This window comes from Mesocricetus auratus, unplaced genomic scaffold (genome assembly GCF_017639785.1).
Source record: "Mesocricetus auratus isolate SY011 unplaced genomic scaffold, BCM_Maur_2.0 Super-Scaffold_100010, whole genome shotgun sequence".
Classification (NCBI taxonomy): domain Eukaryota; kingdom Metazoa; phylum Chordata; class Mammalia; order Rodentia; family Cricetidae; genus Mesocricetus; species Mesocricetus auratus.
Genome location: NW_024429194.1, coordinates 1,236,408 through 1,493,317, shown reverse-complemented (window position 1 = coordinate 1,493,317; position 256,910 = coordinate 1,236,408). Strand labels below are relative to the sequence as shown.

At 41.1% G+C, this 256,910-nt stretch overlaps 1 long non-coding RNA gene and 2 pseudogenes across 1 annotated transcript; 1 reads left to right on the top strand and 2 right to left on the bottom strand.

Moving 5' to 3' along the window:
* The first annotated feature begins 18,947 nt into the window (after positions 1 to 18,947).
* On the top strand, positions 18,948 to 230,362 carry LOC110343226. The gene is made up of 5 exons (XR_005879702.1): positions 18,948 to 19,064; positions 119,351 to 119,469; positions 123,884 to 124,010; positions 183,771 to 183,898; positions 229,228 to 230,362. It is a non-coding gene; the product is annotated as an uncharacterized LOC110343226 (long non-coding RNA).
* On the bottom strand, positions 75,445 to 76,585 carry LOC101822877 (annotated as a pseudogene).
* On the bottom strand, positions 164,623 to 165,071 carry LOC101822553 (annotated as a pseudogene).
* Positions 230,363 to 256,910: the final 26,548 nt, after the last annotated feature.

Sequence of the window (256,910 nt, the reverse complement as noted above, 5' to 3'; positions counted from 1 at the left end):
TTCATTAGAAATTATTCTCAGCTTCTTGTATTTATACATTTTTTGAGTAGTTTATGGAAGCATTTATTATTAGCATGTTTTTGGAATTTTTTAAAATCATGAATATTGGTCCTTGAAAGGGAAGTAATTTTTACTCAGTGAGCCCTGTATTCATCGGGCAGGAGTTAAAGTGTCAGCTCTAACTCTAAGTTCTATCACCCCTGGGCCTAATTATTAAGCTTTGTTGACAAAAGAGTGACTGCAGAGTCTACAGAAGCATATCTTACGTGCCCCAGGAGAAAACAAGTGTGTAGTGTGGACACTGTGCTTGCTATTGTTATCATTCAGTTTTAGCCAACTGACCTGATAAACTTATTTTGAGATTTTTTTTTCATAAAGGACTTTATATGTTACATTGTAACTTCTCATTAGGAGTGGTGGTGTATACCTGTATCATCAGCACTTGGGAGGTAATTGGAAAAACAGTGCCATCTTCAGCTATACTGTGAGTTGAAAACTAGCCTGGACTGTAGAAAAGCCCTCTCTACAAACAAAATAAAATATCAAACCTCAAAAAACGTCAACAACAGTAGAACCATCAACAAGCCAACTAGCTCAGCAACACAAACAAGAAGTCTTTGTAACTTCTAAGAATTCTTTGGTCTTTCAATGCACTGTCATAGTTTGCTTCTAGGTTCAAGATCCCTTTGGGGTTTTGTAATGACACCTGTATTTAAGCTGGTTGTGGCCTTTAATCCCAGCACTTGAGGTAGAGATAGGCAGATCTCTGAGTTCAAGGCCAGCCTAGTCTACAAAATGAGATCCAGGACAGCCAGGACTATACAGAGAATCTCTGTCTCAAAAATCAACCAACCAGCCAGCCAGCCAACCAACCAGCCAAAACAACCTGGGCTGAAGGGTGGAGCTAACATTAACTGAGTAGTGTAGTTTCTCTTTGTTGTACTTTTTCACGTTTTACTTCGTTTACTCCTTGCATAGCTCTAAGAGGTAGATACCATCTTTAGTTGTTAGTTGGCATAAGTAAAGCTGAGGGGACCATTTTATCTGTAAATCCAGAATTAAGTGCATTCAGTTCTGTCTGAGGCCAGTCTGACTAGATTTGAATACCAATTGACATTTAGCCATAGCAAGTTAGGCCTGAGTCTCCCTATCCACAGGCATGAACAACAGTGTTACCCTGGAGTAGCTATAAGGGTTGAGTAAAACATGCAAAAGGCACTTGTAATGATATGTGGATACCGTTGGGCACTCTGCAATGAGCATCCCAGGCTATTATGATCTGGACTGAAACTCAGGAGCTTTCAAGCTGAAGATTAGCTGTGTCCCTCTAAGCTTTCTGAGGAGTTTTCTGTCTGTATCCTTTGTCTGTTTCTATGCACCAGATGTCCTGCATCGTACCTGAATTTCTACAGAGGAATCTTTGAAATCTCTGTTCCCACTGTAGTTCTGCCTTAAAAACAAAACAACAGTCACACATGGCTTGGTACTGGCTTAGTTGTTGTCCTTGCTCTGCCTTAACTGTGGGCTTTATTTGCTTTGTCCCATCCCAGTTCTCAAACTCATCCTCGCTAGACTCCCAAGTTTTCCTTTTCAAGCTTCCCACTCTGGAGACAGTTCACCTTTTGAGACACACTCTCAAGATGTAGCTCAGGTTGGCCTTGAACTTTCCTCCTACATTGGGTTACAGGCATGGGTGCGTTTCCACACCAGGCTCTAGACACACACCCTGAAAAGATTTTTAGTTACAGGAACACTAGGTTAGATTTTTCTACTGATTTACGCATTGTGGGAGATTCTTTGTCCCAAATGAACACACAGAGATGCAGTGTTAATTATTGAACTGTTGGCCAATGACTAGGACTTCTTATTGGCTAGCTCTGTCTTAATGATTAACCCATTTCTAGTAATCTATGTATTTCCACGTGGTCTTATCTTACTGGAGAATGCCTGGTGCGTCCTTTCTTCCCAGTCCTACATGGCGATTGTCTCTGGAGGGCTCTCCTGCCTACCTTTCCCAGAATTCTCCTCGTCTCCTAGTCACGACTTCCTGCCTCATTGGCCAGACAGTGTTTTGTTCACCAGCCAATAAGAGAAACATATGCAGAAGGACATCCCCCATCAGATATGACTTAAAATATTATAACCATTTCAAAGGACCTTCTGTGGGTTGTCCCCCCTCCCCCAGTTTTTAAAAAGTATTATCTCTGTGTGCATCCTGTGTGTATGCCTGATGCCGGTCGAGGTCCAAAGAATCACTGGATCCTCTGGAGTTACAGATGATTGTGAGCCACCATGCGGGTGCTAGAAATTGAACCTGGGTTCTTTAGAAGAGCAAGCGGGGCTCTAACCTGCTGAGCCATCCTAAGCCCTGGGCCTCACAGCCTTTGAAGATACTGCTGCTTTTCACTTCATTTTTTTCTCTCCTGCACTACCCGCCTGTCGAATGCTGGGAAGTGCCCGAGCACTGTGTGTATGCATAGTTACCTGTTTACCGTTCATCTTGCCTTATCCTCAGCACATGCTTTTGGAGACAGAGCTAAAACGAGGGAGCAGGTTCTCAGGCTAATTGATATGCCTAGAGACTAAGACTTCCATTCTATTTGGGTTTCTTCACTGAAGGCACTTTATGTTGTGTCACTTGCTAATGAACCTGAGATGCTTATTTATTTTCACTTCCAGTTTTTAAGATTTTGGTTTGGGGCTGGAGAGATTGCTCAGAGGTTAAGAGCACTGACTGCTCTACCAGAGGTCCTGAGTTCAATTCCCAGCAACCACATGGTGGCTCACAACCATCTGTAATTCAATCTGGTGCCTTCTTCTGGCATGTATTTGTAATAAATAAATAAATAAAAAAGATTTTGGTTTACGGGTGTCTTGCTTGCATGTATATATGCGTACCACATGTGTGCTTGGTGTCAGCAAAGGCCAGAAGAGGATGTTGGATCCCTTCGAACTGGAGTTACAGCTGCCCCATCGGTGCTAGAAGTTGAACAGCGAGTACTCTTCACCCGTTTTCCCTGAACCTGAGATCTTAGTAGCAGTCTTATTCGTTCCTAACCAGAGGGCTCATTGTGTAGCCTGGGGTGTGTTTAGAATGCTTCCTCTGTTATCACAGAAATATACCTTCTTCAATGTGCTGGAGCATTCCTAACACAATGTTTCTTGCTACATTTTATAGGCGAACCCATAGCCCGAGAGAGGTTTAAAATCTAATGGGCTGCTAAATGTTTTGACTAAGCCGTTAGCATTACCATGAGGTTGGACTTATCCACTCAGTCACATTTTAAGGACGTCCTACACAACACCGAGTACAGATGGTCAAAAGGGGGGGGGATTCCATAACCCAGGGATGCTAAAAATAACTCATGTTGTGGGTTATCTTTGTCTGGACGTGTGGACCGACTCAAAACTCCGTATTCTGTTACCAGTCTGCTTCAGTTTGATAACAAGCCAGAACTATCACAGCGTTGAACTCCACCACCCAGCCTTTTCTGCATAAATATTCTTAGAGCTAATCTAGATCTGCCAGTTTCTGTGGACTTGAGTGGAATCTATAGGTTCTTCCCCCCCCCCCCAAGATCAATCCAAACCCTTAGACTAGGTAAGAACCAATGGACTTCTAGGGGTGGAGAACACAAGACTATTACTGTTTTTTCAGGTTAGACATTGGCCTGAGTATTCAGTACTGACAATGGACCAACTTACAGTGATGCATCAGACAAGTGAATAGTGGTTTGCAGTATGGGAATTGCTTTTAGCCAGTATCATTGAGGACAATACAACATTCAGATCTTTTGTTTTTATTGAGACAGAGTCTCATTTAGCACAGGCTGGTCTTGAACTTGCTCTGCAGTCAAGTCTGATACTTTTACCTAATAAGCCATCTTCCTGGCCTAAAACAAAACAAAACAAAAAAGCATTCTTAATAGAGAAACAGAAAAACTTATGCAAAACAGCATACAAACACCAATGACACCTCAACTGTGTAATCTAAAAGTCAAAGGTCCCTGGAGTTCCATCCATTTTGAGCTTAGAAAGACATGGATTACAGAGGTTGCTTTGGGCATGTTTTGGTCTTATCCTCTACTGGGGAACACCCACCAAGCTGCTTTTTGAGACTTCCCGCGCATTTGTTTCCATGGGTTTGAAGAGCTTCATTCCGTCCAAGCTGCGTGTTGTTTACTTGTAGTAAGTTTCTCACTTTGGTACAGTTTTACAGGAGTCTGAAAGATACTTGGAGTGGCATCTAGAACAACCAGAATATCATCCAAGGTAAGAATGATACCAGGAGCTACACGTGGGGCCAGCAGTAGGTTAGCACCACTGTGTTTGATAACCAGATCTCAGAAAACTGCCCCATCACACTCAGTGTGATCCAGTTTGCGCACAGCTCGTCCACTGATACGAGCATGGACAGAAACTCGCAGAAGTGGATGCTGGGAAAGCACCTCCATCTGCTACTGCCTTGGTCTGTTCTGATGTGCCAGAAGTGGGCGTGACTGCACATGCAGACAGCATTTGATGGGGAATGTTTTTCTGTATATATGTTTCTCTTTTTGGTTAATGAGTAAAACATTGATTGGCTGATTGGCCAGACAGGAAGTGATTTTGCCGGGCAGTAACTTGCCACTAGCTAACCATAGAGGTCTGTAGGTCTGTGCAGACAGACAGGAAGTGATGTAGCTGGGCAGAATCAGGATATAAGCAGGGACGAACAGGAAATTGCTGTCTTCTCTGTGGAGACGCTTAGCAGCCACCATGTGAGCCGCAAAAGAGTTAGAGGCACGGACCCTTCTCTGGTAAGATAAGACCATGTGGAAATACTTAGATTAATGGAAATGGGTTAGTGCTGGGCTGTGGTGGCACACACCTTTAATCCCAGCACTTGAGAGGCAGGAGGATCTCTGTGAGTTTGAGACCAGCCTGGTCTACGACAGCTAATTCCAGGACAGCCTCCAAAGCCACACAGGGAAATCCTGTCTCGAAAAACAAAACAAAAAAGAAATGGGTTGGTAATTAAGACAGAGCTAACCAAATAAGAAGCCCTAGTTACTGGCCAACAGTTTTGTGTTTATTTGGGACAAGGTGGCTGCGGGACTGACCTCTCGTTACAAGGGTTACAATCAGTTCTGCAATCAGAATGTCATAATGTTTGTTCATTTTAAGGTTTATTTCAGGGGTGTGTGTGTGTGTGTGTGTGTGTGTGTGTGTGTGTGTGTGTGTGTGTATGTATGAGGGTAGGTACCTTTGGAGGACAAAAAGAGGCCATCAGGTCCCCTGGAGCTGTGATGACAGAGTTGTGAGTTTGCCTGTGGAATCTGCAAGAACAGCATGTGCTTGTAACTGCTGAGGCTGTCTCACAGGCTCTTTGATGGTTATTTTTGCTGGTGTACTTCACTGAACTGAGCGTGTCTTCAGAGAGTAGTAAACCACACATCTGGTGTGCCTTGAGAATGTTTCCAGGGAGCATTAACCTGGGAAGGAAACTCCCCCACTTCATGTGGGTGGTGCCGTCTGATATGCTAGGGGCCCAGGCAAAATAACAGGGGGGAAGAGGAAAAAGCCGGTCAGCACCACCGTAAACCGTACGGCTTTGCCATAACCGCCCCACTCCACCATAACGGACTGAACTTCTGAAAACTGAGCAAAATTGAGTTTTCCTCCCTTTAAGTTGTTTATGTCAGGCTTGCTGTCACAGCCACGAGAAAGCTAAAATTGTTTCCTAGTACCTTCGGGAGCTTGGAGCCGTCTCTCCAAGTTGTTATTTACGACGGTGACAGTGTCATGAACAGTCCGCTTCACAGGTGTACTTTTCTTGCAGCGGAGAAGTAGCAGCATGAGGACATGTTAGTTTTCCCTTTTAGCGTCTGCTCTTCGCCCATCCCAGCACAGGTTTGCTTCGGCATTGCCTCGATTCTCGATGGTCTTCGCGCTTGTTCTTGAGTCCGTGTATCTGGTGAATCTTGGTTATCACTGCTGGGAGACAAGGAGAAAGGGGAGCTCCCTCCCTCCCTCCCTCCCTCCCTCCCTCCCTCCCTCCCTCCCTCCCTCCCTCCCTCCCTCCCTCCCTCCCTCCCTCCCTCCCTCCCTCCCTCCCTCCCTCCCTCTCTCTCTCTCTCTCTCTCTCTCTCTCTCTCTCTCTCTCTCGGTAGGACCCTTTTCAGTAGCGTCTCATCCCGATGTATGGCAGCCCTATCTGCCATGCCAAAGTATGCTTTGGACCGAGATTGATTTTAAGCCAGAGGCTGAGAAGCAGAAACAAGAAAAGCTACTCGCCGAGACCTCATTTGTAGAAAAGCCGGATACAGGTTTACAGAGAGGGCAGTTCCCTTCTCTACAGGGAGAGACTGAGGATTGAAGTTCATCACCAGCCTGAGGGCATCTCTCTCCTTATCAGCCCAGGGACACCAGAGGAACCACAAAACAAAACTGGCATCTACCTTTCTACCCTTAACACTGGCTTCTTCCCACGTCCCGGGGTAGCCGAGTTGAGTCATTTTCCTTTGTTTTAGCTCTTCTCAGGTTTATTACTCTCTGTTGAAGATATTGTTCTAACCCAGATTGTTAAACCACTGTGGGAATTTCTTATTCCCTGCGTGACTCCGATGTGCTTTTGAAATATACATGTTAATAAGATTCTGTTTGTTTTTCTCTCGTTAATCTGTCTTTTATTACAGAGGCCCTAGCCAAGAATTTGTACAGATAGAGGAAGCATATTTTTCCCTCCCTCATACCACATTGAAACTGCCAATATATAATGACTGAATAAGCAGACTTTTGGCCTTATTGTATCCTTGGACTTAACTGAATACACATGACTCATGCAAGAAATTAGTAGAACGTCTCACCGTTGTGGGATATCTGTTTAACTATGCAAAGATGTGTTGCCTTTGTTTAAATGTGTAAAGATGTGTGGCATTTGTTTATGTTGCAGAATATTTGTTTTAACTATGTAAAGATGTGTTGCAGAATACTTGCTTAACTATGAAAAGATGTGTTGCTGTTTTACCTTGCCTGCCTAAGGCACCCGATTGGCCTAATAAAAAGCTGAACAGCCAATAGTGAGGGACATTATTAACTATGGATGCTTGGCCTTGGCTTAGGCTTGTTCCACTAACTCTTTTAACTTAATTTAAACTGTTCCTATTCATCTGTGTTTTGCCTCAAGGCTTTTTACTTTTCATCCTGTTTGTTCTACTTTCCTGCTTCTCCTCGTCTAGCTGGACCCTGAGGCCTCCCTGTGGTCTCCTTTTCTTTCTCCCTCTAGCCTAAATTCCTCATCCTGCCTACTCTCCCTGCCTGCAAGTCCCACCTATACCTCTCCCCTCACTATTGGCCCAAAGAAAATTCCAACTACTTCTCACACTGCAGTCTATAGAGTGGAACCCAGAGCTGTGGAGCAAAGTTTAAAGGTCACTAAGTAAGATGGAAAATGGAGGGTCAGAATTACACCTTGATTAAATTTCTGTTTATTTTCCAACCCAGGCTATTGGTTGTAATGTTGCTAAGGACAATAGGAAGCTAGAATGTGCTGGTTCAGAATAGTTACAAAGTCATACTGTCCATCTGGTAAACTTTAAAACAATTTAGATAGGAATGCACATGATTTTGTCAATTTAATAAAATGATATTAAATTTACTGGTGAATTAAAGTCTTGTTTTTCTATATTATCCATTTAAAATAAATTATATTATTTAAAATGTGTGGTTTTTTGAGTTTTAATTTATGTGTATATCCATGAAGTCACAATTTCATAAAAGATAATAAACAACTTAATTCAGTTACATAATACTCATTACAACCTGAATTTTCTGATGGACTTTTATAACCCATCTCTTCATAACCACTCCCATTCCATCCTCAGACCTGGGATCTGCTTCTTTCCCTTGTGTATATTTTATGACCTTTACAGAGATGAAGTCATGTATCACATACATTTTTCTGGGTCTTTTATCACTCAGTATAATTATTTTGAGATTCTTACATTGTGTAGTCTGGTGAACAGCATTTGGTTATATGGGTAAACCAGATTTTATTCATGTATGGGTAGTTTTCTGTTGATGATATAACAGATAGCCACAACCATGATGGCTTGCTTAAGTTATCTCCCATTGTTCAATTCTCTTAGGTCAGCTTCAAGCAGTCAAAGCTAGTTCATTGTGGTGGTAGCTGGGCTGGGTTTTTACCTGAAGGGAGGAATGCCGTTTTAAAAACCTCACTGTGGAGAAGCCGAATCCAGCTCTGTTCCATGCTACCTGTTGCCTTGGCCGTTGCCTGGAAATCTCCCATAGAACCTAAAAGCTACTGTCTAGTCTTTGTCCTTGGTACTCTAGCTTCAAAGCCACAATAGCACACAATAGTCCTTTTTACTTTTTTTAAAAACTGGAGACTGAACTCGTTAGGCAAGTGCTCTACCACTGAACTCCACCCAATCCTTAAACAAAGGAAATTGAGACCCGCTCACTGAGTTGCCCTGGTAGGCCTTGATTTTTGCAATCCTCCTGCCTCAGCCTCCTGAGGCGTTGAAATTAAAGATCTGCATTAACAGGCTTGCTCCTTTTTGTTCTTTGAAACTGATACTTCTTTATGCCACCTTAAAAAAAATTCACTACTTTTAGTGGGGCGGTGATTAGGATTGACCACCCAAATAATCTCTTTTTAAGTATATTCTTAGATTTTTACTTGCTGATATTTTGTTGAGAATTTTAAAATCTTTTTTCTTTTTTTTGAGAATTTCATACTTGATACAATGAAGCACGACCGTATGTACTCCTCACATCCCCCAACTCCTAAATCCCCCATCATACCTCCATCTCAACTTCGTGTCTACCAGTAGGAATGTCTCTAAAAGAGATCTCTCCTCTCCCAGACAATAGCTACTCAGTAAGGGGCGGGCCTAGAGACCTATGCTGGTCTGTTTTAATGCCAATACCAAGCTGTCTTCAACCAAGTAACTTTTTTTTAACGGAATGTTTTGTAAAGAACAGCAGAGCAGTGAGGCCAGAAACAGAGAGTTAATGAGTGAATGGGCCAGCTACTAAGATCCTAGGCAGGCACACCTTTAGTATGCCTTGTTATGGGTGCTGTAGTAGGTGCTGTGTCAGTATCTCTGCCTTATACTAACAAGATTTATTTTTCACTTTACATGCTTGCAGCTGTGGCTTCGTAGGTACGGTTCTGGTTCAGATTGCATGTCAAATTCAGTCACCATGTGTGCCATTTGACTCTGTGACTCTGGCTGAAGAAGTAGCCACTAATGAGATGTGCCCTTCTTGTGGCACAAGGTCACAGCAGAAAGACACATAGTTGAATCCAACAAATTCAATATGTGAACTAGATGTGGCTTAGGTCTATTTTTTATATATACTGTTGGCTAAATAAGCAACATAGCCAAATTCAATGCCAGTGCAGTGGGAAGAATGTCTTCCATGGCAAGGGAAACCATATGGGACCCTCTTATAAAGAGGGAATAAATGTTTGTGAACAATGTTAAAATGAACCATGGAACCTATCCTTTTTTGTGCAAGTGCGGCCATACTTCTCATCTAGAAGCCCTTTCTTCACACATCATTGATCCTGGCATGCAGCCTAGCTTTGGCTGGGAATCAGCTCCTGAAATATAATGATAAATGAAGAATGACCATATATAATTCATATCTGTGATTTTTTTTAAAAGAAAGTATCAGTTTCTAATGTCACTGGAATTATAAAGCTTAATTCAGGATATCTTAAAAACTTTTATTATTTTAGTATGGAGAGGAACATGGGAACCATCTAGTTCAACTGTTATAGTTGGCTTATGGATTGAAGGTATAGTCCTTAATATAGCAGTGTTTAGGGGTTGTGCCCTTAGGAAGTGATTGATTTATGAGGACTCTTGACCTTATGAATGGATAAAACTATTGATAGGCTTATCATTTCTTCCTTCCCTTCCTTCCCTCTATCGTAATATGGGCATCTTTGGTTAAACACTTACTTTCCACCATGATAATTGACCCCAGGCCCAAAGTGATGGGTTTAAGGGACCACATAATGAAATATCTGAGACAAAACCCTTCCTCATTGTAATTGATTTTTATCAGTTATTTTACTATCATAGCAATGGAAAGCTGACTAACAATTCAATTCCCAAGATTAGGAAACTTGAGGCCAACAAGGCAGCTTGACTTGTTCAAATCTCAGTGGTAGGAAGTATTAGACTATGTTGCCCAGGGGACTCAAATCTGTCTTCTTCCAGAGAAAAAGGAACTCAGTCTATAATGTAGTCCCCAGGGACATATAACTGCACCTCAAGGGTAAACCCAGCATGAAGGGGCAAGTTTCAGAGGGCTATAAAGAAATTAGAAGTTGCCATTTCATATCATGGTTTCTGAGGTGGTGATCTATATTGGATGGCTTCCTCTCACACTCTGTTTCTTTCCATTCTCCTCTTTCTCCAATATGACTAGGGAAAAAGGACCAGCTCTTTCTCTTGGGCAGACCATCCTTGGTAAACCAGTCAGACAATGTGGTGGAACCCAGAGGATGCACAGAGAGACTAACCCTGGCCTAGGCAAAGAAGCTCTCATCTTACATACACTCATCACTATAGGGAAATCTTAGGACCAGGGCAGACTCTTGTGGTTAGGGATGGAGATGTATAATTAAGGGAAGAATTAGGGTCTTGAGAATCTGTCAACCTTTCCATCTATGACCAAGAAATATAGTTTGTTATTATATCATGCCATAGCTTTAGATGGACTGATAAAGCAGGAAGAGTTTTTGTCTCTAAGGACATGGTGTTCTATGACCATTTCAGTAATGGAGAACATGTTTGCTCTCTAGGCATTCATGAAATTTAATACATAAAAGAATACAAAGAGAAAAAGAGAAGGGGGAACCTTGGATGGTAACAATGTCAGGCATGACTGTGCACAGCGTGTCTCAAGGCTGTTCTGTTGTGTTCAATAGCACAGCTGAGCTTATGCAGCTCCAGCTCCTTCTCTTCAGGAGCTGAGATCTTAGCACAGCGCTTCACACATGATAGGAACTCAGTAAGTCTCTGCTAATGCTAGTCTGGAGACATCTGATTAAAGCTGAAGGTTAATGTAGGGAAGGGGGTGTCTGTGATGGAGTCAATGGAAGCTTCAGTTACCAAATATTATGTTTGGCTCTCGGCTATGTGTGGTGTCTGTTGTTTGCTCACAATTCTGCGATGCAGAGAAACTCTCAGTCCTTCTGCTCTAAGGTCCAGAGAGTCGAGGAGGCATGTCTGCTGTCCTACCTGGAGCGGCAGTCAGGTCTCAAACTCAGTTCTTTCCCCCAAATGCAAAGAGTTTTCTATAAGGAGTATTCAGAGCTGCTGAAAGGTCTAGAAAGACAGAAGATAAGCTTACTGCTTTCATTATAATGGACATGAACTGTGGGAGACAAAGACTGGAAGTCAGGGACAGATGGACAGGACCCAGAGCCAATGGGTACTCATACTTTCTTTTTTATTTAAATTACATTAGTTGAAAATTAGCATACAAGGTATTAGGTATGATAACATTTGTAGGGGTTTTCTAGATGATGAGAACTGATTATACCCACACACACACACAGGATGGGGAGCAATTGAAGACACCTCTGGGTCATATACACACTCACATACACACACATAAACACAGTGGGGAGTGATTGAAGACACCTTTGACTTGCACACAACGCTTGCACACACATGCACATGCATGGACACATACCACACGCACACACACACACACACACACACACATATGGCTTGCACAAAAAGTTACTGTTTGAGTTGTTGACTTGAGTTTCATTGCTGATTTGAGTTTCATAGAGAAACATTACTAAGTGGAATTAGGACAGAATTCCAAAAATTTCTGAAAATTTCCTACATATATTTTCAAAGTTTTATATTTATATTATTTATATTAAGGGGCTTTCTTGATATTAACAATTACAAAATCAGACTATCAACCCTTACAAATATTGAAGATGTTTTGTGTACTATTACCATAGTCACCAAAGATTTAATTCTTTGTTAAAAATCATATTATCATGCATATTTCTTTAGTCTTTGTTATATAGTAAAATTACATGTATACCAAAGAATTTTTTTAATGTTTTCAAAGAACTGTTTTAAAATAATTTTCTTTGTGATTTATTACTAGTAGATGTTTGATTTGTGTGCCTATTTCAAATACGTACATATATTGTTCCACAAGGATTTCTGAGGGGATAAGAGGTGGCAAGTTGTAACAGTTTAAGAAAACTTCCTTTGCTGAACTGTCTCCCATTTTGCCTTTCCAGCATCCCAATCCCCTTTCCACGGTAGCAGAGGTCCTAGTACAGGTGCAAGGAGGACTTTCCCCTTGGCAGGGCAGCAGAAGCTGAAGAAGGAATACTTCCCTTCCCTTCAGCTCTTACACGGATTATACACTCAACAAATTTCCATGTAATCCAGCTATATCTCTCCTGGACATAGACCAAGAGGATTCCATGCTCTACCACAGAGACACTTGCTATTCTGTGTTTATTACTCTATCCATGAAAGCAAAGAAATGGAACCAAACTGGATGTCTGTCAACAGATGAAGGGAAAGTGAAAATGTGGCACGTATGTACCCACTATTTCCACAGCTCTCACATTTAGTTATGATTTTAAGAAGCTAGGTAGTAGAATAAAAGGTCATCATGGTTGGTGCCTCGGAATTCTTTTTTCTTTTTTTTTTTATGAGACAGGGTTTCTCTGTATTGTTTTGGAGGCTATCGGTCCAGCCCTGCCTCGAACTCACAGAGATCCACCTGCCTCTCTGCCTCCTGAGTGCTGGGATGAAAGGCGTGTGTCACCAACGCCCGGCTTGGTGCCTCGGAATTCTAAGGCTCCCTCTCCTCGAGTCCTCACCAAGTGACTAACGTTCTTCTCCAGTGCCCCTGAGTTGGATGTGTGGAAGGGCAAGGTCAGAACCCACTTTGTCCCCCCACCCCATTTCACTCTCCTACTTGTACACTTGCCTTGAGTCCTGACCCTTTATATATATGCAATAGTTGTGCAATGCCGTGACTTCACAGTTAGGCTGATCTTAGAGTTAGTTAGCTTTGCAGTGTGAGCTAGTCTCCACTTTTTGTTACATGGAGGACTATTTTTAATATGTTGAACTACATATATGTTGACAGTTTAATATGTTGAACTGAATTACGATCTATCCCTCCCAAACTTGCTATTAGTTCTAAATTCTCTTAGTTAACAATGCCACTAACCTCTTAGCTTCCCAGGTCAGAAACTAGCGAGTCATCCTGAATCATCTCCCCTTTGGGACATTCCATACCCAATTCAGTTACTGTATGACACTCTTCAGTTCCCTTCAGTCCATTCCATGTTTCCCTTTGTGTTTCCACATATAGAACTCCTATCTCCTTCTAACTGGTTTCTATTTTTAAAACTCATTCTCTTCAATATATCTCCACCTACCAAAGTAATCTTTCTAAAACAAATGTGACCATTGCTGTGCTGAAGAGAGATCTGGCACCAGTGAGACCTCTAGCGATCTGCAAGGATGACGCCAACTGGCAATCTAAGCAATAGTAGAGAGACTGCCTTAAATGCCCATTCCTGATAATGAACTTGATGTCTACCTTATATGCCATCCTAGAACTTTCATCCAGTGACTGATGGAAGCAGAGGCAAACACCCACAGTTAAACACTGAACTGAACCCATGGAACCCAGTGACAGAGAGAGAGGAGCGATGAGCAAATGGGCAAAGAATGGGCTGGCGAAACCATCAGAGACAGCTGATCTGAACAAGAGAGAGCTCTTGAACCCCAGATCGACAGCTGGGAGGCCAGCATGGGACTGATCCAGACCCCCTGAGTGTGAGAGTCAGTGAGGAGGCCTGGGCAACCTATGGGACCAGTATTTATCCCTGGCATACAAATGAACTTGTGTGTCCATAACACAAATTGGGATGATGACTCAGCCTGGACTCTTAGGGAAGTGCCTGGACCCTGCCCTGAGTGAAATGACAGACTCTGGATATCCCCTATGTGGAAGGAAGTGGGGATAGGGTGGGAGGCTGGGGGGGGGGGATGGTGGAGGTTGCAGGAGGAGGGGAGGGAGAGAGAACTGGTATTGGCATGTGAAGCAAGCTATTTAAAATTAAAGTAATAAAAAAAGAAAAAAAAAAACTACCCATAAATATAACACCAGACAATCAAGCTGAGTTTTGAAAGGTTGTTACAAACAAACACTTGGAAGAAGCAGAGAGAAGACCAACTGGGAAAGCTGTGTGTGCCTCCTCACTGGAGATACGATGGTTGAATTAGACAATGACCACATCAATGGCAGATTTTTGCTTAAGGGGGTGAATTTGAGTTGTATTTTGGAAGCTAAAAGGGACTCAGCGAAGGAAGGAAGAGATTGTCATAACAGGGCAGCTCCCGATCTTAGTGGACTCTAGACCTTAGCACAACTGACTCCATGATGGAAGTGAAATTTAGGCTGTAAAATGCATCATAGACAGCACAAGCAGCTAAAATTAAAATAAATACCCAGTCCATCAAAGACCACAGTCCCGGGGAAGTCTCTCAATGCACTAACCTTGCTTTTTTGCTTCTGTAGTTTCACTTCTGGCTAACTGTTCTTGTTAACTGAAGCTTAATTGTTCTTGTTAACTGAAGTATGTCAACCCTGAACATGGTTTGTTGTGTTTTAAAGCTCATCATCAGAAAGGCTCGGGGCTGCACTGGGATCCTGAACACCCACCCGGAGTAGTCACTGGTAAGCTAATAAAGACTTTCTATTGACTTAAACCCATGTCCAAGCAATCTTCTCTGGTGACTACCCCACAGCAATGGTCACATTTGTTTTAGAAAGATTACTTTGGTAGGTGGAGATATATTGAAGAGAATGAGTTTTAAAAATAGAAACCAGTTAGAAGGAGATAGGAGTTCTATATGTGGAAACACAAAAGGAAACATGGAATGGACTGAAGGGAATTGAAGAGTGTCATACAGTAACTGAATTGGGTATGGAATGTCCCAAAGGGGAGATGATGCAGGATGACTCGCTAGTTTCTGACCTGGGAAGCTAAGAGGTTAGTGGCATTGTTAACTAAGAGAATTTAGAACTAGTAGCAAGTTTGGGAGGGATAGACTGTAAATTCGGTTCAACATATTAAACTGTCAACATATATGTAGTTCAACATATTAAAAATAGTCCTCCATGTAACAAAAATGGAGACCAGTTCACACTGCAAAACTAACTCTAAGATCAGCCTAACTCTGAAGTCACTGCATTGCACAACTATTGCATACTATAAAGGGTCAGGACTCAAGACAAATGTACAAATAGGAGAATGACTCCCTCTATTATGGTATTTCTCATCCTGTTCTCCCCCTATTCTACACCCCACTCAACCTTCCTGTTCCCCCATGACCTACTCTCTTCTCCTCTTCTCCCCCTCTCTTCTTCCCAGCTCCCACTCCCCTGCCGTGTTCCCAATCTGTTCAGGAGATCTTGCTTCATTCCTCTTCTCTGGGGTTACCACGCCTATCTCTCTTAGGTTCTCTCCTGTTTTTATGGATAGTTCTTAATTTCTGTTATTTTTAAAGACTTGCTTGTAATCCAATCAGAGTCTTCAAGGTCATTGTCCTGAAAGTTATGAAGATTCCTCCATCGCCTTTCAGGTTGAAAAGCTACGAGGAGGTGAAGCTGGAGTTCCTACCACTTGGAGGATGTGGGCTGACAGAGAAAATGTCATCAACATCAGAAGAAAGTAGGTATAAGGACTGGAGCAAGTTCACATGCAAGAGGGACAAACCAAGTCCCTAAATTATGGATCCTAAATTATGCTTGCTAAGGAATCTTTTCAGGTCATTTTCAATTGTCAGCTGATTAAATACACTGCCTATCCCTTCTCCCTTTCTGTGGTGCTGAGGATAAAGCCCAGGGTATCTTTTTTTTGCTTCAATATCACACAGTATGTTTATTTTAACATTAGTTCAGTAACAGAGAAACATCATTCTGAATACTGTACTTAAATCCCAATTTGAAAAGCAGGAAAAACCAAAAAGGCACCTTTTTGCAAACTAGAATTTCAAAGGTATGTGAACCATATAGCTTTCACACAATTCAGCCATACCAAGACCTGCTAGAAACAATAAACATGCTAGATCCTTCTTGAGAGTTACATGTAAAATGGTGCATGCGGAGGTCAGAGGAGAGTTTTTTGGAAGTCAGTTCTTTACTTCCTCTATGGGTTCTGGAGATTGAACTCAGGTTGTCATGTGCATAGCAAACACTTTTACTTGATGGGTTTCTGTTGCTGTGAAGAAACACCATGTGTAAAGAGAAACCTTTTTCTTGTCAGCTGCTTGGTTTTTCCCCACCAGTCGCCTGGGCTCTGCCACGTCGTAGTCCCCAAATAACACACAAGACGCTGTGTTAATTATGAAGCTGTTGGCCTTGCTTGTCTCTTACTAAGCCCAGGGTATCTTAAAAGTGCTGTAGCATAGGCCACACACCAGTTTCTACTGATCTTTTCCCCACTAAATTAGATTGATGATTTAGCTCTTATCATATTAGCTCTTAACAGTCCAAAGAGGTACACTAGGCTCGAAGATCTAGCATTACTGATATGATGGTGATTTTGACTGTGATGACATTGTATAAATTTGACATATCGATTTCATTGGGACTTTACAGGCTCTGTGCACTGTAGGTGTTAACACTTACACAAAGAATGGCATACTCATGGGCAGTTCGGATGTCTTAATTAGTACTGGAATGCACACAGAAAAATGTCGGCAAGTTCTTCGAAAGCTTATTTGTAATTTTATATCATTTAACCAAATGGTTCTCAACTCTGGATATACAGTGCAGTTATCTGGAGAACTTATAGAACGACTGATGACTAGGAACATCCCAGGCAAAGCAGACCAGAATCTCTGGTAAGTGACAAGCGTTGGTTTTATTCAAAGTTTCCCAGGTTTATACTTTTAGTAGGTGTGAGATTGTCAACTTTACAGATTGCTCTAGGAAATGAACCTCTGGGCAGGTCTTTACTTTTAGTGATTAGTAATAATAGGAAATAACTGGTGTGTAAGATGTGTATATATGATTTCAGGCATGTGCACACCATGGTGCGTGTATGGAGGTCAGAAGACAGCTTTTGGGAGTTGGTTTTCTTCTTTCATTGTGTTTTGAGGTGAGGTCTCTCTTGCTGTTTCTTTCACACTGCATACACACTTCGACTATCTGGTCCCTCAGCTTCAAGGCAATTCTGTCCCTGCATCCCATCTCACCATAGGAATGCTGTGATTACAGGTGTGTGCCACTGTATCTAGCTTTCAAATGTGTACTCCAGGGATCAAACTCCAACAGTCAGACTTGTGTGCCAAGCACTTTTACCAAGTGAGCCATCCATCCAGTCATGGCATGTCTTTGAGGGAGTTTCTAGACTGGGTTAATTAAGGTAAGTAAACCCTGATGCCAGACTATATGAAAGGAGAAAGGGAATTGAGCATCAATAGTTATCTCTCTTGGCTTCTTGATTGCAGATGCAATATAACTGGCTTCATCACCCTTCCCTGTCCGGTAGGACTGGCTGCACCCTCACCTCAAACTGTGAGCTCAAACAAACCATTCTTCATTAAAGTTTTTTTTTTTTTGTCAGTCATTCTGTTACAGCAAAAAGAAAAATAACCAGCACAGCAAAGACCTAGAAGCACTGGTCCATCCTGATTCCATACTTATTGTTTGAGGAATTCAGGTTGCCCATGGGTGGTATTTGCTGACCTCTCCCTGAACCTAATTTCCCTTGCAGACAGCACAACATTAGCCACTGAGTTGCTGTTTGCTTTCATGTTATTTATTCTCTGGGATGGCATTAATTTTTGTGAAACTGTCCAGAAATATGACTAAGCGCTGTACTCCCTGATTATTATTATTATTATCTTTATTGTTATTATTTTAGACATGGTCTTATTATGCATCTCTGGCTGTCCTAAAAATTTCTGTGTAGACCAGGCTGATCTTGAACTCACAGAGATATGCCTGCTTCTGCCTCAGAGTTCCTGGGATTAAAGGTGTGCTCCATCATTCTTGGCTTCCCCTAGCAATGTGGCTACAGAATGTCAATCTTTATGTTAATTCATAAATTTTCATGGGTAAATGAATATTTTCTCAGATTTAACTTGATGGGAGTTTCCCTGAAGGAAGTGACATTACAAATGAGAAGATAATTTCTTTTAAAGTATTTTATTAATTGACTCCTCCCCGAATTCCAGCCCCTGCTACCTACTCTCAACTTTGGATCCTGTTTTAGTGTTTTTTAGTGCTCTGAAGAGACACCATGAGCATGGCAACTCTTATAAATTAAAAAAAAACATTTAATTGATGGGGCGGCTTACAGTTTCAGAGGTTCAGACTATTATCAGGATGGGAACATGGTGGCCTGCAGGCAGATGTGGCCTTGGAGCTGAGAGCCCTGCATCTTGACTCAGAGGCAACAGGAAGTCAACTGGCTGTCACACTGAGAGAAGAAGCTTGGGAAAAGAGACCCCAAAGCCGGCCCCCACAGTGACACAAGTCCTCCAACAAGGCCACAGCTCCTAAAAGTGCCACTCCTTTTGGGGGCCATTTTTTTCCCAAACCATCACAATAACCCGTTGAATCCTGCTTGGGTTGCCCACCTACTCCTGGAATATGGTCGGTCGACTCACCAGGGGACCACACCCTTAAAGAAAAAAACCGGACTCTTCCCATCCTCCACCATCAACTGTCAGTGGATCCTCAGTGTTGTTAGAGTATTATTTTAAGGTGTGTTACTTTTGTTTATGTTCTGGAACATTTGTTTAACGACGCAAAACTCTGTTTGACTAAATAAAGTTCACCTGCTGTCAAGAGGCTGCGTCAGTAACCATCTTAGAGAGGAAGCTATAGGGAGGAGCCAGGTGGAGAAGGATGGGGCGAGAAACGAGCATGAGGACTTCTTTTGGGTGAGCTAGAGGAGCTGCTTGCAATTCAGTTGGCTCCAGGGGATCGGCCCACACCCTCACCAGGAAGCAAAGATCCAATGGGTGAGTGAGTCTCAGATAGGCAAGGCTGTGGTGCCTGTGCCACGAGCAAGTTTAAATGAAAGACAAGACATCTGGCTGTTTGTGCTAAGAAAAGGCGTGTGTGTGTTTTTGCAAGCCTTATATACAGACTTACAGCACAGTAGAGAAACCCCAGGTGTAAGAGTTTGTGTTTTCATATTTTCATAGTTAGAGGTTGATGCCAGTGGGGCATGGGGGGGTGCTGTAAGCCAGGACTAGAAAACAGGATGCACCCTGGTTATTGGCTGACAAGCAACTCACAGAGACCCCGTGGGGGTTGGGGACCAACACAAGGCCCCAGTGTGTCTCTTGCTGCTGCTGTGTCTTTATATGCTTGGTTCTGCATTTTTCTCTGGTATCTGGCATGGCATGAATGGGTGTGGGGAGATCTCCACTTGCCCTAACGTGGCATGATTATCTCTTGGAAATATCCCGTTTTACTGGGCATTTTCACCTGTGGGTTATTATGAAGATTATTTCCTCCTAAGCTGTGCTGTTTAAGTGAAGCAACGGTTTCATACGATAATGGTGCCAGTTTAAATAGGATTTTGATGATTGAGGGTCTTTAATAAATACGGACTGTGGTTTAGGTTAGTGATTAAGAAAGCCAGCTGAGTCCCAGAAGCTAAGTTAGATCAAGTTCTTTTAATCTTAATGTTGAGAGATGTGTTCACATTATAGGTAAAGCAAAGCTTCAAAATATGACGTAGGGTTAGATTAAGATGTTTTTTTTTTTTTGTTAATAGCTATGAGGTGAAAAACCTTGGTAAACGATCTCATTTAGAAAGGCACATGGTTGAGTGAAAGACTCGTTAAGGTCAAAGAACAAGAACAAAGCAGCCCAGGTATCATTACCTGTGCCTTTCTTGGTGGTAATCAAAGATGATGATCAATTCCTTGCACCCATTTCTGCCCTCAGCTTCCTGATATAAAAATAAGAAACAAAACAAAAACAAAAAAGTATTCATGAGTGGGTATGCATCCCGAGGATTTAAACTAGAGCTGACTGATTTTTTTTTTCTTATGTAAAAGTTTAGGTTTATGGTTCTTTTGAGATTCCTTATCAGGATACCTTTTGAGATAAGTAACAAAGCGATTGACCCTTTCTTTGTAAAAGAACTGGCAGAGAAAAATACCTTGCTTTCTTATACTCTGTTAACCTATAACAAGTTGCTTGGACATGAATGTATGATTTGTTTTTTTACCTGTAATATGTGTAATGTTTAATCATGTAAGGGATATAGAAAACTTTCTTCTTTTTACTTGTATTCATTGTAATCCTTCACTTGAAAAATAGTATATAATCACATTTTAATTATATTTTTTGAAAGATTTTGCTGGGGTATATAAGATGTAAGGAAAAAATTAGAGTTAGTTAGAAGGAAGATATTAAGAGAGACAGAAATAAAGAGAGGAAGAAGAGAGAGAGAACAGAGAAACACCCTAAGAGATTGTGTGCTTTTTCTTTTTCTTTTGCCAGCCCCAGAGAGTTAAGTTTAGCATCCCCCACTGGCCCCTGAGAATTAAGTTTTACTCCCTCAGATAGAAAAGTCAGGTTGAGTGATAGTCCGCCAACTCCGTGGTGTCCCCCTCAAACCCTGAGCTGCTGGAGGCTGGTTCTGATGGCAGTGGTAAGAGACTCTTGGGGGAAATGTCTAATTTCTTTTACCCTTGGGATTTCATGAACTTAGAGACACTTTGGCCTTTTTTTATTTTTTATTTTTGGACATCCCCAGCTGTTGGGCCCCAGCCCCCACAGGGTCTCTGTGAGTTGCTTGCCAGCCAATAACCACAAGTGCATCCTGTTTTCTAGTCCTGGCTTACAGCCCCAGCCTTGCCCCACTGGCATCAACCTCTAACTATGAAAACACAAACTTTTATACCTGGGGTTTCTCCACTGTGCTGTAAGTCTGTATATAAGGCTGCTCCCTCCTTGCAATAAATACACACACACACACACACACACACACACACACACACACACACACACACACACACACACACACACACACATACATTCTCTTAGCACAAAGGGCCAGAAGTCTTGTCTTGCATTTAAATCTCCAGGTTTTCACCTGGTAACATTAGACTTGCTCTCGGCACAGGTGCCACACCAGCTGCCCTTTCTAACTTTGCTTACCTCCCTAAGGGTATGGAAACAATTTGAACTGTCTAAATATCTGTGAGGTATAATCCAAATGATAAACAATGAACTTTTCTTACACATAAGAGTTTGTGACCCGCCAAGACGTCCAGGCGTACATTGCAGTTCTAGAGTGGATGAACTGTGTTAAACAATTACACACATCCTACGTTTATTTTGTGATTTAAATGGAGACATCATGTGTTATGTCTGGTCTCATCGTCCCTTAATGGGAAATTCTTTTACTTCTTTTTTTTTTTTATTTTGGTTTGGATCTCAGATCTGCTTTTTTGGGAGTTGATCAGAATTTCTTTCCTATCAACTCAATTAGACTTTCTCTCCTCAGGGCACCCAACTTTCATTATAAAATAACTAAACTACAACAAAAAACAACACCTAAGTTACCCTTGATGCTTAACGCCACTATCCAATCCTAATAACTTCCTATTGTTTTGTCTTCTAAAGTTCTCCAGCTTTATTTACATGTTTATTTCCCCCTGACATTTTACTTGGATTCTCATCGGAGAATCCATTTCTGTCCCACTGTCTCAAATAAACAATAGTGTATCTATCAACTAATTACATTTCAACACCTCCGGCCTTGTGGATCTTGGGATTTCTTAAATTGCTTCTGATTTCAGGGATGAGCTTTTGAAAATGTTTCTCCTGAAATTGTTTAATGATTCAACATTCACAGAAGCCGGGACTTTGGAGGGTTAAATGACTGCAACACTTGAGCTGCCTTATCGAGGTTTGGGGGAACGCACAGCCATTTTTATCTGCCTAATAAAAAAGAAAGTTTTGAAGTGTTAGATCAGCTCTAACTTGCATGGATACGTTAGGTTTCATTTGAGAAAGAACCAGGGCCACTAACATTACTAAACTATATGAATCTATTTCCATAACCAGAGCCCTATGGGATGCAGCATAGACTCAGTGTGGCCTTGGAAGTCAAAGGTTTTTAGTACGTTGACAAACAGCATCCTCCCAATCAGGAGCACCTGTCCCTGATTTCCTGAATTAACACCTGTAGAAATCTTAAGACTAAGAATCAACAAGTGTTCTTTGAGTAAACTTGCCCCGTGAATTGAAGAATGAAGCACAGGATAATGAACATGTTGAAAAGGACTCCCTATGTTTTTTTTTTTTAAATGAAGTGAAAAAGCCATCTAGAAAGATTTAATCTTGAGTATTCAAATTCACATATATATGTGCACACATATCCAGACAAAACTAGGCACAGGAAAGACACAGGAATGTGCTCACATGTATGTGTGAACACACATACAAAAAGGAAAAAATAGAAACTCAGTAAGACATAATCTTTCCCATTACTAAAATATCAGTAAATATGACCTGAAAAAGTATAAATTAATTGATTTTGTATTCTTACTGTATAGCAGAAAAGAGCCTTCACAAAAATTTGAGTGCAATACGAATGACAGATAGCTTTGTGTGGGGAAGTACAATTTAGTGAACATGAAAAACTAATTTGGGTGTAATTATCAACCCAAAGCTATCATATAAAGTCTCAGCGTAAAAGAAAATCTTTTAATTTGAAACAATCAGGCTACAGCTAAAATATCAAGCATTAGAAAATGTCATATTTAAGAGTATGTGCAAGATGTTATCTCAAACTTCAAACTACTTTAGTGATTGCTGGGTGAGAAACAATTGTCTGCAGCTTTAATTGTCACAATGTGACAGAGCTAAAATTGAAACAGAAAAAGTCCAAACCAATGCATCAAAAATAATGAAGAAAACGATACTAAGGAGAGCAGCCTTGGGTGAGGCTTCTTCAGGTGTGAAAGCTGAATTCTAGGTGAAGAGGTGTGGTAAAAATGAGGGAAAAAGGGCAAACCTGGTAATATATACCACTTGATGCCCTTGAGAAATTAACCTGTCATCAGTACTTCCAGAAGGTGCTGGTGATTCTGAATAATATACCCCAAAGTCTAGTGTTCCAATTTGCTGAAAGACATTAGAAACTGCCTCACATTCAAAGCACTCTGATTTCTCCACCCTCAATCTAATGTAGGGTCTCTCTCTGACAAAGGAAACCTTCCTACAAAACAAATGAATTGTTTTTTTTTTTCTTCGTTAGTTTTTTTTTTAATTTTAAATAGCTTGTTTTACATGTCAATCCCAGTTCCCTCTCCCTCCCCTCCTCCCGCACTCCCCTTCCACCCTCCCTCCCACCCTATTGCCACATACTTCCACATAGGGGATGTCTAGAGTCTATCATTTTACTCTTGGTAGGGTCAAGGCACTCCCCTAAGAGTCCAGGCTGAGAGAGCATCTCTCTTTGTGCTATAGGCACATGAAGACAGATTGTATACCAGGAATAGACACTGATCCACAGCTCAGAGCCCCATAGGTTGTCCAGGCCTTCTCACTGACACTCACATTTGGGGGTCCAGATCAGTCCCATTCTGGCCTCCCCACTGTCGGTCTGGGGTCCAAGAGCACTCCCCTGTTCAGATCAGCTGTCTCTGCTGGTTTTGCCAGCCCATTCTTTGCCAATTTGCTCATCATTCCTCTCTCTCTGTCACTGGGTTCCTTGGGTTCAGTTCAGTGCTTAGATGTGTGTTTGCCTCTGCTTCCATCAGTCCCAGGATGAAGGCTCCCGGATAGTTATAGACATCAAGTTCATTATCAGGAATGGGCATTCGAGGTGGTCCTTCCACTATTGCTTAGCTTGCCAATTGATGTTATACCTTTAGATCACTCGAGGTCACTCTGGTGCCTGATCTGTCTTCGATCCTATGATTCCCTCTTCCCCTATTCTACCCCCACCCCCTCAACTTCCTGTTCCCCCATGACCAACTCCCTTCCTCTTTACCCCCTCTATTCTTCCCAGGTCCCACTACCCCCCCCTCGCCCTGTTCCCCATCCATTCAGAGGATCTTGTCTCCATCCTCTTCTCTTGGGCACTATGTATATATGCATATCTTTTAGGTTCTTTCCTGTTTCCCAGACTCTCTATCTGTGGAAGTGCAGACTGGCACTATCCTGATCCATATCTAAAATCCATATATGAGTGAGTACATACCATGTTTGTCTTTTTGCGACTGGGTTACCTCACTCAGGATGGTTTCTTCCAGTGCTATCCATTTCCCTGCGAATTTCAAGATTCCATTGTTTTTTTTCTGCTGAGTAATACTCCATTGTGTAAATGTACCACATTTTCTCTATCCACTCTTCAGTTGAGGGGCATCTAGGTTGCTTCCAGGTTCTGGCTATTACAAACAATGCTGCTATGAACATAGTGGAGCAGATGCCCTTGTTGTATGAACCTGCCTCATTTGGATAAATGCCTAAGAGTGGAATTGCTGGGTCTAGTGGTAGATTAATTCCCATTTTCCTGAGGAATCTCCATACTGATTTCCAAAGAGGCTGTATGAGTTGGCATTCCCACCAGCAGTGACTCCCTATGTTTTATGCATGACATTCTTGTAATCAAAACAGACCCTGAAGGTGAGTTTGCATAAACTAACATAATGATCAAAAAGAAACAGAGTGTGTTTTTAAATATCTGCAGGGCACGTTTGCCGAGGGGAGTGTGAAATTTGACTTATTTCCCTTCCTCAACAGTTGCTTGTCAGAGGCTGGCATTTGGGTGTACCACTGAACCCCTCTTGCTAGGAAATTTGTTTGTATTGATCCAGCACAGGGACACTGTGTAGACCTGTCAGCAGATTCACAACATGTTAATTTCAATACAGTGTTTTATGATAGCTTTAGTTTCAATTACTGAACTAAATGTTAAGGTTTGACCAAATTCCCCAGTCTTCTAAGGACCCTTTGAGGTCTTTCACAGTTCAGCAGTTTTGGCCCTGGGTCCTCAAGGTTCCATGACCATTGGAGGAAGGTCCCCCAAGAAGGCACTAATTTACATTTGAAAAATATAGAGATCTGATAGAGGTTTGTAAAATTTTGTTACAACAAAATACTTTATAGCCTCTTAATTTTAGATTACAAGTCAGGACTATTATTGATAAATTTTAAACACTAAAGTTGACTAAATTGGGTTTTCATGAATGAAAATTAGCTAACTAGAAGATTTCCACATCAGTATATTTGTGGTTGCAGAGTTGGGCTACTATTGTTGGGCTGTATACTGCATAGATCTTACGAAGTGTACAAAAGCCCCTATGTTCATATGTGAAATCAGTGCGATTATTCCACTGCCAAGGGAAAAAAAAGCTATCCTTATATTATTCCTGTTTTTTCCCCTGATTCTCTGCTTTATAGTTATAAATTAATGTTAAAATGTTGTGAGTTGTTAGGTGCAATCTCTAGTGTCTACACTCTAGTGTTATGTGTGAAAACTATATTCTTGGAATTTTGGCCACTTTCATTACCTACAAGTGGCCTTAATATGTATGTACACTACCTCCTGAACCACTAAGTTGCATGTATACCATGAGATCATGAGATGGTACATGCACAGATAAGACACAGCATAATTTTTTTATTGCCTTTAAAGATTTAAACCTTTATTTTTATTTTGTATGTATGGCTTCTTTGCCTGTGTATAGGTCTGTGAACCATATGCGTGCAGTGTCGGTGGAGGCCAGAAGAAGAAATCAGATACTCCACTCTTGACGTAGAGTCCCAGTTGGGTGCTGGGAATTGAACCCAGATCCCCTGGAAGAGCCATTAGTGCTGTTAACCACTGGGATATCTCTCTGGTCCCAGCATAGTTTTACATGAATGAAACAGACAGATCTTTCTGCAGTGAGAGTCAGTGAACTGAATAGGCCTTAGGGTCTTTCACACTTTGGGAGTCCTGAGGTGGAGAATTACAGGGTTTTCTTTGCTTAGCATGTGGTTACGGAGTTGTGCATGTCCGTGTCCAGTTCTATAAAGACCATGTTAATGTTATGTGTTTGTGAGAAGAAAGTAAAGTGTCTGCACAGAATTCAGGCTTTTGCTATGCAGTTGTAAAGAAACAGAATCATACAGCTGTATGACAGGCCAAGTTCAAGGGCTAGGGTTGGAGAATAGAAGGAACTAGAAAATGAAAGACTATTCAAGGAGTCACTGGAAAATGTGCCCTTGGTCCCAAGGACATTTTAAAGAGAATTACACAGAACTGCCTTCTTGCCAGGGCTGTTTAAATAGCAACTTACATAACAGTTACATTTATTGCTTTCTCATGGTCCTTCAGGAGCTGATTATGGTCATCTTAACTGATTCCAGATACCCTCACTGACACCATATTGTTTTAAACCTTTATCGGTCCCTTTTGGCCTTTATTTTCCTCAGATTTGTATGCAAGATGGAAAAAATTCATCATGGTTTTACACACTACCCAATTCTAAAAGAAAACATTAAAGATTTGCCAATTCATCTTCCTTATTAAAATAAAATATTGCTGGGCATGCCTTTAATCTTAGCACTAGTAAGATAGAGGCAGGGGTATTTCCTTAGTTGGAGGCCAACTGGGCCTACACAGTGAGTTCTAGGCCAGCGGGGACTATGTAGTGTGACTCTGTCTTAAAAAGTGTGTGTGTGTGTGTGTGTGTGTGTATACATACGTGTGCACAGAGTTCAGAGGAGGATGTCTGATGTTTGTTTTGCCACTCTCCACCTTATTCCTTCGAGGCAAGGTCTCTCACTGAATCTGAACTCAGTTGGCGTCTAGCAAGTCCCTTGATCCTCCTGTCTCTGTCCCCCAACAGCATTGGGGTTGCAGACTTTGTATATGAGCACTGGGTCTCTGACCTCAGGTCTTCATGTTTGCACAGAAAGTGCCCTTATTCACTGACCTATCTCCTCAGCTCTATGTTTATTTTGAATTAGAGCATGTATTCACATGATTCCAAGCTACAAAAGGCATGTAGTGAAAAAAAATCTATGTTCCGTTATGTTCTCAAACACCTAGCTTTTCTCCTTAGAAACAAACTGTGCTATTAGTTTTGTTAGTATGCTTCCAGAATTGCCTAATTATGTGCAGATTCTTCAGGCAGACAATACAACACTCACCCCTTAAGACACCTTGTGGGTTTAAAAAACTTAACATTTAAAATAATTAAAACCATGAAAACATTAACAATAATCAAATTACATATTGTTACAAAAAATCCTCACCAAATTTTGTGGCTACAGAATATTTCATTGGACAGATACATTAAAATTGATTTAGCCAGTCGCCTATTGATAAATTTTTTGTTAAATCAAATAGTGCTGTGGCAAATACCTTATGCATTCAACACAGAGTACTTGTCTGAATGTAGCTAAAGGATAAAGTCCTAGAAAAGGAATTTAAGAGTAAATTATCTGATATATATTATTGCAAAATTTTACTGCAGGAAGGTTTAATAACTGTACATTTCCACAAATACTTATAGAGTGTTGCTAGACTTTTTGATCATTGTCTAGTTAGTGGGTAAGCTGGTGTTTAGTATTGCTTTAATGTGTATCTCTTGTTTTAAATAAGTTTCTATCACATACATACTTTTTTGCAGTTGTGCAAAAGTCAGTTACCCATTTTTGATTTGTTTGGAATGTGTAGCGTCTTCTTCACATGACAGGGATGCTGTTGCTATGTACTCTCAACAGTAGGGTTGCCTGAACAATACCTTTGCAAAGGCTACACAAGTCAACACTCCAGCAAGGAGCTCACAAGGCCCCTGCTCTAGTTGGAGAGTTGCTAAGGGAGTGAGAGTCAGTTTTCTCCAGGGACAAACCTGTGATAGATTGCCTCTGCCCAGAGTGATCATCCCTATACTCAACAGTGTAGAAAAAAAATCCAATAATCTGGTAGAGACTCAGATTGGACTTCGTTGAATTGAACTTCTAGAGAAATGTGTCTAAGGGTAGACATCTAGCAGGTGGCAGGACCTGAACTGACAAATGAGTTTGATGTAGTATTCCAGCTGTAATATTGTTTCTGAGACATGTTGCTGGAAATCCGTGTTGATGAATTAAAGATATAAGATAGAGGATTCTATTTCTAGAAAGAAAAGTACAATCCTGTAACACGGGATATAAAGCAAGTAGGATTTATAAATTTTTAATAGCTATCAGAATGAGGTTCTCAGCTGGTCAAAGATCTAATCGTCCTTTATTTTTTTAAAGTGATGTCTTGAGAGTACTTCACTTCCTTTAAATTAGTTTACTGTGTTATTGGTAAGATCATGAATCTTGCTCTCCTGCCCTGTTCAGAGCCTGAGTCATGATCATGCTTTCTCTTCCAGTGAGATTATTACAGGATCAAGGCCAAGTGGATGTCAGAGAAAACAGAACTTTAATAAATGGAATGTCTGCAATCTTAGAGAGTTTAAAGACAAAGTGAGTATATGACTTTGAAGCAAAGGATGGTGGGTGTGAGGAGAGGATGAACCTTTTGTTTTTTTCATTATTATGGTGAGATTTTGACCCTCACTTTTCTTTGCTGGCTCTTGCAACCCAGAAGGGGACAAAGAGCATGCTGGTGAGGCTGATGAGGACTATAAAAGGCAGTGTGCTTTAGTTTTTCTAACTAATCCCGAGACAGCATTTAAGACCAAAACTTGTGTGCAGGTAAGAGAAAGGAGAATATATTCTTGACGTCAGTAGGCTTTTTGCAGCTATGGACAGCTGAAGTTTGATCCTCCTTGACCAAAGATTCCTGTAGAATCCCGTCCCCCTCTAAACTGCCCATCAGCATGACAGAGGAAGGTGGTACTTACCCACTGGTATATTTCCTTCATTGCACCAACCTTGACACATAGGTTGTAACCTTGCATCCTTCCAGTTGTGATAGAGTCAAAGAAGCTCTGAAGTGTGAGAGATGATTTGGCACAGTGGGGGTGTGGTGTTGGTGGCAGTGGCAGATACACAACCTGTGTAACCTCACAAGGTTCCGTGCCTTGAAATTCTGAATGATTTTGTAACCAGAAACGTTGGCTTTTTAAAAAAATTTCCACTAGATTCTCCAAATTATCAAGCTGTCTTGGACTATCAGATTGTATTGCACGAAGCTGGTGATCATGTAATGGCTAGAGCAAAAATCCAAAAAACTCCAGAAGAATGTGGGCAAAGGCACAATGTTCTGCTATACCAATTTAATCATTACAGTGCCTTCTGCGCTATGAGCTACACTCCATCTCAAAGCTGAAGGAACATATCTGGTAAGGTTTAATGTGATGGTTCTTCCCGTGGTCAGTGATGGGACTAGGATTCAGTCCTGAGTCTGGAGTGGAAGTCTAAAGTCTTCATACTATAACGTAGGTCTTGGTGCTTGGAAGGAGAGAACAGAGCTAATGAAGCAATTTGTTTTTCTGCCTTGAGTTCTCTGGGTTGACTGATAAACTCAGATGTGTCTAAGAAATGTTCTCACAACATTTTAACACAATGGAAACTCTGTAGTCATGTGGGTAGACCTGGCTGACTGGATACAGTTTGTGTGTGTGTGTGTGTGTGTGTGTGTGTGTGTGTGTACATGCCATTGCACGTGTGTAGAAATCAAAAGATAACTTCATCGGGTTGGTTCTTTCCTTTTCCTTTTTAGGTGGGTTCCAGGGATTGCACTCAGGTCATTAGACATGTGTAACCTCTACCTGCTGAGCAATCTCATTGACCCTGTCTTTTCTTTGTAGGGAGACTTTTGATTACATAGTCCATCTCATGGCTTGTAATGAATGTGTATAAGTTATTTATTTCTGCTAGGTTTAATGTTTGCAGGTCATAGGCATTTGGAAACTCATCCATTTTTTTCCTTTAGGCTTTCCAACTTTTTTTTTCAATATAAGTCTTCAAATTATTCCCTCACGATGTTCTGGATTTAATTGGAGTTCATAATAATATCCCATTTAATTTTTAAAATTTGTTAATTTGGATGCTCTCTCTTTTTGGGGTCAAGGGTTTGTCAATATTGTTAACCTTTTCAAAGTTAACTTTGAAAACAAACTCTTCGTTTGATTCTATGTACTGTTCATTTAGTCTCTATTTAATTAATTTCTATCCTGCCCTATTATTTCTTGTCATCTATTAGAGCCATGAGGTACATTGTTAGGTTGTTTTATTTGAAGTCTCTCTTTTAAAATATGAGCACATAGATATAAGCTTTATTCTTTAGGTTATCTTGACTGTATCCCCGAGGTTCTGGTGGATTCCACTCTCATTTCCATTTGATTCTAGGAGTTTTTTAATTCCCTCCAAAATGTTTTAAGTGACCCACTGTAATTTCAGTAGTCTCTCTTGCTGTTGATTTCTGTTTTCTTTTATGATTTGATAGGATACAGGGAATTATCTTGCCTTTTTCATGTGTTAGGATTTGCTTTGTGGCCCAGGATGTGATCAGTTTTGGAGAGGGTTCTATGTGCTTCTGAGAGGAATATGGATGCTCTGTTGGTTGGTTGGAATGTTCTGTATATAGCAGTTGCATTTAGTTGGTTTACAGTGTAACTTAGCTTTGAAGTTTCTTTGCTGACTTTTAGTTTGGAAGATCTGCTCTGACATGAGAGTGAGGAATTGAAGTCTGTCAATATTATTATGTCAGGACCTACGTGGCCTTTTATGACTTTTAGTGTTTTGCTTGTTTTTTTTTAATAATTGTTATGTCTATGTCGTCTTGTTCTCTTGTTCCCCTTTTAAATATGTGGTGCTTTCTTTATCTCTTCTGATTAGTTTTGGTTTGAAGTTTACAATACCAGATACAAGAATAGCCATACCATCTTGTTTATAGTGTCTGTCTGCTTGACAGCTTCATCTTCATCCCTTGATGCTGTTTTGGGACATCTTGTGCTAGCTAAGTATGATTCTTGGAGACAAAGATAGTGTTCTTTTTTTTTTTTTTTTGGTTTTATGAGACAGGGTTTCTCTGTTTTGGAGGTTGTCGGTCCAGCCTGGCCTCGAACTCACAGAGATCCGCCTGCCTCTGCCTCCCGAGTGCTGGGATTAAAGGCGTGCGCCACCAACGCCCGGCAAAGATAGTGTTTCTTGCTTACTTTCTCCACTGTTTTTTTTTTGGGGGGGGGTGCTGAAGATTGAATGAAGGGTTTTGGATATGTCAAGCAAGCATCTACCCATGAGCTACAGCTCCATCCCTTTTCTATATTGTTAAACTATACAGATGTGAATCAAAATTTGATTTCTGATGTAGCCTGGTCAGAGAAATGACTACATCTGGGTGTTGTGATGTCTTTAGAAAGTGAAGGTTTAAAAAGGCAACAAGGACTTCAGGAAAAGAAATAAATACATCTTCGTCAGCAGTATAAAGCTATAACTATATAGAGATTGGAACATATTTCCCTTTAAGAAAAGGTAAGGTCCCAAAACCTCCTGAAAATGCAAGTAGTAAAAAGAATCCGCAAGCTTTTATGTTTCCCTCTTTCACTAAAAGGCTTTTGCAATCCAAGCATTGCTTCCAAACGTGTCTTCTTGGAAGATGTCCATCTTTATTTTAAAATTTAGTATCTGGGAGATTTTTCTGTCTTAACTGTTCTCAGAAATAATGGGTGTGAGGAGCAGTCAAGGTAAATCAGTGTAAGCTGTGAAGAATGGGAAGAGGAGGCTCATGTTTTCTCCCCTGATGGGTGGCTTATGAGCAAAGATGCTGTTGAACCACTGCTAATTTTACAGGCATGTACCGGGATCTCTAAAGGAAACTCAGACAAATGACCCCGATGGAGAAATAGGCAGTACAACTAATTTCCTCAAGTTGTATCAGAATTTGATAGGATTTAACAGAGTAGAGCATCTCTCAGAGACAGTGTCGGCCCAACCATGCCCCACCGCATCTGGTAGGCGTGGTCCTGAAATGTGCCAAAGTCGATTTAATGTATAATATGTTAAATTTAACACATTGCAGGTGTTGGGTGTAGCAGCGTTTATTATGTTATTGTACGTTCTCTATCTGATGTTTAAAAAGTTTCAAATTGAAAGAGGGAAGAATGTACCAAGCGGATTCATTGTTGAATGCGATTGTTTTGTTTAGCAAATTGTTGTCTTCTAACTCATATTGGGCTGGTGTGCTAGTGCATGGGCCTGAGAATGAAGACCACACAGGACAAGGCCAGCCAACAAATCAGTATGAAAGCTTTGTACCCGTGGGCCATGCCATCTTGGATCTTTAGGCTGCCATCCAGGAGGTTGCAGGAATGACCTTAGTGTGGTAGCAGAAGACTGCCCAGCTAACCGGTAAGGAAGTCTGAGAAACACAAATTCATTGTCTTAACCCTCATGGCTGTGGGTGGTGGTTATGCAAGAGAGAGGGATACACAGAACCAGAATGGGATGCAGGGGGTACTTTCTCCTTCTTTATTGAGAGGAGCCATTTTTCCCTCTTCCCTCTACTCCCCGCAGCTGTTCTATTCCTTTAAGACTTCTGGCTTGTCATGAAGGTCTCAGTTTCAATGTTCTTCTTTGCCCGATTCCAAGACTTTACTTTTTGCTTCCACATTGTCGTAACAACTCAGGGCTTCAGTGGGTAGTGTGCACCTACAATCCCAGCACTTGAGAGAGGGAGGCAGGAAGGCTAGGGTTTCAAGATCATCCCTGCCTACATAGAAAGTTTGAGGCCAGACTGGGATAAATGAGACTGTCTTAAAAATTATCAAAACCTAAACCAACCAACCAACCAACCAACCAACCAACCAACCAACCAACCAACCAACCAAACCCACAGCTTTAATTTATTGAAACAGCTACGTTCCCTCTCCATGTCAGCTAAGATTGCGAGCGCTCCGAAGTTTTTGGCCATGATGAGTGTCTCTCACCACTCTCAAACTCCCAGTGTTCATTTGATTGAAATGTAATTATTTCAAAGTCAGAGTTGATTAGAGCCTTCTGGTTGCCTAGTCTGCCATGCTGTTAGGTATGGAGTCTCCATCTAATGTTCTAGGGTTTTTTTTTTCTAGAAATAGTTTTATTCTAATTTTCTTTCACAAATCAATTATATGTCTATTTGGGGCATTGTAGGAGGAAATTCAAAATTCTGTATTATCACAGCAGTAGCATGATGTGGTAGGTACCACTACTTTATTTTCACATTTAAAGCTCTAGAAACCTTGTAGGTAATGCCTATTTTCAAATGATGTGTGTGTGTGTGTGTGTGTGTGTGTGTGTGTGTGTGTGTAAAAGCCACACCTAGAAATGAGCCAATTTTGATTAATCTTGTGATTCTAAATTATGGCATATAATCCAATTTCAAAATCTACTAGAATCTAGAAGAAAACATTCTTTTTTTGTGGTACTTGGTTTTGAAGAAAACATTCTTTTAGTGAATCCTGTAGGGAGTACTTTAATAAAATAAGTAGAACTTTAAGAAAAAAAGTGTAGGTTTTTATATTATATTTTGTGTTGTTTATTGTGTTTTGTATTTCTTATTAAATGCTTAAATTAGAGGGCCTGAAATTGTTTAAGAGCAAATGTGAAGGGTCAGGGGCTCACAGAAGAAGAGATCCTAAGCGTATTTTCTTCTTCTGAGTAAGTGGTTGAGTTTAGCTTATCAGTTGTTCGTTCTTTGTTGAGAGGAGTAGTGGTCTAAGGGTCAGCTATAGTAAGAAAGCGTGTGACAGGGGTTGGTGTGGGTAAGGCACATTGTCACTGGCAGTTGAGAAAAGGTTATCCCTGCACTCTGGGAATTTAAAAAAATTATTTAACTTTATTTTATGTGCATTGGTATGAAGGTATCAGATCCACTGGAACTGGAGTTACAGACAGTTGGGAGCTGTCATGTGGGTGCTGGGAATTGAACCTGGGTCCTCTGGAAGAGCAGTCAGTGCTCTTAACCACTGAGCCACCTCTCCAGTCCCCGGGAAAGTTTAGATAGAGAAAATTCATAAGATTTGGTGAAAAAAAAATGACTGCTACCAAAGCATGGTTCTGCATAGCCATGAAAGAGGACTAGGATGTGGTGATATTTTGTTTATGATCTAGCAAATAAAGCTTGCCTGAAGATCAGAGTGCAAAGCTAACCACACTAGCTAGCCTTAGAGGTCAAGCGGTGTTGGCACACACCTTTAATGCCAGCACTTGGGAAACAGAGGCAGATGGATCTCTGTGAGTTCAAGACCACCCTGAATGAACTACATGAAGTTGATCCAGTCTAAAAGAGAAGCAGAGCCCACACTTTAGATGATCCCAACCCTTGGGATCCCATGCCTTTAATCCCAGTACTAGAGAGGAATATAAGGCAGGAGGAGACAGGAGCTCATTGCAGTCTGAGGAGCAGTGCAGTTGGGAGCAGCCTGAGGTTCGGTGGATAGCCCCTTCGTTCTGGGCATTGGTAGAGGTGAGAACTCTTTAGTGGTTGGCTGCTTTGCTTCTCTGATCTTCAGCTTTAGCCCCAATATCTGCCTCTGGATTTTTGTTATTCATGCTACACTAGGAAAGCAATGCAAACTGGACAACGGCAGAAAAAAGATGTCTGTAAGAACCAGAAACAGAGTTAGAGAGTATCATATGGACATTCACAAGCTTTATTTCTTTATGTATGTATGTATGTATGTATGTATGCATGTGTATGTGTGCATGCACGCGGAGGTTATGTACCTTGATGTAGGGTATCATGTACCTCAGCTGCTCTGGCTGGTAGGTGACTTTATTTAGTACTAAGGTACCTTACTTTACTGAGGTAACTAGGAGGTCTACAGGGTTAGATTTTTGCTCTGGGGTTCGTGAGTGTTGAGCATACTCTTTTCTGCATCCCTACATTCTTTGTAATATACCCTACCAGGTGTGCCACCATCACCAACATTGTTGTTAGTTGTATTTGTAATGGGCTGAACCAACTCACAAGTGATCAAACACTCTCAAGGTTTAGGTTATTATTCAAGGGATGTACCCGAGTCATCTCAACTTGCTTGGCGCCTGCGGTTCTCAATGTGGACAGCATAGGGTGAAACTCCCTTCAGGATAGCCTCCCAGTTAGGCGTCTTTCCAGCTGGCTGTATCTTGGTGTTTTTACATGGATCAACAATACGAAGACTTCAGTAACAAGCGCAATGGGATTGCTGGCACACGGACTCCTTTCCTAGGACCCTCAGGGATGATACATGTTGTGTTTCAAGCCTTTTGAGAGCTACAACTTGGGAGGATGGCAGGGAAAGAGTGGTAGGCTTACGTGACAGAGACCAGATGAGTCTGTACAAGGCCATCCCTGTTTGAAATGTGTCTAAGTAGTTTTTCTTCACTTTCTCACAGTAAGATTTTTTATTTCCTCTTTGGCTTCCTTTGCTCTGCTGCGGACTGAGATCTAACAAGCCAAGAAGAAGAGGGATCCCTAACTCCTTCTTCCCCTGAACATAGAGAGTCTAAACAAGGTAACATTAAGTTCTGTCCTTCCTGGTAACTTTCCAGCAATGACAAAATGCCACCAGTGGCTGTGGTCCCGCCCAGTCTAAGCAATGAGAATTTTTTGACTATAAGACATAGCTGGTTCCTCCCCTCCTAGACAGTATGGTGTGTAGAAGGGCACGCTGGGTTATTGAAGCCATAAAGCTAGAAGATGGAGGCTTGCCTTTTAGTAACCATTACATGTAATTGCCATCATTTAAAGACAGATACTGATTGCCTTGGTTACTTTTATTTGGATTCCAGAACTGAGTGATTTCTCTTTTAAGATAAAAATAAACATGAATCACTTGGGCTCATTAGATAAACTTAGACAAATCCTAAAATGATTTGATTTTGTACCGTGCAGGTGATACATTTGCTAATTTGGCAAAATAGCCATGCTTCCATTCACATTGCTTTAACTGTATAAAAGATAGAAGATTCCTACCCTTTCGGGGTTCATTCAGATGTCATTAAATTTCTCTCAACATTTTATTTGAACACATATGAATATTATATGAAATAAATATATGTGTACACTCATATAATATATGTGTACATTCATATAATTAAGGCTCACTAAGAAAATTACCATATGAATTGAGTGGTTTTTTTTTCCCTTTCAACTTTCTGGTTGATATATGCTCATATGGAACCCTAATCTGTTGCCATCTTCTAAATCTCTTCTGGGAGAAAAAGACTCTGTTTATATCACTTGAGGGGCTAAGACAGGAGGAGATCAGTTTTGAGGGCAGCTTAGGCTACATAAGAGACTGTCTATATAGAAACAGTCTCAAAACCCCCCAGAAAAACAAAAATGAGACCGAAATTATATAACGTACTTGATAACAAAGAAGAACATAGTGATTATGTGGTTAAACTGTTTCTCAAAAGTTACTGGAGATGGGGAATATAGCTCGGTGGTAAAGTTCTTCCTAGCCTATGTGAAGCGTTGGGTTCAATCCACAGTGCCAGAATAAAAATGTAATAATTTTGCCTCTGTGACATCAACTTCTGGGGACTTGTTTTCACTCTTTCACTAATTGGCTAAGAGCTAAGCCCCTTAGAGCTTTCCCCATACAACCTGAAGTGTACATTCTCTTGGTACGTTTCTATTTCTGCTGCTATAAAACACTGTAGTCTGGCTCAATTATTCAAACAACAGGAACATACTGCTTTAGATTATGGAGGCTAAGATATCTAAGATTAAGGTGCAGGCTGCCTTGGAGTCTAGTAAGGTTCCATTCCTTATAGAAGGCACCTTGTCACTGTGTCCTCTCATCGTGGAAGGAAAGAAAAAGAAGGGATGAATTGAGGACTGGGTCTTCCCTGCCTTTGGATACTTTGGTGCTGGGGAATTACATTTCAGCGTGAATCTGGAGAGACTCAAGCATTCCACCCATAGCAGACACTGACTGCTCTGGTGTCAAACTCCTTCCCTTTTCATTTGGACCAGTACCTTTGCTGTCACGCAATGGGAGATGCCATCTTGATTGCAGCAGCTCGTGTAGGTGTGAGTGGATGCCTGGTCCATGCTGGGTCAGCAGCAGGATCGCTTGGTAGCTTAGTGTGTGGCAGAGCTGTGGGTCGTGAGGCCTGGAAGTACTGGTTCTGAGTACTCTGCCACAGGCAAGTTAAGGTGCCAAGGACAGTGTTTAGAAACAGAGAGGCAGAGAGAGCACAAAGATGTGGCAATTCTTGCTTCCAGCCCTTTCTCTGGAACTAGTTTAAATGAACATTCCCTTATTCCTCTGAGATAACTTAGATTTTTTTTCCATATACAACATGAGGAATCTGTAAAGGAAGGTTGGTCTGTTTATATGCAGGGTTTCATAAATTTTGGTAGACTTTGGTAGATTTTTGTGTGTATATATGCATGAGTGTACATATGGAGATATGCGTATGTATTTGTCTACATGGCTGTCTCTGTGTACATGTGTGCATACATGCATGTGTGTATGGTGCTGGCCCTCATTCTTAGTTTTTTTCTGCCACTGTTTCCCCTTCCATAGGAACCCAGTGTCTTCCTCCAGACACACCTGTCTCTTCAGCCTGAGCAATCTGGGTTTTCCTCCTTTGTTCATACAAAATGTTTCTCTTGTTTAAAAAAAAAGTGCCAAATGCTGAGGACTTTCCCTCTTCCTCAAAGGGCCAGAGCCCAGCTAATTTGTTCCTATAGCTAATGAGCTAACAATGGAATCTTAATAAAGGCAAATGCTCTCCCCACAAAGAGACATTTTGGGCAGGTTGGTGAGAGAGCACAGTGTTCTCCACATTAGAATACCTGCCATGTTTTAGATCTTTCCCCTTATTAGCCAAGCTGCCTCCTGACATTTTCAAGGCCCTATCTCAGCACCTTTTATTCTAAATAGCTAATTTATATCTATTACTTTCTTTTTCTACCCAGTTTCCTAGGCAAACTTAGACACGCCTCTTATCAGCTGCTACTACTTACTTCCAAAGCTGACTAATATAATCTAAACCCTCTTTTATATTCATTGAAGAATTTTTGAAATTCTACCATTTCCACATATTTTATGATTTAGTTGAATGAGTGTTTGAAACAACTTGTGGTCTTGCTCAGGATAAATGCACAGTGTGTGTTTAGCTGTTATTCCTGCCCTCCCCCCTTCCCAGATAGTCTCAGGTGTGACTTTGCTGTCAAAATGGAGGTGTGTCCGAGATGGGGGAAGCCAGAAAGGGGAGGAGGCTTCCTTAGAGGATTTCCAGTGTTACTTGAAGGGGGATTCTAGAGAAAGTTGGTTAGTATAGACGTTCCAGCATGGGACACTGTTCTCCCTCTGAACATTCTATTTGGATACACACACACACACCACGAGCAAATAGGTGTAGAGTTTAATCAGGATTCTTGGAATTTTCAGCAAACGAAGCATTACTTTTTTCGCCAATTTCTCTTGACCGTGTTGGACCGAACACGGCCACAGTTAGCAAAGTAAGATGAGGGATATGCTCACTAGTTCCACATACCGTCTGACTAACTCTGTAATCTTATCACATCACGTTGTAGATCTTAATTGTGCACAATAGGATCTATTTTCAAAAGCAAAGCAAAAAAAAAAAAAGTGCCACAAATCTCTGCAGCCTCTCCAAAGAAAACCCGGAGTCTCCCTTTCCCTCTCTTTTCATCTGAGCTGACTGTGTAGCTTGCATTGGAAGTGATGATACGGCTTTCCCACAATGTCTTCACAGATCACTTAGCTTCTGCCCACCCCCGGTTGGAAGGGTCTTCTACCATGCTCGGTGCTGGGTCTTTCTAACCAGAAAGCCTGTACTGTAGAGGACTGAGAACCCTGGCCAATAACAAGTGAAGTCATGTGAACTGTCAGACCACAGTAGCCATAAGAGTGATCTCATGGGAGAACATCTTGAAAGACTGCCCACTGGAATCTGGCCTAGATCCCAGCACCATGCCCCAAATTTCCCTTGTATTGCATTGGCTGGAAAGAGAAGGTGGCTGCTGGGAGGCAGAGGGGGCTGTGCAAGACCCATGATCTATAAGTGATAGAGAAATGTAGTAAAAAAAAAAAAGGAACAAAGGGAGGCTTCCCTCTTGAACAGTAGGAAGGCATAGAAACAATGGGGGGGCATTGCTTTGTGTGGTCTGGAGAATGATCTAAGAAACTTAACAGTTTCGGCCGGATTCACCAAGCATGTAGCAAACAAAAGTAAGAGAACAAATAGTAAGCAGCAGGTTCGTGGGAAGCAGCAGACAGATACCAACACTGTCAAATCATGAACTGACAAAAGCAGCAGATGACATGACCCTAGAGGCCTGATGGAGAGGGCAAACAGAGACGACATCATCAAACAGAAGCCTATAACATCTAGCTGAAATTAGCATTGAGGCAGCCAGCTGATTGAGAGCTTCATGCTTTCTGTTCCCACTACAGGTGTTTTTATACCAAGGGGTGAATGGTAGTTATGTTCATTGGAAATGGTTTATCTTCTAGCTGTTCTCAAGGACACGATGATGATGATCCTCTTAGCTGCTTTTCTCTCTGCTGCAGAGGCAGGGACCAGCCTGACCCAGGACAGCAGATTTTAGAGGGCACTTGACATAAATATTCATGAGGCGGAGGCCAGGGAGGGCCTTCTTGCACCCAGAATCCACTTTCAACAAGTTTAGATAGACAGTTTCCCAGTGTGGTGTACATTACAGATAGTTTGGAAGGTGGGAGGGCAGATTCGGCAGAAAACTCCGAAAATTTCTTCTGGTTTGCTTCGGTTTCCTTAGGGTGAAGACACAATGGTGTTACAGACTTGCAGGGGGGAAGGCTAAAGGGGAAGAGGGTTCAAGAGTGGGAAAGTAACTTATCAGGACTACAGGAAAGAACTGAGGTCCTGGAGGTTGGTGTTTTCACATTTAGCTGAGCCTGTCTGCCGTGTGCTTTTTCTCCAACCTTAATTAGACCTTAGTGTACAGGAATGCCAGAGGTAGAAGTCTGGATTTAGTTATGGTTGATACTGTATAGTGTATGATAACTGAGCACTCAGGCAGGGGAGTGGCTTGCGATAGACGACCACAGAGAATAAGAGCCCCCAAAGTAATCGACCATAAGAGAAGTGGGGGGCTTGGGGAAATTGGTAAGACAAACTCGCCCCACGTCACCTTGTGAGGAAAGGTATGAGAGTTGTCATCAAGTTTTGTATCAGCTGCTGGTAAGCTATGTGGGAGGGGGGGAAGTTACATAAATTCATGGATCATACAATTAGAGAGTTAAGATTGGAATAAGCCCCATGCTTCTATCAGTGTCTTACCCTAAGACTTCAAAGTCTATTCATCTATGACTCATCACAGAAGTAGCACATAGCACAGACACTAATGAGGAATAGGTTCCATTAGCACAAAATATTCAGGCAAACTTCTGGTAAGGTTCCTCAAAGCATCTTAAGGTTAATTAGTCGCTAATTATTTCCCTCACTTGTTTGTTGCATTCTTTTTGGATGACTGCTGCACAAATCAGTACGTTCGGAGGAAGTATTGAGAGATAAAGTGGAGCAAATGTGGAACCCTGGAACTGCGGGCTGGTAGTCATGACCACAAGTGGGAGGAGAGAATGGTGGGTTTCTGCTCCTGCTCTAGCCCCGCGCTGTTTGGTAGCGCTCGCGGCGTTGTATTTGTCGTATTTATCGCTTTCACTGTGGCTTGCTAAAAGTTCTGAGACACTTCACAATTTGTGCTCCGCTGGAATATTTGGCTAAAGCAGAGCCGGACCTAGAAGTCATGGAGTAGAAGAGGAGTGACTGGATTCTTTTCGTCTCTTTGTCAGAATCCGGGCACGATAGCAGCCGCGATGATGTTTTGGAGGGATATAAAAGCAAATGAAACTTTTAAAGCACTCCAGTGAAACTTTTAAAACACTCCAGTAGAGGTTGTTTTTTTTTTTTTTTTTTTTAGCAATAGTGAAGAAACTTCCAGCACCCATGTGATCACTCTTCCCGATTATCACAACAGTCACTGTAGTGATTTCTCAGTCTCCTTTCTTCACCTGTCTGTAACTATAGTCGTTCACCATGTAGCTAAGGCAAGCTTTTAAAGAGTAAATGCAGTCAGTTTATACTTTGACTTACAACTGTCTTATTAGACTGAGAGTAAAGTCCAGATTCCTCACTTTTTCTCTTCGAGATCTTACTTGAACTGGCTTGTACGTCCTTCTCTAATCTTGTTCCGAACACATTTCTACTTCATGCACTGCCTACCAGACACATTGACTTTCTATTGTTCCAAAAGTATGCATAACTCCCCACTAGCTCAGAACTTGGTACCAGTGGGGCCTGTGCATGGAAAGTTCTTTCCAATCCTTAGAAGTTGGATTGGCCAACGTAAGAATTTATTCCTCTCACCCCCCCCCCAGCAGAAGGGGGATGAGATGGAGGGGGGGTTGGTGGGAGTCATGGGAGGGTGGGAGGGAGAGGGAACTGGGATTGATGTGTAAAATAAGATTGTTTCTAATCTAAATTAAAAAATCTAGAGAAAAAAGGAATTTCTTCTCCTGAACTAGATAAGGGAAATGTGCTTAAAATAATTAAAAAAAAAAAAACCTGACTGGTGCCTGGGAGCGGGTGGCCCACGTCTTTGCCTCCCAAGTGCTGATATTAAAAACGTGCGCCACCGCCTCCCAGGCGCCAGTCAATTATTATTATTATTATTTTAAAAACCCTGTCTCAAAAACAACGACAAAATAATTGGCTGGTATGTCTTCTGTGCCTAAGACAAAATTTGGTAGGCACCTAGTAACTCTGCATAATGGAGAACAGAGAGACCTCCAAAGTGGGTGGTGTTGAAGCGGGTTTGGAGTCAGCTGAGGAGGACCTGGGGCTGAGTTGCTGGGCTCCAAATTGTTGATCCTGTTTCCCACACAATAACTACTAAAGCACGGGCATCTTCAGGTCTTATAAAATGGGTAGCCTCCAACATCCCCCATTTAAAGTGCAAACAGTTCTGTGAATTTATTCCTTAAAATGTTACAGAATATGCAAAGCGATATGGTTTCGTGAGTGAGTGAGTGACAGAACAGAGTCAAAGGGCCACCCGGGAGAGAAAATACCAGGAAGGGTCTGAAAAGGTCACGACAGGAGGGCGATAGCAGTTTTGTTTACAGTGGGATCGTTTCCGCTTCTCACTCCACAAGACAAGGCTCTGTTGACCGCAGCTGATGCATGTGTCAAGGTATCAGGCAGCTTTCGCATTTAAAAAGCAGAGATTCTTGATGGTATTTCTTAATTACAGAAAAGTTGGGGGGGGATGGGGAAGAAAAGCAAATGTGCAGCAACCATCACAGCAGACAACAACGTAAGTCAAACAGCATGAGCATTGCAGGGAGAGATTTGGTGCCTATAGTGTTGTGGTTACTATGGTGACAATGTATTTTTAATGACATCCTTAAATGCTGGTATAGCTTCTTGTAACTAAGGGAGCTGTACAATAGCAGCTGTGCTGTTTGGCCTTCACCTGTATTTCCTACAGGATTGTTTTTAATGACTCCAAAACGAAAGTGTGTTGGATAGGGGAACACTATTTTGCTATATAATCTATGTATGTTTTAGATATAGAGAACAAACTTTAGAGAATGCTAATTCTCCTCTCACCCCCCCTTACACACACACGCACACCCCATACACATGGGTATGCTTTATAGATGAAGAGCTGTAGTTTTTTTTACCACCTCATTTAGCTACTGACAGACTTAGGACAAACCCTTGGGGAATCCTTACCCCAAACCAACTTTTTCTTACCATTTCATAATGCCTTTCCTAAATGCAATATGACACAGAACACATTGTATGTGTCTTTCCTATATCAACATTGGTAAGTAGCCATGGTGCTACATCCTTTTAAGTCGTAGCACCTGGGAGGCAGAGGTAGGCAGTTCTCTGTGAGTCTGGTGCCAGCTTCATCTATATAGACAGTTCTAGGCCAGATAAGGTTATGTATACAGTGAGATCCTGTCTCAAAATAAAAGAGATAGTAAGTAGTTGCAACGAATGTATCGCCCTGAGGATGTTGTGAGGTAGTTAAAAGCCAGAGGAAATAGTGATTAATATATGATATAGTTGGATTTTTTTCTTTTGAGATAGGGTTTCTCTGTGTAGCCTTGGCTGTCCTGGAACTCACTCTATAGACCAGGCTGGCCTCAAACTCATAGAAATCCTCCTGCCTCTGCCTCCCGAGTGCTGGGATTAAAAGTGGGCTACACCACTGCCTGGCTAGAGACATGTATATGACCCATTAAAAAGTTTGCAAATGTATGAGCTTTCATATGCATATATTTTATTATTATTTTTTTGTTCTTTCCTTTTCCCTCACCCTCTCCTCCTTTCTCTCCCTTGGATCAGAGGTACACGCCACTACACCTGACTTCTTGTATGTTTTTTACAGAGGGTCATCAATGGATTTCTGACTTTACCCCCTAAATGCCAAATCATGGCTCTTTCCTCACTTGTGTCCAGATGTCATAACCCCAACGGAAAGAGAAATGTCATATTGAGAAAAATGCTTGTGAAGGTACTAAAGATTAACATTCTTGATTTTTAAAGAATGTTATCTACCTAAAGAAAACCATTAGGATCCAGTTGAAACAGGAGTGAAGGGAATGGATAGGAGCTACCCAGAGCAGGAAGTACAAACGGCTAACACAGATGAACATTGCTAATTCTCGCTCATCATCAGTGAAATGAAATCAATCCAGATTCACAATTTTCTTGCAAAGAGATTAGCACAGTCACGGACAACTACCTTACTTTCCCCGTTGCAGAAGTGGTACAGGAGCAGGCTCCTGCATTGTAACTAGGAGTTTAGGTTTGAACAAAAAGTTTGGAAATCAAAGTAATCATTTGGATTAAGAGCTTTTAAAAAATGTTCGACACTTCTAAAGAAACAGCACCTTTCCAAGGTAACGATTAGAAGTTCTCAGGAAGACTTAGATGTAAAAGCATTTCTCCTCATGTTATTTAAAACAATAAAAGAAATGTGAGGGGGGGAGATGAAAGTTACAAAAAACCCACTATATTTTATACATCCAATAAATGGTCTTGAAAATTTTAATGATACAGAAACTATTTGTGAAATGTTGATATATTTATAGATATTCCACCTTCTCTGGGGGTGGGGTCCTAGAGATGCCCCAAACACATGTGCCTACACACACACACACACACACACACACACACACACACACACCTCTCTATATTCCTTGTTTGTTAGTCATATTATCCCAGCTCAATTTTGCTCAATGATCTTACTCATTTGAGAGGCAATGAAACAGGGGAAGGATCTGAAAATAGAGGTAACGTCTGGAAGCTAGGGTAGCAAGACAGCAAGGAAGATAAGGAGCATGAAATTTAGGGATACAATGGGAACAAGCAGGGGTATCCAGGGCCCAAAAGAAGCTGGGTCTTTCTGGAGGAATGCAGTGGCAATGAGCTTAAAAAAAAAACCCGAAGATAATAGAGGGATGGATGCCAGGTAAAAAAAACCTTAAAACACCTGGTGCAGAGGTCTCTGGGGATGGGCAGACATAAAAAGCAGTGCAAAGATGGAACTGGCAATGAGATTTTTCTGAAGAAAATAGGCCAGGATGAATCACAGGCTGCAGCCCAAAGTCGACTTATTTACTCAATTCTGAAAAAGCAAAGCAAAACAAAACAAAACAAAAACCCAGAACAGCTTAGGGCTATTTAGTGAAACCCATTGCTGGAAAATTGCATGTAGATACCATTCCACTTGATAAATGGCTGTGCTCCGAGGCTCAACATCAGAGAACAGCCTTTACACAGAGATTTAAAGGGAAGTTTAAGTTTTCTAGAAAAATCTCACTGAAACTATATAGTTGCCACAGGCTTTCTCTTGTAGTGTCCTTCCGTAGAATGTTGCATTTCTGTGGTACATTTTTACAATTGGTGAGATGGTATTGATACAGTATTCTTTTTTTTTCTTCCTCAATATATGTTTTTATTTAAATTAGAAACATGAATGCTTCACATGTCAATCCCTGCTCCCTCTCCCACCCCTCCTCCCTTGTCCATCCACCAGCCCCCCACCCCCCCACCCAATCCCCACATCATTCCCCAGGGAGGGTGAGGCCCTCCTTGGGAGAATCTCCAAAGTCTGTCATTTCATCCAGGGCAGGACCGAGGCCCTTCCTGATGTGTCCGGGCTGAGAGAGCATCCCTCTATTTGGAATGGGCTCCCAAAGATCATTCATACACCATGGTAAACACTGATCTACAGTGATTTCTGTGGCCTCCTCACTGACACTACATTCATGGAGTCTGGATCAGTCCCCTGTTGGCCTCTCAGCCACGATTGCTTAGTTTGCCAGTTGGTGTTATCCTTGTAGATCTCTGGAGATCTCACTAGTGTCAGCTCTCTCCTCAAGCCTATAATGACTCGATCTATTATGGTATCTCTCATCCTGCTCTCCTCTATTCTTACCTCGACTCAACCTTCCTGCTCCCCATTGTCTTCTTCTCCCCCTCCTCTTATCCCCCTCTCTTTTTCCTGGTTCCCTCTCCCCTCCCCAGATGTTCCCAATCTGCTCAGGAGATCTTACCTCATTCCATTTCTCTTGGGAACCTCCCTGTTTCCCAGACTCACTGGCACTGGGATTGTAGGCTGACACTCCCCTGATCCATGTCTAAAGTCCATATATGAGTGAGTACATACCATGTTTGTCTTTTTGTGTCTGGGTTACCTCACTCAGGATGGTTTCCTCTAGTGCCATCCATTTGCCTGCAAATTTCAAGATTCCCTTGTTTTTTTTTCTACTGAGTAGTACTCCATTGTGTAAATGTACCACATTTTCTCTATCCACTCTTCAGTTATAGGGCATCTAGGTTGCTTCCAGGATCTAGCTATTACATATAAAGCTGCTGTGAACTTAGTAGAATAGACATCCTTGTTGTATGAATTTGCCTCATTTGGATATATGTCTAAGAGTGGAATTGCTGGGTCTTGTGGTAGACTGATTCCCATTTTCCTGAGGAATCTCCATAATGATTTCCATAGTGACGGTATGAGTTGGCACTCCCACCAGCAATGGAGGAGTGTTCCCCTTTCTCCACATCCTCTCCAGCACAAGCTGTCATTGGTGTTTTTGATTTTAGCTATTCTGACAGAAGTAAGATGATATCTCAGAGTTGCTTTGATTTGCATTTCCCTAATGGCTAATGATGTTGAGCACTTTCTCAAGTGTCTCTCAGCCATTTTATACTCCTCTATTGAGATTTCTCTATTTAGTTCAGTCCACCACTTTTTAATTGGATCCTTTGGTGTTTTGGAGACTTGCTTCTTGAGTTCTTTGTAAATTTTGGAGATCAGCCCTCTGTCAGATGTGGGGTTAGTGAATATCTTTTCCTAGTCTGTGGGGTGCCCTTTTGTCTTGCTGACTGTGTCCTTTTCCTTACAGAAGCTTCTCAGTTTCAGGAGGTCCTATTTATTAATTGTCGATCTCAGTGTTTGTGATACTGGTGTTATGTTCAGGAAGCTGTCTCCTGTACCAATTTGTTGAAGGGTACTACCCACTTTCTCTTCTAAGAGGTTCAGTGTGGCTGGATTTATGTTGAGGTCTTTGATCCATTTAGACTCAAGTTTTGTGCACGGGAGGCAGAGGCAGGCAGATCTCTGTGAGTTCGAGGCCAGCCTGGTCTACAAAGTGAGTTCCAGGACAGCCTCCAAAGCCACAGAGAAACCCTGTCTCGAAAAACCAAAAAAAAAAAAAAAGTTTTGTGCATGGCGACAGACATGGATCTATCTGCAGTCTTCTACATGCCAATAACCAGTTATGCCAGCACCATTTGTTGAAGATGCTATCTTTTTTCCATTGGATAATTTTAGCTTCTTTGTCAAAAATCAGGTGTTCATAGGTTTGTGGATTAATTTCAGGGTTTTCAATTTGATTCCATTGGTCTACCTGTCTAATTTTATGCCAATACCAAGCTGTTTTCAGGACTATAGCTCAGTAAATAGAGCGTGAAGTCAGGGATGGTGATGCCTCCAGACATTGCTTTGTTGAGCAGGGTTGTCTTGGCTATCCTGAGTTTTTTGTTTTTCCATATAAAGTTGAGAATTGTTCTTTCAAGGTCTGTGAAGAATTGTGCTGGGATTTTGATGGGGATTGCATTGAGTCTGTAGATTGCTTTTGGCAGGATTGCCATTTTTACTATGTTGATCCTACCTATCCAAGAGCATGGGAGACCTTTCTATTTATTGGTGTCTTCTTTGATTTCTTTCTTTAAAGACTCAAAGTTCTTTAGATACAGGTCTTTGTTTGGTTAGCATTACCAGGTATTTTATGTTGTTTGTGGCAATTGTAAAGGGTGGTGTTTCTCTGATTTCTTTCTTGGCCCTTTTATCGTTTGTTTATAGTAGGGCTACTGATTTTCTTGAGTTGATCTTGTAGCCTGCCACTTTGTTGAAGGTGTTTATCAACTGTAAGAGTTCCCTGGTAGAGTTTTTTGGGTCACTTGTGTAAACTATCATATCATCTGCAAATAGTGAAAGTTTTACCTCTTCCTTTCCAATTTGTATCCTCTTGATCTCCTTTTGTTGTCTTATTGCTCTAGCTAGAACTTCCAGTACAATATTGAAGAGGTATGGGGAGAGGGGACAGCCTTGCCTTGTTCCTGATCTTAGAGGAATTACCTTGAGTTTCTCTCCATTCATTTTGATGTTGGCTGTTGGTTTGCTATATATAGTTTTTATGATGTTTAGGTATGTTCCTGTTCTCCCAGATCTCTCCAAGATCTTTATGATGAAGGGGTGTTGGATTTTATCAATGGCTTTTTCAGCATCTAATGAGATGATCATGTGATTTTTGTTTCTCAGTTTGTTTATATGGTGGATTACATTGATGGATTTTCGTATGTTGAACCATCCCTGCATCCCTGGAATAAAGCCTAGCTGATCATGGTGGATGAGTTTTCTGATGTGTTCTTGGATTTGATTTGCCAGTATTTTTTTTTGGTTTTACGAGACAGGGTTTCTCTGTATTGTTTTAGAGGCTGTCAGTCCAGCCCAGCCTCGAACTCACAGAGATCCGCCTGCCTCTGCCTCCCGAGTGCTGGGATTAAAGGCATGCGCCAGCACCACCCGGCCGATTTGCCAGTATGTTATTGGGTATTTTTGCATCAATGTTCATGAGGGAAATTGGTTTGAAGTCTCTTTCTTAGTTGTGTCTTTGTGTGGTTTGTGCATCAATGTTATTGAAGCCTCATAAAAAGAGTTTGGCAAAGACTCTTCTGCTTCTATTGCATGGAATACTTTGAGAAGAATTGGTACAACTTGTTCTTTGAATTTCTGGTAAAATTCTGCACTGAAGCCATCTGGCCCTGGGCTTTTTTTTGGTTGGGAGACTTTTGATGACTGCTTCTATTTCCTTAGGTGTTATAGGTCTATTTAAATTGCTTATCTGTTCTTGATTTAATTTTGGTGTTTCCCATGGGCTTCATGACTTGAATGCGAGGCCCCTAGTTTGTGGTGTTGCTTGAGGGAGTTCAGGAGGTGTCCCCTTGGCGGAGGAAGTATGTCACTGGTGGTGGGCTTGGAGAGCTTCAAGCCTTTACCCTACTTCTAACTTGCTTTTTGCTTTGGGTTGATCATGTGAGTTCTCAGCTTCATGTTCCTGTTGCCATGCCACTGCTGCTGTGTCTCTCCACTGTGATGGACTCTTGTCCTTCTAGGACTGTAAACCAAAATAAATGATTCTGCAAGCTGCCTTGGCATGCTGGTTTGAAAGAAAATGGCCTCCATAAGCTCATGAGGAGTGGCACTATTAGGAGGTGTGGTTTCATTGGAGTAGGTGTGGCCTTATTAGTTGCTCTAAGTATCCTTTATTCTGTATGCTTGGGGGTCTTGATTATTATGCAGTGAGGGGACTTTTTTTGTGGTCCACTCTATTTGGTGTTCTGTAAGCTTCTTGTACCTTTGATTGATGTCTCACATATGCTTAAGCCATGCCCAGCGTCTCGGTTCACTTCCTGTTGCCTTTGGATCAAGGTATAGAACTCTCAGCTCCTTCTCCAGCACCATGTGTGCCTGCATACTGCCATGTCTCACCATGATAATAATGGACTGAACCTCTGATGCTGTAAGCCAACCCAGTAAATGTTTTCCTTTATATATAAGAGTTGCTGTGGGCATGGAGTCTCTTCACAGCAATACCCCAAGATAGAAGTTGGTACCAGGGACTGGGGTATTGCTGTGATAGGCCTGACTACGCGTGCTTTTGTTTGGAGGAATTTGGGCTTTGGTACTTTGGGTTAGGAAATTGGTGGAAGGCTTTAAGCACTGCTTAATGGGATAGACTAGTAGGGGCATGGAAGATTTGAATTGTGGGGACCTGACTCACGAGGTTTCAGAGGAGAAGAGTATTAATGTGTGTCATAGAAATCATTCTGTGGTAATTTGGCTGATGAATGTGGCTGCTTTTTGTCCTTGTCCAAAGTGTATGCCTGAGGCTAAAATAAAGAGTTTTGGATTAATTCCATTGGCAGAGGAAATCTTAAACCAGTCTAGTATACACTCTGCTGTGTGGTTATAGTGATAACTAATGAAGATGTATAATGAAAAGCAGCAAGCTAAGCAAGGAAAAACATTAAAATGTGCAATTTGAAGAGGAAAGGGGCACCAGCAAGTGGAATGGAATTAAGTTCTGTGTTCAGAGAGATAAACAAATTGAGAAATGAAATAAAGGGAGTAGTAACCTCAGGGCAAAGTTTCTAACTTGTGGAAAGGAAAGCTTAGTAACCGGGTATGATAGTACACACCTTCAATCCCAGCACTTGGAAGACAGAGGCTGGTGGATCTCTGAGTTTGTGCCAGCCTGGTCTAAGATTCAGTTCTGGAATAGCCAAACTCAGGCGGTAAAGGAAACCATCAAAACCAGAAAGCTAGTGGAGATATAAGTGAACAAGTGGGGCATATTCCAGCCCCAGAAAGTAGCAAAACTTGGCAACTTAGGCCATGAGGTTCTGGCTTTAGAGTCAAGGAGTGATTAAGGCAAGTCATTGAGGTAAGTTCCTGGTTTATAACACATGCCCACCGAAAACCAAAAGCTAGACAGATGGTTATAATCCTCATTAAGTGACAATTGCATCAATCAATCATTTTCTGTTATGACCAGTTTTTATTTGTCATGAACTACCCTGAGCTTGCAATGAGATGTAGCCAGAGTCAAGAAGGAAGATCCAGGGAGATGATTTCTGTTTTGGAGGAGAGCAATACCTCCAGAATTTGGCATAAGAGATAAACATCCTGCTGACTCTTGGTGGGGAAAAGATTAATGTTGTTAGTTTCAATTCACATTGAATTTTTCCATCAGCTTGTTTGTGTTATTCTTCTAAACCCAGTGGGCTTAATTCATCTTCTAGTTCATCTAGATATGGTCTGTGGATTCCATCTTTTTCTTCCCTCCCCTTCATTGCCATCTTTTTACCGTTTTTTGCTCAACCTCCAGAAGCTTTCCTTAATTTGTTTTCATCATTATCTGAAGCACTCGTGCCTAATGTTTTGTGGCTGGCTATGGTGATACCTGTCTTGTCTGCATCTCTTGGGATGTCATTTGTACTCAGAATAATCAGCCTCACCACTACCTGCTCATTGCATGTACTGAGGACCATCTGCTTCTTCCTCCTCATGGACCAGCTCGGGATGAAATTCAAACACTCCTGACTACTCACCACCAAGTACATTCCCTGCTTTAAAGACAACTTCTCTACTTTCCACATATTGTTCAAGTCTATCAGTTTTTCCCCCGCAAAAGCATCTAGGATGATTTTTAGTAACATTTATACCCAGGACAGGATGCATACTCGTTTTTTAAACTTTTTAAAAAATTTAATTTAAATTAGAAACAAGTTTGCTTCACATGTCAATCCTAGCTCCCTCTCCCTCCCCTCTTCTCCTGCCCCCCTTCAACTCTCTCCCAACCCCTCCACAATCCCCACTCCACTCTCCAAGGAGGGTGAAGCCCTTCTTGGGGGAATCTCGAAAGTCTAACATATGATCTGGGGCAGAACCTAGGCCCTCCTCCATGTGTCCAGGCAGCGACAGCATCCCTCCATGTGGAATGGGCTCCTAAAGTCCATCTGGATGACAGGGTTAAATGCTGAGGCCCAAAAGGATGCTGAGGCCTCCTCAGTGACACCCATGTTCAGGGGGTCTGGATCAGTCCCATGCTGGCCTTTCAGCTATCAGTCTGGGGTCTATGAGGTCCCCTTGTGCAGGTCAGCTGATTCTGTGGGTTTTGCCCACCAAGTCATAACCCCTTTGCTCATCACTCTTCCCTCTCTGCAACTGGGTTCCATGAGTTTAGTTCAGTGTTAGCTGTGGATGTCTACCTCTGCTTCCTTCAGCCACTGGATGAAAGCTGTAGGATGGCATACAAGGAAGTTGTCAATCATGTTATAGGGAAGAGCATTTAAGATAGCCTCCCCACTATTGGTTAGATTGCCAGTTGGTGCCATCCTTGTAGGCTTCTGGACATCTCACTAGTATCAGATCTCTCTTCAAACCTATAATGGCTCCTTCTATTATGGTATCTCTCATCCTTCTCTCTTCTATTCTTCCTCCTACTCAACTTTCCTGCTCCCCCATGTCCTCCTTTCTCCTCCTCTTTACACCCTCTCTTACTCCCAGCTTCCTCACCCCCCCTACCCCCCTGTGGTCCCAGTCCCCTCAGAAGATTCTGTCCTGTTCCCCTTCTCTGCATTACCATGCATATGTCTCTTAGGGTCCTCCCTGTTTCCCAGTCTTTTTGGCTGGGGATTATAGGCTGGCACTCCCCTGTTTCAGGCCTAAAATCCATATATGAGTACATACCATGCTTGTCTTTTTGTGACTGGGTTACCTCACTCAGGATGGTTTCTTCTAGTGCCATCCATTTGCCTGCAAATTTCAAGATTCCATTGTTTTTTTTCCCTCTGAGTAGTACTCCATTGGCAATTCTCTTTTTAAGCCCTTGAAAATGTCATGCATGTATATAATGTATCTTTATTGTATTCGCATCTCACTTGTCCCCAAATCCTCCTAGGAATTCCCTCTCCAGCTATCACATCTCCCTTCAAACTTCATGTCCTCTCAACATTAATTAACAAGGGGTGGATCCACAACCCTATCTGCAACTCTAGTCCCAGGGGATCCAGTGACCTTTTCTGGCCTCAGTGGACACTGCCCGCATGTTGCACACTTACATACGTGTGAGCAAAAACACGCATATAAATAAAATGAAAAACTTTCAAAGTCTTTAAAAATGAATGAATGAATATATCCAGTGAGTTTAATAGTGTTGTCCACATGCTCATGTGTGTGGGGTCATCCATGGGAAAATGGGGAACTCTTCCCCAGCAACTGTCAATTACCAGTAGATCCTCAATTTGGGGTCAGGTCTTAGGAACTTCTCTCCCATTCCATGCTGGAATTTTTAACTGGCTCTGTCTTGTGGGATAATTGTGGCGCTGTGAGCTTACATGGGCAGTCATCACATCATGTCCAGAGGACAACATTTCACAGGTCTCCTCTATTGATACAAATGTCTCATCTATGGCTGAATATTCATCGTTACTTTTTCTCAGCACTTTAAACAGTACAGTGTAGGTGGATGCTTCTTTCCCAATCCTGGCTGCCAGTTCCAAATAACCGACACAGAGGCTTAATATTACTTATAAATGCTTGGCCTATAGCTCAGGCTTATTACTAACTAGCTCTTACATTTTACATTAACCCATATTCCTTATTTACACTCTGCCGTGTGGTAGTACCTTTATTAGCATGGCACATTCGTCTCCTGCTCCTTCTGCATCTGGCTGGTGACTCCCCTGACTCCACCCTCTTTCTCATTGCGCTCTCTACACCAGGCTATCTTGCACAATCTCTTCTTGCCCTGCTATTGGCCAATCAGTTTTTAAAAAAATTAACCATGAGCATAATCCACAGCAGTAGAATCTCTGCACTAATCTCTACCCACTTCAGTAAGAAGCTTCTCAGATCAGGGTTGAGAGAAGCACAAATCTATGGACATGAACAAATATTTAGAAGGCAGTTTGATAACATGATGACTGAGAAAACAGCATCCATAGATTCTCCCTCTGGGGCCTGGGTATGAGTTTTGACTATACTTATAGTATCATGTGTGGATTGCTGCCCAAAGATCATGCCTCAATCAAGAGGAAAGATAGTTACATAGTCATGCTACTATTATAACAGTGGGCATCTCTTGCCTGGTGCGTTGGTGTATTATGACCTGCAGGATAAGACCATTGATGTCTTTTCTCCTCCAGGAACCTGCATAATATCTTCCAGCACTGTGTGGCTCAAGGTTTATTTCCCTGTATCCTATAACCAAAGTGTGTGGTGTCTTTCACAGTAGAGTTTTACCATCTAGTTAGTGTGCGAAGCCAAGAGCAATGGTGATAGCCTGTAATGTTTTAGGTACCCCTGGGCTTCCCTGAGCAATAATTTGCCAGGAGGTAACCCGTGTCGGGCAGTTAGAGTTTCACTGAATAACCCGTGTCTTCTGGGAGCCCTAGTTCAGGCTTGCTTTTGAGCCAGACCCTCTGGAATGCACCCATAGTCCCAGCTGCATGGGAGGCTGAGGCAAGAGGATCACTTTATCTAAGGAGTCTAAGGTGAATTTGGACTTAAAACAAAACAAAACAAAAACCAAAACCAAAACCAAAGTGAAACCCAAACCAAACAAAATCTACAAAGAACCAAAGGGAAACACAAGAAGAAAACAAATGTATCCTGGCTGCTAGGGAAGAGTGTCATTAATATCTATTAATAATACATGGACTTAGGTCTCTTTGAATAATGACTTTTTTCCTTTTTTGAGTCAGGCTTTTATCCCTTGTTAGTCTTCAACTCACAGAGAGAGAGATCCATCTACTTTAGTCTCCGTTAGTGCTGGAATTAAAGGCCTTGATTTGCCCACCAACCCACCCCTCCCCCCAGCCATGACTGGCTTGCATTTACTTTTAAGGTTTTTTTTTTTTCCTGGTAGAAAAATAAAAGGTTTGTTCCACCTGCAACTGGAGAAGTTGTATCCATTTGTATCCACCCGCTAGATAAATCAATGCGTCCTTCCGCGTAACTTTTCCCTACTGATGTAGACGTGCCCGTTCCTGCTGCTGTCGTCGTCGTGGTGTGTGCCGTATGTGCCAGGGCGTGTGAGCGTGTTCATGACCTGGCGAAAGACCCTGGAAGTGATGTGGTGTGGTGTCACTTGTGCACAGCGCACGTGTCTGCTGTTTCAGCGTCTTCCCCCCATCCAACCTCGCTTTTCTGAATCGGAATGAACCCTGTTGGAAGTCGCTGCCCTATGCTGGTGGAGCCCTGGGCTTGACTCCCTGACTCGGGTTCATTCAGAATCGAAGTCTCCAATAAATCACCCCTCAGCAGCATGTTTATGTTGTGCCCACTCAAAAGAGGACCCCAAGGCTTCAAGGAGCTTAACGACACGACACAGAATGCAAGTACAAGAAGGTCCATTTATTTCCGGAAAACCAGCTAGCTAGGGCTCAACTCTGTCGGGAGAGTTGAAGCCCTGAGCTGCAAAAGCGAGGCACTTTTAAGGAAAAAAAGAGGGAAGGAGGCAGCCCCGAGGCTGTATGTCCCAGTCTGCAGGGTTCCCATGGTTACAGAGGTTACTTAGCTTACCTAAGGTTATCAGAAAGAAGAGGCCTTGAGAAGAAGGGAGGGGAGGGGGACAGCCCTTAGACTATAAATCTCAGTAGGGTTCCCATAGTTACAGAGGTTACTTAGCACAGTAAGTCTTTATACATAGTTATAGCATAGCAAGTTTTCATAAAAAAGTTATAAGACAAGGCCTTGAGAAGACAATGACTGCCTTTGGTTAGGTAGCATTAATTGGCACATCTGTGCTCTGGGATCCACAGTCAGAGCACATCCTATCATTGTGGGCTAAGGGAGCAGCTGCTGATACTGTTGCAGCTGCTCCTGTGTCTGGGCTTCTGATTGCATAACCTCACATAACCCTCCTCACTTAGTTGGGGACTTGTATTCTCTCTCTCTCTCTCTCTCTCTCTCTCTCTCTCTCTCTCTCTCTCTCTCTCTCTCTCTCTTCATCCATTTTCCTTAGTAGCCCAGAGCATATCAGTTTAACGTTTTCAGAAAAGACAAATGTGGCCCTTCCACTTTCTGGAGCCCAAACCTTCAGGCAGAATGCACTTTTTGTCGCAATGAAGAGGGGCTGTCTTCCCTAGCTGATGAGTGAGGACAAAAAGTTCCATTTTCCAGCAGGAATCCTGAATCTGACCCCAAGTCCTTAGGGTATGAATGAACAGAGAGGACCAAAGCAGAAACTGGGTGGAGTAGAGAAGGAGACCATATCTCATAGTGCTATAAGATCTTTTCTTTGCCCCTCTCTGTGTTTGTGATACAATTTCAGTAACATCTCTATTGTCAACACCAATGACATTTATAGGAAGTAGTTAGTAAGGATGAAGTAATAAAAAATCATTGCAGTCTCTGTTGTTCCCCGCCAACCCATTGGGAAGAGTTTATTAAATACCTATTTCATGAAAAGGACTAACTACAGTATACACAAGAACAAAGAGAGAGAGAGAGAGAGAGAGAGAGAGAGAGAGAGAGATGCCTCAGCTGTTGAGTGCTTCTCTCAAGGAGGACCTGACTTCAGTTATAAATACCCACATGAAGATGCAAAGAAACTGCAATTCCTCTAGCTAGAACTTGATGGATTTTCATATGTTGAACCATCCCTGCATCCTTGGGATGAAGCCTACTTGATCATGGTGGATGATTTTTCTGATGTGTTCTTGAATTTGATTTTCCAGTAATTTTTTTTTTTTGGTTTTTCGAGACAGGGTTTCACTGTATTGTTTTGGAGCCTGTCCTGGAACTCGATTGGCAGACCAGGCTGGTCTCGAACTCAGAGAGTTCCACCTGTCTCTGCCTCCCCAGTGCTGGGATTAAAGGTGTACACCACCAACTCCTGGCTTTTTTTTCCTGATTTTCCAGTATTTTAGCATCAATGCTCATGAGGAATATTGATCTGTAGTTATCTTTCTTATTTGTGTCTTTGTATGACTTGGGTACTAAGGTTATTGAAGCCTTGTAAAAAAGAATTTGGCGCTGGGCAGTGGTGGCGCACGCCTTTAATCCCAGCACTCGGGAGGCAGAGGCAGGCGGATCTCTGTGAGTTTGAGGCCAGGCTGGACCGACAGCCTCCAAAACAGAGAAACCCTGTCTCGTAAAAACCAAAAAGAAAAAAAAAAAAGAATTTGGCAATGACCCTTTGGCTTCTATTGTGTGGAATGCTTTGAGGAGAATTGGTATTAGCTTTTCTTTGAATTTCTGGTACAATTCTGAACTGAAGTCATCTGGTCCAGGGCTTTTTTTTCTTGCTTGGGAGACTTTTGATGACTGCTTCTATTTCATTAGGGGTTGTAGGTCTATTTAAATTGCTTATCTGTTTTTTATTTAATTTTGGTAAGTGATTCAGAAAATTGTCAACAAAAGGAAATCAAGGGGATGCAAATTGGAAAAGAAGAAGTCAAACTTTCACCATTTGCGGATGATATGATAATTTATATAAGTGACCCGAAAAACTCTACCAGGGAACTCCTACAGCTGATAAACACCTTCAGCAAAGTGACAGTATACAAGATCAACTCAAGAAAATTAGTAGCCTTACTATATACAGATGACAAAAAGGCTGAGAAAGAAACCAGAGAAACATCACCTTTACAGTTGCTAAAAACAACATAAAATATGCTAACCAAACAAGTGAAAGACCTGTATGACAAGAACTTTGAGTCTTTAAAGAAAGAAATTAAAGAAGATACCAGAAAATGGAGAGATCTCCCATGCTCTTGGATAGGTAGGATCAATGTAGTAAAAATGGCAATCTTGCCAAAAGCAATCTATAGATTCAATGCAATGCACATCAAAATCCCAGCACAATTCTACACAGACCTTGAAAGAACAATTCTCAACTTTATATGGAAAAACAAAAGACCCAGGATAGCCAAAACAATCCTGTACAATAAAGGAATGCCCAGGGGGAATCAGCATCCCTGACTTCAAGCTCTATTATAGAACTGTAGTTCTGAAAACAGCTTGGTATTGGCACGAAAATAGACAGGTAGACCAATGGAATAGAATTGAAACAACTATGAACACCTGCTTTTTGACAAAGAAGCTAAAACTATACAATGGAAAAAAGAAAGCATCTTCAACAAATGGTGCTGGCATAACTGGATTCTGGCATGTAGAAGACTGAAGATAGATACATATCTATTGCCATGCACAAAACCTAAGTCCAAATGGATCAAAGACCTCAATGTAAATCCAGCCATACTGAACCTCTTAGAAGAGAAAGTAGGTGGTGCCCTTGAACAAATTGGTATAGGAGACAGATTCCTGAACATAACAGCAGTAGCATAGACACTGGAATTGACAATTAACAAATGGAACCTCCTGAAACTGAGAAGCTTCTGTAAGGCAAAGAACACAGTCAACAAGACAAAACGGCAGCCCACAGAATGGAAAAAGATCTTCACCAACCTCACATCCAACAGAGGCCCGATTTCCAAAATATACAAAGAACTCAAGAAACTAGTCACCAAAACACCAAATAATCCAATTAAAAAGTGGGCTACACCTATTCCACATCAAGGGATGCTCTCTCAGCCTGGACACATGGTGGAGGGCTGAGAGCATAGGACTGACCCAGACCCCCTGAATGCAAGTATCAGTTAGGAGGCCTGGGCAATCTATGGGGCCTCTGGCATTGGATCAGTATTTATCCCTAGTACATGAATGGACTTTGGGAGCCCATTCCACATAGAGGGATATTCATCTGCCTAGACACACGGGGGAGGGTCTAGGCTCTGCTGCAAATGATATGACAGACTTTGATGATTTAGCCATGGAAGGTCTCACCCTCCCTGGCGAGCAGAAAGGAGATAGGATAGGGGTCAGTGTGGGGCAGGGGAGCGGTGAGAGGGAGAGGGAACTGGGGTCGACATGTAAAACAAACTTGCTTCTAATTTAAATAAAAAGATAGTGTGTGTGTGTGTGTGTGTGTGTGTGTGTGTGTGTATGGGGGGGGTAAGAAACTATATTTTCACAGTATCTGTCATCCCCTTCTGGCCTCCATGGACAGTGAATTCAAGTGACACACAGAGACATGAAGGCAAAAACTTGACACACAGAAAATGAAAATAAAACATGCCTTTAGAGGAGAGTTGATATCCTAACTTGAACGTACTAAGGCAGAAAGAGTAAATCCTGCATCACCCTGCTTTTCTTTTTGTGAGCTTCCTCAAAGGACTGGATAAAGCTCACTAGAACTGGAGAGACTGATCTCTTTTACTCAGTTTTATTGGCTCAAGCATTCATCTCACCCAGCAACAACTGCACAGTTGCACCCATGATAATGTAATATTTAACCAAATGTGTGGCCTCCTCATGGCCCAGTCACTTTGACAGGGAAGCTTGCACGGCAGCCCCAGCCTGCTGAAGAGCCTTCTGCATCATTCAAAGCTAGCATCTCTGACCATGGAGATCATCCTAGCTGCAAAGAGAACTCTTCCTCCTCCTCAAAGGACCTCAAGTTCCTTGGAGAAACCATGCAAGGTAACTTTGACATATCTTGTAACTCAAAGCAAGGGGCCACCAAAGACAACTGGGGTCCTGTCAGAAGGTCTTGGGATTTTATAACCAAAGCTAGGACAGCCTAGCCTGTTGAGGCGTGTTTGTAATCCCAACACTTGGAGACTGAGGCAGGAGGCTTGCAAGTCTGAGGACAACCTGTACTGAATAGCAGGGTGCTGTCTTTTTTTTTTTTTTCCTAAATAAGGATTTTGTTTTGTTTTCATTTACATGCCTCTCTGTATGTCTGTGTGTGGGTGTATGCACATGTATACAGGTGCCCACAAGGGACCAGAATAGGGCACTGAATGCCCTGGTGTTATAGTTATAGGAGGTTGTGAACGGCCCTACGTGGGTGCTGGGAACTGAACTCTGTTCCTCTGGGAGAGCAGTAAGCACTTTAGCTGCTGCTCCTTCTCTCCAGCCCCATTAGACCTCATCTTAAAACAAAGAAACAAGCAAACAAGCCAAGCAAAAAAGATGAAAGGATATGAATATAAAAACAACAAAAACATTGCAGTTGGTGGGAAATGGGTGGGGTGTGCATGAATGAGATTATCTACCTCATGACTATGACACAGAGGCGAGTTATGGGTGGGGGACATTTCAAATGTGGAGTACTGAAAGTTTTTCAGGGCACAAGAGCAGGCAACTGGTGTAATAGGACTTCCCAGAGGGACATGTACTTCGACTTTCTGCCATGCCATTTGGTGTTTTGTCCCTTGGGGTCTGTTGTTTGTGAAACACACACACCTGCAGGTTAACAAGTGTTTCCTGTGGGAAGTACTGGGATGCAATAAGGCAGGGTAAGCAATGGAACCTTCTCTGTGGTGATTTTTGGGATCTGAACATGATACATTGGTTAAGTATTTGCACGTTTAATGTGTGAAAACGAGCATATGCATTTATTTTTCCAGCCAGTTTCACTCTTATAGCTCTAAGCACTGCAAGTTTTTTCTGGATTTATTGTATTATGATTAATAGGAATTGTATATTTAAAGTATACAAAGTGATGCCTTTTTTGTTTCATTTGCAAAATGATGCTTTGATAAGTGTATACATTTGCAGCAATGATCACACTCAAGCTAATTAGCACAACTACACAGTTTAGGTGAAAAAAGTCACATACATGCAAAGAACAGGTCATTTCTATGCTCTTAGGAAACACAGGCTTCAATACAGTTTGTGACACTGTCCCATCTACTTGGCTTTCAGAACTGAAACATTTTCACTGAAAGTTTCTACCCTTTGGCTACTATTCCTCCATTCTCCATCACCCTCCAAATCCCTGGTAACTCTTATTCTATTCTGTTTTTGTGAGTTCTGTCTTTGTACGATTCCACATACAAGTGAGAGTACACATATTTATCTTTCTGTGTACCTTGGACTCATTATTGTGGTTGTAGATGGAAAGTTTTCTTTCCTTTTTATGGACTAAATGATTTTCATACACAATATATGTATCTGTCACATTACTCTAGTCACTTACCCACCAATAGATTTTTCCACATCTTGGTGACTTAGTTAGGATTTTCTATTGCTGTGAAGAGACACCATGACCATGGCAACTCTTATAAACAAAACATTTACTTAATTGGGGTGGCTGGCTTGCAGTTCAGAAGTCTAGTCCATTAGCATCATGACCGGGAGAATGGCAGAATGCAGGGCCACAGGGTGCTGGAGCTGGGAGTTCTACACCTTGACTAGAAGGCAGCAGGAAGTTCACTGACTGTCACACTGAGTGAAGCTTTAGAAAAAAGACCTCATAGCCTGCCTCCCACACGGCCACACCTCCTAATAGTGCCACTCCCCTTGGGGGCCATTTTTTTTTTCTCAAATCACCACACTTGGGTATATATTGCGAAGGAGTTGGTTCGATTTGGTCCACTTGACTTAAACTAGCGTCCTTTGGGAAGAAGTAATGTCAACTGAGAAATTCTTCTCCCCATCCAATGGCCTGTGGGTTTGTTCATGGGAGTATTTTCTTGACTAATGATGGGCGTGGCAAGGTCCCGTCCACTCTGGGCAGGTTAAGTGGACCAGGCTACATGAGAAAGCAGGCTGAGAAAGTCAGTAAACTGTTCCTTCTGTTCCAGTTCCTGCCTCCAGGCCCCTGCTACTGCCCCTGCCCTGATTTCCTTCGAAGATTACTGCGATGGGACATGAAGCCCCAAATAAGCTCTTTTCCACCCCGAGTTGCCTTTGACTACGGTGTTTATCACACCAACAGGCAGTAAAAACTCACACAGTGAACAATGCCAAGTGAGAGTGCTTTAAAAAAAGAATCCGCTTTGGATATTTACAAGGAAGTATAACGGACTGGATGACTTAACATCTAGTCTTGTTGCTCCACAGTTCTGGAGGGTACAAGTTCAAAACTCAAGACATTGTCCAGTGGATTCCGCCTGAGAGCTGTGACAGGCTCTGTTTCAGACTTCTCTCTTACTGGTGGCTGTCTTCCTCCCTCACTGACATCACCCTTCTATTTGCATCTCCGAGTTCAAATTTTTCTAAGGGCACCAGTCGTATTGATTAGGTTCTGTGCTCGTGGCTTCATTTTTAATTTGATTACTTCTGTAAAGTACCTATTTCCAAGTACGGTCACGTTCTGAATTACGGGAAATTAGACTGTCAACGTGAGTCTTGGTGGGATGTGAAAAGAAAATCACTTATTCGTGTGTTCTGTGACTTTGCTGAAGACAGTTTATTCTGTGCTTTTAAGTGGGGGAAGGTAGTAAAGATGTTTTTGGAATGGGAAGGGTTGCAGGAATTCTTAGGAACAAACAAGAAGCATACTCAGAAGCTCTTCACGGCGCTGCTGGCACATTGGGAAGCCGTTGATGCTTCATGAAATTCATTGTGCTTAAGATTCAGCTACTGATTTTTTAGTTCATGAATAATTGGAGATGCCAAGTCACTTTTTACTAAGTGTATTTTTTATTTGAGTTTTTGATAATAGACAAAACCAAAACAAAACAACCCCCCTAACCAAAAAAATGGGTGGGAATGAACAGAATTAATTCCCATTAATGTCGGAACTCTTGGCTTGGAGAAAAGTGGTAAATGGAAAAGAGGCCAATTCTATTGACATTTAAATTCTGACCACACACATGCATGCTTCCTTATTTGAAGAAATCATGGGTAGAAGAATAGTAATACATGGCTATAATCCCAGAACTTGGGTAGCAGATGAAGGAAGAGTCCAAGTTTGAGGCAAATCTGAGTCAAATAGCGGCTGAGGGGGGCAATTCTTTTTTTTTTTCTTTATTTTGTTTAAATTCTTCTCTCACATATTATACCCCAATTACAGTTTCCCCTTTCTCCCCTCCCCGAAGTCTCTCCCCCAAAACATCCTCTTTTCCCAGATCCATCCTGTCTCTGCTTCCCCTCAGAAAAGAGCAGGCCTCCCAGGGACATCAACCAAACACAACATAACAAGGTACAATAAGACAAGGCACATACTATCACATCAGGGCCGGATGAGGCCACCCAGTAGGAGGAAAAGGGTCCCACAAGTAGGCCAAGGAGTCAGAGACCACCCCTGCTCCCACTGTTAGGAATCCCACAAGAACACCAAACCACTCAGTTGTAATGTATAACACAGAGGACCCAGGTCAGTCTTCTTCAGGTTCTCCGGTCTCTGCCATTGAGTCTTCATGAGTCCCAGTGGGCTGTGTTCTCATGGTGTCCCTGACCCCTCTGGTTTTTGCAATCCTTCCTTCCTCTCCCTCCTCTGCAGGGCTCCCGGGGCTCCACCTAACATTTGACTGTGGGACTCTCCTCATCTGCTCCCATCAGTTGGTGGATGAAGTCTCTCTGATCTCTTTGATGATGATTCTGCTAGGTCGTGGTCCCAGAACATACTGCAGGCAGGACAAACTTGCTTGTCTTTCTGGGTTACCTCACTCTGCATAATTTTTCTTCCAGTTCCATCCATTGGGCACAATTCTTTTAGCGCTAAACAGAGCAATACATTGAATAGATGATAGCAGAGTACCAAGGAGCCAATAGAAAGTGTATGTAGAGATGCTTCTGTTGACACCTTTCAGCGACTCCTTCCGAAAACAAAGATTGAGCAGACAGCGCAGCGATTCTTTAGTATCTCTGCAAAAGGATTTTTTTTTTGGTTTTTCGAGACAGGGTTTCTCTGTATTGCTTTGGAGGCTGTCCTGGAACTTGCTCTGTAGACCAGGCTGGCCTCGAACTCACAGAGATCTGCCTGCCTCTGCTCCCAAGTGCTGGGATTAAAGGCGTGCGCCACCAGCGCGTCACGTGAAAGGATATTTAATGAATCGTTTTTGGAAGTGGATTGTAGGGTAGCCATTGGGAGAAGCTTGCCTAGATCCTAATATTTCAGGCCCCCACAGGATGTGGTTCAGCTGTGACCTCAAGCGCTCCCTCCACAAGGTTTTCTGGGCATGTGTCTCTGTGTTTACGCCCAATGCTCTCTAATCCCTGGTTCCAACGTAGGTTCTTGCTATGTGTTTCTCCTTTTATATACTCTTCAGCCTGCATTGCTTTGCACCCTCCTTCAGTGCCCCCAGGAAGAGAGAAAACCCTGATGCCCCACCCAGGCTGCTTGAGTAAAATCAGAACTAGGTTTGTGCAAACTTGCAAACGAGGAAATGTGCGTATTCCGTGGCTCAAAGGCAGAGCTGCTTAAGCGCGCATGCTCTGTGTGAAAAGCATGCCTGATTTGGGTGGTGATCCTCAGAGGCTGCTTTTGTACGGTCTGTCATCCCCACCCCTGCCCCGGCTTGAATTTGACATAGGTACAAGCACAGGGGCAAACAGCTGGCACTCTGCGGTGTCTTGTGTGGTTCCTTTTCCTAGAAGGCGTTGCATTGGGTTGTCAGAGGTTGGAAAGAGGGCTGCTAAGACTGTGTGTGACAAGGAGCTGTACTAGGAGGATCCTTGGTGGGGGGAGAGGAAGAGTGGGGAGGATCTGGGGGCATGGTAGAGGGACTCCATTCCTATGGACAGCATGGGCTTCCTCTGAAGCAACTCCCAGACTGCGTAGCCTGCAGCCGTCCTTCTTTCCTGGCTTCCCAACTCATGTCTTGCTCTCTCCTTGCATGAAGCCTTCTAAATTTCTCTACCTTTCCCATTCTCCACCCCTCTTGGGTCTCTCGTCCTCTTTGTCACAATCTCCACTGTGAGTGGAGCCGCCAGAGGCCTTGCTTTAGCGCCTTGAGATGGCATCAGCACAAAGGAGGTTAATATTTTCAGGGGTAGAGCATGACAGCAGGGCAAGATGTTTTGAAGTTCTAGTGAACCACTGAAGCTCTTAGATATAAGTTCAATGGGGGTAGTGCCTGTCTCTTGATGCTCTGTGTATTAATAATCAGGGCCTGGCTAGAACTTAGGCTGTAATTATTCATACTGTCCTCTCTCAGAACAAGGCCACAGCCCTTTGTTCTCATGATGGGAATTAACAGTAACCCCCCTGGAAAGCACCTTGCCCTACAAGTGGATACGTCTGTGTCTATCATGTACGTTTAGATATTCATGTGTATACATGCCCAATACACACATACACACACACACACACACACACACACACGTTTACATGTTTGCCATATGTAACCAGCCGGTTCCTGACTTGTGATGGTCTGATTTATGATTTTTAAGTTTTGTTGCTAAAGCAACAAGATGGTAAGTTTTGATTTTTTTTTTTTTTGCCAGCTTCCTGGCTAGTGACACACAGCACAGTAGTCCCTGAGCCTCTGAGTACCCACAGGAGGAAATCATGTGTTGGACCCTTCCCCCATAGGTATTGGCTGACCAGCTTGTGACTAGATGCTTGTAGCAACTATTTCTTATTCCCCTCCTTCTAGTAAAGTCCGAATGCAAGTTCCTGTTATCTGCCCATCCTCATTGCTGGAAGGCCCTGGGAACGTGTACTTCTGACCTCGGTAGTTTTCCACCGTGCCTGCTAACTGGCATATAATGCTCCCCTCTTATTGCAATTAAAGGGCATTCTCCTTGCAAGAATTACCCGCTGTCTTTTGTCTTCATTTCAGTCCTCAGGCCCTCGCTGGAATCCTTGAGAAGTGTTGTAGCCAGGCGCTACAATCATGGGTGAGCAGCTGGTACTCTCTGAGTTACAATGCTAAGCTATAGTACTGGGAAGTGTAGGTGTGTTGGGTATATTTTCCTCTTATGTTATTGTGTGTGTGTGTGTGTGTGTGTGTGTGTGTGTGTGTGTGCCTTGTACCATAGCATATGCAGAAGTCAGAGGACAAATAGAGGAGTCAGTTCTCTCCTTCTACCAAGTGGGTCGCGGGGATTGAACTCAGGATATTAGGCTTGATCCTGGGTGCCTTTGCTCAGACAGTTATCTTTCTCGGCCCTAGTTATGCTATTTTTAACAAATGATTGGTTTATTGTGTTCCAGTGATACTTGTCTAGGAGATCAAGCTACATTCAAAATCTGTTTAACCAATAAAACGCCCAGATGCCTCCCCCCCCCAAATAGCAAGCACAGAAAAGGTCCAAACAGTAAGATTAGCACTAAATTGCACATTCTTTCACTTCTCTACTCTAGGTGTTTTGCCTCTTGGCATCTGGATGACGTCAATTAATATTTCTGGCTGATAGTAACCTGATATCTAATTTTTAAAGCTTTTTTCACGTGTATGTATGCATGGTGTGTATGTGTGTTTGCATGCGTATGGGTCTGTGGGTGTGTGCCTGCATGTGGTGACCCAAGATTGGCATCAGAAGTTGTCTTCAGTCATTCTTCAGCGTGTTCGTAGGGCAGTCTCTCAACTGAACTCATGTCAACTAGCCTAGTTAGCTAGTTTGTTTCAGACATGTCCCATCTGCATCTTTGGTCACTATCATTACAGGTGGGCTGCTATGCCACCTGTCATTTGTGTGGTGTTGGACCCTTCTCCCATTGGGGTTTGCTGACCAGCTTGTGACTAGGAGCTTCTAGGAAATACTTTTTGTTCCCTCCTTCCAGTAAAGCCTGTATGCAAGTTCCTGTTTTCCACCCATCCTTGTTGTCTGAATTCAAGTTCCTGTTATCTGCCCATCCTTATTGCCGGAGGCCCTGGGAATGTGAGCTTCTGACCTTGGTAGTTTTCCACCGTGCCTGCTTACTAGTATTTAATGCTTTGCTCTTGTTACAATAAATGCCATTCTCCTTGTAAGAATGAGCTGCTGTCTTTTGTCTTCATTTAAATCCTCAGCCCCTCACCTGCATCCTTGAGAAGTGTTGTAGCCCCAGATTGCTACAGTGTGCATTCTGGAGATCTGAACTGTGGTCTTCACATATGTGCAGCGAGTACTTTACCCCTGAGCCACCACCCCTTAGCCCTAAAACCACTTGCCTAAGGTATTGGTTTGCACTAGCTATTATAGTGTTGTAATGGAGAATATAAGTCTTGGAGAGGTAAAAAAAAATTCCCTCTACTTATCTGTGGTTTTTAGTGGGAATTCTCTGTGTCCAACAACAAATATTGGCATGCGTATCTTACACGCAGGCGAGAGATATGCATAGAGTGAGTTGCTTTCAAGGAGGCAGCTTGGGTTGTGGTTTATGCAGCAGTCTTCAACAAAGCACAATGAATTTACAGGGAAGTGCCAAGACAAAAGAAGAGGACCTGAATCTGCGGGCAGGTGACGTGGCAAGGCCAGTATTTGGGCAACTAAATGGGTGAAGGCTACTTGGTGTCATTTCTTTTGTGGTGCTTTCTGTGATGTCAGTGACAGATTGAGGATACTGTGTTAGGTGGCCCAGATTGGTCCTTCTGTGCTGAGGGACACAGAAGGACACAGAAGGAAACATTAGCAAACTTCTGTCATGCTTTTATACAAAATAGAAGGGCACCTGGGAGCTTTTCCTGTGTCTCCTTCTCTAATGTCATCAGCTCAGAATAATACTTATGCCTAAGTGGCAGATTTGGGTATGGCAGACTTTGCAGCTTTTCGCAGACAAGAGCCCCAGGAAAGGTATAAAAGCTGTCAGGTGGCTAAAAACATTTCTGAAAGATAAAAACTGTTATGTATGTTTGTGGGCTTCCCTCAAATTATGGAAATGAAAACTGTAGTAAAAGATGCAGAGAATGCTCTCTAAAGGAATGCGTGAAAAGTTTAGTTTTGGCATAAAAAATTATTTTTTCTAACCAAGAGAAACAACATGCCACTCTGCTGCACTATGAACTAAGAGTATCATGCAGAAAGGAGTGAATGATAATCTGTGAGTGAGAGAAAACAGGACGTGGGTTGGGAAGTGAAGCATTCAAACATTTGTATTTATCAGAGGTGAATGCTGAAAGTAAAAAAAAAAAAAAACGAAACAAACCAAACCAAAACCAAAACAATGGATAATTGGATTTTATTGTAGGCTAATACAAATTTGATTTTCATCTCCAAATCTTCCAAATCTATACATGATCATGAGGTGTCACTGGGAGTTGGTTGCATGGTAGGATAGACTAACATGTTTTTTTTGTCACCAGAGACAAAGTATCACACTTATCCCCAAGCTGAATGTTTGACCACCATCTTTTCTAACACACAGTAATTTATTTAGGCCTGGACCATGCTTGTGATGATCTTAGAATATAGTTGTGTTTAGTTGTAGGTTGTTTCTCCAGAAATAAATACTGTTGCATATGTGACTGACCTAGTTGTAAATATCAGGAGGCATTGGTGGTGTCCTGGCACTCTCCATGGAATTCTCCAATGGCTCAGAGTTGTGCAAACATTTCTCCATTTGTCACTGTAATGTAATAGAAGTACCTTATGGGGATGAGGCTAGAAGAGGCTTTTATATGATTATATCACAGGGTGATAGATGCTAACAATTTTGCTTATTATGAGAACCGTTCTCCAAAGAGAATTCCTGATATATATATATATATATATATATATATATATATATATATATATATTGCAATTGCTCTTCTCTGTATGTGTACAAATATAGCTAATAGCATATCATAAATATAAATAAAAAGTTAGCAATAGTCAAGAGGGATTTAACATTTGTATGAATACAACAAATTGGAATTTGTGCATATTTGTTCAGGTCTTGTTTTGATTAAAGGATGGCTGGAAAGGTTGAGAAAAAAAAAGAACCTTCTAGGGAAATATTTACTGGATTCATAGTATTTGCCTTTTGTGACATTTGGAATAAATTATTGAAGGGCACAGAAGTGCAGAAGTCAGAAAGAATATTCCTTAAAATTGCAGTAGCAGGCCTGGAGAGATAGTTCAGCAGCTAAAAGCACTTGCTGCTGTTCCAGAAGACCTTTGATTCCCAGTACCCACATGGTGACTCTAACTCTAGTAGCAGGGAATCTGGTACTTTCTTCTTGCCTCCATGTGCTTCAAACGTGTGTGTGTGTGATACATAGACATGCATTCAGGCAAAACACTCACACAAATAACAAGAGAAAAAGCCCCAGGTTTAAAGCTTACTGTACCTGTATTCTTCTTCCTTCCTTTCTTCCTTTCTTCCTTTCTTCCTTTCTTCCTTCCTTCCTTCCTTCCTTCCTTCCTTCCTTCCTTCCTTCCTCCCTCCCTCTCTCCCTCCCTTCCTTCCTTTCTTTCTTTCTTTCCTTTCCTCCCCCCTCTCCCTCCCTCCCTTTCTTTCTTTTTTTTTGGTTTTTTAAGACAGGGTTTCTCTTTGTAGCTTTGTAGACCAGGCTGGCCTCAAAGTCACAGAGATCCGCCTACCTCTGCCTCTTAAGTGCTGGGATTAAAGGCCTGCGCCACCATCTCCTGGCTACCTGTATTCTTTCTAAACATTTATCTTGTGTATACATGTATTTATGTATGTAGATATATGGACATTTGGATGCAACAGCACACATGTGGAGATCAGAAGGCAGCTTATGGGAATATATTTTTTTCCTTCTACCATGTGGGTTCCAGGGATTGAACCCTGGTTATCAGGTTTTGCAGCAAATGCTTTACCCACTGGCCCATACAATCCTTTTCCTTAAAGCTCAGGTCACGGGGTAAAGGTTGGATACTACCCTCTGAATTGAATTGTGAAAATGCTGAGTCCACAATGGATATACTCCAGAAACATTAAATTAACATCTATATAATCCCATTGTTTTTGAGATCTAATTTTACCAAGATCGAAAGGCTCTTCTAGGACTTGCTTCTTACTATACAGCAGGAGAAAGTCAAATTATAATACATTTGAGTTCCTATGTAGTCCTATACATGAGTAGCCATGTGTAATTTATGAGACTAAGTCAATGTCACTAAACAAATATATTGAACATTATAAATGATGCTGTTGGGGAAAATCAATAAAGCATAGTGCTGATACATGTCTCATGCTCACTAAGGATTGCTATCAAGGTTCTTTTTTGCTTTTGGAGACAGGCTGGTCTCAAATCTGTGACCCTCTTGTGTCAGCCTCTCACATGCTGAGGTTATAGGTGTATATACAACAATCCAGCTATGACAAGGATTCCTTCCTTCCTTCCTTCCTTCCTTCCTTCCTTCCTTCCTTCCTTCCTTCCTTCCTTCTTTCCTCCCTCCCTCCTTCCCTCCTTTCCTCCCTCCCTCCCTCCCTCCTTCTTTCTGTCTTTCTTTCTTTTTTTTTGAGACAGGGTCTCTCTATGTAGCCCTGGCTGCCTCGGATCTCACTATGTGGACCAGACTGGCCTCAAACTCACAGAGACCCTCCTGTGACTACCTCCCCAGTGCTGGAATCAAGAGTGTGTGTCACTAAACCCAGCTATAATGAGGATTTCTGACCAGGCTTTTCTGATTCTAAATCTAATATATACAGCGAACCATTGGCATTTTTTATTGTAGTAGTTTGTTTAATATCTATAACCACTGGGCAGTTTGTTGACAAATCTGACATTTCAGCTGTAGCCACCACATTAGCATGATAATAATGGAAAAAAAACTTTTGAAAAATCAGAAGAACAAAGCCAGTCCTACTCTACATACAGTTATTGTTGCACTATTATTTTCATTTTCTATAAGGAATCAGCAGTCCACAGAGTTAAAAAGAAAACCCTTCTAAGAGTGTACTGAATCAGCAGTATGTGAAGAGCCCAGCTCAAGGCTGCCTTTTGTATCTGACGAAGCTTTTCTCTGCAATACGGATTTCAACTTGGCCTTGACAGACAGGAATTTTATGAGCAGAGAGGAGGTGTATAAGCAGGTCTGATAATCTCCCAGCTCTTAAATTTGACAGACAACTGTTTTTATACTAAGCAAGGGTCACCTCTGCTCTTAGGACCTTGCCCATTGTAAGTACTCAGTTTACGTTAGCAGAAGGAGTGATTGGTCCCCAACCGCTTCAACCTTATTCATAAGTGAGCCTTTAATAGACTTTTTGCCTGAATTCATTTGTCTTCAAATTACATTTTATTTCTTGATTTATTTTTGTGTGTATGTGTGTAGGTATGGGCAGACCACAGCACAGCTATGGAGATCAAAGGATAGCTTGTGAAATTTGGTTTTCTCCTACCACATGAGTCCCAGAGATTGGACTTCAGGTTTGACAGCAGTTACTTTTACCCAGAGTCATCTTAGCAGATATTTGTGTTCAAAGGGCCTACCTTAGTGGTGTGTGTGTGTGTGTGTGTGTGTGTGTGTGTACTATGTATGTGGACTATGTATGGTACACACACATGAGTGTGTGGCTCTAATAACACATGCAAACACCTGAAGGTGAATTCTGGAATCTTCCTCCACTGCTCCCTGCCTTATTGCTGAACTCAAAGCCCACTGTTTTGGCTGATTTTGCCAGCCAGCGAGCCCCCAGAATCTGTTCCCTCCTACCAATGCTAGACTTAGTGCTGCTGTGTTCTGTTATTTTAAAACTTGGGTGCTGGGGATTCAAACTCAAGTCCTCAAGCTTGGACAGCAAACACTCTTGCCTACTAAGTCATCTCCCTAGCCACCAACATTCTCCCGGTAAGTGCCTGATTATCATTGATTTAGAAACTGCTTGAGGTAAGGAAGAAAGATCTCCATTTGCACCCATGACAAGATGCTCTGTGCAGGTGGGGGATAGACGGCTTTCTGCCACGCGCTTCTGGAGGATGTGGCACACATGGCAATAGCGGCTTCTTCCAGTTTCTCTTCCTTGTCCTCTGTGGGGCTCACTGATTCTCACAGATGAGCAGTCAAGAGCCGGAATGCAACTTCTTCTCTCGTTAGATGGTTTGTTCATGTCCTTATTAATTACTGCTCAGCTCTAGAGGTACCGAGAGAATGAACTGCTTGCTGTAATCATTAGTTTGAAAAGCTTAAATATCACCCATTGTATGCATTTTGTATCTCAAGATTAAAAAAAAATGTTCATCTGAAAGGTGGGAAAAAAGCAGCAACAGCAGTCTTTCCCAAGAAACATCAGGTTCCCACTGTTAATTAGTTAATACAGTGGTTGTAAAGCACTTAGAAAATGAAATGTAGTGAAGTGTCGCCTCCCTGATCAGCACTGTTAGACTTTAATTACATCAGAAGGTCACGGACCAGCTGTTTTGCCTCTTCTCCCCACCTCACTCTAGGCATTTTCTTCAGAAGAAAATATGGACGGAAAGGATTTTCCTTGGGGTACTAGTGTTTCCTGTCTGTAACAAATAGAATTTTTGGACCTGTGGGCTCTGTGAGTTCATTGTTGGGTCTTCTGTGTCTGGAGTAGCAGAATTGTACATGCCCTCTCTCATTCTGACCTCAGCCTTTTCTGAGAGCTACAGGACAGCTGTCCTCAGCCATCTACTGACTCACTGAAGATGAAACTCAATTTGAACCCAACTTCCCATTCACACCTGTGGCCGAAAGTGTCTTCTCATTTCAGTCACTGTCATGCTTTATTACCTAAAGGCTATCACTGTGTGGCTGTCATTCCGCATACCTTCTCATCCTCATATTCCAGGGCTTAATTAAGTCTAATCGCACTTGAGTTCTGTCCTCTTTCTGGAGACATCAGCGTTGAACGAGATTCTCTGGCCACCCGCTGTTTTTCTGCTTCTTTGGTTAAGTAAACAGTGGGTCTTACGTTCTTAAGAGGCCACAAGAAGCCAAAGGAGTTGGCTTCCTTCTCTGTGGAAGGAATTGTGTTGGAGCGTGAGCTGCTGCCTCCTGAACTGTGGATGGCATTTTTGACCGATGTGATTACTTTAAGATTCTACCCTAACTGGAAGTCCTGATGATGCTTTTTTTTTTCTCATTTGCGAATTATTTATTTCTCAATCAAGACAGTTTGACATACTCTATAAAATTCTACAGCGGAAACTCATGGTGAACAAATATTTTAAAATCTACATTATTTATTCATGAGTGCTTAGCAATCTAGGGGAGGAATAATGAATTTACAGTCATAGAGTTAACAGCTCTAGGCTTGCTATGTTTAGATTTTGGTGATATTTTAATTTGTATATATTGGCTTTTTTTTTTGAGGCAGGGTTTTTCTGTGTGGTCTAGGATGATCGCAAACTCTTGATTCTCCTACCTCAGTATTTCTCCTACCTAATTGTTTTTCCAACCAGTGTTGGAATACAGGTATATGCCATCAGGCCTGGCTCATGTTACCTTTTTTTAAAAAATTTTATTTTGGTATTATTGAGGTAGGATCTCATTCTAGACTCTGTAGCCCAGACTGCCCTGAAATATATGGTGAGTGTTGTATTACAGACACTCCACCACGCACAGCAATATACTTATGAAAAACAACAAGAACAACAACAACAACAACAAAAACCTGGATCTTTTCAAAAAAATTTTTTAAAAGTTCTTTTTATTTTAAAAATTTGCATACAATATATTTTGATCATGTTTTTCCTCCCCCAACTCCTCCCAGATCTGCCCTACCTCCTTATCCACCAACTTTAGGTTCTTTCTCACGCTCCTTAAAAAAAAAAACGCAAAAATACAAAACAAAATTAACAAGCCAACAAACAATAAAACATGGAGTTTGTTTTGTGTTGGTAACCTACTACTGAGCATGGGGTATGCCCTTGAGTGTGCTTGGTACACCCAGTGACACTCCATTTGAGAAAACTAGTTTTTCTTTTGCTATCTGGTATCAATTGCAAATAGATTTTTGGTTAGAGGTGGAACCCTGTGTCCACTTTCTCATCTCTGGCTGTGACCCCTTCTGGCTTGAACCTCCTTCTCTTTCTGAATCCCTCCTCCCACTCTCCTCCCCTCCTGCCTCTCTGTCACTGTGCCTGTGTCCATTCTCTCTATGATCTATTTTTTTTTCTTGACTACATTAGTCTTCTCTCGAATGCTTCTAGTCTACCATCTAACTTAGATGTTTCTTCTTGAGACAGGGCTTCATGAAATCCAGGCTGGCCTTGAACTTGCTATGTCGCTGAGAATGACCTGTACCTTCTTTTAAATACTATTTTTTCCCCTGTGTATATGATGTTTGTATGGTGTGTGTGTGTGTGTGTGTGTGTAAGCCAGAGGTTGATGTTGATGTCTTTCTGTGTTGTCTTCAACTTTATTATTTGAGACATGGTCTCCCATTAGACTAAAGCTCACTGATTGGTCAGTGCAGATGTTATGTACCAGTGTTGCTGAGTCTGACTTTCTATGTCAGTGCTGAAGAATCTGAGCTCAGGTCCTCATGGGTGCATTAACTGAGCTATCTCCTTGGGACCAACCAGGAACTTTGGACATTCCAGGTGCTCTGATTTTAGTTGTGTGCCAAAGTATCATTTTGTGCAGTGCTGAGGATCCAAATCAGGCCTTCATGCATGCTAGACAAGTCGTCGACAGATATATACCCAACTACTCCACTGTGCAATTACTTCTTTAATTTAATTTTTACATTATTTCATTATTATTATTATTGTTATTAATTTATTTTTTGGTTATTTTATTTTGGAGGCAGGGTTTCTCTGTGTATCTCTGGCTGTCTTAGGTCTCACTCCATAGACCAGGGTGGCCTTTAATTCAGATCTCTGTCTGCTTCCTCTGTCTCCCAATGCTGGGATTAAAGGTGTGTACCACCGTGCCCAGCTTATCATCATCCATCATTATTATTATTTTTTGTGTGCATGTGTGTGCGTGTGTGTGTGCATGTGCACATGTGTACTATGAACTGTAGGTATTGGGTAGAGGACAACTCGTGCAAGTCAGTTCTTTCCTACCATGTGGATCCCAGGGATTCGGTCATCAGGCTTGGTGGCAGTGGCCTCTATTTGTTGAACCACATTGCTAGCTTATTGTGCAATACTAAAGCAAGTTAAACATCTGTCATCTCTAATGCATTGTTTCTTATAGTGAAAATATTTTTAAAAATCTGTTGGGAGATATATATGGCATTCATAGTTGTGAACATCAACACATATCTAAGAAGATACATGTTCTTCATATTTAGACAGTTTGTACTGACTTCCAAGAGAGATGAATAGGTCAACTTTTATTCTCTAACCATTGTTTGTCATCACCTCCTGAGTTCATTAGTTATGCTATCATTGTTAAGTTTATAACAGGTGATTCTGTTCCTTGCCCACAATTCCACTATTTTAACCTTGGTTCTGTATCTACTAAGTTCAAAGCTTCCCACTAACTTCCATGGTACCAAAGCATCTCCATTTTGTTTCGTGTAGCCAATTTACCTCGTCTTTGTAAGACTTGTCATACATAGTTTTCTCAAGAAAGGTTGTAGTCATGGGCTTTAGGGATTATCTTTTGGCTCTTCTACTTTGTATCCTAAGCTTATTTAAATATACTTATTTGTTAATGTCCCAGTGCTTAGGCCTGTCTGACAACATATATCAAGGACATATCAACAACCCATTTTTTACAAATTTTCCATCTTTCTTCAAGTTTGATATTCATCCAACCAGTGGAATATGTTGGAGTCTGATGACTCCCATTATAGCCACTTCGTTCAGCAACATCCACTCTTGGATGAAGCTATATAAAACTAGGCCATGAAATATTGTAACCTTTTTTTTAGATGCTTTAGGACTTTAATGTTCTTCACACAGTCAACAGAAAACACTAACAACATAGAATGCTGGAGAAAGACCTCAGCAAGGATCTGGAGTGTGTAGAATTGCCTTGGTCAGGCTACAAGAACAGTCATGTGAATGCAGTCCACAGGGGTTGAAGGGTAACTGAGTTTTGTTTAGCAGCCTAACTGAAAAACAAAGAACCATTTCTTCTACTTGTGGCAAGGATAGGAAAAGTGAATCATGGAACTTCTTTCTTATGAAGCCGCTTTAGAAGGGAGTAGGTGGGAGGGTGCAACTGTCCACAGCAGAGGACAGTCATGCACAAAGTCATGGGTTGAACAATCTCTAAAAGCGTCTACAAAACTGTTTTATTAGAAATATAAAGGCATAGATATAAACCGTATGGTGTTAAAAACATACCCAGTATGTAAGCACTAGTATCATGTGTCACTTTTATCTCTTTATGAGAACAGCAGTATACAGAGCCAAAATGTTTAAGAGTCACCGTTGACTTTAACCAATAGCTGTAGAACCCAGCAAACTCACTGCTGTCAGATCCAGCACATGGTGCCCCCAACCTCCTTGGGGTATGATCCCGTGAGCCCAAAAATAACTAATTGGAACCAGCAGAACAAAGTCCAAGGCTAGGATTGCAATCCACCTAGAGAAAGGGGCAGAGAGATGCCAGGCTGGATTCGTTAGGAAAGCTTTGAAACTGCTTCCAGGTCAAGTCAAAATGAAGGTGGCTATTAGCTGATAGTTTCAACAGCCCTGCAGAGCCCCAGATGTTTAGTCAATAAAGAATCTGTAATAAGCATGTGTTTGGGGGAAAATCCATGTCTGTTAAATTTTTGTAGATAATCCAAAGTTTCTCTGAACTCTGCGTGTTGCTCACAGGGAGAGCATAGCTAGTCATGTTCACAGCTGATGCATCTCCGAAAAATTCTTCATCAAGGCAGCCAGCTTCTCAACATCTTCAGTTGTGACAGCATTATACAGAGAAGCATGGATGCCTCCCACTGACCTGTGTCCCTTCAAGGAGATCATATTGAGTTCCATCGCCTTGTCAAGAAATCACTTTTCTAAAGCTTCGTCTCCTTTGGCATTGCCAATGCGAAATGTAATATTCATCCTGCTTCTGTTCTGGTGTTCCACTGGACACACATAAAATCCTTGAGAATTATCAATAATCTCATAAATCATTTGGGGTTTGATGGAGCTGAGCTTCTCCATGGCTGTCTCCACCATTGTTCTTGATCCATTCCAGGACCACGCCCATGACGTAGATGCTGAAACACAGAAGTGTGTTATACAAAGAGTTGTTCCCAGCCTGCACTTTGTAGTCAAGGACCAAAGGACACTCTGAGGGCAAAGCCTAGCAGGTCATCACGGACAATCACCACTGTCACCCCAGCAGAGCCAACATTCTTTTGAGCACAAGCAAAAATCACATCAAACTTGGAAACGTCCGCTGGCTTGGATAAGTTGGAGGACATGTCACAGACCAGCACTGCTCCCTTGACATCAGGTATGAAGTTAAACTCCACCCCATGCAGTCTTGTTTGCACAGAAGTATACATAGGAGGCATCTGGGTTGAGGCTCCAGGTGCTTGGGTCTGGAATTTTTGTGTAACTTCCAAGTTTAGGGTGGATGATATTCACAGTCCCAAACCTCTTGGCTTCTTCTGTAGCCTTAGCTGACCAAGTTCCAGTCACCACATAGTTGGCACACCTTCCAGCTTTCAGGTCAATCAGATTTAAAGGGACAGCACTGAACTGGACAGACCCACTTCCTTGTATAAAGATCACCTTGTAGTTGTTGGGAACATCTAGCAGTTCCCTCACAAGATTCTCTGTGTTTTTAATAATCTTGGCAAAATCTGATGACCTGTGACTCATTTCAAGCACACTGATGCCGAGTCCTTTGTAGTCTACTAGCTGTTTCTGTATCTCTAGCAATACCGAGTGTGGCAGTTTGGCAGGCCCCGGGCCCAAAGTTAATCACTTGCTTGGCAGCATCCATGGTGCTGAGGCTACAGCGGGGAAAGTGGCAGGAGCAGAGACCAATATGGTCACTTTTATAATGTCCACAGTTTAAACGTCTTTATTGTGCTTTATAATAAGCAGAGATCTCAGACCCTTAAATCTTGGCAGCTTCTTCAGATTTTTTGGTTACCTTTGAATTGCATACTTTTTTTTTTACCTTTCCGAAAATACCATGAGATGATGACCTAACTCCTGCTTGAACATTCCACAGTCAAGGACCTTAGTATTTTGGCTAGAGATCTTTTCATTGCAGAAAAATCTTACATTGACTGGCTATGCCATTGTCACTCTTGCTCATTAGCTGACTCAATAGGAGTGTGTATATTTCACCCTTCATGAGAGTCTTTCAACAATTTTAAGGGCTATGTCTATCTCAATTCTTCTCCATTCTTGTTTCTTTTTTTGTGAATTGTATTTTGAAGGAGATAGCTTTGAGGGAAATCTTTAATATGAAATCTTTAATGTAAAATCTCATTCTTTTCATTTTAAGCAATTCAGTGTATTTTATAATTATGATGCTTTTGCATTGAGAATGCTATGGAAATAATGTGTGAATGTGGACTGTGCATGAGTCACACTATTGCATGAAAATTCATTTGTTCTAATAATACATGTATATTTATAATATAATTTCACACTTAATGAGAGGATGGCATCCATGGTGGCCAAAGAAAATGTCAAGGACTTAAATTACACACCAGAGAGAAAGATTCTCTACTCTTTCAGGTTCTTTGTCTGTGTAACAAACTGACAGCAGATTAATGGGAAAAAAGGCTGACCAGTGTATGTGATATTGAAAGTTTTATGTGGCGTGGGGCAAAGGGATACCTTGTGCAAAGAACAAAGAACTCTCCGAAGAGTGGCTGGGATCAGAGGCTGTTATACAATTTGGACAAGAGTGATGATCTTTTTTTTTCCCTCAATATATGTATTTTTTACTTAAATTAGAAACATGAATGCTTCACATGTCAATCCAAGCTCTCTCTCCCACCCCTCCTCCCTTGTCCCTCCCCCAGCTCCCCCAGTCCCCCACCCAATCCTCACATCATTCCCCAGGGAGGATGAGACCCTCCTTGGGGGGGACCTCCAAAGTCTGTCATTTCATCCAGGCCAGGACCTAGGCCCTTCCCGATGTGTCCAGGCTGAGAGAGCATCCCTCTATTTGGAATGGGCTCCCAAAGATCATTCATACACCATGGTAAACACTGATCTACTACCCAAGGTCCCAGTGATTTCTGTGGCCTCCTCACTAACACTACATTCATGGAGTCTGGATCAGTCCCCTGTTGGCCTCTCAGCCATCAGTCTGGGATTCAAGAGCTCCCCCTTGTCCAGTCAGCTGTCTTTGTGGGTTTCACCATTATGGTCTTGACCCCTTTCTTTGCTCATCAAGGAGTGTTGATCTTAAAGGGAAAGAAAAGACAAAGGGAAAGGGTTTCTGAGCTTTGAGGGGGAGGGGAGTTGTAGGAAGGCTAACATATGGAAAAAGCATGGCAGGTCAGGCCAAGTGACCTGGATGGATCCTTTGTGTTGGCTCTTTGTGCCCTCTTGTCTTTTCCTGATGAGAAGAGGGTTTTGGAAACCTCCTCTACAGCCATATCTAGCAGGACAACTTGTTTTCATGAATCACCATCAAGAGAAAAATAATTCTTGTGCTAGAATGTCTTATTTTGGGGATGGTGGGTTAGGATACACAATGCCCTAAACAAAACAGAACTGGTAAGGCCATGGGAAGACCACCCACTAGGCAGTGGGTCCAGAATACCAAGACAGATGGGGAAGACAGGCTCCTCCACAGTCACACAGGGTAAGGGAGAAGAGCACAGGATGCTCACTCCATCTAGCAGGGGAGACAGCTCTCTGAAAAGCAATCCGACATAGAACAGACTCAAAGGTTATTGCTGCCTCTGGTCTCTATGGATATCTAGGTCTAGTCTTTAATACTAATGGGCAATTTAGAAATAAGACGAGAAACCGTTGCCCTTCCCTGGTTCTTTTTCCTGTTTTTCAGAATAATGGAGGTGGAGGAGAAATGAATTGGTTTCTCTGGTAGTTTCTAAGCAGTATGGGGAGAAAACTATCAGAGAGAAAATGAGGACAAATCATAGCCTAGATTTTTGAAATATAAATAAAATTCTTTTGATAGTCACTGTTCTTAATTATCCAGTGACAATTATCCAAAACTGAATTCTTAAGAACTGTACTTTGAGCATCTGACATTCTTAAAGACCTAATTGGGACCATATAATAAAGGCGAGCACTATTGAATTTCAGGAACCATCCTAAGTATTTGATATATATTGTTTCATTAACTCAGAGAAAAAGAGCCGTAGAGAATTAATTTGTCTATGAACTAAGACATGGCAGAGTCCTAGATTTGAGCCCAAAAAGCTTAGTGGTAAATCTGAAACATTGGGTCATCAGTGCTGGGAACTCTCTTAGGGTCCTAGTAGACAGATGGAACAAAATGGAGACTGTTCACTGGAAGTCAGGGAGTGAAATGAATAGTTGGTTGAGGGAGGTATTGTGGCAGCTCTAGACTAACAGGCACACAAATATTGGAGTAGTCAGATGCTTGTTTGGATGGATCAGGTCTTTGGACTAGGCTTCCGACATGGGCGTTTATAAAACTCTTGGAGCTTCCTGAGTGGTAAAGGAGTCTTGGTTATTTATGTTATTAGAGTGACACTTGGTGGTTTCTGGATGGCTTTAAGATGGGAACTGGTCACCGGCGATACCAAACATGTGAGTTAGAATGTTGAAGCTTTGATGTAGCCTGGCCTCTGAGAAGGGCAAGAGAGCTAGAGATTGAGTTTAGTCTTGTGGCCACTTATTCTACCAGTCGTCCTTACATAATGGAACTAAAAGAACAAACAAACCAACAAGCAAAAAGGACCCCAAAACAACCTTTTGAAGAATCAATGTTCAGTGGTGCTTTGTGGTAGACAATACGTTGATGAAATGAAAGGTGCCCAATTCCATAGAACAAGGCAATAAGCCCTGTGTTGGAGTGGCTTTCATATCTTACTCCATGTATGTCTCTATTTGTTATTCTTGAGTTATATCTGTTCTAATAGAGTATAACAGCATATGTAATATAACCTTGAACTTTATGAGATTGTAGTAAATTATTAACTTGATGGGATTGTGGGACTCTCCCAGGTTTCTAACCAATTGGTATTGATTGAAGACTGTGCCCTTTAACCTGGGATATCTGTACTAATTTCAGGTGGCTAGTGCCTGATCTGAATTTCAGTGGGTCATCTAGATACGAAGCAGAGTAAAAGCAATGACCTTATATTTGCTAAAAACACCATATTTCTAAAATAATTAATCATAAAAGTTAATTTAAAAAAAATTAAATTATTTATACTACATCCTGACCTCAGTTTCCCATCCTTTCTCTCCTCCCATTCCCTACTCCCTTCCACCTCTCCCACCTTCCCAATCCATTCCTCTTCTGTTTCTGTTCAGAAAGGAGCAGGCCTTCCATGGGTATCAACAAAGCACAACATATCAGTTGTGGGAGGACTAAGCACCTCCACTTGTATTAAGGCTGGGCAAGGCAACCTAGTATGAGGAATAGATTCCCCAAAGCCAGCCAAAGCATTAGGGACAATCTCTATTCCCACTGTAAGGAGACCCACAAGAAAACCAAGTTACACAACTGTAATATATATGCAGAGTGCCTTGGTCAGTCCTATGTAGCTCCTTGGTTCTCATTTCAGACTCTGAGATCTTTTTTTTTTTTTTTTTGGTTTTTACGAGACAGGGTTTTTCTGTATTGTTTTTGGAGGCTATTGGTCCATCCTGGCCTCGAACTCACAGAGATCCGCCTGCCTCTGCCTCCCGAGTGCTGGGATTAAAGTCGTGCGCCACCACCGCCCGGCCAGACTCTGAGATCTTAAGAGCCCAGGTGAGTTGAAAAAACAACCCAGAATTTTATGTTATTAAAATACTGTAGGTTCATGGAGAAAGTAGAAATGCAGAAACATTTTCAAATAATTAATTGGGACCATATATAATGGTGATCACTGTTGAGTTCTAAGTACCATCCTAGGTTCTTTGCATACACTTTATAATCATCATAGGAGATAGATGTAATTCTCACTTTTCATTTTACAGCTAGAGAAATAGAAAAATATAAAGGCAATATATGGCAAGTCTATAGCCAACATTAGCAATGGGGGGAAACTGAAGGAACCTCCATTAAAATAAAGAAAAAGAAAGGGTATTCATTGTCTGCCTACTTAATATAGGACTTGAAGTCTTAGCTAAAGAATTAAGACAAGAACAGGAAAAAATGGATACAAACACATAAGAAAAAGTCCAACTATTTTTATGTATAGTTGATGTGATTCTGTACATAAAAGACTCTGAATACCCTATCAGATATCTCTTAGACAGTATCAGAACTTTTAGCAAAAGGGCAGGATGCAAAATTAAATAAAATATTAGTATTTAAGGGATTAAGAGTGGGCTAGTTTAACCCCCAGAAACAGCTGACCTGATAAAGGTTACCTCTCGAATCCCAGGCATCAGCCTGGGAATCCAGCATGGGACTGATCAAGACTCCCTGAATGTGGGTGTCAGTGAGGAGGCCTAGGTAATCTATTGAGCCTTGGGCAGCAGATCAGTACCCATCCCGAGTATACACACGGACTTTGGACTCCCATAGAACAATGTGAGGTGCACTCTCACCCTGAACTCTTGGGGAAGGGTCTAGGCCCTGCCCTATATGAAATGACAGACTATGGACACCCCCACGGAGGGCCTCACCCTCCCTGGGGAAATGAGGGGATAATGGGGGGGTTAGGGGGAGGGCACAGGAGAAGGGGAGGGACCTGGAACTGACTTGTGAAGCAACCTTGTTTCTTATCTAAATTTAAACTGAAAAATAAATAAAAAAATATCAGTATTTAGTTACAAGTACACTGAGGAAACTTTTTGTTTCTGCTCAACCATCTCACTTCCTGTCTGTCTGTACAGACCTCCAATCTCCATGGTTAGCTAGTGACAAGCTCCATTCTCTGGACTTCAGACAGGCTTTATTTGTACAAGAAAGATATCACCATATATATATATATATATGTATATATATATATAAATGAAACCATATCTCTATTTCTCATTCTGTAAGAAAAACCATCTCCATTGTCTCAAAAGCCTTACGGAAGACCCGGAACCCTAAAAAATGATGGACAAAAAAGTAGGCAAAAGACTTGCCATTGTCAAGATTTTCTGAGTGGAATACCAGTTGCTCAGAAAATAGTACCAACAGATGAAAGAGTGGGATCCTAGGATGAAAAAAAGGTTCCCGAATTGCCAAGGAAGCAGTGAACTGAGAGAAGAAACAGCCTGTGAAATGGGTGAAAATCTTAGTTACTTAGATAACTGAGAGATGATTAATATCTAAAATCTATAACTGAGAGATGATTAATGTCTAAAATCTACAAAAGACACAGGAGTATTTGTATGTGCATCCTCTAAGTGTGTATAAAGTGTTTAAACAGGGCTTGTGCAATGGCTTAGGAGTTAAGAGGACTGGCTGCTCCTCTAGAGGACACAGCTTTGATTCCCAGCACCTGCATGGATATCCATGACTGTCTGTCACTCCAGTTCCTGGCAGAGCTGATGCCCTTTTATGGCCTCCTTGGTCACCAGGCAAAACATGTGGTGCATAGACACAGGCAAAACACTCATATACATAAAAAAGCACTTTAACATTTTAAATTATCAAAATAATTATTGTGAACTATGTTTTACGTAGTTTTAACAATTCTTCAAGAAAACAGTTGGAAAAGTTTGACTTGAACCTTTTAAAAGTAAAATGTACACAGAAGAGCTGATGATATCACTGGATTAATTCTCTCTATTTTTCTAAGGAAGACATTGATGCCTGTAGCCCTTGATCTGATAACTCATAATGCCTCATGGCTAGCCATGGAGGGTCTGGACGGGATTCTTATCTTTGATCTATAGCATTACCTGCTTGCAAAAATGCTGTGCACATTCACAGCATTCATACTTAGAGGTTTTTAAAAATAAATAAATTAATTAAAATTCATTATATATTTCAACCACAACCACAGCTCTCCCTCCTAACCCTCCTCCTGACCCCCCTCCCCCCACCACTCACCTCCCAAAGCCACCTCCCATCAACTCTTCCAAAGGGTAAGACCACCCATGGGGAGTCAACAAAACCTGGCACATTTAGTTGAGGCAGTATCAAGTTCTGTCCCTGTCCCATCCCCCCACCTCCACATTAAGGCTAAGCATGGCATCCCACCATAGGGAATGGGCTCCAGCAAGCTAACTCATGCACCAGGGATAGATCCTGGTCCTACTGCCAGGTTCGCCTCAGATAGACCAAGCTACGCAACTGTCTCCCTCATGCAGAGGGCCTAGTTTGGTCCCCTGGAGTTGCCACAGCTGTCGGTCCAGGGTTCATGAGTTCTCCACAGCTTGGTTCAGCTTTTTCTATAGATTTCCCCTTGACGATCTTGATCTCCCCTGCTCATATATTCCCTTCTCCCTCTCTTTGACTGGATTCTCAGTGGTTGGCCTGGTGCTTAGTTGTGGATTTCTGAATCTGGTTCCATCAATTACTGGATGAAGGCTCTGTGATGACAGTTGGGGTGTTCACCATTCTAATTACAGGGGAAGGCCAGCCAACATGAAATTAAATGGAGAGAAACTCAAAGTGATTCCACTAAAAACAGGAACAAGACAAGGCTGTCCACTCTCTCTCTATCTACTCAATATAGTACTCAAAGTTCTAGCTAGAGCAATAAGACAACAAAAGGAGATCAAGGGGGTTACAAATTGGAAAGGAGGAGTCAAACTATTACTATTCATAGATGATATGCTAGTATACATAAGTGTCCCCAAAATTTTTATCTGGGAACTCCTACAGCTGATAAACACCTTCAGTAATGTGGCAGGATACAAGACTAACTTAAAAAAATCAGTAGCCCTCCTATATACAAATGATAAATGGACTGAGAAAGAAATCAGCGAAACATTACCTTTTATAATAGCCACAAATAACATAAAATATTTTGGGGTAACTCTAACCAAACAAGTAAAAGAACTGTATGACAAGAACTTTTAGTCTCTAAAGAAAAAAAATTGAAGAACATAACAGAAAATGGAAAGATCTCCCATGCTCTTGGATAGGTAGGATCAACATAATAAAAATGGCAATCTTACCAAAAGCAATCTACAGTTTCAACACAATTCCCATCAAAATCCCAGCACAATTCTTCACAGGCCTTGAAAGTACTCAACTTCATATGGAAAAACAAAAAACCCAAGATAGCCAAAACAATCCTGTACAATAAAGGACCATCTGAGTGCATCACCATCCCTGACTTCAAACTGTACTATAGAGCTATAGTAATAAAAACAGCTTGGTATTGGCATAAAAACAGACATGTGGACCAATGGAATTGATTCAATAACCTGGACATTAATCTACACACATGAGCACCTTATTTTTAACAAAGAAGCTAAAATGGTACAATGGAAAAAAGAAAGCATCTTCAACAAATGATGCTGGCATAACTGGATATCAACATGTACAATATAGCAAATAGATCCTTAGCTATCATCATGCATAAAACTCAAGTCCAAGTGAATCAAAGACCTCAAAATAAATTCAGTTACATTGAGCCTGATAGAAAAGAAATTGGGAAGTAGCCTTGAATGCATTGGTACAGGAGACCATTTCCTAAATATAACACCAGTAGCACAGACTCTGAGAGCAACAATCAATAAATGGAACCTCCTGAAACTCTGTAAGGCAGAGTTTCCAGATAAACTGGTAGGAAAAAAAGAGTTCTATTGGAAATTTGAACAATAATTACCTAGAAGTTCCGTTTCATTATAGCGATCTTGATTCTCTCCTTCGAGAAGACTTTCTTATAGTTGGGTATGTATTCTTCCAGATATTTCCCTATGCATATTGATAAGTTGGCTTGGTTAAAGTAATTTCCTATACTAATGTTCAAAAATATGTTTTTTTTTACTTTTTCACATTTAATAATAGATATGAGTTGTATTTCTATTTCAACATTATAGGTCATTTTCTTACTGCTTTATACTTGGATATAAAGAAAATAACGGTACAATTGCATCATCTGACTAAGAAGAAACTAAAGGATTTTTATTTTAATTTTGTAGATTTCTAGTGCCTTCCTTTCATTGTTGTTTGATCCCTTTGCTCTATTTGTTCTCTGAAATTAAAGTTTATTTTTATAGAATGTCTTTCGTCTTTCTCTTTCCTACAAGAAACATATTTATAACTGTCACCTTCATTGCATTTTCTTACCTCTGTTTTCTTAGATAGCACGATTACCAAAGTTCAAGTTTAAAACTAGTTATTGTGTTGTTAAAAGGCCTGCTGTGTAACCATGAGAACCTGAATTTGGAGTCCCAGCATTTCTATAAGAAGCTAGGCAGAGTGGTGAGCGCCTAAAATTTCAGAGCTGAAGCTGTTGAGGTAGGAGGTTCCTTGGGTCCTGCTCTAGACAAACAAAGTGAGCTCTAGGTTCATTGAGAGACCCTATCAATAAGTAGGTGGAGACCAATTGAGGAAGATGCCCAATGGCAACTGAGGTCTGGATGTGTGCAAGTGCACACACACACACGCACACAAGCACACACACACACACACACACACACACACAGAAATGAAACTAAACACTGTAGCTATTGTGATAGGGAAGTGTTTAATCACCAGAGTCAGAGATTAATTATTCATGAGTTGTAAATGGAATAAACAGAAGTTATTGTTGATTGCTTCACTTCTGCGCATTAACTGAAAATGTTTTTCTATGTCCTTGATCTGACACAAAACATCAACCCTTCAATGCAATATTTATTAAACATTCCTAGTATAAATTTAGAATATGAAGTGGTTGTTTTCCCTACAAAGATTAGCATGTTTGCAGTTTTCTCATTTTAATCCTACCTAAAGTTGCTTTTTCCTGAATGAGCCTCACAATCCCTCCCTCCCCCCACATTCAATCAGTTCCAATGAATAGCTGCCTAGAGTCCAATTATGTTAAAAATAGTTTTCAGTGAGGCTATTTTATAAACGAGGTTCTCAAAAGTTCATATAGTCAATTGCACTAGTTCTTTAGAGTAGAAATATAAGCAAATGGTTTCCAAGCAAGTAAGAAATGGAACTTTTAATCCTAGCACTTGGGAGGGAGAGGCAGGCAGATCTCCATGAGTTCAAGGCCAGCCTGGTCTACAGAGAGAGTTCCAAGGCAGCCAGAGCTACACGGAGAAACCATGTCTTGGGAGAGTTGTGTGAATTTTGTATATGAATAATTGGAGTATAATAGCAAACATAGATGTGTATAGATATCTGTCACTATGATGATTTTATCACAAATGTTTCTGTTATTCAGGTCTTCGTACTAGTCACTTTACCAATGACTAAAACAAAGGATATTGATGTTGTTGATTAGTATTTTGATGTCTATTAAGCCTATTTAAATATAGAAGCCCAATGCTAAATCTACCCAAGGCCAAGTGTGAAAAAAGACAAGCACAAAATCAGTTTAATTCAGCAGTAATGTAAAACACATCCATTCTTCTAAAATTCTCACATCAGCATCGATAATCGATGAAGGCAAATAACGAATAAGGACAAGTATAAGAAGCAAGGACTTCAGAGGTTTTTTTGTTTATTGTTTTTTGTTTGTTTGTTTATTTTGAGTGCTAGTATTGAAAAGCCTTGCAGTATTTTTTGCTGTTGATCACCTCATAGAAGTTTGCTTTGATGTCTGGCACAGCATGATACAAACCTAGCTGTGTTCTCATCTTAATGTGTCACATTGAGGGATGTGGTAAACAGTTGTTTGAGAAGCCAGGCACCTCATCACAGGAGCTAAGCTCCAGGACTTGATACCTGTCTGGACCTACCTGCATTTGACACCCAGCTCTGTCCATTGTTTCTCTGTGACTTTCCATAGCTGCTGATGTTTCTGTCACGCCCACGTTGTTGCTGATTCCCTTAGTGTCTTTCTCCTTCTGGTTGCCTTTTGGATTTTCAGTTTCTATTTTGCTTTCAGTATCTTAATTACAATATCTACAAACATTCTTTATGTTTTTCAGACCGGAATTTATTAAGCATCATGAATGTTTAAATTGGTGGTTTTCATAAAATAAAAATTGTCTATAGCCTTTATAGTTCTTCATTCCTAATCTGTGTCCTTTCAATCCTATGCTACCTTCTTATAGGCCTCTACGGGTTGGTACCACGTCTTGCTGGTTGTCTGCTCATCCTGTTCACCGTGTTCGGTAATTATCTAAAAGTTCACTGATCTTTGCCCTACTATGTCCCACTTATTTTTAAGCCCATCCAGTGATTTTTTTTATTTCAAAACTTCAATCTTTGTTAGTCCATGTATAGTGTTATCCCTGGGAGGCATGCTTTTTTGAAATTGGAAACAGAGGAGGAGTTGATCTGGCGAAGAGAGAGGGGAGGTGAATGAGGGACTGGGAGGAATGGAGGAAGGGAAAACTGTGGTCAGTATGTAATGTATGAGAGAAATGGGAGAAGATAAAAGTTAAGGGCTGGAGAGATGGCTCAGAGGTTAAGGTTACTGAATGCTTTTCCAGAGGTCTCTAGATCAGTTCCCAGCAACCACATGGTGGCTCACAACCATCTATAATGAGATCTGGTGCCCTTTTCTAGCATGCAGACATGTATGCAGACAGAACACTGTACACATAATAAAAAAAAAGCAGACTCTTGACTGGGTACATCTGGAATGGGGCCTTGGATTCTGCATTTAAAAAATTAAAAAAAGAATAAAAGTTATAAAACACCATTGATGAGATAAAATATGATAGTTGAGACAGGATGACTGTAAAGGTCTGATGGCCTAGTAAAAGGGTGATATCAACCCAAACTTTGCATTATAAGTGAAAATTTGATCAATACAATTTCCTTATGAAAGGCATTAGTGATATTAGTTTTAAAGGAAGATATTTCCATCCTGAGCCTATTATTTGCCTAGCAGTTGAGAATTGTTTTCCTATGAAATCCTTACACTTGCTAGTTTTGACTTGTTATGACTCTGACTCAGCTTGAGGGGATCTTCTTGTTTTACCTGCTGAAGTCCTGCTCTTGAAATTTCTCCTGGTTAAAACTGTGTGAAATGAGAACCCTGGAGGTGAGAAGGAAGGATCCAACCCCTGTTATAGATGTCCTTCACATGGGGAGGCAGAGGCTGCGGGCTCTCTCCTGCTGACAGCCCAGTGACATAGATCAGGCTGGCTCAGCAGTCAGCTTCATCCGTGGTGAGCAAATCCTGGTCTTTAAATAACATACAGTTGGAATGTGGTTTCACTGTTCTGACAGAACGTGATATAAGCTATCCCTCTTTAATCTAGGGAAAGATAAAAAGCAAGACGAGAGTGACTGATGCATTTCATTTCTTTTAGGAAGAATGTGTATGTAAAGCCCCAGTAAATGATGGAACAAATAAGATGACTACATGTGGGGGGTTGATTGAGTCTTCACCAATCCAGATGGCCTAGAATCTTTCTGGCCTATTAGGTTTTAGCATCTTTGCTTTGCATTTCAAGATATCCCTCATAACAGTATGCATTGAAAGACACAGCTCTGACCATTACATCATGCTTAAGAGTATATTTTCAGGGGCTGGCAGGATGGTTCGTTCAGCAGGTAAAAGTGCTTGTCACATGGTAGAAGGGGACAAGAGAACTGACTCCTACAAATGGTCCCCGATCTCCACACATGCTCTGTTGTGTGTGTGTGTGTATGTGCAAACACATACAATAAATAAGCGAATATATAAAGATAGAGTGCATTTCTGAATCTATGCTTTGAAAGAATATTCTGTGTCTTAGAAAACAAGAGTAACACTTGCCTGTTACCATTATTATGCATGTATGAAGTGAGGCATGATATCAACTTATTGTAGAAAAAGATATGCATAAATATAACCCCTCTGGAAATAGGATAAATGGATACCATATAAAATTAGAAAAAAAGTTTATGATGTTGGCAAATAGTAGAACTTAACCACAAAGTGATACTTTTCTGTTTGAAAATAGGCTTTTTAGAAATGTCTATATTCACAGGCGAAATAGGCACACAGAATTTTGGCAAAATGCCCATGCGCTTAAGTAAAAGAAATAAATCTTCAAAAAAAAAATGTGTGTTTATGTGCACATGAGCACAGTTCCAGCAGAGACCAGAAGAGGGCAGTGGATCCTCCTAGAGGTGGAGTTACAGGGGTGGTTGTGAGCTGCCTGCTCCTCTCCCCTGCTGTCTTCTTTGTAGATCATAGAAGAGTTACTTCAAGTTCATCTGCCGCTTTCACCCACGGAGTACTAGTTGAGTGTCCGGCAAATGCCAGAGACTGTGCCAGGTAGAGATCATGATGATGTCCACAGTAAAAAAGACAATACAGTTTGAGGACTGGAAATGTTAATCACCCTGGTTTGATCATGTTTTAGGCAATGTTCTCTAAAAGACCAGTACCAATAAAACGCGAATGTTCTCTAAAACGGAATCTATTAGGTTGGCTTTCATGATGGGGGCTGTCTGTATACCAAGAGTCCTCCGGGGTTGCTCAGGCTAAGAAGCTGTAATTATCAGTTCCACTCTGTAGGGAATGACTATGCGTTATGTAGGTGTTTGAAATTTCCCAATAAGCAATACTATTCACTCACTTATCGTTGATTAAAAATGCAAATCTTGGGCCCCAAGGGAGTACAGAAGAAATCCCTTGATATGAAAATCCTGTAATTTCATGTCAAGATGTCATTCAATTAGGCATGTGTGTATATGAGTGTGCACATGCATGTGCATATATGCAGTACATGTTTGAAGATCAGAAGACAATTCTCCTTCCACCATGTAGGTTTTCACTACTCAAGTTAGGTTTGGTGGCAAGCCGCTTTACCTACTGGCTGTTTTGTGTTGAGACAGGGTTTCTCTTTGTAGACCAGGCTAGCGTTGAAATCACAGAGAACTGTCTGACTCTGCCTCCCAAGTGCTGGGGTTAAAGGGGTGTGCCACCACCACCTGGCTGTGATTCCCTTTTCTTACCCTAGGATTATAGGTTTGTGCCACCAAGCCCAGAATAAGGCAGGTTTGATGGTAATGGAAATTTGAAAGTACTTGCTGGAGAAATGCATAGAAGGAGAAAGTGAGTAGCCAGTTGGGCAGCGTTGGATGTGTGAGCAGGTTGCATCCTGAGGACAGCTATGCATTCTGGGGAATTGTCCACACAGAGTGTTACCACCCTTAGTTTTATAAAGCTCTGGCCTCTTGCTGATCAAGGCTGCGGAGCAAGAAAGCAGCTGGAAGAATTGTCTTGCTTCTGCTGGAGCCCCTTTGTGATGGAATGGGAGATCAGTATCTTATGTTACCTTGGTTTTCATTATGCTTTAGTCTTATGTGTATGTAGGTATATGTGCACGTGTGCATGACATGTGGAGGCCAGAGGTTGATCTGATGCATTTTGATCCATATCTATTCCCATTATCGTATTTTTTATTTAATTTATATATTTATTTACTTTTATGTATGTAAGTGTTTTGCTGTCACACCTGCTGTGCGGCCTACATCCGAGAATGTAGCGAGGTGGTCGGGATAGATGACACAGAGACCGGTCGGTTGCTTTAAGAAAAACTTTATCTTCCCAAGTCAGCTTAGGAGGAGACCCCAGTCTGCTTAGGAGAGAGCTCTCAGGAGAAGTTTCTCCCAGAAAAAAGAGCTTCCCTTTTTAAGGACTTCTGTCATCCATCTACATACAATTCTTTCCAGACTTCTCACCCTCCTGGCTGGTGGTTTAATCTCCAGCCCCAGAATTGGGGAGACACAGCAGGGAAACAGGAAGAGGCATCTAGCCGTAGGGGGTGTGGAAGTCATGGTATCTCAGTGAGTGAGCCCTTATCTGAGCCCTATCAAGAGCTTTAAAGCACTGAATTGTTTTCAGTAAACATTACACAGCTGCCTGCTCCCAGGTCGAAGGGGAAGTGGGTTTCTGCTCAAGGTCTGGTGTCCCCACAATTCACCCCTTTTTATTTTTAAATGAGGTACTCCTGGCTTAGGTCAAGTAGGGTCACCCTCCCTTTCCCGTCCTCAGGGGACCTTGAACCCCTGTCTTAGGTGGGAGGGGTCTTCCCCACAGGTTGCCTGTCAAAAGAGTGGCCCCACCCTTAGAATCATCTGTAATAAGGCTTTATGGCTATCGGGATTGCCATGGGCTAAGGCACTTTGAACTCAGCATGAAGCCAGAATGCCTACTGCCACTGTTACCATTCCTAGGACCCCCCACTGACATAGCGCCTCTCTGTCACCTGCCCATCCCCCGATCTGGGCCGTAGCATTTTACCACCAGTCTTTCTTTGCTACAAGGGTGATTTATAGTTACAATTTGACAGTTAAAACAGTGATAAAGTTTACAATCATTTTAAGATCTACTTAGGAAAGCATTAGATAGTGCACTTGCACAGATACATTAGGTATAATCATTGATGTTACACATGTAGCATCATAAAAAATATGAACAAGAGGCTTGTTGCACTATTTACAGAGTACCAATTTGTTCCTGTGGTGATGTAGTCTGTCGATTTAATGTCAGTAGTATCAGCTGAACATGTAACCCGAGTCAAAGACTTTTTGTCGCACCAGGACAAACCACATTTCTCCAGAAAAACACACTGGCATAGGTGTGATTCCAGAAACAGGAACTACCAAATCTGATATTTCAAGTGACCATGTCCTGTTCAAATACTGAAAAGAGGCTTTTGCCACTCATCACAGTCCATACCAATGTCCAAATGTTTTAAATGGGTCCTTTTTCCCCCAAAGGGAAAAGCTGGCAAAATGAATTCTGTTGTTTTAAGGTGTATCAAAGGCTAGCTGCTAATCTTCCAGTTTTGTTGGCTTTGGGATGAAAACTCATGGGTCCAGGAGGTTGATGTAGCAAGCCTAATGAGAAACTGGAAATCTCGAACTGACTGTTTTATTTCTTTCTCGGGCTGTAGATTTGATGACATCAAGGGTCAGGAACACCGACAATTTAGAGATCTCCCCCGAACTGGCTTGAGCAGGCTCCCACAGTCTCAGGTCCAGTTTTCTCTGCTCCATGCATCTCACCAAATGTTGTGACAGCTACTGAGGCTTTATTCTTTTCCTGTAAGAAAACACAAACATGCCCTCGACCCCAAATTAGGGTCTTCTCCCCTGTCTAGTGTATGGATGTTTTCATTTGACCTGAGTAATAGTTGTTTAACTTTCATTATGTCAGAATCTGTCTGAAGCAGATTCCTCACTGGCATTTACATTTTAAAAATTTTTAAATGAGGAGTGGATTATTTAATGAATCATGTGGGGACTGGGGACATTACTCCCCCTTTTATTTTTAAATTTTGTTTGAACTGTTGAAGTTGGACCATAACAGTAGAAGGATTTGTCTACCCTCCTTAGTCAACTATCTAGGTGAATTGGGATCACTATTTAAATTATTAGTAGATGTCCTTTAAAAGGGACATAACCACATAACCATTAAGTACCTTTGAGAATCATTTAAGGATTGTAAACTATACTATGTCTCAAATAGTCCCCCCCCCTTTTTTTTTTTTGCTTTACCACTCTTTTGAATCTTTTCTGGAGCCAAAATAAATCCGCGAGCCTCCAGGAGCTCTTGTAGCTCTGCAAAGGCTATGTAACATTGCCTCTCCTCGGCTGCAGCCAAAAGAACATCATCCATGTAGTGGATAATGTAAAGATCAGGGAACTTACGCCTGAGGGGATCTAAACAGGCAGCTACATAAATCTGGCATATAGTTGGACTGTTAGCCATCCCTTGGGGGGAGTACCACCCATTGGAAACGAAGTGCAGCCTCCCTAAAGTTAATTGCAGGAAGGCTAAATGCAAACCGAGGATTATCTTGAGAATGTAGGGGAATGGAAAAGAAGCAATCTTTTAAATCAATGACAATCAAATGTCAGTCTTTAGGAATGGCCACAGGTGAGGGCAAGCCAGGCTGGAGCGCCCCCATGGGCTGCATGGTCGCATTTACGGCCTTCAGGTCTTGTAGTAACCTCCACTTTCCTGATGGTTTTTTAATTACAAATATGGGGGTATTCCAGGGGGACGTGGAGGGGACCAGATGGCCCGCCTCCAATTGTTCTTGAACTAGCTGGTGAGCCGCCCTTAGTTTCTCCGCTGGTAAGGGCCACTGTTCCACCCATACGGGATCATCTGATAGCCATGTGATAGGTATGGGGGCTGGTGGCGCAACATGACCCTCATTAAAAATGGTTAAAATCCTTCCTGTTCCTTGGGGCCCTGGTATTCAAAGGGGGGGGGATGCCACCGGGCAAGCCTCTCCCTGCTCTAGTTTATCTAGACTCCAGCCCATCCCTTGCTGGGGGGCCCCGCTTTTGGACTTGGGTGCCTGGGTGGTGAGGACCACTCCCATTTCTCGTAGGAGGTCTCATCCCCAGAGGTTGGTAGGGAGGCCAGACAAAACATATGGTTGAAAAAACCCTGTGTGGCCCTCAGAATCTTGCCACTTTAGCATTCTGAGGCTCTTTTGTGGCACAGCCTGTCCTATTCCCTGGAGGGTCACCTTCCCTTCCTGCTTGGCCCAGGCAGGGGGCCAGAATTTATCTGAGAGGACAGAAATGTCCGCGCCAGAATCTAAAACGCCTTTGAAGGACTTGCCTTCTATCTTTAATGTAAGCTGGGGGCGGTTCTCCATGGTGGCTACCCAAAATGCTGCTGGGCCAGTACTTCCAAAACCTTGGTTATCCCTTTTCTCTTTAATTTTTTGAGCCTCACAAGGAGCTGTAGGGAGGAGGAGTAACTGAGCAATCCGTTCTCCTGCTGGGATGGCAACAACCCCACTGTCCACTGATGTCATTATTTTAATCTCTCCCTCACTATCCTGGTCTATAACACCAGGGTGTACCTGGATGCCTCGAAGGATAGTACTGGACTGTCTCAAGAGTAGTCCAACTGTGCCTGGGGGCAATGGCCCATGTACCCCAGTAGGGAGGGCCTGGATCCCCATCTCGGGTGTTAGGACTGCCCGGGTGGAGGGACCGATGTCCAGTCCTGCACTGCCTGAAGTGGCTCTAAGGAGGTCTGAGATATGAAGGGGTTGCTCTAGGGGAGTAAATGAATCTTGCTGCTGCCCACAGCGGGGGTCATTGCCCCATACACATTGGTTTTGGGGCCCTGGGACGGGGCCCTCTTCCAGTTTTTTTGATTATTATTAGTAGGAAGGAAATTGCCCCCCCAAGTCAGTTCTAGAGTAACAGTCAGTAGCTCAATGATATCCCCTTTGGCAGCGGGGGCATAAACCAGGTCTCTTGAGACTAGTAGTACTATTTTGAGGGCACTCTCTATGGAAGTGTCCCTCCCTACCGCAGCTGAAACATGTTTTTCTCCCTCCCTGATTAGATATTTTTTTTTCCCCCTTGGGGTCGAATAGTAGCAGCTAACACTTGGCCCTGGATAAAATTACCATTAATGTCTCTACAGATCCGGATGTAGTCATTTAGACTTTTGTTGCAGTGGGGGCGAAGAGCTTCCTTACAGTACTTATTTGCATTTTCAAAAGCCATCTGTTTGATAATTGGCATCGCAGGCCCAATGCCCCCAAATATTCTCTCTGTTACCTGACTGAGGTGGTCTACAAAGTCTTGGAAAGGTTCGGAGGGTCCTTGAAGGACTCTGGACAGGTGATCCCCTCCTTCCTTTGAAGGCAATGCTTTCCAAGCACCTTGGGCTGCTGCTGCCACTTGGGCATAGACTGCGATGTCATATTGCATTTGTTGCTGAATGGTGGCATATTGACCACTCCCGGTAAGCATCTCCACATTTCTCTCGGGCTGTCCGGCCTGTGCATTCCTTTGGGCTGTCTGGCTGCATCTTTCTTGAAACTCACCGCTCCAAATCAAATAATCTCCCCCTGACAAAGCTGCTCTGCAAAGCTGCTGCCAATCGCCAGGTGTCAAATTAAGAGGCACAAAAGATTCCATTAAGGAAAGTGTAAAGGGAGCCTGTGCTCCACAATTTAGAGTTGCCTCTTTCAGTTGTTTCATATCTTTGAAACTTAAAGGGTTATGGCGCCTAATGACCCGCTCAGGGTTGTTTGGGTCTGGAACTTGCATTACTGGGGCCACTACCGGACAGCATTGGACCCCTCCTCTGGGTCTTCCCTCCAGGTCCGAGAAGGAGGAGTCCTTCATTTTAGAGTATGGAGGGTTTCTCTCCCTGTCCTGTCTTTTTTTTAATTCGAGTCCTTTTTAGTGCCTTTTTAAGGGCCAAGACCTCAGCAAGTAACCGTTCCTTCTCAGACTCTGACAAGTCAGAGTCTGGGTCTGAGCTATTTTCATTTTCTAGGTCTGACAGAGTAGGATATACCCGATTCTGACTGAAGTCCCTCCTTTTGGGTCGCGCCCCGAGATTTCTATTAACTCTTTTGTTGTTGCTAAGAGGCTCCTCCTCATCCTCACTAACAATGGAGCCTCTAGTTTCAGTCAGGGTTTCTCCAGATGATTCACTGTCACTCTCTGCCTCAGAACTCAGGGAGGCTTGAGTCTCAATCTCTTGTAACTCTGAAAAAGCCTCTTTTGTGGCCTGGACTACCTGGCCTTATCTGTCAAAAGGGTGCCCTTCACTAATCTCCATAAGGAGAATGTGGATGGGGGCAGGGACTCAGGTCCCTCTTTTCGTAAAAGTTGATGAAGATCATGGTGAACCTCCTCCCAATCTGGGATATTTAAGCTCCCCCCGGTAATGAACCATGGACTGGCTCATTCGATCGACTTTAGAAAGCCTTCTAAGGTTTTAGACTTTACTGTAGTCCCATGTCCTTCAAGTAACTTTTTAACTTGATACTGTAATTTAAGCTTCCCAGAACTATTCCCCATGGTTTCTTTTCTTTTTTCCCCAATCTGTCCCTGGCCAGAAAAAGAGACGAACCCGCTCACTTACCTCGCTTTCACAATCTCGGTGGGATCCTCCAATTGTCGCACCTGCTGTGCGGCCTGCATCCGAGAATGTAGCGAGGTGGTCGGGATAGATGACACAGAGACCGGTCGGTTGCTTTAAGAAAAACTTTATCTTCCCAAGTCAGCTTAGGAGGAGACCCCAGTCTGCTTAGGAGAGAGCTCTCAGGAGAAGTCTCTCCCAGAAAAAAGAGCTTCCCTTTTTAAGGACTTCTGCCATCCATCTACATACAATTCTTTCCAGACTTCTCACCCTCCTGGCTGGTGGTTTAATCTCCAGCCCCAGAATTGGGGAGACACAGCAGGGAAACAGGAAGAGGCATCTAGCCGTAGGGGGTGTGAAAGTCATGGTATCTCAGTGAGTGAGCCCTTATCTGAGCCCTATCAAGAGCTTTAAAGCACTGAATTGTTTTCAGTAAACATTACACAGCTGCCTGCTCCTGGGCTGAAGGGGAAGTGGGTTTCTGCTCAAGGTCTGGTGTCCCCACATTTTGCCTGAATATATGTTTGTGTACCACATTCCTGGTGCCTGTAGGAGCCAGAAGAGGGCATTGTATTGGATTCCCTGAACCTGAAGTTATAGTTGTGAACCACCATGTGGATCTTGAGACTCAAACCCTAGTCATCTGGAAGAGTGATCAGTGTTCTTAACCTCTCTCCAACTCCTACATTGTTTTCTTGAGACAATCTCTCACTGAACCTGGAGGTGTGTGATTGGCTAGACCGGCTGGCCAGCAAGCATCTGGCTTCTTCAGCGCTGTGCGTACCATATGACACCACTCCGGCTACTTATGTGGGACGCTGGGTGTCTGAACAGCAGTACTAATGCTTGTGTGGCAAGCACTTTAACTAACTGAGCCATCCCTCAGCAACATGTGACCTTGGGTTTTTAACAGCAGATGCCCAGACTTTCTATAGAGGCTGGAAAATGAAGAGGCTTCCTTGTGCAGTGGACATAAAAGCCTGGAGCACTAGTGAACAAGGCTATGACCACTGTGTTGTCTGGCACTTGAAAATGTAGTAGGTTAGAAATCTTTACTCTGTTGATAGACTGCTGCTGGTTGACATACAAGGGAGGCTTGACCTTTCCTGAAGAGAGAGGAGAAGTGGATTGGGGCGGTGGGGGAAGAGGGGAGGTTGGGTCTAGGGGCTGGAAGGAGAGATAGGAGCAAGGGCAAACTCTGATTGCACAGGAAAAGAAAGAAATTAATAAAAATAAATAAAAAGAAATCCATAAAACAAAATAAAAACAAAAATATTCTTTGCTCTGACTGTGGAATTAAACTGTGTGTTCTTGTACTGCAAAACTGCAAGATGGTCTCTCTGTTTCCCACTTCAGGGAAAGAGACCTTTGCCACCTGATAATGGCTTTTCCTCTTGTCCTTTCTCTGCAATTGCCATGAGCTTTTAGAAAATGCATTGCTATATGGAAAATCCAAAAGCAAATATGTTCTTTTTTTCCCTCTACAAGAAGCCCATCTTTGAAATCGTTTGTGTAATTAACATTCTGGTATTTGACCAAAATGTTCTTTTTTTAAAAAAAAATTAAATAATGGTGTATCATATAGTTCTCATATTTTTTTTCTGAAACATTCTTTTAACAGTGGGATCTAAAAGGAAAGCTCCTGATTTTAGGGACAGTAATCTGAAAAAAATAGCCACATACCTTCTTTCAGTCACAAAATTTATGCTTGAAAGAGAAAGTGACTTAAAATAATTCCTTGGTGATTTCAGTGAAAATTAAAGTTCCTAAGGTGGCCCAAAGATTGCCATCAATGAAATAAAGTTAGGATTTCAAAAGAAACACACCCTTGGGAACCTGACGTTTTTAGCTGTCTCATTAGACCTGTTTCACAAGCCACACAAAGTGTCCGGAGTCTTCAGGGAAGTAACGGATGGAATCTGGCTGCTTGTTTTTAATTCTCAGCCCTAGACTTATATCTGGTTTGTGTCTCCCCCGTCCAATAGGATTGTAAATGTCCCAAGTACCTGGTTAGCATAGCCTTTACTCACAGCTCTGAATCTGTTAGCACAGAAGGCCCATGAAGGGAAAACCGTTTTCTCCTAAAAGGAATGGTTGGCGGTCACTGCAACCGTATGAAGCAGTTGCAGCATCAGGAGGGTTGAGAACCACTGAACTAGACCACTGTCCTCCTCCTTCTCTCCCACCTCCTTCTCCCCATCCCTCTCTTTCTTCTTCTTCATCCTTCTCCTCTCTTCCCCCACTTTTACTTCCTCCATTCCTCCCTTTTTGCTTTTGCTTCTTTGGAGTCAAGGTCTTGCTGTGAAGCTCAGCCTGGCCTGTAAGTGGCCATCCTCCTGCTTCATTCTCTCATGTGCTGGGACTGTAGACATGTCCTGACACAGTGCTGTTCTTTCTTCAGGATTATCCACAAGTTAATGCTTTCGGTAGCTGGTAACACTTTAGTTAAAAAATTAAATTGGCATGCACAGCGTGGCGTGATGTAACGTTTCATCATTAGTCGTGATCTAATGTGACAGTCTAATCAGGATGATTAGCAAATCACTACCTTACACTTACATCACATGCGTTCTTTGGAAGAGAGCGTTCACAAAACCCTCTCTTAGCTATTGAAATATGTTTCCCTCTTTCTCTCACTGGGACTCAATCTCTTTGTGCATGCCAGGTAAATGCTGCACACTGAGTGACACCCCAACCCTATTATTGTTAGTTATAGTCCCTCTATCATGTAATAGAACAGTGGAGTTTATTCCTATATCCAACATTTCCCCTTTTGAACACCCTCTCTTTAGCTTCCCTCTGTACTCTTATCCCCACTCTCTTGGTAACCCCTGTGATAATCTTGATTGTCAACTCGACAGGATCTAGAATCACCATAAAAATGAATTTCTGAGAATTTATGTGAGGGATGTTCTAGACTAGGTTGAGGTCAGAAGATCCACCCTGAATGTGAGAGGTGTCACTCTGTGAGTTGAGGATCTAGAGTAATAAAAGGGGAAGGAGAAATGAGAAATGAGCAGCAGTGTTCATCTCTCTCTCTGCTTCCTGACTGTGGGTGCAGTGTGGCCAGCTGCCTCAAGTTGCCGTCTCTACGGCTTCCCAATCCTGATGGAGTGTACCCTCAAACTGTGAACCGAAATAAACCACTTCTGCCTTAAGTCCCTCTTAATAAGTCATTTCATTACAGCAACAAGACAGGCAGCGAATACACCATGGTTGTGCTATAGACTCCTGTGAGTCTCCCAGACAATGTCTCATCCAGATGGATGACTGAGTGGTCAGGCAGTGATCTGTTAGCTTCAGAATTCTGTCACCAATATTGGGATAGGTAGAAAGCAAGAACAAATACCTAATTGAAAAAAACACGGGTTTGGATTGGAATCTCTGCCCTTGGATCTCTTGCAGCTATGTGAGTTGGGAGTACCATTTGATTTTCTGAGTTTCCCCATGCATAGACAGGATAATGTAATCACTACTTGGTACCATAATTATTATTGTTTCGAATTGTGTTTACTCATGTGTGTGGAAACTTGATGATATGTGTTTGATTTCCAAAACATATTTAAATTACTTCTTATATTCTAGATGAGTACAAGGCCCTGGTATTCTAATCAGTGAGCTGAGTTATCAAACACATTGTAGGTGACTCTCTAGCTTTATAACCAAAATAATCTTTTGTATATAAAGAATAAAGAGAAGAAAAACATCAAAGCTCCTCTTCCAGAAGGAAGAAGAGACCCCCACTGAGGCTGATAACAGGTCTGCTTCTCCACTCAGGTACAAACAACCTCCTGCTAGACCAGAGTCGCAGCTGGCCCAATTTAGTGCTCGGCAGCCAGTTGTGTTTCTCTCTGCTGGAACTTGCAGAGGGAAGAGTGGCCTTTGGAAAATAGGCATTAATCCTTTCTCAGATGACACTCACAAGAAGATAGGTTCTCAAATAAACTCCTCATCCCTTATCATTTTCAGCAAGCACCATAGCAGTCAGGCTCCTGTTAAAGCACCTTCCAAAACAGACAGCAGTCATTATTTACCCCATCAAATGGTCAGTCCAGAGTACTCTTTCCAGTTCTTAAGACTCAGAAGGTATTTAATAAATAGCTGGCTTGATTATATAGGCAATACAAGAAAGTAATTATAACTGCTGGACATCTAGTGGTTTGTAAAAGGAAACGTACAAATAAAAGGTTAAATATTTCTTAATGTGATCTTTAAAATGTTTTTCTTTATTCTTTAGAATTTTATACATGTCTACAATAATATGGTTATAGCTAAACCATTTTTTTGAGGCAAGGTCTCTCTACAGAGTTTTGGCTGTCCTGAAACTCACTTTGTATACCAGGCTGGTCTCAAACTCACAGAGATCTTCCTGCCTCTGACTCCCAAGTGCTGGGACTAAAGGCATGGGCCATTATTCATACCTAACTCTTTGTTCATCTCCTCTAATTCCTCCTAGATCTTCCCCAACATGTCTGCTTCATCCTGCCCCAACTTTGTGTTTTGGTTTTTATGACAATCCTCTGTGGAGGCTTTGTCATTAAGAAAAGAGATATTTGGATTCACATATCTTTTTTTCTTAATGACAAAGCACATTCAGAACGGAGCACTGCTTTTATACAATATCTAACTTTGTTCCTAAGTTGTTCAAGTTGGCTTGAAATATATTTGGACAGATCCACTTGGGAAGGTATTTCAGGCATTATGAATGGCCTCCACAGAGGGGAGGGGAGACCAGCCTGTGGGGACAGCAGTGGCAGAAGAGAAGAGAGAAGCAGTGAGGGAGGGAGGGAGAAGGAGAGACAGAGAGACAGACAGACAAGCAGACAGGCAGAGAAGCAGAGGGAGAGAAAGAGAGAGATAAAGGGAGGAAGAGAGGGAGAAAGAGACAGACAGAGAAGCAGAGAAAGAGATGGGAAGAGAAGGAGAGGGAGAGAGAGATGGGAGGTTGGCAGGGGCCTTTTAAAAGGGAATGTATGAATAGGCACAGGTGGTGCTCTTAGTGGCTGCAGCTGAGGGCATATCCTGTCAGAACCCCAAGGACAGGCCAGTGCAGATGCCTGAATACCAACAGGGATTATTGCAAGGACTTTGAGATGCACATAGATAGCATGTTTCACAGAAAGTGGCTTCGAGAGCGTTGAACAAACATTAGCTGCGTGTTCATAACACACATGTGGGTGAAAGGTATATACAAAGGACCACTTCCTGCCTTTCTGTACTAACCTGGAGAAGCTACATGTTTTACCACAAGGTCATTGGTAATAAGTACCTCCTTATCATTTCCTTTCTATATCTCCCTCTGCTTTATGGTTCCGCTAACTCATGTTTCTCTTATCTATTTAAAAGAATTTTAGTATGTAGAAGAGTGAGTTTCATTATTTATATGTGGCTATCATTATACATGACTCCTCAACCCTTTCACCTTCTTGGTCTCCATCCTCTTTCCATTGGTGTCCTTCATCTACCCCTTTCTGCTTTCATATTATCTGTGGATTCACATATATATACATCTATCTATCATCTACTAATCTATCATCTATAAATCTATCTATCATCAATCAATTAATCAGTCTATCATTAACCAATCTATCATCTATCAATTTATCATCTATAAATCTATCTATCATCAATCTATCTATCATCAATCTATCATCTATCTACCATCTATCAATTAATCAATCTATCTGTCATTAATCTATCTATCATCTACCTATCTATCTGTCTATCATCTATATATCATCTATCAATCAATCTATCATTAATCAATCTATCATCTATAAATGTATCTATCTATCTACATCTTCATTATCATCTTCATCATCTCTAGATTATTTACACGAGAGAAAACATGTTCTATCTATCTTCCTCCCTTTTTGGTGTCTTCTCCATATAGACTAGCATCAGAGCCTGAGAGGCATAGGCATACTCTTTTGAAGGTGACTGATGATAGTGAATCTTTTCTTTTGGGGAGTGGGAGAGGATTTGCGTCTTGGAAAACATGACATATCCTTTGAAATAAAAACATACAAATAAGATGGAAAAAATGAAACAGGACATATGATTTTGAAGAAGAATAAGCTAATAAGAGGGAAAAAAACTTCAGATTATGGAGACGTGCTGAGCATAGAAAGGAAATGCAGGGGCTGGTGGGGTTTCTTGCTCCGTGACATTCTTTTCCACCACAGATATTAGGTGTTTAAATGCAAAGAATCCTGCAGCTAGATTTGGGACACGCTCTTCTACCCATCTTTCACTCTCCCTAGGTGGCTGTACCATTCTCGTGGTTTTAGCATCTCCCTTTTGCCTAACTCCTGTCTGCATGTCTTCAGCCAGCATCTGTACTCTGGAACTCTATACTCTGTAGTGAATCCATCAGTCGACTCTTGACCACAGGCGCCTAACCAGTTCTTTGCCAAATGATTCTTAACACCCCTTTCCCTTCCTCCTTGCAGTGTTATCTCCATTGGCACCTCACCACAGAGGATGCTGTCAACATGCTGCTCCATGGGGCATCTCACTGCACTTAGTTGCAGCCCTTCTGTAAAACACCGGCTATGAGCAGATTTACTTCCTGTAATATATCCTGACTTCATCACATCATTGATTGATTAGTTCTTGGGCACACTGGCCTGTTCACCATTCCCCGAGTAAAGCAGGAGATAACTATCCCATGATCTCTTTGCACTTGTGCCCTCTGTTTGGAATCCCCACCCTCTATACTGGCAACACTGGCCTTTTCACTTTCTTTAGATCTTTCCTCTAAGCCATTTCCCTTAGATATTCAGGAATTTTATTTCCTTTTCTCCTGCTTTATTTATTTTCTCCTTAGCAATTGCTTTTGTGTTTGTTATCTGAAGACATGGTTTTTATGTTTTATTATTGGATCCCTGGTGCTTTGAATATGTCTAGCTCAAAGTGAACCGTAAGCATTTGTTGAGTAAGTGGATAAATAAAACACCCTTTCAAATTACTAATTTCAAGAATGATGGAAGAATTATGGAAGACACAGGTGGTGAATGTAATGTAATGGAGAAAGCATTAGGCAGTAATTAGGATTCTCCTTGCAGCTGCACTACTAAGCAGGCATGCGGTTTATGGCCCATTGCTTCAGTTCCATAAGGCTTGATATCCTCTTCTGCAAAATGAGGCAGTTAGATGAAGGCAGATAGATAGATGGTGGCTAATAGCTCTTTCATCTCTGTGGTTATGTAACTCAAGTTAGAAAGACACTTATAACTACTATTACTACCACCATCATGACCACGACCATCATCACCACCACAACTATCACCACTGCCACCGCCACCACCACCACTGCCAGCACCAACATCATAACCACCACTCTCATAACCACCATCACCACCATCATTATCACCACCAACACCACTATCACTACCACTATTACCAACCACCACCAACACCACTCTCATGGTCACATCAATACAGCAACAAAGGAGCAAATTACTATCTCACACCAACTCAGAACTGTAGGTGAAGTTTCTCTGTGTCTCACCTAAATAACCACACAGAGACAATATTAATTATAAATGCTCAGCCAATAGCTTAGACTTGTTTTTAGCTAGCTCTTGCAACCAAATTGACCCATTTCTATTAATCCATGTGCTGCCCTGAGGCTTGTTTATCTCATCTGTGAACTTCCCATGTTGCCTCTTTCACATCTGGCTCAAGACTCCCCAGACTCCACCCTCCTTCTTCTTCTTCCCAGCATTCTCTCTGCCCCCCAAATCCTGCCTAGCTATTGGCCAATCCATTTTGTATTAACAAAAGTGCAACACATTTTCACAGTGTACAGAAGAGTTATTCCATAGCCACAGAACTTTTTGTGAATCTTATGAGGAGTGCACTTGTGTGTCTATTTTATTTAAGATTAGCTCTAATATCCTGTCTTGAAAGGGGGGCTGAAGCTAGACAGTGGGCAGGAGAAGATACAATTACCCAGTGTCAATCCACAGCCTTCAGTTTTCATTTTTCCATCCTGGCTTAACACATTCTCTCACTATATCACACTGGCAAATCATTTTGTATTTCTGAAACCACTCTGGGAATGTATTATCATGTTACATAGTTTCTGAAATAATTCTACATATATCATGGTTCAGATTTCATGCATCCCAGGTCACAGCAGCCAGAAGCAGAGAGCCAGTGGGTGGTTAATTGGTAGCATCACCAAGAAAGTCAAGAGCAGGTCAAGGCAGAGGAGAAAAATGTGTTCTTTTCGAAGCAACAGAGGTTCCCCATTGTGATGCTAAAGTCAGAATGGTCAGTATGCTTGCTTAAGTCTTCAAGTCTGGAGGGCTATTGTCAGAAACACTTCTTTTTCTGTAATTCAATTGGCCAAGGATGTCACAGGACTGTTGGGGGTTGGCAGTGACACACAGTGGAGACAACAGAGCCTTTTGTCCTTGGGCCTGCTGGGTTAAATTTATTTTTAACTTTAAGTTTAAATTAGAAACAAGGTTGCTTCACATATCAATTCCGGGTCCCTCTCCCTTTCTCTCCCCTCCTCCCACACCCTCCCACCAACCCCTCCGATATCCCCTCATTTCCCCTGGGAGGGTGAGGCCCTCCATGGGGGTGAAGGACACACTTTTTGCCACTAACATCATGTGCTAATAATATTTCAACATGGACACTTATTCAGAGAGGTAATAACTTCTATTTTCTGAATTTATGGTTTAAAAAAGGGGAACATGTATGGAGCAAAATGTGATAATCATTATTATTTTTTTGATGCAAAAGCAAAGAGTCTTTTATTGAAGATATTTAACGAGATAAACCCATTAGCTCGGGCCCTTCATCCCTCCACCATGGGGGATGGCTGGAGAAAGACCCTGAGCAACCTCGAGGAAGGGATCTTAAAGGGCTGTGTAAGGGGAGTGTCTAGAGGTATGAAACAGTCTCAGGATTGGTGCACTTCCAGGTTTGGAAAATGTGATAATTATTAAACAACTCAATATGTTCCTCAATTGACAGCAGAAGTGAATGATGGCATATTAAAATCAGTAATTATTAACCAATACTTAATATAAAGACTGGATCCCTGAACCAGACTTTGACTAGTCATCAAATTTATCACAACCCAGAAAGCATACATTAAATACAAAGATGTCTATATCTAGGCTAAGTAGTAGCATGGTCTGTTAATGACTGGGACAACTTTGAACTAAGTCCATCTTGGTGTATTTGTCTCTGATAACGTGGTCTTAGAGACCAGAGGGTTGAATAGGATTCCAATCTTAGGTGGAAAATCTTGATAATTGTGTCTAAGAGCTGGGTTCCTTTAAAACACCTTCACTTTTGATAACAAAGCAAACTTGTCACATTAGCTAGTTAGCCAAGTATACCAAATATAAAGTGTGTGGGACTGATGTTTAAGGCAGAAAGTGTCTGTGGCCTTGTTGTCTGTTCATAGCTGGAGTTCTAATACCATGGAAACTCTTCCCTGGTAAGAGAGCACAATGAACCTTACTTGTGGCCTTTATATCCTAGAGAGAATATAGCAAGAATTCTGCACAGAGAGTTCATCTTACTGTCGTTTATGCTAGCAGGAAGATAAAAACTTTTCCAAGAGTCAGGGAATAAAGCAGCCTGCAGGCATTTCTTTTTCAAAGCATATTAGAATGAAGTAAGGCTTCACCATCCATCCACAGGTAAAGGAACTTTGACTGGTTATATCACCAAGACAATCAAGGTGTGAGGCAGTACAGCACATCTGGTGCCTCCCAGGAAGATAGTGTCACACGAACCCCAGATGACACTGAGCTATGAGTCATATCAGCTACATATGTTTGCCAGTGTACTCAGAGGACTTGGACGTCAATTCCAGAACTGCATTGCTTATTATTTACGTTTACATTTGGCTCTTGGGCCTGAGTCATCCCTAACGAGCACTTTGGCCTACTCATGGCTTTTGGCTGAAAGAATAACACTGAAGGTTTCTATATTTAGATGTGTAGGCTAGGCAGACCTTGAGTGTTCTTGATATTTGCGAAGATTCTGACATTTAATGGATGCTGTATTAGAAAGGTGTTGTCTGTTTCCAAAGCAATTTATAGCTCACTAGTCCCTGAGATGTAGTGGTTAGAGTTCTTGCTATATATCATTTCTAGATCACGTGACCTTAGAATAGCCATAGGTATCACTTCTATTTCTTTCCTGCATAATCCACAAAATTATGCATGGATCTCCTTATAAATCTTAGAGACGGTTCTACAAAATCTGTAAGAGGCACAATAAACTTCCTCTAGTATATACACAGATAAGGTGGTCTTGGGCTATGTGATTATTACTCTTGGTTGCCAAATTGGCTATATCTGGAATGAACTATAATCCAGAACTGGAGGGTACACTTGTGATCTGGATCTTGAGGCTGGAAGACACATGCCTTTAATCCAGACTTTGAGGTGGGAAGGCAAACCTTTAATCTGGGCCACAGCTTCTGCTGGAAACCTATATAAGAACAATAAAAGGAGGAAGGGATTGTTCTCCACCTGCTTGCCCTTACCAGAATATCCATTCTGTCACTAGCATCCACTTGCTTACTTCTCTGTGATTCCAGCGCATACAGAAAACCAGCTGGGGCACCCAAGCTCGTGGGACTGAGCAGCTACTTGATTCTTGGATTTTCCATTTACAACTAGTCATTGCTGGATTGCAGCCTGTAAGTCATTCCAATAAATTCCCATCACACACACACACACACACACACACACACACACACACACACACACTCACACACACACACACTCACACACTCACACACACACACACTCACACACACACTCACACACACACTCACACACACACACTCACACACTCACACACACACTCACACACACTCACACACACACACTCACACACACTCACACATTCACACACACACACACACACTCACACACACACACACACACACACACACACACACACTCATTCCCTAAACGTTTTGTGACTCTAGAGAACCCCGACTAATACTGGATGTATAAAAAAGGTAGCTGATTAAGCCAGGGAAAGCAAGCCAGTAGACAGTGTTATCCCATGGTTTCTCCTTCAGTAAATGTCTCTAGGTTCCTTCCTTGAACTCCTGCCCTGACTTCCTTCTAGGACGGTGTGTGATGGGGGATGCATAAGTCGAATAAACCCCTTTTTATTCCCAAACTGGTTTTGGTCCCAGCAACAGAAACCAAACTAGCCTTTGGGTTTTCATGGTCTTTTCATTGTATAATAGCTGAAATAAATACTGTGTACTTGAGATGATATCTTCATCTTACTAATCAAATTTTAGAGTCAAGGGAGAAGAGTTCATTCAGATCAGTCTTTATTTGCCTTCACATGAGTTAGCTACCAAATTCTCAAATGAGCTGTTAAAGGAGAGAGAGAGTAGTCAGGTGAATAGATGGATGGCTGTGTGTGTGTTCTCTGTCTTCTCAGCTCTTCAAGGCACTGTGCTTCAAGGTCAGGGGTCAAGGACAGAAGACAAGGTGTTGATGGCTCCTCATTTGATAGCAGGAAGTCAGGGGAGGGAACACATCTGCACAGAAGGGTCTACTCACCAATGTGGGTGGCAGTTCCCACTCTGCTATGGACTCACACTTTGGGGTTCTACTTATTAGAATGTCACTGGCCTCCTAAGCCCCATTCTTCCAGCGATTTTGAGAGATTGGTTTTGCTGAATTCTAGAGCAGATGCTATCCAAAATGCAGTTACTAGATCCAAAATATTTTGCTTTTATGGCTTTCTCATTATATATATATACACACATATATATACATATATATGGGGTTTGATATATATATGTGTGTGTGTGTCTGTGTGTGTATCTTTTCCATAGTTAATATATATATGATATATATATGTGTGTGTGTGTCTGTGTGTGTGTGTCTGTGTGTGTATCTTTTCCATAGTTGTTTTACCATGTGCTCCATGTGCTTTACTGTGTATGTGTCATTGGTTAGGATCATGTTCATGTCAAGAAATCTGCAATTAAAACCATCTTTTACATTGTGTTTTGATTTTTTATTAGGTCATAAAATAATCATACAAAATAGTGAATTTCGTCATATTTTTATGTACTCTTTGCTTTTGTTGATCTTTCTCCTCGCCCCCTTTCCTAACTCTGTCAACCTCACAGAGGTCTCCCTTTTCCCTTTTAGAAGCTTCCAGTTTTCTTTCACGTTGTCCATACTCTATTACCCTCCTTATACCCTCCCCTCCCCATCTCTTAAGATCTCTCTGTCCTTTCTCATGGTAGCCTTTCTAGTTTTATGATCTATACCCTTGCTTCCTCCCATACATGCAAAGATTAAAAATGTAAGATCCACATATGAGAGAAAAACCTTCAAGACTAGTCTTTCTGAGTCTGGCTTGGTTTCACTTAAGATAGTAAATCCATCATCCTGCAAAAACAATGATTTCATTTTTCTTCTTTTATTAAATGCTTGTGTATATCTGTGTGTACGTGTATGTGGGGGGTGTGTAGGCCATGGCGTGGCATGGGGAGGTCAAAGGACAGCTTGCAGTGATCCACTTCTATTGTATTCTTCTATTGCGTGCACTCTGGGGATTGAACTCAGATCATGAGTGTTGACAGCAAACACCTTTACCTTCTAGGCCATCTCACCAGCCAATTTCATTTTCCTTTATGGTAAAATTAAATTCTAGTGTGTATAAATATCCTATTTTTGCCCATTCATGTGTTCCTAGGCTGGTTCCATTTTCTAGCTAGTTGGATAGTATAACAATAATTACAGTGAAACAAAGTGTCGCTCAGTGTGTCAGGGCCCATAGAAATGACTCCGCCTCAGCTTGACTTAAAAGGTCAGAGAGCTCAAACCCATTATTGCTCTTTCAAGGTTAAGCAACAATATTTGGCCTGAAAGTAACTAATGGATGTCTAACTTTAACAACAGGATATTTGGCCTAAGGTGTGGCTATTGTGTATCTTGCCTTGACAACAGGATATTTGGTTTAGGATGTAGTTACATGATGTTTTGGGTTTTAAGAAGGTAATTATGTTTGCTTGTTATTTGTATCTTGGGAAGGAAGTCTTTTTGCCATCACCCCCTTTTGATTGGGGTATGTAAGTACTGTAGGTAATATACTTGTGGCTTTTCCCCAGTATTCACTGGAGTGTCCTCCTGACCCTATCCTGTGTGTCTGTCTTTTCTTTAGTAGCAATAATTTTTCTACCTGTCATTTCTTAATCCACACGCTTCCCTCCAAGCATGGACTGGAGGAATAAGCCAGGAAGGACCAGCTGTTGTTGTCTCCCAGACGTGGGATACTACATCAGTGTGTGTTCAGCAGTGGAAAGCTGGGTTATACAATTGTTCTAGTTTTACTTTGTTTTGAACTTCCCATACTGATTTCCATAGTGGCTATACCAGTTTTCATTCCTACCAGGGTTCTTCTGCCACACCATCACCAGAACTTTTTGTTTTTATATATTAACTTTTCTGAGTGGGGAGTTAAATAAAATCTCCAAGTAATACTAGTTTGCATTTCTCCAATGGCTAAGGATGTTTATCACGTAGATAAGATAGGGATACTTCACCTGTGATACCTCAACAATATTAATTTTGCGAATCCATGAGAATGAGTGTTTTTTCCCATCATTTATTTACTTATTCATTTATTGAGCCAGGATCTCTCTATAATCCTGGCTGTCTTAGAGCTTGTTATGTAGGCAGGTTGGCCTTGAACTCACATAGATTCTCCTGCCTCTGCCTCCCACGGGCTGGGACTAAAAGTGTGCACCACCTTATCTGGCCTCTCTTTATCTTTTAGTCTTTGTTTTCTTTTACCAGTGTCTTAAAGTTTCCATTGCAGGTCCTTCACCTTTTCAGTTAGGTTAATTTCTGGACATTTCATTTTGTGTATTTTCAAAGCTCTCATCAACAGTATAGTTTTCCTACTTTTATCAACTTTGCTATTGGCATAGAAGTGTCAGATTTAGGGGTTTTCGGTGGAGTATATGCTATCTTCTAAATTATAGCAGCTCACCATGTAAGAAAACAAAAATCCCAAGAAAAATAGTAAAAGTTTCAGGTTGAGGTTACAGGGAATTTATTTGGATAGTTAGTAAAAGCTATAGAAAAATGAAGGTGGGTCAATACATGAAATTTTCCACATGCCATGAAAAAGAGGACATCTTATATCTTTGTGATTTCTCCCCTCTCAAAAACATGTGTTTTGGGAAGAAAAATGACTACCTCTGGTCAAAAAATCTATGCTTTGTGAATGTATAGATTTTCTTTCTTGGGGCACTTACTACCCTTGAGGGCCTGTTTCAGCTGCTATGATGGGATTCATGGAATTTTTTTGCAATTATTTGGGCCTTCTCTGTTGTCAGACCTCTAGTCCAGATCTAGCTGTTTACCACAGAGTTAGTAATTGAAGTTTGGACTTCTGGAATGTTAGTGAGGTCGAACAAGGTTAGCTGAGAATTACACATAGGAATTGATCCACGTGTGTTGGGTTTTCAGTTGAGTTCTGTCACGTCTGCTTCTCGGCCTGTGTCCGAGAACGTGCGGAGGGTGTCGGGGATTGACAACACAGAGACTCGTTCAACGATATAAAGAAAACTTTAAACAGGCTCCAAAAAAGGTTCAAGAAAACCTCCTAAGAAAAGCTCCCACCAGAGAAGCTTCTGCTCTCTCCTCTACCCTGGCTGGTTCTGCTCTGACCCCAGAGGTGGATGTGTATGGGTTTTTGAAGGTGCGGTTAGTCTTTAGACAAGGTCGAGGTCAGGGCAGTTTCCGTGGGAAGGCCTTTTCTAGGAACTTATTGTATCGTTTTTAGTAAACATGTTTTTACTAAACATTGTCTACAGCTGCCTACTCCCAGGCAGAAGGGGAAGTGGGTCTCTGCTCAAGGTCTGGTGTTCCCACAATTCACCCCTTTTTATTTTCAAATGAGGCACTCCTGGCTTAGGTCAAGTAGGATTACCCTCCCTTTCCCATCTTTGGGGGACCTTGAACCCCTGTCTTAGGTGGGAGGGGTCTTCCCCACAGGTTGCCCGTCGTCGGAGACACCCCAATCTTAAATCATCTGTAACCAACCTTCATGGCTATAGGGATTGCCATGGGCTAAGCTAAGCAATACTTGGTTACGGATCTCTTGCCTCTGGAACAAGGCACGTTTGAGCTCGGCATAAAGCCAGAATGCCTACTGCGACTGCCACCATTTCCAGGACCCCCATTGACATAGCGCCTCTCCATCACCATACCCATCACCAGATCTGGGCCATAACATTCTACCAGCCTTCATCTGTTACAAGGGTAACCTGCATGTGATTTACATTTACAATTTGATAAAGTTTCCAATCATTTCAAGATCTGCTCAGGAAAGCATTTAGAAAGTGCACTTGCACAGATACATTAGGTACAATCATTGATGTTACACATGTAGCATTACGAAAAATATGAACAATAGTTGTCGCATTAGGACAAGTTGCGTTTCTCCAGAAAAATACACTGGCCTAGTCGTGATTCCAGAAACAGGAACCACTAAGTCTGATATTTCAAGTGACCATGTCCTGTTCAAATCTTGAAAAGAGGCTTTTGCCACTCAATCACAGTGATATTCTTTTGGCCGCAGCCAAAAGAATATCATCCATGTAATGGATAATGTAAAGATCAGGGAACTTACGTCTGAGGGGATCTAAACAGGCAGCTACATAAATCTGGCATATAGTTGGACTATTAGCCATCCCTTGGGGGAGCACCACCCATTGGAAGCAAAGGGCAGGCTCCCTAAAGTTAATTGCAGGAAGGCTAAACGCAAACCGAGGACTATCTTGAGAATGCAAGGGAATAGAAAAGAAGCAATCCTTTAAATCAATGACAATCAAATGCCAGTCTCTAGGAATGGCCACAGGCACGGGCAAGCCAGGCTGCAGAGCCCCCATAGGCTGCATGGTCGCATTCACGGCCCTCAAGTCTTGTAGTAACCTCCATTTCCCTGAAGATTTTTTTTATAGGGGTATTCCAAGGGGATGTGGAAGGAACCAAATGACCTGCCTCCAATTGTTCTTGAACTAGCTGGTGAGCCGCCCTTAGTTTCTCCGCTGGTAAGGGCCACTGTTCCACCCATACCGGATCATCTGATAGCTATGTGATGGGTATGGGGGCTGGCGGCGCAACAGTGACCCTCATCAAAAATGGCCAAAACCCTTCCTATCCCCTGGGGCCCTGGTCTCCAAAGGGAGGGATGTCACAGGGCAAACCTCTCCCTGTTCTAGTTTACCTAGTTCCCTCCCCGGGCTCCAGCCCCTCCCTTGCGTCATCTGGGGGCCCCTGCTTTTGGACTTGGGTGCCTGGGTGGTGAGGACCACTCCTATTTCTTGCATGAGGTCCCATCCCCAGAGGTTAATAGGGAGGCCAGGCAAAACATATGGCTGGAAAAGCCCTGTGTGGCCCTCAGAATCTTGCCACTTTAGGATTCTGAGGCTTTTTTGGGGCACAGCATGTCCTATTCCCTGGAGGGTCACTGTCCCTTCCTCTTTCGGCCAGGCAGGGGGCCAGAATTTATCTGAGAGGACAGAAAAATCTGTCCCAGAATCTAAGACACCCCTAAAGGACTTGCCTTCTATCTTTAATGTAAGCTGGGGGTGGTTCTCCATAGTGGCTACCCAAAATGCTGCCAGGCCGGTGCTTCCAAAACCTTGGTTGCCCCTTTTCTCTTTAATTTTTCTAGCCTCACAAGGAGCTGTAGGGAGGAGGGGTATCTGAGCAATCCGTTCTCCTGCAGGGATGGCAACAACCCCATTGCCCACTGATGTCATTATTTTAATCTCCCCCTCACTATCCTGGTCTATAACACCAGGGTGTGTCACGTCTGCTGCGCGGCCTGTGTCCGAGAACGTGCGGAGGGTGTCGGGTATTGAAAACACAGAGACTCGTTTAATGATATAAAGAAAACTTTAAACAGGCTCCAAAAAGGTTCAAGAAAAACTTCCTAAGAAAGGCTCCCACCAGAGAAGCTTCTGCTCTCTCCTCTACCCTGGCTGGTTCTGCTCTGACCCAGAGGTGGATGTGTGTGGGTTTTTAAGGTGCGATTAGTCTTTGGACAAGGTCGAGGTCAGGGCGGTTTCCGTGGGAAGGCCTTTCCCAGGAACTTATTGTATCGTTTTTAGTAAACATGTTTTTAGTAAACATTGTCTACAGCTGCCTACTCCCAGGCAGAAGGGGAAGTAGGTCTCTGCTCAAGATCTGGTGTTCCCACAAGGGTGTACCTGGATGCCTCGAAGAATAGTACTGGACCATCCCAAGAGTAGTCCGACCATGCCTGGGGGCAATGGCCCATGCACCCCAGTAGGGAGGGCCTGGATCCCCATTTCCGGTGTTAGGATTGCCCGGGCGGAGGGAGCGAGGTCCAATCCTGCACTCCCTGAGGTGGCTCTAAGGAGGTCTGAGATATGAAGGGGTTGCTCTGGGGGAGAAAATGAGTCCTGCCACTGCCCAGAGCAGGGGTCATTGCCCCGTACACATTGGTTTTGGGGCCCTGGGGCGGGGCCCTCCTCCCGTTTCCCTGATTATTATTAGCAGAAAGGAAATTTCCCTCCCTGTCAGTTTTAGAGTAGCAGTTATTGGCCCAATGATACCCCCTTCGACAACGGGGGCATAAACCATGTCTCTTGAGACCCGTAGTACTATTTTGAGGGCACTCTCTACGGAAGTGTCCCTCCCTACCGCAGCTAAAACATGTTTTTCTCCTTCCCAGAGTAGGTCTTTCTTTCCCCACTTGGGGCCGAATAGCAGCAGCTAACACTTGGCCCTGGATGAAGTTCCCATCAATGTCCCTACAGATCCGGATATAGTCATTTAGACTTTTATTGCGATAGGGGCGAAGGGCTTCCTTACAATATTTATTTGCATTTTCAAATGCCATCTGCTTTATGACTGGCATTGCAGGCCCAATGCCCCCAAATATTCTTTCTGCTACCTGACTGAGACGGTCTACGAAGTCTTGAAAAGGTTCGGAAGGTCCTTGAAGGACTTTGGACAGATGATCCCCTCCTTCCTTGGAAGGCAATGCTTTCCAAGCCCCTTGGGCCGCTGCTGCCACTTGGGCATAGACTGCGATGTCATATTGCTTTTGTTGCTGAATGGTGGCGTATTGACCACTCCCGGTAAGCATCTCCACATTTCTCTGGGGCTGTCCGGCCTGTGCATTTCTTTGGGCTGTCTGGCTGCATCTTTCCTGAAACTCACCTCTCCAAATCAAATAATCTCCCCCTGACAGAGCTGCTCTGCAAAGCTGCTGCCAATCGCCAGGTGTCAAATTAAGAGACGCAAAAGATTCCATTAAGGAAAGTGTAAAGGGAGCCTGTGCTCCATAATTTAAAGTTGCCTCTTTAAGTTGTTTTATATCCTTAAAATTTAAAGGGTTATGACGCCTAATGACCTGTCCAGAATTGTTCGGATCTGGAACTTCCATTACTGGGGCCACCACCAGGCAGCATTGGACCCCTCCTCTGGGTCTTCCCTCCAGGTCCGAGAAGGACTGGGTTATCTCATAGGAGAAGTCCCTTTTTTTTAGAGTATGGGGAAGGGTTTCTCTCCCTGTCCTTCCTTTCCTTAATTCGAATCTTTTTTAGTTCTTTTTTAAGGGCTGCGATCTCAGCAAGTAACAGTTCCTTTTCAGACTGTGACGAGTCTGAGTCTGAGCTACTTCTATTTTCTAGGTCTGATAGAGAAGGATATAACCGATTCTGACCGGAGTCCTTCTTTTTTGGGTCGTGCCCGGAGATCTCTACCCATTTTTTTGTTGTTACTAAGAGACTCCCCCTCATCCTCACTAACAATAGAGCCTCTAGTTTCAGTCACGGTCTCTTCGTCACTCTCTTCCCCTGAACTCAAGGAGGCTTGAGTCTCAGTCTCTTGTAACTCTAAAAAAGCCTCTTTTGTGTCCTGAACTACCTGGCGGTGACGAACCTTATCTGTCAAAAGTGCTCCCCTCACTAATCTCCATAAAGAGAATGTCGTAGGGGGCAAGGACTCAGATCCCTCTTTTTGTAAAAGTCTATGAAGATCATGGCGAACCTCCTCCCAATCTGGAATATTTAAGCTTCCCCCAGTAATGAAGCATGGACTGGCTCGTTCGATGGATTTTAGAAAGCCTTCTAGGGTTTTAGACTTGATTGCAGTCCCATGTTCTTTAAGTAACTTTTTTAGTTGATACTGTAATGATTCTAGCTTCCCAGAACTATTCCCCATAGTTTCTTAACCCTGTCCACTTACCTCGCTTTCACGATCTCAGTGGGACCTCCAATTGTCGCGTCTGCTTCTCAGCCTGTGTCCGAGAACGTGCGGAGGGTGTCGGGGATTGACAACACAGAGACTCGTTCAACGATATAAAGAAAACTTTAAGCAGGCTCCAAAAAAGGTTCAAGAAAACCTCCTAAGAAAAGCTCCCACCAGAGAAGCTTCTGCTCTCTCCTCTACCCTGGCTGGTTCTGCTCTGACCCCAGAGGTGGATGTGTGTGGGTTTTTGAAGGTGCGGTTAGTCTTTAGACAAGGTCGAGGTCAGGGCGGTTTCTGTGGGAAGGCCTTTTCCAGGAACTTATTGTATCGTTTTTAGTAAACATGTTTTTACTAAACATTGTCTACAGCTGCCTACTCCCAGGCAGAAGGGGAAGTGGGTCTCTGCTCAAGGTCTGGTGTTCCCACAGAGTTCTGCAAAGGATGTAATTGACTTTTCCAGAATTACTTACAATGATTAAAACAAAGCAAAGCACATTGGTGCCTAGGAAGTGTGCGTACAAGCTGCCAAGGAGCTGATGCCAAGACATAGAAACTTCTTGAAAAGAGAGCCATTGTCCATGGAGAAGCCAGGTGTTGAGTGAAATCATTTTCTCAGAGTTCATGAAACTGACATTGCTGCTTCAACTCTTTGCTGACATATCTAAAATTTAGTGAACAGGGAGGGTCTTAGTTAGGGTTTTCTATTGCTGTGAAGAACCACAACAATTTTTACAAAGGAAAACATCTAATTGGGGCTGGCTTACAGTATCAGAGGCTTAGTCTATTGTCATCATGGAGGGACATGGCAGTGTGCAGGAAGACATGGTGCTGGAGAAAGAGCTGAGAGTTCTACACCTTGATCTGCAGGCAGCAGAAGGAAAATATCACACTGTGCATAGCTTGAGCCTATCAGAACTCAAAGCCCACCTCCACAGTCGTTACCTGCTCCAACAAGGCAACACCTCCTAATAGTGCCATTTCCTATGGACCAAGCATTCAAACACATGAGTCCATGACTGCCATTCCTATTCCAACCACCACAAAGAGTGAGAGAATGACATAATGGACCCACATGTGAAGTCATTGCCAGCAGTCCATTTGTAATACCTAAATTTTGAAACTGTTGGTTACATTGAGTCATAGGTTCTCTGCTTCTTTCTGTCATCTACAAATCTCTCACCTCCCACATGAGATCACAGAATAGCAAATCACAAAACCCTTAGGCTGGCAATCACCCCATATTTGACTTTAACTAACCACTGCTCTTCTGAGAGAATGTATCCAGGAAAGAAGTAACAGTTCTTGAAAGACACAGCAAAGAAAGAGGGCTACCTATCCTTTTCCTTTCTGATTGGGACACTGACTCTAAGTTTCTGCCATGTTTGAACTTTTCAGTCAATGGGCTTATATTCTTCATCAAGGCTCCTGGTCCTACATGAGCATTCCTGTTAGAGAACCAGGCAACTCATTCATTACTTCAGGTTTAGGGCATAGATTGGAGAATGGGCATTCCAAGATATAGCAGGCCCCACTTTGGCTTTTATTATGTATATAATATGCACATAATCTTTCACTAAAAAAGAGCCTCATCACTAATGTTATCACTTTGCCTTCTCGTTCATTGGTCAGTTTTGCTCATGGCTCTTTGTCAGGGTCATGCTAATATTTTTCTTCTGACTCTGCCTGCTCAGTCTTCAGGCTAGCTTGCTTCACTTCTCAGCTCAGCTTCAGCTCTTACTCCTGCTAGGTCACCAGCTGCAAGCCTGGATGCTTGATGGTGTAAATAAATTCTCAGGCTGTGGAATCAGAACACAATGGGGCCATGGTCAAGGGAAGGGAACAGGAGACTGGAGGAAGCCGTGGGAGAAAGATGGCCTCTCCCTCCTTCTTTCTGCACAGTTTCTGTGCAGAGTGTCTGGAGACATCCAAGCAGCTAAGGAAGGCCCCACCCTTGAGCTGTTTCTTTAAGGATCATGCAAAGAGTTGCTGCTCAATAACTTATCGCTCTGCATTGCTTCCCACAGTCCTTCTCTCACAGAGTTCCTTCTTACTCCCTGGGATTGTGTGCCCCCCATCCTCAGATCTTTACCATGCCTTCCACTGGCTTTCTAGAGAGACCAGAAGTGATACTGACATGTCTGTGTATTTGTCTTTTTGAGAAATTATAAACCTGGAATCATGTCAAATACTTGTTATATTGACATCAGTGTTTGATGTCGAATAGGCCAAAGATCCAAATCCATGTAATAGACTTCTTCATGAAAACATGGGTATGGGTATTTGAAAGAAAATGGCTGCCAAAGGGAGTGGTGGTATGGTCTTGTGGGAGGAAGTGTGTCACTGTGGAGGCAGGCTCTGAGGTCTCATATATGCTCAAGCCATGCCCAGCATCTCAGTTCACTTCCTGTTGCCTGTGCAAGATTTAGAACTCTCAGTTACCTCTTCAGCTGCATGTCTGCTTGCTTGCCACCATGTCCCCCCATGATGATAATGGATTGAACCTCTGAACTGTAAGCCACCCAATTAAACATTTTCCTTTATAAGAGTATCTCTCATAAGGGTATCATGGTATCTGTTTACAGCAATAGAAACCCTAACTAAGACAATGGGGATCATAGAATAAAAATGTTCTTTGCAGAGGACCCTCCAGATAAGAGTATTAATTACACTGTCTTGACTCTTATTTGATAACATTTAAGAAAAATCACTTCTTGTGAATTGAACATAATGTCCTTTCCATTCATGGAGTAAGTAAGAAAAAGAAAGTTTCCACTAAGCAGGTAAGGTAAGGGTCCCAGGGATATCTTTGCCATTTTGTTATCACAACCCCTAAGATAATTTTTTATTAAAAGTGAATCTGGATAATCTGGAAAATACATTTAAATATCTTAGGATTTGGCTGTCTCCCAAAGATAAAGGATAAATAAATATCAGGTAGTAAATGTCTCAGAACCTTGGCATGAAATAAAGGCCAAAGCCCATCACTTCCACAGGAAAACGAATTAAACAAATCTTAGTCCCTTCTGTTGAATGTGAACACTCATTGAGTCTCTTAGTCTAGTGCCTTGCTTGGTCCAGGACTTTGTGCATTTCCCAAATTAAATTAGTACTGGGCAAACACAGTGCAATTACAGGGAAGGGAATGGTTGGAAGATTGTAATTCCAGGGTCATTTGTGACTGAAATAAAATTGTGGACAGAGGTTCCTGTTCTGCCTGTCCTGCAGCTGTTTAGTCCCAAATAAACACACAGAAACTTTTATTAATTATAAGCTGTTTGGCTGATGGCTCAGGCTTCTTACTGGCTAGATTTCTCTTAATTATTATCTTATAACTATTAGTCTATGTATTTCCATGTGGCCTTATCTTACTGGAGAAGGCTCCAGCGTGTTACTCCTTCAGAGGCTACATGGAGTCTCTTTTGAGACCTCTTTCTGCCTCCTCTCCCCAGAATTCTTCTCATCTCATAGCCCCGCCTATACTTCCTGTCTAGCTACTGGGCAATCATTGTTTTATTCATCAACCAATAAGAGATGCATATATACAGAAGGGCATCCCCCATCATAAAATTTGAGCCCAAATGTGTAGTGTCTGAGGGTGGAAGATGTAGCATGCAGCTCACCTGCTACATTCAAGCTTGGGTACCAACTAAACAGGGAATGAGCTTTAGGGGCTCCCAGCTTGATTCATGTGCTGAGCCCACATATGGAAAACTGTGCTACATTTCAGAGTCACAAGGGTAAACATTTCATGAATTTGACCCACTATGTAAAATAGAGGTCAGTGAGGTCCAGTTGGAAACAAGGGTGGGAGGTGCTTGTATCAAGGGAAGACTGTGTGTGTGCCACCTTGTTGATTTTAACTATAGTTTATCTTCCGAAGAAGGTACAGTTATTCCTAAGCAAGGTTTTGGTAGGGTTTTCTTGTTTGGTGTGTGTGTGTGTGTGTGTGTGTGTGTGTGTGTGTGTGTGTGTGTGTGTGTGTGTAGGCCATAGATCAATGTTTGATGCATTTCTCAGTTACTCTCTATCTTAGTTTTTGAGACAGGGTCTCTCACTGAAGCTGGAGCTCACCTGATTCAGAGACTGGCTGGCCAGCTAGCACCTCGGGGGATCGTCCTGTCTCTGCTTCCCCACTCTTGGGGGTTATGGGAATGCATTACCACATCTAGCTTAAAAACCTTTCTAGATTTATTTAATCTCATTTGATGGATATGAGTGTTTGGCTTACATATGTGTACGTGAACCATATGTGTGCCTGTGGATGGTTGTGAGCCCCCATGTAGCTACTGGGAACCAAATCCAGGTCCTCTGCATAAACACCAAGCACCAGACTCTTAACTGCTGAGCCGTCTTTCCAGCCCTGGCACCCAGGTTTGGTTTTGTGTGGACTTGGTTCTCATGCTTGTGCATGCTTGTGACTGAGCCATATACCCATTTCCTGTCTTCTCCCTTTTACTAGAGTACATGTCCTTGGTCCTGCAGGTAGTACTGTGCTCCATCCTGTGGCAGTCTTGAGATATGCCGGGACCCTGTAACCTTCAACTCGGTCACTTTTCCAACTAAGGATCTCTGGATTCTTCCGTTCACCACTGCCATGTCTGGTAAGCCCGCCCCATCCTCTCTACCTCTGCCCATTCTTCCTTAAGTTAGGACTTGTACTTGTGTCCTCTTGCCTCTGTCTCCTTGAGCAAATCCTACCAGCGTGGGCCACCATAACCGACCAAAAGGCCCCTACCTAATCTGGTTGCCACTGTCTTTGGTGTGATTAAAGCATCTTATTTATTAAATACCCTTTCTTATCCAACAGCCATTAGTGACTTTGTCAGCATTTTACTTTCTATCAGTGGCTCTTGGTTTTTGGGTAAATCCTTGGACAGCTTTGAATAGTGATGAAAACATTAGAGGAAAAGTCAGCCTTGGATACTTAGTCAAGTTTTTCTAGGGGACCAGGAGAAGAGTTACATGAAGCAGTAATTTGTGGCATCACTGGTGGTTGGTTTCTTGGCTGCTGATATCTTGCTTGATCCTGCATTGAGCAATAAGGGCAGTTCCAACCCAAGATGAAGATGATGCAGGTAGCCACCCTTTCACAGTGTACACTTTGTTTCTGCTGTTGGTTCTAGATCTGCTACTGATATCCACATGCTTTTTATTTTTGATGTAGTATAATAAAAAGTAACTGAGGAAATCTATTTGGATATTTTGCTTTCTGAGTGGCCATCGTGTGTGTGTGTGTGTGTGTGTGTGTGTATGTGTGTGTGTGTGTGTGTGTGTGTGTATCTGTGTGTGTGTGTTTCCATCAGCCTCTCTGCCATCAGAAGGCCCATTTGCCATCGAGAAATGGAATGCTTTGTTTTCTAGGGTGGGAAGCTGCCTCACATATTGGGAATGATCTGTGCCTTATAATATTTCACCAGTGAGAAAACACCACAGCGCTGTTATTAAAAATTGTACATACGTAAATGTCTGCAGCACTGAGTCAAATATCTAGTTCCTTCTTTCACCCTGTATCTCAGCCTACAGTTTTTCCCCTTTCATTTCTTTTTGTAGTAACTGCAAATATTATCATGCAGAAATTTTGCTTCTTTGGTTTCCTGAGCTCATAGGTCACATTGGTTTTCTACTGGAATCTCTACCTGGCTCAGTAACCAAGGCAACAAATCCCTAGTTAATGCCTCACTAGAAATTCACTGTGGAGGTGGCTTATTAGTTTTTTACCCCCATGAGCTGGAATAAAAAATGCCTGTGATTTTTTTCTTCATGTATTTCTCCTCTGTCTCTTACTTGCAATGGAGACAACTAAAGTAAATTTAATTAAAACAAACAGACAAAAATATACAGCATTCTAAATTTTGGGACTCACCGAGTAGGTAAATGTAAATTTGAAATAGTAGCAAGATTAGAAATATTTGATTTTTGGCTGTATTTTTAGTTTGTATGCAGATAAAAACAACAAAAGATATCAAAATAGTAGATGTAAGCATTTATTTTATGCTTTCGAAGAGTTATTTTCATTAATTATCTATAAGAAAGTACTGAGCATACACCTTAAGAGGAAAATGAACAATGAAAACCCCAAATAGGAAAAATGTTAACTTCCTGAACTGGAGTAAATGTAGAAGAAATAGAAACAAAGCCAAGCCTAACCCTGCTGCAAAAATCCTTAGTATTGTTTAAAAGTATTCCATAATATGTAAGTATATTGTTTTAAAGTTAAAGAAATCCAGATATATTTCTGGAAAAAATATTTTTAGTAACATATTTAAAGGGAAGCAAGTGGGGGAGAAAATGATAGTGGGGTCTGTAATACGTTTCTCAAGTGGTTTCCAGATAAAAAGTCAGTGGTGCAATTGAACGTGCCTGCTCGACTTTGAAAGTGCTAAAAGGACCAGAGCTTAATGGTGAGAAGGAACCAGAGGACATTAGCAACAGACTTGTAACATGTTCCCAGTGCCTCAGAAGCTGTTGGCGCCACAGGCACCATTAGTGCCATGTCCAAAGGGGGCAAAAGTAGCTAAAATCACGACTTGAGAAATGTTAAGTCAAGGGAATATTTTGAATTCCTGTTGCGAAGTGAAGATAACTCATGAAAGAAAAATAGTCTTTATAAATCAGTAGGAGGTATTGTGACATTGCATTTGTCACAATATTAAAAATGTAATGAAATAAAAGGCACGATAAACTCTTGATAACATGCTCCTTTTGTTAAGTATAGTTACACTGTTAGCATGTCCGTGTCATCCCAATGTGTGACAGATTTGGTAATTCCTTTCATCTGAATAGATTGGGATCTTGTTAGATGTTCTTGTAGGGTGAATTTATCACTGGGCAATGTCATGGCATCCATGCACAAGGGCCTGGACTACTATTCCAGCCAACTTTCTGCAAGAAAAATGGTATCAGATTCCCTCAAACACCAAAGTTGATGCAATACTACCAAGAGCTTTGTCACTAGCCTCAGAGGATCATGGATTCTCAGCCTACTTAGGAAAAGATGTCAGAGAAGAATAAAGAGGAAACTTAAATAGAGGTGTTTATTGAAGATAAAGCAAAGATGCTCTCCCAATGTAGGGAGAGGGCAACTCAGCTAAACAGCCAAGTGCCCTGGACTTTTGGATTTTGTATGGACAGGAGGGAAATCTCATGTTGATTTGTATACCTAACTGTGGTGTTTTTTGAGACTTAAGGAAGGAGGAATGACTTTACCAAACCCATGCCTTTTGGAACCAAGTTGGCAATTTAGATGCAGACACACAAGGTGAAGCTTCAGCTGTAATAGGAGACTGGTAAACTCTCAGGCTGAACTTTTGGGTCTCACATCCCTTGCAGTACTGTTTCCCTGTCACCTCGTCAGATGGGTGTTGGCTCTGCCCTTCGGTGTCCATGATCCCCTTGATGTGATTTGTGCCTGGAGATCTATCTGCCTTCCTTCTTAGCTCTCACACTTCGAGTTGCAGCTAACTTTGCTTTGTGGTCTCTAGAATGGGAGCTTTTACTTAAGACCGGCTAAGTCACCAGCGTTTGCCACCTTGGCCAAGTTAACCAAGGAAGCTCAGCTAAAGACTTTGTGCTTTTCTTGGACAATTCATCTGGTTTTGTGTTTATAGCATGGCGGCACCCACCTGGAAGCTTTGGGAACCCCCTGCAGCAAGAATGGAGTCAACTATGAAGAACTGAAGAAAAGAGTCAGAAGACCCAGGCAGACACACTTGACTCAACACCTCAAAACCACTAAGTCTGACTTTTCATTTGGATGAAATATTCACTTGAGTCTATTTGATATTTCTTCCCCCCACCTGGAACAGGGAGATTTCTCACAGAGACAGAGTGTTTTAAGCAGGTTACAGGTGCAGAACTTTCATAGCAGAGTCAGCAGGGGTTGAGCCACTCTGTAATAATGACAACCGTTACTTGTGATGGACAACTATGGTGGTTAGTGAATGGATACAGAACACAATGTGAGGGCTTGTACCACATCTTTAGGAAAGCTGTATCCTAGTTAAGAAAAAAAAGAGTGGTAACAATACAATCACAGGATAATTAATGCCCATGCTGTGCTATTCTGACAAAGAAGATACACACAAAATGTACATGGATTAGTGATCAGTTACAGGAAGGCAACTAAGCAAATGCGTGGAGTGATAGATTCAATGTCTACGTTTTACATGGGCCGCCATTTACGGTCACTGCAGCAGGAAGTTTGAAATTTAAACGTTTATTCTAGTTCATTCCACTAAGATTGATGTCAGGCCATTAGATAGCATGTGAACTGACAATGAAAAAAGATCTTTTTTGTGAATATAGTGTGAGAACCAGTGGGCTCAGCTGACAAAATACTTTAAATACTTTTATGCCTTTGTAGATGATGTGAACAACATTCATTTTTGAAGCAGAGTTTAGTTATGTAACCTATGCTGGCTTCAAATATATAATCCTCCTGCCTCAATTTCTCAATTCTGCAGCACCACACTCATTGACATTTTTCATTTTAATATGATTTTCCTAAGACAAAAAATGAATTCTTTGGTTTGCCACAAGTAGGTCTGTGTATTATAGACTCTTCCCACCATGTGACTATAGCATCAAATCTTTGCTTAGTTATGTAAAGATTCATCTTCAGCTATTTCTATTGCTTCTGAAAGGTGATACCGAAATAAAGTTGAAGCTCAGTTAGAAATGATAAATACTGGTATTTCCGTGCAATAGAGTTTGTATATTTCTCTTTTAAAAATTGAACAAGGTAAAGGCAGAATGTAGTGGCAGGTGCCAGTAATTCTAGCATTTGGAAGGTTGAGGCAGGAATGCCAGGATTTCAAAGCCAGGTTCAGTTACAATAGGAGTTCAAGGCCATCCTGGAATCCATGAGACCATGAAAACAACTGGAAAGTCACAGGAAACATGGTAGTTAACAAAGTCTAGTTAACTGGGAACAAATAGCCTTATAGAAATATTGAGTAAACAAGACTCTTAGCTTTGTCATTGACGTGAAATAGATGATTGAATGTATATTTTTAGGGATGATGATAAATCAATGAATATATGCTGAGAGGCCATTGAAGACTGAGCAGAAGTATAACTGCAGAGTGTTAAGTCTAAAAGCCGAGTCAGCTGTGACAGAGGATGCTGTGCCTCTGCAGCAAAGGTAAGTATTTGTTTGAACTTGAGTTCACATGGGAATATGATGTGCACTAGTCTAGCATCCCAATGCTGTGACAAGTAATCTGAAATAACTTCAAGGGAAGAGTTCAGTCCCATACTGATTGACACATTGATAACCCAGTAGCTATCCTTTTCATTAACCTTTTTGCTAACCCACCGAGTCCAATTGGTGCTGCCCATATGTGCTTGGGTGTAGGGGCAGCCAGTGGAGCATGGAAATCCTACCATTGCCCACATCCTCAAAACAGAATATTTCTCCCTTCCCCAGCAATTACTGCTGCCAATAGCTCCCTAGTAAGGAGTAGGGCCTAGAAGTGTCTATCCCACATAAGACAGGATTTGGTTGGCTTGCTCTTGTGCAGGTAACTGTAACTGCTGTGGGGTTATGAGTGTGATACCCAGACCATATCCAGAGGATGGCATGCTGTACCACTCCTCTCCATCTGATGCCTCTGAAATTCTTTCAGTCTTTTGCAATGTTCCTTGAATTTTGTGGCAGAGTTAATAATATAGATGTCCCACTTAAAGCTGTGTGTTATGTCTCTTTAACATTTCAATCAGTACTGCCTCTCTTTGTCGACTACTGCCCACTGCAGAAAGAGGCTCTTCTGACCAAGGCTGAACATGGTCCAGGTCTATGGGCACAAACATAAATATTTAGAAGGCACTTCAGCAAAATCACAATAGCAGTTTCCACCCTAGGGTCCATGACCTTCTCCGCCATGGGATTTTGGCCAGGATTATAATACTAGGCATGAGAGTCCTTCATGTGGAACAGACCTCAAATTCAGACAGAAAGTGCTTAGTTATCCCATTAACAGGGCGCACCTTGCTTGACAGGTCAGTATCGCAGCACATAGGGCCAGTGCTCAAGAGGACCATTGATGCCTCTTCTTCCGCAGCAGCCTGGAAAGCATCTTCCCGTATGATAAAAGCTAGGCATCAGGGAAGAAGATTCCTGATTGAGTTTGATTTCTCTATGTCCTGTAACTAAATTTTGTAGTGTCTTCAGCCACAGGGTAATTACATGTCATTACAGTGGGTAACCAAGGGGAAAGGCGATAGTCTGGGTTCGACACAGACCACGGCACAAGCCAGGCTCAATGACACAGGCCTGAGATCACCTCTAAAAATAAATTGGTCTCCTGCTTTTTTTTTTCCTGGTATAAAGCATAAAGCGGTGGTTTTTTTTTTTTTCTCAGATAAGGTATCATTACAGGTAAAGTAACTCAATAGACTTCTAAGTTAGTATGCCTGCATAGCAATACCCAAGAAGTTCTTCTGTGGACATTCTTAATTCTTGAGGTGGAAAATTACAAGCTGACAAGCCCTGCTAAAAAGCACAGCCACTTCCAAACCAAGGAAACAGAAGATTGGTGCAGGCTAGAGGCCAGTCTGCTTTTCCTCGTGAGGCATGTATTACCTGTTTCTGATGACTGAATTGATGACTCCCGCTGGTTGATAAATTTTGTTATAAAAACAACAGGATAATTTCTTTTTAACAAATTATTTTATTTGTTTAGGTTAGAAACAATCTTGTTTCACATGTCAATCCCAGCTCCCTCTCCGTCCCCTTCTGCCCCGCCCTCCCCACCAGGTTCCCCAGTCCCCCACCCAATCTCCACTCCTATCCCCAAGGAAGGTGAGGTAACTGTCATTTCATCCAGGGCAGGGCCTAGGCCCTCCCCCAAGAGTCCCATCTGAGAGAGCCTCCCATATTGTGGCATGGGCACTCAAAGTCTATTTGTACGCCAGGGATAAATACTACCCAAGGCCCCATAGATTACCTAGGCCTCCTCACTGACTTTCCACACAGCCAACAGGAGAATTTCTTAATGGGAGCAGGAAGCGAATGACTTTTAAAGAGATGACTTGGAAATGTTGACTGTGAAAGAGTTTTGACGAAGAGTCATATAGCTCATAGTAAGATTGGTATAATCATTCAATTTTGGCATTAATTATTGCCAGTCCACTAGTGTGCATAATTAATATACTGAATTTTACCACAGGCATGAATGTGCAGGGGAAAACATGGAATATATAAAAACATAGACTAGTCCACGGGCTGTTTTCTTTGACGGGTATTGAGATTAGTGGGAGGAAGCCCGAAATCAATTTATTTTGCTCCACATCCGGTGGTTTATAGCTACTGCTGTACAAAGGCTTTGAAAACTAGCTTACATTTGTTTGCTGTGTCTACACAGTGTGCATGTGGAGGTCAGAGAACAGCGTGCTGGACTCGGTTCTCTCCGTGTACCATGTAGGTTCCAAGGATTGAACTCAGAATGCCAGCTATCTCCTTGGCTCCAAGAGGGTTTTGACACCAAACCGCCAGGGAAGATCCTGTACCTTCAAACCATGCTTTGAGCAGGTCTCTTTGAGCAGGACCTTCCCTAAATTCTTAGGCGAGGGTAGGAAGAAGAGGATGAATCCCCTCTATACACAATATTAGCTTTAAACTTGCTGGAGGCAGTTTCTTCACAAACCTGCTTCTCGTCTCCTGGAATATGTGTTCTGTTGCTGGTTTATTTTTCCATTTTTGGTTCTAGTGAATGGCCAATAAGAAGTAGCAGAGGTCATCATTTATATCTCGAAAAGATTCAGGATTTCAAAGTTCTCATCCTCCTATCATTTATTTTTCTCCCACACAGGCACAGACTTAAAATTAAAAACAAGGAGCAGATAGCTAAACTAGCCTTTATGCACACAGCATTGGTGGAGTCACGCAAACATCCTGGAAGGAGGACTGTAGCAGGTCCAGAACCTCCTTCATTACTGGAACACCCCTGTAGGTGACATGGGTGATAGTGAAATGTCACCTCCTTTATACCATGGTGAAATCAGCTTAGCAAGGAGGCTTCTTGCTGTCTACATGATCTCTGCCTTGTTTTCATTTCTACTTCTTTGTCCTCTGGCACATCTCTTTTGCACACACATTACGGGATTTCCCGCCCGGTTCCACAGCTGCCTTGTGTTGGGGAAGTCCTGTTATTTGCCTGTTATTTGTCAATAAAGTACTGTTGAGCCTATAGGAATCTAGATAGGTGGGGCTAGGAGTCCAGGAGGATTCTGGGAAGGAGAAACACAAGAGAGTCAACATGTAACGCCATGGGGGTAGGAAGCCTGGAACTATTCTCCGGTAAGAAACAATTATGGGGTAATTACTTAAGTCAGAGCTAGCTAGTAAGAAACAAGCAAGGCCAACAGCTTCATAATTAATATAGCCTCCTGTGTGTTTATTTGGGACTGATGCGGATCTGGAACCAGGCGGGCAAGAAGGCTCCTCTCAAGAAAAGCTTCTCATAACAAAATGGTGTCAGGAGTGGGATCATGAATTTCCACGCAAAATAACAAAAGCTTTAAAGGAATTTTAGAAACAGAAGAACAGAGAGAAGCACAGATTTTGGTAGCAGCATTTTTCTCAGGTGTGCTCTGTTTTGCTAGCGACAAGCCGAGATTCACGCGGTTCGCTTACTGGAGTCTTCTTGACTCAACATAAAAAAAAAAAAAACAGAGACAACAAGGTTGTTTTAAGAGACTCTGCTAACGATTGAAAGGTGTGTACGTACAGCTGGAAGTGGCAGCTTTTGCTGGATGTCAGCACGGACTGAGGCGGTAAGCTGGAATCACGCTTACGCCCGCCTTCTTGAAACGACAGTTTAAAACAGCCGCGGTTTTACAGATAAGACACGTGGCCAGAAAAACATAAAGATTTACAGTAAAGTCAGACTTGGATGAACAAAACCTCTAAAGGTTTACAGTGCGTTTAAAAATATACGTGAGATTGAGAGAGAAAATGAAACGGCAAAGTGGTAAATAAATACAAAAGCCGGCGTTGTGGTGGCGCACGCCGGTAGGATTTACTCCAGAGGCAGAGGCAGGCAGATTTCCAAAGAGAAACCCTGTCTCAGAGAAAAAGAAATAAAAGTAAAATAAATAAAGTAATAATAGATAAATAAATAAGCCACGTAAAGATGGAAAATACACAGAGAGTCTGGATATTGTACGCTATTATGTTTTTCAGTTTTTTGATTGCTCAGGAAGGAAAAACTGCTAAAGTACACTTGATTATAAGTGCTTCTGAATTAATTCAACTTTTATCTTTTAAAAATACCTTGACTTCAAAATTTAAGTATAAGGATATGTTACTTGGAAAAGGAGATTTTACTTATGTTTCCACAGAAAATGAAAAGCTGAGGATTCCTTCCAGGGTTCTATGGCTTCACGAACCAAGACCCCCGGAAGCAGTGGACCAGGTGTTCCAACAACTGAAACAGCTAAGATGATGGAGCTTTACAGACCACGAAAATAAGGACTTATACAGGTTTCTGAGTTTTGTCATGATCCCCATGGTATAAACAGCGTCCCCTTCCAGCATGAAGCAGTTTGGAATGAGCGACATCCTAATTCCCATCTTGTTTATAAATCTTTGTTTTCATTTAAATGGGATTGTTTATAATTGGTTAATGATCACAGCCAATCTCTTTTTAATGGTAAAAAGGGGAATTATGGTATGGGTATTGTTTTTCATTTATTGATACAAATTCAAGGTCAATTTTGTGATGTGTATATTTCTCCTCTTGATTAAGTATTGTGCTTATACTGATCTTTTACAACATAATGCATAATTGAATATAGATTATAGATAGTTACTTATAATAGTTAGAACTTATAGTTAGGTAAGTTAGGTTTTCTAGATATACAGAAATATATTTGACATAAACAGTCTTCAACCCTCTCAAAGACCTTCAGAAAATGGCATTTAAAATGGTTTAGGGTTTTTCTTGACAATGAGAAATGTCTGCTCCTGGCAGCACCAATTATGTCTGAGAGGAAGATGGGCATCGAAGAAACTTGTTAAGGAGTTTGCTTTCAACATGGCAAGATTAGCCATTTGGGCAAGAAACTGCTCTTGCCTGTACTGCTTGACTGTTGTATAAACTGAACATGCAGGACCCACAGAAAAGTGACTGCTGAACTCAGTCTTACAGGGTTCCTGCTTCATGGAAGAGTCTAGGAGACGTTCTGCAGGACAAAGAAAAATGACTGACAGACTGCTGATGCAGATGGACAGTTTTGAAATTTCCTGCTTTGCTGAGAAGTGTTCCAGACACATTGTGGCCTATGGGCTGAAGATGGATGCCCCAAGGTTACAGAGGAACTTCGGGTGACCGTCCAGGCAGTAAGATATCTCTGTCAATCCTAGTGTTTATATATTATCCTTCTGTGGTCTTTGATGGAGTTGAAGACAGATAGTTATAGTTTTCCTTAGTTATGATAAAAGATAAGCTACATATAGGACTTTGGACTCAAAAGAATGAGATAGATATTTTCTTTAAATCTTACTGAATGTTGATAGACAAAATATTGTAACTGTATTCTTACTTGATAACTGTTCTGTTGTATATAATTTGACTATGTTAAAGTTAAGACCTTTCTTTTGTTTAAACAGAAAAGAGGAGATGTTGGGGAAGTCCTGTTATTTGCCTGTTATTTGTCAATAAAGTACTGTTGAGCCTATAGGAATCTAGATAGGTGGGGCTAGGAGTCCAGGAGGATTCTGGGAAGGAGAAACACAAGAGAGTCAACATGTAGCGCCATGGGGGTAGGAAGCCTGGAACTATTCTCCGGTAAGAAACATACTTAGATTAACAATTATGGGGTAATTACTTAAGTCAGAGCTAGCTAGTAAGAAACAAGCAAGGCCAACAGCTTCATAATTAATATAGCCTCCTGTGTGTTTATTTGGGACTGATGCAGATCTGGAACCAGGCGGGCGAGAAGGCTCCTCTCAAGAAAAGCTTCTCATAACAGCCTTGCCCCAAATGATTGCACAGAGACTTATAGTAATTATAATACTGTTGGCCGGTGACTAGGGCTTCTTATTGGCTGGCTCTATCTTAATTATGAACCCATTTCTATTAATCTAAGTATTTCCATGTGGTCTTATCTTACCGTAGAATGCCTTGCGTGTCCTCTCTTCCCTGGCTCTATATGGCGACTTCTGTCTGCCTATCCTTTCCAGAATTCTCTTCCTCTGGTAGCCCTGCCTATCCTTTCTGCCTGGCTGCTAGCCACATAGTGATTTATTCATCAACCAATAAGAGAAACATATACACAGAAGGACAGCCCCAATTCTCTCTCTCTCTCTCTCTCTCTCTCTCTCTCTCTCTCTCTCTCTCTCACACACACACACACACACACACTCACTAAAACTTAGATTAAAGTTTTTGCTATGTATTAACAGTTTGTATGGTTGTTATATTGTGGTGTGAATGCTATAACAGTCCTTAGTGATGACTGATGTCATCTGAGAATCATTCAAACATGATTAAGCAGTTTTACTTTTCCCTATATCTTTATGTTCCAAGTAGGTTAATGCTAATTGTTATGTTGTCTTTCCTCCATGATATATATTTGCATGTGCATGTATATGTGGTTGTAGATGTCTGTGCACGGAAGTGTGGAAGCCAGTGGAGGATACCAGGGGTTCTGCTTTGTCACTCTCCATCTTATTCCCTTGAGACCAGATCCCTCACTGAACCTGGAGCTCCCTGATTTGACAGTAAGTCAGTAAGGCTTAGGGATTTGTCCTCTCTCTCTCTCTTGTATATTTGTGGGTTACAGATGTGTGTGGTCACATCCAGATATTTCTACATGGGTGCTGAGAAATCAAAATCAGGTCCTCATACTTGCACAGCAAATGCTCTTACAAACGTAGCCATCTCCCCAGTCTAACTAATTACCATTCTTCATCAGAAAATTGTTGTTAGTCACATGGCAGAACTGAAGGAGGACAGACATGTAGAAATGTGGATGTCTAATAGTCAGAGTTCTAATTAGTGACTTTAGTAATCCCTTTCCATGTAATCCAGTAAAGAAAAACATGTCTTGCATTTGAATATTCATTCCAAAGAGCAAGAATCACCTGTGGTACTTAAACAGTGGAGTAACAGACCATCACATAATAACGTTAATGAGAGAGGATTAATTTTGTTTAAAACGCTCATTATTGTTCTGGTTAAGGAAGGCTAGAAAAGAACTCTGAGAAATAGTATGTGATCAATCACAGATGTTAGTTGAAAAAAAAAGCCACCCCTAATGATGATAAGTGTAGATTCCTGGAGCATAGGAAATCTGTATAATGTGACATAAGCATATGAGAGGAATGAATATGATCAGAGGAGAAGGATAATATGTGAAATTTAATGTGAACTCTGGAAAATAGGGAAGCTCTTTTGGGCCAGATTTGATTTATATAAATGAGAACAAAGTTTGTTAGCATCATTTCTTTTTTTAGTCCATAATAGTGAAATGAAGTTCTAACTGAATTAGGAAGATTTCCATAAAATTTATTAAAACAGGAAATAATCCTTTAAAACCCCAAAGAAACACAATGAGTTCTCTCTAACAAAGAACCTGGTTTTTCAAATTTAATTAGTTTTTAAAAGCCTATGAATACAGTTTTCTAAACTTAAGAATTCTTGAAACATGATTTTATGTTTCTTTTTTATTTAAAATGCTATAATGTTAGACTTTGTCCTAGCAAAACATTGTTCTTGGAAAAGCTGTTGACCTTGGTTGCGATTCACAGAACTAAATGTAATTTTCCAAACAGAATAATGGTTGTCATTCAAATGGCAATGTGGAGAGTTTTCTATCAGCAGTAATTTTCAGAGAGAAAGAAGCATTCAATAGGCAAATGTCCAATATTCTGAATGTGGCTTTCAATGAGATTGGTTTCATTCAACTTGGATTCAGTGCAGAGTCTTTTACTTGAAGGCTTAGGCTGATTTGAAGAATACAGCAAAAAAGGAATTTTAATTATGAAGCCATTGAAAACATTTAAAATTATTAATGCTCATTGCTTTTTAAAAAATAATACAATGAAAAAAAACCAGGAAGAAATGCTCATTCTCTATTGAGCAGGTTTGTCTAATAATACAAACAAAGAAACAATTATGTATTTTTTACTTAATAGACCATGAACCTCCCTGGCTCTTGGTTGAATACTTACATCTGTGGATTGTGAGCAAAGTTGAACAGAGTACATATGACAATGGTGAATAGCTTTTGTTGTATCATGTTCGAGCCAGCGCTCCCAAAACCCAGAAAACATACTCCTATCTCTCTTATAGTCCTTGAAATAAAATGGAAAGAATGAATATGTAGAGACTTTCAGGGTCTGAGGATGTAGCAAGGGTGATGCATTTTATTTTTCCTGAGGGTATGCAGGGGTGGCTTTGATGCCCAGCAGGGCTAAAAAACAAAACTCAGACAAACCTAGAAAAGTTTCTGAAAAAGCTTGCTATTGATCACTAAGATGCTTGGGGGTTGAGGCAGGGAGTAGATGGGTAGTGAGAATCACTTTTTGAGTTGAACCTTGTTAGAAACGTACTCCAAGAATTTGATAGAGAGGTAGGCTACTTGCTGAAACACTTAGGGAATGGTATCCAAATCTCAAATATTTAAGAAGTGGTCTAGCCTGTCATTGTTGTATGAGAATACTGGTGTTAGAATGTTTTTTTTTTATTAAGCTGTGACACTGACTGCTTTGTCAATCACAAGAGTTGGTTTGGAAGATGTGAGTGAACTGATGTTGAAAGAATGGGTTATAGTCTCTTTTCAGAGTGTAGCAGTTAGAGTTGGCCACTTTGTTCTCTGGAGGCCTTCCCTATCTCATTATCCTAAAATGGCCCCAACACTACTACATGGGATGGTGCTGATGAGCTACTACGTTTAGGCAGACAGAGTCAGAATCAGTCAATGGCAGTTGGTGGTAATGGGGGCCTCTTTCTCCTGGTGTCATGGATGGCATTTTGCTTTGCTCTAGAGATAATCCAAAGTTTCATTGTCATTTGTTTACAATATATTAGGAAGTCAATGGAACATGTTTATGATGGTCAGAGACTTTAAACTTTTCTAACATTTTATTATATGTATACACAAGCACAATGGGCTGTGATTTCCTTTGCCTCCCATTACCTCTGCTATCCCTATTCCTTGCTCTCTGAATTCCTTCTTCTTGGTTCCTTGTAGTGGGGGTGTCACTATTGAGGAAATGGACACTCCATCCTCTAGCAATCGGTGGCAGTCAGTGTCCTCAGGAAAGGATGGGCAGCCTTGTGGGCACCTCCTTTATCTTTGATGGAATGTTACAGGGTCCCATCTTGTGCAGGTGTTCATAGCGGCTGTTTGCTCATGAGTGCAATGTTCATGTCATATTCAGACGGCAGCATTTTATGACACTCCTCCCCATTCTCCAGCCATAAATTCTCATCTCTTCCTCTTTGATGTTCCTGGGGCCTTAGGGGGTGGTGTATGGATGTCTCATTTAGGAATCAGCACTCAGTTGTCACTTACTCCCAGAACTTTGGCCTGATACGCATTTCTATAGTAACCATCACCCACTATATAAAGGAAGTTCTTTGCTCAGAATTTTGGAGGGCAGTTTTTATAACATGTTCATTTAGGGAAATGGTGGCAATACTCATAAACCTTTCATGCAGGATATCCAGAGTTAGAAGACAAGATGGATTATATTATAGAGTTGGGCTTTTTGTACTATAGATAGATGGATAGATAGACAGACAGACAGACAGATAGATAGATATATAGACAGATAGATATAATTTTGTCAACAATTTCAAGTTTCTTGTCTGTGATAAATGACTTTATCCAAAAGACTTAGTAGAAAGTAGACTTAAGACTTAGCTATTTTCCCCCCTTATGTTAACTCTTTTTGTGGGCAATGTGAACTAAGCTCAGGCCACAGAGATCTCAGGCTGACTGCCATGAAGGTAGAGTAGCTCAAGCCTTTACATATCATACCTATGGTTCAAATTAGTTTTTGGAACACATAACAGGAATCTATCAACGAATCCGAATTTTATTGCATTTTTATAAAATCCAAGTTTCTTCATTCCTGTGCCCTCCACCTCACAGATGACATTCATTTGGCCCTGAGGTTTGCAATAGAGAGTTGGACAATCCTGAGCAGAAGGGTTTGTTCCTCATGTTTTCTTAAGGACAAACCTGTGCAGTCGTCGATTTGAACTGCAGTATTTCCTCCTCTCTGCATTCTTCCAGGCCAGTAACCTGAGCATAAAACATCAGTTCTGGGCCCTTAGCCCACACTGGGTAACTTGAGCAGTCAGGAATTTACATTCTCTGGTTGCTAGGAAATGGCATTTCTGCACATCTGTCAGTTAGGATCAGGAGTGGCCTTCTGATAGGAGGATGTGTTTGAGTTGGATTAATTTGATTCTGGCTAACTTTCAAATAGGTCAAATATTTACCATGCAAAGACAACTGTGTGGTATGATTTATGCCAGTGCCGCTTTCTGTTGTTTAAGATCATCTATTAAACCCACAAACTTATTAATGTTTTACTGCAATTCATTTTACTATATAAAATCTTCAAAATAATTTATTTCAGACATAGATCATTTTATCATATCATTTTGATGACAGGATATACCAATTAACCAGTGTATCTTGTAAACAACAGAAAACAAGAATATAAAATTTATATACTAGCCAACATTCTCTAAGAATGCACAGTAAGGCATATTTATATAATATAAATATAGTTAATATGATTTTTTGGTGTTTTTGAGAGAGGGGTTTTCTTTGTAACAGTTCTGGGTGTCCTGGAACTTGCTTTATAGATCAGGCTGGCCTCAAACTCACACAGATCTACCTGCCGCTGCCTCCCAAGTGCTGGGATTAAAGGTGTGTACCGCCCCTGCTCAGTTTTGTTAATATGATGTTAAATTAGATGCTGTTTTGTGTTAATAGGTGAACTTTTAGGAGAAAATTTTCTTGTGTCTTCCTCTTCACAGTTGACAATATTTTCAAAAGATTGGTGAAAAATTTATTCTTTAAGTTAAATATTGTTTATTTTGTTGTCATCTTAATTTAACTTAAAAATTTAAACAACATCTTTCTTATTCTTTAATTATTATTATTACATATATGTTAAGAGAAGCTTTTTCTTTGCTAGCCGCTTTAGTTTATCCCCCGCCAGCCGCCTGGGCTCTGCCGCATTGTAGTCCCCAAATAAACACACAAGACGCTGTATTAATTATGAAGCTGTTGGCCTTGCTTGTTTGTTACTGGCTAGCTCTGACTTAAGTAATTACCCCATAATTGTTAATCTAAGTATTTCTCTTACTGGAGAATAGTTCCGGGCTTCCTACCCCATGGCGGTTACATCTCGAATTCCTCTGTGTTTCTCCTTCCCAGAATCCTCCTGGACTCCTAGTCCCACCTATCTAGATTCCTATTGGCTCAACAGTGCTTTATTAACAAATGTACAGGACTTCCCCCATCACATATATATGTGGATAAACATATAAATGCAACCTACTGAGCTCATATAGCACTACATATATCTATATCTACATCTATCTATCTATCTATCTATCATCTATATGTATACTTGGGATTGGATAACCATTTAAGGGGCTCATCTCCAGGGAAGACTAATTCTCCTTTTCTCTACATTTGTTAATTGCCTGTGGTTTTTCATCTGGGGGTAGTGATCTCTCCCATTTATATTGGGATGTCAGCTGGTATTGTCATCGTTTAGGTTCTGTTTAAGTATCAATAAATATTTCCAGGAAGAACTTGACTGAGATATGATTCCTGAACCATGCTTAGTAGCTAAAACACACACACACACACACACACACACACACACACACACACACACACACTCACACACACATTATGAACATACTGTGAACATATTGTGAACAATGCAAATCTACATTTTAAATTAAAACCCACTGCTCCCATCCTCCCACTTAAACCCCTGGTGAATCTGTTGACAACCTAAAGCAGGTCTGCAGCTTCCAGCTGGTAAAGTTACGGATTTCCCCTGTTTGTTTCCTTCCAATTTTGAAAAAACCCACAGATCTCCTATCACCATGATGCTGATGTCAGCCCCTACTAACAGGGAAATATTTTTGCCGGTAGAACTGAGTTGGGCTGAGAGAGTGAGTTCAAGCAGCTCCAGGCGTGAATGGCTTTGATGATCACTGTTATTTTCTTAAATTAGTTTACTATTGATTAATGTGTATTCATTATGCAAAGTGGTACTTGTAACTGCGGCATTTTCATGAATTAATCTCATGTATTTTGACCCTGTTTACCACACCATTACCCTTTCTTATCCCTCTCCTTCTTCCTGAAGGTTCTCTTCTGTTTCGCAAGTAGATCCCCTTCTATGTGTGCATGCAATTTTATGTATTATTAACATGTAAATTTTACATTTTCTTTTTTTTAATTTAAGTTAGAAACAAGCTTGTTTCACATGTCAATCCCAGCTCTCTCCCCTTCCTCTCCTCTCCCACCCTCCCCACCAGGTTCCCCAGTGCCCCACCAAATCTCCACTCCAAATCCCAGAGAGGGTGAGGCCATCCATGGTGGATATCCAGTGACAGTCATTTCATCCAGGGCAGTGCCTAGGCCCTCCCCCAAGAGTCCAGGCTGAGAGAGCATCCCTCATTGTGGGATGGGCACTCAAAGTCTATTTGTATGCCAGGGATAAACACTATCCAAGGCCCCATAGATTACCTAGGCCTTCTCACTGACATCCACCTTCAGGGGGTCTGGGTCAGTCCCATGCTTTCCACACAGTCCTCAATCTGGGGTCCAAGAGCTCCCCCTTGTTCAGGTCAACTATTTCTGTGGGTTAAACCAGCCCAGTCTTAACTCCTTTGCCCATCAGTTCTCTCTTTCTGACACTGGATTCCAGGAGTTCAGTTCAGTGTTTGTCTGTGGGTATCTGCCTCTACTTTCATCAATTGCTGGATGAAGGCTCTGTTTCCCAGACTCTCTGGCAGTGGGATTTTATGTTGGCACTCCCCTGATTCAAGTCTAAAATCCATAAATGAGTGAGTACGTATCATGTTTGTCTTTTTGTGACTGGGTTACCTCACTCAGGATGGTTTCTTCTAGTGCCATCCATTTTGCCTGCAAATTTCAAGATTCCATTGTTTTTCTTCCACTGAGTAGTACTTCATTGTGTAAATGTACCACATTTCTTCTATCCACTCTTCAGTTGTGGGGCATCTAGGCTGCTTCCAGGTTCTGGCTATTACAAATAATGATGCTATGAACATAGTGGAACAGACGTCCTTGTTGTATGAATGTGCATCTTTTGGATATATGTCTAAGAGTGCAATTGCTGGGTCTTGTGGAATCTCCATACTGATGTCCAAAGTGGCTGTATGAGTTGGCACTCCCACCAGCAGTGGAGGATTGTTCCCCTTTCTCCACAACCTCTTCAGCATAAACTATCATTGGTGTTTTTGATTTTAGCCATTGTGGCAGGTGTAAGATGGTATTTCAGAGTTGTTTTGATTTGAATTTCCTGGATGACTAGGGATTTTGAGCACTTTATTAGTGTCTCTCAGCCATTATAGACTCCTCTACTGAGAATTCTCTATTTAGTTCTGTAAAGGGAAGCCTTTTCCTTTAGAGAAGCCTTCCTGCCAGCCTGGTTCTAGAGCCGCATCAGTCTCAAATAAACACACAGGAGGCTATATTAATTATGAAGCTGTTGGCCTTGCTTGTTTCTTACAGGCTAGCTCTGACTTAAGTAATTACTCCATAATTGTTAATCTAAGTATGTCTCTTACTGGAGAGGTTTCCGGGCTTCCTACTCCATGGCGTTACATCTTGACTCTCTGTGTTTCTCCTACCCAGAGTCCTCCTGGACTCCTAGTCCCACCTATCTAACTTCCCTATTGGCCAACAGTGCTTTATTGACATAATCACAGGACTTCCCCCATCATCTCCTCTTTTCTGTCTAAACAAAAAGAAAGGTCTTAACTTTAACATAGTCAAATTATATATAAAAGAACAGTTATCAAGTAAGAACATAGTTACAATATTTTGTCTATCAACGTTTAGCAAGATTTAAAGAAAATATCATCCATCCCAACCTTGTGAGTTTAAAGTTCTATATGTAGTTTATCTTTTATCATAACTAAGGAAAACTATAACTATAACTTATCTGTCTTAAATTCCATCAAAGATCACAGAAGGATAATATATAAACACTTTGATTGACAGAGACATCTTGCTACCTGGATAGTTACCCAAAGTTCCTCTGTAACGTTGGGGCATCCATCTTCAGCCCATAGGCCACAATGTGTCTGGAACACTTCTCAGCAAAGCAGGAAATTTCAAACTGTCCATCTGCATTGGCAGTCTGTCAGTCATTTTTCTCTGCAGAAAGTCTCGTAGACTCTTCCATGAAGTAGGAACCCTGTAAGACTGAGTTCAGCAGTCACTTTCCTGTGGGTCCTGCATGTACAGATTATACAACAACAGTCAAGTAGTACAGGCAAGAGCAGTTTCTTGCCCAAATGGCTAATCTTGCCATGTTGAAAGCAAACTCCATAACGAGTTTCTTCGATGCTCATCTTTCTTTCAGACAATTGGTGCTGCCAGGAGCAGACATTTCTCATTGTCAAGAAAAACCCTAAACCATTTTAAATGCCATTTTCTGAAGGTCTTTGAAAGGTTTGAAGACTGTCTATCTCAAATATATCTCTGTATATCTAGAAAACCTAACTAACCTAACTATAAGTTCTGACTATTATAAGTAACTATCTATAGTCTGTATTTAATTATACATTATGTTTTAAAAGAACAGTATAAGCACAATACTTAATCAAGAGGAGAAATATACATATCACAAAATTGACCTTGAATTTGTATCAATAAATGAAAAACAATACCCATATCATAATTCCCCTTTTTACCATTAAAAAGAGATTGGCTGTGATCATTAGCCAATTATAAACAACCCCATTTAAATGAAAACAAGATTTATAAACAAGATGGGAATTAGGACGTCCCTCATTCCAACTGCTTCATGCTGGAAGGGGGTGCTGTTTATACCATGGGGATCATGACACAACTCAGAAACCTGTATAAATCCGTATTTTCAGGGTCTGTAAGACTGCATCATCTTAGCTCTTTCAATTGTTGGAACACCTGGTCCACTGCTTCCGGGGATCTTGGTTCATCAAACCACAGAAGCCTGGAAGGAATCCTCAGCTTTTCATTTTCTGTAGAAACATAAATAAAAACTCCTTTCCCGAGTAACATATGCTTATACTTAAATTTTGAAGTCAAGGCATTTTCAAAAGATATAAGTTGAATTAATTCAGCAGCATTTATAATCAAGTGTACTTTAGCAGTTGTTCCTTCCTGAGCAATTAAAAAACTGAAAAACACAATAGCGTACAGTATCCAGACTCTCTGTGCATTTTCCATCTTTACGTGGCTTATTTATTTATCTATTATTACTTTATTTCTTTCACTTTTATTTATTTTTCTCTGAGACAGAGTTTCTCTTTGGAAATCTGCCTGCCTCTGCCTCTGCAGCAATTCCTACCAGCGTACGCCACCACATCCGGCTTCTCTATTTACCACTATGCTTTTTTTTTTCTCTCTCAATCTTACGTATATTTTTAAACACACTGTAAACCTTTAGAGGTTTTTCTTCATCCAAGTCTGACTTTACTGTAAATCTTTATGTTTTTCTGACCACGTGTCTTATCTGTTAAAACTGCGGCTGTTTAAACTGCCGTTTTTCCAAGATGGCTGGCATAAACGTGATTCCAGCTCACTGGATCAGTCTATGCCGACATCCAGCAAAAGCTGCTGACTTGGAGATGTGGTCACTGCCACTTCCAGCTGTATGTACACACCTTTCAATTGTTAGGAGAGCCTCTTAAAAGGAACCTTGTTGGTTTTTTTTTTTTTATGCTGAGTAAGCCGCGAGTCTCTGCTTGTCCCTAGCAAAACAGAGCCCACCTGAGAAAATGCTGCTACCAAAAAGCCGTGCTTCTCTCTGTCCTTTTGTTTCTAAAACTCCTTTAAAGCTTTTGTCATTCTACGTGGAAATTCAATCCCACTCCTGACACCATTATGTAAAGGGAAGCTTTTTATTTGAGAGAAGCCTTCCCGCCAGCCTGGTTCCAGAGCTGCATCAGTCCTAATAAACACACAGGAGGCTGTATTAATTATGAAGCTGTTGGCCTTGCTTGTTTCTTACAGGCTAGCTCTGACTTAAGTAATTACCCCATAATTGTTAATCTAAGTATTTCTCTTACCTCCTGGACTCCTAGTTCCACCTATCTAATTTCCCTATTGGCCAACAGTGCTTTATTGACATAATCACAGGACTTCCCCCATCATAATTCTGTACCTCACTTTTTGATTGGATCTTGTGGTGTTTTGGACACTTGCTTCTTGAGTTCTTTGTAAATTTTGGAAATCAGCCCTCTGTCAGATGTGGGGTTAGGGAATATCTTTTTCCATTCTGTGGGTTGCTTTTTGTTCTTAGCCTTACAGAAGCTTCTCAGTTTCAGGAGGTCCCATTTAATAATTGTCAGTCTTAGTGTCTGTGCTACTGGAGTTATGTTCAGGAAGCGGTCTCCTGTACCAATTTGTTTAAGGGCTTCTAACAGGTTCAGTGTGACTGGATTCATGTTGAGGTCTTTGATCCATTTGGATTTAAGTTTTGTGCATGGCAATAGACATGGATGTATCTGCAGTCTTCTACATGCCAATAACAGTTATGGCAGCACCATTTGTTGAAGATACTTTCTTTTTTCCATTGTATAATTTTAGCTTCTTTGTCAAAGATCAGGTGTTCATATGTGTATGGGTTAATGTCAGGGTGTTCAATTCAATTCCCTTGGGCTATCTGTCTATTTTTGGGAAAGCACTAATTTACATCCCCACCAAAAGGGATTCCTTTCCCACACTCTCACTATTAAGTTTTGTTTTCTTGAAGATAATCTTATTATTCTTAGCTAAGTTTCAATAGTATTTTGAGAAGGAACGTTTATCAGCTATTATGCTAACATTATCAGGTAATCTTGACATGCTTATCCTGTTAAGTTCTATGTTCTGAATTTCTTTTTCTTTTTTCTTTTTTTTCGAGACAGGGTTTCTCTGTATTGTTTTGGGGGCTGTCCTGGAACTCTCTTTGAAGACCAGGCTGGGCCTGCCTCTGCCTCCCAAGTGCTGGGATAAAGGCATGTGCCACCACCACCTGGCCCTAGACTTCTTTGTTAAGTGGATTCACCAATTTCTTTATACTGCTGCGACTATGAATCATTTATTTCTTTTCTTTTTTTAAAGAAAAGTAATAAACCTTTATATCTACTTAATGGTTAATTAATAATTTATATTTATTTATTTGAGAAAGAATAGCCCAGGTTTTACCTGAAATTCACTATTCTCCTACCTCTGCTTCTTGTGTGCTGGGACTGCAGTGTGAATCTCACAGTAATTAATCCTTTTTACCATCTTTAAAGCAATTTTACATACTTTTTATCATTGGGGAACAATTTTATAACTGTTATTGTGTTGAAATAAACTTTGAAATTTTGTATGCACAATGCAGTCTCTTAAGTTTAAATTAAAAATGGTCAAATTAATTTACTAAATATTTTGAAAGAATTGAAGTTTAGAGACTCATATATATGACACAGAGAGAGGCCACACACTTGTTTTGAGTACAACACATTACTCTTTTAGAAGAAAGTCATCCAATTGTGGCCCTCCAAAATTTTCTGACTGTCTAAGAAAATACCAGAGGTAGAGCAAGATGGCAAGATGGTGGCTGAGAAGCTCCATCAGTGGACATTTACTCAGAGACAGACAGATTGACTAGTCATACATAGATCTTCACTTAGGCCTTGGGGAAAAGTGAGAGAACTAGCCAGTCGGTGGTGGTGCACGCCTTTAATCCCAGAACTCGGGAGGCAGAGGCAGGTGGATCTCTGTGAGTTCAAGACCAGCCTGGTCTACAAGAGCGAGTTCCAGGACAGCCTCCAAAGCCACAGAGAAACCCTGTCTCGAAAAACAAAAACAAAAAAGTGAGAGAACTTTGTGTCTGCTTAGTATAAAAACAAAAGATGTACAGAAGAAGGCAGGGAGGAAAATAATTCTTCCTCCTACCACCTCTCCTTCGAGTTCAAGCGGCACATCTTAGAGAATATTGGCTATGGTTTGGAGGAGGGCGAGAGAACCACACCCAGGTCTGATACAAACTCTAGTACCTATCCCTCTACGGTAAAACCATCACTGCACAGCACTCCACAGCCTCCGTTCTTGGGCTGACATTTGTGCACTGAGAGTCTGGAACTGCACTAGGTTGGATGGCTGGCTGAAATAGTTATCTCTCCTCCAGCTGGCTTGATTAAACAGGACTCATTCACTGGGGAATAGGACATGGGACTGAGAAATGGGCTTTGTCTTGGAGCACAGATTCTACAACAGCTCCTGCATCAGGTGAACTGAGCAGTTGGATGGTCATAAGTTTTGGCTTACATCATTTCTAGCTTTGAAGTGGACCTAGGTCTTATCCACTCTCTTCTGAGAATATGAACTTTTGGGGGCAGTGACACTTACTGTGTAGTAGTGTGGACAACATGGAGTTTTGGCAGTAGAGAGACAGGAGGTATCCAGCAACAAGATGCACCCTTGAAAGTAATTCTGATTGATGGCTGTGTGGAAAGCATGGGACTGACCCAGACCCCATGAATGTGGGTGTTAGTGAGGAGGCCTAAGTAATCTATGGGGCATTGGGTAGTATTTATCCCTGGCGTACAAATAGACTTTGAGTGCCCATCCCACAATGAGGGATGCTCTCTCAGCCTTGACTCTTGAAGGAGGGCCTAGACCCTACCCTGGATGACATGACAGACTCTGGAGATCCACCATGGAGGGAGAGGGGAAGGGAGAGAGAGAGAGAGAGGGAGGGAGGGAAGGAGAAGAGAGAGAGAGGAAGGGAAGGAGGGAGGGAGAGGAGAGGAGAGGAGGAGAGAGAGACAGATAGAGATAGAGACAGACAGACAGAGAGAGAGACAGAGAGAGAGAGAGACAGAGACAGAGACAGAGACAGAGAGAGAGAGAGGGGCATCTCTGAGTTTGAGTTTCAGGTTAAAATTGAGTTGACATAAAATAGATACCCACAAGAGTATATAGCCATAGCCCCCCCCCCCCACTTTGGATGTAAAGCTTCCTTTGAAAATTTAAGGACTCAATATATTAAGAATGCTGTATGAGTTTATAGGAAATTTCAGGGAGAAAAAAGAGATAGTGTTTCATATATATATATATAAACATCCAGTCAGACTGTATGGGAAAGGGACTCCTATTGTCCAGAACCTCCCTGGCCACCATCTGGTCTGTTCATTAAGAGTGTAGTCCAAGCAGTACAGCCTGCTGGGTGCTGCAGAAGTTGAAGTGCTTCAGGTTTCAGGTGCTTTGTAGGTGGTAAGCAGTGCCAGTTCATGTTCCAGGCATTGATGTCAAAGGGCACCATGTTCAATTGATATGCTCTGAAGGGAGTTGGCAGCTTGTGGGGTCAGATGAATGCCCTTGGAACTTTGTGGTTTTTCTTACAGAGAATCAAAAATTGAAGGAAGTCAGTGAGAGTACAGTCATGACTGTTATAGGCAGGTCACTGTGACACTGATCTGATTTGAGAGACCTATGTTGTTCTTATTCTTTGCTACTTTTATACTGATATTGAGGGAATTTCTGGTTTCTTGCTAGAAGAAAGAATCTCTCTCTGTATCATCTATCATCTATCTATCTATCTATCTATCTATCTATCTATCTATCTATCGGGACCTGTACTAGAAATGAAATCTTGTGTTGCATGATGAGTTTGAATGTTAGTATATATTAGTAACCCTTCATTATGGATGCCAATGAACATCTCGGCGTTTTTGCTTTTTTGTACCTACAACTGTTTTTACTTAGTTGAGTTGGTTGAGATGAAATGAGATTAGTTTTGCAAAGGCATTGTGCAGGCAATCAGAGACACAGTGGGTTAGTCATCTTTAATGCAATTGTTTACAGGAAGTGGAGTCAGTTACCTGTCACTGTGCTCAAAAGTGGGTGACAGTGTTCTCAGTGATGCTTCTGGGAAGAAAATTTAGTTATGGAGATTTGTTTCAATTGGTTCTCACTTGCTACTTTCCCCAAGAATATCAACTGGAAAGGTATAGTGATAAGAATGCTTTTGTGTGAGAGTTTGAAATGCGATACATCAATTTAATATGGTTCAAATGAATAGTAAACATAATTAATGTCACATGGAGCTGAAGAGGTGACTGAATGCTTAAGAGAGCTTCTTTCTGTTGTAGAGTAGCCAAGTTCACAGCACCCAGATCTTATAACAGCCTGTAATTCTAGTGATCTGGGGACCTGAAAACCTCTTCTGGTCACCTACATGCACATATACACATAAATAAAAACAAATCTTTAAAATAGTATGATACGTCACACCATCAGTGAATTCAGGTGCTGTATTAAGGGGTCAGTTATAAATGTTCAAATAGTGAATCTTTAGAATCAATAGCAGAACAACTTATACAGATGTTAATGCATTTTAGGAAAGAAATAAGGATGATGCCATCCTTGCAACATTGAGGCATGTTTACTTTCCCATCTATTGTTTATTAAACAAAACTACTGTGAGATGTACTTGTGAAGACAAGATGCCATTTTGATATTATTCCAACACCATCACTTTCATTGCCAAAGACTAATACAAAACAGCTTAGTACAAATTTGTATTAAGGTTTGCCAGAGGAGGATGGGTCAATAGCAGCAACATCATGAAGAGAATCCTCTAACTGCGAGGACAGAGAGAAAGTTCCATCCATGTGTCTTTAATGCTAAGGCCTCATTTGCAAGCACTTTTCAGGCTTTTCTCACATTGTCTCTTAAAGCTGAGTGATGAATGTGTGTACCATCAGCCAGCCTCAGAGCTGATGAACCTGAGGGTGCTAAGAAAACAACCAAAGTTAAATTTAGTATGATATTGATTGAACATGATAAGCCAAATCTTGGTCAAAAATCTTGATGGAACATCAGAGGAAGAGTCCCTCCCCTTAAGACTTCCTTGTCTGCAAGCTTGTTTGCCCTATCCTCCTTCCTCCTCCTGTTCCTCCTTCTCTCCCTTCTCTTCTTCCTCTTCCTTTTCCTCTTCTTCCTCCTCCTCCTTTCCTTCTCCCCCTTTCCTCCACTTGAAAAGTCACCGACAAGATTTCTACCTTCATCTTCTATTTTCTCTTCAACCCCTGGAGGCTGATTACTGGTCCCATTTAAACTAACCTTTACCCAGTGACTAATATGTGCTGGCAACTGGGCAAACCAGGTTATGTGTGCAATCACTCCTTCCTCAAAGGATCCATGGACAGGCGTTAGAGGTTTCTTAGGTTCAGGTTGGTCTAGACTGTTTGATGCTAATGAGGGAAATGAATGCTAACTGCTCTAAGTACAAAACACGTTATGGTCATACTTCTGTTGGTTTTAGGTAGGCCAGGATCTTTTCTCTCTCCTTAACTTGCCTGCTCATCATGTGTCTTTGTTTTAAAATATATAGCATTCTATTAATCTTCTGAGAATGTTATATGGACATAATGTATTTTGATCATATTTTTCCTTCTCTCCCTAACTCCTCTCAGATCCACTGCAATGTGTCTGCATTGTTAAGCAGGAATCCATGATGTGGAAGCCCAGAGTCTGGAATTGGTATGAATTTGTGCTTACCAATTCACCAATTTCAATGGAGATCTTTAATTGGTTAGAACTGAATCATGTGCTGGCCTATGGAAACAGGAGAAAATGTTTGACATAGTGCATCAAAAATAGGATTCCCAGGAATAATGAACAAATTGGAAACTCTGTTCCTGATTATGGGGTCACATCCATGTATCATTGGGTACTGGTGACAATCTCCATTTCATTGTGACTTCCTCATTCTACATTTCCATTTCCAAGAAGAATAGACCAGATGCTGGCCTGATATCCAGAACAGACTCATGTCCTGTTCCTACCAACACTCTGAATGGTCAGGTCTAAAGTTTTAGCCATTCTGGTAGTTGGTTTCTTATTGTGGGATTGATTTGCCTTCCTGCTATGACCAATGAGGCTGAACATCTGTTTATGTGTTTATTTTATATTTGTATATTTTCTTTGGTGAAGTTGTCTATTCAAATCTTTTGTTGACTAAGTATTGGATGCTGTTTCAGTTTGAGTTTTGAGATTTCTCTATAGATTTCAGATGTAACTCTTGGATCACTTGTATCATTTCTAGACATATTATTCCAGGCTGTTGCTTTTCTTCTCATTGTAAGCCTAAATCCTTGGAAGTTCCTTACTTTTAGAATTCATTTTTTTTAGTTAAGTTTTGTGTATGACAGAAAGTTGTTGGAGTTCTTGACTGGACTGAAGCATCTGGGAGATTAGTAAAGCAGATTTTGGGTGTGTCTGTGAGGGGGTTTCTGGAAGGAATTGGATTATGAAAACAAATGAATTGAAAAGCTCCACTGATACTGTGGGTAGCACCACACAATGGACTGTGTGGACTGAGATGGAAAAGACCAAAACAGAGGAGCGCTAGGCCAGCGTGTATAAGCTCCCTTCCTAACTGTGTATGTCGGTGGCTGTCGCATTACATGCGAACTCAGCCTACAGATTCTTCAACTTGTCAGCCTTGTTTCTTCCACCAGTGTTTCTAAAGGAAGCTTTTAGATCATCATCATCTTCAGGCTGTGGCTGCATCAATGGTTCTTTTGTTCTGAAGTCTTCAGTTTCTTAGCCTGAACAGTTGTAGGGTTCTGTGGACCTAGTATATAGTCATTGTTGGACCGTCCAGCCTCCAGCTGTGCAAGCCAGTTTAATAAACACTGCATTCACAATTATATATGTTTCTTCTGTTGGTTCTGAGTCTCTGGAAAAGCCTGATAGTAGCTGTGAATATCCAATTATCCCAGCACCATTGTTTGAAGGGCTTGCTGGAACTCCCAACTACCTTCCTTCTCAGCTTTGGAAGAAATGTATCTCTGTACAATTTATACAGACCATTATTAGATTAAGGTTAAATGAAATACCACAGGTTGGCCCCTAATTTGATGGGATAGTGTAATTTTACAAAGAGTAAGAGATGCCAAGGGACTCTTTCCCCATGGAGCACATGCGAGTACATAGCAAGACAGCAGCTGTCTACATGCCAGGAAGAAAGACTGCAATAGAAACCAGCCTGCACCCAGATCTCGCACTGCAGTACTGTGAAAAACAAATTTCTGTTATTTAAGTCACTGTGTCTGTGATATCCGGTTTGGAAGTCTGAGCTGACCGATACATGTGAAGATCTATTTATGCATAGACAACTGGTTTCCATTGACCTATTTGCTGGCTCTGATATCAGTATCACCCTGTCTTACTGATCATAGCTACATAGCAAGTATCAGATGTGGGAATCCCTAGTCCGTAAACTTGGCTGTTCTTTTTCCAAGTTGTTTCACTATTCTAGCTTTTATTGCATTTTAATATAAGTCTCATACCATATGCTTAATTATAAAAGAATGACAAAGGGATAGAGAGATGGCTCAGAGGTTTAGAGCACTGACTGCTCTTTCTCACAGAGGACCTGAGTTCGATTCCCAGCAACCACATGGTGGCTCACAAATACCTGTGATGAGCTCTGGTGCCATCTTCTGGTCTACAGGACAACAGCAGGTAGAGAACACTTAACACATAAATAAATGAATCTTAAAAAAAAAGAATGACCAAGTGAAGAAAATTGTTAGGAGGTAGGATTTAAATAGTGAGAAACAAAACTCATTTTTGAAGGTGATTCACATAACACAATTTTAAGGTAAACTCTTTAAAAAATGCAATTCTGCTACTTTCTTTGTGCCCTTTAAGATCATTCTCAGAGCCAACTGAGGTGATGCATGCCAATGATCCCAGCACTCAGGGCTGGAGGCAGGGTGACAGTGAGTTCCAGGCGAGGCTTGGATATACAGCCAGATACTGATTCAAAACAAACAGATAATTTCCAAGTTATTCTCTCAATTAAATCAACTTCTTAGAAATTAATCATTAAGGAAAATGGTTAGAGCCCTCTGAAGTTTCAATAGAGTTTGACATGGAAGTAGGTCTTAATTCTGAAATAGCTTGGTTGCCATTGATTTTATATACTGTATTTTGATTATAAAATACATTGTCTTGTTAACATTTTGTGTATTTCGCTGGGCGCATGTTCATCCTGTAACTGGAGTATTTAAAACCACCATTTTTTTTTTGCCAATAGCTATATCTTAAAAAAAAAGACCCAATATATATATATATATATATATTTGTTTTGTTTTGTTTTGTTTTGTTTTTCGAGACAGGGTTTCTCTGTATTGCTTTGGAGGTTGTCCTGGAACTCACTCTGTAGACCAGGCTGGCCTCGAACTCAAAGAGATCAGCCTACCTCTGCCTGCTGAGTGCTGGGATTAAAGGCGTGCACCACCAACGCCCAGCAGACCTATTATATACTAACATGTACATGTCAACTTATATTTCTAAACATTAGGCTGGAGGCTCTTATATGACACATAATTATGGAAGTGTATAGTTAAAAAATATGCGTGGAACCAAGATGAGACCCATGCATATCATCCCAGTACTTGGGAGGCTGGGGCACGAGGATCACGAATTTGAGGGAGGCCAGTACTATTTTACCTTAGTCACAGTGGCTTTGCCTTAAACTGTTAGCTAGTGGCCATAGCCTTGGGGGGATTCTGTTCCCCCGGACAAGGACTCAATTGCTGCTGCTGAAGGTAGTTTTAACTAAATCTCATTTGTTCTAATAAAACTTGGGATTCAAAGGCAAGGGTGAAAATCTGGGAGCCCAGAGAGTTAGAGTAGCTGCTGGCTAACTTCCTTTCTTAGTTTTAAGACCCTGAAAGCCACTCCCATCCCACAACTGCCCAACTTAAAGACAAAACAAAACAAAAACACCCCAAAACCAAACCAAAACAAACAAACAAACATGATAAGCTCTGCCCTGTTACTTCCTGTCTTGAGAACCCCACCTCTCTGAGCCCAGGTTAATTTTATTTAATTAATGTAAACGCAACACATCTTTACACAGTTAACAAGTGCAGCATAAACAAATGTAACACATCTTTACATAGTTAATGTAATATTCCACAGAATTAACAAAAGTAACGCATCGTTTCATAGTTAATGTAATAGTTCACAGAATAAACAAATGTAACACATTTTTACATAGTTAAAGTAATTTCCACAACAGGCCACTCTGGACTACATAGCAAGACCTTGTTTCATAGCAAGTGAACAAAGGTGAGAAAAATACAGTCACAGTGAGGTATTTTTCTTTTAGTAAGTTAGTGGGTTTGATTTTTTTTCAGTTAATCAAAAATCTCATGAGTCTAGATTTTAATTTAGATATATGTGTATATAAGTTTGCACACATGTGCGAGCCAGCATGGTGTGTGTGTGTGTGTGGTGTGTGGTGTGTGTGTGCATGTCATGGAAATGGAAAGGAGGCGGTAAGGAGAGGAAGCAATCTTAAGGGAGGGAGGGTGGGGTAAACAGTAATGGAAACTTGACATGAAAGTAGGAGAGGCACTGTTTGAGAGGAGGAAGGGAAGGGAGTCAGCAAAAAGGGATGGGAGGATTGGGGGAACGAATTAGAACACTATAAAATGGTACATGTGTGTAAAAATGTTCTTGTGAAGCCCATTACTTCTTATGACAACGTAAAACATTAATAAAAACAGAATAATATAACAAAGAAAAAAACCACACAAGAAATATTGTCTTATCCCCCTAATACCTTTGTTTATCAAGTTCCAGTTGTCTACCTACACAGTATTGTTATGGAATTCAGGGTCTCTTTTGGCAGTGAGGAAAGACCATAGACGGAAATGAAATATAATATTTCTTGTCCATAGCCCAGTAACTTTCTTCTATAATTAGAACAATGCAGACTAATTCCCTTGAGTTTCTGTGAATGGATACTATCATGATCTGTGGTCTACAATTAAGGTGCCTTTAAAATTATACATATAGAATTGATCCAAGCAAAAGGGAGAATTTGATAGTTTGGATCATTTGATGAAAAGTGAAGGGGAAGCTGGATCACGAAAAGAAGAATCTGTGAGTCCCAATCTGGCAGCAGTGTTTCCTGGACTTTCCTTCTGGAATGCTTGTCCCCAGGGAGGCTGTGATTCCCAGACCCTGCATATTTAAGTCTTATGACTGGCCACTTGGGGGGAGTGTCTGTCATGTCTGGGACAGTTTCTGTAACCCTGGAAACAGAATCAGTAGGACAAATTTGCTCACTGATGACCCACATCTGGATCAGAATTTCCTCCGGAGTGAAACTCACAGTGAACCTAACCTCCTGTGCTAAGGAAGAGACTTGAACATAACAACTGCCCCAGGTCACATTTCCTCTGTCCTAGACATGCAAGGTTGGCCAAGCAAGACACTGCTTTTTCTAGGGTCATTAGCTCCCTGGGTAGGACTGGAACAGTTTGCATGTAGTCCTCAGAGTGTTTCAGTTGATAGAGTCCCATTTTTCAATCCTCATAAAAATTTATGGCTTGTGTAGTTTGCTCATTATCTTGTTATCTTACATGAAAAAGATATTTATTTTAATTTTATATGTGTGGGTGTTTTGTCTGTATACCAGAGGTATACAGTGCTTACAGAAGTCAGAAGAGAGGTTCCCTGGACCTAGAGTTATAGATATTTTCAGTTGACATGTGGGTGCTGGGAATCAAACTCAAGTCCTCTGGGAGAGCAGTAAGTACTTTTCACTGCTGAGTCATCTCTCCAGCCCCTTATTAACTTTTTCCCTATTTATTTATTTAGATATGCATTTTCCCCCACTCCCCTTCCCTTCTCCATTCTACCCTATCCTTACCCCCCCCCACTAGCTTGTTTATAATCATCAGAAAATTAAGATTAAGGGAAGTCATAGAGATAATAAATAATAGAGAGGATGTCAAGTTCTGGGCTCACGAATGAAAGGGAAACCTGGAAAGCGAAAAAAATATATACAAGATGCATTTCTTGGGGGAATTTTGGTAACTATGTTGTCAGAAAAGTGGGTATATATGGGCTGGAGGGATAACTCAGCAGTTAAAGCCTAGGCTCACAACCAAAAATGTAAGAAAAGTGGGTATATCACAAGTAGTGTCTGTATAGATGCTATCTTGAACCAACAATAGCAAAACACTTACACAGATTCTTTGTTCTTTATCCCATCTTAAGAGTGAGCACTGAGCTATTTTTGAAATATACTCTTGCTTTCTTGGAGTCACAGCACAGATCCACAAAATATCTTGAGCTGTGACAAAATGTCTGCATATATAAAGGAAGTTGTTGGTTAAGTGTTGTCAGAAAGACAAAAAAAATTGGAGATGTAAGCTTCCACGGAACCGTCTATACTTTCTTTCTGTTTTTTTTTTTTTTTTTTTTTTTTTGGTTTTTCGAGACAGGGTTTCTCTGTGGCTTTGGAGGCTGTCCTGGAACTCACTCGGTAGACCAGGCTGGTCTCGAACTCACAGTGATCCGCCTGCCTCTGCCTCCTGAGTGCTGGGATTAAAGTCGTGCGCCACCAATGCCCGGCCCGTCTATACTTTCAATCCTATTTTGTAATGTTTTAAAATTGTGGAGAGTTCAATGTACATGCAGAACAAGGCTCCTGTGTATCTGTTTCATCTCTATAGTAAGGAGACAACATGACATAATGATGATAACTGAATAAGGTCTGCTGGAAGAGTCAGTGATATTTAGGTCAAGAGTTAATGACATAAAAGTGAGGATCAATTCTCCAAATGTGGTATGCTTTTGTTTCATTGCCTCCTCAGCGCCCAGTGTTCAGAGCAGGAGAGACGCTATTGAATATGAGCTCCTTTCCTCATGGTTGGCTTAGGACCCTGCTTCCTATTTCTCTGGTGACATAAGGAAGGGATACATCATCTCTGCCCTTCCTTAGTACCCAAAATACCATGTTTAAAGGTGGAAGATATGAGGGCTTTGTTGGAGTCCACTAAGAGAAAAACTATTGTCTCCTACCTCTGGCCACTGTAGAGGCATGACATTCTGATCTGTTTCAAAGACCAGAGTGTTACACACTACTGACTCCCAGCTTAAGAGTAAATCCAGGGCTCGAGAGACAGCCCAGCAGTTAAAAACACTTGCTGCTCCTTCAGAGCACTTGGGTTAGATTCCTATCACTCACATGGTGGCTGGCAACTGTCCCTAAGTCCAGTTTCAGTGGATCTCACACCCCCCTCCTACCTTTGCCTGCATTGCAGGCACTTGCACATATCAAAACACTCATACACATACAAAACCTTAAGAGGAAGAATTAATCCAAGGATTAATCACTTGGCTAGGAGTGCACTCTAGGGAAGCTGATTCGCCCAAAGACATGTCTAGGTTGTGGGAGGAATAATTATCCCCTTAATGAGGTAAGTTCTTATCCTTCCCATCCCCTCTCTCGAAACAGCTTCCCCTCGTGGCAGCGTTGTTAAACCCATTGGCTCTAACTCAGAAAAGTGGAACTTTCCCTTTTGCTTTTGTATTCTGGCCCAAAGCACAAACTCTGGGATTTCTCATGCCTTTTTGGAAGCACCTGAATCTTCCACCATTCAGCTACATGCTCGTCTTCCTGACGAACATGCTGGTTTTCTCTACCCTAACTCAAAAAGCATGTCCCTCTGCCCCTCTTCCATCCTTCTCCCATAAGCTGCTTGGATGTGCAGATTTACAACTTACCCGCCCTGTTGTTATTCTTTTCTCAGACTCTAGTCGCAATTGCTTCTTTGTACCTTCTTTAGTTAATGAGATGAAGAATTCAAAGAGAGAACCCCGAAGTCTTCTATTAACACAGAAAAGGGATTTGTTTAGGAATGGCTTTGTTTTGGGTGCCAACAATGACTGTGGAAGTACACAGGGGAAGAAGTGGGGAGAGGAAGTTCAGGCAGCATCCAGCAGTAGTCAAGACTGAGTTTGATCTCTGTCTCAGGCGTGAGTTTTGAGGGTCCTGCTGGACTTGGGGGCATTCATCTCTGCTTTGAGCAAGTAGCTTTGGTTCTGACTTGAAATAATCATCATCTGAACCTGCCCCTCCTCGAATTTGAGATAATCCAGGGAGGGGGAAGGACTGAGGAACAAGTCAGTTAGGACACCGACTTTAGATAAGGAGCCTCTGTTAATGGAACTGTGATTGAGATAGCTATTGGTCCCCTCAACTTATATTAAAATAAATGTTTTTTCTTCGTACAACATTGCTCAAAGAAATGCTACCAAATAGTAAAATGGTCTTAAAAATCATAAGATATTAAAGTGTTAAGGACAATGAAGTGAAACCTTTCCATTTAAAATTAACTAGAGCAAAAAATTTGAGTATAACTGATAAAAAGTAAATGCCACCCCATTCCCCAAATACTTTAAATACCCTTTGCCAGGTTGCTTTGCTTCCAACCCTGTTTACTAATATTTGGGGAGTTTTTCCTTTCCTTTCTTGCTTTCTTCTTTTTGAGATAGAGATCTTATTACAGTTGCTTTGTATTCTGGTTTGATGAAGCATAAGCTGGGAAACTTTTAGTGTGAAAATAATGAGAAGTCTCACTGGGTTATGGTAGGATTAAATACAATGATCCCTTCTTAATAGGAAAGCACCGAAACAGAAAGGAATAAATACGTTCTTTTGGATTGATTGGGAGGAAAGTCTTCCCACTTTAATAGAGCTCCTATCTTAAAACAGAGTTGAGAGATTACAATATAAACCTTACTATTTATGAACCAGTGAGCTCATTTGGGAGGACATAGGGTTCAATAACAGTATGTAGCCTCTTTATACAATGGTTTCAGCTAAAAATTTGAACATTGATATAGCTTACAGAAAGAAAAAGTCATCAGAATGACACTTTCAGAGCACCTGTCTGCACTTCAGTCTTGGAAAACTCCAGCACCTCGGGGTAAGTGAGACAGTTGTATGTGCTTATAAGAATGGTGATATTAGTCGTATGCAAATAAAGATTATGTTTCATTAAGGAAGAACATCTTCCAAAGCTGACTTCCAAATGGGGCTTTCTCCCGTTGTCGCCTGGAGTGGGTGAAATGTGTCTTCTGTGGAGACACAGTGATTTGTGTTTAAATAAAAAAAGAGAGAAAACCCATGCAAGGCAGCATAATAAAACTTGAGCGGCAGACAATACAATCATTACAGGAAGCGGCAATTGCTTTCCACCCTCAGTTTCAGTAACAGTGAGATGAGCTTGTTTTGAGGGTGTTCTTAATTTAGTAGCTGCAGTAATGGGAAATGATGGCATCCCACGTGCAACAACAGCTCACGCTATGAAGAACCTTATGCAACCTCCGGCTTCATGTGTTGAGCGTATTATTTCTTGGATAATATAGGAGCTGTATTATCTCTTGGGTTTGAGAATAGGATGCTCTTACTAGAAGATGGTTTGGGTTCACTAAATCTGAGATTCAGGGCAAAGAAGATTACTTGTGCATTTCAGAGAGAAGAAAAGAAACAGGGAGAAAGGCAGAAATAAATGCAGCCAGGCAACACTGTTTGAGGCTGACTTCTCTTCTGGGTACCTTGTCACAGACAGACCTATTGTTTCTGAGGCTGTCTTACCCCTAGACCTTGATTAACCTACAGTTTCTGCCTGATTTTAAGAACATAGAGAAAAATGGGGGAGGGAATTAGAGATTAGCTTAAAAGTGTAGACTAGGACCCTGAATCTCAGTGCTGCATAGAGCCTACAGGGTTTATTAATGCATTTGTTTAAATATGTCACTGATAAGATAATGTAGCTTAGTGGTAGAGCACTTGCCTACCATGCAGGAGGCCTGCATTTAATTCCCAGCATTGAGAATTGTGAAGTTTTAATTCTCAGTTCCAGTTTTCAGAACTAAACTAGTCATTAAACAAAATAGCACTCAACACATACTAAATTCCTTTCATTGGACTTGAAAAGGGATAGGTCAACCATTCAGCATAATCCCCCACCCCCAAAATACCTGAAAGGTCTAAGATAAATAAAATTAAACTTTTTACCACAATCCACTCAGAATCCAAGGACAATGAAAGCAATTATTATAAGAGGCTTTGAAACTTAATGTTGGTGAAATAACTGCATATAAGCAATGATAAAATAGGGGGAAGGGTTAGAGGCATTTTAGAATACTCTCCCGAGGTCTCATTAGAGCACACAGAGCGTTTATTTTTCTTAACGCATGGAAATACGTAACAGGTACGGAACCAGCGCAACTGGCATACTTTTATAGAAAAATAACAGAACATTGTTCATTGCATCCAGAGATTCCAGACGGTGCTTGCAACCTAATTGGCCCCCATTGACTAAAATGGAGGGCTTGCTTTCCTGGCTGTGTAATCATCTCACATGCTAAAGTACATTCTGTGTAGCATGTGTTGCTACCTATTGGAACTTCCAAATATGTGAACGGTTTTGAGAAAGATGGCTACGAATTCATCTGCAGAACGGAGGCGGGAGCTGCCGAGTGCCTGGAATTAAAGGAGAGAGGCACCTAGTAGGTGCGCACCCGCAGAAGGCCAGAATTGGGAGGATATAGCTGTGAAAGCAGCTGTAAACAGCTCAATTCCCTATCCCCTCATGCTTTCCCCTTCTTCCTGAATGTGGAGTGATTTTTGAGAGAGAATATTCTGTAGCTGAGCCTATAGTTTCTGGTATAAATCAAGACTGTTTCCAAGTCTTCTGGAAATACATGATTTTATTGTTTATAATATGATATAATAGACAGGAGTCACAGGTGAGCGAGCGCTAGGCTCTGCCAATAGTAGGGAGAGGGCATTTAAGTTCTTTAAGAGTAGTTTCTGCGTCCTTGACAATAATTTCTCGTGAAAGGATTGTCTGATCGGAGAACGTACGTTTTCTTCCTTTGTGTTTCTGTATTCCCTGAAGTTACAATCAGAATCATGAAAAATTAATTTGTTATGTGGCGTTGAAATAGCCTAGTGGCTTTGTACGAGACACATTTTTTTTTCTGCTTTGCAAAATCATAGATTCAGAAGAAATAAAAGCGTCATTGCTTTCGAGCATGCCTATTATGTTTTCAGCTTTTGACAGAGTGCACACTTCAAAAGTTTTATGTTTTTGTCAGTCTCTGCCTCATACAATACATTCCCATCCCTCCTCTCCTCCCTGCCACGCCCCCCACCCCTCTTTTCCCCCAAATCCACCCCCTCTTCATCTCCCTTCAAAAAAGAGCCGACCCCATCCACACAGCTCACTGAACATAGAGAGGCCAAGCCGGTGCCTGCACAGATCCTTCACCTATAGGTTCTAGTCTCTCTGGCGTGGGGAGGTTCTCTTCAGGCCACTGAAAGAGAAACGTGAACACCAATCCAGCCACAAAAACTTTGACCCACAATCTGTTCTGTCTGCAAGATGTGCTGGGACAATGGCAGCACAGAACTTGTGGGAGTGACCAGCCAATGTCCGGCTCTGCTTGGCTGGCCGTGTACTAGAGACTGGACAGCCCCAGGACCTAGGGTCATTGTTCCTCTTTGGAGGCATAAACATTCAATATGTACTGACATTGTCGTGAAAGATCAAAATTTGTTGCACATTTTTTTTTCAATATGGTTATGACTCTGCTTTGAAACGGTTGATGGATACAGGTGTCTTAATATTCTGTGCAGGCAAGCAGAGAATGATGCAGGCTTCCCCGGTCTGTCTCTCTTGTCAATTTCTTTCTTAAGTTTCTTGTTGCTCTTCCTCTGTTTATGAGTTAACTTCGGAAATTTCAAGACAGAGTTTCTTTGTGTAGTCCCGACTGTCTGTGACTTGCTCTGTAGATCAAGGTGGCCTGGAACTGAGAGATTCACCTGCTTCGGCCTCTCAAGTGTTGAGGTTAAGGACTTTCTCCACCAACACCTGGCTCTCAGTTAATTTCATATAGTGCTTTGTAGTTGGTCATAGGAAGTTGCTATGTGTGTTTTTATGTAGGGACAGAATATCTTTAAAATATTTATACTCCAATGTAAAAGTAATACAGTCACATAACCTGGATCTGTCTCTATGTCTGTCTGTCTGTATGTATGTATATGTGGTTATTTCCATACCTGGAAAAATCAGAAAACTTTAAAAAGGAAATTGAAAGCATGCCTTTCCCCATTACTTACAGATATTCTTTGTTCGTATCTTATCTTCAAGTCTATTAATCCATGTATGAATTCTGAGTTGGACTACAATGTCTCTGAGTTCCATATTTTCTGGTTCAACAAATGATGGGTCAGAAAAACTGAATATGTACAGATAGTTTTCTTGTTATTAGTGTTTAAACAATATAGGATAGTAGCTATTTATATAATACTAGGAATTATATACATATGTTATGCTATTATGATACACTAATTCTATTACATCAATAATATGATATAGTACAGAGATGGTCAAAGGCATAAGAAAGTGTGTATACATCATATGAACATTTGAAGTCATTCTGTAAGGGACTTGAACGTCTACAAATTTTGGCTTCAGTAGGGTTCCTGAAGCAAATTCCCCATGGTTTTTGAGGGAAGACCACAGCTTTTTAATTTATGGAAACATAAAAATGCATGTGATTTTACATGAGAGGTAGTTTGTACTTTTCACTTGTTCCAAAATCTTTATCAAAAACCACAAGAAGCTGGAAGCTCACAGTGAATCACAGAAATATGGAGAGTGAGCTGTGGTTGCCTTCAGATATTGCATTTTGTGGGTAACTTGCTACATAGCAACTAGGCAAAATATAAATTCACTGCCTTCAGAATATTGCATCAGGCAGATACACTGAAGTTTGTCATTTTTTATTGTTAGACACTAAGGAGGTTATTATTTCCTATAATGAATAATGCCATGAAATAAAGACGTATGCCTAACTCTGAGCCTAGGATTAGGATTAACCCTCCCCCCGCAACACCTCTCTTGTAGCCCAGGCTGGCCTTGGTCTTGAACTTCTGAATCTTCTTTCTGCCTTTCAAGTATTAAGATTACAACATGTCCTGTCATACCAGTGACTTGGTACTCTGGGTAGAAAAATAACATCAACCTTTCGAAGACCATTCGTGGAGATTTCTAAATTGTTTTCTCTTTTTCACTTGTTTTAAATTAAAATATTGATTTGTGTGTGTGTGTGTGTGTGTGTGTGTGTGTCTGTGTATCTTTGTGTGTGTCTGTGTGTGTGTGCATGCGCGTATGTGTGCATGCACACATGTATCTCTGAGGAGTCCAGGAAAGGGCATCAGGTTCCCTGGAGCTGTAGTTATAGGTAGTGGTGATTTGATAGATGAGGGTGCTGGGAACCAAACACAGGTTCTCAGAAAGGAGCAGGTGCTCTAACCACTGAGCTGTCTCTTCCACCACTCTAAATTGTTTTCTATAATGTCCAATTAGCTTTGCTTTAGATTGCTACAGTACGGGTTTCATTGTAACCTCATCAGCCCAGAAAACAAGTAATGTAGAAACAGAGGAGTAATTATGTCAACAATGAAACAAAGGTAATATTTTTGGTATATGTATATTTTAATTAAGGTATATATTTTTGTTTAGTATGTATTTCCTTCCTTGGTGATTTTTTTTAGCATATTTCCAAGCTATTTCACAACTATTGCTGCTACCCCCTTCCATCCCAAAGAAACCTTGTACTTGATAGTCACTAAACTTTGTCCCTGCCTCCTACTTCTTAGTACAGTTAATTTTCATGTGTGCCTATTCTAGGCATTGCACATAGGTAGGACTGTACAAAATGCAGCCTTCTGCGTTTTGTTGTTTTCACCTGGCATATTGTGCCAACATTCATTTGTGCTGTCGTCCATATCAGCACTTTGCTCCTTCAGTCATAATTCCAAGAACTTTTAATTTAATAGATAAAATTTTATTTTTTAATTTTTAAAATGTTTTATTATTTTAATTTTAAATAGCTTTTTTTACATGTCAATCCCAGTTCCCTCTCCCTCCCCTCCTCCCGCACTCCACCACCATCCCCCCCCATCCTCCCACCCTATTGCCAATTCCTTCCACATAGGGGATATCTAGAGTCTGTCATTTCACTCAGAGTAGGGTCCAGGCACTCCCCTAAGAGTCCAGGCTGAGAGAGCATCCCTCTTTGTGTTATGGACACACGATGTCTGTTAGTATTCAAGGGATAAACACTGATCCACTGCTCAGGGCCCCATAGGTTGCCCAGGCCTTCTCCATGACTCTCACATTCAGGGGGTCTGGATCAGTCCCATGCTGGCTTCCCAGCTGTCGGTCTGGGGTCCAAGAGCTCTCCCCTGTTCGGATCAGCTGTCTCTGCTGGTTTTGCTAGCCCATTCTTTGCCAATTTGCTCATCGCTCCTCTCTCTCTGTCGCTGGGTTCAGCACCATTGTGACCTCTAGCGATCTAAATGGATGACACCAATTGGCAAAGCTAAGCAATTCCTGATGATAAAATTGTATTTTATTTTACACTGCAATTCTTTCTCAGTGAGGTTAGCTATTTAGGTATTTAATAACCCCTTTCTAGTTGATCATCATTTACCATTAAAATTGAAATATCAGGCGACAGCAATATGGTTTTAGTGGGCAAAGGTACCTGCTGTCAAGTCCGAGTTCAATCCCTAGGACTGACATGGTGGAAGGAGAAAACTAGCTCTTACAGTTGCCTTCTGACCTCCACACGTGTCATACATGACCAACTCACTCCACCAAAATGAGCAAATATGATAAAAAATTTACTGTTAATATTTTTCTTGGAGGTCTGTTTCTCTGTGTAGCCTTGACTGTCTTGGAACTAGCTCTGTAGACCAGGCTGGCCTCAAACTCAGAGATCCTTCTGCCTCCGTCTTCCAAGTGCTGGGATTGAAGGTGTGCACCACCACCACCTGGCCTGAAAAACATTTTTATTAGGAGTAACTATTTCCCCTTTAATTTTGTTTTGATTTATATAGCTTGAATATTTATTAATTCTTTGAGAATTCCATATTAACTTGAAAATTTGTGTTCATTCTTGTGTATGCTGGCTTGTTTTTGTTATTTCTTATATTTTTGGTTGTGAGTCTAGCCTTTAATGGCCGAGCTATCCCTCCAGCCCATTGCTTTTGTTATTTCTCCTGCCTTCACGTTGACTTGTTCTTGTGGACAGACACAGCATTTTAAATCACGTGGGAGACAATAGAATTTAACTCCTCAGATGGCTTGACTGTTTTCAAAGTTCAGCCCCCTTTCCTTCCTGTTTTGCTTCCATTTTTTGCTTGTGGGTTTCTTTCAGGAGCTTACTCTGTATAATTTGTGTTTTGAGCTGCACACTGAAATTTTCTTTGTAGTCCTGTCATGATCTGTGTTTGTGAACATTTGATTTATAGAAGCATTTTCCATTTCTGGGTTACAAAGTTCATATATATTAATGTAATTTTGTTATATGGTTCAATTCTTCTATGCCCTTCTATTTTTCTTTATTGAATTGGCCTGTCATAGATTGATAGTGGTGTGTTAAAATATCTCATGATCAAATAACTGTCATTTCTACTTTGATTTTTAAAGGTTTTTACTTTATGAAGTTTGATGTTGTATTATTTTAGTGCAAGAGATTCATGCTATTGCCTCATTCATCCCTTCATTCATTCATTTACATTTATAAATGTTCAGTAGAAATAAAAGCATGGTCATTCTTGTCAAACATGCAGCATTGTAGCTGAACACCACTATAGAGATGATGAAGGTGGCACTCACAGGGGAAGGGGATTGGGGAAAGCTCAAACCCTAATGGTGGAGGTAGGAAAACCTTCCTGGGCCTTGAGGAAGGGCCTTCTAGAGAAGTATCTTGTGTAAGCATTGCTTTTAAAGGAACTGGACCATTTAGTCACAGCGGTTCTCTGACTTGTTTAATGGTTGTTGCTTTACTACCACATTTTCATTTTTTTGTATACTGTGTGTAGTTGGATTTTCTTTTGAATATCAACGTGCAAGTCTTAAATGTTATAAATACGGACTGAGATTGCACTAAGTGTCAGGTGTGGGCTTATCCTATGGGTAAAATAGCAGGCGACTGGTCCTCAATGTCTTGCAGTTGCCTCCACAAGGGAAACAAACCCATTAAACACAAATAGATCTCAAAGGAGGAGCTCTGGCTATACAGCCATAAAGTTACAAATAGGTATCTACAGGGAAGGTATTCCATCAAGAGGCAGCATGCCCAACATCCAAGAACTGAGAGAGAGCATGGGCTCTCTGGACCATAGGGATGATCTGACTCATTCCAGGAGACTTAATGTCTTTAAGAGTCATCTTGAGGAGGTCAGGGATGGGATGAATTGCTTTTGAGTGGTTCTTCTATAATAAGAGGGCTGGTCCTGCCACCCTTCAGCCCCAGATGAACATAGGGATGCTATATTAGTTATAAAACTGTTGGCCGGTGGCTTGGACTTCTTATTGACTAGCTCTGTCTTAATTATTAACCCATTTATATTAATCTATGTATTTCTACATGGTCTTGGCTTACCAGAGAACACCTAGTGCATCCTCTCTTCCTGGTCTCACATGGAATCTCTTTCTGCCTGCCTTTCCCAGAATTCTCCTCATCTCCAAGTCCTACCTATCTTCCTGCCTTGTTGGCCGACTGTGTGTGTGTCCATCCATATGCATATACTCATAAATATAACCTTCTCAGTATGTATAATGTTATTTGTATGTATGCTTTCAGGGCTGACCAATGGTATTGGATAACCAGTGTGTTTTTCTCTGGGGAACACTGTGTCTTCCACTCTTAGCATTCCTTAGTTGACTGTAGTTTTGTGTTTTGTTTTATGTTTTTTTTTTGTATGAGGTTGAGGCCTTGTGTACTTTTTCTTATCCACTTAGGTATTTCATCCTTGTTCAGCACATGTTTGGGCTGTCACATTGGTGGGACTTTATGGATATATGCCTCTGTTCTGTTTGAAAGTATCTTATTGATAAATTTTGAATCTTTGTTCAGCAGAGATAATGACCTGATTCGTTCACTCATTCCTTCCTTCCTTCCTTCCTTCCTCTATCTTTCCCTCCTTTCTTTCTTTCTTTCATGTGTCTTTATTTTGCTGTTAAGAGTGAATGAGGAACTTGGAAGTGCTCCTTGTATTTCTGTTTTTTGAATATTTTAAGAAGGATTGGCTGTAGAACTTCTTTGAAAGTCTTGTATAACTCGGCTGTTCATCCATCTGTCCATGGACATTTTAGTTGGAAGGTTTTCCTTACTCTTTCATCCCCATTTTTTTTATGGGTCTGTTTAGGTTGTTGATTTCTGTGTCTAACTTTGGTGGTTTGGCTGAATCTAGGAATCTGTCCATTTCTTTTAGGTTTTCCAATGTAATCGGGTACAGCTTTTTAGAGTAGTCCCTTATATTGGTCTAATTTCTTTGATGTCTGTTGTAATGTTTTCCCTCTTCATTTTTGATTTTGTCAGTTTTGGTTCTCTCTTTCTTTTGGTTTGTTGGTCCAAGAGCCTATTAGTCTTGTTTATCTTTTCAAAGAACCTGCTTTTAGAGTCTTAGTATTGTTTTCTTTGTTTCTATTTCATTACTTTTTGCTCTGATTTTTATTTTTTGCTGCCAATTGTGTTTGGATTCCTCCCACACATTTGAGTTGAATTATTAAGTCATTTGTTTGTGCTCTTTCTGTTTTTTTATGTACATACTTAGAGCTATAAATGTCTCTTGTAGGACTGCTTCCAATGTATCCCAGAGGTTTGTTATGTTGTTTTTTTCATTTTCATTCAGTTACAAATAAGTTTTTACCTGACACTGAAATGCTCCCAACCTTTTAGTGGTTTCCTTTGGTACTCCCCCCACCCCTAACCTGATCACCCATGTTCCCATCCCTACCCACCCTCACTCATGAAATCTCTTCTATTTCTCCTTTCCAGGGAGATATAGCAGTCACCCTACGAGCCCTCCTTGTTATCTGGTCTCTCTGGGTCTGTGGATTATAGCATGGTTATCTTCTGTTTTCCAGATAATATCTACTTATGAATGAGTAGATACCATGTGTGTCTTTCTGGGTCTGGGTTACCTCACTCAGATGATTTTTTTTGCTATTCCTATCCATTTGCCTTCAGATTTCCTCGTGTTCTTGTTTTGAATAGATGAGTAATATTCCATTGTGTAAATGCACCACATTTAAAAAAATTAAATTTATTTATTTATTATCTTGCACCCTGGCCACAGTTTCTCCTCCCCATTCTCCTCCAGTCCCTCCTGCATCCCTGCTCTGTTCCCAACCTCCAATCCACTCCCCTCTGTGTCTGTCATGAATGCCAACAAAACATGGCCTATCAAACTGCAGTAAGAGTAAGCACTTCCCCATGTATTAAGACTGGGCAAGGAGACCCAGTATGAGGAGTAGGGTCCCAAAAGTCAGTAAAAGTGTCAGAGACAGCATTGTTCCCACTGTTAGGGTACACAAGAGAACCAAGCCATGCAGCTGTAACATATGCAGAGTGCCTAGGTCAGTCCCATTTGGGCTCCCTGGTTGTCGGTTTGGTCTCTGTGGGCCTCTATGAGTCTAGGTTAGTTGATTCTGTGAGTTTTCTTGTGGTGTTCTTGACTGCTCTGGCTCCTGCAATCCTTTCTCCTGCTCTTCTCCAGGATTCCATGAACTCAGCCTAATGTTTGCCTGTGGGTCTGCATTTGTTCCCATCAGTTGCAGAATGAAACCTCTCTGATGACGATTGGACCAGGCACCAATCTGGTCACAGGAGATGGCCAGTTCAGGCTACATATCCACTATTGCTAGGAGTTCTATCTGGGGTCATCCTTGTAGATTCCTTGTAGATTCCCTTGAGCCAGGATTTTACCTGACCCCAAAATGCCCACTCCTTTCAAGTAGGCCCCCCCTCAGCACTCTCCCCCTCTGTTGCCCCCAAACCTGATTCCCATCCCCACCTGCCCTTAGTCCACTCATGAAATTTCTTCTGTTCAAACCCCCACGAACTCGCCTCATTATCCTCCTTGTTACCTAGTCTCCCTGGGTCTGTGGATTGTAACGTAGTTATCCTTTATCTTACAGCTAATATCCACTTATGAATAAGTACATACTATACTTGTCTTTCTGGGTCTGGGTTACCTCACTCAGGATGATTTTTTTTTCTAGTTTCATATATTTGCTTGCAAGTTTCCTGATGTCATTGTTTTTAACAGATGAGTAATATTCCATTGTATAAATGTACCATATTTTCTTTCTTTCTTTTTTTTTTCAAGACAGGGTTTCTCTGTATTGTTTTGGAGCCTGTCCTGGAACTTGCTCGGTAGACCAGCTTGATCTTGAACTCACAGAGATCCTCCTGCTTCTGCCTCCCGAGTGCTGGAATTAAAGGTGTGTGCCACTACTGCCCGGAAGTAACACATTTTCTTTATCTGTTCCTCTGTTGAGGGGCATTTAGGTTGTTTTCAGGTTCTGGCTATTACAAATAAAGCTTCTATGAACATAGTAGTGCAAGTATCCTTGTGGTATGATTGAACATCCATGGGGTATATAGTCAAGAGAGATATAGAGTTAATGTCTATTGTCTTTTCCAACATGTCAAGCTCATAGAAGGCCTATGGAAGCCATTCAGATTTATCACAGCAGGGAGGAAGACATAGGATAAGACAAGGAAGAGGAGTGTCAATTGCCTTATGTTTGAGTGTTGAAGCTGCTGGCAAGAAAAAAAGCTGAAGTTGTAGTTTTTTAGATGCCAAGTGAAAAACCTCCAAAAAATCCTCCGGTACTAGAGCATTCTTCTTTACAAATGACACAACCTCCTCAGCTCTGCTCTTGACCTCAGTTGGTATTTGGTTATTCTTATGAATCTTCAACTGCTCTTTGGCTTTTTTTTGTGTCTTTCTCTACTCGTTGCCAGTGAACTTTGATGTACGCAGTATGGTTTGCCAGCTGAAGTAGAAAGAATCCACCTCCTACTGCTGTTGCAGTAAATTTTCCAACTTTCTAGACTATGAAACCAGTGCACTATCCAGTAACACCTCCACTTAACAGCTGGGTTGCTACACTACACTTTTCAGCTGATGGCCCAGATTCTTGCCAAACAGCTTATGCCACCATGGTTGCATTTCAGCCAATTCTGCAAGATCCAGTGCCTCAAAATTTCCATCCAAGTTTCCTTGACTGGTCACGATCATTTCTGGGGAACTAGTGTGGTGAGGACACAGCTGCAGATCCTGCATTGGGTTTTTTTTTATTTTCTTTTTTTTTTAATTTATTTTTCAGTTTAAATTTAGATAAGAAACAAGGTTGCTTCACAAGTCAGTTCCAGGTCCCTCTCCCTTTCCCTCCCCTCCTCCCGTGCCCTCCCCCCAACCCCCCCATTATCCCCTCATTTCCCCAGGGAGGGTGAGGCCCTCCATGGGGGTGTCTATAGTCTGTCATTTCATATACGGCAGGGCCTAGACCCTTCCCCAAGAGTTCAGGGTGAGAGTGTACCTCACATTGTTGGATGAGAGTCCAAAGTTGTATTAGGGTTTTTAATCCACTTGGACTTGAGTTTTGTGCAAGTGATAGATTTGGATCTATTTGCATTATTCTATGTGCTGACATTCAATTAGACCAGCACCATTTATTGAAGATGCTTCCTTCCTTCCTTCCTTCCTTCCTTCCTTCCTTTCTTTTTTTTTACCCCAAAGCTCTGTGTTTTATTCTTATTACTATTTAGTCATCAGAAAATATTCTAGAAATGATATCCTTGGGCAGACACTAGTCTCAGTTTGTAAAACAGCCCATTGCTATTCCTTGTGACCTGTACTTTCTTTTAAAATATCATTTATCCCACTGACATATGATCACTTTCATAAATGTTTCCATTTTATCTCTAAGCATCTGTTAACGACAATTTTCTCTAATGCTGGAACCAGTACTTGCATGTCAGAATACTCAGAGGAGTATCTAAAATCTTTTGTGTGTGTGTGTGTGTGTGTGTGTGTGTGTGTGTGTGTGTATGTGTGGGTCAGAAGAAAGAGTTGGGCATTGGTCCTCACTGGCCATTTTGTTTGAGACAGCAATTTACCTGGTCACTGCTGTGCCCTCCAGCTATCTGTCCTGAAATCATCCAGGAATTTGCCTGTCTCCACCTCCCATCTCATTAGGGGAACACAGGAACTGCAGGTGTGTATTCCTGCAGCAGGTTGTACATTGTTCTGGGGAACTACAGGTGTGTATTACTACACCAGCCTCTACATAGCTCTGAAAAACTACTGATGTGTATTACTGCACCTGGCTCTGCATGGTTCTGGGGATTCAGACTTAGGTCCTCCTCCTTCTTTACCCACTGAACATCTCTCCAGATCTCCCTCCATGACTTTCCTATTTTAATAAGTAGGATGGATAGATGTTGCCAATAGTACTTTGATATTTCCACAAAAAAGATGCTTTCTTTTTTCCATTGTAAAATTTTGGCTTCTTTGTTGAAAGTCAGGTGTCCATAGGTGTGTGAATTTATGTTTGAGTCCTTGATTTGATTCTATAGATCCACCTGTGTGTTCTTATGCCAATACTGTGTAGTTTTTTATTACTATATCTCTGAAGTAGAGCTTGAAATCAGGGTTGGAGGTACCACTGAAAGTTTTTTTTTATTTTACAGAATTGTTTTACCTACCCTGGGTTTTTAGTTTTTCAATATGAAGTTGAGTATTGTTCTTTCAAGGTCTATAAAGAATTGTGTTGGGATTTTAATGAGTATGCATTGAATCTGTAGATTGATTTTGGTAAGATGGCCATTTTTACTATGTTAATCCTACTGAACCATGAACATAGGAGATCTTTCCATCTTCTGGTATCTTCTTTAATTTATTTCTTCAAATACTTAAAGTTCTTGTTATAGAGGTCTAATAAGAGCAATGTGCAGCAAACTGATTGCCAACATCAAATTAAGTAGAGAGAAACTCAAAGCAATTTCAATACAGTAAGGAACAAGAAAAGGTTGTCCATTTTCTCCATACCTATTCAATATAGTACTTGATATTCTAGCTAGAACAATAAGATGACTATAAGAAATCAAGGTGATACAAATTGTAAAGGAGGAAGCCAACGTATCATTATACAGATGATATGATAGTATACATAATTGACTCTCCCAAAACTCCATCAGGCAATTCCTACAGCTGATAAACGCCTTTAGGCAAGTGTCTGGATATAAGATTAACTAAAAGAATCAATAGTCCTCCTATATACAAGTTATAAATGGGTTGAGAAAGAAATTAGGGAATCGCCACCCTTTGCAACAGTCTCAAATAATATAAATTTATTACCTTGGTATAATTCTAGTCCAGGAAAGTTTTTTTGATTTATTTTATTTTTTTTAAATAATAATAATTTGTTTCACATGTCAATCCCAGCTCCCTCTCTCTCTCCTCCTCCCCCGCACTCCCCACCAGGTCCCTCCCCAATCTCCACTCTGATTCCCAGGGAGGGTAAGGTCCTCCATGGTGGATCTCCAGTAACTGCCATTTCATTCAGGGCAGGGCCTAGGCCCTCCCCCAAGAGTCCCCGCTGAGAGAGCCTCCCATATTGAGGCATGGGCATTCAAAATCTATTTGTATGCCAGGGATAAATACTACCCAAGGACCTAGGCCTCCTCACAGACACCCACATTCAGGGGGTCTGTGTCAGTCCCATGCTTTCTACACAGCCATCAATCTGGAGTCCAAGAGCTCCCCCATGTTCAGGTCAACTGTTTCTGTGGGTTAAACCAGCCCAGTCTTAACTCCTTTGCCCATCATTTCTCTCTTTCTAACACTGGATTCTAAGAGTTCAGTTCAGTGTTTGTCTGTGGGTATCTGCTTCTGCTTTCATCAGTAGCTAGATGAAGGTCCTGTTTTACAGGAACGTTTTTATTTCTTTCTTGATTTCTTCTTTGACCCATTCATCATTCAGTAATGAGATGCTCAATCTCCATGAGTTTGTCTGTTTACTAGAGATTTGCTTGCTGCCAATTTAAATTTTTATTGCATTGTGGTCAGATAGGATATGAGGAGTGATTTAAATCTTTTTGAATTGGTAAAGATTTGTTCTACATTCCAGGATGTGGTCTGTTTTAGAGAAGCTTCCATGTGATGCTGAGTAGAATGTGTATACTTTGGTATTTGGTTGGAACATTCTGTAGATATGTGTTAAGTCCATTTGGCATTTAATGTCAATTAATTCTGATGTTTCTCCATTTTTTTTGAAGAAGTGTAGGTATTAAAGTCACCTACTATTACTAGAATGATATTTATCTGTGCCTTTAAATTCAGTAATAATTTTTAAAATAAAATTTGGTGGATCAGACTTTGGTGCATACCTGTTTAGGATATTAATGTCTCCTTGGTTATCTGTTCCATTGATTAGAATGAAGTTTTATTCTTGTCTCTTCTGATTAGTTTTTAGTTTCCATTGAGAAATAAGCTGTTGTTCTGATAAGTTTCCTTTTTTATCTTAATTCTGTTTCTACTTTGCAGCTTTCAATACCCTTTATTTGTTCTGTGTACTTAGTGATTATGATATGCCATGGGGATTTTCTTTTCTTGTTTGCCTAGTACTTCTTGTATCTGTATGGGTATGTTTTTTTTTTTAAGTCTTGGGAAGTTTTCTTCTCTGATCATATTGATGATCTGTTCTATTCCCATTGACTTGCGAGTCTTTCCCTCTATCTATGTCTAAAATTAGATTGTCTGGTCTTTACATAATATCCCACATTTCTGGAATATTCCTTTCCTTTGTTTTAAATTCATATGTATGTATGTATGTATGTATGTATGTATGTATGTATGTATGTTTGTATGTATTCTTGCTTATTTGGTTTAAATCCTCTATTTTATCTTCACGTTCTGACACCATCTTCTGCTTGATTCATTATAGTTCTAAGACTTTCTTTCCTTTGAATTTTCTAGTTGGATTATTGGGTTTTTCAATTTTAGCTCCTTTTCATCTTGAGCTCTCGTCAGTGTTTTAATCTCTTTACTGAATTCCTTTTACAAATCCTGGATTGTCTTTGTCATAAAGAATTTAGTCTTGACCAAATAGTTGATGGTACAAGATGGAGAATATCTTCAACATTTTCCCAACTTGATCAATATTCTGATTTTATAATCCTCATTGCTGGGAATGCAAATACATAGAACAAAAAATGTCAGAAGTATTTTTATGGTCATTTCATCTCTTCCCTTCTTGGTAATCCCATTATGTGCACGCTAGGGTGTTTAATTACATACCAACAATAGAAAGGAAAGAGCTGTAACTTTTCACCCACACTGCCATAGATCTTAGTCTCAATAACAGGAATCTGGTGGCAAGCTCAGTAATACAGATGTTCTATTACTACTGAGAGTAAAGCCCTCTAAGTGAGTGCTATGGGGAGGGAGAGATGAAGTTCACAAAAACTTTAAATATGCAGAAACACAGGGAGATTTAACTTTTTTTCTATATTGGCTCCAGAATTATTTTCATAAAAATGTCACACAGAAAGTTAGAGATTTCTTTGCATTTATAGAGGATACATTTAAAATATGTGTGAAAGCATTTGGGGAAGGGTATTATAAGCTTCCTGTGGAACCAGTACAAATCAGTTCAATTAAAATATTAAATCACCAACAACATAAAACAGTTAGAACCACTGCTCTAGCTAACTTGCCATATCCAGAATCTTTATTTCATTTATTTGTATGAATACATTTAGGTTTATGTGTCAGGTCTTCCTCCCTTGGCCATCCAAAGCCACCCACACTTCCACTCTGTTTACTAAGAGAGGTCTACAGAACTCACCTAGGCATGGGGGAACCTGGGGAAGTATATTCTTGCATGTTTGCTTTTCTGTGGACAGATACTATTTGTAGTAAGTCTGGCAGTTAAGATGGGATCCCCAGTTTTAACTGGATATGGAATCTTAGGGTAGCAAAGGCCAATCATGCAATGTTACTTTAGTAAGCTACCATGGTTATCTGTTATTTTTCCTTCCATTACTGAAAAAAATATCTTGGATAGTCAAGTTACAAAGGGGGAAAGACTCATTTTTAGCGAATGGGCCCTGAGGTTTTCTATCCATGATCTGTTGACCCCATTGCCTCTATTCTTGTGATAAGACAGTATGTATTGGCAGGAGAAAAATTAGTTTTTTTCTAGATGTCTAATATAAACTGAAATTCATCATGTTATGTTCTCTGCTTGTGAGTGTGTGAGTGGAACAAATACTGGAAGACTCTCTGTGCTTGTCCTCATGACTAGTAAGATGGGCCTATGCTGAAAATATTAAGTGGAAATTTCTGGAGACTCCCTGTTCCCCCATACAGTAAACCACTGGCAATACTGTCACGTTGGAGGGGATTTCAGACATAGGGACTGTACTGAAACAATTGGAGAATGACACTTGGATCTGATTTGAGCTTGTTCAGAATGTAGATGAGTCTAGGAGGGAAATGGTGGAGCATCATAACATTACTAAAGTGCACTCCAGTGGCATTTGTTCAAGTACGGGTGCTTAGCTTCTGTCAATCAGCATTTGATTCTTGGTACCTGCTGTCAGTCTTACAGGTGACATTCTAGGTCACAAAAAAAGGAACAATAAAAATTATCTTTTTTTCTTTTGCAGGAGAAATTATACCTCTACAAACATGTTTCATACTATTATTGTTATGACTCTGTACCATAATTTAGCTTTTGAGGACATTGATAATCTTTTTTGTTTTTGTTTTTAAATTTAAATTAGAAACAAGCTTGCTTCACATGTCAATCCCAGCTCCCTCTTCCTCCCTCTTCCTCTACCCCCTACCAGCACCCCCAAAGCCCCCAACTAATCCCCACTCCTTTCCCCAGGGAGGGTGAGGCCCTCCATGGGGATCTCCAGAGTCTGTCATTTCGTTCAGGGCAGGGCATAGGCCCTCCCCCAAGAGTCCAGGCTGAGAGAGCCTCCCTCATTGTGGGATGGGCACCCAAAGTCCATTTTTATGCCAGGGATAAATACTGATCTACTACCCAGGGCCCCAGAGATTGCGTAGGTCTCCTCACTGACACCCACATTCAGAGAGTCCCATACTGGTCTCTCAGTCATCAGTCTGGCATCCAAGAGCTCCCCCTTTTTCAGGTCAGCTGTTTCTGTGGGTTTTACCAGCCCAGTCTTGACCCCTTTTGCTCATCACTCCTCCTTCTCCATTACTGGGTTCCAGGAGTTCAGTTCAATGTTTAGCTGTGGGTGTCTGCCTCAGCTTTCATCAATCACTGAATGAAGGTTCTAGGATGGCATATAACTCATTGTAAGGGAGGGGGCATTTAAGGTAGTCTCTTCACTATTGCTTAGTTTGCCAGCTAGTGTCATCCTTATAGATCTCTGGAAATCTCACTAGTGCCAGATCTCTCCTCAAACCTATAATGACTCCCTCTATTATGGTATCTCTCATCCTGCTCTCCTCTATTCTTCCCCCAACTCAATCTTCCTGCTCCTCCATGTCCTCCTCTCTCCTCCTCTTCTCCCCGTGTCTTTTTTCCTGGATCCCTCTCCCCTCCTCCATGTTCCCAATCTGCTTAGGAGATCTCGCCTCATTCCCTTTCTCTGGGGTACCATGCATATGTCTGTTAGGGTCCTTCCTGTTTCCCAGACTCTCTGGCAGTGGGACTGTAGGCTGGGACTCCCCTGATCCATGTCTAAAATCCATATATGAGTGAGTACATACCACGTTTGTCTTTCTGTGATATTGATAATCTTATTCTTCCAATAAAATTTCACAAAAGCTAACTGTATTGTCATCATCATTTTTTTTTGGTTTTTTACGAGACAGGGTTTCTCTGCATTATTTTGGAGGCTGTCGGTCCAGCCCGGCCTCAAACTCAACAGAGATCCACCTGCCTCTGCCTCCCGAGTGCTGGGATTAAAGGCGTGCGCCACTACTGCCCGGCTTGTCATCATCATTTTTTATAGTACTTAATGACCAGGAAATGGTCACTAGTCTAGCTGTTTAAAAACATTCTTATAATAACACTAAGAGACAATTCCCAGTAACCTAATCAAATTCCTCCTTTGGAACAATTTCTAGAACTATATTGTATCATTGAGATTTCCTTTCTAATATGAAGATTAAATAGTTATACCATATATCCCTCCCACTAAACAAAAATAAAAAAATCAACTCTCTAATCTATCTATCTATCCATCATCATCATCTATCATTTATTATCTGTCTAGCCACCTACTGTAATAAGATTCCTACCTGGTTCTGCAGCTACCTCAGAGCCCCCAAATAAACACACAATACTTATATTAATTATGAAACTGTTGGCCAATTGGCTTGGGCTTCTTATTGGCTAGCTCTGACTTAATTATTAACCCATAACTGCTAATCTAACTATTTCCATGTGGTCTTCTCTTACGGGAGAAATGTCCAGGGACCTCTTACTCCTCTGGCATCCTACATCTCAACTGTTAAGCATCTCTGCAGAGAAGAGAAGAGAGCGATTTCCTGTTTGTCCCTGCTTATATTCTGATTCTGCCCAGCTATGTCACTCACTTTCTGCCTGACCAATCAGCCAATCAGTGTTTTATTCATTAACCAATAAGAGAAACATATACACAGAACGACATTCTCCATCAACCTAACTATTAATCAGTCAATAACCTACCTGTCTGTATGGCTTTCTATCATGTATCATCTTCTTTGAATCTATGTATCTAATTACTTTTAATCTATCTGTTGCTGATTATCTATATTGCACTTATTCTACTACTCTAATACATTTTTGATGTTCTGACACATTGCCATCTTTGAATCATTAGAGTCAGAGCTAGAAATATACTCCATAGCATGCAGGCTTCATTCCAAACATCTTTGCCACTTCACTTTTATGAGTTATAGATTCAGTGGTGCTGAAAATATCCTTGTAGGAGTTGTACAGTGAGAAGAACCAGTTGCTGGATACCCAGAGTGCAATGAAGCTCACTAGGATTTTTTATTTTATTTTATTTTTCCCTTTTTAAAATTTATATTAGAAACAAGCTTGTTTTACATGTCAATCCCAGTACCCTCTCCCTCCCCTCCTCCCCTGCCTCCTACTAACCACCATTCCATCCTCTTTCTGCTCCCCAGGGAGGGTGAGAGCTCCCATGGGGGATCTTCAAAGTCTGTCACATCATTTGGAGCAGGCCCTATGACCTCCCCTGTGTGTCTAAGCTGAGAGAGTATCCTTCCATGTGAAATGGGCTCCCGAAGTCCATTTGTACACTAGGAATAAATACTGATCACTAGGATTTTAATGTGAAAATGCGTCATTTTCATTATCTACTTACCATTTGAAAAGGTGCTCTTGCTTGCTATGCTGATTGGGGGGTTAAGACTCCACATTTGATTACATCAACTGATACCATGGATATTTCAGTATATATCCAGCCATAAAGCAGGCTGTATTTATTTAATAAATATTCAGCTGCTCTGAGGAAACTCCACATAAAGAGCTCTCTTTGGGCTAAAGTGCAACAATGCTGAATTTTAGATGCATTTGAGACTTTTCCTACTTCTGTTCGGGGTGAAATAAATGTGGTTGAGATAAAGTTAGGTGCATGATGGAATATCTTGCTTTCTCAAATCTTTGGTGATGCCATATTGTTTCTAAAACTTTTTCGGCAGGTGTTTCTCTTTGTCATCTTATAGAAGCCCAAATGTTTTCCTCTAAAAGTTTTCAGGTTTCCTTCTTTGTATTTAAGTTTCTATATGGAATTAAGTTTCGCACATTGTATCTACTTATATTTGCCTTTGTACTATATGCTTCCTTAGAATCAATGCAGACAGCCCGTTTTTTATCTTTTAAATTTTATTTTATTATTTGGCAATTCCAACCATGTATATAGTGTTCTGATTCCCCTCTTCCTCATGACTACTTCCTGACATCTTGATCAATGCCGCCTCATCCCTACCAGTCCTTTCCCCAGAATCAGGATTTTGGTTTTGTTTTGTGACCTGGTTTAGTTTAGCTGGGGCCATTTGCACAATCATTGGGTCGTGACTATCTACTGGAACCTGGTAAATACATACTGGAATCTGTCAGTTCAGTAGTGAGGGGTAGGGCTTCCTAAGCCCTTCCTGCATCCAAGCTTGACTGTCGATGGGCCTGTTCTGATGCAAGTTATCAACAGCTGTGAGGGACTCAGATGGCAATGGCCTTGTCTTGCCCAGAAGATGGCTTTTCTTGCTTTTCCCCATCTTGGCTCTTACATCTTTCTGTCCCCACTTCTGCAGTGCTCTTTGAGATTTAGAAGGTTTCATACATATGTTTTGTTTAGGGCGGATCGATCCTTCACCCCTCACTTTTCCTTAGTACCTTGTACGGTCATGAGTCCATAGTCACCACTGTTCACTAGAAAGAGACTTCTCAGACTAAGGCTGTGACTAGCATTTTTCTGTGGGTGTAAACACACATAGTTGGAAGGCAGCTTAATGCTGTGCCTATTTAGCTAAACAGCAGTGTGTAGTCCCCATTTTGAGCCTATTATCTCCCTAGTATGAATTTTGGAGCAGGTTTACCATACCAGGTGTGACTTCCCTCATGTGGGAGGGGAAATCCAATCAGAGAGCAGTCGGTTACTTCCATAACAGTAATGCTTGTTTTGCACAGATAGCCTATTGCTTAAAGTAGATTTTAAAGCAGTTTTATGTCTGTAGCAATATTAAAAAGGAGGCACAATGATTTTCCATATGTCCATTTTCCCAATACATGTATAGCCTGCACCTTTCTCAATATTCTCCCAAGGTGAGGCACATTTGTTATAACTAGTGACCCCTGATCTGCGTACCATTATCACCAGAAGTTCAGTCTCAGTGGTGGGCTTTGTGTAGTCTATGAAAGTGGACAAGTGGGAAGATTCTGTTCCTCTGTGTGCTCACCTGCATTGGTGATGTTAGTATTCTGGACTTCAGTGACTTTCATGGCTGTGTGTTGGCTCTATGATATCGAACATCTTCGTGTATATTTTTGCCATCCTCCACAGGGCATCTCCACATTTTCTTTTGCTTGCTTTAAATTACTCTTAGAAAGGTTCTTGAGTAGATCACCCTAGATGTGGCTTCTACAAATATTTTCTCCTCGAATACGGCTCATCTTCTAATTTTTCTTGATAGTCTCTTTTTAAGAGCAGGAATAGCCTGTTTTAACAATTGGAGTTATTGTTTAAGGCCATGGTGAAATAGAGCAACTTTTCTGTACATTTCACCTGCCAAAGGCAAGTACATGGGGTAAGAGCAGTGCCAGGAGGTCTCCTGGGAAGTAAAGGGAGAAAGGTTAGCAAGGTGGGCTTTTGCTTGACTCATGCAGTGACAAGCATTTAGTGTATGGTGAGTCACTGGTGCTTGAGGTCTTTAGGAGAAGACATCAGAAAGTTCAAGCCCTGTGTTTGCAACACTACTTTCAAGTAGTTGCTACCGTCTTTGGACTCGCAGCTTCTTCATCTGTAACAAAAGTTCGACCACCACCACAAGTTCGCTAGCAAAGCAAGATGCCACTGCAAGTTCACTTTGATCTACTTTTCGGGCTGTTGTGAAGATTACATGGCATGGGGTGTGCAGCGGTCTCCAGTGCTGTTCCTGGCTCGTAGCCTGTATTCTTCACATCAGTGACTGGTCGTTTTTCCGTCTGTCCTCAGCTATCTCTCCTCTGTCAAGGGATTGGAGGCTAAGAAACCAACAGACATTTAAAAAGTTTTATTAGTAATTCAGTATCAAACAGAGAATCTCAGTGACCCTGTGTTATGCTTATATGTCTTTATAAAAGAAAATTTCTATCATATGCCAAGTCTATTAGATAGGGTGTAGACCAAAAGGCCCATTGGAAAGCAACCAGTGAGGATGCAGGTCTGAGTTTTAATAAAGCAAGATTCCATATGACTGGAAGGCAAAAACTAAGCTAACAGTTCCAAAGGTCATGATAAATGAATTAGGAAGGCAATCAAAATGGCTTAGCAAAGCAATGCTGTCGTTCCTCATCTTAATGAATTTCCTAAAGAGTAAATAAAAGGAGAAAGATGAAAGTAATTATTGACTGTGTACCTAGCTATCGGAGCTGCTGGTGTCTCTAAGGAACCCGGTTCATAAAGCTGAACTGTAGGTGAATTACATATATATCACAGGGCTCCCTGAGAGCTGGCATGCTATATATCATGTTTACATTGGTGGTGTGTAAGTACTGAGTTTAATGAACATGCTATGTAGAACATGCTATCGCCTGTCACAGTCTGCTGAATTTATACACTCAATTTCCTAGGAGTTAGAAGTGCTGCAGAGAACACAGGGCTCTAAGTATCAGAGGCTTGAGTAGGCATCCATTTCTCTCATTAGTTGTTGGATAGAGAGGGTGTTAATTTTCTTGCTTGCCACTGGACTGAAAAAGAAATGGAGGAGACACATGAAGAAAGACAGTTTTTAAAAGGCTTATAAAAGAGGAGGAAGGGTTAATTGCAATATCACAGTGTTGAGAAACATAATGAATGGTATTTCCATGATTATTATATTAGAGGGTAGGTTTGCTGGCATAGATTTTTATTAGAGCCAAATCCAGTAGAACAGAGCTTAATTTATTATTTTATTTTTGCTGTTCAGTGGATGGAGCCTAGGGCCTCACATACGCCAGGCAAATGACTGCTCACTGAATTACATCTCTAGTCCCAGTAGAGAATTCTTAGACCTGGGAATTTCCATTCACTTGAATGATGAGGGAAAGATTATATGGATTATCTTTGTCATTTCAACTGACATAGCAATTAAGGCATCATGCTCACTAAGTTGTACCTCTGATTATATGATAATCACGATGCTTTAATCACAGTGGCTGGATAGCAGATCAGCCACACAGTCAGTAAAACTGAGGGATAGGTTATCGTAGAACCCTGGATGCAAGATGCCATGTAACAGTAGTAAATTCTAGAACTAGAAGAAAAGCCCCCAGGTTGGGGCCTCAGCCAAACATTATTCAAGAATTGTTCTAGTTCTATAGTACATATGTGCCCAGATACTTGGCACAGATACTATGGATGTTAAAGATAACTGATTTAAACAATTTCTTTTTGTGGCAGGGTTTCATATAGTGCAGCCTGGCTTTGAACTCAGTTTGTAGCCAAGAAGACCTTAGATTTTCTGACTCAATTGTCCTTCATTTTTACTTCTTGGATGTTGGGATCACCCTGGTGTGAATTGCCAGGCCTAGTTTTATGCAGTGCTCAGGATCGAATCCAGGGTTTTGTGAATCGTTTTACTGAGCTATGTACTCCAGCCCCATGTCGGAATGCTGGAGGGCTGTCACTGCAAGATTGTTGGGGAGCCCAAACTATGGACACCTGACTGATTTTCCAATTTCCTTCTTGAAGAAAGGGGGATATTCAATATTCTCACACACTTGGTTAGTATTGACACGGACACTACATGTGGGGTGTGTGTGTGTGTGTGTGTGTGTGTGTGCCTGTGTGGTGTGCGGGAGTGCAGGTCCTATCATGTGCATGCAGAGTCCAGAAGAGGATATCAACTGCCTTCCTTTCCTTTGCTTTACTTGTTTGAGCCAGGGGCTGCCAGCGAACCTAAGCCTGAGATCTAACTACGCCCGTTGGCCAGTGAGCGTCAGGGATCTTCCTGTTCTTGCCCTCCAGCACATCTATCCCTGGCTTCTTTACATGGGTGATAGAGGTTTAAACTCAGGTTCTCATGCTTGCACAGTGAGTGCTCTTATCCACCAATCTATCTCCACAGAGTCCTCAAACATACCTTCCTCCCATTCAGTTGATTCCTGTGTGTGTGTGTGTGTGTGTGTGTGTGTGTGTGTGTGTGTGTGTGTGTGTAGGGAGGCTGGGATTGACAAACTTTCTGTGTAAGTCTGGTAGAAGTGACAGATGTGTGTCCCCAGGCCTTTACATTTTCAGTTACAACTGATATTTACAGAGCCTTTTGCTGTCTGGCATTTAGGCTATGTTCAGACAGAAAAATTTGCCTGAAGAATAGCCATTCCCATACTTAAGACATTTTGGTTGTAGAATTAAATCAACCTGCAATCAAGTAGGGTTATGTCTGAATCAATCCTAAAATGACCTCCCCCCTACAAAAAAAGAATCATTTCGAGAAAGGTCAATTTAGTTGTATGGTGTGATGAAGACCTGAAACATTTTTCTTCCAAAGTCATTGCTGAAAAGAATAATTTTTCAGGGACAGTCATTAGAGAAATCTGCCCCTTCCCGTTGCCTCCCCAAGCATTAGAGCCGTTAAACTATGGTGACATGTGACCCAAGATTACTCAAGATTACTCCATGTTTCAAAACAATCTCCAAGGTGAAACTATGTCTAGTTTATTAATCACTGAAAGCCGTGTTTAGTGCCCCATTTTTAAGAAGTGTAATTTAAGGTAAAATCGTTGAGTTTATGCCTCTTTATTTTCTTCTATATTCTACCTTAGTGGTAGGGACTTTGTGATGATGGAGAGAAGGAAAGAGAGAATGCCACAGCCCACATGGTACACCAGTAAATTTATTCTTGTTAATATAATTAAATCCAGCTAAGTATAGATGCACTTTGAGTATTGAGCCCATTCCTCAGTAAGCTGAGAGAGGCACAAAAAAAATCACAAGTTCATGTCCAGTCTGTGTTATATAGTAAGACTCTCTCAAAAACAAAAAAAAATTAAATCTAGACATTTAAAATAATTGAATTGGGTGGTGTAAACCATCTAGATGTAGAGTGTAGAGAGAAGCCTTTTCCTTGCCAGCAGCTTTGGTTTTTCCCCACCAGTCGCCTGGGCTCTGCCGCATTTTAGTCCCCAAATAACACACAAGACACTGTATTAATTATGAAGCTGTTGGCCGTGCTTGTTTCTTACTGGCTAGCTCTGACTTAAGTATTTATCCCATAATTGTTAATCTAAGTATTTCTCTTACCGGAGAAAAGTTCTGGACATCTTACTTCTCTGGCAGGCTACATTGTGACTCTCTGTGTTTCTCCTACCCAAAGTCCTCCTTGGACTCCTAGTCCCACCTATCTTGCTTCCCTATTGGCCAACAGTGCTTTATTGACATATACACAGGATTTCCCCATCAGTAGAGTTTTACATCATTATATCTCAAATCAGTACTGTTAGTTCACGGCTTACAAATCAAATCTTCTGAGGAATTAAAGGAAAATGTGAATTTTAGACCATGAGCAATGAACTACATAGGTGTTCATGTAGTTATTGCACTACTGGATTGGTTATTGCACTATATTTGTGAGAGCAAAGATGGAGTTAGTGGAAAGTTGGGAATAATCTAGTTTTGACTCCAAACGGCTCTCTCTACTAACTGTATAAACATGTATGGGTTATTTAACTTTTGGAGGTATCCTTTTTTTTATTTGGAAAATGAATCAAGTGGGTAAGAATGAGAGGGAATTTGGAAGCAGCTGAACTAGTGCTAGCACATAGTCGATAATCTCTGCATTCATTGGTCTTCTGTCTTGTAGATGTGTTTAAGTGGAGGCAGGGCTATTGGAGAACAGGGGTGGGGCAGATTGAGTGATGTACCAGGTGACCCTGAGAGATATTTTCAATCTTAGTGATGTTTCTGACAATGGGTGTGCTCGCCTTGTTGTCACCATACTGTTTTGTGTTCAGCTTGTATTTTAGTGTGGTGTGTGTGTGTGTGTTTGCCATGTTTTGGACTCTGCCGTGTTCTTTGTGAACAAATCACAAGGATCTAAGCATGTCATGGGTGAGGAGGGAGGGGTATGTTCACCTACTTCCTGTCTTTTTCTTACTGTGTCTTTCAGTATGCCGTCACCTTCAGTCTAAATGTCTCTGTCCATATTGACTCTGCTCACCAACCAACGCCCATGCTTTTTTTTTTGTTATCAGATCTCTCTCTAGTCTCCCAAGTATCACTCGCTCTGAGAGCTGTTGTGAGCTAAATGAATCAGTATATGAAGTCAGGTAGAACAGTCTCTCAGCGTTAGGCATTTATGAGTTTTATTTGTCATTTTATCTGCCCAATTCCCCTCTGGGTTGGAGTTTATCTCTCTGAGTCTGTTACCTTTTGTTCACGTTCTTTTTGGACAAGATGTTCCATGGCTGTCTCTGAAGAAGATCAAAAGCATCAGATCAGGGATATGAAACTTGGTATTTAGATTATAAAGTCAGCATCGAAAGTGACCTTTGCTAGGTGAGAAACAGCAAGACTACATACAACAGGCACACAACACACACCAAATTTCTGATAAATAAAATGACATCGGGTTTATAATTGGTTATATTTATTTGGTCATGCTGTCCCTATCTTTAAAGGCATTGACCCCAGCTTGTATATATAACATATAAGATATCAGAAACTAAAAGGAACCCTGCTGAGAGAGAGTGAGTGCATTTGTATGCAATCACATTTTCTCCCTTGTTCTCCAAACAACTCAGTTTACTTCTAACAAGAACATCGGAGAAAATTTCTTACCAAGGAAGAGTGACCTTTAAAAGGAAATACCTGACAGCCAGATAAACTGCACACCATTTACAGAGGGATTCAGTGGAATTTACTCCATCTATTTCCCTGGTCCCCAGAGGACATTATTCATTCTGGAAGGGCACAGCTGATTGAAGGAAGATGCTTGGATCAAAAGAAGTAATGCTTTGAACTGTGTTTATGGGGAAGTGTCTAGACCTCTGGATTCTGGTCTATAACTGGAGACAGTTGGGTTTAAAGGAAACTTATGTGTCAAGCAGGGTGATTGTCCCTATATGAAGCTGTGTGACATCCATACACACAACTCACTCCTAGACTTCAGGTACCTTGGGTCCACTGCTTCTTGGATCATCAGTGCTTGTCAGTACCTGGCTAGCCTATTATATCTCCTTGAAGACTGCATAAACATTTCATTGGCGGAGGCCTGATGAGAGGCAAATTCAGTTCCTATGTTAGAGGTACTCAGAGATCTGCCAAGATATTTTAAAAATGTAAAGTTGTAAAGTGAAGGATCTAAGAGTCGATGGAGAGTATTTTGATGTTGAGAATTTAGAACTGGAAATAAGTGTAGTGTTTGCTAAGCAACCTTCCTATCTGCAGTGGAAGGATCAGGCTGTGTAGGCAAATTGGCTGCACAGAAAGGTAGTTTATGACCAGTAGCAACAGGCAACAGATAGTAGGAGGCCGGGATTCTGAATTCATGAGCTTTTGGTTAGCTAATATTAAAATGTAGAAACAAAGATAAAGGCACAAAATAAAGGAGGGAACTTACCTGTGCCAATCACCTGAGCAGAGGTTGACTTTAACCAAACAATGGTTATTTTATGCCTGGAACTCACAGTGTAAACCAGGCTGGCTTTAAGAAGCAACCAGAACTCTAAGTTCAAATGCAGCAATTGTTTTTTTTTGTCTGTCTTATCTTTACATTTTAATTTTATTATTTATTTGTGTGTGTGCATGTTCACTTACATGCATACACACATGTGTCCAGAAGAGGGCCTCTGATACCCAGAGCTGGAGTTTCAGGCAGCTGTGAGCCACCGTACATGGGTGCTGGGAACTGAACACCACCCTCTGAAAGGGCAGCGAGTGGCCTTAACTGCTAAGCAATCTCTCCATCCCCTGTCTGCTCTTTCAGATCGAGGGAGGCTCTGTGCAGAGACCACTCACTAAGTTAGCTTGTGTTTCTTACAGAACGTGATTTTGAAGGAGTAATCCAGCCGGTCATTCTACCCCGCTGTTAGCGACTCTTAATCTGCTGCTCATACACCAGTGCGCCAATGTGCGTTTTCAGCACAATCCTTGATAAGTTTAAACACATTTACTTCTTTCAGAAGCAGCTGCTAAGTAAAATGCTTCAGACTGTCTCAGTTTATAGGACCCTGAGGAAACTTCACAAGCTCAGTGAAATGCACACAGCCTACTGATGTTGCAGGCAGATATGTCTTTAGGATGACCTGAATTTTCAAATGTGAATGTGGGTAATTGACATTTGTGTTTATTACACCCAAGGAATCTTTGCAATATGGAGGTTGTGAGTGGGACCTGGTAGTATGACAATTAGCAGGTGAATCCTCACAGAGACCAGAGGGAAGGAGAGATTGTAAAAAGGATATATATCTTTTATAGTTCATACTCATGCATATTTTAAAATGCTTACACGATGCTAAACAAAATGCCCAAAGGAAAAAGAAGAAAACATCCTGAAATCCCATGCCTGATTTAGTGTGTTACACCTGCAGGCTGTTTTCTCCATATTTAAGCAACACATAAACAAAAATGAAATCTTACTGCTTTGAAACCAGTTTTTTTCACCTGTCTTAATACTATGAATATATGTTCACATAAACAAAGACAACATATTGATCACATATTGAAAAGCACTTTCTTGGAATCATTGATACCAAACACTGTGTAAAAAATAACCTTAATGCAAAAATATGTTAAATGCTCTGATTTCTGTCAGGTTCCAAAGGTACAGAAGGGATTTAATGGTGGTGGTTTTATTATAATGTTGTGCTATAAGATCAAATTTTCAGGATAATGGTTTGGATAATTTTTTTGGGACTTGTGATTCTAAGTTCATAGCATCACCTCTCAGAAACACATTTATAATCTAGAAATGAGAAACCACTCACTGAGAAGTTTTCCCTTTATTGACACGTTTCATATAATGAGAATAAAGGATTTAGTTCACCAGGAAACAGCACCGTATGAAGCAGTTTAATAAGGTTAGTTTGGTCATGGTATATGGAGCAGGTTGATTAGGTTGTCTAACCTAGAAACTTCTTTAAAATATTTCTTTAGGCTCCAGAAATACAGTTCAATGGTGGGCTACTTGTTTAGTTCAAGCCTCAGCACTAAAACCCGGTCTTTATTGCTTGAAGAAACGATGGATGAATTGAACTTGCACTGTAAGTGCATAAAACTTTCCTGTACTCAGGATGCTGTTATCAAGAAAAATCATTTTGTTTATAATTGAAATAGCCAAATATCAGGGCTGGAGAGATGGCTCAGTCAGTGAGGTGCTTGCCAGAAAGCATGAGGACCTTAGTTTGATCTTCAACAAATACAAAAAAACAAAAACAAAAACAAAAACAAAACACTTGTGTTGATATGTGCTGTAGTCCCAGTGCTGGAGAGGCAGACACAGGCAGATGCCTCACCAGCCAATCTCACCAGATAGGTGAGCCCCAGGTTCTAGTAAGGGAATCTGTCTCAGAAGGAAGCCAAGATGTGCACCATTCAGTTGGTTCAGTGGGTCAAGGCACTTGACACTTGACTAAGTTCTATCCTCAGTTTCCCTAAGGTGGAAAGGGAGAACAGACTAACCCAAAACTGTCTTCCGACCTCTGCTCTTGTGCCTGGCTTATTCGTGCCCACAGACAAGTACACAACATAAATAAGTGGGAATATAATGTTATAAGAAAAACCAAAGTGGATGGCTCCTGAGGTACCACGTACGTTCCTTAGCACACATGCATGTGAACAAACACACACAGAGTAAATATCCAAAAGAAAGAAGAGAAGAAACATAACTGATACATAACACGGAAATAACTATGCTTTATTTGAACTGTGAAAGATTTGCTAGAATTCTTGGTAGAAAATGACAGTGAATAATGACATGAGATTTAAAGTTCTTTTTTTTTTTACCTTAGTGGGTTTGTTGTTCATGAATGTGGTTTTCTTTGTTTTGTTTTGTTTTTGTTTTTTTAACCTAGGATTTCTATTCAGCACAGAGCATATGCCAAATAGTGCTCCAGTTGTTGTTCGTACAAGGATAGGTAATGTGGTTTTAGGAACATGACCTCACTGTTTCTGTATATTTTAAAATTCTTGTTAGACTATTGTAGCTAAACTGTAGTATTTTAGTTGGGGTCCTAGACTCAGCTTATTTACCACATCCTTCCTCCTTAAGCATTAGGACCAAATTGAGAAACAAAGCAAAGATGAATAAAGAAGAAAACATCGTCACAAATAGAGGCTAAATTGGAGCAGAGAAACATGTGAGCATAGGAATCTTATTCCGAAAGGCAACAGGCAGAGGTAAGCCATGCATGACCATTTGTTTTTTCAACACTAATTAGTCGGTTAAGTCATGCCATATCTTAGGGGTGAAATCAGTGAAGAGATGAGAAGGTTTCTGAGAATGTATCTTGGGAAAAATCTTCCTTCACGAGAACCAGGCATGAAGGAGAGAGCAATGTTCCTTATCAGAGGGTACTCAGTAGGGTTTGGTGTGGATTAATTAATGCACACATGCATGAGTGAGTAGATCATCTCTTTCTGGACACAGATGTGTTTAGAAAATAGTCATCTAACTACACTTGAGGTGGCTGGTGGTGCCTGAGGGTCACTGTGTAGTCTGCAACTTCACTTATTCTGGGTAAGACTGGTTGTCTAACTGATGGTTTCTGTGGTCTTTGGGCTAACTCTCACCTGTTAATAACTATCCTGGGGCCTAGAACAAGGTTCAGAATCTCAGGCTCCAGGCTGTACAATTTGGTCTTGTCATGTGGATCAGCTACCATTTTGGGGCTGCTGTTCAGCTTACAGATTCTCAGGTTCTACAGATTTTCTTTAGGTTCCATTTTTTTTTTAGCTCCCAGAAACACTCATTCTTTCTTCCTGAGAAACTGATATTGTTTATCTGCTTTTACCCTTTGAGTATGGGCTTCTTTTTTGTGGGAATGATATTTGTGATATGTGATGCTGAACTTGAATATTATACTCTGTTTGCTTTTCTCTCATCTTCCCTTTGTAAATGAGGGACAATAAGCTTTTCTTTCTTTTTTTTAAATACAGCATTGCTTTTTATTCCCCACATTTTCTATATTTTTATTTAAATTAGAAACAAGCTTGTTTTACATGACAATCACAGTTCCCACGCCCTCCCCTCCTCCCCTGCCCCCTACTAGCTCCTTATCCCATCCCCTTTCTACTCTCCAGGGCGGGTGAGGCCTTCCATGGGGGATCTTCAAAGTCTGTCATATCATTTGGAGCAAGGTCTAGGTCCTCCCCCATGTGTCTAGGCTGAGAAAGTATCTCTGTATGTGGAATGGGCTCCCAAAGTCCATTTCTATCCTAGGACCCCATAGATTATCAAGGTCTCCTCACTGACACCCACATTTAGGGGGTATGGATCGATCCTATGCTGATTTCCCAACTGTCATTCTGGGGACCATGCCGGTATAAGGATGAAATAATCATCTCTTAGCACATACATATAAGTAACTTTATATAGACTGAGCAGGTTATAGAATACATTTGGGAATATGTATCTGTGTATATTTCCAAATAGATACATACACATATATATGTTTTATACATATCACACACACACACACACACACACACACACACACACACATATATATGTATGTATATCAGCAATTAAAGAAACAGGTCATGAAAAAAATGAGTAAGACTAAAAAACACACAGTCTGTGACATTCTGCTATCACCCGACAACAACAAACTTCTGAGAAGTCTCCAGCAGACACAGGGCTGAAACATTTTGAGTGAGTGACATTTTGAAACCATCAAGCAGAGCTAAAGCTAAGAGATTATAGCCACTTGTCAATCATCGTGTTGGGAGGCACTCTTATTAATTTCCAGAGGTTACTGTTGTCATGCCACACAGGTGGGAATGCCAAGGAGTTGGCAAGAGGAGATGAGAAAAGAGGAGTTGGTGCTGGAGACTTAGTGAAGGCAGTTTTCATTGTTGGAGAGTCTTTAGTCTTCTATTTATGATTAAATATCCTTTAACTTAATCCTCATAATTAAGTAGTCAGTATTTATCTTCTAATTTAATCATGAAGAAATTGTAAATTATAGAGGATTGTTAATTTTCTGTAGGTCATTCTCATCTGAGAACTGAGATTCTTAACTTCATTTGCTTGGCTTTTTGGAAGTGGAACTTTCTCACTGACATTTGGTTAAGTATGAATATAAACTGGGAGTTTGTTCCTGCCTATCTGTGCTTCCAGGTGCTCTAGATGCTACCAGTTAATAAGAAGCAAGTCTGCAGCTTCTTTCCTTTTCCCCTCTAGATGTAAGTGTCAAAGTTGTGCCCTTTGGGATACCTTCCCTTGGTGGACATCATTATGGTTCACAGGATTTCACTTGGCAGGATTTTTCATTGATCGTCTACTTGGGCAGCTTTAGATACTCAGGGAGGAGGTTTCCAGGTTAGTTCCAGGTCAATTCCTCCAAGTCCTGTGTTCAAAGTGGGTGGTGTCTTCAGCAGTAGGGTCTTAGATTCAAGTTGCAAGAGGCAAACAAGGGCCATGGCAATAGCCTGTATTGATTCAGGAGTCTTCCTTATTTCATGCGAGCTAACTACTCCCAGGAAGCATATATCTAGGCTGTCCTTCAGCATTTAGGACACAGCCTGGTAAACCTGCCAAATTCTGGGTCAGTCTCAAGAATTCTTACATAGCCAGACCCTGAATATCATTCAAATATTAATGAGATAAGTTTCAAGAGTAATTGATTTTTCACTCATCTATTTTTTTAATCAGATATTTCAGAGGTAAGGGGGAGGGAGGAAGGATTTGTTTTTTTTACTCTAAATTGTATTCCTTTCCCTGTTTACATGCTAAAATAAAATTAAGTATGCAGTGAATTAAAGAGAAACAGAAGACAGTAAATAGTAGGCAAAAAGTTGAAAAGAGAAAGAAAAATAAACAGCTTGGCATAGTAATTAGTGTTCATGACAACAATTTTGGGTCACTGGGAAAAACTGGATTATGCCTGACAGCATTTCTTTACCTAAACTAGGAAAGAATGTGTATATATTTAAAAGATTTAACTTTTGATAAGGAAAATACTGTACTTATATTAGGGTAATCACAAAGGAATCTCAGTAACAATACTTGAATGTAGATAGACAGAAGGGATTGTAGACCTCTTAAGAGTACATCATCTTGGGATGTAATGCATAAGAGAATAATAATAAAAAAGAGTACACAACATTTTTGTGGCTGGAGAGATGGTTCAGCAGTTAAGAGTGATACTGCTTGGGACATGAGTTTGATCCCCAGCACCCTGTAATGATGGCTCACAACTCTCTGTAACTCCAGTTCCATGGGATCTGATGTGCTCCTCCCGTTCAAGCACCAAGCACCCACATGCATACGTGTAGGCAAAACACTCATAGGCATAAAAAATAAAATTTAAAGAGTATGGAATCTTTAAAAATTCTACTACACCGTTTGCATTTCCTTATTCTACTTCAATTTGCCTTGTTAGGATTAAGTTTTAAAAACAGTAATTAGTAAAGTCACAATTTTAAAAATAACTTGAACAATCTCTTTTTTGATAACTTCATTAATGTATATAATGTATATTGAACATATTCACACTTAGTCCTGTTGAGTGAAGCCATTTCCTTGTCAGCTGCTTTGGTTTTTCTCCACCAGTTGCCTGGACTCTGCTGTGTTATAGTCCCCAAATAACACACAAGACACTGTATTAGTTATGAAGCTGTTGGCCTTCCTTGTTTCTTACTGGCTAGCTCTGACTTAAGCATTTACTACATAATTGTTAATCTAAGTATTTCTCTTACCGGAGAAAGGGTCTGGACTTCTTACCCCTATGGCGGTTACATCTTGACTCCCTGTGTTTCTCCTACCCAGAATCCTCCTGGACTCCTAGTCCCACCTATCTTGCTTCCCTATTGGCCAACAGTGCTTTATTGACATATATACAGGACTTCCCCATCATAGTCCCCTCTCTTATACACCTCTAAAATGGATTTAAGTATCTTGTACACATGATGAATCAGCTGTATTTTTTAATGAGAAAGATGTAAGCCATTCATTTGGGCTTAAATTAAGCTGAATCACAGGAACCAAATTTATCAGCTGTTAGTTATGATCAGCTAAGCTTATGATGCTGAACAAACAATGTTCACTTCATTGCTGAGCACAAGCGTTTTAGTTGGCATTACAGATAGGAAAAGGAAATGTATTTGGTCTGGACGTCTTTAGGAGAAGGTATGAAGGTGTGGGATTCTCAATGGGAGATACTTTGCTGATAGATTTTACGCGGCCTGGCTCTGTGAATCCTGGTGGCGAACAGATTGGGAGAGGCTAGCATTATACTGATAACATTATCAACAGACAAAAATATATGAAGCAAACTGTCAATTTATTATTTCACAGGGTGGTAGGGGAATGTGAAGAGGAATATTCATAACTTTATCCAGGGTACATTTTTTTTGTAGCCCATGAGGCCAGATTAATTATTTAAAGGTCGTTGGGTCAGCATGGAATTAAAGCCAAGAGAATAATGAGGGTTTTGACCAATATAGGGTTGGGCCTCTTGAGTCTTTTGAGCAGAGACAATAGTATAAGATGCTGTTACTAATTATTCAGCCAGGTCCCTTCAAAATGCCTCAGTCCTATTAATTTATTAAATTCTGTAAACCCACGAGAAAGCATTCTCTGAGATAGCCTTTCCTTTAAGTAAATGAGAATATATAGAAGAAATCAGATGTAAGAAACTCTCCCAAGTTTACAAGGATGAGGAGTTGTAGGAATTGAATATGAAGTCAAATGATTGGAACCCAAAGCTTCAAGAATCCAGGATACTCGGCACTTCCTCTAGGGTCATGCGACTTGAACACTGCTGGGTTCTACTTCTTCCCCCTTTCAAGTTCCAAGTTCTCCATTGCAGTTTTGTTTTTCAAAAAATCTGCCATCAGATAAATTACAACCCTGTAAATTGTTTACTTGCGTTACCTGGCAGTCGCATTTACATCCATTTACACAAACATTGCATCCAGCCTGTGTGAATTATAGGGTTAAATGATTGTAAATTCTCTGGTCAGCCAATTATACACATTTGTATTGCTCTCAATAATTTTACACTGTCTTCCAAATTATTTCTGTCTGATTGTACATGACTTTTACCAGTTTTGATGTAACCTCATTATTGTTATTTTTTTATAGTGTGTGTGTGTGTGTGTGTGTGTGTGTGTTATGGGGGTGTTGTGTGCCTCTATGCATGTTTATAGGTGTGTGGGTTCATGTGGAGACCAGAGGTTAATATTGTGTGTTATCCTCCATTAATCTCATCCATATATATTGAAGCAGTCTTTAACTACCATACAGAATTTACCAACTCCACTAGTCTAGCTTGCCGGCTTTCTCTGGAAATACCCTGTTTGTACCTTCCCATATGCTGGGCTTATGGGAAGCAGCCATGCCTGTCTGGCATATCAGAGTTCTACAGGTCTGAACTCTGGTCCTTATGCTTGGGTGGTAACCTATCTCCCCAGTCCAATTTCTGTTATTTCTCAGTTCTTGAGCATACTTCTAAATATCAACTTCTTGTACAAAACCAATTAATATACTGAATACTGATGGGAAATTTTCTCTGAATGGGTTATGAAACTATTAGCTTTTGAAATGGAAATATATCCCTAAGAATTCAAAATTAGTTACCCGGGCTCATAGGCACTCACAGAGACTGAACCAACAACCGGGAAGCTTGCATGGGACTGGCCTAGGCCCTCTGCACATGTGTTACAGTTGTGTAGTTTGGTCTTCTTGTGGGATTCCTCACAGTGGGAGCAAGGGCTGACTCTTTTGCTGGCTTTTGGAACCATACTCCTCACACTGGTTGCCTAGTCCAGCCTTAAAGACACATGACGAGTTGCTTAGTCTTACTGCAACTTGATATGCCATGTTTTGCTCTTATCCATGGGAGGCCTGCCCTTTTCTGAATAGAAATGGAGGAGGAATGGGTGGCAAGGTAGAGGGGAGGTTGAGGAGAGGAACTGAGAGAAGAGGAGGGAGGTAAAACTGTGGTCAGGATGTAAAAATGAACAAACAAACAAACAAAAGTAATTCCAAGTTAGGAATAGTGAGATGGCCTCAGCAGGTAAAGGTGTTTGCTACCAAGTTTGATAACTTGAGACTCACATACTGGACGGAAAGAACTTCTTCCTGCAAGTAGTCCTCTGACTTCTACACTCATGTTGTAACATGTACCCCCAAATAAATACATGGGAAAATTTACATAAATTCCAAATTACTGCTGAATTTCAGTGGGTGCCACTGTCTTTTTTTAGTTGGTAATTTTAAAGACTGGACCACAAAGTCTTGCTTCTTGTCATAGTTTATTGACTATAAACCAGTACTTGGAGTTTATCTGAGCATAGTATGGAAGGGGATGTTCTTATTTTACGCTTTCTGGTTTGATCAATTTTCTCTTATTAGTAAAGCAAATCATGGCCATGAAGGAAGCTCACAGTGTTCACTGATGTACTTTACGCCCTCTTGTAAGTGACTGAAGTTTACCCTGAATACTAATTCCAGGATATATTACAGATCCTCTGAAGAGTCCTTCGAGGCCTTCAGAGGAAAATCACTTTACTGCCTTCTCCAAAGACTTTGAGACATCTGCTTACAACTTACCATGCGCTGAAGACTTCATCTGTCTGTACCCAAAGATGTGGGGTGGATTATGAATCCATGCATAGAGACAACTCAGTCTTATTCAGTATCAATTGCTTTCCAGGCAGGTGAGGTCATGTGAGAAACATCCTCATTCTTCCAAAAAAAATCCTACTTAGATGCTCAGACCTTCTGAAATCTTTGACAGGATTTGCCAACCTTGACAGCAAACTGTCCAAGGGCCAGCAGAGTTAGTGTGTCTCTTGGCAGAAGGTGAGCTGGCTGCTGCACTCAAGCCAAGCAGAAGGGGAGAGGCTTTGCTAACTCACTGTACAGATGTGATATCTGCATTGCACTTGTGGTCCCAATTCTGTGTTTGGAGATGTTTCAGTTCATAAATTATAAATGCTGTGTGTTGCTGTACAGGTCACAAGAGGACGACAGATGATAGTTATTAGAGGAAAGCAATCCTTTGGGAGAAGTGGGAATTTGGATATAGGACAAAGAGGGAATTAGAAATGCATTTAGCGAAGAGAAGCTGGAACAATGCTCTGATGGCAATTATAGTTGGAAAAGTCTACAGTAGGCGAGATCTGCCATCACTTGCCAACTGTAGAGTGTTTTGGGTCTCCATAACAAATTCATAGTTCCCTTGGAGCAAAGGGTGATTTTCTGAAACACTAGCATAAATATAAAAGAACTTTGAAACTGCAAAACAGCCACTTAGCCATAAACATACCTACTGGGAGAGATGTGTGAGGGAACAAGATGTAACATGAATACTTGTGGGAGCCAGCTAAAGTTGAAGATTTGTGTGAGTTTTGTTTAAAACTTCACTTAACCACAGCTAGGCATGGGGGTTGCTCTTTTAAAGCTTTCTAGCATTTCTAGCCTGCATTTGAATGAAATAATCTGTCTATCACATTCGGGAAGATCTGTTTTGAAAGTGACAGCTCATAAATTGATTTCAAACTAAGGACTTCAAATAGAATCATAAAAATATTAAACATTTTAAATATGCATTTTATAATATATTGGTATATACCTTTCTCCACGGTGATTTAACTCTTCTTTGCTTAATGCTCTGTTTTATCTAGCATGCAGATTAGGTGGTAAGAAATCAAACAAAATGTAGAAAGACAGTAAAATTAAAGGCTGTTAGCATAGAGCAAAAACAGTCTAAACACTGTGCTATCCCCTTCCTCTTCAGTTAGCTTTCTGTAGCTTCGGTTGCCTGCAGTCAACTGTGGTCTGAAAATATTAAACAGGAGCACATTTACAACTCCAAGACAGAGGTCAAGAATTACTGGACTTAAGTAGCACAGTATGCATTTGAGGTTATAGTAACTTCATTTCTTTTTTGTGGTGTGTGTGTGTGTGTCTATGTGTGTGTGTGTGCTTGTATGTTTATGTGAATGTGTGTGTGCTAGTACACCAGCATATGGAAGCCAAGGGTTGATGCTAGTGTGTTCTACAATTTCAGTCTACTTTGTTTTTTGAGACAGGATGTCTTACTGAATCTGGAACTCACTGATGTGGGTAGACTGACTGGCCAGAAAGCCCTGGCGATCCTTGTCTTTCTGCCTCCCAAAGTGTTGGGATTACAGAAGCAAACCCATGCAATTGACTTTTATGTGGGTGCTAGATATTGAACCTAGGTCCTTATGATTGTACAATAAGCACTTTACCAACAAAACCACATCTCAATCCTGGCTTCTTTTCCATTATTGAAAAGAGCATTTTTTAACTGGAAAATGGGAATGAGTTACCAATTCAATGTACCGTCTCTGACTGCCTGTTAGGTGGGTCTGCTAATCATGTTAAACTAAATAATACAGATAAACTTCATAATTTGATTATTTTTCAGGCACACTTTCCCCCCCTAAAATCTCAGTTTACTTATATATAATTTTGGCTTTTACAGCAATAATAAAACACATGCTTTCAGTGTTGACAAAATGTCCTGAAAGACCAAAGAACAAAGAGACCTTTTAGTAGCCAAAGTTAAATGTTTCTTTTATCATATCAATTGTGGTAGCATGTATAATTCGTTCACAAGCTCAAGTCAAACAAACATCTCAGTATGGGAAAAGGGGAGGAGGGTACAAGTCTTACCTTAGCCAAAAGTTATTGACAATTGATAGTTTGTAGAGGGAGAGTCAGTTTTCTTTAAGGGTTTGGCCATGCTCCAGTGGACAGCGACACACCCCAGCATATATGAACAGCACAAAGTAGACTCTGTTGGGTGGGTATGGAAGGGGTAGATGTGGGAGGAGTTGAGGGAGGAGGGTAAATATGATCAAAAAACATTGTACGTGATTCTCAAAGAATTAAAAAAATGTTTAACATTCAAAAGTGTGGGAGTTCTACATCCCCATTCTATCTAATTAGAATGAACAAATTTGTATATTTTTTATTGATTACACCCAATATCAGAGCAATGCTTAATAGTTCAACTTATCTTACCACCGCTGAATCGGAAAGATTCTGGAAGGTCTACTTTCGACTTTCTGAAGTGCGTTGTAAAACCGATCCGGACTTAAGAGGACACTCACGTTGCAGGTGTCTCAGCATCTGAGATGCCCAGTAATCTAAGATGGCCCATAAAGAATTCAAGAAGAGCGAGTCAAATGACTACGAGAAACACAGTAACCCAGCAGAAGACACTCAATTGCACACAGAAGAGTGTGGGCAGACCCTTGGGAAGGAAGGCAATTGGTGAAGCAAGTTTCTTGCAGAGTCAAGTTCCCAGTCTCTTAGCTGAGGGACAAAACCGCTGTTTGGGAGGAACGCCAGCTATTGTCAAGGTTCCACATCACACAAATGCAGGGTCCAGAAGGCTAATGAGTTGAGGGAAAGCAACACTGAAGGACACTGTTTGTATTGCAGGACTCCGGTTAAAGTCCACGGAGCTCCAGTGTGCTGATTACGCATGCACCCAGAGATTAGCTCTGTTAGGAGAACCCCCATACTTCGAACTGAGACATCAAGAAAGAAGATTTGAGGACAAGACACAACCCGAGGAAGATCCCATCCTGTAAAAATGTAAATTCATTCGAAAGGGGAGAGACTGAACTGAGGACACTACTGAAAGGAGTCTCCACTTGAAGCCAATTATTCTAGAGATGTGTTTTCCCAGAGTTAGACACAGAGGTGCACAGCTATGATAGAAGGAATCCAGATTGTATCCCAAGCAGGCAGCCAGACCTGGCAGCATCATATGCATGCTACTGGTTTTTCATTCATGCAAAACATAAGAGTTAGAGCATCATGGAGGATTTTTTCAGGGTTCCAGAAAGCTGCTGCGGCCAGGGAGTTTGTAGTAGAGTCGGATTCCTATATGCAACTTTAAAGTTGGTTGCTCAAGAGGTTGAAAATGAAGTCCAAGCTGTACTGCAGAAAATAATGTTGGAGCTGACGTGACCATGGGGCATCTGGTGAGAGAAGCTTTGGGTATGGAGTAGTGCTGAGCCAAGAGAGATGTCAGAACTAGATGGGTGGGTACCCAAGTCTTTTGGAGTCCAGATAAAGCCACCAAGAACCCCAGATACTAGACATGAAGTTGCAGGGCTTGATGTTTGTCATGTTAAGTTTTGGTTTTGATTTGGCCTCATCTCTCTTTGCTATATTCCTTTTTCTGCTTTTGGAAATGGAATGTTTAATCTGTCCCATTGGAAGTATGAACTTGCTTTTTTTTATAAATAGGATAGGGGGTCTGAGTCAAGAGGTAGTTTTAAGTATCAGAAGAAACTGGACTTTTGAACAACAGTGAAACTATTAAGGCTACGAGGATTCCTTTTTTGCTACTGGAAGGAATGTGTTTTGCATTACGAGGTTGTCATGAACCTATCAGCCTGGGTGCAGAATGTAGGGTTACACAGTGATGTGTTTTGGTGTCAAGTTGACAGTGGAGGGACTTAGGATGTTAGCTTTGATTTATAACTTATCTGGATTACATAATACCATGGCAACAGGGAGAACTTTGTATGTCTTAATGGAAGTTTCCAGGGGCTTATAGATTGCTTCTTATGTGTATATGTGTGTGCATGTTCATGTGTATGTGTGTGTATGTATATACGGGGGCTTTCGACACCTGAGTGCAGGTACCACAGAGGACAGAGGAGGATGCTGGGTACTCTTGATCTGGAGTGACAGGCAGCTGTGAGTCACCTGACGTGGGTTCTAGGAATTGGACTTGGGTCCCTTGGAAAAACAGCAAATATTTAGAGCCACTGAGCTGTCTCTATAACCTTATAGAGGCTTAAATGAAGACATCCTAAGTGTGAACAGCTCCATCTCATGGTTGAGGTCCCTGAGGGAGCAACACAGGAAAAAAGTAAAGAGGCAGCTGAGCATCAGTGGCTTCACTCTCTCTCTCTCTCTCTCTCTCTCTCTCTCTCTCTCTCTCTCTCTCTCTCTCTCTCTCTCTCTCCCTCCCTCCCTCCCTCCTTTCCCTTCTTCCCTCTCTTTTTCCCTTGTCTGTATCCCTCTCTTCCCTCCCTCTCTCTTCCTCATCTCTTCCTCCCCTCTCTTCCTCCCTCTCTCTTTCCCTGTTTCTCTCCTCCTCTCTCTGCCCCCTCCCTTCTTTTTCCCTTCCTCCCCCCTCTCCTCTCCCTCTCTCCCTTGCCCCATATCCTGCTTCCAGGCCTCTGCTTCCTAGCTGATGTCCAGACTGAATGGCTTCCTCTTCCATGCCTCCCTAACCATGAGAGTTTTTCGTTGTTGCAAACTGTGTACCAAAACAAACTCTTCCTCTCTTACGTTGCTTTAAAAACAGATGTTTGATCCCAGCCACAAGCAAAGTAACTGATACAGTTAATAGATATCTCCGAGGAATCGTGAATGAGGAATGAGGAATGGTGTGGTAAGTCATCTGAGAGAATCAGGCATTGCTATAGAAGACTAAAGAATGATTAATTTATTCTAACAGATATGTTGAAAAATCTCCTATAGCCTTAGTCAGTAGGCTTCAATGATACAAATATATAAAAAATATTATCCCAGGCGAGTGTGGCATCCTGTAATCCCAAAACTGAGAAGATGAGGCAGGAAGATCTTGGGTTTGAAGCCACCCAAAGTTACATGGCCGTCTCAAAACCAACCAAACAACCAAACAGCCAATGAACAATTAAAAGTAGTAATAGGTATCTTTTTCTTCAAGGTGCCACAATGTATTTGTGGAGACCAATTACTGCATAGCTGCCATTGAACTGAACAAATGTATTGGAGAAGAAAGATCACAAATGTTGGGTCATAACTTAATCAAATAATATATTACAAAGTAGAACATTTGTCCATTAATTTGCATTGAACACAATATTCTAGCTATAAACTAAGGTAATTCCTTAGTTTCTTAGAGAACTTATATACTAAATTTATATAACATGCTGAGATAGAATATTTATTATTAAATGCATTTATTATTTGACAGAATATAAGCAATGTTAAATTTTCATCTTAGGGCTAAGCCTTACCTAGCTTCTCAGAAATAAACGAAAATGGAGAGAATAGAGCCTTGGAAAATTAAATCCAGTAATGGCTGGAGCAATCTTCTCCAACTCCAGTAATGACTTGTTGTCTTATAAATAGAGCTTGTCATCTTGGAACAAAATTCAATTTTGAGAATAAGTGAAACTTCATTTCAATTTCCAATTGCTTAGTGTGTTTGAAAACCCAATGTTAATGTTAAGATTTTTTTCATATTTATTTTGTGTCAGGTTATAGGGAACTGTATCTCCCATGCCCCTTAAAGAAGGCAAGATTGATGAGTTGTTTACACAGGCAATCAGAATTCAGCTCAGACACCATTACATGTCTTGGCTTTGACTTTACACAGCTTTTGACGTATTCGTTTTGGAATGACAACCACAAAGAAATTTAACTAGTGGATATTATGCCCCTAACAATAATTATTTCTGGTGGTTATAGAGATTTTTATTTCCCCATAAAGCGATTCTGTGTGATGGCTAATTAATACACTTTATGACTGGTGATTATTACCAGAAATTCTCACCACTCCCTTTTTCTTAGAATAAAGCAATATTTGACTTTCAGTATAAGGAATTAGAAACATTTAAAGCCTAAGGTGGAGGATAAGAACACTTTAAGGAGAAATGTTAAACACAACAATGTGATAATTATGTTTCTTCCATATGTTTTATTGACCAGTGTTTGGCTACAGAGAAGCAAAAGTATGCTAACCTAGTGAGAACTCCAATTATAAAAACATAAGAGAATTTAATTTGTCCTTGCCCGTTGCCATTTGTTATTCTTGATACTTCCAGTCTAAATCACAGAAAACATTTTAAAATTATGTTTGATGTTAAATAAATAATTCTGCTCATTTTTTTTTCTAACCAGAGAAAATCAGTGAGATCTGATGGTGATAGGAGTATGTCCTTTTGTGGAAGAGAAAAATGTACTCTCATACAAAGCCTCACCCACTGTGAACAGTTAAGGGTGACTGTAATTGGTCAGTTAGGTGGTTAAATGGGCAAAGGCTCTTGCCTCTAATCCAGATGACCCGAATGCTCTCTCCAGCACTGGGCATTCAGTCCACGTGATAACTAGCAGTCCATCACTTCTGGCAGCTCTCAGACCTCTCATCAGAGAAGTTTCCTTGTGCAGTGGATTAGTGATAAGTGCAGAAACTCACAACTGGTCAATGTGCAAGAATGAGCATCTCTAGAGTGCTCAGTGAAGAATCGTAGACGACTAGAGGCAGAAATGCTGCAAGATCTAAGGGTTGGGGGAGACCAGGATGAAACATTGTCCAAGACAATGCACACGTGAACTCGAGCAGCTGTGGCTACATGTACAAGATCAAGCCAATCAACATTCCAGCATGGAGGGGCAAGGGCTCATGAGTGCCCACCCTTACCTGAGTAGCTATTGACAATTGATTACTTGTAGGGGAGGCACAATCAGTTTTCCTTAACCTGGTAGGTTGACCATGCTCTAGTAGGTGTCCCCACACCCATGAGTAGTATGGGCAGCACAAATTGGACTCGACAGGTTATAAAAAGAGGAGGATGTGAAGTTGGAGTAAGTGAATGAATCTGGGAGGAATCAGAGGGAAGAGTCAGGGGTGAGTGTGATCAAAATACACTGGATGCATGTTTAAAATTATTAAAAGAACTAGTAAACATTGTATTTAATAAAGTATAGGAACAGATTGCTTCTTCTACCATTATTGAGTAAAATGTAATGGGAAGTAAATAGTTGTTTGGGAGCCTAGAATACCCAGGCAGACTGGCAAGTGTTAGGGCATAGAATAAGCCATCAGGTAGAGAAAAGGTCTTGCTATACCTTGAAGGGTAAAGTCAGAGGCACACATGTGAGCCTAGATCTCTAGGATAGAGTGATTATTAGGGATCTGGTGGTAAGAACATGTTATGTCTTAGAATTAAGGCTCTAATCCACGGTTAGCCCTATCTGTGATGGTGGGTACCAATTTTTACATGGAAGCGAGGGAAATCCCATTCCAGGAGGGGACACATAGACATCAGAAGAAAGAATAGTCTGCTTATCCATAGAGCCTACAGATCCAAACCCCATCTCCTGGACATGGCAGATTGACCCTTATAACCAGGCCATGCCTTGATTAGCTCTTTTGTTTATTGACCAGATGAATTCTGAAGACTGCTTCATATGGTCGCATTGACTTTTTTTCTTTACCAGACAGTATAAACTGCTATGTGGAGACATGGATAAAGCAAACTGGAAGCTGACCTTCTGTGCTCCTGTTGACCATAGTACCAGCTTTGCAACTCTATATAACATATTCCTCCAAGTCCCAAGTTTTCAAATGGTTTAAAAGAGACATGATAGTATTTATCAGCTGGGGTGGGATAATTAATTTTCATTGTTGACTAAATTGAGAATTACCATAGAAACGCGTCTTTAGGTGTGTCTATGAGGGTGTCTCCAGAAAGTATTAATATAGATGGAAGATCCACTCAGACCATGGTCTGGGGTCCCGGACTGAACAGAAGGGAGACAAAGAACTGAGTGGCAGCACTCATACTTCCTGACTGCAGGTTCTGAATGACCAGCAGCTGCCTCAGGTGCCTGCCTCTGTGACTCCCCTGCTTTGATGGACTGTCACCTCCAATTGTGAGCCAAAGTGAATCTCTTCCTTCCTTAAGTTGCTTTTGTCGAAGCAATGGGGTAAGCAACTAATGCAGAGAATTAAAATGAGATAAGCTGTGAATATGGCTGGTAGTCCTGCTGCCTGCTATGTTCTCTTTATCCAGTGGGCAGAAAAGAAAATGAAAGGGACTGTCTAAGTTATTTGTAGCTGGAGCTTCTCTGTTCTGCTCACCAGTCCCGCATCTGCTTATAAAATAACCACTCAGAGGCTTAAAATTAACTGTAGTTGTTTGGCTCATGGCTCTGGCTTACTACTAGCTAGCTCTTACACTTAAATCAAACCATTTCTATTAATCTACGTATTGTCACGTGACCATCGTGTTTCCTCATTTTCTATATGTCTTGCTTCCTCAGCAGCTACTGTCCTCTTCTTGACTCTTCTTGGATTTCCCACCTAGCTATATTCTGCCCTGCCGCCATAGGCCAAAGCAGCTTTATCTATCAACCAATAAAAGCAACACATATTCACAGTATATAGAAGGATATCCCACATCAGTTACTGGCTTTTAAAAATCAACTGTTACAATTTTTAAATTCTGTTCAGGAGTGTATGTTGATCTTTCCAGTCTGGGTGTTTACAAACCTTAAAAAAGGTGGTTGAGAACTTCATACGTGCACATAATGCATTTTGATAAAATCTAGTCCCTCATTTCCTCTCACAGCCTCCCACTAACTCTTTCCCCTCCCAACTTCATGTGACATTCTTTTTTATTTTTATTATTTTACTGAGCTCATTTAATACTGCTTGTATACAGGACAATCTACTGTAGTGGTTCTCAACCTGTGGGTCACAACCCCTTTGACAAACCTCTATCTCCAAAATATTTCCATTGCCATTCATAACAGTAGCAGAATTGCAGTTATGAAGCAGCAACAAAAATATTTTTATGACTGGGGTCACTACAACTATATTACAAGGTCTTAGCATTAGGAAGGTTGAGAACCACCACACTAGAGCACAGGAAGCCTCTAGGACTTTTTTCTTCCAGCAGCCATCATTTACCAATAGCTTCTCAGTTAGGAATGGGACTCAGGAGTCCTTCATCATACTTCCTGGGATTTTGGCTGGTTCAATTTTGTGCAGGTCTTGGGCATACTCTCCCAGCTGTCATGAGTTCAATGGTCCGGCCACGTCCAGCAAATATTTTACTGCAGACATCTGCCACCTCTTTTTCTGTGATGTTCCCTATGTCTTGGGGGGATGTGATATATATTATATCTTTAAAACATAATAGAGAAATTCCTTTCCATTCCTTTGTATGATAGCCTACTGTGGGGAATGATTTTGTGTTTCTCGTTGATAGTTCTGGTGACTATCATGATGCACTCAGTAGGCACGGAGGAAAAGCTCACCATGTACATCAACAATGCCTGTTATTTGGTTATTATATGTTAGTATTACTTTGGGGGCATTCACATCCAAGTTTGTTTTGTAGGGAAGGGTATGGGTTTCAGCAAATCCTTCAAATCCACCTGTTAAGCTCCCTTAGACCTCTTAAACTGTCTTGACAACCCCAAGGCAAGATTGCTATTTATGAAACAGCTTTCTGTTGGAAGGCTCTGAAATGACACTGTGGAAATAGCTGCAATTTAGCAACTGAGGAGCATTTTGTCTTAGCAGACGTCCTCATGGGAAGGATAACCTTTAGCTCCAGCTCACACCACAGGAGCTTCATGAGACCAGTGGAATATAGGCCTAGAGACCAACCATTTAATTTCCCATGATGCTCTGAACATAAGGTTTCAGTATTTGAGAAGGGAGTCCAGAAAGATAGGAGCCGTTCCCTCCAGACAGAGCTGCAGCCACAAGATTCTGTTAATATGATTAAATGATTAATCCATGGACAGAGTAAGAAAGTCTTGGTGTTTACCCACACTACTGCGGGAGGCATGCTGAAAGCTATAGGCCATTCCTGCAACTATTTTTTCATTTTATTTTTATTTTGATGTGCTGTAGATTAAGTTCAGGGCTTGCACAAATGCCCTATAACTGAGACGTGTCCCTAGTCCTTTTTTATAAGTTATTTTTTTATTTTCAGTTGCCAATGCTGGTATTGAATTCAGCATGCAACCCAGAATGGCCTTGAACTTTCCTTCCTCCTACATCAGCCTCCAAGCAGCTGGGATTTCAAAAAATCATGAGTATCCCCATAAGGTTGGTGGGTTGGTGGCCTCCAGTCTCTTCCCAGTCCTTTCTGAATGAGCTTTCTCACAAAGGAACACACAAATGGCCTTTGGATACACTGATAGCTTGACTCCTAACCTAAAAGGATTTTCTGAAAGTTACAGATTTTTTTCTTACTATAAATTTATTTTATATACTTTTTAGGAGATTGTAACTTAAATATAACATTCTTCCTTTCCTCCCTCCAAACCCTCACATATACCTTTCTTTATTCTCCTTCAAATTCATGAACTCTTTCTTTCTAAAGAAGTTGTTAACTGCATGCATATTTGCATTTGTATACACATATATATTCATAGATATATCATGTTCAGCCTTATAATGTTACTTGTGTGTATGTTTTCTGGACTGACTATTTGGAACTGGGAAACCAATTGGTGTGCTTTTCCCTGAAGGGGATCACCGCTTCCATTCCTAGCTTTCCTCAGCTGCCTATAGTTCTTTGCCTAGGGTGGGGACCCTGTGGGCTTTTCTCCATCCAGTTTGGTGTTTCCATTGCTGTTGTGTAGATGGACCTCATTGATGGGGGAAGTCCTTCTGTATATATGTTTATCTTATTGGTTAATAAATAAAACACCGATTGACTTATTAGCCAGGCAGAAAGTGACATAGCTGGGAAGAATCAGAATATAAACAGGAACAAACAGGAAATCACTCTCTCTTCTTTGCAGAGACTCTGAACAGTCGAGATGTAGGACTCCAGAGGAGTAAGCGGTCCCTGGATCTTTCTCCAGGAAGAGAAGACCATGTGGAAATACTTGGATTTATAGAAACTGGATTAATAATTAAGTCAGAACTAGCCAATAAGAAGCCCAAGCTAACTGAACAACAGTTTCATAATTAATAGTGTCAGTGGCTTCTTTGGGGTCAGAGAAGGGTGTTGGGACCTGCTGGGCCAGAAAACATCACGTTAACACCTCCTATGTGGGCATTCATGTTGGCTAGACTTTATGGGTACAGCTTCTGATGTTACTAAGAGACACAGTCTCACAACTCACAACTTTTTAGTTGAAACAGATCACTGTAACAAGAGAGAGCTTGATGATAGAGAAAATCAAGCAGACATCTTTAGACATGCATACTTTGTATTTACACAGGGGACACTAAGATGGGTAGTTCTCAAAGAAGTGACCTTGAATTCTGGCATCTCCAACAAAGAACAACAGCTTTCTGGAGAAATGACAGACAAAGAAATGTGCTGAGTCTCCAGGGGCAGCGACTTTTGTGAAGAAAAAGGCATGACAAAAAGAAAAGCTTTGATAATGACACTTTCCAGATGCCATCTTCAGCCTCATAAGGTCTACAGGTGTCTTCAGTGGTTACTCTTAGTTGTCCCACAGCCTTTCTTGGTCCCCAGTTGCTCTTTGGGAAGTTTGTAGAACCTATGGAGGGCAAAGCCTTGTTGGAAGAATGGGTAACTAGTTTAGAGCTGTCTTTACTTCCTGCTCCCTGTTGGCTTCCTGACTGCAGATGCAGTGTGACCAGCCGTTCCTACTCTTGCTGCCATGCATTTTTTTCACCACAATGGACTGTATCCCATCAAACTAAGCCATAACAAGCCCCCCCTTTACTCTAGTTACTTCTTTCTTGGTATTTTGTCACAGAAGCATGAAGAGTGACTGAAATAGATGGGCACTGTTGGGTTGTTTGGGTGTACATGATAGGCAACAAGAGATCTAGTGGAACTTCACACACACATGCAAGAATTATATCATACTGCAAAACTAGAGTGGCTTCAGTACCTATGCACTTGTTTCCTCATGGAATCAGACAACTTCCAGGTATCCTGTAATTAATCTTCACATCTCTGAGCTTTTGCCTATTATTCTGACTAATAAGAGTCAGAGGTGCATGTTAATTATGTAGTAAGTAAACTGCAAGACTCATGATTAAGAATTACTCTAGGATCCTGCTAAGCTTGACCGCTGCCTACCCTGCGACCTCAAGTAAGAACCTCAACCCATCTGCACCTCATGTTGCTTCATCTGCAAGGTAGGGCTGGGAAACAGCACACATCCTGAAGTCGAGTGGCAAAGTTTAAATACAGTAAGTCAGAAGCATTTGGAGCACAGAGAGAAATCAATAAGCATTAGCTATATTTTAAGAGATTTGCTAGAAGTAAAAATGTTTGCATTGCTTTATTTAGGGAGACAGATCTATAGTTGAATTCGCCTGTGACACAGAATCAGCTTTAAAAAAGGCAGTAAGATGTGACATAAAATCAAATCAAATATTTTTAAAATGTGAAAACACTCTAATGAATTTCAGCCCAGAAAGTATTGAACCAATATATTTGATCCATAAACATTTATCACCTATCCAGGTGTATGAGAGCAAGCAAATTAAGTCCTTGCTCAGGCAATTACAATATAGCTGGAGAAGGCTGTCAGGATCTGAGAATGAGAAATAGAATATTAAGCACCAAGATGAGAAGAAGCTTTCAAGAGATGACTGGTGTAAGATGAGAGCAGGTGAGCCGGATCAAACAGCTTGAGAGGGGGTGCAATCAGAAAGGGAAGACCTTGAGAAGGGCCAAATAAGGTAGGACTTTGGAGCACCAGTGACGTATATGTCATCTGTTAGGGTCATAAAAATGCAAATACTGATTCCATAGGTTCAGGTGGGATCCAAGATTCTACATCCTTAACCAGATGTCAGGTGACCCCACAGGAAATGCCTCCAGTTTTAGTTTTCAGGAGATGTTTGATCCACAGGAAGGGACCAGCTTGCATTCTGTAGTGAGATGCAGAAGGTTCAGCGGTGGGGGCTGCAAGGAGGCTCCTTCAGCTGTCTAAGTACAGAGAAAGACTTAAACTGAGATAGGGGCAATGGGGACAGGAAGAAAGGCAAACACTCTGCAAAGGAGAGAGGGCATGCGGGTAAAGGCAAAGAGAGAGTTGACACTTATGTGACCAGGAGACAGGAGAGTCTGATTCCTTGGGCCTGTATGGGGGGAACTAGCAGAGGAATTCTCACATACAGGGCATTCCAGGAGATGATGATGGTGCTGTGCCCCCAAGTGATTTATGTAGAAAAGGTCTGGAAATTAATATTTAGATTTCACCTGCATTAAGGTGGTGGTTGAAGTATAAAGAAGTAATTTCTGGCATTTTTCTGTAGACCTGTGAAAAGAGATATTGAAGATAGCATAGTTGGGGATGTTCCCATATTGTGAGGACAGAAGTAAACACAAAAAGCAGGCTCTGGGACTGCAGAGTCCTGGACACTACAGAAAAGTTTGTTGGGAACCCTTTTGCTCTGGGAATCCAGTCAGAGCACAGACACTTGATAGGACAAGTCACCAATAACATTCATTTAGATGTTTTTCTTTGCGTGTGTAGTGTGCACATACTTGTATGTATGTGTATGCACATGCACAGATAATGCATGCATGTTGTATGAGTGTGTTTATTGAGGCCAAGGGTCAATCTTTAGTGTTTCTCTCTATTACTTTTCTCCCTTAATGAGGCAGGGTCTTTTTTTTTTTTTAAAAATACTTATTTATTCATGTATTTTATGTACACTAGAAGAAAGAATCTTATCTCATCATGCATGGTTGTGAGCCACCATGTGGTTCCTGGGAATTGAACTCAGGACCTCCAGAAGAGCACTGCAAGGGCTCTTAGCCACTGTGCCATCTCTCCAGTCCCAAGGCAGGGTCTTCAACTGAACTTAGAGCTCTCCAGTTTTGCTAGGCTGCCTGGCTAGGGAATCCCCGGGGTTCCTTCTGTCTACTCTACCAGGTACTAGATTTCCAAACTCATGATGCCATACCTGATGTTTTATGTGGGTGCTGGGGAGAAGGGCCCAGTTCCTCACGCTTGCATGGCAAGTACTCTTACTACTGAACAAATTACCCTACTCCATTTTGAGATATAGTTTACTATGCAGCTTGGACAGGCCTTCAACTTGTGATCCTTCTGCCTCAGCCTCCTGAGTACTAGAATTCCTAGTGGGCACTACCATTCCCAGCTTAATTTTTAGCTCTTTTTATATGAAAAAGATTATATAGCCATGGGAGACAATTCTGAAAACACACACACACACACACACACATACACACACACACACAAGAAGAAAACCACAGAATCAATTTATAGAACCCTTCTCTGTTTTGTCCATATGCCTATACATATTCATTTACATCTTTTCCTTTGCCAATATAGTTTTTCTCACAAATTGGAATTATGATGAATCATTTTTCATTCAACTTTAAGATATACTCTGAATACTTCCCCCTGACATTAACAATCTATTATCATATATTTTATATTGAACAAATCCAGATTACCCGGAAAAGTCTAGAAAGATATTAGTGCCAAATAATTCTTTTCTGTACTGTAGGGGAAAGGACTCAGGTAGGAACTGCACAGAAGACGTTTGTTGAAGGATTGAGGTGAGGGCAGAAGAGGGCAGAGAGAGGAAGGTGAGGTGGCATGCAGGCTTAGTTTCAGATGAAGAAAGTTGCATGTAGAGCAGAAATATGGGATGTATAGAGAAGGGAAAGCTGGATAGTGTTGACATTTGCGATAAACAAAGTCATCTTTTTAAAAAGTTAAGTATAACTATGTGCCTTCGTATATGTATGGCCTCATAGGGGGCCAGAAGAAGGCACAGAATCTCTTGGGGCTGATGAGCTGCCCACATGGGTGTTTGAAACCAACCTTGACTCTTAACTGTTGAACAATCTCTATATCCTGCAAAGCCATTCTTTTTAAGAAACGGAGAAAAGTAAGTTAATTCGAAAAGAAATCTGATTCTGGCAGTGTGCTGCTATAACTGAGTGTCTACCATACACCGTCACATAAATTAGACAATGGAAATACAGACAGCTCCATAGACATTGCTGAGAATTAGCTGGCATTGTATATGTAATTTCACACTGACAGTTAGGTATAGTAGTGCACAACATTAATCCTAGCACATAGGAAGCAGAGGCAGGTGGATCACTGAGTTTGAGGCCAGTCTGGTAGGCAGAGTTCCAGGGCAACCAGAGCGACATAGTGAGACCATGTCTTGAAAAAACAGAAAATAAATCTTAATTAACAGATATTTATGAAGAAAACAATCCCCTCAAGTATTTATTCTTACTTTTAAAATTATTACCTGTTTTCCTTTTAAGATTATAATAGAACGTGCAATAACTTTAAAGACTATACATGCGAAGTTATCTAGTGGGTGGACATGATTCTCTTTTGCCATAATTCTCACAAGATGTTATCGAATAGAACTAGAAAAGATAGCAGGGTACCCAGTAATCCTAGGAAGTGGTCATGCTGTACTCAAGGAAATTAAGACAGTCAGAGAAACTATTAAAGTCACAGCAGTAAGGTAGGGGAAGGTCGAAATGACATTTCCAATTTAGAACTTCTATTTATAGTCACTGGAACTTTCCAAAACTGCTCAGTGATGGACTGACTGGTTCTGGATGTATTTTCAGCTTCAAAGTAAATTTGTCTGACGAACCATCTGTAATTCCATTCATTTATTCAAGCCTATGCGATTTGTCAGGAAAAAAAAACCAAACAAGTGGTTGTTTTGGTAAAAGAATCCCAAAGATACCATCTATATACACCAAGGCTTCATGAATAGCTACATGAGCCACCTATATATAACAACTTATAGCATGATTCATTTCAAACAAAGACCTTAATGGAACTTTGGGGAGATATTCTGGTATAGAACAAATTTTGGAATATAGGTAATATTTTGGGACAAATGTTGTTTCTGTTACTAGTATAAACATAGCTAGCTCCTGAATTCCAGAAAGATACTTTTTCAGAGCAGAAGAGATAAAATTATTAGAGTTCTCTTTTGTAACGTCTTTCTGTATATTTGTATGTATGTTGTATGTATGCATGTATGTATGTATGTAAGTGTGTATGTATGATCTGTGTATCTATTATCTGTCTGTCTATCATCTATCTATCATCATCTGTAACCTATTTATATATAATCTATTTATATAGCTTTCTGTCTATGTGTGTGTACACATAAGTGGGCATGCATATGTGGAGGTACATATATGGAATTTAGAGGACAATGTACAGGGTCTGTTCTTTCCTTACAACGTATGGTTCCAGGGGACTGAACTTAGGTTGTCAGGCCTCGCATCAATCACCTTTACCCACTGAGCCATCTCACTGGCCTGAGTTGTTTTCTGTTGTATCCGGAACAGGGAAATTTACATAATCAATCGGCAAAGCACAGTGAGAGCACTTCCATCTATGGAGAAGCAGGGGACCAGCTGCACATTGTCCCTGATTGCTTCATAAATACTTTACAGCACACTGTATCAGCTGGATTTTTGGTTTTACACTAGTTGGTTTGAAAGCAATTCGCAGTTGTTCCAGGAAATGTAAAACACATCTGTCAGAACAAAGTGTCATTGCCACATAAAAAAGAAAGAGTCTACCAAAAATGGATGTTTTAGCATTTGGGGGAGTAGGGTACCAGGGAATGCCCCTCTGTGGAATTTTAATAGAGGAAATTGAAATAAGATGGAAAGAATGATTTGTTTTAAAGTTATTATGGGATGCATTTGCTAGAAACTACCATGGCAAAATAATAAATGGAAGCAACTAATTTTATTCATTTTGTAAGTATAGGGATGGGGCCCCAAGTTGTCAGTTATCACAAAGTGGAACTATACGTTTGCTAATAGAACTTCTACCCATTTCTGCCTCAGGAACATGGGATTTCTTATTACTTTTTTTTTCTTTTACTCTTTGAAAACCCGCAAACTGCAGAAATGCTTGGCCCTTGAATACTTGACTGAACCACCAGGAAGCCTCGCAAACTCACTGTTGCCCCTTAAAATTCTCATTCCATAAGAACATCTCATGGAGGCAAAAATTTCAGAATCTCCCATGCTCCCTGGGACTGAATCATTTAACAGTCCACAAATTAAATTATTGAACTGTAATGTAGGCAGCAGTCCCACAGTGACTGATGTGTTCTTTTCATTCATTTAGTTTGTCTCATCCAGTTAAGCGAAACAAAGCAGGAAACAGACACAATAGGAAACTACCACTGAGAAACTACCGCAAAATTTAACCTCGAGGGGTCTGTCATGAAAACATGTCTTCAATATGTTTTCCTTTGTGGTCCCAAAGGCCTCACAGCCTTTTGGCATGTCTTTTTCTAAGGAAGAAGACGAAGAGTCTGTCTTTACATCTCGTTCTTGCAAAGCTGAGTGGAGACCTGCTTACTAAAGTATCCCTAGAGGAGTATTTTGCCTCTGTAGCAGAGCAAACCCAAAATCATTCTGCTGCTCATGGGCCAAGCTGGCTGCCCGATGGGATGAAGATGCCTTATGTCCTCGCGAGATAGTCACAAGCTGAGGGTGTGAGGTGGCTGTGCCTGGTGCATGGGAAAGGTGAAACTCCAACAGCACCTGCCTGTGAAGCATTCAGACATTCAGTACTTTAAAGAGATACCCGCTTTCCCAAGTCTCCCTTCTTTTCTCCCCACCGGCTCTAGCAGGAAAATCAAATGCAATCTAAAATTACTCTGAGGCCTGGAGAGATTCTGCTCAGTGGAGAGGAGCGCTAATTGCTCTTGTGAAGGACCTGTGTTTGGTTCCCAGCACTCCAACAGGCTTCTCACAACCCCCTGCAACTCCCCCTCAAGGGAATTGTATGTCCTCTCTCCAGCTCTGAGGCCACATGCATGGATATGATGCGAGTGTGCATGCCTGTGTACGTACACACACGTACACACAGACCACATACACACAGACAGAGTAAATCTTTGGAAATAAAATGGGATTTGAGTCTTCACAACAGGACTAATCCCTTGTGCTTCGTTGGGGATGACTATATAGCTCTGGTGGCCCTGTCAAACCAAGACAGCCCACCATATCTAGCCAATACATGATCATGTGAGCTAACATGAGCCAACCAGATATTCTTTATAGAGCTTAAACTTCATGTTGTACAAATATACCTTCGGTCTTCCCAGTTTTGGTAGTTTTCTATGGCCACTTTAACAAGTTAACCACAAATTTAGGGACCAGAGCAAAAGAACTTTATTGTTTTGTAATGACTGTAGGCATGCCCTATTCCTTTCAGGAGACTCTGCAGGGCAATCAGTCTTCATGCTTTCTCTTCTAGAGGTCACCTATATCCCTTCATCCATCCAGAAGGACAGTAGGTTCTGCTTCCCCTGCGGCTCTCTGACCCTGTACACATTATCGCCTTGCTGGTCTGACTCTGCTCTTCCTCTTCCCACTTCCACCTTTGGGACCCTTGTGATTATAGTAGGTCTACCAGGGTAATATATGCTCTACTCTCTGCTTCACTATCATCTGATTATTTGTTCCTTTTTGCTATGAAAGTGTATGTATTTGTGGGTCTAGGGACCAGGTTATGGAACTCTCTGAGGGGATGCTGTTTTGCCCCAGGTTGTAGAACTGTCCTGTTTGTTGTCCCAAGGGATTTTTAGATCTCCTTCCTAATTATATATAACTGTTTTTTTGCCATTGGTTCTTTGTGCTTAATTTTACATTTGTTTTGCTTTTTAGAAATGAATGAATTGTAATAGAATCACATCACTTCCCCCTTTCCTCCTTCTAGCTCCTCCCAACTATCCTCCTTTGAACCCCTCCCATATCACCCCTCAAGTTGATAGCCTCTTTTATTTGATTATTATTGTTATATACACATATTGCTGAGTCTGTTTTTGTTGTTTGTATGTACATGGTTTCAGGCAGGGCTGACCATTCTGCATTTGACAACCAACAAAGAAGCTCATCACTGGAAGAAGCTAATTCTACTCCCAGCAGTCAGTCATTAGTTGCCTATAGTTCTTTGTTTAGGGGTAGGGCCCCATGAAAATTTCACCCTTTCTCATCAGCATATCTATTGATATTGTCATTATACTAGTCTTGCAATGCAGCCATTTCTAGAGACTGTCTCACAGCACACTTCCTGGTATCCTGACTCTTACAATCTTTCTGCCTCATCTTCTGTGATGCTCCTTCAGACAGATGCTGGAACTGTGATGTAGATGTGTTGTTTGGGACTGGGTTCCCCATGATCTGTTGATCTCTGCATTGTATCCTGTTTCATTTACTCTGATGTGTCCATTTACTGTAAAGAGAGACCTCTTTGATAAGGAGTGGTAGTTACACTATCCGTAAATATAAGGATAAGATTTAGGATGTAGTGAGGAATTATGCTAGTCTTGAAATGTGGTAGTAGTACATTCTTTTCTAACATCCATGACCGCACTAGCCCCAGGAAACTAGGTTTCCAGTACCAGGCATGGTTTCCCTCCTGTTGAGTGAGCTTTAAGTCTAACTAGACAGCCATTGGTTGCAACTAACATGCTAGTGCCACGTGTGTGTGTGTGTGTGTGTGTGTGTGTTTATATAACTAATATGACTTCTTGTGGCTTCATCAAATAACCTTAGTGTTATTTTTCCCTTGTCCATCCTTTTTCTTCCGTAGTGATCTCCCTCCCATCTCCTTTCCCATTATTCCATTTCCCACTTTCATTTGTTGTCCCAAGGGATTTTTGGATCTCTTTCCTAAATCTTTGTAAAGATATTGTGCCCATCAAATAAATTTGTTCTTTGTGCTTAGTTTTACAGGAAATTATTTTGCTTTTATTTTATTTTTAAATTTAAATTAGAAACAAGGTTGTTTCACATATCAATTCCAGGTCCCTCTTCCTTGCCCTCCCCTCCTCCTGTGCCCTCCGACCAACCCCCCCAATATCACCTCATTTTCCCAGGGAGGGTGAGGCCCTCCAGGGGGTGTCCATAGTCTGTCATTTCATACAGGGCAGGGCCTAGACCCTCCCCTGGGAGTTCAGGGTGAGAGTGCATCTCTCATTGTTGGATGGGAGCTCAAAGTCCATTTGTATACCCGGAATAAATACTGATCTACTGCCCAAGGCTCAGTAGATTACCTAGGCCTCCTCACTGACACCCACATTCAGGGGTCTTGATCAGTCCCATGCTGGGTTTCCAGGCATCAGTCTGGGATTCAAGAGCTAACCCTTGTCAGGTCAGCTGATTTTGGGGGTTAAACCAGCCCAGTCTTTACCCCTTTGGTCATCAGTCCTCCCTCTCTGTCACTGGATTTCTTAAGTTCATCTCAGTGCTTAGCAATTGGAGTCTGCCTCTGCTTCCATCAGCCACTGAATGTTTCCCAGACTCTCTGACCATGGGATTGTAGGCTGGCACTCCCCAGATCTATGTCTAAAATCCATATATAGAAGAAACCCTAAATTGATATATTGCTTTTAGAGTCTAGTAGACTAATAAACTAGGGAAGGAACTGATTTCAGTCTGTTTTTCCTCTGCTCTCCCTTCCTTTCCAGTGGAGGACACTAGTAAGACAAGGTGGTGGAGTCGCTTGGAGCTTGGAGTCTTGCATTCTGTCTATGAACAGATAGTTCAAAGGCAGAGGCTTAAAGCTGTGAGATTGTGTATCAAGGTGACTGACAAAGACAGCAGCAGCTCAGATCTGTCTACTGAAACTATCAGTGCAAGGGCCTGATATTTATTCTTGTAGAAAGGAAGGGCTTAAAACAAGATCTCAAAGCAGGTGCCGAACTTTTGACGGCAACCTATGTGCTAAAAGATATAAACTATCAAAATTAATTCAGGAAATCTATTATCTTCTGGTATGTTATCAATTGTTACTTTTTATGATACTAATAGAGCTATTCAATTGAATATTGTTAACATAGTTTTCTGCCCTTTCACTTTCTTATTTTTCTTTTTAATTTAAATTAGAAACAATCTTGTTTTTTTTTGAGACAGGGTTTCTCTGTATTGTTTTGGAGACTGTCTTGGAACTCACTCTATAGACCAGGCTGGTCTCAAACTCACAGAGATCTGACTGCCTCTGCCTCCCCAGTGCTGGGATTAAAGGGGTGCGCCACCAACTCCTGACTGGCTAGACACAATCTTGTTTTACATGTCAATCTCCGTTCCCTCTCCTCCCCTCCTCCCCAACCCTCCATGGACCCCCCCATCCCATTTCCTTTCTGCTTCCAGGGAGGGTGAGGCCTTCCATGGGGGATCTTCAAAGTCTGTCATATCACTTGGAGTAGGGCCTAGGCCCTCCCCTGTGTGTTTAGTCTGACAGAGTATCCCTCTATGTGGAATAGGCTCCCTCGGTCCATTTATATACTAGGGATAAATACTGATCCACTACCAGAGACCCCACAAATTGCAAATGGATGGCACTGGAAAAAAAACATCCTGAGTGAGGTAATCCAGTCACAAAAAGACAAACATGGTATGTACTCACTCATTTATGGATTTTAGACATAGAGCAAAGGATTATCAGTCTACAATCCATACCACCAGAGAAGCTAGGAAACAAGAAGGACCCTAAGAGAGACTTACATGGTTCCCCAGAGAAGGGGAAAGGGACAAGATCTCCTGAGAAAATTGGGAACATGGGGTGAGGGGAGAGGAATCTAGGAGAAAGAGAAGGGGAGAAGAGAAGGGGAGAGGAGGACATGAGGGAGCAGGAAGACTGAGTCAGGGGAAGAATAGAGGAGAGCAAGAAAAGAGATACCATAATAGAGTGAGCCATTATAGGTTTAAAGAGAAATTTGGCAGTAGGGAAATGTTCAGAGATCTACAAGAATGACTCCAACTAAGAATCTAAGCAATACTGGACAGGTTTCTTCCAGTGTCATCCATTTGCCTGTGAATTTCAAGATTCCATTGGTTTTTTTCTGCTGAGTAGCATTCCATTGTGTACCACATTTTCTCTATCCATTCTTCAGTTGAGGGTCATCTAGGTTGCTTCCAGGCTCTGGCTATTACAAATAATGCTGTTATGAACATAGTTGAATAGATGTCCTTGTTGTATGAATGTGTATCCTTTGGGTATATGCCCAAAAGTGGAATTGCTGAATCTTGAGGTATAATGATTCCCATTTTCTGGAGGAACCGCCATACTGACTTCCAAAGTGTCTGTAGGAGTTGGCACTCCCACCAGCAGTGGAATAGTGTTCCCCTTTATCTATGTCCTCTTCAGCATAAACTGTCATTGGTGTTTTTTATTTTAGCCATTCTGACAGGAGTAAAATGGTATCTCAGAGTCGTTTTGATTTGCATTTCCCTGAAGGCTAAGGATGTTGAGCACTTTAAGTGTCTTTCAGCCATTTTAGACTCCTCTATTGAGAATTCCTTATTTAGTTCTGTACCCCACTTTTTAATTGGATTACTTGGTGATTTGGTGACTAGCTTCTTGAGTTCTTTGTATATTTTGGAAATCAGTCCTCTGTCAGATGTGGGGGTGGTGACGATCTTTTCTCATTCTGTGGTTTGCCATTTTGTCTTGTTGACTGTGTTCATTGACTTACAGAAGCTTCTCAGCTTCAGAAGGTCTCATTTATTAATTGTTGATCTCAGTGTCTGTGCTACTGGTGTTATGTTCAGGAATCAGTCTCCTGTGCCAATTAATTCGAGGGTATGTCCCATTTTCTCTACAAAGAGTTTCAATGTGGCTGGATTTATGTTGAGGTCTCTGATCCATTTGGACTTAAGTTTTGTGCATGGCAATAGATGTGGATCTATCTGCAGTCTTCTACATGCCAGCATCCAGTTATGCCAGCACCATTTGTTGAAGATTCTTTCTTTTTTCCATTGTATACTTTTAGCTTCTTTGTCAAAAATCAGGTGTTGGTAGGCAGGGTTTTCAATTTGATTCCATTGGTCTACCTGCCTATTTTTGTGCCAATATCAAACTGTTTTCTGGACTATGGCTCTATAATAGAGCTTGAAGTCAGGCATGGTGATGCCTCTGTAAGTTCCTTTATTGTACAGGGTTGTTTCTTGGCTATCCTGGGTCTTTTGTTTTTCCATATAATGTTGAATATTGTTCTTTCAAGGCCTGTTGTGCAAGTATTCTGATGGGGATTGCATTGAATCTGTAGATTGCTTTTGGCAAGATTGCCATTATTACTACATTGATCCTACCCATCCAAGAGCATGGGAGTTTTTTTTTCTGGTATCTTCTTTAATTTCTTTATTTAAAGACTCAAAGTTCTTGTCATATAGGTCTTTCACTTGTTTAGTTAGTAGTATCCCTAGATATTTTTTGTTGTTGTTTGTAGCTATTGAAAAGGGCAATTTTTCTCTGATTTCTTTCTCAGCCCTTTTTATCATATGTATATAGTAAGTAGGTTTACTGATTTTTTTGAGTTAATCTTGTATTCTGCCACTTAGATGAAGGTATTTATCAGCTGTAGGATTTCCCTGGTAGAGTTTTCTTTTGGGTCATTTATGTGGACTGCTTTGTCTTCTTCCTGATTTTAGAGGAATAACATTGAGTTTCTCTCAATTTAGTTTGATGTTGGCTGTTAGTTTGCTATAGATTGCTTTTATTATGTTTAGGTATATTCCTATTATCCCTCATCTCTCCAGGACCTTTATCATGAAGGGGTGTTGGATTTTGTCAAAGGCTTTTTCAGCACCTAGTGAGATGATCATATGGTTTTTCTTTTGCAGTTTGTTTATATGGTGGATTACACTGATAGATTTTTGTATGTTGAACCATCCCTGCATCCCTGGGATGAAGCCTACTTGATCATGGTGGATGATTTCTCTGATGTGTTCTTGGATTCCATTTGTCAGTATTTTATTGAGTATTTTTGCATCAATGTTCATGAGGGATATTGGTCTGTAGTTCTCCTTCTTAGTTGTGTCTTTGTGTGGCTTGGGTACCAACATGATTGTAGCCTCATCAAAAGAGTTTGGCAATGAGCCTTCTGCTTCTATTGTGTGGAACAATTTGAGGATTATTGGTATTAGCTCTTCTTTGAATTTCTGGTAGAGGTCTGTGCTGAAACCATCTTGGCCTGGGCATTTTTGGTTGGGAGACTTTTGATGCCTGCTTCATTATTTCATTAGGGGTTGTAGGTATGTTTAAATTGCTTATCTGTTCTTGATTTAATTTTGGCAAGTGATATCTATCCAGAAAATTGTCCATTTCCTTTAAATTTTCAAATTTTGTGGAGTACAGGTTTTCAAAGTATGACTTGAAGATTGTCTGAATTTCCCCAGTGTTAATTGTTATGACCCCTTTTTCATTTCTGATTTTGCTAATTTGCATCTTTCTCTGCCTTTTCATTAGTTTGGATAAATGTTTGTCTATCTTGACTTTCTTCAAGAACCAACTCGTTGTTACATTGATTCTTTGTATTATTTTCTCTGTTTCTACTTCATTGATTTCAGCCCTCAGTTTGATTATTTCCAGGAGTCTACTCTTCTGTGGTGAGTTTGCTTCTCTTTGTTCTAGAGCTTTCAGTTGTGCTGTTAATTCTCTAGTGTGACTATTCTCCAGTTTCTTCATGTGGGTCCTTAATACTATGAACTTTCCTCTTAGCACTGCTTTCAAAGTGTTCCATAAGTTTGGGTATGCTGTGTCTTCACTCTCATTGAATTATAGGAAGTGTTTAATTTCTTTTTTATTTCTTCCTTGACCCATGAATGGTGCAATTGTCCATTGTTCAATTTCCATGAGTTTGTAGGGTTTCTGCAGTTTGTGTTGTTGCTGAAATCAGCATGGTGGGCTAATAAAATACAGGGTGTTATTCCCATATTTTGTACCTGTTGAGGTTTGCTGTGTTGCCTAGTATGTGGTCTATTTTAGAGAAGGTTCCATGTGGCGCTAAGAAGAAGGTATATTCTTTCATGTTTGGATGGAATGTTGTATTGATTTCGGTTAAATCCAATTGGGTCATAACTTCTGTTAGTTCCTTTGTTTCTTTGTTAAGTTTCTGCCTGGTGGTCCTGTATAGTGGTGAGAGTGGGCTCTTGAAGTCTCCCAATATAACTGTGTGAGGTTTTATGTGTGATTTGAGTTTCACTAATGTTTCTTTTACGAATGTGGGTGCCTTTGTATTTGGGGCATAGATATTCAGAATTGAGACTTCATCTTGATTGATTTTTCCTGTGATGAGTATGAAATGACCTTCTTCATTCTTTTGATTGATTTTAGTTTGAAATCTAATTTGTTGGATATTAGGCTAGCAACACCAGCTTGTTTCTTGGGTCCATTTGATTGGAAACTCTTTTCCCAACCCTTTACTCTGAGGTAACATCTGTCTTTAAAGTTGAAATGTGTTTCTTGTATGCTGCAGAAGGATGGATTCTGTCTTTGTATCCATTCTGTAGACTGTGTCTTTTTATAGGCATGTAAAAACCATTAATATTGTGTGATATTAATGACCATTGAGTGTTAATTCTTGCTTGTTTTGGATTTGTTGTTGTTGTTGGTATTGTGTGTGGATTTAATCCTGCTTTTTCTTTTGGCTTTTGGTAAAGTGGGATTAAGTATTGCCTATGTTTTTGTGAGTGTAGTTAACTTCCTTGGTTTAGAGTTTTCCTTCCAGTTCTTTCTGTAGGGCTAGATTAGTGTATGTGAATTGTTTAAATGTGGTTTTTTCATGGACTATCTTGTTTTTTCCATTTATAGTGATTGAAAGCTTTCCTGGGTATAGTAGTCTGGGCTGGCATCCTTGTTCTTTTAGTGTTGGTAGAATATCTATCCAGGACCCACTGACTTTTAGTGTTTCCATGGAGAAGTCATGTGTAATCCTGATAGGTTTGCCTTTGTATGTTACTTGGCCTTTTTCCTTTGCTACTCTTAATATTCTTTCTTTATTATGTATGTTTGGTGTTTTGATTATTATGTGTTGAGTGGACTTTTTTGTGGTACCCTCTCTTTGGTGTTCTGTAAGCTTCTTGTACTTTCATAGGCAATACTTTCTTTAAGTTGGGAAAGTTTTCTTCTATGATTTTGTTGAATATGTTTTCTGCACCTTTGAGGTGGGTTTCTTCACCTTCTATATATATTATTCTTAGGATTGGTCTTTTCACAGTGTTCCATATTTCCTGGATATATTGTATTAGGTATTTGTTGGACTTGAGATGAGTTCCCCTGTACACAGTCTCCAGGCCCCAGGAGGCTCCAAGAAGGGCACCAGAAGAGTGTTTGGAAACCTCACTTTCTTTTTCTATATTTATTATTTAAATGTGACAGAGGCAACAGGAAGCTGTGTCTTGCTCTTTGTAAAAATCTGGTCTGACAAATGCTCTGTTTCACGGTGGTGTTAGGTTCTTTATAATCAATGTAGGTATTGATGTGATTAGGCTTAATGCTGTTTTGAAATTTTTGTTGGCTTTTTGTCTCACTGTTATTTCCATTTCCTCTTTTCTGCCTTCTTTCGGCTGAGTGTTAGCTTTTCTGAGATATTTTTATGTATGTGTGTCTGCACATGTGTGTGTATGTATTTGTTTGTATGTGTGTATATGTGTGTGTATGTGTGTGTGTGTGTGTGTTTATTTCTGTGTGCTATGTGAATGTTCATGGGGGTGCCTGAAGAGGCCAGAAGAAGGTGTTCGATATACAGGAGCTGATCGTGAGCCCCAACATGGGCACTGAGAACCAAACTCAGAACCTCTATCAGAACCATCAGTGTTTTTAACCACTGAGTCATCTCTTAAGCCCTTAATGATCCTTTTTAATTACTCATTTTTCTAATTTGTAGACTTATTAGCTATAACTCTTTGAAATAATGTTACATGTTTTCAGTAACTGTTTAAGGCTTGTGGTAACCATGTTTAATTTATTGTGTTTAACATTCTTTTGCTATTCCATTTTATGTACTGTATACATTTACAATTAATCTAGGCTCACCTTCCAAATAATACCCCTCATGGTTCACATGTGATTGAAGTAACTTATGGTAGCAAAAGTACAAGTTTTACCTCCGTACACACTGTTTGTCATTGACGTTATTCATTTTACTTATATATAAGCATACATATTCAAATATATTAGTGGGGTTATTGTTTTGGACAAATTGTTATGTTAGGTCATGTAAGCATAAGAAAAAAAACATATGTGAATTTTCTGACTGACTGTGTCTGAGGAGACATGAACAGATAGCTATTCATTCAAGATAAGCTCGTGCAGGGATGGCTAAGCCTCCTGAAAACTGCACCCATGGAAATCCCCCCACACAGCTTGCAGGCAGCTCAGTCGGTCTTAAGAGTCTTACTTCCCAGAAATTGCTACTGTGCATGGAACTTTGAGGAGGAGCCTCTGTGGATCTTTTTAGGGAACTTCTGATCCTTGTAAGTTTCCAGTATATCCTGAGTCTTACCGACCTCTCTCTTCTCTGGAAGAGAGACTGCTTCAAATGAGAGGAAATGGCTGCACAGTTGTATGATATGAATTTAGTGAAGAGGACTTTGGGGGTACAAAAAGAGAGGACAGTAGGGTTCGAGGAAGGGGTAAGCCATGACAAAGTTCTCTCTTTTAAACAGACACACACATACATTCATAGACAGATACATACACAGATAAAGGTAGAGTAATTAAACCATTTCTCGGTTAACTTGAAACTTAAAAATAATAAAACAGCTTTTCGTTGCCTTCTCTAGCGCTTTTCTTTATGTAGACCTGAATTTCTAACCTACCTTGCTTTTTATTCTCTGTAAGATTTCTTACAAGGCAAGCTGTACTGGCAACAAACTCCTTGAACATTTGCCTGAAGCAATAAGGTCACCTGTATACATTCAAACTGCACACATTCCTTACAAATCATTGGCAACAAGCTTGGAAGAGATACACAGCACCAAAAAAAGAAGAAATGTATTGCAGTCATTCTGAATGATTGCTGTGCAGTCAGTTTTGCAGGGTAGCTCTCATCCCCTGCATGTCACCACCAGCAGGAAAGAACAGTATGGGAGTTAGGCCTCAAATGCAACCCCAACGAGTGCAATGGTGTTTGTCTGATTTCTGGCAGCTACAGGGCAGGGGTGTGGTCTGGGTATAGAGGTGTGTGGGGTGGGGACAGGGAAAAAAGATCAAGTCTTTTGAACAAATAGGCTACTGGACTCTTTTAAGGTCCCAATGTCTGGGCAAGAACCTGTTACGGAATTCCCACCTGGTTCTGCAGCTGCCTCAGAGCTCCCATATAAACACACAGACATTATATTAACTATGAAATGTTGGCCGCTGCCTAGGGCTTCTTATTGGCTATCTCTGTCTTAATTATTAACCAATTTCTATCAATCTATGTACTGCCTCTCGGCTGTGATTTACCCAGTAATGCCTGGCATAGTGTTACTCCTCCGGCAGCCTACATGGTGACTGACTCTGCCTACACCTCCCATAATCCTCCTCATCTGCTATACCCACCTATCTTGCTGCCCCACTGATCACAGTGTTTTATTCATCAACCAATAAGAGAAACATATATGCAGAAGACATCTCCATCAAGGACCCCCTTTATAGGAGGGGCCACACTTTTAACACTCTTTTTCCCTGGTGTCTCTGTTTTCACACTCTGAGTTTCTTTTATCAGTCTCTCTGAGTACTGTCACTACTGTGTGGGTCAGTCTTTTTTATTTTTAAGTAATCTTCAATAATTGTGACCTATTATTCCCTCAAACTGTTTTAACTTTTGCTTTTGAAGGTTCTTTTTTTTTCTTTCTTTTTAGTATCAGAGCTGACTGTATAACAAAAAGCAATATTGCTTGCTTGCTGGTTTTCTGGCGTGTCTTGGTACCCAGTAAGTCTTGAAGAAGTACCCCAAGAACCCAGCAGGTGGTTCTTGGGGCTCTTTTATCACCTCACCCACCTTAGGCATATTGGTAGGTTTTGTAACAGCTATCATCAATCATCCAAAAAAGACCTAATGAAAAATTTCACAAGCCTCCTTACCTAGGTCATTGCTGGGGTCCTAGTCAGGTCCAACAGAAGGGAAAATCTGCTCTATCTGGGATGACACCCAGACGTGAAGAGCATAGCCAGGAGCTGTTGGTAGTCATCATAGGATGACTGGTGTGTATGAAAGTCTCTAGGAGACTAATGAGGGCCTGAGGATGATGGAAGCTATTCTGCGAAAACTTTTGTTAGGGTTACTAATAACAAAGTCAGAAGAGATTGGATACCTCAGTTGTAGCACTACATATAAGAAACCAGTGAACAGATCATCTCTGATCCATGAACTGTTTTTCTGGATTGATGCAATGAGGGTCTGGGAAAACTCTTCAGAAGTCTGTTGGATGACTTTAACTTTGTCTTAATGATTATGCTGTTGTAGGGGAGAAAAGGAAACAAAAGACATCCCCTCATTTGCTTTATTTTGTTTGTCTTGAGGGTAACTTTCAGATGTTTGGGTGTATGAAAATGGGCCACTATTTGTACCCTTGCCTCAGGCTCCCGAAACTCTACTGTGTTCTGAATGGTAATCCATTTCCCTGAGGTCCCTGTTAATGAGGAATTGCAGAGAAGAAGATGGATGGACCCTCTAGTGTCCTGCTCCTTCTAGGCATCAAAGAGAGAAGGGTGTAATTGGCTGGACCTCTAGCCCTGAAGTCTATCGGTAACATTTAGTCATCAGCCAGCTTTCCCTGAATAATAGAGATTTCCTCTTAGAAGATTGTACAAAACATGGTTTTAATGCGTCTTCAGAATTGGTTGCTCAGTCAGTAAATATTTGCTAAATTTTCACTGGAAATGAGAAAGGAAATAAGGATCTAGAATGAGTGGTATATGGCCACTTGAAGCCCATCCTAGGAGGCTTGAAGTGATTTTGGTTTTTTTGAGACAGGGTTTCTCTGTGTTGCTTTGGAGCCTATCCTGGAACTCATTCTGTAGACCAGGCTCTCCTCAAACTCCCAGAGATCTGCCTGCCTCTGCCTCCTGAGTGTTGGGATTGAAGGCTTGTGCCACCACTGCCTAGCTTTTGATTTTTAAAAAAATGTGTTTGGGAAAGTTTTCAAGAGACACAGGTTTTATATTTATTTGTTTGTTTTTGTTTTTTAAACACGATTTAGCTATTCTGAGTTACAGTGGCTTAAAAATTCCAACTCCTTAAATACTTCAATGAATTCATATATTGAAGTACATATGCATGATCTATTTTTTAAAATTTCAGTGTCTTATTCTTCATTATTCTTAGCAATGTGTGTATCTCTCCCTTTCCTAACAATAGAATCACACTGAATTTTATCCTCAGTCAGAAGTTTCAGATGTCCCATCAATGTTTTAAATCGAAACTAACAAACTGAATCACTTTGACTTGAAAGAACTGGTAATGGAAAATACAATTCATGTCTGAGACTTGATTCTAATTAGTTTGATGTTTTATTGTCATAAAGAAACAAAAATGTGATCATTGGTAAAATTTAATGAAATTTAAAAATTCTTCTTTTCTTAGATTGAAATAGACCAAAATTAACAGCAACATTTTTGGTATTATTTCTGTACAAACCACTTACTTTATAAGTCAAGATTAGACAGCACAGATAGCAATGGTGAAAGAGAAGGAAAGGAGTGGTCCCTTGCACATGTGGCCTCTGGTTCAGTCTTGAACAGGAAGCAGCTCTCCACAGTCCACCTGCTGAATAGCTTGTGGAAATGTGGTCTCCACAAAAGAACGTGGGCAGCACCCACAGGCAAGGAGCAAAGCCAGACCCTCCACACACACTTTAACTGTAACTGGTTAGTTCCATGAAGTTCGTTTGATAAAAATAAAATCTCTACTAGAGTCTTTGTTTGTTGAGCTTGTAAACTCTAGTGATTCCTGTGATTGTCCATTTTTATTGGGTGGTTTTGCTTCCTTTCTTCAGTGTGGAGGAATGACCCAGAGATTGTATGCCTTAGCTGAGTAAGTGCTGGACTGTTGAGTGGTGCCCCCACCTTACTGTGAATATTCCTGTCCTTGAATTCAATATGCATCCAGGCTGGCCTAAAACTCAATGCTCCTCCTACGTCTGCCCAAGTGCCAGCCACCATTACAGACTTAATAACACATGTAAATTCTTCTCCCAGGTTATGAGATGCATTAGATAACCTATCACACACACACATACACATACACACACATATGTACAATATACATACACCAAAGATGTGTGTTTAATATACCTAACTTGCAACCATCATGGCACAGCACACAGTGGAACCTGAGATGCCTGAACACATGATGGGAGGCTATCCAAATGGAATTTGACTACACTACCAGCCTAGGAAAGATCATACATTTCCCACCGTAATGGTCCATGCCCCTCAAACTGTAAGCCAAACTAAGCTTGCCTACCCTTAAATTGTTCCTCCCTGGTATTTTGTTACAGCAATGGGAGAAGTTACCAATCTAGTAAGATATTCAAGGTTTAGTTTGGAACTTTGGTATAAGTGACACACTCTGATTTTCAGTCTGGTCTGTTGGGTTGGTGCAGAGCCTACTCCAAAGCAATGGTCTTACAGCCTTCTTCTTTAACTACTGTATTTTTCCCAGCAGAGTTGTGTCACTGGAGTTCCTGGCCACTATTTCAAGTGTCGCAAGAATGACACCCAAATTACCTCTTCAGGCCAGCCCCTCTGGAGTTGCTTGGTGATGTGTCTAGATGCATCAATCACCAGTCTGTGTATCAAGTTCTTGAAGTCATCCAGAGCCTGCCCAATTTCCCTTCTTGTCAGCCTCCAGGTCTATGGATCCTTCCTCCTAATTCATTTCCTTTCTCCATTTTCAATTAATTTGGGGTAGGAAGCAGGGGATGGGTGGGCAAACAATATATTAGACAGTATGTTAGATCAACATAAACAAAAGGTGATGAAGTATGATGATCGATATGATAAGTGCTTGGGTGTGGCAATCATTCAGGACGTATAGATATATTTTCCCATTTATTTGTTTGTTTATTTATTTATTTATTTATTCGTCTCTCATATAGTATATCCCAACAACAGTTTCATCTTCCTCTTCTTCTCCCAGTCCCTCTTCTCCACCTCCCCTCTCCTCCAGATCCACTCTGCCTCCCTTCCCTTTAGAAAGCAGCAAACTTTCCAGGGATATCAACCAGACATGGCATGTCAAGTTAGAAGACTAGGTACCTCTCCTCATATTAAGGCTGGGCAAGGGAACCCAGCAGAAGGAAAAGGGTGCCAAAAGCAGACAAAAGAGTCAGAGATAGACCCTGCTTCCACTGTTAGTAGCCCCACAAGAACACCAAGCTACATACCATAGCATATATGCAGAGGACCTAGGTTAGATCCAAACAGGCTCCCTGATTGTTGGTTCCGTCTCTGTGAGCCCCTCTGAGCCCAGGTTAGTTGATTCTGTGGGTTTTCTTGTGGTGTCCTTGACCCCTTGGATCCTACAATTCTTCCTCACCCTCTTCCACAGGATTCCCCAAGTTCTGCCTAATGTTTGGTTGTGGGGCATTTAAACTCTTAAATATAAGCAAAAATAAAATTATTTTAGTGCAGTAACATTGTGCCCGGACCTGCAGGACACTCGACGTGGGTTTGGTAGACACCTAGGAGAAAGATGGGGGCAGGGGACACAAGGATGGACGCCAAAACAGGAGTCTGATCAAGGCAACAACTTTTATTTCACCCCAAAGGGATTTATATAGGGGAAGGGAGGAGGGGAAGCAATGGGGGGTGTGTGCTGTAGCTGCAATAAACCTGGCGGAGCAAAGGTCAGTGGGATGGGTAGGTCATCCTGTGTCCTCTGGTAACCTAACTGCAGATTCTAACTTTATCTTTCACATTCCACCTTCTATTGTTTAAGCCTACACCCTAGATAAGCCGAAGGTCTGTTTCTGGAATTTGGCAGGTAGCAGGGTGGTTCAGAGTCATGTATTCTCTATGAGGGTTGAGTCATGTCTTTTCTTACAAGTACATGAGGCAGCGGTACCTGGTTGATGGCCAGAGGACCCTGACAACATTGGGGCATATGTGGTTCCAGGAATGAGTTTAAAATGGCAATGTGGATTTCCCTCAGAGGGTCTTAACCAGAGATCAGGCATGTTTATTTAGTTTCTCTCTGGCATTCCATTTCTGAAGATAAAAAGTGCAATCTAGTTTATAAGGTACACTGGAAGACAACTGTTTAAAAGGAACTTATAATTCTAAAACATATGTTATAGTTTACAGTCCTTAATCCTTAATCATGCTGTCCATTTTGGGGAGGAGAAGGAAAGAATTCATGACGCGCGTCCCCTGTGTGACTGAACTGTGCTTGGCTTGTGCCATAAGCATGCCCAGGAGGCAAAAACTGTGTTCTTTGTTTTATAGCTAAGTAGCCTGGGAAGGGACAGCCTGCTTAGGATCACAGAGTTAGCAAATCTGTTTGTCTGACTCTGAACTCTGTGTGTTCAAGCAGTATCACTTGGTAATTATAGTTTCTGTGGGGGTGTATTCAAGAGATACGTCCCTTCTCTATTCCCTTTCTTCCTTTCTTGTATGTACAGAGCCACAGAAACCTTCCTAAGGCCGACTACATCTTGAAGGCTGAATACATTATTGAGTAAGGAGTGAAGGGATTTCAAGGACAGTCCCTTTTAAATTCAGAGACTCCTGAGGGGGTGTACTGCATTCAAGGCATCGCCAGCTGTCTACTATGATTAATGCCCATGCTCTGCATTTGTGTGCGGTGAGGGGTCAGGAAGTGGGATAGGCTATGACTGAGAGACAGTAGGAGCTCCATCCAGAGGAGGTGAGACACACTGTGGTATTGAGATGAATCCTGTTGAGGAGTGGGAGTCATCATGGATTCCCCCTAATTCTTAGGGAAGGTATAATCGAACACCATTCATTTAAAGAAAGTATTACCAGACAATATGCTAATTATCTTCCCACTATCGTTTCTTCTCAAATGAATCAGCTAATAATATACTTGTTCTAGAAAAGAACAGGCAACTTAATGATCTTCATGATCATGCCCACATGGTTCTCCAGACTGGTTCCTGCTGGGTAGAATGGATTTACCATCCATTCTCTGCTATCATAATCTCCTTTGCAAGCAACTCATAGACTAAGACATTTTTCATTGTTTTTTCAGTTCATTTGAATTCACACCAGCCAACAAGGATGATTTTAATATTCCTAAAGAAATCAGAAGTAATAATCAGCTCATTAGAAATGGATCTCAATATTGGAAATCAGTGTGAGTAGCTGAGTTCAGTTACACAGGGAAGCTGTGGCACATTCAAGGGCTTAAGATAATGAACTTGATATCTATAACCACCCTGAAGCCTTCATCCAGTGACTGATGGAAGCAGAGGCAAACACCCACAGTTAAACACTGAACTGAACCCAAGGAACCCAGTGACAGAGAGAGAGGAGCAATGAGAAAATTGGCAAAGAATGGGCTGGCAGAACCAGCAGAGATAGCTGATCTGAACAGGGGAGAGCTCTTGGACCCCAGACCAACAGCTGGGAGGCCAGCATGGGACTGATTCAGACCCCCTGAATGTGAGAGTCAGTGAGGAGGCCTGGGCTACCTATGGGGTCCTGAGCAGTGGATCAGTGTTTATCCCTGGAATACAAACATCGTGTGTCCATAACACAAAGAGGGTTGCTCTCTCTGCCTGGACTCTTAGGGAAGTGCCTGGACCCTACCCTGAGTGAAATGACAGACTCTAGATATCCCCTATGGGGAAGGAAATGCCAATAGGGTGGGAGGCTGGGAGGATGGTGGGGGGGTGCGGGAGGAGGGGAGGGAGAGGGAACTGGGATTGACATGTAAAACAAGCTATTTAAAATTAAAATAATAAAAAAAGAAAAGAAAAAATAATGAATTACCAATGCACAATGGCCACACTGTACATAGTACTTCCTCCCTTCTCCATCAGGAGGAAGGTTATGTTCCAAGACAGTTACTGGATGCCTAAAGTCAGATAGTATCAGATTCTCCACATACTTAGCACTGTCTATCTGAAAATCAAGATGTTCAATAAAGGACTTGTAGGTAGATAGCATATGCAGCATGGATACATTAGGCAAAGGGATGATTCATAATCCAGGTAGATCAGAGTAGATGGAATAATGTGGCAGCTGGTTTCACCACATTACACAGAAGCTTATATAGTTTAAAACATAAATGATCGTAGAATGTTCCATTTAATATGGATTTCCCAATTCTTGTTTACTTATCTGTACTCCTAGTGGGATTTCTTCTTCCCTTTGTTCTTATGGTTATAATTTATTTCCTTTTTATGCATTTAGTGTCCCTTTTAAGTGTCTGTCATATGCTGTCATAGTGATTGTGCTGGCTAATTTTGTGCCAGCTTGATACAACCTAGAGTCATCTGAGAGGAGGAAACCTTTATTGAGAAAATGGCATTATAAGATCAGACCGTAGGCAAACCTGTAGGGCATTTTCTTTTCTTTTTTCTTTTTTTTTTTTTGGTTTTTCGAGACAGGGTTTCTCTGTATTGTTTTGGAGGCTATCGGTCCAGCCCAGCCTCAAACTCACAGAGATCCGCCTGCCTCTGCCTCCCGAGTGCTGGGATTAAAGGCGTGCGCCACCACCGCCCAGCGGGCATTTTCTTAATTAGTGATTGATGGGAGATGGCCCAATTCCATCATGGATAGTGCCACTCCTGGGCTGGCGGTCCTGAGATCTATAAGAAAACAGACTGAACAAATCACAGTAGCCAGCCAGTAAGTAGCCATCCTATGTGGCCTCTGCATCAGTACCTGCCCACATGTTCCTGCCTTGTTCGAGTTCCTGCCTTGGTTTCTCTCAGTAGACTATGACTCTAGATGGACATGAAGACAAATAAACCGTTTCCTCCTCAGTTCCTTTTGGTCACAGCATTTCATCGCAGCAATAGAAACCCTCACTAAGATAGAAATTGGTACCAGGATAGCGAGGTATTGCTGTTGCAGATCTGACCATGACATTTTTAGGAGGATTGTGGAAGGGCTTTGGAACTTTAGGCTAGAAAATCCATTGAGTGTCCAAAGTTCTGTGGGAGCTTGGAAGGTAATAGTGTTGAGAGAAAGGCAGATAATGGAAGTCTGGCCTGTGAAGTTTCAGAATTCAGTTTGAAAAGTCACTTAAAGGCTCCACTGAGAAGCTGGGCGTTGGTGGCACACACCTTTCATCCCATCACTTGGGAGGCAGAGGCAGAGGCAGGAGGATCTCTATGGGTTCAAAGCCAGCCTGGTCTACAGAGTGAGTTCCAGGACAGGCTTCAAAGCAATACAGAGAAACCCTGTCTCAGAAAAAAAAAAAAGACTCCATTGAGGTCATCGGATAGTTTGAGTTAAAGAATCTGTAGTTCTGGTCAGTTACCAGCTGAAGAATCAGCTGTGGTTAGCAAGAGACCAGAACTACCAAAGTGAAGGTGAAACCTTCACTTTGCTGGGATTACCAATGCTGATCAGCTAAAGCTGAGGTATTAGCCGTGATTAAGATGATTCCAGCATGGTTGAAGTGGAATCTTCTGGGAAGTGCTTCCTCAAGAGTCAGAACCTAGAAGGTGTGTTCCAAGGTGGCCACGGTTGTACCTTGTGCTGGCAGCTGAACTTGGTAGCATAAGAAGCACCCAGGTGTTACTGGGTTTTGAAGACATGAAGGAGTCATGGAGAGCAACTGAGACTTAGCACTGAGTTCCCCGGGCTGGAGTCCCCAAAGAGAGTCCAGGAGAGGTCATTGGTGAAAGGTCAGCCCAGTTGCAGCAGAAGATCCCAGCATTTTGGAGATGCCAGCACCGTGGGAAGGCCTCCAAGAGCAGTAGCAGCCGTAGATTAGAGCCAGCCTGGGTTTAGAAGATAAATTATGTGTGATGCAGCGGGCAGAGAAGTGACCCAAGCTCTCTGGAGGACCCAGAAGATGGTGAATAAATCCAAGACATTCAGCACTGAATTATTTTACACAGTTAGGGTTTGGTTTTGCTTTGTTCGCGTTGTGACCGGGCCCTGGTTCTTCCCTCTTGAAGTAAGAACATATTCTACCTGTTTTCGATTTTACAGGGGCCCACAATTGAGAGACTTTAAAAATTTTAAAGATATTTTGATGTTTTACAAAGCATTTGGGTTTTAAAAGAGACTCTGGACTTTTTTTTTTTTAAAGAGACATCTTTTTAGGTATTTGAATTGCTAAGTTTGTAACATGTTTTATATTTGTGGTATTAATGTGAGATCTTGGGGACTGGAAAGGTTAGTTTTATTAAATGACATTTTCTGTGTCAAGTTGACAAGAGGTCAGTTGAGCTGACTAATTTTATATCAAGTTGACACAAATGAGTCATCTGAGAGGAGGGAACCCTACTTGAAAAAATGCCTTTGTAAGATCTGGCTGTAGGCAAGCCTGTAGGGTGTTTTCTTAATTTGTGATTGATGTGGGAGGGCCCAGCCCAAAGTAGGTGGTGCCATCCCTGAACTGGTGGTTCAAGGGTTCTATAAGAAAGCAGACAGAGCAAACCAGTAAGCAGCACCCCTCTGTGGCCTTTGCATGAGCTCATAGTTTAAGGGTCCTGCTGTTTGAGTTCCTGTCTTGACTTCCTCAGATGATGATCAGCGATGTGGAATCGTAAGACAAATAAACCTTTTCCTTCCCAAGTTGCTTTTGGTCATGGGGTTCATCACAACACTAGTTATCCTAACTAAGACAGTGGTCCTTGGTTCATTTTGATTATGTTTGTCTTGGGAGGTCTTTGTTTATCCTTTAATTTGTAAGGGTAACTTTGTTGCTGTAGTAACATACATTGGCAGTTATTTCCTTTCATGGCTTGTAGGACATCATTACATGGTCCCCTGATTTAGAGTTTCTTTTGAGAAATATGCTGTTATTCGGATGGATTTGCTTTTATACCCAAATTGCACTCCTTTTGTTTTAGGTTTAAGTATCTTCTCTTAGTTCTGTACTCTTAGCATTTATTGCTAATGTGGCTCTATAATAGTCAGATATGTTTGGAGCTCTAAATGCCTTCTGTACCTAGATACCTATATATTTCTTAAGACATGGGATATTTTCTGCTATTATTTCTTCAGATGGTTTTCCTTTGATGTCTCCCCCCCATCTGTGCTCTGGCAGTACTTTCTATACCAAAAAATACTAATTTTAACCTTTTAATCATTTTCTGGCAGTCTTGCATGTTCTGTGTCTACTGCTGTAGCTGGCAGCATGAACCTGGGAAAGTGGGGCCTGAAAATGAGGCAGACTAAAATCTCGTGCAATAGCCAACTTTATTCAGAGCATCAGGCAATTTATAGTCTGAGGGTTAAAAAGAGTCACCTGAGTAAAGTGTACAATCGTAAGGACAAGCTGCACATGGCAAAAACGTGTTTTTCCATAGATGCAGATAAACAAATAACGATAGCCAGTTGTAATGAATAATCTGAAGAAAACTCACTCCTATCTGCTATACCTGGGAGGGTCCTGAAAGCACATTCCAAGAATAACTCGTGTTCTGGAGGAGCAGGGATTATAACACTCTTGCCTTGTTTACTTGGTGTTTTCTCACGAGGTCTCAGAAATTTCCTCACACAGCTTGGTTCATGGACTGTGCCAACAGTTCTGCTCTTAACCTCTCATTGCTTATTATGTCTGAATGTTCTCCTTCATGATGTCTTCAAGCCTTGAAAATTTTCTGCTTGAAATAATCTATTGTTGAGGCTTTCCAATAAGTTTTATTTTTCTTCGTACTGAGATTTTTGTTTCCTGTTTAGGTCAATCCTTCCAAATTGTCAATTAGTTGAGTTTTGCATGCATATCCTGCCTTATTTTTCTTAATTCATTTAGTTGGCTTTTTCCCCCCTGCATTTTCTTGCAATTCATTGATCTTTTAGAATAACTCACTTGAATTCTTTGTCTGAAATGTAATCCATCTCATTATTTTTACAGTCGGTTGATGATGGAGAATTATGAACATTTGGAAGCGTCGCGACTTTTCAATGCTTTCGCCAGGGGGTAACAGGAAGTTCCAGTAGAGTCTCTATGACAAGAAGCAAGGAGGAACCCCTCATCATAAACATCATAAACAGGAAGCTTAACTCTGCTTCCAGGGAGAGAACTTCAGGTGGTATGGATTGTTTTCTTCAAGACTAACTTTCTTAAAGACACAGACTCCTGCTTTAACACCACTCCACACTCACCTGTGTCTTCTTGGAGAGAGCTGTCATGCTGTGCAGGTGATTTGGCACCCAGCCATTTGGAACAGTTTTGTGTCCTTGCTCACTAGTGGCGAGGCAGTAAGGAACCAAAATTCTCTGGCTGGGGTTTTCTCTGGCACACCTCTATTGGTGTCTGGATACTATCAACCCCCAAGCCCACAGCTGGTAGAGCAGCCAGCTGTGCTGGTGGCAGGGGTGAATAAGTCCCTGTTTTTGCAATGTCCCATGACTATTTTTGAGTTCCAGTTTCTACACACAATTCTGCATACCTATCCCAAGTCCTATTCCACCCTTTGAGCCCATTATTTGGCTGATGGAATCCCCAGTCTTAAATGGGATGCAAGTTTCACTCCATTCAGCCTCCTAATAAATTCTCTATTTCTTTTTAAACGAACTTGTTTCATTGACATTCTGCTGGGGGTTGGCACAGAGTAGACAGGCTCTGACAGCACAGCACTATTTGTTGTGAATTCTAAGGAAAAGGAAAGTATAGGAATCCTGAGGCAAGAATGTTAGATGCAGTCTTCTCAAGGTGGCTTTCAGCAGCACCAGGATTCTGCTGTGAAACAGGCAGGACTTGACAAGCGCCAGCACAGTGCATAGCTCTGGGGTCAGTTAAGCTCATACTGCGTTTCTGTCCTGCATCTCTTTCAGTACTAGTTCTCATCACATTTCTCCTTCCCTCCCTACCCACTCATATTATTTGGTTAAAAAAATAAAAGCAAAGCTATTAACTCTAATTCTTGTTGCCCATGTACTTTATGGTGTTTGGCTATCCACTGACGCATGGGTCAACCTACCTGGAGTCACATTCTTAAAGACAAGGATCCAGCCTCTTCCAGCAGACATCAGTTGCTAGCAGTTACTCCACTAGGGGTAAGACATGCTCACCTTCCTCCTCCATCCTGGCGAACTCCCTAGCAGCTCCCAAGATCAGAGGCTGTCATACATTCATTTGTGTATCCAGGGCCCATGGTTCAACTCTTGGTATTGTCCATCCATATCCCAGGAATGTTCAAGAACAAATCCTGGTCATGCCCATGTAATGAGGTCTGGAACCCTTCTAACTGACATCTAATATTTCTTTTCTTCCTTTTATTTCTTTCTATGATGTCATGTTTATTGCTTTTTATCTTTTTTTAAATATATACATTTGCTAGAAAGTATCAGTTTCTGGTATCAGTTTATATTGCTTAGTAAAGATCCAGTTTTATAGTCTCTTTTTTGTTGTTTGCTGACCAAAAGGCTGCCACTGATGGATCTTGTGTTCTGGCTGTCCATCTGGACCTTCATGGTCAGATAGTTTAACAGGTGCCTCTATTTTTTGTTGGGGACAGGGTCTTCCTCTCCTGGCCTACTGTGAAATACCAGTACCACTGTTTTTCCAGTCATGAAGTAGCTACTGTGTCTACTGCTGGCTGAATCCAAGGTAAAATCTATCTCTTACAACTTTTTAATCACATCACAAGCGCAACTCCTTTGAAAACTCAATAGCAGTTGACTACAGACTACTCCTTTAACATACAAATGTATGTTTGATCACTTCCTCTGATTAATTTCCCTCTGAGACCAATTTCAAAAGAATCTAAGTCTTAACTTCTCTCCAATACATTCCAATAAGGGATTACAATAGAGAATGTGGAGGATGATGTGTGTGTATGGGTGTGGTGTGTGTGTGTGTGCGTGTGTGTGTGTGTGTGTGTGTGTGTGTGTGTATGGGTGTGGTGTGTGTGTATGTATGTATGTATGTATGCGCTGCTGGAGAGAAGAATTCATATCTGAGAGCAAGGTTTGTTGTGATTTCCCATTTCAGTGTTTTCCACAGCCTAGCAAAGATCTATATACCATAATTAGAGCAAATAAATGAATAAGCCTCATATTGACAAGGTTCTTGACAGGTACTTTTAGAAAACAGTTTTATTGATGCATAAAGAATTAGGATAGATCAGTTTCATAGACTGCCTGGGGTGTGCATTGCATACAGTCATTCAGCTGATCATGATGCAACCAGATGGGCTTGGATATGCTCATGAGTCTCTGATACTACCACCACCATAGGCAGGTAAAAATATCCCATCACCTCCAGAATTTACTTGTGACCCTTTTAGTACTTTTCTTTGTGTGTGTGTGTGTGTGTGTGTGTGTGTGTGTGTGTGTGTTGTGTGTGTGTGTATGCATGCAAGGAGCGCACGTGCAGCCACGTGCACTCGCATGTGCTTGTGTGTGACTGTAGCTTACGTATGTATGTAGATTATCTTACAAAGTCTACCTTCTGAATAAATTTTGAGTGCACAATACTGTATTGAAAGCCCTAGGTGCTGTGTTATACATTAGATCTCAGCAATTGTACTTAACACAGGCTAGACTCTTTCAGGATGAGGGAACCTCTGCTAAGGAAATGCTTCTATCATATTGCCTTGGAATCAAGTCCATGGAGAACTTTTGTGGTTAATGATTGATGTGGGAGAACCTATCCCACTGTTTGGTGGTTTGGTGCTACACCTGGACACTTGGTCCTGGGTTTCCTAAGAAAGCAAGCTGAGTGAGACACGAGAAGCAAGCCAGGGATAGCATTCTTCCATGGCCTCTGCTTCAGCTTCTGTTTCTCACCTTGAGGTTCTGCTATGACTTCCTTCAAAATGGACTGAAATCTGCAAGGTGAAATAAAACTCTTTCCCTCTCAAGTTTCTTTTTGTCGTGCTCTTTATCTCTGCACTAGAAAGCAAATGAAAACATTATTTATTCATTCTGCCCAAATATAACTTTGCATCCATGGGTTATGGATGGGTTGACTATGACTTATGGTGAGATTGTGTTACTGTGAGTCAAAAATGCATTTCGTAAACTTAACCCAGTAGCATCCTTGCAGGGTGACACAGGACAGTGTAGTCATTCAGTAGGATGGCTGAGATTTCAGATTCACTGGTTCTGTCCAGCAACAGGACAGAGAATTGTACCACATATTGCTGGCCTGGGAGAAGATCAAAATTTAAAATTTCTAGTGTTTGCTACTGGATGTGTGATAAAGTAAAAGAAAATGTTTACATTGAATCATTTCCACTATAATTTGGGAATGGCATATACAGTGGGCTCTTAATCAGCTTTTAAACAAAGGGCGATCCTGCTGTTTGCAATACCATAGCTGGACTCAGAAGACTATGTTAACAAATAAGTTAATCACAGGATGATAGATGATTCCATGCACATGAGGTATCAAAAGCAGTCAGGTTCATAGAAGCAGAAAATAGAATGGCAGTTGCTAGGAGATGGAGGGAGGAAGAAACAGGGAGTTGTTTAATGGAAAATGAAGTTAGAATTACACAAGAGGAATAGATGCTAGAGACCTACCAGGTAGTTTTCTTTATGGTATTTCTTTCAGTCTTGACTTCAGTATTTTTTATTGTCTACATTTTATAGCTGAGGATAGCAGAGTTTGGAGAGATTGAAATAGGTGGAAAGGCATGTGTTAGTATCTGAATTTTGGCACATTCTATGACTGTGAGCTTGAAGAAGTCACTTGACCACTTTGTGGTTGTTTTCCTTAAATATCTCATGGGAAAACAAATGGTGGCTTTGCATGATTCTTAAAAGGATTCAGAATAAGGCAAAGGCCTAGCATAAATTTGACAATAATTAGAATCTGTAAGGCTACTGATTCTACTACGCACAAGATATGACCTTTGAGCCAGATTTTCCTAGCTTCAAAGACAAAAGAAGGACCTGAGCTTGGCCAATATCACAATGTGGTTAACAGGACTTAAACTTTATTCAGTAGATTTCTATTGGATGTGAGTTCTTTGCAGATTTTCTACTTGTATGCATATGTGCTGGTGATCTTATCAGACCACTAGTGAGAATGATGCCCTATGACACTTTCCTAAGTCGTCATTTATTTATTTCTTTTATTTTTTATTTTTTTTGGTTTTACGAGACAGGGTTTCTCTGTATTGTTTTGGAAGCTGTCGGTCCAGCCTGGCCTTTAACTCGCAGAGATCCGCCTGCCTCTGCCTCCCGAGTGCTGGGATTAAAGGCATTTGCCACCACCGCCCGGCTGTCATCATTTATTTTAAAGCACATGTGTATATGTTATGCACATATCTGTCAGTTGATTAATAACTATTTCTAATTATGAATATCAAGGAAGTTAAGTTCTTATTGGATATCCTTGTCTTGTGTGTGAGGTTAGAGTTTCCTTGGCCTTTCAAAAGAGAGCTTATGATTCATGAGGGAAGAGAATCAACTGCCTGGCAGAATTTGAACAAAGATGCTAGATTTTAGTAGTTTATACACTCATACATATGTTAGGTAAGGAATAATGACTTTCACCTTAGTAAATATGAATGAGTACTCACTGTGATATAAACTGTCTTCTAGCTGTGCCAGATACTAATGTAATTTTTTCTCAAGGAAAATTTAATAGCTAACATTGAGTTCTTGCTGACTCAAAGTCTTACCTGGTGACTTGTGTGACAGTTCTTTAAAATTGCATGAAACAATAAAAACTCTGGTGTTCAGACAAAGGCTTGTCGGATAACCACATCACCCAACAAAGCAATCATCCTATGGAAAGACACAGCAACCCTCTATTGTAATATTCGCAGATCAGAGGAGTCCGAAGAATACAAATCAGGACTCACTTTATATACATTGTAGTTCTGTGTAAATCCTTTGTTTCAGAAATGATCCTTTTAAGCTCGCATTACGTTCCAGAAAATGAGCTCATATGTTTGGACAGTTGTAGAAGCTTTAAAATGTCCTGTGACTTTTTTTTAACTCAGCAAAAAGTTAGTTTGTGGCTAGAAAAACATACCAAGGAAAATGAGCAACGTTAGTTAAGTGGTTACAGGAGTTGCCATATATTAGACCAAATAATCTGACCTAAATGAATGGGATTATTAGGTAAAAAACAGACTGTAAGAATAATCTGAAGATCTTCTGTGTGATCCACCACATAGGGCATCTCAGCAATAAGAAGCTAACTTTTATTTTCTCCGTGGATTACTTAGTTTTTTCTTTTTCTTTATAGCTTTAGATTATATTATTACTAATTTATTTTTAGGAACTAGAAGTCATTTTAATTATACTGATTATGGGCACAGTGTGATAATTTGATACATAAATACAGTATGTATCGATCGTATTGGATTGGAATTGTATTAACAGTTTTGCCCAAGATTGAAACAGGCCATCCTTCAGGGAAGTTTCTTAAGCTTCTCCCTCCCTACTAAAGTAAGTGTGTATGTGTGTGTGTGTGTTTTCAAAGAAGATTCTCAGATAAGTCAAGCTGCAAAGAGGATTCTGAGATCAGACCAGCTGCCTGGAAGAAGCAGAAACCAGCAGAAGGGCCTGGAGCTGGTTTAGAACAATCAAGGCACCTGGAAAGGACACTCTCCATCCTGTTGAACTGCCTAAAGCTGTTCAGTGAGCTCCAGATTACCAGCTTTTGTGAGCTGTCATCCATGCTGGGGTGGGCTTTGGCAATGCTGCTGATTTTGAACTATTTCTGCTCTTGTAAGTAACCCTTCTCACCTATATTCCTGTAAATAATCCAGTACAATTTATGGTTTATCAAATTGGACTTTGGTGGTATCGATACTTTGGTCTTTTTAAGGCTCCCTTTCTGGGGTGAGTAGACATGTGTGTAGCATCTCCCCAGGAAAAGTTTTGTCACACAACAGCTGGCAGAATTTCCATATTATTAAGCACTAAACAACTGTTTTGATTAATGAGTAATAATTGTACATATTTGTGCGATATGATATGAATTTCCAATGCACATCTATAATGGATCATTATCAGATCAAGCTTTCTGGCATACCCCTTTCCCCAAACATCTAAAAACTCTTCTATAATTGCTATTTTGAAATAGACAGTAGTCATCAACTATAGTTATACATATGGTAGTATAACTATAGTTACACTACTAGACACTTGAACACCGGTGTGGCTCTAGTTTTTCAAGCAACTGGAAGTTCTACAAACTGTGAAAGTTCAGGGTGAATGTTTCCTCAGGGATACAATTGGAGCATTATAAGATGGTCATTGAGAATGGAGGATCCATTCCTTTTTTTTCTTATAAAAGAAAAACATTTAATTGGGATGGCTCACATCTTCATTATCATCATGGTAGAACATGGCCGTGTGCAGGCAGACATGGTGCTGGCTACATCTTAACTTGCAGGCAACAGGAACTGGTCTGAGAAACTGGGAGGTATCTTAAGCATGTATGAGACCTCACAGCCCACCACCACAACGACAAACTTTCTCCAAAAAGATTACACCTATTCTAACAAGGCCACGCCTCCCAATAGTGCTACTCCCTTTGGGAGCCATTTTCTTTCAAGCCACCACATTCCAATCCCTGGCCCTCAGAGGGTTGTAGCTGTATCATAATGCAAAACTGCATTCAGGAGGATCCATTTTTTTCAAAGCTATATTTAGTAGAAGACCCAGGAGGAACACACTAACAAGAAAGAATAGTAAGATGATGTATATGTAGTTAGCAAGCTGTAGTTACTCAGTCATACCTGCCGGGCACCAGATGTGTGAGCTGGAGATCAGCTGTTTGAGTATCACTTGTCCAATCTATAAACCTTGGATAACAGCATGCTATATGCTCATAGTACTTTTGAAGAAAGCTTATACAGAAGGGTTTTATATTTGTGTTATAAACAGTGGCTTTTGATACCTTGACTTCATACCTTAGTGCACAGATGATTAACTTGATTAATCAAAGTTTCCAATCAAGCTATAGCTAATTGTTACTTAATAAGGTTAAATGAGGGGGGAATCTTACAACTGGGTTAAGCTTGTCAAGTGTAGAGTCAATATCCAAGGGTTTGGAGTTAATGACTGGGATTCAAGATTTGTCTCTCACTCCTTAGATACAGTCTTCAACGAGTGCCCTTTCCTGAGACTCACCTCTCTTCATGTGAAAACCAGGCTTATTATAAGCACTTTAAGTCTTTTGAGGAATTGTTGATGGGCTTTCTAAGGAAGGGTTTGACAAAGATGTGATGGATGCCACTTTTTATCCTTGGCAGAGTGATGTGCTTCTCAAAAACGGGGGTGGGGTAGGGACTAGGGTTGATAAATTATGAGAGTGTATGATCTAATAGGCAAATGCCTAGGTATTGGACATACCAAATATAATAACTACATGTTTGGAAACAAATAACAAGTGGTTGACTTAACTCTGTCTTGGCTGAGAGACTGATTGTTCCATCCTGTTCCATCCTCTGGGATACTGTTTTGTGTTGTAGAATATTATTTTGAGGTGTGTTACTTTTGTTTATGCTCTGGAACATTTGTTTAACAATGCAAAGATGTGATTGATTAAATAAAATTCACCTTCAGTCAGGAGGCTTCATCAGTTGATGGGGGATGTCCTTCTGTACATGTCTTTCTCTTATTGGTTGATGAATAGAACACTGATTGTCCTATAGTCAGGCAGGAAGTATAGGTGGGGGCTACCAGACTAGGAGAATTCTGGTGAGAGGGCGCAGAAGGAAGCAGCCAGAGGGAGATAATCCTTATGGGTTAATAATCAAGAGAGAGGTAGCTCATAAGCCTGAGCCATTGGCCAAATGGTTTATAATTAATGTAAGTGTCTTGTATGTTTATTTGGGGCTAATTGGTTGTGGGACCAAGTTGGACAGAAACTCCATCTACAGTCAGCAGCTAGATGACAGGAAGTTGTAGAGAGGAGCTATGTGGAGAAGGGTTTACAAGAAGGGCAAGAATGAGCACGAGGATTTCTTAGGAGACTCCAGCAGGTGAGCTAGATGAGCTTCTTGCTATTCAGCCTCTCTGGGAAGCAGGGTCCTACCTTAACCTTTGAATATTGAGTTCTTTAGAGGGGACAGAGTTTTAAATAAGTTTCCTGAATAGCTTTCAAAGAGTCAATGCCTGAGGGAACAGAATTCCCTCAGCTTCTGCTCTTGTGGCCTAGCTGCTTCTGGTAGTGTCAGAGTGGCAGTCACTGAATAGGATAGCTAGCTGTAACTTAAAAGGCAGCAACAATTAGCAAAGAAAAAGCAACAGTTTTTTTCTCCAGGATAACCCACAAGCCCTAAGCGGAAGTGTGCTATTGAATAAATTCTTAATTTTTAACCTTATTAAAGAAAATTTAAGCAGTATACATTGACCTATCCTTCACATGGAGTCGGATTTCTAGAGGCTGCATATTTTTTCAGGTCAAGTCCAGGATACACAGTGCCCTTGGTGTAAAGGAATGAGGCATGGGGTTGAAGTCAGAAGAGATGGGAGAGGGTTTTTTGTTTTTGCCTTCGAGGGGTTTAGGCTTGAGTAACTGATTCCTATCTATTTGTTCATTCATTATTAACTTCCCCACTTATTACTTGGCATCCTGGTGTGAACCATGGGGGTCACCCCACGAAGATTTACAGTCCCTTTTTCGGTTGACTGAATGTTTATCTCTTTAGCAGCACCTCTTTTGTCTTACATAACCTGAAAGGATAGTCGCACCACTCTTCTGATGTGTTGCATTTTTAAAGGAAAGAAATATCATACTAAAACTAAAAAGGCTTTGAAGTGGCAGAACATTTATAATTTATGCCGTGGATGGGTTGTGGATACCTTCTTTGGGACCAATAGATTTTAATGTGTTTGAAAGGCTCACATTTTCAGAATATAATTGCATAAGCTGGATCAATTTGTTTAGGTATTTTTAGGGAATACTTAATAAACATCTTTTATTTCATAACATCAATTTTAAGTTGAGGGAGGGAGCATGTCACTTTGACTTTCATTTGTGTAAGTGGAGAGAGGCAGCTTTGTGGGGCTGAAATGGGGCGGTTCTCTTCCAATTTCCATATCTGTATCTTCTCTCTGGCATGGTATAGAGATAAAGAAGGATTCTTTTCTTCCCTGGACCTGTCACCTCACTAGAAATGACTGAAAGAAACTTTGGGCAGGGTTGTTTAGGATGTCTATTTGTATAGAAAATCAGCTGGATGGTGTGTGTGTGTGTGTGTGTGTATGTGTGTGTGTGTGTCTTTCTCTTTGATGTAGGGAGTATACTAAACTTTTACTCTTCAAGGCCATTTGCACTGAAGAGGGTTGAAGTGAAATAGAGGAAAAAAACAACAAAAACAGTACCTACTGAGAACAGGGCACTGGATACACACACAGGTCTCTTTATTCCCAGCACTGTAGTCTTTTATTGCCCACAAAGGCTATGTTCCAAGATCCCGCAGTGAAAGCTTGAAACCATGTTGAGTACCAGAGGCTATTATATGTTGTTTTTTTCTCATTTACACAATATTTACTATTAACTTTAATTTATAAATTAGGCACAGTAAGAGGTTAACAGCAATAACTAACAACAAAATCAAGAAATTGCAATAATATGGTATAGTACAAGTTATGTGAATATAATTCGCCTCTCATATGCTGAGTATATAGCATTGTAATGTATTCACTTCCTGGATAAAGTAAAGGTACACCACTCTTATGCCTAGGTGGTAAGATAAAGTGAGGTGTATTCTGTAGACTCGCTGACAGGTGTTATAATGCTATAACAGTCAATCTCACAACAGAGGTGTCTAGTAAGAGGGTATTGTGCATATACAGTGTAGATACAATGGATAAAGGCATAGTTCATATCCCAGGTGGGATGGAATGCAGCAGTATGAGATTGCATCGTGAAACTCAGGAAGATACACAATTTACAACCTAAATTTTTTAAAAGTAGTTTCTCATTTTGTAATTCAGACTGTGGTGAATTTTGGGTCACTGAAACTGAGCAGAATGAAACCACAGGTAAGCACAGAGGGCTATTATATTACCCTGGGAGGTGACATTTTATAGCTGAGAGAGGTGAAACCCAGAGTGGCTGAATAACTTACTGATGGCCACATAGCCTGTAAATGGTAGTGCTGGATTCTTAGAGTCCTGAACTTCTAAGACAATAGGTCAGGGAAACATAGGAACCGTGCTTCTCTGACCTTGTGATTCCTTGTTAAGTTCATTCGTCTCTTAGGAAGAGGTAGTGTTCTCAGCCTCCTGGGTTTGGTCATCAGGCAGTCTCTTTGAGGACAGCGGGTGCCCAAGCTTGGACCCAAGTTACTGTACACAAACCTATCATACCTCTTTGCACTTCCACCTGGCTTCGTGCCCTCAGCAGGTCTACTTTGGGCATGGCCATCTTCTTATTCTCTTGAAATTATTTATTTCTCCATGGCTGCTACTAGCTCACCAGAGGAAACATAACACCCAGAATTATGCTTGTGGCTCCTGAAATTAGACCACTGCTCGGCATACAGAGGGCTTTCCAATTGTCAGAATAGAGGTACTGCAGAGCCAAGGAGCAGGGGAAGGTGAGCTAAACTCCACTGTGATTCCCAAGCTCCCTGCTCCTCCCCCAAGTATTGCAGTATCTCTTGGAGAGCAGTGTTCTCGGGATGTAAATGCAGCTTGAAGACAAGCCCCCTGCTCTTATTCCCATACAAATTCACAGCACGCTGAATGACACGGGAACGTCCTCCCTTGAGCAGACGTGCAGCCATACAAAAAAGCCAAGATGTAGTCTTCATAAACTAAAATGCCCGTTTCTTTCTCCTTATCTTCTCTTTCCTATTCTTTTCTCTTAACTAGAAAGTCAAACCAAAACTGAACCAAACCAAACAAAACAAAACAAAAAAACCCCAAAAACTACACTGAAGAGACAGGAAAAGATATCCTTGTCCCATGCTTGTGCTATATGAATTATAAAAGATTTGAAGACAATTGTAACACCAATACTTTCATAAACCAAGATGGATAAAGACATCCGTTTCTGTGGTGCTGGAACCGGAACCCAGGTTCTTGAGTTCCACTACTAAGCTATGTACTCAGCCCCAAAGATAAAGATAATGACAATTTCACGTGTACATGAATGGTTGTTGTTGACTGCTTTTCCTTCCCATTAGATATTAAATTACAAAAAAAACTCATAGGAAACAAAACAATTGTTAGCCACTTAATTCTTTGTTTATTAGAACAAAATGAGTCTGAGTGATTCCAGGTATTTGATTTATGAGATTCTGACTTGTAATCCACTGTTAGGATGCTAGAACTTGTTTGAGATGATGTCCTTGTCTCCTTGGTACAAATAGTAATTTACATGAATAAATATTTCTACAGTGAAAATCTTGATGGGAGCAGATATCTGTAACACAGTTCCACTCAGGGCTCTGGATGGCTCTTCATGGATCTGCGTTTTCTTTCTGTCTTCATCTTTAAGCTTGCAGGGAGATCCTTTTTATTTCCAGGTCCAGAGAAAGGCAGCTTATCCTTTGATGGCGGCAAAAATGTAGGAACTGCAAGGAAGGGTGCAAAGGAGTAGGAGGACCTAGAATCACACGAGATTTAAGTCTTATGATGCCACCATCTTGAATAGCTCCAGATCTTCAGGAGCATACAAAGCCTTATTAGAGTGGAGGGCTGCAGGTGGATTTTATTATAGCACTAATACTTGAGGTCTTGGTTTTAGGACTGTTTAAAATCATGATCTTCTGATATAACCTATAAACGTGTTTCTATAATATGCCCATCAAGAAATATAAAACCAGTATACCAAAACTAGATGCATAGATAAATGTAAATTATACTTTAAAGAACATCTTTTAACTAAAGTAATGATGAATATTCTCCTGTACATTCTAGTCACCTTGAATACAGAACACAGGACAGGATGCTATATACCCTTAGGATTCCTGGGCCATCTGGTACTCTTCAAGCTAGGAAAGTCATGTGTTTTTCTTTTCCACCCACACCAGTGTTCCAAGTTATCTGCAGTGACACTAGAAAGGGCATGGAATTTTGACAAATGCCATTAATGAATTTGGTGTCTCCATCAGTTTGGTGTGCTATAAAACAAATCACAGTAGACTATGTGGTTCACAAACATGAGCAATTGACTTCTCATAGGTCTGTGGGTATAAACCAAAACTGTGAGCCATTGAAGCAGTTTTTATAGAAGGTTCTTTTGTGCAGCATGGTGGAGAGCATAGAGAGTAAGCCAGCTTTGATGGCTTTACTCCAAGGATAGTAGTCCCATTCATGAAAAGGCTACTGTTATGACCTAATCACACCCCAAAGTTTCAGCTTGCTAGCTCTGTCATGTGAGGTTTATTATTTCAACAGATCAACATTTAAGATATATGTATAGACTTTTAGTATGCCACACTGGGTATTGAAATCTTGCAAACTGCAGGATTGCAGATTTGGGAAACATTCGTGTTCTTCACATGGCATCTCCATTAGTAGGCAGTAGTGAGTAAGACATAATGCCGACATTGAGAAGCAACAGCACCATCAAGAGACAGTTGCTCTTAGAAGAACAGGGTGAGGAGCTTATAAACCAAGAGATAATGGGTTTTGAATTCTTGAATTTTACCTGAAAGAATAAGTTTATCCCACCTCAGATGGGACCAGGAAAAAGATACTGCTAATGGTGAAGTAGGAAACTAACATCTGCCATGTTTCTAGAGACACAGAGAAATGACAGGAATTTTTTCTCTTAAACTCTTTTATTATATATTTAAATTAGAAACAAGCTTGCTTCCCATGTCAGTCCCAGCTCCCTCTCCCTCCCCTCCATGCCTACTCCCTCCCCTACCCCTAGCCCTGTACCCAATCCCCACTCCATTCCCCAGGGAGGGTAAGGCCCTCTATGGGGGATCTCTAGAGTCATGACAGGAAATCTTGATGGCACTTAGAAATTCTCAGATTTGACTGTCTCACCTCTCCTGTTGGGATACCTTCCACTTCAGAACATGGTTTTCCTCGTTGGTTTGGTCAGCATAGTGGTTTGAGTTTTATCCAGAACAAGCTTAAGAACTTGGCCTTATTTCCTTCTGGAGTTCCTATTGACTTCTGTTATAAAGTGCTCTCTCAGTTCTGTGACAAAAGTTTCATTCAGTTTTCTAGAGCTAATGACTAGTATCCTCCCAGTCTGACAAACTTGTAAGTCATGAATCTCTTGTTTTCTGCCCCAAAGGGAACCATCTGTTCAGGAGACTAAACACATTTTAGAAGCTGTGGTGCAAGGATCAGGAACAAGGATCAATATTTAAACCTGGAGACAACATTCCTGCACCATGTTTCTTCAGCCATCTGCCAAGATGGGCTCAGGAACAGTGAGTTTAGCCCTATATCTTCTTATGGTGAATTATGTTAATGTCTCCTAGTGTCCAATGTATAAGCATGAATCTGGTTTCATGTTCGTGAGGGCTGGTTGTGGCTCACTGCACAAGTTCCCATTCTAAGACTCCTATCTATGTTGTAGACAGTCATAACTGGGACTTTCTAGGTTCATGGAAGAGGGAGAGATACTAGGTTAACTAACTCCATGATTTTTTTCTTGGTTTTTTGAGACAGGGTTTCTCTGTATGTTTTGGAGGCTGTCCTGGAACTCGCTCTGTAGACCAGGCTGGCCTCGAACTCACAGAGATCCAACCGCCTCTGCCTCCCAAGGGCAGGGATTAAAGGCATGCACCACTAACGCCCAGCTCCCATGATGGTTTTTTAAGGTGTATTCTGAGAATTCATAGTATGACATGGGCATGTTCAGTGTGGGAAGAATTGTAATTTTGGAGTAAAGGTTGATAGGGTAGCATATCTTCCCATAATAAAACAAAGTACTGAAGGGTTTCCTCTAGCCTTATCATCTTTCTCATTCTCTACCAGGGATTCTAATGCCATGTGTACTACAATATGTGCAGTGTTTTTTATTTTCTTTGCCTTTCTTTTCTCCCTTGCTCATCTGGCAATCTTCCCTGTAAGCATCACCTCTCCCATGGTGATCTTTCTAATGCACATGAAATATTCTTTCCCTCATGGCTCTTGTTACATGATTCTGTTCTACTGAATTATAATCATAAGGGACATGTTTTCCATCAAGAGTTAGGGGCATTCTTGAGGACACAGTGTGTGTCTCGTTCATCTTGCAGTTTAACTCTCAGGGTCTGCTTTGTGTTTGACAATCAGAGTTTTATCGAATGTTTAATAAACTCAGTAACTAAAAAGCAGACACAGAGAGCCACTCTCTAGCCCAGTCCTTGTTTAGATTATTGTTTGTCAAACTGTCTATGATGAAAGATTATGATGAAATGACTGACTTGAGCGTGCTGGAGATGGCTCAGTTGGGAAAGTATTTGCCATGCAAGCATGAAGATCTGAGCTTGATTTTCCAAACACACATTTAAGGATCCCAGTGCTAGGGTTACAGGCACAGAGATGGGTGGATTCCTGTGGTTTGTTGCCTAGCCAGTCTAGTGAGATCATGCTTGAAAACTAAGGTGAATGGTAACCATGGACAGACACAAGAGGCTGTCCTCTTGCCTTCACATGCATTCACACGTAAGTATGGCCATGCATACACAAATATTCACCACACTCATGCAAACAATTGCTAATTAGATACAAGCCAACACTTCATAAAAACATTGGAGGAATAATTGAGGACATGTCAAACTGTTATTAGTCAATTTGTGTCCTGTTGGTCTCATTTGGGGTAGTGGTAGGTTAGATTCAATTATTCATTTCAGTGATATTTACAGAGTTCCTGTGCATAGCAGGTAATGTATGAGGAACAAGGGATTCAGTAATGAACAGGATGGAGAAATTTCCTGCTCTCCGAGAGCCTACCTGTTAGTTGGTCACGTGAAAAGTAAGTAAACAAGCACATCGATAAATAATGTGACTTGGAATCGTGATTAAGGCTATGAGGGAAGTAGAAGAAAGTAATGAGGCAGAGTGATTGAATGGGGAGGTTGTTTATGAAAGTAGTTAGTGAGGTTGGCACTTTAGCAGAAGCCTGCATATTCTAGGCAGGCAAAGCATAAAAATGTCGAAGTCCCAAACAGGGAGAAGGCTTAGCACACTCTAAGAACTGAGAGAAGGCCCATGTGACCAGTGTCAGATAAATGACGGACGGGTCTGAGAGTCATTAGGGACTTGTAGACAATGGTCAAACGTTTTGAGTTTTTAAAAAAATGGAAATATGGAAACTATTGTAGGATTTAAAATGGAAACCCCCTCTGTTTTGGTTTACAGCAGGAACAGATGAGTCTGGCATCTACATGGTTAATGGGTTTTGTGGGGGAAAACAGGTTATTATTGAAGTTCTTGTGAGCAATGGAGATGACTCATCTTGGCAGTAGGTGTAAAGATGGATGGGAGTCAGACTCAGGATGTGTTTTGTTTAGAGGGCCAATGAATCCAGTAGTGCATTCAATATTAGATGTAAGGGAAAATAGAAGTCAAGGATTGCTGCTATCTTTAGTGCATGGGTGAATATTGACAAAAGGACAGGAAAGAGTAATTTCATGTCAGTGACTGCTGACATAAAGCTGGAACACAAGGGTCTGTAAAACATTTCTCTATGAATGTGTCTTGTGTAACACGACTTACTCAGGAAATTTCACTTCATTTCTCTAAAAGGAAACACTGACATTTAATGAAAGTTTCTTTAAAACCTCATAAATGATTCCTTTTTATTAGTTTAGAAAAATTTCTTGATCAATTTCCTAATTCTGAATCAGGGTTTATCCTATGATAAACTCATTGGTCATGGGCTACAATATCAAGCTATACAAATACATTTGTGGAAAACACACATGTAACTCATAGATGAACATTTATCTTATTTTAAGTTATAATCCTAAAGTAAATAATTGTTATAGATTTTATTATGACAATACAACTAAAATTGAAATAAGTAGCTAAATATAAAATACTTCTATGAGTATTTTAAAATACTGACAATTAGCACAAAATAAAAACAAATAACAGTATAAAATATTACATGACAACATTCATATGGTATGATCAATTGGACACTTGGAAGAAGGAAATTAGAAAGTTAAAATATTTTATTGTAATCCTAAGCTTGTGGATTTTAGGCTGTAAGCATTCATACCTGAAGAGTATGGGGAGAGGCCGCGGTTCTGGTTCCTATAAGAGGTTTTCATCTGTTTGTTTGTTTAACACTTCATAGAGACCAAGAAAAAGAATTTCCCCTTCTGTTTTCCCCAAACTTTTATCTCGTGATGTGTTATCATTTTACCCCCCAAAAGTTGTCATTCAGACCCCAGTGTTTTTTGGTGCAGTCACTAGCTGGGCTTTAGAACTATCTAGAACACTTTTAAGAAAAAGGGTCAGATTCCATACTTGATAAAATGTGTTCATGTGGACATTATTCTTTCACATAGGGGCTTATGTGGCTCAGGTTGTTGACAGTTTCAGCATTCATTTCCTTCCACAGTGCGATCCAACTTCATGCTGTGTCTGAGGTCATTTCCTTTCCTGTAAGCTTGTTTGTTCATGAGACACGCTAATTGTTTTCAGTGTTTTCTTCCTAACACTAATAGAGTTAGGTAGTACTGGGTTTCAACATTCTTGTGCAGTACTGAAGACTCTGAGCTGTTCCAGTATTTCTGACTTACACTGCATTCCAATTGTAACCATCTCAATTTTCCATCATATGTCCATTTTCAAGCTCCGTGGCATTGCACTTTCATTTGTATCAATAGTTCCTTTCATATCCACGGAAACTTAGTCTGAAGCAAATACAGCCAATTTTTAGGAACATTTAATTGTTCAGTTAGTTATTTGTTAGATGGGGGATGATGTGCACATGTCTGTTCTAATCTGCCTGTTTAACCTATCAGTCTCACAGTGAGGTGTGTCACAGTTTTCTTTTGTGATTGTGCACACATCAACCTCATCTCATTAGTCTGCCAATTTTTCATTCATACATCTGAAAGTTTCTTCTTATGTCTCCAGTCTTTTGATACGTTTTAATAGTCGTTGGCTTACTTACTGACTGACATTTGCAGACTCATTTTCTCACAATTTTTGGTATCGTTTGTGTCTGTGGACATTATTAGTTCGTACATTGAAAATGATTTTTGAATATTCTGTATGGTATTTCTAGAGGTTTGGAATGGAAGGGTTGGGTTTTCATATCCTTTTCTTGGGTCTGGAGTTGAGAGCTTTTATTCAACCTACAACACTGAATCAGATCACTGAGAGAGAGTGTGTAAAGTGAAGAGAAACACAGGGTAGGCTGATCTTCAGGGCTCCAATATTTAGATGACAAATGAAGATGAGATAAATCTTAGCATGGCCTGACTTTATTCCACAATCCCTTCAAACTCTCTTTCCCTCTCAGGACTTATAAATTCTCAAGGATGTCAAAAACAAGAAGCAGGTAAGAAAACAGAGGTCAGAATTCCACAAGCACGCATTAATACCTTAACCAAAAGATGTGCCAATAAGGACATCAGAAAATATGATACCTTTGGTGCATAAAGGCAGCTTGTTTTTCTTTGTACATTGAGATGTGTCAAAATTGTTTTTTCTCTTATGGAGTATTAAGGATAAAGAAACTTCTATTGCTGGTATTTCATAAAACTGATGTGGTGTCTGCTTTTATTTGTTTTATATTGAGCCCTCTGGCAAAAGACAGAATCAACACTGTTTCTTGTCAATCTTAAGAGAGGGAGCAATGAAGGCAGAAGGCTTCTGAATTTGTATTCTCTGAAAGAAAAAGTAATAAAGAAAGCAGCCAGGACAGATAAAAGATGAGAGGATTTACAACCTCAACTGTACTCTAGGGATAAGGAAACATGAAAAGACCTGCCCTACTAAGACAGCGAGATTATGCTAAACCCTGAAACTTCTGAAGGATTTTAGATATCAGCTAAATTTCACGATGCCCCCTTTTTCCAGAAATAAAATTTTGTCTCTTGCAACACCCAGAATGCAGTTCTAAAGACCAAGAATCACAAGACACAGAGGCAGTATTAAACAAATGGCATAGAGATGATAAACCCCATGAACAATTAATAAACATTTGGATATTGGAAAGGGGTTAGGAAGTTACAGTGTTCTGATTGACACATTCTCCTGTGGGAAGAGACATGAAGGCTGCATCAAAAAAAATGACTGTACAAGTATTAAATAGCCCAGAAAGGGCTTGTGTGTTGAAGTTTGGCCCTAGCTGTGAAGTGATAGGCTCTATAAGAGGCATTGAACCAGTGCCCTTACAAGGGGACAGTGAGGCCTCTGCTTCTTTCCTGGCTTTCTTCACTTCCTGTCTGTCATTAGTTGAGGTAGTTTGGCTTCACTTTCAATTTTTCATTACTCTTGTGGTTTCTCGCAAAGTGCATTCCTGCTGGGTGATTTATTTCTAGTATACTTCTATGTTTTAAATTGTGGTCCTTAAGATGATTAATCTGTATCTCTGTTCCAGACTCTTGGTTACTTCCAGAGTTGTACATTCGGGAATACCTAATATGCATTTTTTTCTTTTTCTCCACTTTGTCTAGGTCTGAACCCAGAACATATCCTCCTCAAACTGCTTATTATTTATTTATTTGCAGTAAATTATAGTCCCTTCTTGCCTAACACAATGAAGAGCTCATCAACTCTCACCTGCGTTCAATTGGTCACTCAATACAATTGAGTCTAATTGCCCAGAACTCTGCCTTGTATTCCCTCCATCTGAGGGTCCCCGGTGTGGAAGGTGACATCACACTTTTGTGCCTGCTCAGCTGCCTCCTTTCTTAGTTGATCTTCCTTAAGCTTGCCTTGCTTCTCTTTAATCTTTCCCATGCAATGGTGCTAGGCCATGCATATCTGATCCTGTCACTTCCTAGCTTAACCTCCTCACATACAAGACCATAGTATAAAGCAGAACCATTTAATTAAAAAAAAGCTATCAGAGTATTCTAAAAGGTGTTTGCACCTCAGTGTGGCAGAGGCTTTTAAAAGCGACCTGGGAAATCTAGTAGGCATAAAGGAAAATGGATGGTTTGTTGTATGGTAGTAGAAATATTGCTTGCCTGGTCCATCTTTGGCTGTTGCCTGTGAGCAACACTGCTGTGATTCAGTCCATCTTTGCCCCATCCCTGCATCCCAAGGATGCAAGACATTGTGGAGAAAGTAAAATTGGAGTCAGGAAACGTAGTCTTTGAGCAATTTATCATTGTCTAAGAACAGTAATAGGCACTTGCATACTGTTTTTTGCTAAAAATCATTGACTCCTATCTTGGGCCTATTAAGTAACCCAGAATCAGGATTTCTAGCATCTCTGCCCTTATTTTGTATGCCTTCTTTAGTTTGGTTAGATTCCTGTTGGACTTCGTATCATAATTATAGTAACCACTCAAGGAGTTTCCATCAAGCAACAGGTTGCAGCATGATGCTAACCTACCTCATTCCCCTTCAGGGCTAAAGCCACAAGATGAGTCATTGTCCTAAACCTGCTGGTACCTTGGATACCCTTGATGAGGGCAATTCTTTATGTTTGCCGGGCTGCACTGTGGGGCAGGAGTACTGTCTAATGGGATCCAAGCTGCTTTCCTCAGGCAGTAAGGATTTCTTGAGCTGCCTTGCAGAATCAGAACTGGGACAACAGTTGGCATCTCACACTTTGACCAGTATTACTCATGCATGCCTCTTGTCCTGTCCCAGTGTCTTCTTGTTTAAACCTAAAGTCCATGCCCTAAAAATAGACTGTGTGTGTGTGTGGGGGGGAAGTTGTTCACTGGATCCTATTCTTCACAAATGTACACATTGATCACATCTTCCTCTGCTTCTCACCACTACTTACCTCTCTAAGTGGTGCATTAAGATGGTTGTCCAAGCCATCTTAATGCACCACTTAGAGAGGTAAGTAGTGGTGGGACTCCAGGAGCTGATACATTTTTGTCTCAGAGCTCCAGGGACAAAATGAAGCAGGGAGGTTAGGGAAGAGTACCTACCAATACCTCATTTTTGACTTGTAGTCCTCAAAACTGATCGAGGAAATAAGTTTCCAAGCTCCCCCACTCTACTCTGTGGTATGCTGTTACGGCTGCCTCAGCAAGCAGTGGTCGCCACGCTCATCTTCTCCAGCAGATGTGACATCTTGTTGAGACCGGCATGCTCTTGGGGTGCCACTTCCTGCACTATTTTCTCCATGGCTGTGATCAATGCATACTCCATGTGTCGCGTTTGTGTTTGTTTCTGGAATTAATTTCCAATTTGGTAAGACTGAGTGTCCAGGATCTCACTGAATTCACAAAGTAGTTGGTATCAAGTCCTTTCAACACTGAAAGGGGAAGTTCAGATCACTCTGGGTAGTTTTCTCTCGGAGATCCTAACTCATCTTTTGGCTTTGGGTCATGTACCATGTATGGCTGGGCATTTCCATGTGTCATTCACTGCTTAACAACCTACCTGACTGAAATATTTCCTTGAGTGTTTTCTTAAAAGATGACCCATGCTTTTCTCCTGCAAACATTTCCTTGGGCCGAGAGACTCACTCTGGAATACCTTTTCCCCAAAGAGTGGATTCATGGAGAAATTTTATTAGACTTGATTTTACAAGGGAAAACAGTTCTGCTTGGTTTGGGAGGAAGTCAGTAGATGCAGGCTGATTAAAAAAATCCCTTTTTCTTTTTCTTTTCTTATTATTTTTTTTTTACAAAATGCAGTAGTGAGAATGGAAAATATAATAAAGCTGAAATCAGAGGCATAACTTTCTCCTTACTTCTTAGCATCACTGTAATTTTCCTCTTGGAGGCTGCTTTATTGAAGTATAGTTTAATCTACTTTGTATAACAGCTGATTCGGGCCAAGATGCCTGGTGTACTCTCACAGTGACTCAGCAGAGCAGGGGTAAAGCTGCTGATGGAGAGGAAACCAGCTATTCTGACTGAGTGGAGCTATGTGGTGACTGAGGATTGGGGCCACTGCTGCAGCAGATGGCTTCCTGGGGGACTGCAGGCCTGTAAGCAGTCCTGTGTTGGCTGTGAAGAGTATCTATCGCAGCAGAATTGAATTGTGGTTTCTCACATGTGGCACCATCTTGATCCCTGTAACCTGGAGTACAGCCTTATGTGGCAAAGGGCAGTTGCAGGTGTGTGTGCCTGAGATAAGAGTGTTGGTGGAACATGGCTTTAATCCCAGCACTCCGGAGGCAGAGGCAGGCGGATCTCTGAGTTCGAGGCCAGCCTGGTCTGCAGAGCGAGTTCCAGGACAGCCTCCAAAACAATACAGAGAAACCCTGTCTCGAAAATCTGGAAAAAGCCTAAATCAATCAATCAATCAATCAATCAATCAATCAATCAATAGTGTTGAGGTGGGAAGAGTGTCTTGGATTATTGAAGTTAGCCTAATTTGATCACACAGGGCCTTCAAATAGGGACATCATGGATGGATGTTACATCATGAAGGACACACTATGATGGCCCTAAAGATGGAGGATGGGTTACAGGCAGGTCTAGCATTTTTGTAGAAGCTTAAAAGAGGCAAGAAAACAGATATAATGTAGAACCTCTCCAAGAATGGAGTCTCGACCTGACAACACTTTTATTTTTAGCTCAGTGAGGTTCTCTTTGAAATTTCCAACCTCACATTTATGTTGAGTTAAACTCCCTGATTTGCAGTAACTTGTAGTAGCAGTCACAGGAAACCAGGATACCATCAACTCTCATAATTAAAAACTTCTCATTTCTCTGCATCCAGGGAAAATACCTCTACCCCTCTCTACCAGCATTCACTCTTAAGTGCACCTTTTAAATTTTCCTGATAGCTCAACACTGACTTCTTGAAATCTGTGGTTATAAAAATACCAGTTAAAGACTATTGAATAGAGAGTTAAATCCATTGCTCTCTAAGATCATGACTGATGCAGCTTATTGTTCTAAGACCTCTGATTAAAGTCTGCTTCAGCTGCTGAGAGTCTGTCTAGACCTTTGACAATGTTGCATTGTGTCAAGGGTGGAATAAATTATAAGTTTTCACTCATGGCCTTGTTTAAACTCTTCCACCTTAGCACACCTTAAAAATTTATTTCTGATCCTTTATTTTGGTTATGTATAGAAGTCTACAGAATTATGCGATATGTTTTAAAGTAAGAAATGTATTTATGCCTTTTTTCTTTAAAAGAAGATGGTAAGGATTTTTATATATGTGTAATCTTTTTTTTTAAGACAGGGCTTCTCTGTGGCTTTGGAGGCTGTCCTGGAACTAGCTCTTGTAGACCAGACTGGCCTCAAACTCACAGAGATCCGCCTGCCTCTGCCTCCCGAGTGCTGGGATTAAAGGCATGTGCCACCAATGCCTGGCATATATGTGTAATCTTAACATATTGGAAACTTAGGATTTTTATCCCAGTGGCCTAAAAGTTTATCGTTCATGAAGTAGTGATTTCTTAAATGCAATTGCATTCATTTAAATGGTACGAGAAGGTGGTTTATCATTGCTGCTTTATTTGTGCTTAATATACATCAAGACACTAAGAATAGGGAAATAGTAGAGGTGATCTAAGTGTTAACTATGTGTTGGACGATGTCTGTTCAGTGGAATGTGATGCAGTGAAATTTACCATGTCTGCCATATATAGTAATTTGCCTGCATGTCAGGTCTCTAACAAAACACTGCAGTGTTGAAACTTTGAGGAATTTTAAACGCCAGCGATCCAAATGCCTCCTCACTGTTTCATAAGGAAGGAAAGGGTAGTCCCTGAGAAGAACTTTCATGCAGCACCATCATGATCAGTGACATTTAGTGTTAACTTTATCGTAAGTTTCATTCCATTTTGATACGTGAACCGCATTTGTTCTCAATCATCACCGTTGGGCACATATCACGGTAATACATGAATTAGGAAGCATCATAATTACTGATTCATATAATAGATTAATATTGATTACTTTGGGTATCCTGTAGGATATTGGCTAGTAATGTAAGTCTCAGGTGACTTGAGCATCACTGAGGTATGTGTAGCATACCTCTGTGAGACACCCAGGCTTGTGTTTTATGTTGTCACTTAAAAGCTGCATGACCTTTGAAAATTTACTTCACTTCTCTATACCTGTCTTATTTTTTTAAGATTGTAGAACAAGATTGATGATAACATTGGCAAAGATTTCTGGTGTTCATGGGAAGACTAAGTAAAACTATGCATCTAACAGAGTTAGCACAAAGAAAGGTACCTGACATTTCTGATGATGGCTGAAGTTGACTGCACAAAATGCAGTTGTGTGTACAAAGTAGTTTAAGAAGCATGTGGTGGGAAGAATTTCATGCCTGCCAATGTCTCCCTTTTAGGCAAACAAGCTCTGGTTTTTCACTGCTATCTTACTGTTAAATACTTTCCAACCTTCTTTTCATATGGGCTAACAGAGAGAAAACATAGAAAGGAAATTTGCCTTTATTTCCTTCTTGATGCTTATTTACACTGTGTGTGATGGTGGGAGCTCCATCCTCTATGTTGGAACATTAGCACATGGCCAAATGTAGAGATAGTGGCAAGATGAGAAACAACGTGGATCTTTACCTGTTTAACTGAGCTAACGAACCAATCCAGGATTAGTTTCTCCAGATTGGAAAACAATAGAAATTCATTCTCTTCATCTCAGTTATTATTATTTTAATCTTTTCTTGATTGGTGCATCAGTTACCTTATATGATTGCTCTTAATTAAAAACATAGATTTTTAAAAACTCACATCAAGATATTTAAACAAAGCGACAGATGTATGTTTGTTTAAGAAATGGGAATCGAGGATATAGATCCTGAGTCAGATGAAAACAATGCTTTTCTGGGGACATGATGGGTGGGTGGGGAGGGGGACACACAGAAGGCTTGGAAAGTGAGGTGGCCAGAGATCAGATGAGTTTGGGGAGGAACACTCTGCAGAATCCATACCCAGTTAAGAGTGAGCCTGTGGCCCAGTGCCTTTCCATTCTTTCTTCCTGAACATGTTTGCATTCATCTCCAAGACTTAAGCCATAGGCCTGGTGTGTATGCATTATTGGGTTCTGAAAAATAGGTTAGATCCTGTTTTTAATGCTACTTACAGATGCCTGGCTCAGGTAGCATATGCTGTTGACAAGAGGCACATTTCTTTCTCTTTAAGAATATTTAAAGGATCAGAGTGGATGAGCTAGAGGCAACAAAGAGCAGATAATGCAGCTAAGCACAGTGTGGCTGCCAGTCGTAACCTGGTTATGATGGGAATTAATTTCATTGAAAGACCAGAGCAGCTTCAAAATGCAGAGATGACTGGAGGATTATCGTTATAAAATATTGGATTTTACTGGGTTGGAAATGGATATAAATTCTGAAGGACATAGAAGATAGACCATCTGTTTTGTTTGTATTCTCTCTCGGTTATTTCGTTTAGTTCCCTTACTCAATTGTAATACTGGTTTTCTCCCTCACAAGCAGTCTGTCAGCCTCAACTTCAGAGGCAGACCCATCATTTGAGCTTCCTTGTAGGTGAGTGATTTCTAATTTCAATTACTAATATGTAAATAAAGATCAACATGTTCCTTCTTCATCAATAAGTCCTTCCTCCCATATATATAGAGAAATGATGTCTTCTCCCACTATAACAATATGAACACCAAGAAACTCTGAGAATTCAGAAATGACTCTTTGGGAATGGTAAAATTTATAGGTAGACATGCGATGACTTAACAATAGGATTACCACAATACATTACCACAATACATCATAAGAATCTACCTAATTTATGGAACTTCCAATCTTAACAACATAGCACACTGTAGAGTGTAGACACTATCCCCTCACGGCCACATGGCTGACTGGGAGCAGTAGTTCTCTACTGAGGCTTAGCATTGCTTAAGAGGGTCAGAGCACATATTGGTAGTTCAGGAAAAGAGCAAAATTCACAACTGAAAGTATGGTTTCTAGGGCTTAGAGTATAGCTTGGTTCTTTCTTAGTATGCATGAATCCCTGGGACCAAGCCACAGCACTGCATAAATTGCCTGCAATAGCAGCACTTGCAAGGCAGGGTGATCAGAAGTAAAGGGTCATCCTTGGCTCTGCAGTGAGTTTGTAGTGAATATGATACAGATCTTGTTACAGACAAGCAAGCAAGCAAGCAGAGACAAATTATGGTTTCTGTGACAAAATATCACTTTTACACCACAGTAAAGTGGTACAACTGTAAGTCAGAACATCAACTTGGGATCTGTCTGTCTTTGGACACACATTTGAACAGTGTAAAGAACCTTAAACAGGTCCTCAAATATAAGCCATGTGGTTTCATAAGTTCTCAGTGGCTAGATGTCTTGTTGTTTTAACCCAGGAGTCTTCTTTATTTTCTTTTTTTAAATTTAAATTAGAAGCAATCTTGTTTTATATGTCAATCCCAGTTCTCTTTCCTACCCCTCCTCCACTGGCCCCCACTGACCCCACTATTCCATCCCCTTTTTGCTCCCCAGAGAGAGTGAGGCCTTCCATTGGGGATCTTCAAAGTCTGTCACATCATTTGGAGCAGGGCCTAGGCTCTCCACTGTGTGTCTAGTCTGAGACAGTATCCCTCTATGTGGAATGGGCTCCCAAAGTCCATTTGTACACTTGGAATAAATACTGTTCCACTATTAGAGGCCCCATAGACTGCCCAGGCCTCTTAACTGACACCCACTTAAGGTGGTCTGGATCAGTTCTATGCTGGTTTCCCAGCTATCAGTTTGGGGTCCATGAGCTCTCCCTTGTTCAGGTCAGCTGTTTCTGTGGGTTTCTCCAGACTAGTCTTGACCCCTTTGCTTATCACTCCTCCCTCTCTGCAACTGGATTTCAGGAGTTCTGCTCAGTGCTTACCTATGAATATCAGCTTCTGCTTCCATCAGCTACTGGATGAAGGCTCTAGGATGGCTTATAAGGTAGTCATCAATCTCATAATAGGGGAAGGGCATTTAAGGTAGCCTCTCCAATATTGCTTAGATTCCTAGTTGGGGGTCATCCTTGTAGATCTCTGGACATTTCCATAGTGTCAGATTTCTCTTTAAACCTATAATGGCTCCCTCTATTATGGTATCTCTTTTCTTGCTCTCCTAGGAGTCCTTTTTATCTTAACTATTTCTCAGTATTCAAGTTCCCCAGAATGATGCCTTTTGTGATTCCAGATTTCTCATCTTTACTCACTTTCCCAAGTGTTTTCATGGAGTCTGTCATGTTCCAGACTGCTCCATCAATGTCAGCATGTCTTAGAAGTTCTGATTCCCTCTCCCCTTTCACAAATGGAGTTTATATTTTGGATTGTTTTCTTAGACAGATGTTACCCATTTGGTTCTTCAGGCATGATGGAGAGAGCTGTTTGTAGGATTCAGGATGCAGCATTTCTTTTGGGAAGTTCCATTTGGAGCCAAGGGGTAATGAACAAGAAAACCCATTGACTGTGAGAGAGGTTGTCATTTTGCATGAGAATTATTAAAACGTTTTTTATCATCTGTGCCTTTTATGGATTGGAACAAACAGTATTTTAAAGATTTTTTACAGAAACAGACTATAGAACTCTTCATGCATGTGAGAGCTGCTCTGGAATTTCATAAATAGGCATGTGATGTCTGCATCACTCATAATAGGAACTGAGAGCATCTTTGGCTTGCCTGGTGGTTGCATATGATACAGAATTATAATCATGAATAATACACAGGGCTTTGTTGTCTCCTATGCCTGACTACTTTTAATGCAGAGAGGGATTTCCGCTGTGGTACCCCAGATGTGAATTACACAGCTTCCTTTTGTAGAAGCTGCTCTAGAATTATGTGAGCTTACTGGGAATAACCATGGAAAACAGAAATCTGTGCTCTTTCTTAGCTTTGTGGAAATACAGCTTCAGAACTTTCTCCAAGGGTTGGCCCATCTAGCATTTTTTAAAACATATATCATGATCTGGATCTGATTTAGACAGATGGAGCTTGTCAAACCACAAATCCTTGTATCCTTGCTGTATATGTACAAAAAAAGAATTTTATTCATCATCTGGATGAACAATTTCAAATTCCCATAAAAATAAGATAAAGCACAAAGAAGGACTGGGTGAACTACATGTATCTACTAAATAAGAAACTTATAATGGTATCTTTAGTATTCCTCATTCTACAAGAAAGTGATGTCTCTCTCATTTTTACTTAGTTCTTAAAACAACCTTTTTCTTTAACTATGTAAAAGAGACTGTTCTTTAGTGCTACATGCTAGGTCAGGCTTGGACCAATTGGGATAGAGATAAAGGAATCGGGACACAGACTATGGAGATAATGGCTTCTATTTGCAGACACATAAGCATGTATTTCCCTTTTTTTAATTTGACAAGGATTGGATATGGAAAGGGAGTAGAAAAGAGAAAGCAAGAAGAGGTCCTAAGCTTTTGTTTGGACAATTGATTTTAGTTGTGTATTAAAATGAAGAAGCAGTAGATTTTGGAAAGCACTAGAGGGACTGAAGGTCTTCTGGTGTAGAGGTGGACCATGATAGAAATATTGTTGAGCATAAGACTCCACTCCTGGTATAAATATTAAAAGATGCTGGATTTGATCTGCCTATATATGCTAGTTGTTTACCATTTAGAGAGTTCCAAAGACTAATGGAATTTTAGAACT